Here is a 288,358-nt window from a genome sequence, read left to right as displayed (position 1 = left end):
TATTCCCATCCATCTCACTAAAGCCAGAATTTAATTCCATGAATTTTCATGGGCTTTTCTTGGCATAGGAGGACACCTGTGCCCAGCATCACATGCTGAGATTCAAAAGTGTTGCAAAGATTTTAAACAGCCACTCTTGCAATAGTATTTTGACAGTTTTGCCTGGATGTGTGAGATGCTACTTGAGTCTCACAGGTGTTATAGGTGAGGCATTATAAGATGCTGAACTCTACAGTTAAATCACAGACCATGAGTTTTGCCTGTGGATTTGGAAGATGAAAACTGAAACAAACGAGGTAGAATAGCAACCTATTTATGAATGTAGTGCTAGCAAGTGTGACACAATCCAGCAATCTGAACTGCGAGGTGGGGAACGGCTTTTACTGTTTTTTATTTCCTAGTATCTCAGGTTTCCAGGAAACCAAGGTGGATAACATCACAACTTTGGGACGACCTTTCTTGCTCAAGGCAGCAGTGATGTAGTGTTTCATCTTGAGAAGACAACTCTGAAAGACTGGGACACTGAGGTCCTGCCTGACTCATATGGCTATTTAGATTTCCATCAGAGGGTTTTTGTAGAATTTCATCTTTGAACTTGAGGCCTTTGTCCACTACTGAACAGACTTGCTGCCTCCCCTCCAAAAAGAAGCAATAGTGTAATGGTGCTACTGTGGGTGAGGGGATGCTGCTTGGGGCAGTGGAATAACCCCCTGGTTGTCACAGAATCATTCTCCAGAAACAGTGACTTTAGGCTGTGGTCTTTCCCAGAATTTCTTCCTTAGCCCAGGACTACTGCAGCAACCCTGGTGCTTTTCGACCGACCTTAAACCAAAACGAAAATGCATCTGTGTACCCTTAACGGCTCCTAATTTTTTCCCCTTGGTCAGATGCATGTGTGATGTAAACTGAACTACTTTCAGTTTTAAGTTGTGCTAAATTGGTAAAGAAGCAAACACTCAGTGGAGTCAAGATGCAAACCAGCTTGGTGGGAGGAATTTCAAGGAATCACAGCCAAATACTGCAAGTTTTTTTTCTCTCTTGTTCTGGAAGGGATATGAGCAGCAGTACAGTATCTGTCCCAAAAGGTCAACATCCACCCTGAATGGGTGTTCACAGAAATAAAAGCCTGTGGGCCCTGTGCTACATACATTCGATGTCTATGGCAATTACAATTTCATTGGATCGACTTGCTTTTTCACGAGGCCCCCAGGCCCTGCTGGCTCCCCAGGGTGCTCAGCACCCTCCCAGGCCCAGCGCCCTGGCCGGGGGCAGCTGACACGACAGGGCCATGTCCCAGGGCCAGCCCAGCGCCCAGCACCGCCGCATCCGGGCCCACAGCCGGTATCGCACACATTCGTGGCGGCCCGCGGAGCGAGCCCTGCCGCTGTTAAATTTGTAGCCAATTAGCAGTGTTGCACAATTCCAGCAGAGTAACGCCAGTCTCTATAGACTCGGTATAGAGAGAGAAATTAGTTTAGACAAATACCCCTTAATCCCTTGTTCTTGGCCGGTCTGGAGCGCCTACTGCTAAGTGCTAATAGCATTGGGAAATCCCGGCTCCCGGTGTCAAGGGCTTAGAAGAATCAGTCTATTAAAGGGAGACGTTTGTTTTGCGTTGGCTTTGATCAGCGGCTCCCAGGTGAAATCTCCTCAAATAACCCAGCCGCGCGGCCTCCCGCTCGGGGGGACGGGGCTCCGCGGCAGCGGGCGGAGGGGCCGCCTTCCCCGGGCGTCGCCCCGCGGGAGCCGCCGCCTGCCTGGGGCGGGCCCCACGCGAGCCCGCGGCGGCCGCGGGCAGGAGCCGGGAGCCGGGAGCGGGGCCGGGCGGGCCGCGCTGCGCGGAACCGCTGCGGTGCCAGCCGAGGCGGCGGCGGGGATGGCGGCGGTTGGGCGATCTCGCGCTGCCCCCCGGCGGCCGTTAACGGCCGTGCTGCCGCCCGGGGCTGGCTCCCGCCCGGCGGGCTGCCCCCCCGCTCCGCCCCCGCTCCCCGGCGATTTGGCGAGGGCAGGGCTGGGTCCCCCGGCCCGCGGGCGCCCGGAGCGGTCCCGCCGCCGTCCCCGGGCCCCTGTGGCGGCGACCCCGGGTCGGGTCGGCCTTCGGGCGGGGGGGCCGGTGCCTCGGTGGGCGGCCAGGAGCCCGCCCGGCCTGGCCGTGGCCTGCGGCGCTGGGAGCCGGCTGTGCCCCTCCGGGGGCCGTGGCTCAAGGAAGGGCCGGGGAGGCTCAACCCACCCGCCGGGGCGGCGAGCGGGGCAAGCCGCAGGGCCAGCGGCCTTGGCTTTCCAGCACCAGCCACTGGTACCCATTGGAGCATTAAAATCTCCCAGTTTGAGTGCAGACGCATCGGTGTTCCAAAAAAGCTGGAGTGAGATTGCTCCATTAGCGTTGCTGGGCCCTGTCCTCGTGTCAGGTAGCTGGAGACTTTCCATGGCATTAAAGGATAATATCTTGCACCTGGGGCTGCCATGAGGAGCAAGAGTGTATTTTTAAGCTTCAGCCTCCACATGTATCCTAGATGCAATTTGCCAAATGATACTGATGTATAAATAAGCTAACCACATAATAAAAGATGAAAATTGTATGGGAAGCTTCCCAGATACAATTATTAGGCCCTTGTAATATTACAACATTACTTTGGTGCTCCAGAACCTTCTGGGACTGAGGGGAAATCGCATTGAGACCTGCAAAGTAACTTTGGAATCAACCAGTATTTTCAGATCACAGAGTGGCATGCAGGGGAATAAAATAATGTCTTGCTCCTAAATACTAATTATTTGCATGCACTGGGTCTTGGTCCATAATTGGAATGTGAGCAATGTGTACATATAAAATGTAGCAATTTCTGTACTTATGTAAGTAGCTGTTATCTAAAAATTACATAGTTACTACTGTGTTAACTTTATGACTGCTTCCTGGCATTGCCTGGGCGCACAGTACCTGCAGAAGGCACCTGCTGGGTTTCTGAATGCATCAGGTACATCCTAGCATTTCCGTGACTCTGGAGGAATGTTAATAGCATGACAGTAGCACAGCAGGCTTTGCGGAAGAGCGGTGGGGAGGGAGGATGAGCAATGACAGTTACATTAGGGCCACTTTGCAAGTGTCTGAAATAATTTTACAGATGAAATACCCATATATTAAGAAGGATGTGAAGACGGAATGGGTGAAAGTTGGTTTTCTAAATGGCCAGCTTGCACGTACCCAATTACTTTTCACCTGTAAAAAGCAAAAGTGGTTTCAAGTTCCTGCTTACCTCTGAGTCTTTTTTTCAGGGAGACTGTTGGACCTGTTTGATGGCCTTCTAACCCACAGACCGGTTATTTGGGTACACTCTTGCTCTGGTCACCTTGTCTGTCCCCCTTGGTGTTTATCCTTGGGGTTAGCATCCATTCTGCTGTGATGGCAACTACATTGTCAGGAGTTAATAAGCATGAGCTGCCTCAGCTCTTTCTGCAGCACAGCCAAGTAGGCTTTCCTGCGTGACAGGGCCTCAGCTCAGCTTGGAGGCACGATTACTCTGCAAGAAGTGAGCCCAGCTTATGGAGCAGAGCAGGCATCCTCTCTGCTGAACGCTCCCACATGGCAAGGGTGGGTGTGCTTTCTCTTACAGAAAGTGGCAGGGGTCAGTTGTCAGTTTGGGGTACTGCAGGGACTAGACCATGAGTCATGTATAGTTCTCTAATGAATCAACGCCCTTGAGTGGAAGAATATTTAATGGGAAATTCCCCAGCTGCAAGGTGCTTAACACCTTGGTGATGGGGAATGTGGGGGCTACTGGAGGCTTCTCAGCTGTGGCAAAGATACTCAATGGCTAAGGTTAAGGCATAATGAAATTCACATTGGAAATAAGTTGTGGATTTTTAACATTTAATTAACTATTCAAGCAGATTGCCAGGAGGTGTAGCAGATTTTTTTCCCCATTGCTTTTAAGTTTTTAAATGAAGACTGGATGTCTTTGTAGAAGATATACTCTAATCCAAATGTAAATTGTTGGGATCAATGCAAGAATTACTGGATGAACTTCTCTGGCCCTTGCTATGCTGCATGTCAGACTAGATGATGCTAACAATCACTTCTGGCCATAAAAATGTATAAGCAGTAGAAAATTACAAGTTTGAGAAGAATGAAATTATATGAAATTAACTCCATAACAGAAATATTTTTGCCACATAAACTCATCTTTAACTTCTGTTGCATTATTTCACATTCTCAGTGAAAGCAACAAGATTTATAGTTATATTTTCACATTAAAAACAACAGCTGAGAAACCTAAGGTAAAATTAATGTAGGTGAAAAGTGAGGAAACTGACTCCCAATAAAAGGTCTCTCTGCCCCTCTTAGTTTGCTACTCAGTTTTTCTGCGGAGGAACAAATTCCTGCAGCCATTGCTTGTACTTGACTCTCTTGATTTTCAGAAATTCATCCATTTCAGACATGACAGGTTTGAATAGGTAATTGCCTGTGCCTTTCTTGATAGGTGGATGATATTTGTATCTCACCCTCTCAGACAACTGTATTGCAGAGCTCAAAGCAGGCTTTCAACCTCTCTGTGTTGGCTCAACAGTCCTGGGAACAAACCCCTGTATTCAAGGGAAACCCAGTAAGGTCCTGTGACCTTGCATTTATTTGTCATGTCCAAAAATCTCTGGAAGTGAATGGGAGATTCAGGCTAGGGTGAATACAATTCCTGTGTGACTACCCAAACTGCTAACTCCATTTATCATAAGTCCACTGAAGCAACGTGTGTAACATGGAAGTCAGTAAAAACAGAATTAATATAATGAAACACCTTTTTGCTTACTGGTTTTTTTCTGAGAGTTGTCAAAGAAAGGAATGGAAAGGAAAGCTGATTTCACAGCAGCTGGGAAAGCCCATTTTTTTTAAATAAAAAGAGGGTGCCAAGGCTCCATATCACTAATCTTTTTCTTGCCCTCTCTCAAACAGTTCCTGAGGATGGACTTGATTTGCCTGGAGCTGAATCATGTCTTGTGGTTTTACTTTATTTTGAAAGGTGGAACTTTTTGAGCTGATTCTGTTTTGGATAAGGTGAAGGCAATATATTCTGGTTTTGCCACATTTCTTCCCATTGAGATTTTCAAGACTTGCTTCCCTAGTCTCACAGAGACCTGGCCCAAGACAGGTTCCTCTCTGAGATGTTCTCAGTGAGAAACTGTCTGGGCTGCTCACGTACTCCTTAACCAGGAAAACAAAGGCCTATTTTCCAAAACTCTTCCACAGTAGGAGAGACATGAAGAGGACAAGATACTTCTTGGATGTGATTCATCTGGGCCATTTCCAGCTGCTACATTAGGATGAGGTAAATTGTAACTTAGAGAAATTTCTCTACAAGGGACTATAGAATACTAGCTCAGCTATAAATGTCTGCATTGTATTTACCTGGTGTTGGCCATTGAACATTAAGTGGGAATAAATGTGAAATAGTAGAGGAGGAGAGAACAAGAGGTAATACTTTCCAAAAATCCTTAACAAGGAAAAGACCGATGCTTACAAAGTGAAAGTGATGTGGGAAATCATAAAAAAAGGAAAATAGGAGAGGGGAGTAAGAAAGAATGTACAGAGGGCAAAAAAGGAAGGATTTAGCTCTTTCCCTTTGCTGGGGCCAGGATGGAGAAAACAAAGGTGGCTATGTGTTTTCTTGTAACTGCAGTGGTTGAAGTCTGGCCAAAAGAGGAAGGGGACCGCTTGTTTCCAGCAGAATATAACCCAGTGGTAGGGCCTGAAAAACTGGTGAATGTTGAAGTCTTCTTAAGACATCATTTTTGCTCAGCTGAGTATCTTCTTTGGTATTGTCCAAGCATACTCTAACGTAACAGGCACTTACATCATAGCACCCAGCACGTTATGTATTCCTCTTCACTTTGCCCTGCATTTCTCGGGGGAACAGCCTATATCTCTGTACAGCCAGGGGGAGAGTATGAGAAGAGATGGCTACTTTGGACACTTGCGTTCCAACATAGTAAAATATCAGCAGGAAAACTCCTCTCTCCCCCTCCCCCTGATTCAGCCTGAAGCTGCAGCCTTGGCTAGCTATACACAGCATCCCCAGGCTCAGGGTCAGAGTGGGTACATCTGCTCTAGTGATTTTGGGGTAGTACCAAAAGCATTCCTGAAACTGGAGCTTGATTATGCTGTTAAATTTAGAAAGTAGTCCCTGGCCCAGTTTTGACCTGGGATGACTAACATTCTCTCAAACGATTTTTAGACACTTTCCTTGCTTTCAGTCCAAGTGCCCTTTAACCATCAATCAGCTGAGAATATTTTTTTCTCCCAGTTTTTCTGAGATCCGCATATCTAGGCTGTGTCTAGTGTTTCCTTGCAGGTTGCTGTAACAACTATGCTTTCTTTTCTGTTTCATAGACTTTCAAATGTCCCTAGAATCAGAACAAATTCCTCAGCCTTGGAAGCACCCCTTTGTTTGGACTGTTGCACATATTGTCAGTGCATGGCTATTGATTCAACATCTCAGGGGACAAAAGGACTATCCTGGGTTCTTACACTTGCCTTTAAATGAAAGTTGTCAATTAGGCTCTTCAGTTTCAAAGAAGTTTAAGCTGACCAAACAATCTGGCACCTATTCACTCACACAAAGGGGAAGAAATCAGAAGAAGTAAATATTGCATTTTAAATCTCCTTGTCTATGAAATCCAAACAGCTGCTGGTTGTCTCTACATCTCAGATGCAGTCTAAACTCTTAATTCCAGAAGCTAAAGTGTGTATTCATGCCACCATTGTCTCAGCTGCAGTTGAACACTGCAATGACTTTTAATCTGCTTTCTTTCTTCTGTCTCTTGTTCCTTGACCCTGGACCTGTCAAAATCGCTTACTTTATCTACTGCTTTGATTGTATTGTTCAGCTTTTTGATTTTCTCCTCTAATTCCTCTTATTTTATTTATTTCCTATAATTCCTTCCCTCACATCTTCAGCCAAATGGACATCTTTGTCTTCTTCTTTTATCATAACCTCTTAAACTTCTTATTACTCTGTTGGATCCTGTTCCAGGGTCATGGGTGACCACAGGAGGATTCTGACTGTATTTAGCTGGGAACTGGAGTTAGTCCTCTACCTGCCTGCGTCACATTTCCTAAAAGTCCACCTTTGTGGCTTCTTCTACATTTGCACCAGCACATGAATACCATTTCTATCCAGGGCAAGAGTGCATTGGAGCTCCCTAGGTTTTATAGACCTGATTCAAATCTCCAGAGCCTGTCTGTGATACAAGGGGAAAACTAGGTACACACCAGAAGCATTGCTGAAAACTGCCAGACTAACTGGAAAACCAGCCAGGGCCAAGGTGGTCGAGAAAGTAGCCTGGCTTTAGATCCTATGTTTTCTGGTGGTCAAACCTGGAACTGTGTCATAGAATCATAGAATCATTTAGGTTGGAAAAAACCTTTCAGATCATCAAGTCCAACTGTAAACCGAACACTGCCAAGTCCCACTAAACCATGTCCCTAAGTGCCACATCTGTATGTCTTTTAAATACCTCCAGGTATGGTGACTCAAAATACAGGCAATTTCTCATGAAGGTTCATAGGGAGCTCCTCTAAGATTGTGAAAGACCATTTTTGAAGTCTGCGTCCTGCCTGATTTCTGTCTGAGACTTCAACATACACCTCCTACAGCTCAGGAAATGTCCTAATGCCCAAGTTATATATCTTTTTTTGGTGCATGGCACTATGTGTATCCCACTGAAGACCTAACACAGCAGTACTATCTAATTAAACTGTACGGAGGGACACACAAGCCTAGGCAAGCTCTGGCTCTGAAGCAGAGAAACTCATATAACAGACCAGCAATTTTTTAGAAAAACAATATTTGGCGTGAAAATACCCTGGTTTGTTAACACATTTTCCTGGAAAATTAGGACCTAGCTTAGTGTGGTTAGTGGTTCAGACATGGGTGATCTGCACTGGGGGAGTACCTAATACATTCCTTTGTGTACCTCTGAATGTCCTAGCCACCTGTCTTTCTCTGCAAGTTTTCTTGAATTCTTCCTTATATTCTTCTTTGGCCTACAAAATAGTAGCCAATCCTGTGAGGGAGGTGTACCGTTCACATTTTTTTCTTTTTTGAAAAAAAAAAAATCCAATGTGACAATGAGGTAGATTAACAACTTTCCTCTTTGGTGTGGAATACGGTGCATGTTTTTATCCAACCCTATTTGATGGCTGTTCCAATAATCTGTCTTGTGCAGATTTTCTTGTAAAAGTATGTCACTACATGAGTTCACATTCCAGTTCTTTAAATAGTATGACGACACTCCCTAGTCTGTTATGAAATCCATGAACTTCTCAGTCACATTTCCTATTACCCAGGTAGCAAAGATGCAAGGTTCTAATCTACAGCATTCCTGAGTCCTACTGCAACAATTTCTGAAAGGGCTTTTGCATCTGTGTGTGCTCCTAGGAGGAGCAGCTGAGCTGGTGTGGCCCTCACTGGAGGCTCCACTTTGCCCCAGCAACCTGTCACAAACTAGAGGCAGCCCTAAATGCCTCAGGGGGAAGGTACAAGGGAACCTGTGTCAGGCATGTCTAAATTAATCTGCTCCTGAAGAAAGATTGTCCCCATTCAATATTTAAAAAAAAATAAATATTTTTTTTGAAACCTCAAAGCAGGAAGGTAGGTAGGGTTTTTTTTCTGAAACCGCTGCCTTTAAAATGTTTTTGAGCATTTTTAAATTCAAAGAGGTGCCTAACCCTCTGCTGAGTCCTGCTGGATTCACTATGTCATGTGGCTGGGCTTTTCACATGTTAATTGTGTGGAAGTGTGTCTCCTTTTTAATCTTCCATGCTTAGATTTTGTGAAATGTCTCTTTGTTCTTGCATTATGATAAAAGGGTGGTGGTAAAAGAACATCATCTATCTTTTCTAATCTGCTCCTTATTTCCTCTACTTTTGATAACTTCTTCTTTTATTCATCTAATCTCTTCAGTAAACAGTCCAATTCTGTTCCATTTTGTTTCATTTCTCAGGTTTTCCATGTCCCTAATTATTCTCATCACCCATCTCTGAACTCTTTTTCTATCTGCTATATCCTTTTTTGATGTTTTAGGTGCAAATTGTTGCAGGTGCAATTTAGATCACTTAGATGTCCAAGTCCCTGACTTATGGATGCAATCAGGGACTCAGACATCTAAGTAACTAGATTGCAGCCACAAATAATGACGTTGCAAAATGTGCCTGCAAGTTTTGTGCCCATGAGAAATGGTTAAAGCTAGACTAAAGATCAGAGCCTTAATCACAAGCAAAATATCCCCACCACTCTTTAAAATTAGAGAAGAGGACCCCCTCCATTGGAACAAGGTACTATCACAGAAAAAAAATATCTTTTTAAACTCTTTCTATATAGAGCTATATCGTAAGTGTAATAATGAATAGAATAATCAGCCAGGAAGACATGGAACAGCACCATAATGTCTGAGCACCTTACTGGAAGAGAAGAGCACGGTGTGTACTGAGCTTCCATGATAAAAATGAGACTTGGAATGGTTTCCTTTGTGGTACTGAAATATTTCTTCCACTTCCTTTACAGAAAGAAGGTCTAAGAGACTTTGCCATGTTCATGATCCAACATTCTAGAAAATTCAGTCCAACATTATTGAAAAATATTTTAAAAAAGATTTTATCATTCCTTGTCATTATGAATTAGATGTCTTTCTAGGATGAGGATTCAGCAGACTGCAAAGTTGTGGTCATGTTTGATGATGCTGGTGGAAAAGTTGCACTGAGAACTGATTTTTATTGAAAAAAGCAAAAATATTTGAACTAGGACTTTATTTCCTAGATTGTCTGTATTGATTGAAGTTTTCATTGTCAGTTGAGAACATGTAGCTCCTGTTTCAAATGTATGAAGAGTAGTTTTCATGCTTTTCTGCTATTTCTTCTGAAAAGAAAAGAAATATTTTTTTCTTTGAAAAAAAAAGACTTACAATATTCAAAATTAATGAAATATCCAATATTGGAAAAGTTTCTGTTCCATTCCTTCTCATTAAACTTTCTTAATACAACTACAATGAAAAAGAAAACAATAGATAATAAATAGCAATATATAAATACTTAAAGAAGGAACTGGGTATGTTCTAGAACTAGACATAGTGGTAGGCTTCAATTTTAACATGTAACCACCCATGAATTTCAAAATATTCGGGACCTGTAATGCTACTCTCTCCTATGGGCTGTAAGCAGTGGAAGAGGAAAGGAAAGCTGGCAGGATGAATGTGTAATAGTGTCTGGGCAATTTCCTCCTGCCCTCCCAAATTCTGTTTTAATTTCTGCTGCATTTCAGCCCTGTGTCTGCTTCAGTCCAAACTTGTCTGCCTCCTTTGCTCTTCTAGTCAGCATTCCTAACTGATAGTTTTTGGTCATCTTAAGAAGCTGAGATTGGTTAGATATTGTTGCCAAACCTTAGTATGGACAACACAATAATAAGTCAATTTCCAGTAAATAATAAACTTCAGATCTCACTAGGCCTGCATACAGTACAAGACATTTCTTTCCATAAGGGAGATTATATCCTCAAGAGTATTTCTCACTTAACTAAATGCCATGTTATTTACTAATGGGTCCACATTTCAGATAACCTTGAATAATTATTTATCTACAACTATGTGCTTCTTGTTATTCACATAAGAGGACTTATGCACAGAGGAATCACTTAACTTTAATTAGATGGGCCATGTTAAGTCCCTGAAAAGAAGCTTTCTATCTAGAATTGCTTAAATATTTAATCAGCTCCCAATCAGAAATCCTGTTTGGATAGGCATCCATGATTCTATCTTCTCCTCACTGAAGACAATGAAAAAAACCCAAGTAATTTTAAAGGAAGCAAGAAAAAACTCAGTGCAAAAGCGTCATGTTTATTAAATTAAAGCAAACAAGCTCACAGAAAGGAAGAAAAACTGCACAGGCATTTTTCAGTGCACTTTCAGAAAATAGTATCTCCCTGGAATTAAGCTAAGTTGATTAGTTAAGCTAACTGGTATGACTTAGAACGTGGGCAGGAGGAGAAGAACCTGAGCAGCAGAAGCTGATGCAACGGCTTCCAAGACATGCAGCTGGTGCTTGTTCTTGCTTGATCCAGCATTTCTCTGTACTTAGAGCTCTGGTGGTTTAAGCTACACTGCATGACTGTCTAGTAGTGGGGCAATGAATATAAAGACACTTCTTTTTCATGGGTGGAGCAGAGCAGGGGAGAAACATCGTTATTGTCACAAGACCAGGACCCAACAACTTGGAAGCAGCAAGCATTAGCCTTAGCAATCGTCTCTAAGTTGAAATGTGTGCAGCTTGTGTGAGTGCTTCTCTTCTGCTCTGCTCCGGGTCAAATACATCTAGTTGTGGTTCCCCTGTGGCTTCAGGTGCCCTGGTTGATACTGCACAGGACCGCAGACTGCAGAAACCTCTTACAGCCCATGCTGGTCTCAACTGTCATCTGGGAGGGAGCCCTTCCTCTCACTTTGTTGCTGAGTTGCTTGGTTGCCTGTGTCTTACTGGGGACATGATGTCTGCTACATGTGCCGCAACATACCGTGAATAACTTTCCACAGCTAAGAGGGTCTGCTACTGTAAATGCTCTTCTGCCTGTGCAGGCTTCCTGTGTCTTCACCTCTTTCTTGCTTTATTACTATGGCCCTGAGGAGTCCAAACTGTGGTTCAAGATCACAATTGCAGTGCACAAAGATGTCTTTTGTAGCTTACAACCAAAGCAGCAGGCAAGAGTTGCATGAAATTTTGGTCCTGGTGGCTTTTGTAGACATTGAAAGGCCTGCTGTCAGTGCATTCAAGAGAGATACTTTCACAGGAAGGCTGCACCACTTCTGGGACTGTGGTGTTGGAAGCATTATGGATTGTTGATGGACAGCTAGAAACTTAGTCCTTGCAAGCACTGATTGCTAACTGGTGTCCATGTCATCCCTCCACTGCTACGCTACTCTTCTCCATCCAAGCGTATCCCTCATTGCTGTAGATGGCATATGTCTCCAAGCATGCATCACGCCAACTGTTACGAGCTGCCATTTCTCCTCTGCCCGCAATAAATTGTTTAAATCCCATTAACATTAAGAGGCTGTAGCTATGGTTCTGGTTTGCTTGGAGAGGCCTTAGGAGTTCAGGAGCTGAGGACATGGGTGATGTGCTGCTAGCCAAGAGGTTTTTGACTTCCAGCAGAAGGAAGTCACCTTCAGTGTCAGCTGCCCAATACTGCAGTGCTCTAATACAATTGGTTCCTTGATTTTCATGGAGATCAACCACGGAAACCCCTCTCTTGCAAAAATTTAGTTTGTGCTTATGGCAGCACACAGGTCAGCCTCATTTGGCATCTCATGCCTGACCCCGTCTTCTTTCTGTTCAGGTTTTAATTTATGTGTCCTTTGTCCTTCATGCAAATAGGTCTACCCTCCTATCAACTGCCCCTTCAAATAATTAAGCCTGTAGTGACAGCGTGGAGGTTTCCTTCTATGTCTGTCCTGTTATGTGAACTTTCAGGCCATTTAAAATATCTCTCTCAGGTTTTGCCTCCAGGCTGCAGACCAGCCTGCCTGTGTTGCACACGTTTTGTCCTTAGTTCCCTCATAGGCTGTCACAACCTGGAAGGAGTCATGTAGGACAACCTCCCTCCCCTTGGGACCAATGGCCAAGTTTGTGATACCATTGGACTGAATTAAGGTGAAACCACGCAAACCAACCAGGTTTATGATTTATTAATACAAGGCACATGGATAGATACGACAGCTCAATGGCAATTATTTTAAGTGGATAAGCAAGTCCTGTGCCACAGGTTTTTACTTATATCTGGTCAGTATTCAGTAAAAAGAAAGAGGAGAGACAGAGAGAGGGAGAGAGAGAAAGGGAGGTAGAAAAGAGAGAACACCACCCATGGATCGAGCGGTGTCCTGCTGGCCCTCTTTACCCTGGGTGTCGTGGTGGTGGTGGTCCCACCCAAGCATTCATCGATTCAGGTTTATGCTCTCGAGAGAATGTCCCATTTACATACAAAGTGAGGGTGGGTGCCATCTGTGGCTGTGCGAGCTCATCGTGTGAGCTGTGGTCGCAGGGGTCCTCACCGGTGGTGGTGAGGGGTTTTAGGCAACCCCTGCTGGGCACATGAGCAGTTGCCTTATGTTATCGCAGAAGTTTCTTCCAGGAAGCGCCAGCTAGATCTCGTCCTCGTGAGACCTAAAGCCATTCCATCCTCTACCATCCTGTGGTTACCAAGCTAGGAAAACTGCGGCTCACTGTGCAGCAGCAGCAGCAGCTCATTTCAGTTCCTCTCCAACCTGAGCAGAACAGCTTTGCACCAGTTCTGCACTAAGCTATGTTTAAGGCAATAATCAGTATCAGTTCCTTACACAGGCCTTATCAGATCTATCTCAGCGGTTGCAGTCCAGTTTGTTTGGATATCTTCTCATCTCTGTTGTTAAGACCAGCATCCAGAAGTCACCTGCTCTGTCTCAGAAAACTTGCAGTTGTTCTAGTTTATGCCCCCTCTCATTTGCTGTAGTAAAAATGCAGTAGTAAATACTGAAGTAAGAATATCTTGTTAATGCATATATCCTGCTGAGCTAGATCAAGATCTCCATTTGTAAAGAGACATATAACTTCTACAAACTCAGCCAGGTAATGTGGTTTCCTTGCTTGTTACATCTAGTTGTCATTTTGATCAAGACTGACCATGGCAACTTTTAAGGGTCCAGCACATTTTTTCTGTATTGATTCAGGGGAATCACTATGCCACTTTTCTTTACTTCAGTATTCCTTGTAATTACTTCGAGACATCATGTGAAGAATGTGTGCTAACCCTTTCTTGTTGTTAAGTTGTCATTTGGAGAAGTTTGGAAAAAGTTGTTAGATTATTGATGTAATGGTCATTGGATGATCTAATAGCAATTCTGATTGACAGCCCTTTAAAGCAGATGTAACTTTTGGCTTAGCTGTGGCTAAGCTTGGCTTAGCTTTAAGAACACTCTTCCTAAGTTTAGAATGCTTTTACATGGCATTTCCTAAACCTAATCAAAGGGATGTTTTATAACACTTTTAATATTACTAATGTATGGCAGTGAAACATCTGCAATACATTTCAGTGTCAACTGATAGATATTGGTGATTGTTCTGATGAATAATCAATCATCACCTGAATTTTCTGTGAAACTTAAAAAAATAACAAACCACACAATACATCTGAAAATTTGAGACGTGACTCTATATATTCTCTTTTGTTTTAATTGATCCTCATGACATTAATTTGCACATCCCTGTTTGCTACAGTACTGTTAGTGTGCTGAAGGTGATGAGATGGGTCAGATTTCTCCATTGCTATATTTGTCCCATGTCTGGAAGAAAGCAGATGTCACCCTCATCTTCAAGAAGAGAAGGGAGGAAGATCTGAGGAACTACAGACTGGTCAGCCTCACCTTGGTCGCTGGCTAAGCCATGGAGCAAGTAATACTGGAAGCCATTTTGAAATAGATAAGGGATGAGAAAGTGACTGGAAGTAGTTAGCATGGATTTAGGAAAAGGAAGTCATGCTTGAATGACCTGGTAGCCTTCTGTGATGACATGACTGCGAGAAGAGCAGTAGGGGATGATGCTTGTCTTGAGTTTAGCAAGGCTTTCAACAGTGTGTCCCACAACAAAGACAAATTGGTGAAGTACAGACTAGATTAAGGGACAGTGCGATAGACTTACTCTCCTTACTCTCCTTCCTGATTCCTACTCATGCAGAGACAGCTAGTGTCTTTAAGCTGTGGCCTCGGTTGGGTGGAGAGGTCATGAGATGCCTGGCAGTCTGTGAGTTGAATGGCCCTGGAAGAGTGTCCACAGGGCTAGAAGCTCCCTCAGATGACACTGAGGGCAGTGGTAAGCCAAGGATACCCAGATAAGGAGCTTGTGTTGTTGGGTATTTTGGAGGCACAATGCTTCTTAGATGTCCTTAATTCAGGACACCCATTTGTCCAGAGTCCCATGTATCCTCTATGATCACGTCTGTTTTCACAGTACTTTCAAATAAAGTCATGCGTGATAGATACTTGAACATAGATTTCTGTCATTTGTGTGCTATTGGCAAGCATTGAGGATTAAACAGCAGAAAAAATAATCTCAGTTGTTTTCTTCTATTGTTATCTAAGTTCAAAACCTGGACCAGAAAATTTTGCTGTTTAACATCACAAATGCAGTTTTCTTTTTCACTACAAGTTATTGTAATACCACTTTTAAGACACAGCCAATAGACTAAGCCAAGAAAAACATGATGTGAGATTTGGCTTCTTGTTCTTTAGAGACACCCTATTCCTTCATTCCAGCTCTCTGTGACCTAGCACATGCTTTTCTACATACAGAGCCTGGAAACAGAAGTCTAGAATAGGTCAGAATAATTTTGTCCTAGAAATGTGCATTTGTGCCTTTGACCATAAAACAGGTAAGAATGGAAATCTTCATTGTAGGCTTCTAAAATTCATTGAGGTAATTTCTCTCCTACCTCATTTTTCCTTTAATGGCTATTCTGCTCTGAGAAAGAAACCTCTTTCTATACTTATTATTCTTCCAAATGGCTTGAAAAACCTGACTGTACCTTTCATTGCATTTCAAACATAATATTTGCAACAAGCTTCTGAAAAATAGGTGAGATTACGATGGACATGTGGCTAAGGTGTGGGCAGAGCTATGGGGAAAGCAGAATTAGAATTATTTCTCCAATAGACAGCTGCAGTTTCACATACAACCACTTATTGTAACAAATCTCAAAATAATTTAATTATGTTAATTATTTTTATGACTCAGCTCTACCATTTGCTTGATTTTTTAAATACAATTTCATTATGTTCCCTATCCAAAAAATTTCTGATAAGTTGTTTGGATTTTTTTTTGTTTGGTTTTGTTTTGGTTTTTGGTTTGCATATTACAGAGCCAAGATGCCTAACAGCTTGAGGCCTTTACAAGGCATAGGACCTCTTGAGTCTTCGCTTCTTCATTTCCTCTCTTTGGAGTGGGAACATATTTGTTCTTAGTCTCCCTCTTTTTTCTCCCTTTTCTCCCTGCTGTTTAACATTTGAAAGCTTTTCAAAGTCTGCTTTTCTTCTCACAGCTCACACCGCTCACCTTGCCCTGCTTACCACTACATGGTGTCAATTGCTAACCTGGCACCTCAACAAGCTGTTTTGGTTCTTGCCCACTCTTTTGCTGTGCAGGGACAATGTCACATACAAAGCTTTACTACTTCTTGCTCTGCATAGATTTCATGGCCATTCAGACAGCAACGAAAACTTCATAAAAATCTGTTGGGTCATGAAGACTTCATAACCATGCATTGCTGCTCCCAGAAGTAATGATATTTGTCAAACATTTTTAAAAACCCCATGAGCTAAATTCTACCTTTTTTTTAAGCTTCAAAGGTAACTTGAACTTTTATAAATCACCCTTCCTCAGAAAGCTGGAAGCAATGCTTTCAACATTTATGTCATTTCAGTCTGTCTTGTATTCAATAAGTTTTCTAATGAAAAATTTGGAGGGCTTTTCAGAGAGTCCTTAACAGCAGAAGGCTGCAGTTTACAGTAATACCAGGAAACCTAGGACCTGGATTTTCGTGAGTTCCAGTGTGAGCACAGAGAGACTGCTGTGATTGCTACCCTTTTTTTTATGAGTTCTGGCTAAGCTTTGAGAACCTGGTCCTCTCCAGTCAAGATGTGAACCTCTGCGCTTGATTCCTCTTCCCTCAGGTGCCAATTTGCTTTAGACTCCCTGTGTATCCAGTGACAACAGGGAGGCAACATGAAGGGCGGCTAACCCCACTACCCTCTAAAGCACCCTTTTAGTACCTTCTTTTCTGCATTGATATTATGGAGACAATAGTGTCCATGTGCCTAATCTGGACAGCTTGGTAATGTGGGATGAATATTTGACCTCCAAAATAATTTGGTATTTTTGTGCCTGGCTGTGTAAGGAAGAAAGCAATGAGAAGGTTACCTCAGTCTGGTCCTTTACTCAGCCCAAGGGGGTTGTCTGAATGCTCCTGTAACCATTCCAGCCCTCTGGATCTGACTCCCTTGTGCTTAGAGCTCCTTCATCATGTGGCTTGCTGCTGCACTTGAGTCTGGCTGTAATTTTACCAAAGGGCAGATTGCTAGGATTCTTGCTTCATCCTCTCTTCCTGCTGCTGGCAGGTCTCTTCTGCAGTGGTTTGGTTTTCTCAGTTTTAGGAGGCTCCAGGCTGGCTAAAAGGCAGGTGCTGCAATCCTCTCCCTCCTGTAGGGACCAGCTTCAATAATAACCCTGGTCTGACTGAGCCTGTTTGGGCTTTTTGGTGGAGAAACATTTAAACAGTGGATCCTGTGATCAGGTTTAGGCATGAAGGAGGCCCTGATGTGGTTAAAGCTGTTGTAGGTGTGCAGTTTCTTCTTTTGTTGCTATGAAAAAGCAAGCCAATGATGGCATACATGCGCTTTGAGGTGTGGGCACTGGCAGAGTACAATTTCACATTAGACCAAGCACCAACATTGACATTCAGCCTTAGCTACATGTCAGTCCTATTTTGGCTCTAGTCCTCTAGCTTTTTACTGCATCAGGCCCTTATTAAAGAATACCTTTTTTTTTCAAAAATACCAATTAAGTTTGGGTTTGGTTTTTTTTTTTTTTGTGTGTGTGTGTGTGTGTGTTGTAAAAGGTAGGGTTTATAGTTTTTCCTGCAAGTCATGCGGAGGTCTTGGCATTTTAAGCACCACAAGGTTGAATTAGTACTACAAAGGAAGGGTTTGTGTCTGATTTACTCATGATGAACTCATTTCTGCTGCACAGAACCTATTTTGCCTGAAACGTTTTTGTTTAAATAGAGTAATATTTTAATCTTGTGCTTTGGGTCCTTTTAAAGCTGATTCTGTTTTGTGCTCCTATTATCCCAATAATAGTTCAATTAGGAGTGGTTAAAAATCAAGATATTTATTTTAATTGCATGCTTATCTTTTGAGGGTATATTGCAGTAAATAAGGAACATTTGAACAAAAAACCCCTAACATTGCAACATGTCTTGTCACATTATACTTACCCTACACCTGATTTCAAATGTAAATTGCACAGCATTTAGCTCTAATGAAAATACTCTAGTGAAGGAAATTGTTAAGATTTTCTGGTGCTCCCCTAGGGGTAATATTAAAACCTCCATTACTAACATCTCACTCTGAGAAGACAAAATGTGCACTGAGAATACAAAAGCTCTGTTGGCATCTAAATGTGTGCCAATTAATTCGCAGTTACAGACCTGCAGATCTGTATGGAGATGTAAAAATAGGACCTGGGAAAGCTATTTAGATCCCTATATAACAGGGCTCCTTGACCCTGGATTTCTAGTGTTAGTTTAATCATGGCATTCTGCTTTCTATTTATTTATATAGTTGCCTCAATGAACAAATTAATAATTATACAGCACATTGACAAACATGCCGAGTAATATTTGCCAGATTTTAAATTAATTTAATTCAAGGGCCACTTCATTTACAGGATTCATAGGCACATCAAGGAGTAGCTTTTGCTTCATTGCTATTCAGATTACACCAAGATTTTTCATCATTTTTCTCTTTCCTTTTTATCTCTCTTTCCTCTCTTCACTGAGGAAGACAATTTAACTTGCTTTTCCAAATAGGTAGTTACTTTCAGACAGGTGGAAGACAGGTAAATGATAGACAAACAAAAATGTAGATAAATGCATGGGTGACATACATTTAGAGAGATAATAATTTTTATTATGAAAAAAGGAAAACAATTAGGTAGCGCTAACACTTCATCTTTATTTTCCCATTACTTCCAATTTTCAATCTATCTCCTTTTGTTTTTCACCTACAATTTCCTTTGAAAATTATTTTAATTGTAAGTCTGTCTTGTGATTCTGTGGAGGAGTGTTTCCATGTTGAGCATCAACTCAGTCACACAGAAGTGCCATGCTTTATATTGTTTGTCAACAAAAACTTGATATTAGGACCAGCAACTGACTTGAAATGAAGTATTTAAATTGAAGAATGTATGTCCTATGACAGGCAAGTCGAACTCTTTTTAATGAAGGCTGTGCCCTTCGAGCAGGGGGAAGGAGATAATAATCTTTAAAAACGCGCCCCCTGCCCCTTTCTCCAACATTGCCAAGTAAAAGGAAGTTCACAGAACAGTACTGCTTTTATTTACTAGTCTTTCTGTTTCCCATTTCATGATGTTTTTGGAAGAAACAGGACAAATTGGTATGTGAAAAAGATCTTTTTTCTTAAGAGGTGGCAGATTGCTATATTGGCCAATACGTAGCAGGGTCCTTTGCTGGAATATAGACAATCTGAAAGATATGTAATAATTTCTCCACATTATTTAGAAGTACTGCAATGTTGGGGAGATCAATACCCTCTCATTACACTTTTTCTGCCTCACATGATCTATGTTTCCATCTATTTCATTACAGCAACACCCTGCCCTGAGATGCTGGCACTTATAGAGGCATGTCCAGTGGTAAAACGAGACCCTTGAAAGCCCCTTTCATTCCCTTTCTGATATCACCTAATTTGTACCTGAAAAATCCCTTCCTTGGAAAGGAGATTGCCAGTCCCAGGAGCCACTCCATTTCAGCCAGCAGAGCAGCATGGCAGAGCCTGAGCTACCATGTCCTCTCGCTGTATCCCTCTCTCCCTCTGCTCCCTGTGGCAGCAGCGCTTCCTCAGCACGGCACCTAGGCTGGATACCCAGATCTTCCTTTCTGGGCTGAGCACCCAATTCACCTGGATCAGTTGCAATGTGAATATGAAATAGTCATGTGGATCCACAGATGCTCAGCAGTTTGTTAAACAGAAATAACCTGATCAGCTGTGTTTGCTCTCCTACCCTTTGCTAGCTAAATCTATCCATAGACATAGCAGAGCTTTTAGGGGCCGGATCCTCAAAGGCATGAAGTCCAGCTGGCAATGGGAGCTGGGTCCTAAAAGCTTTGGAGGAGGGATGCTGTGTAATTACACCTAACTTCAAAGATATAGCTAGATAGTGAAACTGAGGGCTGTGAATAGGGCTCATCTCAACCAGCTTCCAGGGGGAGACTCAAACACAGGCATGTGGGTGTCTGAGTGAAGTGCCTTGGCTTCTGCAATGGCTACTGGAGCTCTAGGACCTAATTTGGTTGCCTAAACATATGCCTTGAGAACTCTTCCAGGCTCTCGAGGTTGTTGAAGACCTCTGCATGAGTCTGACACATATGACAGAGGCCCTAGAGAGACATATTTCCTTCAGCAGCTGGAAGCCAAGCACCATATGATAAGGTTACCCCTATTACGTGCTTTGGATGAACTGCATCTAAGCTCCACTGACTAGATGTGCCATGGAGTATTCTGGGAGCTCAGACACCTCACCCACCTATAGAGTCCTACATGTTGGTGCCTAAAATGGGGTGTCCTAGCTGGTGGTGAAGCCCCCCCTAAATATCTACTGGCAGGTAGCAGTAGCAAGATGAAACTTAACTAGGGACACTAACAATGAGAAGACAAAATATAAAGGAAGACAAAATGAATTGGCTTTTTCCCCTCCCGGCTCCACTGAAGGCTAAATTTGGCAATGAAAATTCTTTAGGTGATACATGGATCTGTCTGGAGAAGAGCAGTGTCTCAGGGACCATTTCAGGAGAGATTAGAGGGACTGGGATTGAATTGTATAACAACATTTGAACCAAATGCTTATTTCTAATTTGTGTGAGGCCACTTAAAAGGTGGAATAACAGCAGCTGGCAATATGCAAGATAGGTATTATGGAGATAAAAGAAGACTGTGAAGAAAATTGAGAAACAATTTTTATACTTTTAACATATATTGCATTTAGGGAACTTGTGAGTTATCAATGAATTCTAAGGTTCTCCTCAGAAACAAATAGGAAATAGCTGTGCTTTGTGTAAGGCATTAGCAGTCTCTTACGTCTGAACAACTTTTCATAGGTAAAATTGCTTTAGCTGGCAAGATTATCACTGTTCACTGCTGTATTCAGCATGCTGCTGAATGTGATAATGAGTGATGTCTTTTTTCCATCACTTCAATACAGGTATGCAATTTATTCTGCCAGTAAACACTATTATAATGTAAAATTTATAATACAATATCTTTCAATGCCAGTCAGAGTGATGGTTTGAAGGAACTCGAACGTGTCTGTTATGTATCAGAGCAAACAAACCCTACATTAACAACAAAGTTGCTTACTTGGCAAAATGATGCAGCTGCCTTGCTTTGCTTCCCGGTATGCATATATTAACAGCAATGCTGTTTACTCTATTGTCATGGTCCCGAATTCCCTCAGTCTTTCTACACAATTCTCACAGTGTTATAAGTACCAAAGGAAATGGGTGTTGAAATGTCACATATCAGGCAGTTGGAGCATTAGGTTTACTTTATAACATCCCCACAGCACAAAGCCAAGGTCAGCACAGCTAATGATCCTCCATGTTGCTAGCCAGGTAAACTCTTACATTATTCCTGCACATTTAAGTTGACAATACAAATAAATACTTTCTTCTGTGTGTATGTGTGGGGGTAATGTTCTTTTTTTCAAGAGCTTTTAGATGATTCCAAATAATTTCTAATAATGTAAAAGCCTTTTAAAACACAGGCTCTTCTTCCAATAATTGACAGGCAAGACAATACCAGAGGGGGAGGCGAGGTGGAGAGGGGCGGAGGTGTAGATTGCTCTATATAAAAGCTGCTAAATTATATTGTCAAAATTATAGCAACATTTTTTTTTCCTCAAAAGCCTTGAAAGATCACACTCCTCCGGTCCCAGACTCCTGGCTTTTGTTTGTTTTGTGCAACCAACCTTAAACTTCATGTCATGATATCTTTTATAATTGGTGGCACTTGTTGAATAAAAAATCAGCCTAGGACCAGGACCCTAAACATATGACAGAAAATATTGTCTCAATTTTTACACAGAACTACAAGCATAAAAAAATTTGACTGCAGCTGGTCGTACCTGTGATATGTAGACTGGATGTGTGCTTTTGTCTTGTTTACTTCCCATCCTTTGCCAGATTTTCTGGTGAAAAGTACCATGTCTAAAATTGCACTGTAGGCTGATGTGATGAGATACTTTTGACAGTGGAGAAGCCACTGACCATGGGCTCTTCATTTGGGAATGGTGTCCATTGAGACAAACATTCAGTAACTTGTTAAATATGTTGTAAAACTGCTCAGGATTGATCTGATTACTTTCTTACCTCTATGAAGGAGCTGCTTACAAAGCAGAAGTCTCAATGACTCTACATTTCAATTCAGATATCTTGATTATTGGGTTCTCATATGTCTTCCAGGCTAGAAAATTTCCCAAGAAACTCACTCTTCCTTCCTTCCTTCCTTCCTTCCTTCCTTCCTTCCTTCCTTCCTTCCTTCCTTCCTTCCTTCCTTCCTTCCTTCCTTTCTTTCCTCTGTTAAGATTTAATGACCTGATGTCTTGTTAGATAGTTTTGTCTTGGAGAACAGAAAATCTGTGTCAAGGGTCCATTTGGGAGCAAAATTGTACCACCTCACAGGCGTTAATTGTTGGAGTAAACCTGTGAAAAGAATGATGTGGTAATTGTACCTCTGGCCATTTCACAGTGAAATAATTTGCCCTAGAAGTAAGAAGCTGGAAAAATTGTTTAATTTGTTGCTTGAAACATTTTAATTTGTTTCTTTTTTCCAGGATATTTATTCTCTACAGCATGCCAAGCTGCAATTCATTTCTTGCTGTAGTCATCATGTCCCATAAAGCCTATATAGCTCAAGCATTTCAGAATTGAAGATGTATTTTGAACATGACATGAAATATAACCAGAGTTTCTGCTTGCTGTCCCACATGCTGCATCTTTTATTATCATTCTCTCTTCATAAAAGGTCTGTTAGACAATAAAGCTTCTACAAAATCTGTCTGTCTTCCCAGCCATCCACATCGCAAACACAGAGCAAAGCTCAGTAGCATGTGTCCACTTTTCAGCTTTCGTTCATACAGAGTGTCTTATTAAAGTGGGAGAACAAGCAACCCTTCAAAAAAGGGTTGAGAAAACACGAAAATCCCTTCCACGAACAAGAGGGAGAGAGTGAGATGCTGTTCTGGCTTTTGGTGTTCAACTCTACAACAGGCATTGCATCCTGTAGTGCTTTATGGCATCTGTCTGCTGGAAAGGTGGATTAAAAAGGAAGGGTAAATGCATGCTGTTGCCATCTGATAACATTTCAATAAAACAAGATTTTTATTGTTTTAAAGAAACCTTTCTAAGAGTAAACTGTGTGCTTCTAAAAAACATACTACACATGATCTGCATGAATTTGAAGTCTTGGTGTTGTTGACAGGTAGATGAACGGACTGCAGTCACTCCTAGCTTCAAGACAAGGAAGGATTTGGCTGGAAATGTGCTGAAGAAAGGGACCATTTGGCACTCTTTGGAGCAATAAGAACACCTCTCCCTACTAGCTGTGTTTGGGCTAAGCGAGCTAAATGCTAGAACGCAGTCCAACAAGTGTGTTCAGGGAGGTGGCAGGTACAGGTTGTATTCCTACCATGCTGGTCACACTCTTGGTCTGACTCCAGGTTCTGTGATAGGGTTTGGCTTGGTTCTGCCAGGTTTGGGATCTTGGCTGAATCATGCCTCCTTGTTATGCCTCAGCTTCTCCATTGGTGAACTAGAGATGATGATGGTGAATATACAATTTGTAAAGTACTCTGAGATCTTTAGAAGTAAGATCTGATTTCCTTTTGTCCTTCTAAAACAAGCACAGAAATTGTATTACAAATTAAAAAAGGAGATTCATTTGAGAAGTGAAAGCAGAGACTCCATTTTCCTACTAGTCAAAACCAGAAACCAGCCTCTGCTCTTTATCCTTTCTCTAGGTTTTATTACCAACTAGGGACAATGAAAAAACTTCACGTTAGTCCAGTGGGATTTACGTCAGCATCCAAGTCAGCTGACCACCATGTTAGTGAAGTTCTGCCATTGACAGAGAAAAGGTCAGAGTACGTGGTGGCGGTGCTGGTAACAACCACCTGAAGTGTTAACATGCTATGGCCCCCTCTGATTGCAGCGGCTGTTCTTACTCTTTCTGCACCCAGCCTGTTCCTGAAGTGCCCTCCAGCCTTCACCAGTAACCAGATCCGTGCTGGAGAGTCAGATGCACTGATGTAACAGAACAGTACTGTTAATTATATCACTTAAGAATATTTGAATTATCATAATTTATCTCCTTTCTTATTTTTCTGAGCTGAATTTTACATGTATGACATTTTGCATAAGAAAGGTTTTTATCATTTCATGAGAACTAAGGGAAAAAGAACAATTAGAATTGCTGGGAGATTTTGCAGGAAAATAATATTTCATGAATACTGAGACACAACGAGTGGTCTCTAGGGTGAAAAGCCATCTGGGAAAGATTAATGCCCTTCCACAAAATTACAGTTAGGAGAAAGTAACATCCCAAAACCTAGGAGTGAGTTAGCTTGGGAACATAAATTAGAGAATGTATTTCTCCTTGCCCCAATACACCTGTGTGCATGCACACACACATGCACACACTCATGCACACACCTTTTCTGGGACTACAAAGAATGCTTTTTATCCACAGTTTTTAAGCATTGTGTCTTAGGTTGCTTCCACACTGACCCACACTTGTAAAAGCATGCTCTGTGCACAGAGATGCGGTGTATAGTCCCTTATCCCATCCTTTTGGTCAAAGCTGTGGATGCTTTTCAAGCTTCCTTTAATATTAACCCTAATTACCTAAAGGTAACTTTCAGCAATGATCCCAGTCTAATGGTCATGTGCTAATTTTTGACTGGTCTGCTCCTGTCAAATCCAGCAGTGTTTTAAGGGCAGGCAATAAGCTGCATTTCATCTTTGCCATCTACCTGTACCATCTACCTGCTCTGTTTTATGCCCCTGATGGCAGGTGGCATGGTGAAAATGAATGAGATTTAAGTATGTGTATTGTTTTTGTATATATTTAAATGTACACAGTGTTTCAAAGCTAAATGGTGCCATTAACAGGTGAAACCAGTGCCTGGCATGTAACTGAGAAACCAGTCTTGAAGGGTATTGTATTTCTGGCCAATTTTGAGAGTTCCTTTTTCAGGTGTGGCAGAGCTGCTGTTGATGTGCCTGACACATTGGATGCAGATGTGATTTGTTTTCCTCTTAGTCTTGCCCCTAACCTGGTTCTGCCTGGAGGTTGTTACCAGTGTAAACTAGAGCAACTTCCCTGCTCCCACCCCTCCCCAGGTTTCTCCATCTCATGCTCCCTGTAAGCCAAAGCAGTCCTTAGTTGCCACTTTGAAACAGAATTAAAATCACATTGATTAAAATCCATTGATCCTGGACTGATCCAGGAATCAGACAAGGAACTTTTAATCCTGTTTCTGTCTACTCAAGTGCCAAGGTAACAAAACATGGTATTTCTAAAATACTGAAAAAAATATGTTCATATATCTCAAGAACCACTGCATTATCTGTAAAAAAGTTTGCCATCAGTCTGTGAACAATGGTAACTTCCAATCTATCAAGCAGTTCATCCCTCCCAACAAAGTCGTGAATATGTGCAAATAAGGGATTATGATCAAGAAAACATTTATTTTGTAATGACAGTGCTTCTAACACGATGCTATAATCGTATGTGCAGGGTTACCAAATAATTTGCCTTTGCAGTAACTCTGATGACAGTAAGTACCAAAAGAGTAATAATAATTTGTGTCTGCTGTGCATTGTAAACAGTTGTCGAACAGATAACCTGTCTACATGTTCAGAACCAGCATCTTCTGCTGTTCAACTCTATGGACAACAGGGTTTTATATCACCGAGGCACTTGCATTAGAATATAGGTTCAGGTTGTGCATGGAGGTCCTCTAGTACTGCTAGAAAGGCAGTAACTGCTCTCTGAATAGCACTTACACTGTATTAGCTACTAGAGGCAACTGGCTTCCTTTTTCTTTTGCAAGAACATAACTTTCCAGTGCCATAAACCCTGTTCCTGATTTGTACATTGCTGCTTCATTCCATTTTTTTGTTTTCAATGTATTTCTTAAAATAAACCAACAGTAAGTTATTTTTTGTCACTGGAGATGGAGAAATGTGAGTTAACTGTCACCGATTAGTTTTGAAGTAAGTAAGGTCTTCAATCAGAAATAATAAAGTGAGTCAAACTGAATGCCACATTAAATCACTTGAAAGCTTTCAAAACAATTAACCATCAGGGGCAGCTGCTTCTTTAGTAAGAGTCACACACTGGTCAAGATGAGGATGTCTACATTTCTCTTCTTTAGATTAGGCATTTACAAATAAGATAAATCCAAAGAAATAATACATGCTGGAATAACATTATAAACACCTTGAGGATCCACTGTAAGGAGTCACTGTTGCCCAATAAAAGTCTTTTGTTACAACTGTATTTATGCCATTTACCAGGTAGAGGGTAAACAAAGGATTCCAGTAGTTAATAACTCCTCTTGCCCTGGGTTATGCCCCCTTCACCTGTTGCCTGGCTGGCAGATCGTTTGATCTTTTGGCAAGACCTGGAGCACAAGGTTGGCTTGGTGCAATGAAGCTTGTAAGTAGACACAGTTTTCTGGAGCCAAATGTCTTTCCAACAGTATCAGTGAAGCATCACATGTAAAAGCCTTGGAAAGCTTGAGTGGAGCAACCATATTTGCCGATCCCTCTATCAGCTGCATTGACAGTGGAGAGAATTCAGACTTGCATTAGAGGTTCAGCTCTTCGGTTCTCGTGAACCAGGGGGAAAGATTTGCTGTGCATTAGCACTGGTGATAACTGACAGGATGAAGTGTGCCTTGAGAAAGCATACCTGGTGGTTCAGGGGGTGAGAGGCATGCAGCCCAGCTCCCAGAAAGGCCAGTTCACTTCCTTATCTGGTATATGTATGTCACATACCTAGATGTGGATTTTGTATTTCATATAGAGGACAATAGGCTTTTCCCACCTGTATTTGGCTTTCACTGTTGATGTGATGGTCTTTTTGTGTGCAGGGGGCTGACACCCAGTCACTCAAGGCTGCACTCCTTGTGTCTGTGAAATGCCTACCAAAGTCTTCATTTGGCCAAGACATTTGGCCATTTCACAAGACACACAAGGCATATTTTCAGTTGAACTGGAAGCAGGAGGGCCTTCAGGAGTGGCTAAGAGATGGAAGATGTGCATACATCCCTCCCTGCTCCCGTGCTTTCTCCACACAGTGGGTTGGCTTGGGACCGCCTGGAACCTTGGCACCAGCAGAACCTTGTGGCAGTCCTCTGACATGGCAGCTGCCCTGGAACTGCTCCCACCTCAACATTTAGCCCTTCTAACCTGTATCTGCAAATCCAGTGTGGTTCAGTTATCCTTCTTGTTATCACCGAGTCACAGTAGGCTGATAACCATACCACTGCAGTCAACAGAACACACGGACACGGAAGCTGCATCTTGATTACTTTAAGCATTTTCAAAAATTTCAGAAGTAAATGCCTTTAATTCACTTAGATACTTTTAAAACATTACCCTGTGTAACTAACTTGTGGGTGGGTTGCTGTGGTTTGTTTAATTTATTGAGTAATTTTTACTTTGCAGTTTTCAGCCAGCTCTGTGGCTGGTAAAATGAGATTTAATGTATACATTAACTGCTGGATGATAACAATATTCATTAAGGGTCAGATTCTTTGGCGATGTTTCATACCATATAGGATCTCCACTCTGTGAGCCACCAAATTCCCTATGTTTAGCTGTGCATTGGAGTCTCATGCAGTCTAGTGGCATCTAGTCTGGGGCCCATGAACTTTCCTAGAATTCACTTGTGTGTGTGAAACCTGGCTGTGTTTGCTGGGTATGTCCTAACTACATTTTAAAATAAGGGATGGCCTCTTCCACCTCCTGATAGTACAGGGTAAGAGAAATTGCACAGTATATAAGCCTTGGGGACCATTTCCAGCACAACTTTCTGACATAGCCAGTATTTTACATTTTGGGGGCGCAGAACTGCCAAATGTTGAACATTATGAATCAAATTTTCACCTCTCATTGAAAAAAAGTAATCAGAAGGGGAATATGTTAATCTTCCCCCTTTTTTTCTGTGATGCAGTTTTAGAGTTTTATTAATTTAATGTAAGAATTACTTAAAAATATTATCCTTAATAGTCATTAATTTCTGAGTTCCTTTTAAAAAACATTTCAAAAGCTTTTCTTTGTTTTAAGTAAAGATTTAGTTTTCTGTATGACAGTATTATAAAGGATTTTGTTTTTACAGATTAATTATTTGTTTTTTTGAGTAATTTTTATGATAGTTTCATCTCAGATGATCAACATTATAATTATCACCTAAAGTTTAGCCTTAGCGATGGTACTATATAGAACATTACATTCTGAATGCTCACTGTAAGTTATAACTATTTTGACAGCTGTGCTGCTTAGCATTATCTAAGGAAAGCAAATGTATAGGGTATTCAAGTGTGTTGATGTTTTCCAGCACAGTCACTGAGAAACTAACCTTTTTCTCAAGCATGAACTGAACTGGCTTGATGTGTATTCTATACTGTGTCCCTTTGCTCAGCTATGTAGCACATAGGTAAAGGTACCATCTAAAGGCGTACTTCCTACTGCGCTCAGGTGCTGTGACAATTCAGGATTCACTTTGTGTTATGGCAGTGAAGCCTCTGTAGCACCTATGACTTCTGAAGACAGCAAATGAAAGGAAATAACACTTTTCATGAGTCATACAATGAGCATGTTATTGTGCTAGCTGAGACCAAGCTGACGATGCTTCTGAATACAGTGGAGTTGTGCCTTCCCGGTTTAAAAAAATAAAATCCCCTCAGATGTGTGTAGTATAAACATTGGGAGATTTCTGACTCTCTAGGTGAAGCTGCTGATATATAAAAGCCAGTAATTTTATTAAATGTGTTGTCATCTTTGACAGTCGCCTCATAAATACCAGCTGATCAAATCTAGTCCAGTTTATCGGCTAGGAATTGTTTTGCCTCCAAAGAAATTTACAGGACTGAAGTCAATACTCTGAGAGGTTGCTCTGCCCAGTTTGCTCCTTTGAGGTTGCTCAGGTGGCTGAGAGAAAAAGTATGTGTCTTCTAGGACTGGCAGGGAGCTGGGAGCTGAGAAAGTCTTCCTCTTCCAAGTGTGCCTCTCAAGAAGCGAACCGTAATCTTTGCTTTAGGAAGCAATAAGTATGTGCTGCCAAGTTTGTTTTAGTGGCACACAGCTATTTTTAAAAGTTGCTTCTTGATGGGACCCTTGGAGGCTTTTAAACAGACTCATATTTAGCTACCACAGCATCTCTCCATCGCTGGAGGCTCATCTTTGACTGTCTGGTTTTGGGGGATGAAAAGTGCTTTCGGTTCCTTATTTCATTGCTAAAATCAGGGGAATTGGTAGAACGCTATAAAATTGGAAATTTGGACTTCATCTTCTGTCTACAAAGAAGGAGTTTTCTGTTTTCTTTCACTGGGGAAGGCAATGTTTGCAGCTGACTAGTGGAAAAGGCCAGTTTTACTCAAAAATGTTGTGAGGCACTAATGTATGGAGTGACCAGTTTACAGAACAGGATGAAGGATGGAAAACATGACAATTGGGCCAACAAAAATTGTTTCAAGTGCCCCATGTGCCCTAAAGTGTTCTGCATAAGCTTAAAGATGGGAGGGAAGAAAGAGGGTTTCTGCTTCCTTAACTGCATTGTAAATGCAGCCAGGAGAGTGATTTATGGACTTAGGGCTTAAGCTCTGTAACACCTAATGCCAAATGTTGAAGCCCCCCATGTTTCACACATTCATACTGCTTTGTACATGCTTCATACAAGTGTTCATACATGAAGGACAGGGGATAACAACACTTGATAAACTTTAGGGACCTGTAGTATTAAAACCTCAATTTTCCTTGTTTTCAAAACAGTTGATCCCGCAATATGCATCCATTCTGTTCAATGGAAATATTTGATTTTCAGATATTGAATCATCTTTTATGCTATTCTAGAGTCTTTCCACTCTAGAAAATACAGTGTATTTGCCTCTGCATCACTAAAGTTGGCGAAATACATACCTGGATTAGTGAGCTCTGAGCCTGATTTTCTGCCCCTTTATACTGCTTTTCATGCCTTTTGCCTCTACTGACTTCAGTAGTGCACAGATTCAGAGGCTTAACTTAAATGGACAAATTCTACTTTAGAACATGTTTGTGTTTTGATAAAGGCCTTGGTATTACTTTGGATGAAGATGAAGTGTCACTGAGAACAAGACATGGTTTAGGAAGCTGTAGCTCTGACAGAAAAGTGTGAAGAAAACAGTCATAACTACATAGGTTTTTTTGCTGTTGGTATCAAATCAGTGCTGCTTGGTTTGTTGTGCCACTGCTTATCTCTAGATGCAGACCTGAGGTGAGATGAACCAGGAGGGCCCTGAGCACCCTCGCTGGGGTTGACAGTTGTCTGAAGAAATGTTTATTGGAAACAAATGAATGCATTAACTTGCTAATGGCCTTAACTTGCTTTTTATAAAACATGGCTTGGCCAATGCATAATTGTAACCTGAGAAATCTGTTTGCTCAAGTCTTAAAGGAAGTCGTTATCTTTAATTTGTTACTTTTAGTGTAGTAACGGCAACAAAACATTGTTTAAATGAAGTACTTAAATGATGCAAAAATTGAATTAATTTCTTACAGCCGTGCCTGTCTGTGTAATGGGGACCTCCAGAATGAATGGGCTTCTGTTTCTTGCTGCAAGCTGTTGCTATCATGTAGAGGAGCTATTGCTCTATCAGAAATCATGCCTAAGCCTATTATTCCAAGGAGGCAATTTTGTTATAAAGAAGTGATTTGTTATTTTAAAACCTTGGCAACTAAACACATAAAAAAGGGTTCATTTGGAGACATGGCAATAATTCTGGGTAGGAAGCTATGATGCTAGTTTACTTCATTTTTTTTTTTTTTAGAGAAGGGGACAGAATTTGGCATGAGCAACAAATCTATATAAAGTCATTTGTCAAGCTCAGCTGGCATCAGTGTGATGTCCTTGAAAGTAGATTGCTTCACCTCTTACATACTATGATATGGAGGAAAGGCTGCTGTTTTAAATCTAAAAGACTGAGAAACACAATGTACAAATAGTTGGCACTAGCTTTTAGTGAAAATCCAGGAATGTGCTGAGACAGGAATAGAGCACGTACAAATTATTTTGACTTTGTCACACACAGGTAGGTTTTCCTGTATTGACTGTGCTACAAGATTTTACTGCTTTTTCATCATCTTATTGAAAATCTTGGACACTGTAAGGTTCATGGTCAATAGATGGCAGCAAGTCATTTAGCCTAACTATTACCTCTTTTGGGCAATCCTCTGTACACAATGCTCCCCTTCCCCTTGTAAGAAAATACCTCCTCTTTTGCAATTTTGAAGGCTGCAATGAGCTGTATAAACTAATGACAATTATTCATGTGTTTTGTCAAATGTATATGTTGCAGATATCTAGTGTATCTGTTTTCAAAAAAATAACATTATAGTTTAACCTCCGCATTTCTTCAACCCAACAGATATAAACCCCTCTCATTGGGATCCAGAGTGATAGGAATTAGTGATTTCCCAAGGAAATGCTTTATCAAGGCACAGTGGAGGAGCCAGTGCTATAGAGGGGCTCCTTCTATAGCATGCACAGTTTCCCTTACAATGACCTTACATGTCTTCATGACAGTGAGTGAAACTGGCAGGAAGAGAAAGTTCGTAACACGAATTTACTGAATGAAGAGAAGAGCAATAGTTCTGACAATAACAGTACTCACAGAAATATTCCTTCCAGGAACTGCAGTAAGAGCTCATTATGTATTACCCAACTGACTGCACTTCCCAAAAGGAGTTTTCATCTAGCAGTTCGGTGTAGGAGCTTCAACACGCTGCCTTTCTGCAGCCTTAGTCCTGCCTCTGACACTAATCTCTTGTGCAGCCTTGGAAATGGATGAGAAGATCTCTTGATGAAATCTGTAGGAATCTATAAAGCAAACCAGTACATGACCACTACCCAGTCTTCTCTGTAATCTTTACTTCTTGCTGATATTCCACTATGACTGTCTTAGAGCAAAAAATTCCTGTGAAGGAAGAGGAGAGAAAGGCATATTAGGTTTGGTATTAATCTCTTGCAAAGCTAATTGTGATTACTGTGGTAAATAACTATTTCCTTAGTGATATGGCAACACCAAGCAGCTTGGGAATCATTCCCAAACCTTGAAATATGCTAGGACTACGTCTTTGCTGAGTGATTAGTGTTGTTCTGCTTTGAGTTGATACATTGATAATTATGCTGGCAGTACTGACACCTTTGAATGTTATAGAAAGTTAAGATTCATTTGAGAAAGGATAGATAATACCACATTCTAAAATGAAGGCTATGATGATAAAACTTTGAGTTTCGCAGCATATTTAGTACAAGTGCATTTATTTAAACAAAGTCTGAGAAGTATGTTTTACACCATTTTATTATATGTATGTATCTTTCTTTACAGCTGTTTTAGAGATTCAATGCTTTATAGATTTATAAAGCCAAGTGATATAAAGAGCATTTGAAAACAGAATCAATTTTTTCATACCTAGAGTAGCAGCACTTACTCTGAAGATCTCAAGGCATATCTTCAAATAATAATTAACATAGGACCCTTGTGAGGAGAACAATTATTAATACACTCATATTATTGGTGTGTAAACTCGCCACAGAACATGTCTGTAACACTACTGGAAATACAATAATAACTAATGCTTGACCAGCTTGGTAAACTTATGTGGTGAAATGTCTGGTGGATATTGTCTACCTTGATTTCAGTAAGGCTTTCAGCACTGTCGCCCATAAGATCCTCATAGACAAACGGATGAAGTATAGGCTGGAGGAGCAGACAGTGAGGTGGATTATAAACTGGCTGAATGGGTGGGCCCAAAGGGTGATGATCAGTGGCATGAAGTTGGAGGCCAGTAACCAGCGGTGTACCCCAGGGGTTGATACTGGGTCCAGTCCTGTTAAGCATTTTTGTTAATGATCTGGATGATGGGGCAAAGTGTGCCCTCAGCAAGTTTGAAGATGACACAAAACCTGGGGAGGTGGGGAGTGGCTGATAGGTGCTGCCATCCAGATGTACCTTGTCAAGCTGGAGAACCTCATGAAGTTCAACAAAGAGAAGTGGAAAGCCCTGCACCTGGGGAAGAACAACCCCAGGCACCAGTATGTGCTGGGGCTGCTCATCTGGAAATCAACTTGGCAGAGAAAAAACTGGGGGGGTCTTGGTGCACACCAAGCTGAACATCAGCCACCAATGTGCCCTTGCTGCAAGGAAGGTGAATGGTACCTTTGGCTGTGTTAGGTAGAGGACTGCCAGCAAGTCAAGGGAGGTGATCCTTCCCCTCCACTCAGCACTGGTGAGACCATGCCTGAAGTACTGTGTCCAGTTTTGGGGTCCCTAGTACAAGAGAGACATGGACACACTGGAGGGAGTCTAATGAAGTGCCATGAAGATGATTAAGGAACTGAACTATCTCTCCTATAAGGAAAGGTTGGAAGAGCTGGGACTGTTCAGCCTGGAGAATGGAAGTCTTGGAGGGGAATCTCATCAATGTCTATAAATACCTGAAGGGAGGGTGCAAAGAGGACAGAGCCAGGCTCTTTTCAGTGGTGCCCAGTAACAAGACCAGAAGCAATGGACACAAACTGAAACTCAGAAGCCTCTATCTGAATATCAGTAAACACTTTTTACTCTGAGGGAGACCAAGCACTGACACAGGTTGCCCAGGGAGCTTGTGGAATCTCCCTCCTTGGAGATACTTAAACGCTGTCTGGACATGGTCCTAGAAAAGTGGCTCTAGGTGGACCTGCTTGAGCAGGGGTTTGAACCAGATGACCTCCAGAGGTCTTCCCCAACCTCAACCACACTGTGATTCTGTGATTCTAACTAGGATTACTTATTCAGTCTTCCAGTTTCTTACATCATATACTCTTTAAGATCCATATGAACCTAGATATTTTCTGTGTTGTGTTTTCATGTTTCTTACTCTATTAGTGTTCTGTAATCACCTATATTATTTGGATTAAGATATTTTTTTTTCTTTCAATGTTATACTGTTCCTTCTTTGCACTTCCTGCTTCTGTATTGTTTTTCCTCCTCTCCCTTCCCCTTCTATTTTGGTGGATCCATTTTACCTACCTTGATATTTTCAGGCTGTTGAAGGTACCCACCCTGCCTTCCTTTTTCATTCCTCTCCTGTATATAAGTCCAATCTCACATCTACCATCACAACTGTGTTCTTTGTTTTCTTTTTTCAACAGCAGAGATTGTATCTCCAGCCTGTCCCTCTCTCTGATCCACGCCACTTTCTCTATCCCTGCTATTAAGTCTCTTCGACGTTTTTCCTAAACTTTTCCTCACCTCTCCTCCTGCCCCTTACATGTAAGGGTGGAGTATCTTCTTCTAAATGAAATCAAGCTTTGTCAATAAACAAGATTTCAGAATAAATAATTAAAAAAATAAATAAAAGCATATATTCCCACGATAGCATAGGCTACCTACCTACCTGTAGGAAAGGTTGTCATATTATAATACTGAAGAATAAAGCTCCTTTCTGGCAGTGTCAGCATGTCTGGTAGCTTCAGTCTCTCTCTCATACTGACAGCTTCATCCCTTTTTTTGTGCTACGGAGTGCCTCTGGCTTCTGCTGTCAGCCTGGGAGGAGGAGGAGGGCTTAACACTACCTTGTGGTTTAACTGCATCAGACAACTAAGCACCACACGGCTGCTTGCTCATCCCACCCCAAGCAGGATGGGGGGGAAGAGTATTGGAAGGGTAAAAGTGAGAAAACTTGTGGATTGAGGTAAGAACAGTTTAGTAATTGAAATAAAAAAAAAAAGTAATGAAAAGGAAAATAACAAATAAAAGAGAGAGAAATAAAACCCAAGAAAGACAAGTGATGCAAATGAAAAATAGTTGCTCACTGCTAACAGACTGATGCATAGCCAGCCCCGGAGCAGCAGCCCCTGGCCAACTTTCCCCCTCATTTATATGCTGAGCATGCCATCATACGGTGTGGAATATCCCTTTGGCCAGTTGGGGTCTGCTGTCCCAGCTGTGCCCCCTCCCAACTCCTTGTGCACCCCCAGCCCGCTCGCTGGTGGGGTGGGGTGAGAGGCAGAAAAGCTCTTGGCGCTGTGCAAGCCCTGCTCAGCAGGAACTGAAACAGCCCTGTGTCTTCAACACTGTTTTCAGCACAAATCCACAACATAGCCCCATACCAGCTATGAAGAAAATTAACTCTGTCCCAGCCAAAACGAGCACACATGAGCAGTATGGCTTAACATGAGCAGTATGACTTTGCCATCTGAAGTTTAAATGCTCCCTTCACTCGTCCTATAGGACATCATCTTTATTGTGACTGCTGACATGGCACTGTGGGGATTTATGTGTTTTATCACGTTTGTTATTCGGAGTCCTTTCCCATCTACAGGTTACTTTTTCTTATTTGCCTGTTCTGAAGACACATTGCTAAAGTCTCAGAGGCGGGTGTAAAGCGAGGCCTTCTCTGCCTCCATACATGATAGTTTTAAGAGATTTCCTTTGGGGTATTCTGCCCTGCATGGGTTTGGGCTTTTTTAAATTCTTCTCTCTCTTACTCTCCCACCCCCATCCTTCTGATTCTTCCTTCTCCTCCCTAGCAGCACTGCCCCAGCCTGGCTGTTTTCCCCTCGGTGGTACACTCAGCTACTCCTTACTCAAGTCCTCTCCCTCAGCCTTTCCGTTCGCTTGGTGCTCCTGAATCTCCAGCTGCCTTTTCCTACCATCCCCCCAGATTCTGGGGATCCTCTCTCTAACCATCACTTTCTTGCTTTTCAGTCTTGCCAATTAGACTGACCCTTGGCATTCTCAAGGTATTTTGGGTACCATTGTCAAAGTCTTTTGATCTGCTCTTTGTCCTTTCCTCCAGTGACCGGTTACTGATTACTTAGCTGCTACACCATCACCTCTCCTTAGAAGTTTTGCTACTCTCTTTCCAGAGAAAGCTACTTTACCAATTTCTGCCCCTAGCCTCACAATTCTCTTCTGATAATGATGAAACTGTTTGTGTGTGACTGTTACAATGATTTCTAGAGCAGTGGTCTTGTAGTTGACTCAGTATTTCTTGCTTGCTTTACATATTTTTTTCATGCGTGTTTAGTGCAGAACCTAAGGGCCTGAGTCCTTATCTTGGTCTAGATCTGCTTGGGTAGATCTCCAGGCTGCTACTACAGTAGAAACATTAGATTAATTTATCTTTTTATTAGCATTTAGGGAGCATGTACATTTGGGAGCAGCCTCAAATAATTGGCAACTCAAACAGGAAACCTGGAAAGGCAGTTAGGGAAGGAGGGTGGTCCATAATACTGCTTCATGGGGAACCTTCCTTTTGACTCTGATAGTCCTGACTTTTTCAGATACTGAGTAAATGCTTAACCAAGCACCAGCTCTGTGAAAAGTTACAGGCATGAAGCACATGCAGCAGCTTATAGTGTACACAGGTAAGGATGCCCTTGAATTTTGGTAAGGTTGGAGCCCAATTTAAGTGTAATCTTACTGACCACTGGATGTCACTGCGACACTGCAGGAATGAAAATTAAGGAAAGGATTTTCAAAAGCATCCAAAGGATTTAAGAACATGAGTCCTTATGATCATCATTTCAACTTAAAAGCCATCCTGTTATGACTTTTGTGAATTTCCCTGAAATGAGTTGGGAGCCTCCATCCAACTGGTGTACAGTGAGCTTTAATTTTCAGATTTAGGCACTCTAGTCCATCAGAAAAGTGTATCAAGTAGTGTTGTACTGAGAAGTCTCTCAGAAAGCGGGTTCCCCAAAGGGTTTGTGGTTGCAGTGTTTTCTGTCATTGCTACAGTGAAGATTTTAATGATAAATTAAACTAAGTTATATTGTTCAAATAAAAAAAATACGGGACTGAAGGAGATTTCAAGAGCTCAGTTAATCTACCTCACCTTAGAGCTGGAATCAGGTAATGTCAGTGCTAATTTAATTTGCTCTTAACAGCTGCATCGATTTCATAAACTCATTCAGAAAATAAACCCAAATTTTAAATTGTAACTTTCAGATAATGATTTCCAAAATCTTGCTATTGTTCTCTTTTGCAGAGATGCAAAGAAAGCAAATTAAGAGTTGTAAGGACATGTAATAACACATAAAATAGCTGATGAAGGCATACAATGACAGTATTATGTGTTAATAAAAAAGAAGTGAATTCTACTAAGTAAGGAAAAGAGCAATCTGGGACACTGGACTACTTAGCCAATACCAGAAAATGGAAAACTAACAAGTGAAGACACATACATTCAGAAGATCAGTTGAATTCAAGAGGATTCTTTCACCTTTAGGTTATTGAAAGTAAACTTCACTCAGAGAGTTGTGAAAAAGGCTGCTGGTAATAACAGAGCGCTTGTAGTGGCAAGACCTATAGGACTTAAATTATGGGTGAATCATAAATATGAAAATCAAGTTTGCTTTTTAGTTACAATTGTGGTGCAGCTGGGCATCAGTGCTGTGCTTGCATGCACACCTTATATTAAGTACACTTAATTCATTAATTCCTTTCACAGTCGAGGAACATCCCAGCATAGTCTCTGCATAGATGAGATATGGATTGGCTTGAGGCAGTGGGCCATCTTGAAACCAGAAAGCCTTCGTAACTGACTATTTGGCTGTTAGGTGAGCCTGACCAGGTAAGAAATTTAGACAGTCCTTGAAATTCCCTGAGGCAGCCCCTCTGTGTGTAGTCCAACCTTTATGCTTAAGTGTGTTGATTAGCATCTTGTGTGGAGTGCCCCGAAGATTCATCTGGGTAGTTCTCACTACAGAAGTGATCAAATCCTACATAGACAAGAGATTTGTAAGTAGTCAATGGAAATGGTTTCTGAAAAAATGGTCACGTAGGACAGTATTTGTACATAGTTAAAATACCTAATAGATGGTCTATGTGTAGTTAGGATACATTAGCAGCAATAAAGTGCTTTGGGGGAGTCTCTTCTGATCCAGCTGAAGAGGCTGCAGCAGGGACCTTTGCAGAGGAGGCTTCTGTCACTGCCCACCATGGCTGAGCGTCCTGTCTGGGAGATTTCATTCCCAATGCAAGCATTACTCTAGCCAAGGTACCAGTACATGATTATTTAAAAAAAAAAAATTTACCAATCACTCTGTCCTTGGAGGTCGGTGCAACATTATATACAATTCATGCAAAATACCAGCCTATCGAATTGCAGTGATTTTGCTGTGAAAATTAGTTTAAAAAAAAAGGCCTGAAATTTTAGGGGCAAATTATGCCAGTTTCAGTAATTTTCCTAACATACTTTTGAAGTTTGCAATGGCTAAGCCACCCCTTCTCCCCCTAAAATTGGAAGTTAATATCTTTTCAATGAAGCTGGGTTTTACCTACATCAAGCTGACTAATGTGTATTTTGTTTCTCCCTTGCTTCTTCTATGGCAATATAGGTACCAGAAGTCACTTTCTAACCTTAGAAACCATGACAGCTTTTCAAAGCTAAATAATGACTTTCATAGTCTCACTTCATTATTTCTTATTCCCCCTCAGAGATCTGTGAATACTGCCTTGCCTTAATTATTACATGGTCTTTGAGTTTCTGAAGTTCCTCTGTAACTTCTCAGAAAAAATAGAGGAAGTTATGCAAGTATAAATTGATGTACCTCCACCTGATGTTCTGGACTGTGGTTAGTATGTTGCTGTGTGTTTTAAAATGCTTTACGAATTGCAGCCACAACAGGAGTCTCCAAGAATAGCTAGTCTAAAGGATCTTTTCTTGACATGACGCCCATTAACAGAATTTCACAGATGGTCAAGCCTGAGTTTTATTTATTGCTCAAGTTAAGCCAGAGCTTTGTTCATAATTAATGGTATGGTAGTAAACATTTTTCTCAGCTCAGAAGTTGAATAAACATGACCCCCTGGAAGGGAAGCCAAAACTGTGAGATGATGAATATTTATTGACAAATTACTAAACATAAATTCAATACTAAATAGGTAAATTGTTGAATGTCAGCTAGACCCTTGTAAGTTGCATGTCACAAACAGTCTGAGCTGGAAAGTAGGGCTTGGGTTAAAGTTAGGGTTCAGTGAAAGAGAGATCCTAGAGGTGTGGTTGGGGTGGGGTTGAAAATGGGCATCCGAAGGAAAGTTAGGGAAGCCAAGAGTCTTGTGCTCAGAGGACGTTTGTGCTGTGGGTCAGAGGTGGGGTCTTAGTCTAATGCTGAGCCAGAAAGTAGGATTTGGTTTTGGGTTTGGGTTAGAGATGAGTGAGTAGGAGTGTTGCTCAAAACGGTAGAAAACAAAATCTTTCATGTGAATGAAGGAGATTAATGGAAGATCCAGAAGTCTCAGGATATTTTATTCAAATGGAGGGATGTGCAACTGTTGAACAAGATACCAACAGAGATATTGGAGAAACTGTTTTAGAAAAGGTTCTATTACATGCCAGTGCTGTTAAAATATATAACCAAATCATACTGTGGCTTGGTTTTTTTATACTGTGAAAATGGTATGGGACCAGCCCCATGAAAATAATGAGGATGCTTATTATGGTGAGTTTTCCTGGAGAAAAGTAGAAATAAATACACTCTCTTTTATGAGACAAAAATCCTAAGTGGAAGTAGCAAATCTGCTACAGGGATTACTTTTCCATCAGATGTATTTGGCTTAGAAATCCACCTTCTCTGATAATTGTTCTAACTTTCTATATTCTGATCAGCTTTTAAGGGGCTTCCAGTTCAACAAAAAACACTTAGAAAGTTTTGTTTCTCCAGATATGGAATGTGTATTCAAACCACTCTCTTGCCAAGAAAGGTAATTTTCAGTGACAAACCAAAGTGTCAAAATCTTGTGACCAATAAATACTAAGAAGAAGAAGAAATAAAAACTTCCTGTGATGTTAATTCCTGTAGTTTGCTCATTTATGAAGTAATATGCACAAATAAATACCCATTTAAGAGAATTAGGAAACCTTGCAGAATCCAGCTTATTCTAGTTAGGCTTCTCCTAAACAGCCAGAAATGTAAATACTGCTACTTACTCTGAACCCAGGATGAAACTTACTGACAGGAGCCCGTGTGAAGCTAGTGTCTTAGGGACTCCCAAGAACTATCAGTAAAAATAAACAGCATCTTAATTCCAGGGCCTGCATCTGGTGACTTTATGCAGGTTCCTTGACAGCAGAGTTCTGGCACTAACATCAATACATAGTGGGAATTATTTTTTAAAATTCATTAAAAGGGTTGTTCTAGACAAATTTTAATTAACCCTCCTTAAAGAATCACATGAAAACCATCATTTAAGTCTGTGACTACTCACAGCACATCTTCACCCAAAGGGAAAGCCAACTAACGTGCCCTTGTTTGCCTGAAGGTGAAATTTAAGAAAAAAATTTCCAAGTAACAGCAGTTGAAAGTAGCTAAATTATGCCGCACCTGAAAGGTCCTGTTTCACAGGCAGTTTTTTTTCAGATTGAATGCTATATACTTACAGAAAGATGCAAAAGAAGAAAGGCTGGGTGGGAAGGAGTGAGAGGATTTTAGAAAACATACTCAGAATCATTACCCCAGCACAGGGTTCCCTTCCTTTGTGGAGAAGAAAAAACATAAATATCCCTGAAGAGACTGCCCCCTAAATCAGCACCTGAAAATTTGCAAGCTGACACTTCTCAGCCTCTAAAAACCACTGGAGGCAGTTGCAATTATCGCCCGAACAAGCATTATGGTTCTCAGCTATCCCAATAAGCCAGGCTGTGAAAAGGAGCAACAGCATTCCCCAGAAGCCTTAGAAGATTTATAGCCACACAGTCAAATAGCAGCATTTTCTTTGCATGGTTGGTAAGTGCAGCATATAACCAACTTTTCCACGTGTAAGGGCTTTTCTTCAGCTTTTTCACTTTTCCCAGTCTTGGCTTCTGCCAACACAGAGTAGTAGCTCTCATACGTTTTGATGGCATATATATTGTCAGCTCTCATACATACTGATAATGGCAGCTTAGTTTAAGAGTCCTTGGAGAGGTATGGAGGCAATGAGTCCTTGGACCCTCCTTGAGACTGTACTCCAGCATTAAGTTAGAACAGGAGCTGTTTCATTACACTGTGCACTACAGGGACATAGGTACCTGTTTTCCTGTGTAAGGAATGAGTGAATGAACTAATTAATCATTAATTTCATGCCTCTGAAGTGTGAAGTTGTCTGACACTCACAAAGCCAAGGAGTTGACATTATTCTCCTTTACACCTTGTTTAACCTAATGAAACAGCAATGCTTTTTTTCTTTTAATATAGAAGAGAGCTTGGAATGGGCCTTAGTACCTTTCAAATCACCTTAAAGGGAAAGTGACTTTCCTTTAAAATTTAACTGGAAGACATTATAGAGAAACAAGGAAGCTCATGGGTTCCACTTCAGATCCTGAGGCATGTTGATCCCCAAAACTGCCATCACAATGTGATTTAAGCGCTTATTTCCTTAACAAGTACAGTGTCCATTCTGCCAGCCAAAGGAAATACGACTTTTGGCTGCTACAACCAAGTTACAGCCAACCTTCTTCTTTTGGACTATACAAGAGTAGTGATTGATGACTCACAATGATATTATGACTTAAGTTACATAAATTTGTAGTTGGCCTTAACCAAGAATTTCTGTTAGTATTTTTGGGTTTTGCTTATGTTTGATGATTTCTGAGGTCCTACCCAGCATGCAGGGTTTGATTCTGCTGCTGGTGGCAATTATAGCTTGCAAAAGCAGGTGAGGTACATGGATATGCAAGGCTTGTGATGACATACCATATGGGCAGCAGCAGAGGTTTTGGCCAGTATGTGCTTATCTCACCTGACTGTGGATTCCTCTCTGCTGGTCTGGTCTCTCAAGATGTGCTGACCTGAGTGCATTTTAGCCAGGAAAAATTAATAATCCAAGTGCAGCCCAGAAGAACAGGGGCCATCCTAGGTTTAGGTGATGTTTAGCTAGATCAAATCTTTCAAAAGCAAACAAAAAGAAAATCTTGTCTCAGGTTTTCTGACTGCTTCTATGGAAGGCAGTTGGTGACAGCATACTTTAGATCACACGTGAGTTACCCCTTGGTGACCCTGCTCTCTGGCTGGTGTGTAGTACTTTGTCCCTTGCCTGTTTCCAGCATCCCTCCTGAAGATGGGAAGGGTGTGCAAGAAAGGGGTACGGGGTGCAAGGGCTTGCCTGGTGCTCTGGGCACACTCCAGTTTGATTGCAGTCTGCAGGATTTGGGGGCATTTAGGCAGGCTTCATGCCTTTTGTTCTCGGTGTCCAGGATGAAAGTTGGACTTCATACCCCCAGCTTCTTAGGTTTGTATCTTCTCTTTGAGCGTGCATTTGTTTGTTTATTTGTTTATTCCCTAAGAAAATCTGCTTGTTTTTTCTATATTTATGCTTCCTGGCAGGTGCTTAAGAGACTGGCTGAGTAAATTACAACACTTAACTGAGCTTTTTGCTGACTGCCCCAATCCTCAGCACATGCAAGGTCACATTTTCTGCAGAGGAAACCCACCTAGTAAGGTGCTAATTTACTTCAAGGAAAAAGATTACTGATCACAGTAGATTCCTAGAGCAAGTGAATGTGTAATTCAGAATGAATAATTTATTAAAAGTATTTAACCTTATTATCTGCTCACAGTAAGTCCAAAAGTAGTTCAGAATGTTCTTATGTTTGTTTTTAAATGTTTCTGCTATCTCTTTCTCATAGATTTATTTTCTGACTTGCTTACTGAGCTATAAATTGGCCAGATGACTCCAGGAGTAGACAGGTGTGCAAACTCTTCCTTTGCATATGTAGACTGAAAACAAGATTTATAAAGGTTTTTGGTACATTTAATTTTGGATATTTTTTTTTAAAAAATGCTTAGCATCAGCCCATGAAAATTTAATGGAAAGCAAGCAGAAAATGAATCCTTTAAAACCATCCACAGATAATAAATCGAGCATTTGTGTTATGTTTTCTGGCCAAGATTTCTGAACAATTGTATTTTGTGTGTGGGTATTTTTTTTTAATTAGACATCTAAAAATTGGCGTAGGTATATCCAATGGAAACCGTCAAGCTTTCTGATTTGTAAAAATCATGACATTTATTTAAATGCATAGATTTGGACATATCAGCCTAGAGGCAGATTTCTGTTTCCAAATCAATGTGAAAATATTGCTTAACCAACCCTCAAAATGATCATGCTAGGTAAGATGGTTCCGTGCTACAATTTTCCTTTGGCATCAGCTAGACCTACAATATCTGGTTGGACTGCATGAGAACTTCTTCTGTGGTCTCTTCACTGAAGATAAATTGTATTTTTAAATAGAAGGAGCACAACACTGTGATTGGTGGTAAGGCAAGTTCTTGGGGAAGAGAGAGGAAGCGCCCATGAGGTGCTGAAAAATAAAGACAATTTTTCTCAGTTTTTATGTATCCTTCTTGTAGCTGGAAGATTTGGTGCCCATTAAAGTATGGAAGAAAATTAGTATTATTTTGCTTTGCTACCTTCTTCTTTCTGTTAGATCTTCCCTGTGATATCATTTTTCTTGCACACTCGCTCCCAAGTATTCCTCTTTCCCACTTGGCTCTGACATCCTTCTTCTCTCTAAGTGCATGAGCGTCATCCCTCCATTTCCTAAGGAAGCAGCAAGTCTTCAGCAGTTATGTCCATTTTTCAGCACTACAGTCTGCTCATTGAATCCACCCCTATTCAGACCACTCAGGCTCCTTTTAGCTCAAGTCAGCTCAAACACTTGCTACTCAGAAGCATCCTTGCCCTGCAGCCCCCAGGTGAGACTGTTTTTGCCCCACCATGTGGAAGTCCCCCTTCACCATTTCCATTTGTTTTCATATTCTGCATGTGCACAGCACACATAAGCACAGAACCACCCCACTCCCCCAACCTCACCTTGCCACCATAGTTTCTAGCTTTAAAGCTTGTGAAAACAATCATAACCTATTCCCTGTTACCCATTTGCACCAGGTTCAGGAAACCATGAACCTTTCCCATCAGCTAAAATGGAGTAACTTGAGCAAAAATAGAATTGGCAGGCAGCAATCTTAAACATGTATTAATATCACTTGTCTTTTGCTGAAAGCCCTAGGAAATCAGGAGCAGAGATAATGTGGAGTGTGTAAAACATGAGATAGCAGAATCTGAAATATCCTAGCAGATGCCAAGCACTCTCCTCTGTGGTTGCCCCATTTTATTGACAGCCTTTCTGCTGCCAGGACTGTGGAGAGACAGGGGCTGAAGACACTGTGCCAGTATCACCATAACGTACCTTGTGGGGGTAATCCAGCCAAGACTCGCATTCCTGGTACAATGCCTCATTCCTTTGCCACCTGTAGTCTACTAAATTGTTACAAGGCAGGATTCCCTATCACCATGTCTGTGGTCGGGGCCTTTGGGTCCATAGAGAGGATGAAATTCAAGTACCATGTGGTGTAAACTGCATCCTGCTGTACTTCAGCCATGGCATGTAAAAAATGGACTCAGTTGGAAAGTTTCAAAAGAAATTCCCCTCTTAATTTTCCATGCGACCTTCCAGGGGAAGAGTTTCTGTTCTCTAATGTTGACTTTTCCTCTTTGAATACATAGCAGCTGGGGCAGAAAGCTGGATGTGAATGTGTCAGCACTTACTCGATGGGACCTTTGTCCCTCACTTGCCCTGCCTGGGTACAGGCTGGAAGAAGCTGAGGTGCCAGCCTGAGTTCCTGTGGAAACCAAGACAGGGAGCAGGCATTAGCTGTCGGCCCTGTCCTAGCAGAGAGCCCGCTGAGCCTGTCCTGTATCCCGCCGGAGCCTGAAACAGCAGGAGAGATTTGCTGGGTGCTGCGCGCTGAGTGGAGCCAAGTCGCTTTGAGATCCTCCAGTCTGTGCTTTCCACCATCATTTTTGGGGTGTTATTTAGTTTAGTTTCTTTATTATGAATATGAGGTTCAAGTATTAATATTTCTTGTGGTATGACACGTTCATAGGAAAACGAGAAAAACAGCTGGCTTGGGTGGGGTGGATCAAATATTCGGTGATGATAATGTGGTGTTTGAACATCTTATTTAAAGAAAGACTAATGAAATGTGTGTGAGAGTGTGTGTATGTGTGAGAAAGAGATGAAACATAGCACAGTTTAAATGCTGTCAGATGTTTTACAGCTAGGATACCATTTTTTCTTCTACAAAGGCTCATAAAATACAAGTGCCATTTAGGCGTAGGATTTACAGTTACTTTAGCATATGCCCTGAAAAAAATGTGTATCTACAGGGGATAGTAGTTCATGGAGAAAACAAGTTGGTGCTGAGAAGTTCAATTACTCTCCTGAAATATCAATAATGTAGCTGGAAGAAAGAAAAAACAACAGGCCACTTCCTATATTGGATGTATTCTCAAAACGTCTATAAAGGCTTGCTGCCAGCAGCAAGAAAGTAATAACTATAAATGTTGCTCAGTGGGAAGACTTAGTGATAGAGCCCCTCTGTTTGAAATTTTACCGAAGCCCTGTCAACACAGTGCTAACTTTCGTGTTTCTGCATTTTTATCTTTATTATTATTTCTATTATTCTTGGCAGGTGCATGTGTCGGTAGGTGAACTCAGGGTCTCCCTCCTGGCAAGGCTCTCTGTCTTTTCAAGTCACTCAACATAAACCTGCAGTTTCTTGGCCCTGAGCTCTGCTGAAATGAATTTTAAATATACCGTTCTTGATGGTCCCTGTAGTACTTTCTAAGGTCCTGTTGGATCTTCTTAAAGAAAGCTTAAGCATCAGAGTGAGCAATGTAATTGTATTCCTTAAATAATTAGCAAACTGTTTCTGCAATTTCTTTTAATTGGCAGTTAGGGTTGAATTCTTTAGTAATAGTAATAATAATAAAAACCCACGTTCTAGGCTGCTTCAGTCAAAGTGTTATGTACTTTTTCTTCCTGAGGTACTGGCACCTGTGCCTGGTCTCAGCAGAACAAGATCTTGTGCACGTGAAGAAAACAGAGAATATTGTGTGATTGCACTATTGCATGCAGCAGGTGACAGAACGTCTCCATTGCGTGTGACAACCTTTCATGTGAAGAGCTCCTGAGGAATCTTCTAGGCTTGCCTTTGAGGAAGAAAGGTTGCTGACCTGAGGCACTGAAACAAATAGGCTGAAAACAGACTGAGGTGAATGAATTGATTTTTTTCTTTTCCCAGGAGCTTGAAATGAACAATAGAGTCTTTTCCTCCCCTCCTATTTCTTCATAGTTTTTTGAATAACAATTCTCAGCTGAAGGTTTTAAAAATGTTTTTACAGTTATTTTACGTATTTCAAAATAACATTTATTAGCCTAATACCTCTAATTATGCGTGATGGGTGAGTCACATGTAGAGTGTGCTCCCACATTTTCTTCAGCTGAATTCATATACATACTTACCTAATTTGGCAGCAGTGCCATGGCTAGGTGTTAAATGAAATTAATCCTGCTAAGATTAACTCTTGGAAACAGACCTGCAGCACAACAAGGACTTTAAGATTTTGGTCCTTCTAGGTTTTCCCTATTTTTCCATTGTAGGCATCATTACTTTAAACAACTCAAGCTCAGAAGACAAACATGCGTGTGGAGATGGATTGGTGTGAATGCAGTCAGGCTTTTGGTTCAGTCAGTGAAATTTATAGCTGCTAATGGAAAAATTTATACAACAGGACAGGTCAGTTACTTTGGGGGTGAGCACAAGACAGCAAGGAGAGAAGGAAGTTCTTCAGAGTGGGCTTATGTTAACATTTAATTTTGGATCAGCAGAGCATTTCTGAAGCAAATCTCCCAAATTTCTGCCTTGCTGTGCTGTGGTTTGCCCCTGGGAGCAGTTCCAGGACATGAATTCCTGGTTTCCACTGGCATAGGGATAGTCTCTGCCTGCTTAGGGATGCTTAGTCCAAACGACTATGCTGACATTTGCCCAGACAAACCCTCCTATAAACATGTAGTGTTTATACCAGGTCCCCAGTACCACCAGCTTGCTCCTCAGATCTCTGTGGCACACTGCAAGCTGAAGCAGACAGAGCTTCAGTGCTGTTCAGCTGGTATGACCCTTCATTTGGGTGATGGAGGACCATGACAAATGTGCCGCAGAACTTGCTCTAATGTGTAATTACAGTCAATACATTACATGATACCTGTTACTACAGTGTATGGTTGTTGTGAAACATTTACAACATGGAGATACTTATTGCCCAGAGACTGGCTCTTTGTGTTGTGTCTCTGTGTGATGGTGGCTACACTAGTACACCCAAAGAACTCCCTGAGGGAAAACGTAATGGAAAAAATAATCTTATTTTTAATTTGGTAAGTCATGTGTGGAAATCTGTTATTTCAAAGGTAGGTTTAGCTCCTGTGGCAGTTTTGTCTTCTGCACTCATGAGCCTCCCACCAAACCTCAGCTGTTTCCATAGCACAAGACTGTTTGGCTGGCCAGAAATGAAGGGAAGGGCTCTGATGAATGATATCCTGCTGACTACACCGATTTGTCACAAATGGGTGATTTAGATCAATTGAAAAGAGCCACTGTCAAAGGTATTAGCAAAAGTGGTTTTAATATGATGTTGTAAAAATGCGACCTAACACAGTACAATGGCAAGGTTACTGTACGGCACAATAATTTAAACAATGTTCCAAAACTACCAAGACGCAAATCAAAATTACCAAGACAAAGCCACAGTTACCAAGCCACAAATCAAAGTTACCATACTACAAGGTTACACATGATATTGGCCACCTACCAAAGATCTGCCGTTGGTAAAAGGTGTCTGCCTCTGGGAGCAACCCCGAGAGGTGTCCCAGCTCCAGGGGAGATCACTGCCATGCAGCCAGGTTGCTTAGCCAGGAGAGCTCAAAGACGGCTCAAAGATGGAATATAGAGGTTGGCTTGTAGTCAAGTTACATATGATGGCAAAGGTATGCATAATACTCCTTGTACCCACAACTTTCTTTGTTCCTTGATAAACGAGTCTTGGAAAAGCCACCCTGCTATTCATGTGTCAATCGCATGATCTCAGTGTTCAAGCTCATGTGCATCAGCGCTCACTGTGTGCCTGCTCCTTTGTGGGTTTTCAGAGAACAGACTGAAACTAAGGGGGTTCTTGAGCCATTTATGGCTTTGGACTTTACCTCCTTTGAAGCCTGTACCAAACTAGCAGTAGTTTGGTTAAGGGGTCGCATGCATCCATCACACAGTGTCCTCTGGATCACGGCCCCTGTGCTGGATCAAGGGCAGCTGAGGCTGGAATGACACTGGAGCCCTGCAGTTCAGTCTTCTGCACCTTGGGTATGGGCTCCCTGCTCCCTGGCTGGCTGAAATGAGTGGCGTGTTTTCTGGCTCAAGGCAAGTTGTGGCTTCTTTGGCTGTATTTTTTTATTATGAAGTCTTACTGTGTTCATGTGTGATAATAAAGACATGTACACATGTAAGACCCTCTTTGACTGTATTGCAGTACGAACTGGAAAAAGATTTATTAAAGTCTTAATCATTGCATGACAGAAAGGTAACAACTATGGTTTCCAGCAATATCTGATATGTTATCTTTGGAAACTAAGGAAATTTATGGAGTTCTTTATATTTTCTGTAAATAGAAGCATATATATTCAGTAATCAGTAACCTTTTTGTTTTTTTTTTTTAATATCTGGGGCTACCTGGTTTCCTTATTAGGCATTTGAAACATCTTACCTTGTGTGCTCACTAAAAAGTGTAAGCAGTCAGACTGGGCAAAGACAAACTTCAAAATCAGAAAATGCATTTGAGGCATACATGTATGAAAGACAAAGCTTAACATTACACTTTGGGCAATGGGCTGGTTAGGTTATACAGAGGGCTACTTTAAGCAGTCACGCAGGTGACCAGCTGAAATAATTTTCCTTATACATGTTATGCTTTCATTAAAAGGTCAAATAAAATTGTGCTGGAAACCTAGTGGGTGCTTTAAATGGCTAGTTACTCAAAATGGGCTTTTGGGGGTGGCACTAAAGAGAGTCCCAAGTGCAGTTTTTATTTTGTCCTGTATTAATTTTTAAGGTAAAAAAATAACCCAAACCCAAATGCTGTTTTCTTAATGATGCTATCACACTGAGCTCTTCCTGTTGTCTGCACTTTCAAGAAGACGGACACACCTCCTCATAAAAATACAGAAATGTGAGGTTGTGTCCTGATGCGTGATGCCTTGCTATTGCTAACAATCCCACCACACAACGGCTTTCAGAAATGGTTCAAGCCCTTTTTTACGAAAAAAGTAAAGTTGTCTGCTATTATCTATCCTACTGGAGGGCTTTGCTTACTGCTTTGATGCTGTTAAACTTTCCTGGGTATTGATTTGTGTCAATACAAGATACTGTATTTATTAATTAATAAATTGATTCCTGATTAATTTTATAATCACTTATTAATCACTGTGAATGCTGTCCTAGAGGCTGCATTTCCTTGGAATATATGCCCATGAGGTATTTGAAAAGAGAAATATTCTCACTCAGCCTTCAATTTGCCTGGCTAAACAAGACAGGTTCTTGTAGTTCCTTAGTCTAGTAAGCTTCTTTCCTCACATAAGATTAACAGCTTCTCCACACCTACTACAGTTTAGCTTTCTCACCTGCCAGTGTCTGGAGATGGATGGATTATGTTAGATGAGCTATTCTCTGTGCCCTGTACAATGTTGTTAGTGTCTGGAGAATTCATTAATAAAAATACATCATTGAAATGCATTTGCCTTTCTCCTGAAAGACAAAGTGTTTTAGTAGCTTGCAGGCATTTGGTCAGGAGATTAGCAAACTTGGTTTCTTCTTTTCAGAAATTTCGAATTAATGAGAACTGACTGAAACTCTTGGAGGATATTGCAAGCTGTTATTACATTAATTCGTGAGACAAACTAAAATATGCTGGATATGAAATCTCCGGAATGTTTTTTTGTCACTTGGGTTTTCAGCCTTTTCTGGTGGGTGGCACAAAAAGCACAAAAATACAGGTGAGTTTTCACTCCAGCATATCCCATAGGATTTCTAGTTAGTAACTGTTGTTGTTAGTTAAAAGTAATAAAAGAGACTCCTGAGAGTAAGGAACAGCATCTCTCAAACAGAGTGAGACTCATTCTGACTTCTAGGTGCTCAGCATCTTTATGAGGTATTTGGTATCACACATTGTGAATGTTTAATTCTTCAATATTGCTATATATTCCACAGTGTCTACAGGTACAGGTTTGAGGGGGTCAGACTATGAGCTTCCCATCCTGAGAGCACTATGGCTGAGGCCAGACGTGCTGGGCATTGTGTGGGAGCTGCAGACCGCACCTAGTGTGTACCCACTGAGTGACTGTGTTGTATGTGCTGTGACTACACATTGCAGCAGGTTCAGGCAGGACTGTGTATGTATGTGTGGTATTTAGCTCTTCCAGTGACACTGAAATTACCTTTATTATATTCAGTTCCAAGTTCACAACTGGGCTCAAAAAAAGGAAAAGATCTGATATAAGTGCTGCAGCTAAGATATTGCCCTGGAGAACATCTGACCGTAACGTTTTGTGGGAGGGTATCTGGGGTGTTATATGAAATTTTATAATGGACATACAGATGCTCCATCCACTATGAAACATCCATGTGGTTGCTGTGCCACCGAGAACTTGAAAGGAGCAACTTAGATTTGGTTCACAGAAGCACAGGCAAAACCAACCTTGCTGTGACAGACGAATGGATTTTGTGGAGCAAAATCATTAAGGATTTGAAGACACTTTATAGGGTTAGGAACATCAGTGGGTATTTCAGCTCAGTGATAAGAGGTTGGAAATGTCGTGACAGCTTCCAGGGTGTCTGGAGGAATCAGATGGGTCTGAGATGGCTGTAGGTGCGAGAAGTCCCTGTGCTACCCCACACTCTTGCCAGCTCATGGACTCTATGGACTCTGACCTCCCCTTTGAAGCAAGAATTATATGGATGCAGGAGAAATAAAAGCAGAAGTCAGATGTTTGGGCCATATCCAATGTGACGTCCAATAATCTGCTTGGGTTATTGAAAACCTACTTTTTCTATGGTTAGAAAGGACCTTGGATGATAAAGGCACAAATATATGACAGAGTCAGAGGAGGAAGAATCATAGATTAGTTTGGGTTGGAAGGCACCTTAAAGATCACCTAGTTCCAACCCCCTTGGCATGGGCAGGGACACCTTCCGCTAGACCAGGCTGCTCAAAGCCCCATCCAGCCTGGCCCAGAACACTTCCAGGGATGGGGTGTAGAGAAATGAAGCTGGGTTAATGAACAATATACAGCTGTGGGCTGCCTTCAGGGGCGGTGAGTTGGCTGATGTGGATAAGGTGCAGCTGTGGCTGGTTCCTGCTAAGCTCTAAGGGGTATGAAAAAGGAGCAGCCAATGAAGAGAAATTGGAAGAAGCAGAGGGAGGAGAGAGAGTGCCCTGGATGTAAGAAAGACAAGGACAAGGACGCAGCAGAGGCAAGAAGCAGGGTGGACTGGCCTGAAGAGTATGAAGAAACAGCATGAACAGTAGATGAGCTGTTGAAACTTTGTGGGGGATTGGTGGCTGTGCCAGGGCAAGGCATGTTAACTATTTATTGAAGTTAAGCTGGTATGTGATGGTAAAAGCCTTGTTGCAGCCAGCTAGTTTTGAGAGTGCCGTGACAATGGGGCATCCACAACTTCTTTGGGCAGTCAGTGTGTCACCACCCTCACAGTAAATAATTTCTTTCTAATATCTAATCTAAATCTACCCTCTTTCAGTTTAGAAGCCATTACCCCTTGTCCTGTCACTACATGCCCTTGTAAAAAGTCCCTCTCCAGCTTTCTTGTAGGCCCCTTTAAGGAACTGGAAGGCTGCTAGAAGGTGTCCTCAGAGACTTTTCTTCAGTCTGAACAGCCTCAACTCTCTCAGTCGGTCTTCACAGGAGAGGTGCTCCAGCTCTCTGATCATCTATCTTCATAGCCCTCCTCTGGGCTCAATCCAACAGATCCATGTCCTTCTTGTGTTGGGGGACCTTGTTTGTCCATGCAGGCCTCCTGGTGTTTTTGACTGATTTCCTCCTTGTTGGGAAGCATCATTCCTTAACTTGGAGGAGGTGATCCTTGAATATTAATCAGCTTTCCTAGGCCCCTCTTCCCTCCAGGGCTTTATCTCATGGCACTCTACCAAGCAGATCCCTGAAGAGGCCAAAGTCTGCTCTCCTGAAGTCCAGGGTAGTGATCTTGCTGTATGTCCTCCTCACTGCCCCAGGGGTCTTGAACTCCACAATTTCATGGTCACTGCAGCCAAGGCTGCCCTTGAGCTTCACATTCCCCACAGTTCCTCCTTGTTTGTGAGAACAAGGTCCAGCATAGCATCTCTTTTTGTTGGCTCCTCTATCAATTGGAGAAGGAAGTTATGATCAATGCATTCCAGGAACCTTCTGCATGGCCTATTCCCTGCTGTGTTGTCCCTCCAACACATACTGGAATGGTTGAATTTCTCCCTAAGGACCAGGGCTTGTGAATGTGAGGCTGCTCCTATCTGTCTATAGAGGGCCTCATCTACTCAGTCTTCCTGGTCAGGTGGCCTGTAGTAGACCCCTACTATAATGTCACCTGTCCCTACCCTCCCTTTAATCCTGATCCATAAGCTTTTGGTCAGCTTCTCATCCATCCACAGATGGAACTCCATGCACTCCAGCTGGTCATTGACATAGAGCAGGGGTCCTCAAACTACGGCCCACGGGCTGGATCCAGCCCCCCAGGGTCCTCAATCCGGCCCCCTGTATTTACAGACCCCCCCCACCGGGGGTTGGGGGGGAAACCAAGCAGCCGCAGATGACGGCCTGCCACTGCATCCGCGCGCCGGCCCCCTGGTTAAAAAGTTTGAGGACCCCTGACATAAAGGGTGGCACCCTCTCCTTGTCTCCCCTGCCTGTCCTTCCTAAAAGGCCTGTATCCTTCCATTCCAACACTCCAGTCACAAAGGCCATACCAACATGCCTCCATGGTGCCAATAAAATTATAGCCCTGCAGGCATGCACGCGTCTCTAACTCCTCTTATTTATTGCCTGTGCTATGTGCATTTGCATAGAGGCATTTAAGTTGGGCCCTGATGAAGCTGACTTACTGGCTGCAGTGCCTGGAATTCTTTGCTGCTCTGCAGGTGCTCTCCTGCGGACTTGCAATCCCTCTGCAGGCTCTGGTCATCTCTTGCTGGCACTGGCATCAAACTGGTAAGAGTTTGATGGAGATGTCCATCAGGGATGGACTGAGGTTCCCCTCCTGTGGCAACTATAGCAGAAGTGAGAACGAAGCACAGAAAGAAGAGTTACTGGTTAGAAGAAGGTCTAGTAACAAATTCTGCAGTATAGCATTTTCCCAACTGACCAAAGTCAGCACTTCTCTGGGAGATGGTTGTTCCATCAGAAAGAAATTGTCATTTAATCTGAGCAGCTTCTAGTAGAAGCCTGTTGAGTTTTGGCAACTGGTGCCTGGAAATGGCTGAGTCCCTGGGCCCCTGGTGCTTAGTGCCCTAGTGGGAGCAAAGAGCTGGGAACTCTTACATGCCCTGGAGCTTCTCTGATCTTCACCAAGGAGGCTTCTGGGAGCCTGAAGATGCATCACATCTGAGAGGCTGGTTTCAGTTGTGCGTGTAAGTCCCCTATGAGCTGATTCACCTCTGAAGTGGTTTGGCTCCAGAGCCCAGGTGCGTGGGGCTTTGTCATGGTTTAACCCTGACTGGTGACTAGGACCCAGGCAGCCGCTCGCCCACTCCCCCTGCATCAGGATGGCGGATTGAATCGAAAGAGTAAAACTGAGAAAACTCATGGGCTGAAATAAAAGCAGTTTACTAGGTAAAGAAAAAGCCACACATGCAAACAAAGCAAAGCAAGGAATTCATTCACCACTTCCCATGGGCAGGCAGGTGTTCAGCCATCCCCAGGGCAGCCGGGCTCCATCACACGTAATGGTTACTTGGGAAGACAAATGCCATAATGCCAGATGTCCCCCCTCTTCCTTTTTCTTCCTCCAGCTTCCATACTCAGCATGACATCCCATGGTATGGAATGTCCCTTTGGCTAGTTTGGGTCACCTGTCCTGGCTGTGTCCGCTCCAATGTCCTGTGCCCCTCCCACCCTCCTGCTGCCAGGGCCTGAGAAACTGAAAAGTCCTTCACTCAGTATAAACATCACCCAGCAGCAGCCAAACCATCATGTTATCCACATTGGTCTCACACCAAACCCAAAGCACAGCACTGCACCAGCTGCTAAGAAGAAAATTAACTGTATCCCAGCTGACACCAGGAGAGGCTTGCAGGCTCCAGGGAACTCACCATCAGAGTACAGTAGCGTGTGGCACAGGCAGCGGCTGCATTTCACATTGTGTAAGGCCACAAGGCTGACTGATACAGACACTGTATTTGATTTGGGGTACTGCTGAATTCCTGGAATTTGGAAGGAAACAAAAGAAGAAAACAATGAAGAGGAAAAAAAATGGTGAAGAAGTAGCCATTAAAAGCTCCTGGAAATACAGAGGAGAAGATTTAAAAGTGGAGAAGATTCAACGACTGGTCTTTTCTGTGTCTAAGTCTTAACACAAGCCAAATAGTCAGGAGGTGGTTTTATTTCTGGCTGTCACTGATTTTGAAGCACAGGACATTCCATACTGTCGAGCTAACTGATGAAGAAGAATTATTCATTTGCATTTTGGAAATGTGAAGAATCATTTACTTCACATGAAAACATAAATACAGAACAATGAGAATGGGGAAAAAAGGTAGAAATGGAGACTTCAAATCTGCAACCTCAGATTAGTCACAACCATGCAGTTCTTGGAGGCTGGAGCACTGATAAGAGATCAGAATCTGGGAGCTGAGCCAAATCCCCAAGGAAAGACCATGGTGAGACTCGGAGTTTAATCTTGAAAAGCAATGAGATTTTTCCAGCAGAGCAAGCTCCATCACCTGCAGGAGTTTTGCAAGCTGTGCTCTGATGATGGCCAGGTTGGTGCAGCATTCACAAGGCAGCTCTAAGCCCCACCAGAAGCAGAGGGTAGGTGCAGTACAAAGTTGGTGTCAATCAGAAGCAGCAGTGGCATCCCATCACTGCAGGGCATTGTTGCTCCAGCAAGAGGCGTTATTATGGGGACCTCCCTGCTCTCTGCAGGATGGTGCAATGGCTGGCATCCACTCACTCATGTCTGTTCCCTGGGGCTTGGGTGCATTTGCTGGTCAGGAGAAAATTTGACTGCAGGGAGTTCTAGTGGTGATGTGGTTTTACTTGCTTCTCTGTTTCCCTGACTGTGTCCAAATCTCTCCTTACTCCCAGCCCCACTCTTACTCTTGGCCCTAATTCCATAGTGAAAGACTGAGTTTTCCCTGGGTGTTGTTTTGATTCATCTGCCCCATGGTACTCAGCACTGGACAGTTCAAATTCTTTCATGCATTTTTCCTCTGGTGGGGGCAGATTGCCCAGGGGGTGGTGGTGGGTAACTGTTGGGGCCTGTGGGTGGTGTGGGGGACTGTGCTGGTGGTGGGGAGCCACAGCTGCTGGGTGCAGTAAAGGGGGTGTCTATTCTGCCTATGGGCTTTTGGCAGCAGCTCCTTTCCCCCAGCTGGCTGGGGCTCAGCTTCCTCTGCTTTTCTCTCCCCAGGGGAATCCCTGCCCCAGGAGACAGTGGAGGGTGAGGGGTGTGAGCCCTACTCCCTTCCAGAGGGCTGCATGCAGCCAGGAGAGGCTAAGAAGCTGGCAGGAAAGACCAGAGAAAGGAGGCAGCCAGGGCTGATTGAGCAGGCAGTCCTGTCCCACAGCACTGGTGCTTTAGTTTAGAGCTGCCTTTCCACAGGAAAAAGCCCCAAAGCAGAAAACCATGCTCCCGAGCTAAATCTCTCCCAGAGAGCCCAGAGGCAGTTGCCTGAGAGTTCAGGGAATGCAAGACTGCAGAAGGATGAGCAGAGCTAGCTGGGATTTTTTTCCCTATTTTCATTTCATTCGGGTCCTCAGATGACACGTCCTTGTGCAGTCTCAGAGTGCAGAGCGTTCACACGAGCAGAGCTGCGTGCCGTATACCTCAGGTTGGGTGGTTGTATTAGTGCTGCTTTGATGACTACGCTTCACAGAGTCGTAAGGGAAACAAAGGTGAAGTTGCTTTAGGCTGTTCTTTGCCCATCTCAACTTTGGATTCTGACTTTGTGCCACTGGGTTACTTTTAGTCCCACTGCAGCAGGAGAGATGTGCGGAGATAAAAGTCTTCAGGATGGTGCAGAGAAGAGAAGGGGTGTCACTTGGTGGTTTGTGAAATCTAACCAAGCAAAGCAGGTCACATAACTACGCAGTACCCTTAGGGAACAAGGTGCATTTTTTCCCTTGCTGTTCAGTAAGTGACCCAGTTTGTAGTAGTTTTAAATGTCGTATTGCAACTTTTTTTTTTACAGAAGCAGATGGGAGGGATCAGCAACTTGGTTACAATAGTGCATAAAAAATGGCAGTATAACTCAAAGAGAGACTGACATTTGTTTGCTTTTTAAATAGAGGAAAGGGTGAATTCTCCCGTTGTTTGCTTGTCACACTCAGTAACTGCTACTCCTGAGGATCAGAAGGAAACCATGACACTGGAGCTTTTTCCTGTTCTTTGTGAACACTAGCCACTTTGAGCTCTTTCATGCATGTTTTTGTAGGTGTAAGTTGTCTATTAAACTAGCCTAGAAGTATACTAAAATAAAATTAGTAACTATCCTGCAGACAGAACAATAAGGTATAGCACAACCTGCTTGTTAGGTATTATATTTGTGATAGGTTTGGAAGCCAGATCAGGGAGCTCACGGCTTCCCAGTCAGCATCTTAAGTTTAGGGTATCTCATTAAAAATCATATCCTTCATGGGTTCTGTAAAGCCTGCATTATCCGTGGATCTTTTTCCCAAAGCTTCTGCATTGAAACCTTCCATAAGTCCTTTATGGCTTACAGTATCTGTTTTGGAGTGTTATGCTGGCCGAGAGCACTGGCTCCGTAGCAACCTGCATGTATGAGTCAGAACAAGGCCAATGGGAAATACATTTTAGGGCAGAATTGTCTGAAATAGACCACAGGTGAGCTGTCATCAGGTGTTAGTGTACTTGAGGAAATGTGGGGTTCTGAACAGTGAGGAGAGGCTTATCTGGACTTCATAGGTAGGCTGTGACAAACATGACCAGTCCTCCCCAAGGCAAGAGTTGAAGATTTCTGGGTAATCCACTCCACACCATGTTCTCAAAAATGTGGGTGAAACTGGCAGTGTAATGTGAAGAAATCACCTCCAAAATGACGGGGGACTGAAATATTGTCTCATTAGTGTGCAGCTGAGATGAAATCCAAAACGGGAAAAAGTTTGCAAAAATGCATGCAAGAGGAAAGAAACAGAAAGATACAAATACAGGAAAGTGAGCAGTAGTCCATCCTTAGAGGTCTTCGCCTACATGAATCAGGGTGCCTGAGCCCTTTTGCTGGGTGAGGCACACTGTGTTATGGGTACTGCCATAACTAGTCTCAAGGGAGAACAAAAAAACTGGAGTAGGTCTTCAGGTGCATGACAGAAATTAAAATGTTTGCATTTATTAACAGATTGCTTAAAATCGCTGTTAATTTAATAACAGTGCTATGTGTGTTTCATTAGCAGCAAGCCACTGGTAAGTAATGGCTCTCAGTTACTATACAGGAGTAACACCTAACGTCCTTCTACTGAAACAGTTCACTGGTAAAATTGCCTAAGTACAGATTGAACTGGACCCTCTCCCTCCTTCCCCTTCAGCCAGTTTTCTCCAGAGACTTATTTCATTCTTCCCCACAGACTTGCAGAAGAAGGTTTCTGGTGCATGGAACAATCCCTATGCTGAGCCAGCACAGGGTAACGCCTTCAGTTCTAGTTAAATTAGTTCAAGATGGATCTAGTCCCAAAAATCTTCATCCCTGGATAAATCCCCCTACCCACTCCCAGAGTTTCTTTCTTCTCAGCAGCACATTTTTCCTTCCCTCTGTGACAAGCAAAGCATTAAATATAAAACTTTGCTATGATGTCTATTTTTAAAGTAAGTGGAATGACACTGGAGGGAATAAAAAGCAAAACTGAACAGCATTTCTTGTTGTCTTTTGATTAAGCTCCCCTGGCTGTGAATAAACAAATGTCATCAGCATCAGCTTCCCTTTATGTGTGCATGAGAGGCAGCAGTTTTGTTTGCAAGTGCTGGCTGCAGCTCTGTTTGAGCCTCTCCTGCTGGGCAGCCCCGGGCTGGACACCCTGCCCTGGCTGCCTACCCTGTGCTCCCCACAGCCCCTGAGCTGGTACCACCTGCTCTCACTTGGTCGTTGCCGGCATGCCCCTGGGTGCAGCACTGGCTGGTGCGGCTGCCATCGGAGCTGTGACTGCAGGAAGGGCCACCCCAGCTTGGCAGCACCAAGCGCATGGTCCCTCAGTCCCTCCGTATGTGACGCGGTTCCCCGCCATGTGCTGGGAGCTGAAGCATGCCTTTTCCCAGACCACGTGCATTGTGAGCAGCTGGCTTGTTCACAGCTTGGTCCCCTTTGGTGACCCATGACAGGTGAAGCAAGCAGCCACCATTTCTCTCAGCTGTTTCTCCATGCAGCCACCCTTTACAGATAACACAAGAGACCCCAGCTCTGTGCCAAACTGAGAAACACCTGTAGACTTCTTCAGGCACAGGCTTTCCAGGGAGGGACTGCATCTCTCCTTGATGCTCTTACATAGCTTCCCTTCCTTCTGCAGCGCTGGTGGTGTGCACGTTTGCACCTTGTGGCTTCTCCCACGCTCCCTCGGAGCCAGGGGAGGCTGTGGTGAAAGCAGGAGCTGGCAGCTGCTGGTGCTACATCCTCCACCCTCTCTCATCCCTTTCCTTACTCTTGTTTCCTTTCTGCCAGGGAACACTAAAGTACGGTTGGTTCATCTTTGGTATCTCGATACCTGTTCTCAGCCTGTTCTTTCTGTTAGACATCTGCCCCAGAAAGTCTTATCCCTTTTATAACTTCCCTTGCTTTTATCAGTCCCCCGGAGGACTGCACTCGTCTAGCAGGTGGCTAGATGATGGGTGTTAATAGGAATAGGAGTAACAGGGACAGATGAACAGCTAATGGGAACAGAAGAAATGAGTCTCCATCGCCTTTTATTTTCAGCTCACTGTCAATGCTCAGTGTTTGGCCACTAAGTAGAGGTAAAATAAACAGGAGACTAACCAACCACCTTACAGTCAAAAAAAGTTCTGTAGCTTGATAGTAAATACACGTAGGGAGCCAATCAGAATTAACAAACTGTTAACATATTGGTTCCCCAAACTGTTGTTGGCTTGACTGACATTTGTATGGGTTAAAGGAGGTGCAATGTTGGTGAAAGGAGGTGCAATAAATGGAAACAAGCCATCAGGAGAAGGTACATTGACAGGATGTAAACATTACTTGTAAGTCTGTTTCTGAAAATGGAACAGCAATTTTCCTTTTTAAAGTTTTTCTACTCGGTGACAGATAAAGGTAGTCCATATGTATATGTTAAAATCAAGACCAAAACTTCTTGGTTTTCCAAGTCTGCTGGTAACTGTGTGGGTAGCAACAACATAGGAGATGTGAATAATTGATTTTACTGTATGTCCCCCAGAGTCAGTAATTTCCTTCAGCCAGCAGGTGAATGTGTACTTGCTACTTCAAACTGGGTCCAGCTCAGAGTGTGTGACAGTGATATCTGTGAGGGCTCGTACTGCACTGAGTCTTTTAATTACAAACATTCATATGAGGCATTTATCTTGCAAGGCTCATCTGAATCCTGCGTGCCTGTGCAGATTCAGCTTTATTCCTACAGTGGAATTTTCCTTTCATTCTGCTTTCACAAAAAGCTTGTGTAAATCGCTGCATCTCCAGATGGCACAGGCTGTGCAGCTACCGGTTACTACACATCACATATTACAATTATGCATACCCAGTTCAGTACAAAGCTCCCTTTGTTCCAGAGGTGACAAACCAGAGACCTGGTACCTGTGACTATTGGGATCTGGAAGATCCTGGAGTGCCAGAACTGCTAAATAGCTGGCTGAAGAGTAGACTGCTGCTTGCTATTCAGATACCAGACCTTTCAGCTACAGAACACATAGTGAAGGACATTGTGTCATTCTGAAGGCTGGGAGAAAAAGCAAGAAAACCCCACACTACCCCCTGTCTCTGCATGTTCCCTCAAGTCTTTGTAACAATTGATAATTGGTTGAATGCTCAATTTAAACAGAAAGTGCCGTGTTTACATAATTCCTTTTTTTTGGTAAGAAACCATTTTTAATTTGCAGATGTGTTAGCAGTGCTGGTGCATCAGATGCTTCATGTGGGAAAACATTTAAGCATGTGTTTCAAGCAAGGACTATTTCCTCTTGAAATGAATTTTTCTTCTCTTCTCTGCCATGCTAGTAGGTCTAGTGTTAGGCTGATGTAATCAGAGTCTTGCACCACTAGTGGGATGGGGAGAATTTCAGATGGTATTCTTTAGCCTGTGAATTTATGGCAGGGTCACTGATTTGAGGCAAGAAGTTTCTGGCAACTAAATAACATCTGGGTGAAAATGTTTATCCTGTGACTCAGGTAAGTACCTCTACAGAGGGATTTATCTCCAGGTAGAGAAACTGTTGTAGCCAGTGGCTGAGTGGTGGCTTGGGTTTGGGCAGAGGGAGCCAGATGGCGCTGGGCGAAAGCAGGGAGTGTGGAGTTGATGGTGTGGAGCAGGCAGGGGAAATGCTGGGGAAGAGGGTTGTTTTGCAGCCTTATTTATTGAGAAGGTGACTGAAGCCTCAGGGATAGGGTGCCACTGGAGCAATAAAGGACAAAATCCTCTCTGTTGTATAGTAACTTGGCTAGCAGGGCAGTCACTCAGCCAGCGACCTTGCCAGGCAGTCACCTAGCCAAGTTCAGTGTCTTCTCTGCTTACAGGGGTTTGAAACCCTATCTTCAGTCTTACACCAGAAGTGTCAATCATTAAGTGGCTGAAAAAATAGGAGGTGTAGATCTAAATCCTCTTGCTCAGAGGAGGAATTGAACTATTGCCTGTTGACTCTGTGCTTTCCCGTAAGTAATGCTCTGGGGACCTCAATCAAGCATTGAATCGGTAGTGGAAAAGGGATTACAATCTCTGCTTTCTCCCCATTACCTCTGGCCCACATAGGGTGTACTCCAAGTTGTATGCTGTGATTATGGTTGTGTAGGTCTCCTCTGCTCCCAGTACTACAGCCCCTTTTGTCCAGAAGTGTATTTATCACTGGTAAACACTGTGCTTTGTAGAAAGCCTCATCAGATGTGATGTGAAATTAGTTTAACTGCAAGTGAAGAATTTCGCTGGTTAATTCCATCTTCTTCTGATTTGCCATGTCCTTTGATCTTCTGGATCGCTGATCAGAGTGTCATGTCCCTTTCGTTCTTTGGCTAAATCCATCTTGCCCATAGATCTGACAAAACATTTAATTCCCAGATGCATTCCTGATTAGAGCTGGCCAGGAATTTCCTGACAAAGCATGTCTTTGTTGAAAAATGCCAATTTGTAACATCCAAACGCTTTACAGATGCGTTTCTTCTTTGATGCATTTTCAATGAATTACAGGAAGGTTTCTGCTTTTGGGGTTTGCTCCAGATTGAATCGCAGTGAGTTTGAAAGTCCAGCAAAGCCTGCCTTGAGAAAGGGGCTCAGGGGGATGCTATACTCCTTATTCTGTGGAAGTGGCCTCCCTGGCTGGCTCAGATAATGTGACAACAGTCTGTTGAGTCCTGTGGAGCCAGAACTCACTGGGGTGATATCCAGCTTTTAAGTTTCAGATCAGAATGTTTCAGAGTTCTGAATATGCTGACATTTTTTCCAGAATTTGAAAATTTCACATTCAAATTGAGTCTAATGCCTTGGTGGGAGGCAGAAGAACACCTACATACAGACCAGGGGTATCCCTGAGAGCTTTCCCCGGTTCTGCAAAATCTGGAAATGCAGCTTTTAAAAACTGAATTCCCCAGGCTGAAGAGGGGAATAAATCAGGGTCTATTTTTGCTACTGAAACCAAGAAAATAACACAATGTTTTCAGGTACAAAGCCTTAGGAACTGAAAGCCTTTGTTTAAAAGTCAAGCAAAATATAGGAAGCTTATTTAGGTGGTGGTGATGCACAGCACGAGCGGTGGCCTTTGGTTCTGCTCAGGAGGGTCTGAAAAGGACAGCAGGTTCAGTCCCGACATCCATTAAATCTTTAACCTTTCCTGCTATTCTTAACTGAAGCTGGTGGAAGAAGAAGTGGGAATATTTTAATAGATTTGAAATGCTCTTTTCATGAATTATTTTTCTCTGAGTGGATGAAATGCAGCACCGTATGGACACATTATGTTCTCATGGTCTGCCTCATTTAAATAAACATTCATACCAAGCACGGTCACAAATCTTTAAATGGCTTCTTTATTATTTTTCTCTTGCTATTGTGCCTCTGCAGGGTCTACATAGAAGAAAATCAGTAGATCAGCAGAATGCTGCTGCTGTTGTGGAGCCTTTGTGCAGATCTGTATGGCAGTATAAATATGAACAATATTTCGCTGAATCCCATCCCTCATTATTTTGGGGCTATTTCCTCAGCAGGCTCTCACACAATGCTAAGGACAAGTTTGGTTCACAACTACTTGAATGAAGCAGAGAATAAAAGCATATATGCCTCTTTGTAGAAAGAAAACCCACCTAGGCCCAAATAGAAGGAAATCACCACAAATACACCTTGTATCTGCTTGTCTAAACAGACCTATTAATTTCTGTACGATATGCTTTCCAGTCCTCAGGTTGACTCTCAGCCCATTTTTTTTTGAAATCAGCCCATCACAATAAGCACACTGGGGAGAGATTTTGTTGACTCATTTCTTTAAAGCTGTCTTATAAATATGCAGTAAGTATATTTGTGAGAATTCAGAGCTCTACTTAAAAGCTCAGTCAGTTTTCACCTGTATCTCCACCTAATGCCTGATAGAATCACAGAAGGACACTAAAAAATATCCCATAATCCTATTACATTGGAAAAGTCAATTATTTGAATCCTTCTATGGAAGGGACCTGCCACTTGGAGGAACAGCAGAGGAGCTGTGGCTGCCCGGCATCCCCTAACCATGGAGGAGGTATCCCAAGTATGAGGGCAATTTCAGAGCCCATAGGCTTAACAGATCAAAGGAGGATATTTTCTCGGTGGAAGGATTGCAAGGAAGACCTAGGCCCAGTTAAAAGGATACTGCAGAGGTTCAAGGAACTGATCCTGGAACTGCAGGCGACTGACTTCAAACTGGCAGCCTCTTTCCTTAATGCTCCTTATAGTTTAGCATTCTGCAGGAAATCTACACACCGGTGATTTAGAGCCCTGAGCGGGGCAGGCAAGCTACAATAATGGGATCATATCTCTGTCATGTCTGGGACTCCAAATGGTATTTTTCATTTTAATCTTGAAAATGCTGCCCCTGAATAGAGTAACTTAATCGCAGCCTGCAAAGAGATTGATTTTTAATTTTTTTTTCCTAAATTGTCTGTTAGGAAATGCTTGCAAATAATATTACAACTTCTTCAATGGCAAAAGTTTTTCTTCTTGGTTTTGCAAAAAAATAGTTAATCTATAAAAATAAGAACAAAAAAAAGTAAGATTTTCTTATTAACTTTGCTTTTTTTTTTTTTTTTTTTATTCCAGAAGCAATGAACACTGCTGTTCACTGGGAAAAAAAAATGATAATGCAGTACCTTTCCACAGGTGTAGTGTGACAATTCTGGGCATGTAGAAGGTCAGAATGCTTTTCTTGTATCTCATTTTGGTTATTCAGTTTGAGTATTAACTAGAAACACTGTCCCTAGTTGCACCATCCCTATTTTGTATATATAATTTTCTGCTCCCTGCACTTTGCCCGTTAAGTGCTTGCCATTTTTCATGTTGTAAGGATTATGAAATCAGGATTGTTAATGCATTTATTTTCAGAAAATACTGCCTCTTTGTTGTTGCTTGCATGGCAGGCAAAATAATTGCTACCATACAATTAAGCGTACTCTTAGACAAGAAGTTTCAAATAAAAAATCCAAGAAAAACCATACACACACATGCATGCATGCCCCTCACAGATATCTTAGGTGTTATACATTACAGTTGAGTGTATTATATATGACAGTGACTCACAGACATGGTCTCCATTGTTGTAACTATTGTCTATAGTTAGTAAACACATTTCCCATACTTTTACAAATGATACTCAATTAATATCTCTATCTAAGCAGTAGGATTTCTCTTGACACTCAGAGGAGCAGGCTGAGCACCATGAGTAGAGAAACAGGCAGTAAACATCAGGGCTTCCCCCTGCAAAGCCACCCCAGGAGCCAGAGACCCATTCATAGAATGGTGGTAGGGTAGGGCTGGGTTCAGCCACCTTCACCCCTTGATTTTGGAGATTCTTCACAAACTTGAACTGAGAGACCCATGCTCTTGCCAGCGCCCAGGCAAAGGCCACATGGGCACAATGCTATGGCTGAATTTATGCGTCTTGTGTGAGCGCATTGCCTGTGTTACTGCTGTTGCTTGTTCCTCATTCACTGGTGGCTCAGGTCCAGCCAGCTCAGGAGGGGGGCTTGGGGAGCTAAATTTTTCCTCACCAGCCTTTATAAAGGTGCTGCAAGCTGCCAGTCCTCTGGAGGAATGGGGAATAGTAGAATGCAGTATAAAATGTAGAAAATATGATATATACACAGAGGCAGGGGGTGCACTGTTCCTTTAGGCAAGCTCACAAAGTAGCATGAAGATGCCATTTTGGGGCTTTTTTTTGTCTTTGCATGCTGAGCAGAGCTCTTGAAAGCAGGGTATATTTCAAATGTAGTTAATTAAAGACTGCTTTGTTTGTAATTCCATGTGGGATTGTCCATGATTACAAGTGGTTTGAAGAAAAACAATATACAGCATATTTTCCTTTGGTGCTGTTACTGGTTTGAATGTTATGTACTACTGTGGTATCCAGTTACCAGAGAAAGGAGGAAGCCATGTGAATGTTGCTAGAGCTATTGGAAAATTAACCTCTTCCTGTTGAAATGTCACAATGAAAGCAAATTGCCAGGACAGAAACTTGCCAGCAATAAAAAACTGAAAAATGATAACATTTTGGATTTCTGTAGCATCACTGTCAAGAAAAGCCTTCAAGCCAGGAAACTAAAAAAATGCAACACTCTCCCATCCCTCTGATTTCTGGCAGACCACCAAAACCTCTTTCTTTTTTGTTTAGAGAACAGTTTTTCAGTCCTAATGTATTTCAAATTTAAAATGAAAGTAGTTGGTTTTTGGGTATTTTGTTTGTTTGGTTGTTTTTTTTTTTTTCTTTCCCCCCCCCCCCCAAACAGGTCTGCTTTGTCAAAAAGCTATTTTCTGCGGAACACCACTTCAGCTGAACAGTTTCAACAAGCTCTTGTTGCTTCTGAACTCAGGCTTCCTGTGTAGTAACACATTGTGCTGTTGGCACACTCCTCTAACTAACAGCCTATAGCATATTTACTGTCATCTGTTCCTGTTCCCTTTGCTAAGACATGGGCATCATGCCTTATACCTCTGTATCCTTAGATCATTGATATTTTTGTTTTTAAAAACAAAATCCCACTTGCAACGTAAACATTCCTTAACAAAATTTCACTTTTTTCTAAAGTCTACCCTGGGTTTAGTGTAATAATGCAATAAAAGCAGTGTGGGTATTTCTGAGCTGGTTGGCATCTGTTGTAAGGTGGTGAGCATTTTCATTTTCACTGAAGGTCCCAGAATGAGGGTACCAAATACTTGGCTTCTTGGGCCCATGCTACATATAACTGTGATTATTTGTTTGCATAGTCCTGCTTAAAAATAAATAAATAATCATTATTACTTTTCAATGTAGAAACACAGATACAAAAGTGCAAGCCACATTTGCTAGCACAGAGAAGCCAGAGTAGAATTTGTCCGGTTTTCTGTTGGGAAAGGTCAGCAGGAAAATACTACTCCTAAAGAAGCAGGTATGGCTGGGGTAATTATTTATTATAGGGCTGTTTCAGAATTACTCTGTCTTCCCTCTTTTTTGGGGGAGGGGGGGTTGGTAACATTTGTACTCCCCTGGCCCTCGGACCCTGTTTGAAGACAAATCTAAAAGAATAGACCTAAGGGTCACAAGGCATGGAATTCATCTAATCAAATACAGCCGTTTACACTACACATACATGGTGTTTACCCATCACCTTCAGCTCTCTTTGCAGGCAAAAATGAAAAGTACTTCTGTGGTGTGAGTCTAGCAGCTATTCCATGTGGTCAGAGGAGTTTTGTACTGGAAGGACTGCAGAGAAAGGGCGAGTCAGATGGACATCTGTGCTGCAGCTATCATCTCAAGATCCATGAGATGCATCCCAGCTGGAGGATCTTTGCCTGAACCTTGCTCAGAAGATAAGAAAGCTGCTTACTTTGTGCAAGAGTTGCATATGCATCTCTCCTTGCCAGTCGTCTGGGACTATCTCCTGGATAATCCAAGGTAGTGATAAAAGTGTGATAGCTGAGAACACTTAAAATTTATTTCTGGCACAACATTCAGGTTTTAAGCTCATAAGTTCTGGAACCCTGCTTATAAGAGTTCTGCAACCTTACTTTCAGTGAAGAGTTTACCACAGTAATAGTTAAGTTGATCAATGGCAGGGGAGACTCAATATTATTATTGGTGTTCTGATTGGCAGCCATAAAGCAACTATCAGGTTGCAGGACATAATTTTAGCAAAAGAAAATCCTTGTCCCAAAAAGCTTACAATAACAGCTCAACCTGGATCATGTTCCTGGGACTTTCCTTGGTTGTTTGTGCCATATATAAAAAGGAAGTTAAAACTGGGCCAAATGAATTTGTATTGTAACTGCAGCAATGCTATTTCAGTCTGGGTTTCATAGTCATGTCTTCACTGAAATTCTGAGTGGCATCAGTGTTACATCTGAGATGGCTTAGTGCAAAAATGTTTGCCAGGGGTCATTTATCCTCAATGTCCCTGTTAAGGTCTAGAAGACTGCTCTGTCCAGGTGAGGTACAAGATTTGATTAGAAACAATTGATTTAATGTTCTGCAGATGCTAAGGACAAAGCAGGAATAATTCTCATACTCTTACACCTTTCTTCTGGGGCCTTCTAATCTCTTGCTACTGTGTCTTGGAATGTGGTCCTCTAATATCTCATCTTGCAGGCTGTGATTTGAAAATTTATGTTGAAGCTCTTAACACTCACTGGGAAATATCCAGCTCAAACCACAGTGCCGAGTTTGTCTGCTTCTCCTGGCCTGGCTGTCTGCTTACGTACTTGGACAACTCTCTTCAAAATGTTCAACAACGCAGTTTTTCCCAACAAGGTTACTATAGTTAGTTCTGCTTTTCCTATTTAAGTGTGGGAATGAACGCAATTGCTAAGACTAGAAGGCACCACCTTGGATGCTCAGCACGCCCCTTGTTTCAATATGTAATATAGAAAACCATTACATCTCATTTTGAAGACAAACTGTTCTGATGGTTAATTACTTCTCGGTGACAGCATGTCAGATCTTACTTCAAAGTGGAATTTGTCTGACTTTGCCTCTAGTCAACAATTCCTTTATTGGCAAGACAAAGAGTTGCCCTCTACCAGGTCTGTTCTTTGTTTGCCTCTTCAGGTCAACCTCCTCTCTGTTTTGTCTTTCCTAAGTTATGTTTTGAGCCCATGAAGCTCATAACACAAACTTTGCTCTCTAGCCTTTGGTTCTTTATCTGGTCTTCCTGTGAATATGCTTCACATCACTGTGAACAACTGAAGCAGGCCTGATATTCCCAATGGCCAGCCCCCATTGCAGCAACATCCTTCTCTGCTCTTTTATATTCCTCCTTTTTTGATGTCCAGGGCTGAAGCAACCCTTCATGCTGCTCAGTATGACAACTCCCACGTATCATTCCTGGATTCTGTATTCCTATCCAGTAGGTGAGATCTGCATCCCATGGTTTGTCATGTTTCAAGGTGTTTTTTTCAATGCATTGGAGCCACTTTGCCATGCAACTGAAATCCTTCTGTAAGGGCAATTATCTACCTCATTATTTGCTATGCCAATAATCTCTGCAATCTGCAGACTTTGTTGACAACGATTGTAAATCTTGGTGTGGATCTATATTTAAAACTTCACCTTAGAAGACTGAATAGAGATCACAATTAATGTATGATATATGGGCTCACTAATGGCATCTTTTTAAAGACAGCCATAAAACTTTAAAAAGCCCTTGTAGGTCTTTAAAAAATGATGGCAAAAGTATAAATGGCAAATAATTTTCTTTTTATTTGTATCAATACACTTTTGGAATAATCTGTTATATTAAGTAGTTATGACTGGAATCAAATTTTTACAATTTATTGAGCCAAGAGCAAAGTTATCCATAACAAAGTATGGTCTCTAAGGAATTGCATGGATAGTCACAAGGGACTGGTAACGAAATGTTGAAACAGGAAAATTTCAGAATAAGAAACAGTTCTTCATGTCTAACTTTCCAAAAAGCTTTCTCTTCAGTTATGTTTTTCTGTTACAGGTTTCTTCGCTTAGTTTTCAGTTATTCTTCTGTGCTAGCCTCTGCTATTAGCAGATAAGTTATTTCTCTTTGTTCCTCATCACATTAGTGGTCACAGGCATGTCAGAACGTGATTCAGCATTTCTTGGAATAAAGTAGAGTGGAAAGTGTGATCAGAAAAGATTTGACAGTTCAGTCTAGTCTAACACCATGCAAGACAGCAACTTTCTGAATGACTTAATGAAAACCAAAATAAAGATAAATTCTGGGAGACTATGAGGACCTTTAAATTATAAGTCATTAAAAATGGCACACTCAAAGGCACTGTAATATTGAGTTGGGGCTCAACATTTCAGGCTGCTTCTGAGAAAATTTCTAAAGCCTAAAGCTAATTGGACTGTTTCTTAAGTTTGTAGGTTGTTTTTTTTTTTTTTTTTTTTTTTCTTATTTATGGAGATCTTGTACTGTGTTGACATCACAGACATTGCAAATTGTGTTCTTTAGACTCAGGAGGTATAACTGGCTACATGTAAAGATGAAACAAGTTGGGGACTAAGGAAAAAGTTAAAGTTACAAAGAAAAGTATATTCACATAGGAAAAATTATGTCCTTTTAGGTCAGAAAGAAGCCTAAGCTCTGATAGCTGGGCAGTGGTATGTCTTATCTGCTGCTCTCAACCTGGTATTTACTGTGCAGTGATGAAGCCGCATCCTCATCAGAACAGATGAACTGGGAATTTCCACGACAGGGAGTAGATGTTTCCTTGGCTATACTGTGAAGCAGCTTCTAGGGGTAGCCATGCTCAGGACTGAAAAAAACACCATAAGGTTTTGATCCAGCACAGGGGAGACCTTGGCTTGCACACTTGTCTTGCATAGAGAGCTGCCTTTGCTCTTGAATACTTGTGTCCAGACTTTGACATTTCCCCAGGGAGAAAGCTAACATGTTTCTGAATGGTTTTCTGTAGGATAGGGAATATCCAAGCATAATCTGCAGATTTTTGGTCCAAAGATTTTAAATTCAGTTGTGCCCCTTCAGATCACAATATTCATTATGAACTGGCAACATGTGTGGTAATACTGTGACTCTAGAGTCAGAATTTTTAAATTGAATTAAAATATTTGTTGGAAACTATCAGTTTTGTTGGAATAGGTACTATGTATTATCAAGGCATACTTTGCTTTCATTTTATATGTTTGCAGTCTGGAAGTATAAACAGTAAGCTGAAGTATGCTGATAATTACTTCCATTATTTCCTATACACTTTTTTTAGCACTCCATCGGGAAAAAGCTGAGTTTTCCCACTTTTCTGTCCAAAAACTTTTCAAAGTCAGAATTTTCAAGGTGCCAAATGTGTGTATTTTTAATTTGAATTTCAATATAGAAAAACTGTAAAATATGCTTTTCCCCAAAAGAAAGAGGGAAGAGCAAGAGACTTTAACACCTTAAAGTCATGCTGATGGTCCCAATGATCTCTGCCCAGCTGCTGAGTTTTAGTACAAACTGGAAGCTCACAGCAGTCTTTCTGGCTCATATCATCAATTGTAGGTTCATAGGTTTTTAACACTAAAAACTTTAGCACTTCACCAGGAGAAACAAGAAAAAATTTTTTTCAGCTGGGGGGGCAAGCTGTCTCAGTATTGGAAGCCATGAAAGTGAAGAATCACAATTCTGTTACCAGGATGTTGCTAATGATTCAGATATTCCTTGGTTACCACTGAGCAAGATAATTTCTTCCAAAGAACTGTACAGATTCAGAATGATCAGATCTTGTGACCTTCATTAACAGAGGGAATTTTGCCCTTAAATTAATGTGAATGATGGACCTTGTTGAATAGCTTCAACTTGGAGATGCTGATTTCTGCCAAGCATTCAATGCCATGAAGGAAAGCAGCACAGAAGGTGTCTATTACTTCTGCCTTTCCTTGAGTAGTCATATTTGTGATCTGATTGTATAGAGTGGAGTTGCTACTAACAAGTGAAGTTTAGTAGCGTCCGTGTTCTCTAAAATGATTTTATCTTTTTTGTAGTGTGTTTTACATTTTGCAGGCTTAGATCTGGTTGAAAACCATGTGTCTCTAGTCTGAAGCATCCCAGGGTGTGGAATTTGTCTGTCTGGCTTTACCTCACCTTGTAACATTGAGTTCGTCATCTGAGTTTTCCCTTAATAACCTTTGATTGCCATTTGTGAGAAATGCACACTTTTATGCCTTAGTTTTAAAAGCTAACCTAAAAGAGATCAAACAAACTCATCCTTCCGAGAAGAAGGATATTCCCATTGCAATTCCAGAGATAGCCATATTTGTATATGAAAATACCCAGGATCTAAGAAAATATCTCAAAAGGACAAAAAAAATATTAAATCACTTGGCATGAAATGATACGATGAAGAAAGATCTCAGAAACTCAGAAAGCCTTTTTTTTTTTTTTTTTTTTTTTTTTTTTTTGGTAAACATATGGCTGTGATTCAAAGCTCTGTTGGCTGACTCCTGGCTTATTGCTTCTGGAGTATAATGGTGCACTGCAAATGAATTTGTCACCTGAACAGAAACCAGTGATCTAGTGATCTTTTTTATCCTGCAAACAAGTGGACTGCTTCCTAAACATCACTGTATGAGAAAGGGATGAAGTGTTTGAGCAACCAGCTGTAAGAGTCACTGTCTCTTGTCTCTTGTCAGTTTTCCACTCGTTGCTGAATGACTGAGTGCACCCAGTCTCAGAGTTGAAACTTTCCTTTGCTAAATTCAGGCTACTGATAAGCAACTTTGAAGTACATTAGGAAATGGAGATCCTTAATGTTCACACCCAACCAAGAGAAAGGAGAAGCTGCTGGATGTAAGGGTATGAGCTTGTGCTTGTGCCTAAGGATGAGTGATGAGTCAGATTCTGTACTACTGCAGTGCTATAAGAACTGCTGCTGAATGCCAAGTCTTGCCAACTGTGAAATTGCTATTTCTACTTGATAATGTTTTGTTTTAAAGCAGGATTTAGAGAAAAAGCAATAACTGAACTTTTAAAACAAATCAGACTGCTTGTCAGAACTTTTTCCTTTGGTCTTTGGCCAACAGTCACATTTTGGAAAGCTTCAGACTTGATATCATCTCAATTATCATGCAATTTTATTCCACACACACGCCCCCCCCCCCCCCCCCCCCCCCAATAATTTGGTTGAATTGATTGAATTTTAAAGGAATGCAGTCACTATAATTTTGCCAAATTGGGGTATACTCCTCTAAGAACATGCTTGCAGTCTTCTATGTGGTAAAAAGTAACTCTTGTTTCCAACACACTTTTAAAAGGGAATTTAAAAGGGAATTTAGGGTTTGATTACAGAATTGGACTAGCAGACTTGGACACTGAATTTTTCCATTTTTGTAATACCTTGGTAAAGGAAGGAAAATTTTTCTACCTTAACACTGCCTGCATACTGCCTGTAGGATAGTTGAGGCATCATCTGGATTTCACTGTCTCTTTGCTGAAAGTACAAAAGAGGTATTGGCTGTCATGGAAATTTTATTTCTGTCAGTTAGACCTAAGGTCCTGATGGAGCAAGGTACTTAGACCTGGGTAGTATGCAATTTCTAAGCAGTATCACTGAGTTTAACAAGCCTTCTCAAATGCAGAAGTACTTTGGTTGAGGTGGAGTGTAAGGACATTGATTAACCTTTGTAGTATTCTGTGCAGATAGCTTTCTGATATATGTGTTTGTCCAGTGGTTTTTGAAGGTCATCAATACAGTAAGAAACTGGAGGTTTAAGAATCTTCTTCCTATTTTTAATTGACAGAATCAGTCAATTTTTCTGCTATTCTTTTCCAGATGGAATAATGATGCTAACTCCACCTGTAGATTTTAAAATAGACAATCAGGGTGTACATCTAAGGTAAAGTGAAACCAAATTTTGAAGAATCATTTAGTCAATATTTTCTTAATAACCAGCAGGCTATGATGCATGGTTATTAAACTCCAAACCAAATAAATAATATTGGTAGGAATAATTTGTCCTGTACTTATGATAAATGATTACATTAATGCTGATGTTTAAATGTCTATGTTTTCACCATGTTTACTTTGTACAGGCTTACTCAGTGATTCAGAAATGCTGAGCTATCTGTGGATTAGTTAGGCATTAGATCGGCCTCAGGAAGAGTTTAATCATTCCTCCTGACACCTCTCCCACCTCTCTTTCTGCCACGAAATGCTTTTATTCAGATGGTCATCTTGTCCTTGAGTAAGCTGATGTAATGTAGTTTGACGTCTGTTGTCAAGAAATCAAACAGCCCAGCTCTAACCAATAGATAACAATGAGGTAACGATGGCCAAAAAGCCAAGCCAAATCTGACTGACGGGTGAGTTACTTGAAAATTATGAAGTGACAACTTAATGAGGCTTTTGGAAGCCCAGCAAGTCTTAGAGAGAATGGACATGGGTGATGGATTTCTGAAATAAATTTTATCTTAAATGTTATTCTTATTCTCATGCTGGAGCAAAAACGGATCATGCAGCTCCTTGGCTGATAGGTCTGGAAGGAGATATGAGCAGGAAAGTTCTTCAGAAATTATTTTCCTGCAGGGCTATGGTCTCAGCTGCAACCCTTAGACCAGAGGGTGCCGGTGTCCAGAGCGTCAAGAGGGGCGGTGAGGAGGGCGGCGGCTTCAGCACCACGGCCAGCGCCCCGAGGGGGAGGGCAGCGCTCAGCACCACGGCCAGCGCCCCGAGCGGGAGGGCAGCGCTCAGCACCACGGCCGGGCGGGCGGTCCCACAGCGCTGCGCAGGGCGCGGCCGGCAGGACGCGGCGTGACTTGACGTCACAGGGCACGACATGACGACAACTATTTATCGTTTGTCCGCCGAAAAGATGACTGCTCAGACCGGTGAACTGCTAGTGCTGACTTGACTGTAAGGAAGAGTCTTTTTGTGGCTGGGATGAGCCTTGGAGAAAGCACAGAATGGGCAGAGCATGCTGGACAGTAGGCACTACCTGATGGAGCCTGTGCTGTGGGAAAGAGATAGGCCTGGGACATGGCCAGACTGGAGGAGATGGAGCTGAAAGGGGTCCAGCCTGGGTGGAGCAGCAGCAAGGCTTGGGGTACCTATCCTCAGAACCAGGAATGAAACCAGTACTACCTGATAAAGGATCTTCTTCAGCCCTCTCTGGTGCAGATCCCACTCCATGAGGATAATTCACAGTAGAAGTACCCTACTGTGTAAATTACCAGAGATCTGTGCAGTGCAGCTAATAGCTTTGACCCTGCTAATAATCACTTGATGGCTGCCTGCGGATTTCTGCAGAGAGGGGTTTGCATTCAATTTTTTTTTTCAAGTATGGGAAATCACACACATAGACTCTGTGGAAAGAACAGTAACTTAGCAAAAATTAATAGTGAGCAGTTACCATAGGCCACAATAAGTCTTATTTCACAAGTTTAATTTCTTCTGCTGTTCCTGCACATTATCTTTCCTCAGAATCTCTGCTCATAGAATATATAGCATGGAGCTGTCCTGGCCATGAGTCAGGTATATTAAGAAAGTGGTTGTAGGACCTGTCAAAGTCAAAAAAGGTATAGTAATTGAGGCAAGGAACTGCAAGAAGGCATGGAGCACTCTGACCATGAAACTGGTGATGTGCTGTCATGGAGAGCTGTGTTTTCAGTATCTGCCAAAGAGTTCCTCTACAGTAATGGAAAAATTGTTTAAACCAGTATTTTCACGTTTGGCTACTACTTGGACATTCTGCATTTTCTCATCCCACATTTGAAGTGATTATGATTCCTGATTTCCAGAGATTTTGGCAGAAGAAGTACCACCTGAGCTCACTGTAACATATCCATAAAACGAGGATTCTAGGAATGTGTCAGGTGCCACATAACTGTAGGGACTATGAAAAATCCGTTCCTGTGAGACTCAAATAGACTTCCAGTTTTCAACTTCCAATTTCCATTTTAAAACTCTCTGTGCTTAAATCTGTACCATTCCTATATAGCAACATGAAGTGTTGGGAAATATACATTTCTTCATATTTGCAAAGTTCTTATACTCAGCAGAAGAGCATACAATATACAATATACATTCATAGACATTACAGGTGTTGATCCTCATTGCAAGCTTAAGTGCTGTGGAATGTAGAGGCAAGAATGAAAACTCAGGCTAGAATAACTAAGGAAGCCGATAATGGCATAAATGGCATTTCACCTTTTGGCCACCTGTGGCAATACAGCCAGAACAAGCAGTGGCTGAAAGTCATTACCATTTGACAGCTGCTTCATGAGCTTTGTAAAATGACTGTGTAATTGTTCTCAGCTTTCTTTCTTGTGGACAGGTGTCCATACCATGATTAGTACTAATTGGTAATACTGTTGGCAGTCACAGAAGGAAAACTAATGAAAGAATGAGTGTGGAGGGGGAATGGTTTTCTTAGGCCCCAAAGTGATACGCCTGTCTATGTGCCTGCATGTTCTGGGAACAGAATGTCAGCTCTGTGCCCCTCCAAACATATTGTTTACAAGAAGTCAATCTCTTTTTAAAGAGAGAGGAACATCGTTTAGCTTAAAATGGAATTAAGGCTGACAATGGAAAAAAGACCTGGTTTAAGAAATTTTAAACTTGTGCCTTGATCAATGTTTGTTTGATTTAAGCCTGATTAGAAAGAAAATTTTGAGTTCAGAAAGGCGGCAAATGTGGAGAAAGAGCTTTAAAAATACAGTGTCACAAGGAGAATTGAGGGGTCCCTTTTCATGAAAGAGTAACATCTAGTTAGGGTATCATCTAGTCTGTCCTTATGACATGATCAAGTGTGTGCTTGTCTCACAACAGAAATACTTCTGTCCACTGTCTGGATGTGACTTTATATCTATTTATCTGTTGGAATTATATAGAACTGTTGGTAGTTATAAGACCAGAGTTTGCTTTATGCCTGCCAGGTGAACATTCAGATACTATAACATGATTGGGAAAGACTATGTAGCAGATGCAATAAATTCTCTACTCATTTGAATCAGCAGATCTCTGATTCTATCACTATGTGACATAATATTTGAATTTTGGTGAATGTAGACGATGTGTGTATGGTATCAGATGGAAAAGGGCCATGGTGCCCAGTGCACAATAACCTATTCAAGAAGTTACATCACTCTGAACAAAAATCCGGATACTTATGTAATGTTCTATCCCAGTCATTATTCCTTGCTCAGACACCTTAAAATTCTTACCTGTTCTCTGAAGTTTGAATTGCTAAGTCAAGATTGCTTCCATACTTACCAGTTCTGCAAACCTACAAGCAATCACCTTTGCCAGAAATGCTTATACTGTGGCCTTTTCCTGATATAGAGGAAGATAGGTGGAAATTGATAGCTGTTAGGTATGGAGCCAAACATATCATAAGCTTGTCCAGGTTTGTACATGATTCTGCAGTACAAATAGGGGAAAAAAAAAGCCTACTAGTGATCAGGCAGAGGCACCTGGCACTGAGGGAGGGTACGGTAATGTATTACTGTAATACAGTAAGTTCTTAGCCTTCAGAGCAGGCCAAAGAGAAGCATGTGTCTTAGAAGGACATGGGAAAAGCAAAAAGCAAAAAGATGAGGATTGAGTGTAAGGAAAAAGAGAAGATTATTCATAGGAAGTGAAGGTGGGTGGCTGAAGGAGAACTGAGTAGGTGTGGGAGAGTATGGTACTGTTATGCTACCATGTAGGAAAAAGAGAGGGGACATGCATTGATTCTTGTATATCATTGTGTCCCTCTCAATGAATTATCAGCATGGAGCCAACTGCATCTTGTATAATGGATGTACTTTCTGTAGGATCAATACAGACTCATCACACAGCTGGCAGTATTGAACATCTTTTCTGTCTCAGGCTACTGCATTTATTCTCTCTTGTTGCTTATCCCACCTCATGTGTTCTGATGACATGGCATTAATAGGTTTTGTTGGGTAATGTTAAAACAAGCTCGTCTCCACACACCAGTAGGAGTCCAGAAGAACAATTGCAGTGGGGAACCTGAATAATACCCTTCTCTAACCCCTGCTTGGGCTCTCATGGGATGGCTACCAGCCCCAAGGTCTGAGGGTGACACCCATTGCAGTGAATCAGTGGGAAGGGTCTCTGGAGTACCTTTTGGACATCAGGACTAACCTATAGTCATAAGAAACTTATGGGAAGCCAGGAAGAGTATTTTGGGACTGCACAAGATTTTAATGGGATATTCTGGGGATGGATCCAGGTGTTTTGGTGAGGAAACAAAATTGGGAAAATGGAGGGGTAAGGAACTGTTCCCATGTAAAAAAGTTGCCGGTCAGCATGCTGTCAGGCCATTCCTGGGTCACGATCAGGGCATTCTGTCCTGTCTTTTCAGCAAACTCCATTTCAAACTAGTTTCCTGCATGAGGGACTCTTTATTCTGCATGCGTGTATGTGTGTAGGTCTGCTCCAGCAACTAGAGTAGGACCACAGGCCATAAGGTGCCAGCACATGGGACATATTTGAGTGCACCTGTCAGTGTGTGATCACCAGTGAATATCAAACCAGTCTAACTGGTGAGATGGATAAGTGGTCTGGGGCACAGGTATTGAAGCAGCCGGAAGTCTAGGCCAGATACTAGAGAGAACAGAGGGGCTGGGAGTTGACTACTGGAGGGACCAGAGGCTCCAAGACAAATACTGGGGACACCATGCTGTCTGAGCATGACCTGAGAGAGCTGTTTAGGGGTGTGTGTGGCCAGCTGCTGTCGGGCTGGTGCTGTGGCTGCATATGAATATTTGTATGTGCTTGTTTGTGAATTGAGGGGTCTGTACCAGCAGCCAGAGTGGGGTTTGCATACCACATGTTGGCATCTGGAGGGACCTGTTATCCAACATCCAGGTACTAAATAGACTGAGTGTGTAAGACCAGGTATTGGAGAGATCTATATTGTATACATATGGATATATTACCCATTAACGGGCCTTCATCCTGATCAGCCAGAGAAGACAATGATGCTGTTTGAGTCTGCATGAGTTCTGAGTATTCATGTCCATATTGTTCCATTTAGCTTGCTGGGTACATACATATATATGTGCTGTATACATGTATGTGTGCATGTACCTACTGGGAATACATGGTTGTGCTACTGGCTGGCTGGATCTGGGGTCATGGAACTGCAGCAGCCTTGACCCATATTAGAGGGCCATGAGTTCATCAGGCCTTAATAGGTTTTATCGAAGTAATTCTTAGTATATATAATCATCATGAATGTAGAAAGAATCCTGACAAAATCTATATTTGAGTATTCCCAAACTTTGGGAGACTTTGGATATTTTGCCAAACACGATCTTGTCTCTTGAGAATGAGGAAAATAACCTGTGAGAGGTAAAGGTCCTAAAACAAAGGAAAGAAGGAGAAATAGGAGACATTATATTTAGGCTGGTCTTCCCTGTGGTACATCTGTTCTTATTTTGTAGAGAAATCGAGTCTTTTTATATCTCTATTTCTCTTTAATAGGTAAAACCACAGAAAAGAGAAATGTAAGTGATGTACTGAGGTTGGCTTTTCTGGAGAATGATTCCCTTACTTCCCTTGCTAAAGTGCCTATAGGTACTACTCTGTTAGGATAATTGTGGCATTTTATCATGTTGGCAGATCCTTTGTAATAATTTTTGTTCCCATTAAGCAATAATAGATGCAAGGAAACCTTGGCTCAGGCCACCTGTTGTCAGCTTCACAGCTGCTGTGGAATTGGAATGGCAGCAGTAGCTGTCACTCCAGACAGGATGTCACCTAAGTGAGAGCTGGCATTTTAAGGGCTGCTGCCTGCTTGTAAAAGCCTGGGCCAGTCTGACAGACCTGGCTCTTAGAGAAGTGCCTCATCCTCCTAGTACAGCTCTCCTTTTGCCTGTTGCGGTTACAGGCAGCAGGTGATTTATAGGACTGTGAGAACACAAGACCCAGAGACATAGGATTGTGGATCTCCAGTTCTATTTCTGTGATAAAAAGTGACGGGTTAGGGTGAATGCTTTTCAAACCTAAGAAAGTTACCTTCTTCTTTTATTTATAGTAATTTATAATGCCAGATATATTAAAGTATTTTAAGATCAATGACAATATACCCATTAATGAATATATTTACCTGATGACTATGGTAGTAACAATATTTTCAGAAAAAGGAAGAAATCTTCAAGTAAACCTGCACTCTGTGGTGTTCATATGTTGTCGCCACTGCTGGTTTTTTGCATGTTGTTTTCTGTCCCAGAGGCGTAAAACTTTGAATTGGATCACTGCAGGGTCACACTCCTCATGTCATTTATAAATGTATGCTGTGAATGAGATTATGTTTTAGTAACAGCATGGACTGGTTAAAATGTCATGAATTAATTTCACATGAAACACTGGAGAAGCTTTGAACCTGAAGGCAAATCAGTAACGAAAAGGAAATAAAACTCCTCCCAAATGCTACTTATCTTCATACTCAAAACTGTATTACTATAATTATAAAGTGATGATAATTGTTTTTTTGATAGAAAATTGTATCAAACATTCTGTGCTGCTAAAGTACAATCCTTCTGGTAGCTGTCCTCACATGATATGACTGGAAGCCAAGATCTACATTCCTGCAGGGGGCTCAGCTGTATGAATGTCTCTTAATCTAACATACGGTTTTTGTCTTAGAAGGTTATGGCTTCTGATAAGACAGAACTCCTGTGACAGAATTTAAAGGACAAAACTGAACATCTGTGAATATAGGAGGAGAAATAATAATATTGAAAAGGATTTCTTAAAAACAACAATGAAGGTAGCCAGTGGAAAGTCATGCTAAAGTTGAGGAAGAACTGTACACAGCTCCCCCTCCCCACCCTGCCCACCCTTAGGCTGGTACTCTATGCACTGGAAGTTGCCCAGATGCCCTCAGCTCTGACAGTGTTTGACTTACACTGCTCTGTATCGAGCATTGTTGGTATGGCACAGGGGAAATAAATACACTTTAAGGTTACACACATTTTAAATTTCACAGTTTCAGCCATCTATGTTTAAACTCTGTTCAGCTTGATGCATTGATTCCCAGAAGCTTTTTCTTTTGAATAATTCAAGTCAGCTGTCAGTAGGTATACAATTTAGAAAATTGCCTTTTTACTTTTAAAAATCCTGGAGCATGTGGCAGCAACCACTGCAGCTCAATTTCAAGAATTATGTACGAGAACTCAACTTGTACCAAGTTGTATTTATGTGAACGGACTCTACGAGTTTAGTCTTCTCCCACCAGTTTTGTACACAGACTCCAATATCACACTGGAGAACAGTTTCATGTTGTGTTATTGAACAGAGTTGAAGCTTTTCACTATATCGTGATATCTGAATGTCAACGATGCATTTCTTTAAAGCTGCGAGTGTTGCCAGTCTAATTTCATGTTATCACAAGACACTAGAGCCACTTGAATTCAGTCATGGAGTGAAAGAGTAAGAACCTCACTAAAAGAGGGAGAGAATGAAAAGCTTCCTTGGGAAACTAAGGCATCCTAGATTTCACCCAGGTGAAAAATGAAGTTTAGACATTGACATTAAAAGCATATAGCCAAAATATAAGGTATTATATACAAGCTAACCTGTATAAACTAAAACATATGGCTCACAGGCACATGACAAGATTATTCTGAAGCCCTAGTGCATATAAAATTAGTTAATATAAAGTAAGCCTAATGAACTCAAGGCATTCAGCACACTAAGTTAACTCCTGAACAACACTATGAACCTTATGGTCTTGCTACTGAGAAGACATGGTGGTACATTAGTTTTCCTTATATTATGACAGTGCTGCTCAGGAATCAAATTGCTGTGGGGCTCAGCACTCTGCAAGGATGTGATACAGAGACCTGCAGAGCCATTATTATTATAACTGCATGGAATCATGTGCATTGGTACAAATTTAGGCTAAGATTTTGCCACATGTGAGATGGATCTGTATCGTGGGGTTTACTTGAGAATAAACAAGATCAGAATTTCTACCCCACTCGGTTTTCTGACACACTCACTCACTTGCTTCTCCTCCTACTATGTTCACCTGTCAGGGGGGTTGCTGCTGGTTCAGGAAGGCTGGGCAAAAAGTCATGTTGATTTGTGCTGGGATGCTGCTCACAGTTACTGGTCTCAGTTGTTTCTGCCAAAGGTCCCTGGTCATCTCCAGCATTCAATTCCCTGCAGCTCTCTGATCTCCAGGATCACTCCACAAGTCTTTTCTTCACTCAGGATCTTATTCATCTTCTTTCTAGACCTCCTTCTCTCTAAAACCATATTTTCTTTTCATTAACGCTGCTTTTTTGGCACCTCTTTTTTCCTGGAAAGCCAACCCCCTGTATTTCCCCAGTCTAAAGTCTACGTGCAGAAGCACAGTGTGTGATGATCCTTTTAGCTGGTGGATCTGCTACATGTTCTTTTTACTAATGGGAGGATTTAGGACATGCCACTTCTTTTTAGTTGAAATGTTATCAAGGTTTATGATCAGCCTCTCCTGGTTGCAGCAAGCACTTAGCAGGCTTCTGCTGGACAATTCAGTTCAATTTCAGACATTTATCTCCTCCTGTAACACATACACCCAATGTGCTTTCTGTTAGCGTTCACAAGTTAAGCTAATCCCTTGCCTGTGACTTTTTTGCATTTCTGTAATAGAATTAAAGATTCTTCAGTCCTTGCCAAGGCCAACAAATGATCTTGAATTTTTTAATCAAAAGCACGTTTGGGATGTGAAATCAGAGGAAAAGGCATGGAAGTGTTAATAGCTCTCGCCACCCACTGCCAATGACTCAATGTTTACTTTCATATTACTTAAGATTTTTTTCCTTTTATGGTTTTAAAAGATTTTTAATATTTGAAGACTACCTCTAGAAAGTGCATCAGGATGAGAAGAGCTGTTGAAAGAAGGCTCATAAAGAAAAGGCATTGCTGTGGAATGACTATAATCTCCCTCTAGACCTGACATTTGAGCACACTAAGTGAACTCATGACCTAAAGATTAGGACTGCTCTAGTGTCCACTGGCTTTCACATGAATGATTTCCACTGGCAGCTGGAAAGAACTGGAGTTAGGATCTTGATGATTTCATTCTTCCATAGTAATAATACATATTTTAAAGCTTGAGTAATTAAAGTGTGACCCCATTCTGTTTGGTCCTGTCAAAACATAGTTCCTTTTATTTCTCCTGGTGGCTGTTATTAAAGTGCATTTATTATGGCTGTGGTTAATTAATTAAGAAAACAATCAAAACAGCAACAAAAATAGTTCTGCTACTTTGCTGGGTGCTCAGTGTTTCATAGCACTGTGCACCCTCAGTTTTCTTTTCCCTGGCATCAGTGGGATCCAGGGGTGCCCAGACCACTTTTAAGGTTAAGGGCTTACAATAAGCCTGCAGGAGGTCCTGCAGCTGGCAGAGGAGCCTGGTTTCTCAGGGTGGTTACTATCCTAGAGTATGCTTCTCAAAACCTATGACAGAGGCCTTTTCTTTAAAAGTGTCAACTTAAAGGGATGTAGCAACCACCCCAGGTGACCAAGCTAGCTGGTGCAGCAGTTTGAATCCTTGCTGAAGATAAAGGGGTTCACCTAGACAAACTGCATGATGACAGGAGCAAGAATTTATGCCTAAGCCCATTGCCCCTGTGCAACTTCAGTATCTGTTACAGAAGGGCCCATGTTCTTTGCTTCTGAATCTGTTTTTGTCCGCTAGCAGCTGGACACATTGCCAGGGGTTTCTGGTATCTCTCACACTTTGGAGTTAACCCTGTGATGGGATAGTGGACCTAGTGCAGTCCCTTGATGTAGGGATACTAGCTATCTCTGTGACTAATTTCACATAATTACCTGCCCAAACTCCATAATACCCTACAACGATATTACTGCCAATTAATTAACTGCCAAGTAGCCAGTTTTGCCAATATACATTTCATGGAGAGTTTAATTTTATTGTTCTGAAAATTGTGTAATAGGCTTAATTTTCTGGCTAAATAGTTCAAGAAAATGTAGTGCTTGATTTTAGAATGAAGCATTCTGGTAATGCTCTGTTATGTGACACAGTTGACTACGATACTGGTTTGCAAGAAACAAAAACCATTCTTTCATGAAGACACAGTGGTTTGAGCCACTGTCTGTTGCAGATATTCAAATAAATAATTAAGTCCTTTCCTATTCTGGGCTAAAGTAACAGTTGTACAAACTTGAAGGTAACATGTTCAAAAAGAGACAATGAAAAGTTACCCACCTGTTTAGAAACAGGCTTCTAAGTATGTAGTAGTCAAATTGACAAATGCTGTATTATTACCTAGTTCAGCTACTAGATGGGAACTACAAAATAGGGCACTTGACCCTTATCTTCCCTGTGGCTCCAGACTGGTAGGTGTTATTTGAACATATGACCAGGCTTTTCAGAAAACTCAATGGAAGGACACAGGATGGTGGTGCCATTTCTTTCCCTTGAAGTTAGATGCTATGGAGGTGAAGAGCAAGAGAGGAGCAGAATACATGATACAGTGTTTTATTATATTTTTAAAGGTCAGTAAAAGGATTTCCATGCCTGCCATAAATACTTAGTGAGTATAATATATTTAATCTCCATATACATTTATATAAAAATACAAATACAAATTCATTTGTATCTGGGCTGTATTTTTTTCCTTTGGAAATGCATGATTTTTTGTATTTTAAAATTTGTGGATTAATATGTCTATAATCATTACAGATATGATTAACAGTAATTCCTCTCTTCCATTACACACTGAAAGCAGTAGAAAACAATGCATTTAGCAAGACATCGTTTCTCTCCTCTGTGATCCACCACCTGAAGGAAGAAACCAAGGAGACGTGGGGTGTGACAGCTCCACCAGTGTCAATAGTCTGTTTATTTTCATCTTTATCTGAATCTAGACAAATATCTTGGCTTGCTAGACTTTTCAAATATGGGGAGAGGAAGAATAGGATGTGTAAGGGGTAGATGAGTGTGGTGGTGTCAGTTTTGGAAGGCTGGCCTGAATTTTGCTCCCTCAGTCATATGTCTCTTCTTATACTTGTCAGCAAAAGACTTCTGTGCTCGTGACTTTTATACCCTTCCAGGGTCAGTTCTTATATGATCCTTAAGTTGTTTTCTACTTTTCTGGTCAAGTGTCCAGAATTACTCCAGCAACTGGATGATGGCTGAGTCTTTGTGTGAGGTAATAACATTTGAAAAGAAAAAATGCAACATTTACTTGACTTTCTATTAACAGATTTTCTGCTGTGTACGAGTCTCAATGAGATAGAGGTTATAATTATGGACGAGGTGGGAAAGTTAATGCTAAAGCTGTAGGTGGTTTTGGTTTTATTTTTCTTTTTTACCCTGCTAATTTTGCTAATTCTCTGCTCTTTGAACCGTGAGAATTACCTTAATTTTTTTTCCTGAGTACTAAATTTTTATTCCCCTCACCTCCTTCTACCCCAGTACTGTTTTTCTATCTCCACTTCTGTTTCCTCCCACTCTGTTCCTGCTTCTCTGTCCCTCATTGATCCCCTCTAATTTCCTTCACAAACATTTTCTTTTTTTGTTTCTCCCATTTATCTCTTCATGCTTTTATCCATGCCATGTCTTAAGCTTCTCTCACCCTTAATATGGTTACCTGGCTACAGTACAACCTCACCTGGATGTGCACTCTTCCTGCAAAGCAACTATGTAGCCATTGATTAAGAAATAATGAATACACAACAATTAGTAGTCTACAAAAAGCTTTGAAACTATTTTTTTTTGCCCCTGGTTATGGGCTGAGGTGTTGATTTGAGCCAAAATGTATTTTATTTAACTCTAAAATTATTGTCTTACCCAATCAGTCATTTTACTCCAGTTTGGAACAACTGTCTCTGGGCTAGGAGTGGGACTATGTTTTGTATGGTCCTGTGCAGGGAGGTAAATGATAGCAAACACTTTTGGGCTTCTCTAGCTCAAATCCATTACTGTGCAGTGTACAGAAAGAAGGTGACATCTACTAAATCATGATTAAGACCAAACAAGTCCCTCAGAATGTTTTCTAATCAATAAGGCTTTCTTAAAAAATGGCTAAATCAGGGAGCATTAAGCTTCACAGCCCTTTCGTACAGGGCTCGTACCAGGCAGACCTGATAAAAAGGCTTGAGTAAGGTGTAGCTTTGATATTGCAGTATGCCATATTAAGTAGCTTTTAGAGCTTCTTTTACTGCTTCCTTAACTTGTGAGACTATTTACAGAGCAGAGTCTTTATTAGAAGTAGGTCTCCAGGTTTCTCTGCTTTTATCTTGCCACCTACAGTATTCAATGAAGTCTAACTCGGGAAGAAATTGTTTTTGGCTTTATTCTCCAGGTGATCCAATCCTAACAATGAGTCCATGATGATCAATTTGATTTATGTTTTGTCATGAACTGTTACCTATTTGACTTGTCTGTGTAATATGTAGCCTTACTCAAAAGAGCTGTTGGGTATGTTTTCAATTGCTTTGTGTGAGTCATTGTTCTAGAGGGAGCTTTTATTATAGATTGAATACCTGGAATGACAAAATTACATGTATAAGAACAGATACATGCTCTAATAGAGTTATACCTGTTTTCTATGTGTGCATATATTCACACACAAATACACATTTGCATAATATATGCATACAGAGTCACAGGGGCTTGGAGATAGAAGGATGAGAAGGAAATGTGATTCTGCCAAGAGGAAGCACATTATCTTTGGCCAAGATTATTATTCATTATTTATTTCTCTTGCTGCATATGACATGCAGCCTAACTTTCTTGCATAGTCAGTTAGGCTGCTTGCCTTTTCCAATGCTAAGCCAGCAACTTTATAAGCAACATGATGTGAGAGAGAAGGAGGAAAGGCTGATTCTGGATATGCTGAAAAGTTAAAAAAAGCCCACCTGAAATGAGAAGCTGTATACCTACCACTAGAGGAGACTATCTTTAACCTCCTGCAAGTACACGAACTACTTAAGCAGGAAATAAACCAACTACAACGTCATGGTATGTGGGGAACATTTTATAAACAGGTGAGGCTGAACCACATACTTAACCAGATCAGACTGGAAAGCTGGAGCCATAGAAATTAGAAGTAAGGGTGGGGTTTGTTTGTTTGTCTGTTTGTTTTTGGCAGCTGCTCTATGTTGCTGGGGCAGGCAGGACAAGTTGCTTAAGCATAAGGCCTGGGTACATCTCACCCCACCTCGCTGTCTGCAGCGTGGATGGACATATTTGAGTCAGTCACACTGAGCTCCACCTACATATTGAAGGCATTTTTGGAGTCCATTTTTGCTTATTTGGGGTCTCTGCTTTAAGACAATTGGTGCTTTGTGCCCCCTCCTCTCCACGCCCTGCAGTGAGCACCTTGCTCCTGTGGACATCTCCAGCACATACTGAAGAGGTCTGCATTGGATCAAATGACTCTTAGCTAAGCTTTGGGAGTTGGTTGTGCTTCCTTTTGCCCTCAGTAAGCATGAGGTCAGCTATACTGCCTGCAGTCTTGGTGAAAGATTTGAATTAGTGTAATTTACCTTGCATTTGCAGTAGGCTACACCTGCACGCATGGCTGGTTACTACTGTTCCACTGAGGCAAGCTGTTATGTGTCTCCCCAGTACCGATGCAGTTACCCTGACAGGAAAAGTCCTTCCATTTATCTTTTTCTGCTATGTGAGTCAATATCAGCTAGAATGGCAAAGTGGTTTAGCTTTGTTGCTGGTATAAGCTAAGTCTATGCTAGGAGTTGCTCCTGTAGTCATGCTTGTGTGCAGGCTCTGTCACGGGGCCCACGGAGGCATCACAACAGGGATCTGCTGGGGTGACCCCCAGGGGAGTAAAGTAACATCAGGCATCTGATGGGTGAGGGATGAGGGGAAGGTTTCATCAGAAAGTGAATGAAAATACACATTGCAAACTTACTCCCCAGAGTTAACTCCACAGGAAACATAATGTTGGATGTCTAAAGCTCAACCCTGGCAACTACGTCCACCTGGCAGCCAGTGTAACTGATAAACACACTCAAGTACACTAAATTTTCATTTTTTGATTTAAAACATAAAGTGCAATAAAGAAATAAAATCCTTTACAAGTTGGTTTCTGATTGCTGTGTTTTGCTATACTGAGCTCTCTGCAAAAACCTTTGGTTTCATTTTCAGGTTCATTTTTTTTCCCCATAATTTGCTTGGGAAACTGTAACGTCAAAACTGAACAAGGACAAACTTCATTTTAAAAAGCAAGATGTCTTTCACATCTACTGTCAGTAGCAATAGCCAGCTTTTGATGTGTGGTTCTGATAGTGAACCAAAAGAGGAAGTCTGGCAGTGGTGCCCTGTTTGGGAATTTTGGAAGGAGGTTTTGGAGATTATTTTGGGGTTTCTGAACTATTTGAATTATCTGCTGGCAGCCACAGGCGAGTGGCATTTTACAGTATGTTAAAATCAAGCTTTGGTATCTGAAAATAGCTCCTTTGGTATGAAGCTTGTCTTCCTTGATTCTCACATAAGCTGCATATTTATCATAGCTGAGTGATAAATGGTGAGATTCTGGTGTTTTATATGCAGTGAAATGACAAGGTCAGTTTTAATTAAGCTGAGATCAAGCCCAGTCTGTGTTGTACACTTCTGATTAGGTTACTTCAAATTAACATAAGTTTTTGGAGACTTCACTGAAGTCAGTGGTGTTAAACACCAGCTGTGCTGGCAGATAAGCGTGGGATATAAGAAGGAGATAGAATTCACATTGAAATTAGCACTTGGCACAATATAATTCTCTGATTGCAAACTATGCGAAGTTGCCTGCGCTAATTGGTTGATTTTATTTGAAGCAGATGTTGTTAGCTTTCCCACTAATGATCTGGAGAGAAATTTTTTTGGAAAGACATGCCATGTTAGGTTCTCTGCAGTATAATAAGCTAATTACAACTTTAAGTACTTGCAGTAATTAGCGCAATGTGTATAAAGTGGTCCTGATCTTTTCACCCTGCTGCATTATTGTTAAGGCATCTTAAAAAACAAAAAAAGAGAGATAGCTGGATCTAGTTTCCCTAGCCAAGCTTCTTGTTTTCCCAGGATCTTATATTGAGGAGATAATGAACTAGACTTTTATCCTTATTTTTAAGCACACCAAAAAGGTTTAAACCTTTTTCCTTCTGTTTTTCTCAAACTCCCTTCTCTGAATTGAATCTGTTTAGTCCTATCTTTGTCCATTGAGGTAAAGTCTTCCAGCATCTTAAAAATCCCATTAGTAAACAATTCTGTACAACAATACAGTATTTGTTCTGTATTAATTCATTTGATCACTTGCCAACATAACACCAAGATCCAAGGCATATCTGACTTATAGAAAGAAAACAAACAAACCCACCCTGAAAGTTTCCTTCTTTCTAGAGCAATTGTGCTCCTTGTGGCTTGTACTGATGGTAATTAAAAACTGCTGCCAGTTTGCAAAGTAGGCACAGGAAGAGTCATCAAGTGATCTTGCCTGTAGAAACAAGGAAAATCAGAATGAGTTATATGAAAATGGTGAGACAGAAATTATCCTCAAAATACCCCTTGAAACTTGCTATCACTGCTGCAGATGGTGGGTACACCACAGAAATGGCCGTTCTGAGAAAACAAATACTTCAGTTTACCTGGTGGTCTCCTGGCACGCTTTGGTGAAACTTGCTCTTCAGAAACCTTCAGCTGGTATTTACATCAAAGATGCTTTCACTTTGTGGAAGTCACTAGAAGCCAGACACAACCATTTGCACAGGTATGATCACATTTCCCAGTTCCCTTACTTTGTCGGCTGGGAAATGACGTGATGAACTCTCACGGACAAGTTATGCCATTTCAGGAAGGCTGCTGGGACCCCAGCCGCTCATGTGACACACATAGGCTGGTTACCAGATGCTGGTGCCGTATGGCACCTCCTTGCTGCTACCTGAGAGAAGGGTCAAGGGACTGTCCCTCTGAGTTTGTGATCTGGGAAACTGATTTATTGCCTGGAACTGCAAAGGCAGATATTTCCAGACAGCAGGTGCCTTGGACAGGCATTTTGGGGTGGACCGTGGACTGAAACCTGCTCACATTCAGCCAGGTCGAGCCGTGCTGCTTGCAGCCAGTGGGCTGTCTGTCCCCAGCACATGGAGGGTGGCACAACGAGAAAGAGGGTGACAAAGTCTTGTGGGCTGGCAGAATCAAGTGCAGGGGCATCCACAATGCTTGTGGAGGTAGAGCGGGAGGGTGCCAGTGAAGACCCTGAGCAGCCAGCAGTTTGACTGGACTCCTGCTGTCAGAAAAGATCCTCTCTGACAAAGTACTTCAGGCCCACATGTTTCTTCCTTAGGTCCTTTTAACCGCAAATCATATCTGTGAGCTGCGTTTCCCCTTGATGCATATCAGATAACAGGATAATTTCAAGCCCATCATGTTTTCTCTTTTTTTTCTTTTCCTTTTCCATACTGGTTTTCAAAATAACTGTCTTTTGCATGTTAGGGCATGGGTTGACTGTCCTTGTGTACCTCTCTGTAAAGTGCATGTAAGGAAGATGTTAAAAAATAAATCTTGGATTTAGCATGGTATGCTTCACAGAGATATTTTCCTGGGTTAGCAAAATGGACACAAGATTTAAATTATTTATTTACCTTCATCAAATATTCTCTTTTTAAATAAGCTAGAAAATCTGCATCTCGAGGATGTGTGTAGGCAAAGGAAATATTTATCATCATGACAATGGTAAGCTTTAAGCAAAACTCTTGAGTTAGTACTAAGTTGTTGCTCAAAATAAACCACAATTTGATTTTTGTAACTCCTTAAAACCAAATTAATTACTTTTATTGCCTTGGGCAAAATCTTCTAGTCGCGGGTTTAAGCTACAGCAAATATGCTACTTCCTTTCAGTCTGAAGAATTAGTAAGTAAAGATTCTTTGTTATTTTAATCTCATGATTCAATCTCCTGCTGCATTAATTTGGTGATTTGACTAATTGGTGGTTTAACCTATTATTAATGTTCCTCCATTAATTTCCTGATGCAATTTTAATGACATCTTGATGTCACTATTGAATTCAAGTCTGTTTAGTTCTAAAAAAAAAAGAGAGCAGTAGTTTTATGTGGTTATCTGTTTGCTGAATTTTAATGTCTTTATTCATTCTAATAAAACTCATGGAAATATAGAGAGACGTACCTTTTTAAGATAGCAGACTGGGCTTTAATTCTGAACCAATGAACTGATTTATCCCAGAATTTTTGTGGTTTTTACTAAAATAAACAGAGTCCACTACATAGTTCTTAGCCCATTACTCTATCTGGAGGTCCTAACACAAAGACTACATGCACTGCATGCAAAGGCCTCCATGTGAAAAAGCAGCTTCTGGGTCAGGAAATGGTGACCATGAATATTCCCTCGGGACTATGAGAAAGTAATGAAGCAGAAACTGAGTTCTTGGCTTTGCTACAGCTCATCCTAAGACTCCACAGAAGACTCGTTATTTCCTCGTGCCTCACTCTTGTTGTAGCAAGCACACAAAATGTAGTAATCTAAGTAAAATGGGATCTCACTTCATTCCTTTCACCTTTTACATGTTTAATTCTGTTTGTGATGTAAATGTGTCAGAGCAGAGATCATTTTTCACCTACATTTCTGATCTCTACAGTGCTGGCTGGGATCTTGAGGAGCCTTGTGGTATAAATCAGTAACAACAACTCTGTAAATGAAAAGAGGTAATACCAGATATGGTGGAATCAGAGTAAGTCCTAAGTTGGAAAACCAAGAAAGAGTGACCCTACTGCTCTTGGAGCCTTGCAAAGGCCCTACTGAGTCACGCCTGCATCACAGAGGAGTGCAAGATGTGTTAAAAGAAATTGTAAGAAATGCCATGATGCAGTCAGTCATCTCATTTTCTAATTTACTTAGCAATGTAGTGCAGCTTGCAAGGGGACGAGCTGTGCAGCTTGTCCAGCGGCAGATGCAGTGACAATGTGCGTTTGGTCACACAGCAGACATGCGAAGCATCCCCGCATTCCAGTCCCTCCTTGGCTAAAGAGACACTAAGGTCAAGGCACTGTTACCTAGCAACTAATGAGAGCTGATTAATCCATTTGTGGGCGTCACATGCTGCAGTGATGTATGTGAGCTTGTGCCTGCTTCTACTATTTGTGTAGTGGCAGGAAAAGCAAGTAACAATTACTGGTGAACGACATCAGTAATGCTGACAACAGCATCGTTAGATGTATAAATAATCACAGCCAACAGTGACTTCCCATTTTCAATGCTAGCATCAGATTTTGAATTTCTAAACTGCACTATTTCTTTGAATGCTTTGGTATAGATGGGCTTTAAATGGGAAGGGAATGATCCTGGCAGATACAGGGTAATTCGTTTTTTTCAGAAAAGTGAGCTTTTTGCTTTCTAGTGGTTTCCCTGCATAAACAAAGCTTCCCCAAGCCTTCAGTGTACGTACCGCAAGTGCCTGATCAAACTAAAAGAAAGTGAAACTTTTCTGAACTCAATTATTTTGAGTTTTAGGGGCCTCTGAAGAGTTAAATAGAAAAGAGAGTATTTTATAATGCATCTGCTTGCTGTCTGCAGCACATGCTCCAGAAGGGCAGTACCTCACCCTGTCAATGTCTAATGAACTGTACAGTTCCATATGATTTATCATTGCTGGTGTTCCACCAGGAATGATCAATAATATATTCTATATAATTTCTTTTTACTTCCAAATGCACCCACCAGGGTAGAGGAACTTTTATCAAATTGTTGGAAAAAAGTAGAAACCTTTTCCATATTTTAACAGAGAAGACCTTAGCAGACTTGATTTGTGCTTTAAAGGCTTAAAGTCAAAAGCAAAACCACCTTTCACATACAGTTTGTTTATTTTTAAATAGAAGATCTCATGAAAAAAATTAAGAATTTATATGTGGGAAAGAGACTTCAGAGAGAATAGTGTTAGAGGAGATAAAACTTTAAGGAATCTATATTTTATAATTCAATTTAGACAATAAAGCCAGAAAAGCAAACTCCCTGAGGCTCCGAAAAAAGTAACAAGCAGCGAAGTTTGGCCGAGACCCAGCTGCAGTACAATGTTGCCCTGTTTCTCCTGCCCTTCATCTTTCCACTCCCTCAAATGCCCTGCATGAGACCTTCTGTTTTCAGGCGTTAATTTTACATTTTTTTTCCCCAGCTCAGGAGGATAATGGAATGCAAAATTGTCTCCCCTGAAACAACCAAGTTGTTTTGGGGGCAGAAGTGAAGGGAGAAGGCCAATTCTCTTGCTGAAAACCAGACCAATCTCAGCTATAACACATTTTTTGCCTCTCTCTTGTCATGATCACTTACCCTTCTCCACCCTGTTTATTCCAACCACTGAGAAAATTGTGCTGGAGAATTTTTCTTCTGATTAGTGATTGGGCACAAAGGGAAATTTGGACCATCTTCCTCGCTCATTCCTTTTCCTTTGTACTAGGCTTTTAGAAGCACTTACGCTTTCTCACCTGACTTGTCTGAGAAGGCTCTTTCTTGTGTGCTGCATTAACGCTCCCCAAATAACATGGAGCTGGAAATGTGAGCTATGTTTTGCTTTTCTAAATCTCTGAGATCGCTGTGGGAAATGGCTGATGCTGGCTGAGGAACTTCCGACAGTGCCTGCTGCACAGACCTTGCAAAGGGGCAAGGTGCTTCTGTCAGCACAAAGCCAGCACACAGGAGTCCGAGTGTGGGGGCATACTAGGCTGGCTTCTTCAAGTGTATTTAAACCCTGGTTGACCTCTGGGGCTTAGGAGAGGCAGCTGGACAGTCAAGAGTAGGAGGATATACAGGAGGTTTTAAAAGCAAGCCAAGATGCCTTTCACATGTCATTTAAACCCCCTAGCTTCTTCACAGAGGCAAATGGCAGAACACGTCCACCTCCCCATGGCTGTCTAGTCCTCCTCACAACACGCAGAGCAAATGTGGCAGAAACGCCTTTATAGCATTTACAAAAAGGAAGAAGCACACCCCCTGTAGCATGCACTGAATTTAATGTTGGGGGGTTTGTTTTTTTTTTTTTTTCCAGGGAGTAGAAAAGAAGGGCAAAGAAGCTGCTGTTTTGATCCTGATGATTTATATATGGGGCAATTTACTTGAGAGGCAGTTGTGTATATGCTGTTCAGCACATTTTACTCTCTCATCTATCCCAGCAGGAAAATGTTGCAGTAGGCACATAAAAAAGAGGTGCTTGAATACCCAGTTCTTAGAGAAATCATGCTGGGGGCAGTGGGGGGAAGACAAAAGGGAGAGATATGGTGAGCCTGGATCACACTCTGCAATTAGATTTTTTTTCCTCCACAGGGGATTTTTCTCTCCTTGCCTTGCTCTTTTTTTTTTTTTTTTTTTTTTTTTTCAGTCCAGCCCTCCCTCTCTCCCCATGGCCCCCAGAGTTTATCATCTCACCCAGCTTGCCCATTCCCCCACAGGAGCTGATGCTGGTCTCCAGCTTCGGAAATGGGAGGGAGTGAAGTGGTTCCGTGCTGCCAGCAGCCAGAGGCTGTTTGTGAAGACTTTGACTTCTAACACGTTAACTAAGTTCTGTGACCACTTCAATTTGTTTAAAGGTAACTTAAACACACCTACAAGGGTAAATTAAAGGAATATATGTTAAGAATGTGACCTTCCTGTGCTCATGGGAATTGCAAGGCAGCACATGGAGATCAGTGGGCAGTGCCTGGCCCTTGGTGTTTCCCATCTGGGAAGACGTGAAGGGGGCAGGGCTGGGGAGGAGGCAGATGGAGGGAGGAGGAGGGTGGGGAAGGATGTTCAGTTAACACAGGGTATACATTTCTGTTAAAGGCAAAGCTAGAACTCCAGATTTTCATCCTAATTTAAGCTGATGGCAAATACTGAAGTGTCAGCACCTCAGTCTCCGAGTTCTTGAAAAACCACAAAAGCCTTTGGAGCTCTTAGTAACAGACTGTTAATTTAAACAAAATGTCTCCTTAGGCCTTAGCTAGCCAGTACAAGTGACTGAACTTTCTAGAACATCTTTTCAGGACATACATCAATGTCATAGGTGGCATGAGGAGGTTTAAGATAGTGGAGAAAGATAGCAGCACCTCAGTTGTCCAATGTATGGGATTTGCACCGAGAGTAGGGAAGGATTTCTTTTGAAACTCTGCGCCTACACAAGCGTTCATGGTCTGGATCTTGGTCTGCGCCTGCCTGGGGCACGTCTTTTCTGGCTGAGGCTGCTTGGTGCTCCAGTCACACACCTAACAGTCTTCTAAGTGTGCTTTAGCTACTTCTCCCTTTGCTGTCAGTATCCACTAAGGATAATGCTTAGAACAGCTTACATGGGCATGGAGGAGGCCCATTTTCTACACAGCACTTAGTAGTGTATGAGTGAAATCTACTTTACCCTTCAAATGGTTTGGAGTTGGTCTTTAGCCTTACATTGCTGCAAGCATTTGTTGGTCTTGTATGGGCTGACTGGACCTCAGATGCACCTTCTTGGGGCGGGGAGAAGAATTTAGACTTAATTGGTGGGTGACTGCTATTCCCAGTTAGACGCCTCCTTAAAACTTGGAGTCACTATGATGCCTCTGGATCACTTCGCTTTGCCAGTGGTCACATCCCTGTCCTGAAATGATATATTTTTTGTTAAAATGCCCAGTAGATAGATGAGGAGGTTCTTTTAGTAAAGTCCTTTCACGTAAGTATGGTTAAGCACTGGAAGAACCTCTTCTTGGTTATTTTAAACAGTGGTTACTTCTTACAAACCCACAAACAGTAAGAGCTTTAACCATTGGGTTTCCCTTGCTTTCCCTTTGTGTGGCCTTATGAACCTGTCTGTAGTTATGAATGTCCAAACTTCTTCAATGGGAAGACTGAGAGTCTTCTTTCCTCTCCCCAAGTCCCCTGTAGGTTAAGATGAAGATGCTTTTGGTATACACTCAGGCAGGGCCATTTCAACAGGTATCCTCAGGAATTATTTTCATTGTGCAGTTACAAGTGGCACACTAGTAAAGGAAGGACTTACTTCTTCCCTGGGGAATAAGAAATACCCTAACTTAACAGGTAAGACAACTCTTCACTGCAGACTGGAAGGGAATCACCAAAGTCTGTTTCACCATGGTGCAACCAGAGGTTGAATTGTGTGTTTCCAGTGCATTGCTCCTTGGTACACCAACAGAAACTTACTGTGAAGGTGGTGAGCCTGCAGGAGACATCGACTTCTCAGGAGTCATCTCAGGCCACCGCAGTACATGTCTCCAGCTCCCCTCTAACACTCCCACATGCCAGCTACCTACCAAAACTCTGTGGGGGCTAACACAGTGGCTGTTTTGTGTGGGACGATCCCACTCACCGTGTGACAGGTGTGGTCTCTCTGTTGTGTTATTCTGGCATCTGCTCTGAAGGGGAGGGAAAACACCTCTTTTTGCTTCATGTTTGTGCTGTACAGCTTGCTCTGTAGCTGGGTCTGTAAAACAGAAATAACAGCTTTGCTCTACTGACAGGGCAGCTGATAGGTTTTAACCATGCTCTGTTTTTATTGAATGCCACTCACTGATTTGAATTCATCTAATTTTGACTTCCATCTCAACTCTATAATCTGTTTCTCTTTGTGCAATATTGATTTTGTAGAAAAGAGAGCCAAAATCTATTAAAACCAAACAATTTTTGACACTTTTGGCTTTCGGCTGTGGTACCAGTTAATCACATGTTCATAAATATGCTAACATACGGGTCAGAAAGATGACATTAAAATTTAATGCACTTGGGGAAAATAAATTAAAAAGGTCTGGTGGAGAGGTTTTGCCATAGTTCTCTTCCCACAGTCTGTCAGAGGATGCATAAACCTGTGACCTCTTTTGTACACAATTACAATGTATCTCCTCTATCTAAAGTCGGATAATTACAAGGTTACATACTCCCTTGGCAGGCTGAAGAAAAGGTTACTCTCATTTTCTTCTAAAGGCTTTAGAGTAATGCTGTGTGTTGGAAAGGTGCACAGTCATTTAATCCAGTGTGAATGGAGAGGAGGGATGGTGTCTCTTGCTGTTGCTGCGTAGTTACTAATGAAATGACAACCCTGAATTTGTGTTTTACTTAGCACTATCATTCTCCTTAGGCACACAGTGTGTGTGTGAGCGAGTGCGTGTGTCCCTGGGCTGTGATGTGGTGGCGGTGGTGTATGTGTGCGGGGCATATGGGTGGCTGATGGTGTGGCCATTGGGTTTCCACTGTCAGCTATGTGAAATGGTGAAATGGAGCCGGTCAGGACAAATCAATGTGCTTCACACATTGTGCCTCCACTAACTCACCATTCCTTCGTACTTTAAGACTTGCCTGCTCTCCCAATTAAGCAGTATCCAGTATGCAGGTCTGTCCGCAGGGATTAGCTGAAGCCAGTGCTCAGTGATTCCTACCAACATCTCCTTGGTGGACCCAGCAGTTTCTTCAGGATTCAAGCTATAAGATTTTTAATGAACTGTCTAAGACTGGTTGGGAAGGTAATCTTCTGAATGGGAAACAGTATAGTGCAGTCAAACTGCAGAAATGGCAGAAAAATGAGTCAAATCCACCCCTGAGTAGTCAGATGGATTGAGCCCAGGAATTTCTTCTGAGCTGTAGCTGAGAAGCGTGTCTAGTCCCTTTGCCTTCAGCATTAAAGCTGAAACCAGATGATGACTATGTAAGTCATAACTTACCCAACACAGCCTTAGTCACTTCAAAAGCAGTCGGTCAGGCTAAGAGGGTGGCAGGCTCAAGCTGTGTCTGGTGCTTTGCTCCAGACCTGACCCTGAAAAAAATGATAATGTAAAACCTGAGGAGTGAGATGGCTATCTTGCTCTTTGAGAAAGAATCTCTTGCAGAATGGCCACCAGGCTGCAGACACCCATGTGCTATTGAATAGGTGGCAATAACACAGGCAAAGCGACGATGAACTTTTGGACAGGAAAAGAATAGGAAGTGATGGATGTAGCAGCAACTACAGATGGGCAAATGTGTTCACGTGTTTAAAACTGCAGATTGCAGAAAAAGAAAAACTAATGTCTAAAGGCGTTTAAATTCATCAGTTCACCCACACCCAGTTTAATTTATCCCTCTGTTACAGCAATGCCAGCTAAAAGATATGACGGATTCCTCATTACAATGCTTGATGCTCCAAATTGTTGCTCCCATGGAGACAGTGACTTTCTGTCCCAAGCAAAAGGCAAAATCCTCTTTCTTGCCCCTGCACCAATGCCGGCAAGTTCACTGAAGTAATGTAGTGAAAGATGAGAAATACCTGGTCCAAAGTCAGCAGCTATTACAGCCTACTCATGGCAGATTAGAATATCATGGACCACCTGTGACAGCCCTGTGAGTGCTCTGTTTGCTTCCAGGCCGCACTGACTGCCCTTTACTCTGAGCCTGTGACAAAACTACCAGTTTGTAGGGCTGAGCATGCCAAGCAGCTTTCTATGCTGTGATTCTAGGATCTTGAAATATGGTGTAACACTTAATGCAATCAACAAGGTTAATAATTAAGAATGTATCCGAGGAATACCTGGAAAGCATTCAAAAAATAATAAGAAAATAAATAATAATAAAAAAGAAATTAAAATATTCTTTCCCTGGAGATTTTCTTGGTATTTTCCATTCGCGACCCATCACCTGTCCCGCTGTCATCGAGGTACTGGTGCCCTGCAGTAAGGGGGATGCCCACTGGGTGTCATGATTGCTCCACAAAAGTGCAAACACAGTGTAATTTATCAACAGTCAAAATGTTATTCCTGAGAGGAAGCAATTTTAGGACATATGTTTTGAGTAGTTATTCTCTCTCTCTGTTTCAGCCTCTCATCTATACACATGCATAAATCCTCAGGTTTTTTGAACTGTGCAGTCAGTAAGCCACAGCTAAAACACTGTGTCTGTTGGGTTATACGTGAATTGTGTGAAAACAAAACAATGACTTAAAGTTGTTCAAATAAATTACATAGTAGAAGACTCTTGACACTGATTTTAGAAAAAGTCACCCACATAGCTTTGAAAATCAGGGTCCTATTGCCATGATTAATGAGAGAGAGGGAGAGTCTGTAATTGCAATCAAATAGATTCAATCACTTAATTCAGTGATTAATGAGATCAACAAATTGTATGTGGGTCATCTGAGCTTTAGATTCATGCCCTGCCTGTAAGGTCTTTACAGATAGAAAGTAAATAAGAAATGAACCAAAGAAAAAAACCCACCAACTTTCCCCTGCCAAAAACTTTTTTCCAACCATCTGAATTCATAGTGCATGGAAAATATAACTGCAAATGCCTACATTCTGCAAATGTCAGTAGTAGATAGCTCTTATTTTAATTTACTATTTAAATGTATTAAACATAAAAGGAATCTAGTTAAATGTCATAATCATAATGACAATTCAAATTAAATTAGCTAGAATAGTCAATTAGATTCAGAGGCCAAGCAGGAAGTAAAATGAGTCATTGGGAAAGGAGGATCCCCCAGACACCACGCAGCATGGATTACAGTCTTAAATGTCATGTGGAAATGAATACAGTGCTAATGTTCTCGTATTTAAGCGTAGGTTATTTACTCAGTCTCCAGAAGGCAAGTTTTTATTTTTTTCTTGAAGGGCTAGACAAACCTATGGACTTGGTAAACACAAAAATTGTGCCACAGTACTGGGCTGCCTGAATTGTAAGCGCACAAAGACTGTTCAGCTGCACAAAGATTAATTCATAGAAATGAAGCTGACACTTATGCAGAAATGATAAATGTTTTCAGTCATAGAATCATAGAATAAATTAGGTTAGAAAACACCTCTTAGACCATCGACTCCAACCATAAACCTAACACTGCCAAGTCCACGACTAAACCATGTCCTTAAGTGCCACATCTACATGTCTTTCAAATACCTCCAGGGATGGGAACTCAACCGCTTCCCTGGGCAGCCCATTCCAATGCTTGCCAACCAATTCAGTGAACAATTTTTTCCTAATATCCAATCTGAACCTTCACTGGTGCAGCTTGAGGCTCTTTCTTCTTGTCCTATCTAGGAGAAGAGACCAACACCCACCTGCCTACAGGCTCCTTTCAGGTAGTTGTAGACAGCAGTAAGGTCTCCCCTCAGCCTCCTTTTCTCCAGGCTAAACAGCCCCAGTTCCCTCAGCCACCTCTCATAAGCCTTGCTCTCTATACCCTTGACCAGCTTCATTGCCCTTCCCTGGACACGCTGCAGCACTTCAGTGTCTTTCTTGTAGTGAGGGGCCCAAAACTGAACACAACATTCAAGGTGCAATGTTATCAGTGCCAAGTACAGGGGGGCGATCACTTCTCTAGCCCTGCTGGCCACACTGTTCCTGATACAGTCCTATTTTCAGTATCAAAATAGCTGGTATTCAGGTGTGACCAGAAGGGAGAAAGGAGGTGGAGAAGAAATGCATTTATGAACAGGTGTTGTGGCTTAAACCCAGGTGGCAACCAAGTACCACACAGCTGCCCCGTCACTCCCCACACCCCCAGATGGACAGGGAGGAGAATCAGGAAAAAGGCAAAACTCAAAGGTTTAGATAAGAACAATGTAATAAAATAAAATAGGAGAAAACACCCCACCAAAGCAATAATGATGATGATGATGATGATGATGATGATGATGATGATGATGATGATGATGATGATGATGATGATGACAATGAAAAGGAGGGATAAGGGGAGAGGAATAAAATCCAAAAGGAAGAAAAAAAAACCCATCCAAGTGATGCACAATACAGTTACTCACCACCTGCTGACTGATGCCCAGCCAGTCCCTGAGCAGTGACTGGCAGGCCCTGGCCAATTCCCCCTGGTTTATATACCCAGCATGACATCCCATGGTATGGAATACCTCTTTGGCTAGTTCAGGTCAGTCATCCTGGCTGTGTCCCTTCCCAATTTCCCATGCCTCTCAAGCCCTCTCGCTGGCAGGTCCCTAGAAACTGAAAAGTCCTTCACTCAGTATAAACATCACCCAGCAACAACCAAAACCATCAGTGTGCTGTCAGCATTGGTCTCACACCAAATCCAAAGCACAGCACTGCACCAGCTGCTAAGAAGAAAAACTTGATGCCAGCTGAAACCAGGACAACAGGATAGATAAATTGTTGTCATATAATGAAGAGACAGTATTAGTCCTTTTCCTCTCTGCCTCTGGCTTTACTTTCCTGAAATATTGATGAAGGCAGTTCCATGACACTCCTTTATATGTACATTGGCCATTCCTACCAACACTGCTGTCTCCAGTAACAGGACTTACAGACCTCAGCAACAGATATTTTCCTTATCGGTACATCTCATACAATGTTATGTCTTGTAATTTTTATGGACCATCTGGGTACTTATTCTTTGGCCAAGATCTTTCTCAAGAGCATCTTTCCAGTTTACATCCTGGAAGTTTACAGTTGTCATATTTATTCAGCAAAGAACAACCTCAGATTATGATTATGTCGTTGTAAGTCTTTTCTGTCATTCAGTCACTAATATTTTGCAACTATCTGTGGTAGAAGGAGGTCAGAGTAAAGATACAAGATTAAATCATAGCTTGCAGATAACTTCAGAACTACTTCAAGGGTGACAGGATACAATTTAAGCATTTTGTAAGTTAAAACTAGAAAAGGCCTTAGAGTTTCTAAAATATACAGCATACAAATGTTATTGCTATCTTCTTCCTCTCTCACATTAACGTGCAATTCATAAGAGGACGTCTCTTATCTTTGTCTCTTTTTTTCTTCAGTCTCAACATGAAAGATTTTGAAGGACGAAATGAGAATAGCAAGTTTACCAAGTAAAAGTGACTCTTGATTACTTAAATTTTTGGTGGATGATTTATCTTTTACAACACAGCTCCTGAGGGCACTAAAAACACGAGCAATGGCTTTGCAGTCTAATGTTTTAACTATTTTGCCCTTGCTTTGAACATAGCAGAGTAGTTTTTTTGTCATGGGAAGCAGAAAGGAGCTCATCTGGGGTGGCCCAGGCATCAAGTGAAGACCTGTTGTCCTTCAAGATACAGCCGATGGCCTCTAGTGTCTGTGCCTCCCAAGGGCTCTGAGCCTCTCCTGGGTCTGCCTCATTCCTTTTGGGATGGTGCAGTGGGGAAAGCTGTGGGCAAACAGTGGTTTTGCGCTATGCCGTAATGAAGTTTTGTGCTTGTTTTCATTCTCTGCTTCCTATTCTTAACTGTCTTTTTGCCTTTCTGACTACTAAACACTGAGCTGACATTTCAGGAAATTATCCGGAGTTATTCTGAGACCTCTTTCATGAATTGTTAATGCAGAGCCCATCATTGCATATGTATAGTTAGGATTGTTATTTTGCCATGTGCATTACTTTGCATTTATTGACATTGAATCTCTTCTGCCATTTATTACCCCGTCACTCAGTATCATGAGTGCTTTCTGCAAGCCTTTGAGGTCAGTTTTAGGTTTGATTTTCCTGAACACTTTTCTACCAGCTGAAGATTTGCCACCTCACTGAAAGAGATTAATTACATTAGAGTAACAAACAGACTTCTACAGTTCATTTATGAATAAATGGTGAACAGAGCTGGCTCTAGCCCTGAAACTTACTCCCAGTGGGATAACCTCCCTCCACTGTAAAAACTGATCAGCCATAATTTTTGACTGCTCAGCTTTTAAACTAAGAGTTATTAATTAGTGAGCTCCCTCTCACTTCTTCCATGACAGCTGAATATCTTGAAGAGCTTTTAGTGCCCAAACTTCTCAAAAGCTTTTGGGAAATTCATGTACACGATATAACCATGTTATTCCTCTCCACATTTCCACTGTTCTCTTAACAGAGCATCAATAGCCTTTTGAAGCAGCTCTTTCCCTTAACAAGCCATGTTGGATCTTAATTTTCTCTGATAGATCTATGCGTTACTTGTTACAAAACTACCATTATTCAGTTCACTATGTCATCCAGGTTTACTGCACGCTTGCTGTCACCATCATTGTAGTTTGCAGAAATCGTGGTCCTATTCTCTGCCTTTTATTTCTCCTCTACAGACTGCCATCTAAACCATGGATTGAAAACTACTAAACTCCATAACTTAGCAGTTTTGTGCTTCTGCTCCTCCACCCTGGGTGAAGACTATCTGATCCTCTCTGTTTCTTAAGATTCTTACAATTCTTCCTGTATGTTTATGACACTCTGGGTTGGGATTGTTCCCTGAACCCATTCCCATGAGTTCCCCTTGCCCTGCCCCGAGTTAAATTTCCTTGGGGTATACATTGGATATTCCCACCCTTCCTCATTACCCACTAAGTGCACCCAGGTTCTTGAATGAAGACAACCCCTTTTCCCAAGGGATAAGCAACCCACATTACCTTTCTCAATCTTTTCCCCATGTGTACTACGGTGACCTTATCTCCTCCCACAGTATGTAGGGCTTTGTTTGGGCAGGACCAGGATGGTTAGCAGATCCTCTGTTGTTAAACAACCAAGTGGCTTCTGCTAAATTCACATCCCAGTGCTTTCATTGCCTGGTGCCTAATACTCCTAGCATAATCTTTAACAGCCCATTAAATCATTCAGTATTTCTGGAGGCTTGTGGGTGATAGGGAATGTGATACACCAAGTCAGTGCTGTGTTTCTCAGCCCAGGAGTCTATGAGATTATTTTGGAAATGAGTCCTGATGTTTGACTCAATTTTTTCTGAGATACCGTGTTGCCACAGAACCTGCTTTTGAGGGTTCAAGATGGTGTATGGGCATGCTTTGTAGGTAATGTTTCCAGCCAGCCAGTAGTTGTGTCCACCACGGTGAGCACATAGCACTTACCTTGGTGGGTTTGTGGCAGTGATACCGTGTAATTAGTTTGCCATGCCTTGACAAACTGAAAACCCAGCCACAACCCTCTGTTCCTGGGACACTTTACTGATATGGCTCACTTGATTATGGCATGTATTTTACATTCATAGGTGACCTGTGTGATGGCATCAAAAGTCAGGTCACACCTCAGTCATGAACTGATCTCTGTGTTGCTTCTCTCCCTAGATTTCCCAATGTGTCATGGACCCACTGAGCTAGGAACAGCTCACTCGTATGTTCCCAGCACAGGTCCACTGGAGCCACTTCAATTCTGGCAGCCTGGTCTACCTGTTCATTGTTTTGATGCTCTTCTTGGGCTTGAAAGCACCCATATGATGTGTCTTCACATCTGTGGTGGGTTGACCCTGGCCGGACACCAGGTGCCCACAAAACCACTCTATCACTCCCCTCCTCAGCTGGACAGGGGAGAGAAAGTATAATGACAGGCTTGTGGGTAAGCACAGGGAGAGATCAATCACCAATTACTGTTATAGGCAAAACAGACTTGACTTGGGGAAAATTAATTTAATTCATTAAAAATAATACCAGAGTAGGATAATGAGAGATAAAACCTAAATCTTAAAACACCTTCTTCCCACCCCTCCTTTGTTTCCAGGCTTAACGCTACTCCTGATTTCTCTACCTGCTCCCCTACACAGGCACAGGGGGACAGGGAATGGGGTGTTGCGGTCAGTTCATCACAGATTGTCTCTGTTGCTCCTTCCTCCTCAGTGGGAGGGCTCCCCACACTCTTCCCATGCTCCAGTGTGGGGTCCCTCCCACAGGCTGCAGTTCTTCAAAAATCCAGCATTTGTCCCTTCCACGGTGTGCAGTCCTTGAGGAATAGATGGCTCCAGCTTGGGTCCCCTGTGGGATCACAAGTCCTGCCAGCAAACACCTTTCAGTGTGGGCTCCTTTCTCCACAGATCCACACCTCCAGTGCAGGCTTCCCATGGGATCACAGGCTCCTTCAGGTATCCACCCACTCCGGAGGGAGGACCAAGGGCTGCTGGTAGATATCTGCCCTACTGTGGACCTCCATGGGCTGCAGGGCGATAGCCTGCCTCACCATGATCTTCACTATGGGCTGCAGGGGAATGTCTGCTCTGGTGTCTGGAGCACCTTCTGAAGCTTCTCAGAGCTTCTCACAGTAGCCATCCCTGCAGCCCCCCCACTACCAAACCCTTGCCATGCAAACTCAATACAACAGCAGTTTTCTAACCAGCCACCAGCCCAGATGGGTTTACCTCTGTACTGCCAGTTGGTCAGTTTCCATTGCCAGCCCCACAGGGTGTTTGCCCATGGGGTCAGCACAGGGAGAGTACTGGCCATTTTTCTCTAAGCCCAGCTGGATGGCTTTCAGTTCTGCAAACTGACTTGACTAACCTCCTTTGACAGCTTTGATGAGCCATCATGTGGGACTCCACACAGCAGATTTCCACTTCCAATGGTTTCCTATAACATGACAGGATCTATTGGTATACAGAGCACAGTGCCTTTCACCTTCAGACAACCCATTATACGGTGGTTCCTCTTTGGCATGAATCACCTTCATCAGCAGGTGCTCCAAAATCTCTGCCTTCTGTCCAGTCCATGATGTCTTCCAGGATTCCTGGGTGATTAGGATTCCCCATTTGAGCCCCTTATGTGATCAATACTACCCACCTATTCCACACAGCATCAGTCACATGATGTATAAAGAGAACTCCTCCTATGAACAACCAGTGCAGCACAGCAGTCAGGATGCTAAGGTCTGTGCTTCAACAACTTCTGAAGCAGCTTGAACCCCCTCTTATGCTGCTAGCACCACTTTTTTTTTTTTTTCATTCAGGGTGTAGTGAGCCTCAGATCCTGAATACCTCTGGCTTCCAAGCCCTAGAGGTTGTCTTTGTGTTTCTCATGGTGTTTTTTGTCAGAGGCTCCAGGTGAGACCATGTTCCATGGCTGTACTGTAGAGCGCTTGACTCAAAGCTGGTCCAGGCCCAAGAGCTGCTGCATGAACTGTCTCCTGTTTGATGAGTTCAAAGGCTTAATGCTGCTCAAAATAATTCTTTGGGGTTGCTTGACAGAGAGGGCTCACAACTGACTGTAACCCAGAAGATGCATTCTCCAGAAACCTACAATGCCTAGAGAAGGTTATATGTCTTTGAAGTAAACTGGTGGGTACATAGATCGTATCTTATTGTTCACATCCCTAGGGATGTGGTGATGTCCACCTTGCCATTTTATTTCCAACAGCCAGATCTTTTGTGCAGGTCTTTTGATCTTGCTTTATTTGTGGCAAAACTAGCTTTCAGAAAGATTCGGATTATTCATTTTCTCAAAAGCTTCTTCTACTGTGTGGCCCCACACAGGGATGCCATTGATGTGTTATGGATGTTCAGTGGCATCACCCTGTTCCAGTACTCTTTGTATCAGTCCATGACAAAAGGTAGGGCTGTGCTTTCCCCCCTGGGGCTGTTGGTTCCAGGCATGTTGGACACTCCCCATATGAGCAAACTGTGGCCTGCACTCTGCTGCCAAAGGGATTAAGAAAAACACATTGGAAATGTCAGTTGTGGCATACCACTTAGCTGCCTCTGACTCCAGTTTGTACTGGAGTTGTAGCATGTCCATTACATCACTCTACCGCCCATACCCATATGGCATTAAGGTGCCCTGTCACCGGTGCCCACTGGTGCCTGGTACTGTGTGGATCCTGACACCCTGGATCCCTGGGAAAAAGGGTCAAAAGAGAGATGTCCTTCAGGAGTGGGATGCAAATCTGTGCCTCCTGGGGAGACTCCACCTCGCTGCAATGCCTTGAGCTGTGCCTGTGGAGCACATCACCACATGGGCTGCTGTGAACCCCATCACAGCCAGACCCAGTACAGTGCCTAAAGGAAAGGTTGAGAAGAGACACTACAGTGAAGAGGATCTGTTCTGATGCATTTCCAAAGCTGGTGGGTAAAGATGTTTTCCTGTGTGGTTCCAGGTGAGAAAAGGCTCCCAATATGAACAGTAATGGGAATGGAACAAAGGAACTGAATTGTACCTTTTTATGCATGTCTTTCTTATGCAGAAATTGGAGGTTTTGATAGATAGGGAAGTTGCTGAGAAAAGGAAGCACTTGTGCCATCAATACAAAGCCCAAGGAGCTCTGTATTCTCAGTAGCAAATCCTTGAATGTTAATTACAGTTCATTAGGCAAATCAGAATTCAGCAGCCAGGAAACATGTCAGGGATACAGTGTGTGGCTGTAGCTGTGTGTTTTAGATAACTATACCAAGATCTACAGAGTGCCTACAAAGAGAGTACAGAGGTAAAGATGCTTGTGGAAATATGACTTTAACGGCTCTGTCTTGTCTGAAAGAGAGGAGATGTCCGGCATTCTGCCATATATGAAGTGTTAGTACCTAGAAAATAATAGCTGACAGTTCTCCTCTATCAGAGGGTTATTTATATACATATTTGTATTATATATACACATATATATATATGTTGTTAAAGAGTTGGAGCATTTTGTCTTTTATCAGAGACAATCACTCGAAAGAGAATATATTTGTCCAGGCTGTGAGATCTTGCTGCTACCTGGAATCAGCAGGCAGTCTTTTCAGTTTTCTTTTTTCCCCCGCTTTGTAACTACAAAAGCACTTTATTTCTTTCACCCACCAAAATGGCTCCTGGCTGCTTTCTACACAAAAGGCTGGTTATTACACGCTGAAGAATAGCTTTGGCTTTGCAAATAGAAAATTCAGTAATACTTAGCATAAACCCACTGATCTGGATCTCCTGAAGTGATTTAAGGTTATGTCCAGTGAAGGAAAGGAAGACAAGGTGGGCAAGTAGATTTACTTTTTAAACCTTACGCTTCAACCAGTCCAACTTTTGAAGAGATTTGCTATTTATAGAATTATCAGAGAGGAGGGGAGGAAAGGGAGAAAATACATCAAAATTATACATTAAAAGCAGGTCCAGGTGCAGTCCCAAATTCCTTCACCAAAATGAAAGATTAATTTATTTCAAGCTAAGCGCTCATATTAATGCAGTTCAGCTGTTGGCCCAGTAGATCACAGGTTTCTTGTGCCAGCACGTGAGCATCTGAGACATTTAATGATTAACTGATATCAGGAGAGATGGGTGACAAATAGGTAGTGTCAGAACAGCATGAACAGGAATGGCAGTACAGAAGAGCGTTGCTCAGCTGTATGGCCAAGTGGTGTTGGAGGCTTTGCCTTTTGAACTAAACAGAAGGCATGGGCTCAGCTCCTGGCAGGCAGTCATGCTCACCAGTACACGGCTGACACACTCTCTGACTCTGCTTCAGCATCTGGATTTTCCTTCCCTTGCATGCACTTTATTGGGAAACAAAATACCTGTCTTGGGGCTGAAAACTCTGGAGAGGCAGTGTGCCCCAGATATTTGAAAAGTCTGGGCACTGCACTGTCAAGCCGAACAATGCATTTTATAAAGCAGGACCCTGGTATATCTTCCACCCACCAAAACGTATTGTCCTGGCAAATGAGTCTACAGAACTGCTAGTGTACCTCTGTAATACTGGGAAGGAAAACACAGAGAGATGCAGATACAGACATTTCATCCAAAACAAATGGGCTGAAGAACAAAATTGCTCATCAGAGTAATCAACTTTAAAGAGTCTTTCTTTTCTAGACCTCAATCCTTGTTCACTTATTGCACTTAGGTAATTTTAAAAACATCAGTGTAACTATTCTATGCCTGCTTTTATTAATTTTCTTTAAGTACAGTAAAATAACATTTTGTTGCTTGCACAATTCCCTGAACAATTGCATTTTTTTTGTCACACTTCCTTGGCAAGTATAACTGCCTGAGCAGTGATTGTTGGGTAAATTAGTATCATTCACAAGCTCATTTTGCACTTTGAAGTGTCAAATATTTTTTGACTAAGAAAACTTCTTCCCTGTTGTTGTTGTTGGATGTGGGAGGAAGGGAGAAGATAAGTAAATTTTTGTAATAAAAGAGTTAGACACACTTTTGAATGTCAGTTTTATATATGTTGATAAAACCTGCAGTCACAAATCTGCTTCTGACTGTGATTTCACTAGTGTGCCATAACTTCCCACACTGTCTAATGAACAAGCACAAAGGGAATAATAGGCCTATTGATTTAAATCTTATTTAACAAAACAAAAAATATTGGTGATAGTGGCAATTCCAGGGTGAACGCTAGCATGAAAAGAAACTGTAGGCAGGAAGCAGGATGGGGTTCTCAAACATCTGTGTTGCACAATGCCAGGGATTTAATTTAGGGGTGTCTCAGTTTAAACTGTGGGTTAGGCTGTCTCTAGGGGTCTGATTGCCTTGCTGTCGAGGTCGTGGGGTCTGCAGGAGAAGGCGGCAGCTCTCCTGCTGCCTGCCTGAGATTTCTTACTGCAAACCAGGGGATGGTTGATAAGGTGGGCTTGATTTGCCCTGGGGTGTCCCACATTGCTTCATGGCCACAACACAGCTTGCCCTGGCTGTGAGCACACCCTGGCAGGTGCTTTGGGGTCCTGCACTTTGGATGTGGCCTGAAGGGATCAGGTTCAGAAGCTTAAATTACCTCAATAGCTTATGGAAGGAGGGAGCCTAAACCTCTGAGAATTTAATTGTCAAACACAGATTAAATATTTGCATTAGATGACCATTTCCACAGCAGTATAATGGATCTGTCTCCTCCAAATCCCACTTTTGGGCAACTTTGGTTTGAAATGTTAGTGTCTGATATAGTGGCATTCTGCTTGGTGTCACACAGAGACATAAAACTCAGCTTCCAGAGAACAAGATCCAAAATACTAGCCTGGCACATTTCCAACTGTTAAAACACCCTATGTGAGCTTATAGACATGGGGAAAGCAGGCATATGAGTGTAGACTCATGATTGTGGAAGATCATATTTATTATGTGACTGGCGCCTTTCCTGACATAGGTTAAATATTCATTTTTAATGCCAACTAACACAGATAAAAAACATGCAATAGAAGAGATTCTGATTAACAAATGCTTGTGGGTTAGAATGCTTCAGCTGCATTTCCTTCTGCGGAGTGAAGGGTAACTGGTGTGATGGAGAAAGGCAGGAAGGGGTACTTATTAATGATTACTAAGGGCAGAATTTTAGATCTTACAACTGACATGGGCTCCTGAAACCTGCTGATTAAACCATCTGAAGATCTGATCAAAGGCATTTAATGTGGAGATTGCTGAGCAAGACGCAGATAATTAGATGAAGGCTACTAACGATTTACTTCTGCAAAGCATAACTTAGCACCGCTGTCTAAAAAGTGACACTGCCTGCAAATCCTGTGGTTCATGTTCCTTGATGTAACAGCCTAACGATTAAATACCAAGCACAGATCAGGCCAGGAACAAACCTTGTGTTCTACTTCACAGTAAATATAGACTGATCTGGAGAATGGTAAGGGTGCAGTTTAAGAAGGGGTGGATGTTCTTTCCAAGGGGCCCGGTGCTCTTCACTGGCTGAAGAGGTGTCTCAGTTTGCAGGGCTAGAGCTGAGTGAGACAGCTCCTGCAGCTAACACAGCATCTACCTGGGACTGAATACGCACAAATGGCTGTGGCTGCAGTCTGTCACTGTTTCCTTTGGCTGCTGCCTTCACATCAAACTCCTGGGCTTGCTTTTCCTTTTGTTTTGTACTACCATGCCCTCCCGAGTGTCAGAGCTGGACCCCCTTTCCCAGATGCCCCAGTCCTCTGGAGAGGGCTGGTTACCTCTGCAGCCTGCAGACCTCTCCCCTGAGGCAGAGAGCAGCTCTTCCTCCACCAGTGTCCCTTGAGGCTGGGTTTGCAGGTTAGTTTTGCTTCCCACAGGGGTGGGAGGTCAACCTGTCTGCTTGCTTCCCAAGCAAGTACTCTGTCAACTGGGTTACGAGGCAGAAGCGGGCTCTGCTTTTTTGATAGAGGCTTAGAAGGGGTTTGAGGACGTTTTCCAGGTGAGCTGCTGCCCCAGCTGAAATCTGGTAGGCTGTCACTTTTGCTCATGTGCAGACCTGAGCTACGCTGAGATGATCATATCTGTCAAGGCGTACATGACAGTTGGCATACCTACTGGCAGAAATCATGTACCGGGGGAATTTTATGGGTAGGAATGCAAGCATCTGGAGGGATTTAAATAAAAGCTAATTTAGATAGAAGCTAGCCTGACTTTTTGACTTACATATCATGTAAATCTAACCCCTGTAGACCTACTGGTTTAAACATTATTTGAACATTCACAAAAAGTTCTCTTAATCATTTATTGATTCTTTCTTAACCATTTATAAATGGAATCCTAATATGAAGCGTGATTAAGCTTTGTCCATTTTGCTTTAAAAAACAGCTCCACGTAAGAAATTCCCATAAATTATCCAAAGCAGCCGCAGTCCTCAGACTTAATTACAGCATTCATTACACACTTAAACTATCATTCAAGCTCCCTGGTTTTAGTAAAACTCAAGATTTTTTTTTAGAAATTTTAACATGTTCCTCAGGGAAGCTTCTGTAGAGAGGCAGCAGGCTCTGAAATCAGCTACGGCTGTTGCTGAGCATTAAAAAACAACTAACCAAGCCCTCCCTCCCCAGTTCATGCCTTGCTCATCGACTGCCCTTGCCCTGGCGTACCGAAGTGCTTTCTCTGAGATGCCACCTCATAGATGCCATTGCACTTCTCCAAGTTCTGAAGCCAGCTCTTTGGCCAGTGTCAAACAGATGGACACTTCCTTTGCTGGGATCCAGAACTGGGTGATCCTTTGTCTGTCAGCTCCGGGAGGTTGAAGCTGGCATCATGCCCCATGGATCAGACCCTGGTACTGATCCTTTAGACTCTTGAAGGTGAGAAAGGAGGGAGGAGCATGAGTGCACCACCAAAAAACTCAGCTCACCGGGGTTGGTGGATGCATTTTTAAGGTAGCTATGGTCCTTCTGTCTGCCACACACCCTGTCACCTGCATCTGGCCTCTGATCTGAGATCTGAAATGTTAGGAATTGACATTATGGCTTTGTCTAACTGCCTGGGTGCAACAAGCACTTTCAAATTTTTGCAGTCTTCCTGGTTACATGCTGGGGATGGACCCAGGTGCTCAACACCTCCATCACACCTCATTTTACTAGGAAGCAAACCTGGGTAAGGACGGAGCTTGGAGCAACAGGGCCACTGGGCTAAGGCGGAGGATCCTGGGGAGGGCAGCAATTCCACAGCACTGTTATAGCTATGTGCTTCTATATGACTGTACAGCTACAGGATAAGTAGATATCTACAGTAGGTAGCTACAGGATAGGTAGGCTTAAATGTTCAAAGAAACAAAATCACTTTTGGTGATTTTTGGGCTAAGATGGAAGCAAGATGACAGACAGGTCAAAATGGATAGAAAATAAATGAAAGAAATCCAAGCTGGATTTGTCAGAAACTAAAAATTAGAAGGGAGGGAAAAAGAAAAAAAAATAAAATAAGAAGCTAGCAAGCCAGAAATGGAGTAGAACATAACTCCCAGAGATCAGAAAGCTGGAAGGAATTTAGTGTTTCAGAAACAGGACAGGGATAGTGGAAGACCTGCTGAAGGCACCAAGATATCAGAGGGATCAAATAATTCCTGTTTTGGAGGGTTCCTAGTAGTTTCTGGTGGATTAATAATTGGACCTGGCTAGTTCTAAATCAGTATGTCTTGCTCTCAAATTTTGTTACTGACATTTATCTTCCATTCTGAAATGGAACAAACATCCCAGATTTTAAGTTTCTGTAGAACACTACAGTCTTCAGCATTTGTTTCCTCTTGATTGATATGCTTCAGGTGAATGCTTACTTTATTAATTTTTACAGCGCCACAGGGTTTAATAAAACATTCTACAATGCTACAAATGAAATGAAAAAATCAATTTAAAAACAAAATTTACAATGTTTACTGTAAAAATGGTCTATTTTCCCTATCCAAACAAATGCTCACAGAAATTACCATGTTTCTTGAAAATATATAGTTTCCACTTAACAGCAGTGGAAATTTGCTGCATCAGGAGCTCACCAGTTTTGTTATTGATTTAATCAAGAAAAGAACACAGAAGGGAAACCCAGCAACTGATTTACTACTGCTTTTTACTATTGTGAATTCATCTGCATTTATGGAGAGAAAGTGTACAATACACATACATACATAAAACCAGGGATGTACAATTCAGAATGCAGTTTACATCCAAGCAGTACAGGTGTAAATAGCTACATAAAGAGCAAGGCAATAAGGAAACAGGTACAATATTTGTGTTATCCATGAAAATGCAGAATTCGTATAATTTGGGTTTAATTGTCCATGCACTATATCCGGTATTCATCTGTTTTGAGAGTTCACCTGCTTTCACCTTAATTGCTAAAGAGACATTATGTCTCAGCAAGGATAAACACCATTTTCTTTGCATGTTGTTAATAAGAAATAAAGTGGGAAAAAAAAAAAGCAAAAAAAAGGCTGTTCCCCTTGGGAATAAAACCCCTCAGCAGTTGTAAACCTCTCTGTGGTTGGGGATGGTGATATGTCAAAAGGGTAGAGATTTTCGTCTAACATCAAAGAATGAGCAAGCTCTGCATTTGAATGCTTAAGCATTTGAGCAAATAGATCACACACGGTTGTCTGGATAAAAACAAAAGAAGTAATTAATTGTAAATTACATGGTGATAGCAATTCCTGTTGAGAACTCAGCTGAATTTTCTCATGTTTAGTAGCTCTCCATCCCACAGTGCCCTCTTCTGAGATATAAGAAAGTCTGAAAATGATGGGAAGAGATGCAAGCTCTCAAAGCCTTTCTAGTCCAGCACTTCTCAGCCCCTAGCCTGTACTGGTGCATGGGGGGGTTGTTCCTCCCTACTTGCAGGACCTCAAACTTGCCTTTGTTGAACTTCATCGGGTTTCTCTCTGCTCAACTGTTGTGGTTTAACCCTGGCCAGCAACCAAGCATCACACAGCCACTTGTTCACTTCCCCTCACCCAGATGGATGGGGAGCAGAATCAGAAAGGAACGTAAAATTTGAAAGTTGAGATAAGAACAATTCAATAGGTAAAGCAAAAGCCACGCACGCAACCAAACCAAAACAAGGAATTCACTCACCACTTCCCATGGGCAGGCAGGTGTTCAGCCTTCCCTGGGAAAGCCGGGCTCCATCACACGTAATGGTTACTTGGGAAGACAAATGCCATAATGCCAGATGTCCTTCTTCTTCCTCCATTTTATATACTCAGCATGACATCATATGATATGGAATACCTCTTTGGTATTTGGGTCACCTGTCCTGGCTGTGTCCCCCCCCAGTTTCTGCGCCCCTCCAGCCCTCTCACTGGCAGGGCCCAAGGAACTGAAAAGTCCTTGATTTAGTGTAAACATCACTCAGCATGACATCATATGATATGGAATACCTCTTTGGTATTTGGGTCACCTGTCCTGGCTGTGTCCCCCCCCAGTTTCTGTGCCCCTCCAGCCCTCTCACTGGCAGGGCCCAAGGAACTGAAAAGTCCTTGATTTAGTGTAAACATCACCCAGCAACAACTAAAAACATCAGTGCGGTTATCAACACTGTTCTCCCATCAGAGCCAAAACACAGCACTGCACCAGCTACTAAGAAGAAAATCAACTCTCTCCCAGCTGAAACCATAACACCAACTCTCCAGCCTGTCCAGGTCTCATTGAATGGCAGCGCAGCCTCATCATGTATCAGCCCTGCCTCCAAGTGTGGTGTCATCAGCAAACCTACTGAAGGTTCACTCAGTCCCTTCATCCAGGACATTGATGAATAAGTTGAACAGGACTGGACCCAGTACTGACCCCTGGGGAACATGGCTAGTTACAGGCCTCCAGCTAGAATGTGCTGCTGATCACAGCCCTCTGAGTTCTGCCATTCAGCCGGTTTCCAACCCACCTCACTGTCCCCTCATCTAACCCACACTCCCTGAGTTCACCTATGAATATGTTATGGGAGACAGTGCTGAAAGCCTTGCTGAGGTCGGGGTAGACAACCTCCACTGCTCTCCCCTCGTCTACCAAGCCAGTCATTCCATCATAGAAGGCTATCAGGTTGGTCAGGCATGATTTTCCCTTGGTGAATCCATGTTGACTCCTCCTGATAACCTTCTCTGTCTCCACATGCTTAGAGACGACCTCCAGGATGAGCTGTTCCATTACCTTTGCAGGGATGGAGGTGAGGCTGGATGGTCTGTAGTTTCCTGCATCCACCTTCTTGCTCTTTTTGAAGACCGGAGCAATAAGGACTTTTTTCCAGTCCTCCGGAAGCTTTTCTGTTCACATCACCTTTCAAAGATGATGGAGAGTGGCTTAGCAATAACATCTGCTGGCTCCCTCAGCACTCAGGGGTGCATCCCATCAGGGCCCATGGATTTGTGGGTGTCAGTTTTGCCTAAATGATCTCTAACCCAAGAACCTCCTCATGCAAGGAAAATTTTCCTTTCTTGCCTCCAGAGTCTGGGATTCCTGAGGGCTGGTCTTAGCAGTAAAGACAGAAGCAAAGAAGGCATTCGATCACTGTGCCTTCTCTGTGTCCCTCATCATCACAATACCCACCTCATCCAGCAGCGGGCTCACATTTTCCCTAGTCTTCTTTTTGCTACCGATGTACTTGCAGAAGCCCTTCTTGTTGTCCTTGACATCCCTTGCCAGATCTAATTCCAAATGTACCTTAGCCTTCCTCGCCACACCCCTGCATACTCTATCAACATTCCTATATGTCTCCCAAGTGGCTTGTCCCTTTTCCCACATTTTGTAAACGTCCTTCTTTTGTTTTGCCAGAAGCTCCTTTCTCATCCATGCAGGTCTCCTGCCCCTTTTGTTTGGTTTCCTACTCATGGGGCTGCACGGTTCTTGAGCTTGGAGGAAGTGATGCCTGAATGTTTACTAGCTCCCTTGGGTCCCACTACTTTCGAGAGCTGTAACCTCCAGGATTCCTCCAAGTAGGTCCTTGAAGAGGCCAAAGTTAGGTCTCCTGAAGTCCAGGGTTGCAATCCTACTTACTGCCCTGCTTTGTCCACACAGCATCCTCAACTCCACCATTTCATGGCCACTGCAGTCAAGGCTGCCCCCAGCCTTCACGTTCCCAGCCAGTCCTTCTTTGTTAGTACAAGGTCCAGCAGCACACCTCACTTTGCTGGCCTCTCCACCACCTGTGTCAAAAAGTTGTCATCAATGTTCTGCAGGAACCTCCTGGACTGTGTGTGCCTGGCTGTGTTGTCTGTCCAGCAGATATCGGGGTGGTTGAAGTGCCCCATGAGAACCAGGGCCTGTGTCTGTAGAAGGCCTCATTGACTTCCTGTGCCTGCTCAGGTGGCCTGCGGTAAACACCTACAACAGTTTCACCCATGCTGGCCTGCCTTTTAATCATTACCCATAAGCTCTTGACTCATTCTGCACCCACCCCTAGGCAGACCTAGTACATTCCAGCTTCTCTCTCACATAAAGAGCAGCTCCAGCATCTCTCCTTGTTGACCTGTCTTTCCTAAAATGTACATAGCCATCCAGGACACCATTCCAGACATGTAAGCCCCATGATATCTCTGTAATTACAATGAGATCATGTCCCTGCCACCGCATACAGATCTCTCATTCTTCCTCTTTACTCCCCATGCTGCATGCATTGAGGGGTGCAAAAGGATCCACCATAGTCATACACACCCTTGAGATGGTTGGACCTTCTGGCTCTCACCTTGGGAGGCAGCTAAGGAACATTTGTTGCTGCTCTGGTTGGCCTGGTTTGTTGCCCAGATGGATGTGATGGTGCGAGCATTGCCTCTTTGGACCCTTCCCCCTGAGTCCTTCAGTTTAAAGCCTGCCTTACCAAGCTGGCTCAGCCTGCTGCCAAAGATTCCCTTGCCTCTTCTAGATAGGTGGAACCTATCCCTCCCTAACAGGCTGTAGTCATCAAAGAATGTCGTGTTGTCATAAAAGCCAAAACTCTCATGATGGCACCAGCTACTAAGCCAGAAGATGACGTGCATTATACTATTGCTGTCTGTACTCTTTCCTCTAACTGGTAAAATGGAAGAAAAGATAACTTGGACACCAATATTTTTCACTTGCACCCCCAGGACTTTATAGTCATCCTTGAATCTGCCTAGGTTCTAGCTTGCAGTGTCATTTGTACACACATGAAGGAGTAGCAGCGATAGCAGTCTGTGCTCTTGACAGGTTGTGGCACGCTCTCAGCAACATCTCAGCCCTTAGCTTGCAGAAGGCAGCATATCTCATGTGAGTCCATCAGGCTGGCAGATGGCAGATGGTTCTCCAAGCCATTGGCTGTGTTAATCAGTGTAAGGTGGGTGGCATTAAGGGCTCCCTGTGCAGTGGGGCAGCAGCTGCTGGCTGGCATGAGAAATGGAGGAAGGGTCAACTGAGTATTCAGTGGACAGCACAGTAAGTCTTGCAGATCTGCAAAAAGGGCAGTTTAAGTAGTTACAGACTTTTAGATGCACATATTGGGGTGTCTTCTGAATTTGGACGTTAAATAGGAGGTGCTTATGATGCCTCACAGTTTGAGATGTGAACATTAGATGACTAAAGTCACCTTGAATTTACAGATGTTTTTACATTTAGTGTTCTGTTCAGAAAGCTGTATTTCAAGTTCCAAGGTTTTTCACAGCATTTATCTTTAAATATAAATAAATTTCTTTTCTAGTAAAAGCAGTACACAAGCATCCCACAGCTAGTCAAATGTATCTTCATCCTACAGAAGTCAAAGGGATGCTGTCCACTGACACTGATGATCTCTCTTGTTAGTCATTAGTCATTATTTGCTAAACAGTAATTTCCATGTCCTTGTTCTATTAATGCTGCTGTTAAGTTGGTAAAAGAGTTAGTTTAGCCTTTAGTTTAACAGTATTTCTTGTTGTTTTCCCACATCTCATGAATATATTCCAGCTAGTTTACAAATTTACACAAATTCTATTGTTTAAAGAGAAAAAAAATGTCAAAATAGTTTCAAATATCTTCCATTATGTTCTTTGTTACTCTGCTGTGTTTCTGTCTCTATCTATATTTTATTATTAAGAAGGTCTGCTTTTACTGTTATGATGTGAAGTCTGTCAAAACAATGCATTAAATAATTCTGAATCATTATTATCCAATACTACATCTGTTACTTGCTTTCTTTTTCTTTTCTTTCTTTTTTTTTTTTTCCCCACTTCCTTTAGATGGTCCAGGATTGAAACTTGTTATTTGCTGAATTTTATACAACTGTGGCTGAAATATTCTTTTGTCCTCCTACTCAGAAGCCTTGAAACTACTGTGTTCATCACTCAAAGACCTCAAAGGGTGTTGCCAGTGACCCTTCCAAGGGTCTGAATGGCACGGGAATGATCCTTACGCTGATCTGGTTCTTTCAGTCAGTAGTGAGAAGATGGTCTGCAGCAGCACTCAGGAGGTATGGACATCAAGGTGGAGAAGGACAAGAATTATGGAATTATTTTAGAAAGCATGCTATCCAAGGCCTCAGTACTCCATGGCCTGCACAAAAATTCTTTTTTTTTTTTTTTTTTTTTGAGGTAAATAATATCAGATGGCCTGCAGTCATTGTCCTACTGGAAAAAAAATATTAAGGCTGCTTTAAGCCTGAGAATAGTTTAACACTTGCTCTGCAGGCTGTGGGATTTCTCTATGAGAGATCTACCAATCAGGCACCAAGGAATAGAAAGCACAGGCAAAACTTACAGGGCTTCCTAGTTCTTGAAGCCACTTCCAAGAAATTGTAGACTCATGATCAAGTATCTAATCAAGTAATGTCTGTTCAACACACAACAGGCCACAAAACTTTCTCTCAGATTCTTTACAAGCTTATAACTTGGACTAAAATACAAAGAAACCTACAACTAAGTTGTGTTTCAGGAAAAGGTCAAGGAAAATGTCCCAGGTTCTTGCAATGACAGGCACTACCTTGATGAAATATTAGATCACCTTGGCAAGTGGAGTTTCCCCTTGCAGATCAGGGCAAAAATCTTCTTCCAGCACTCTCATCATCCCAGGGGAATAATTCTCCATCTCTGACTCAAATAGATGTGGACACATGGACAGGGCCCACAAATCCAAGACATCAGTGCCACCAGACTCAATGATATCAAGACATGAACACACCAGTACGCTCACAGCCTCATGTTGGGAATAATGGCTGACCTTTTGTGCTTCAGAACGATGGAAACTACTTCCCTCCCAAAGGATGGCTACACATCATTCACTGGAGAAACTATGTTGGCTGTGTCTACTCCTCCTTGAGACTATCTTCTCGTTTGTCTAAGTGAAGTTTTTTGGGGGGGGAAGGTTTTGACCTCTTTCTGGCTTCTATAGGTGGTCACTTGCTTTGCCTTTAACAGCTTGTGTGTGCCACATAGCACTGAATATAGGATCAAGCTCTAGAAAACATCAAAAGCAAATGTAGACAGTGTTAGAACTGGATATTCTTTAATCCACTGGCATCTGTCTTTACTTTGTTAGCCTGTTCTCCTGGGCAACCCCAGAAGTGGAGTAATTCCTTCATGAGATGTCAGTCTAGAGACAGGCTGAGCTTACTCAGCCATGTGAAATGCCAGTACTCTGGCAGTTGCTTGTAAATGTTGGTGGTCACTGTATAGGTGTGTAAACATGTATGCTATATGTGTGATTTTATACATTTCAGATTCTATTCTTAAAATGTTCTCCTCAGTGTCATTTATAAATGGTTTTACAACCATGGTCCCATCATTCCACAATATGATGGAGCAGCAGAGACTTTACAGTAGATTTGCAACTGAATCCAACTAACATTCTTGTTGAACCTCATCAGAGGGCCCAGGGCCCAGTAATAGGAGAGGGTCTGCATAAATTGTGTTGTATTGTGATTGAGAGACAAAAAAATGCTTCCTAAAGCTCTGACAGCAGTAAAGCTCATCAACTTTTCTGCAGTGATTTTTGTGCAGATATCTGGTATTTCTCATCCATTCCTCAGTGGACAGGCAGACACTTCTCTTTGGATGTCTTGAGAAAAACTGTAGATTCACAAACTCAAAAATTGCTCTCTCTTGTTCTGAAAGTTTCCTGGATGTTTCTGGTAATGCAGCTATGCTGGCTTTGAAGTGCCCAGTTATGGACTACAAGGTCCCTCCTCAGTCAGGTATGGCTAGACAGTCCTTTGGTAAAGTTACTTATAACTGTGACTACTACAGACAATAAGGGTTTGCCCACTTTTTGTATAACATCTGGTAAGAGCTGTCTTGGGAGCTTGCTAGTGTCTCAGCACATATTTCAGGGAGATGCCGTAGCCAGTGAGCTCCTCACTACCTTGCAAAGAACATTCTTTATACCTTCTGCTACCATTGTGATGCTGTGTGCTTAAAGGAGTGACCATCATGGGACCTGAAGAAGAATACAGCTTGTGTTTAATTTGGGGTTAGGACACTTGACTGGGTGGAAGGAAAGTCTCTGGTTCTGGTGTCTCCTAGAGCTCCTAGACCTCCTTCAGTCACTTAAAAACCCAAACTGATGCTGCTCTACTATGAAATTCTTGCACATTTCAGGGAATGGGTTCTGTATTCCCTTCTGCCCATCACAGGTGGGAGTCAAACTTCATTTGATCTGTTCACTTTCTGACCCATAGCTCTTGCCTTCCTGGGTCCAGCTGTCCTAGAGGTTGGATGTAGAGGATTAATTTGGATGCCTTTCTAAGAGGACAGATATATCATCAAACCCTCGCAACCTGAGGAAAGGCCTAAGAAACAGGTAGCACTCCTCTTGTCCGAGTTGTGCAAAGGTGTGTTGAGTGGATGTGGCATAGCCATCTACCTCTGTCCTGCAGCACTGCTCCACAGGTTGCCTCTCCTTGGAGGAGGGCTGAATTCCAAGCAGGTATCCAGTACTTATCACTGGTTCCCTGTGCTGGAGGAGTGGGGCAGACATCTCACACTGACGTCTGACAGACTTGCCTCTGGAGGTCTTAACTGGAATTTACTCCACGGAATAAGAAAATTAGATGATTATTTCAGGAATGCTGAATTATTTTCTTCTCTCTTTTTTCTCTCAGACTAGTTGGCTACATTTTGTTGCATTTGTGGCCAAAATGAAGTGAGGTGGACAGGAGCCAACATAGCACCGCTTGCAGTGCTGTAGTTGAAACCACAGAGAAGAAACTTCTGTGTCATGTTCTTCTGAAACAACATCACTGGTTGTGCTGGTTTTTGCTGAGATAGAGTTAATTTTCTCCATAGTAGCTAGTATGGGGCTATGTTTAGGAAGATGAAGCAGTACAATGAGGGTGTTTGTTCATAAAGGAGAAGGATATATTGCAAAAATATTTGGCATTTCTGTTGCCAACCTGATTTGCATTTGCAGATTGCACCAGATCTTCAGACCTTTAGGTGTGCATTGGTCCCACAAAGCTATTTATTTTCTAAAGAGCCATGTAGTTTTATGTGTTTCCACTAATGTTGCTGTAGAGCTATCTTTTCATATTGGTAACTTCCATGCGTAGGCAGAGGAATTGGACCTGACTTCACAGAAAATTGTGTTCTGAAATGCAGAGGTCAGGAAAAGAACCTATTGTGAAACTCAAGCCTGTTAATATTCTTCGGCATAATTAATGAAGACTGAAGAGAGGGATTTTCAAAAAGCAACTGTAATGTTATGAATAATTATGTCTTTGAACTTAAGGGAGGCTGGAAATTCACTGTTAAGCTGCCTGAGATGCTTCTTAGTGGTCACTACTGCACAGCTGTAGAAATTGGGCTGGTATGCACACAAGGAATGGGAATTTCATTCTGATTCCTGAAGGTACCATGGAATTAATTCTTTTGGACAGTCCTTACACCTGGAAATTCTTGTTCAAAGGTAATTTTCTTTTGACTTCTGATTTCCTGATCTGTTCATAAAACAGAATTGCGCAGAAGCTTTAGAAGTTAAGTTTGCAAAATACTAACCTATAAAGCAACCTTGAAAGTCCTGCAGTTATTTAAACATATGCATCCTCTTGCTATAATAGAAGCTGCTGGCTTTCATGTTTGATAAATGCTATGTTTTTAGAGTGCATGGCCTTACACATGTAAAAATTACCATTGGCTTTATGACATTTCTTGAGAAATCATAGTAATGTTCATCTCTCTCTTCCTATCAGCTGAAAATTTATGCCAAGTTAATGATAAATTTACTGTTGATGGATCTCTGTAGAATGAGAATGTCATGCCCAGATTCCTTAAATGGAAAGTTCTATGTGAACCCCAGTCAGGTGGAAGTGGGAAATATGCAGAATACAGAGAAAACCAAGAGAGGGGTTCTAATTTGCTCAACAGGCAAGTATCTTGGCTGTTACAAATAACATTTTCTGGATAGAGTTTATACCACCCCAGGAACAACTGAGATTTTTCTGCAAATTGGAAGAGCTATAGGAAAAGTATGAAGAAGGCCCTATAGGTATTTTAGGCCAAAAGGCTGTTATAGACCCCTCTGAATTAGGCATGCTGTGCATATGATTGTGGAAGCCACAGCCCAGTGATGCACTTGGTCCCTTCCCTCTCTCTGTTCCTGTCAAGTGATTTGATGAAATGTCAATTTTGGAATTGTTTTCTGTGGATACTCTGAGATTTCACATGATAATATAATCATATATTAAAGACAAGCAAATCATGGCTAAGCATCTTCACATGAGATTGACACCCGCCCTCCACATCCTTTGATATGTCAGTATTGGATTTGTATGCAAGAGAAAAACACTGGCCTGTGCCAGAGTAAAACTAGCATACTGGAATAAAACTGGCCAGCCTCTTTAGAAACCAGGCAGGTATACACATTTTCAAATCCCTTTTCTTAGGAGACTTGGTTGCCTTAATATGCACAACTGGCCTTTCAGCTGTGCAAAATGATGTGTTGTTGGACAGCTGCTATTCTTGCCCTTTCCCACAGCCTGTGTCACAGGCAAAGCCACATCCCTTTTCAGCAGCCATGTCTGTGGTAGCTGCACTGGCAGCTGTGTGCCAGAAAGCAGATCTTGACCTTTCTGTTTGCTAAAACAGAATTGTGCTTACTTCAAGTTTCTGGCAATAAGCATTAGCCCAGTAAGAGCAGAATGGACCTGAAGACTGTTGTATTTTAGAAGGAAAGTAAAATGTAATGACTTCATTTAAAAGCAAGTACATGTGCACACATATGTGGGCACATCTCTCTCTCCACGTAAGGGCAGACTTTCCTGCTGTGCAGTAATGTCAGAAAATATGAGGGCACAGTATACTGAAGTTGTATACATTTTAGGCATTGCATCTTAGAATGAGAATTGTGCACCATATGTATAAGAGAAATACTGCTCTGACTTTGCTGTTGCTCTGAGATAACTGCTAGTAAATGCTGGTGACCTTTCAGAGAACAGACAACCTTTTGTAACTAAAGGGAGGATGAAAAATAAGTCTGTAATATATTGGCCACATTGCTAAGGCAGAATACTGGCCTAGAATGAAATGAAGATATATCCCAAAGGGCGGAGGTACAGATTTCTTTTTGCCCCCACCTTTTAAAAATTTGTTTTATTTCCAAGTATTATGCAGAGCTTAGCTGGGGCTGTAACCTGAAATAGCTAAGAACAAATCTCCCCCTGTGAAGAAATAATTTTTCTTTGCTGGAGCGGGTGTATTGAGAACCCTGTCAGATGCTCATACATCAGGAACTGTGAGGGGACTTAGAAAAAGTGTTTCCAAGACTGCAAGGAGACAGTTAAAGAGAACGAGCTTTGTACAGGTGTCTCAGAGGGAACATAATGAAGAAAAGGGAAGGAGAAATGCACTTTTTCCAAAATCTACAAGTCATTGGCATCAGTTTTTCTGGGCTCAGTGCATGATGATACATTTGCTTCTATCTCACATGTTTAAAGAGAACTTACTAACAGGCTTCATGCATGTGAGTTGGCAAGACACATACGGGAATACTGCAGGAGACCTAGGGCATTCCCTGCTTGTGTACTACAGGGAGCTTTTGTCCTGTGCTGGATATATGGAAGAAGGACTCCTAGATAGAGGAAAAGGGATTAACAGCTGCGTGAGTGATGACAGTGGTATTTCAGAGGACAGCAGTAAAAAAAAAAAAAAAAAAAAAAGAAAAAAACTGGAGAGGGATTCATGTGAGTTTTCTGGCTTTAGTGAAATTATCTCATATGCAGGAATGGTTTTATTCCCTGGACATGCCCTTTTTCTGTATGATGTCTTTTATAATGAAAGTGGATTTTCTTAGGCAAAATTTGTTTTAGAATTTGAAAGAAAAAAAATGGTTCTAGCTGGGAAAGATAGTGAAAACCAGCAAGCCATTGTGATGATTGTGGCATGTGGGATGAGACATTGAATCTCCACCTTGAGGTAAATGCCATGGAAGCATTTTTTTTTTGGCTAGCTCAAAAGCACTGCAGCCTCTGTACTGACCAAGAAAGGAATGTGATGTTTGTGACACTCCCTGCAGGGAGCAACAGAAATGGCTGAAGATTCCCCTAGGACTTTCTAATATTATACACAGTATGCTGGGAAGAACAGCTTTTCCAGAGACATTGTCTTTTACATGGGTACATGACTAGTTCCTTCCTTAGGGCTTGAGACAAAGTCACAACTGAGTCCTGATGTATTAGAAAACTGGGAGGGAGCAAATGGAAAAAGCAGGAGGTGGAGCTTTTACCTGACATGTAGGGAAACCTCTCTCTTGCACAGACTGGTAGCCTTTCTAACTACCCCCGTGTTATTGAAGCTTGAAGCTGCCTCCAAGGACATGGAATGCTTGCCCAGGCTATACAGTTGATGTGACCATCAGATGTGTTGCATGATTGATGACTGTTCAAGGTCTTTTTGTAAATTGGCCTTGTATCCTGTATGGTAGAAGGAGTAAGTTTGACAGTTACTGTGATTTTTTAAACAGCATTCCTTGTCAGCAGTCAGACCTCTGCAGATTGCTTTCTGATCCTACTGAGCAGCATGTCAAATATATTGTTATTTTATGAGCATCTTTCCACCCTCCCAATTCCAAAAGTTTCTGGGGAATGTGAGGCTCATGAGCAGAGTGCTAATATAGCCCATAAATCGTGTTGATGGCAGTACAGTGCCTAAGAATGCCTGGGGGAGAAGGTTTTACAGCCCTTACCAAAATCCTTTGCTCTACATCAGGCATGATACCTGCCATAATGACCATAGCTTGATTCCAAGCTGCAATTTATTGTTAGCTGCCATTGACTTTTATTTAATTTGTAACAGGGCTTAGAGGATAACAGTTAGGAGGGCAGCATGAATCTCAGTAGGCCAACACTCACCAACTTCTTCGGACAAGCCCCTGCAACTTAGGTGTGCTGGTCACAATCTGCCCTGAGTACTGGTTTTATCCTTCTGTAAGTTTTTCCTACTATCTGAACCAAAACTACCCAAGATGAAAGGGCTGAGCACACTAGTACTCTATGCCAAAACAACTCTATTCCCGGCTATGAGAAACAGTCCAAAATCTTCTGAATGTTGAGTAAGAGCATGATGGAAACAACACTCTAGGCATGCCTTGTTCTCTATTAAGCATGATACCCCAGCAAACCTCAGAGAATGAGCTTGAGGGGCTGTTGAACAGACCTGGTCTATCTGTCCTAATGTAATAAATGCAACAAATATATGTGCTTAAGCTTTCTTCATCTGCCTAGGGAGAGTTAAGGACCTTGGAATGAGATCCAAAAGAGGCAACATGCATAACCATCGTTATGTTTGATGAGTACAATGGATAAATCCTGCAGAAGGGGCCATAACCTGGAGCTATCCCACAGCTGGGTGTATAGCGTCAAGCTCACTTTGACTCTTCATTCAATCTTTTCCCTAGCATTTTCTTCCAGTGGGAAGACAAGAAAAAAAAAAATGGGACACAAATGGTCCTTGCTCTGAAGACAAAAGAAACATTGCTGCACTTCACAGTTTATGTGTAATATCTTGAGAATAAGATAGGAATAACAGTAACTTCCTTAGCTCACACAGATAGGATAAAAGATCCTGAGATGATTGCAGACTAAAATAATGGGAATCTTGGAAAAAAAAACCCCTTAGGTAGAGATGCTAGTGTTCATCACACTGGGGGCCCAGTGTACTGGGTACTGTGTAAAACTAAAGGAAATGACACTTTGTCCCCCATGTCCCCAGTTACTTTTCTCCTCTAGTAGCTGTTAAGTGCAAGCCCACTAGCCTGTTTGCATACTCTGTGATTGGTATCAATGTTTGTATTAGTATTCAAAAAACAACAAAGGGTGTGTTAAAAATAGCAGAGATGACAGAAAGAGGGCAATTACTTGGTTGTGTGAATAGGAAAGATAATATTAAGTTACTGTGTAATTAAGGTTAGACCAAGGTGAAATAAAGATAGCAAACAAGGGAAGTAAGGAAAGGTTACTCATTCTGGACCCAAACCTATCCCAACTGAATTTAATGACAGGTTTACGCTGACCTCTGTGAAAGTGAGTAGGAGTGGACTTGAGGTTAATTTAGAGACATATTCATAAAACAATTTAGTGAAACTTGATAATGTATACTAGAAAAATTAACCATAGCCAAATAAATAAATGGTAACTTATTGAACTGAGCTTGTCCTGGAAATGTTTTGTTAGGGGATGTTCTTTCACATCACACCGTGTGCTTATTATAAGAGGTGAAATGCATGGTTTTGTTCCACATTAGATTATTTATGGGCTTTCTTCAAGGCAAATAATTTTCAAAAGGCTTGAACCTGGATGTGTTCTGCCACTGGTCAATCTCAGGCTGCAGGGTTGCTTACCAGCAGGATATCAGTGCTGTTTTCATGCTTGACTGGAAAACATTTGTGGCTTAAATCCCATCTTGTTTGCGGCTATCAGAAAATGCTGCATTCTTTTATTGAACAGGCATGGAAATTATTGATTTCTCCTCTGTGCTCACACTAACATTTGTTGCGGGGTTGTTGGGACTGCCTGAAATGGTTCAAGATAATCGCTTGTGAGACAGAGAAAGAAACTAATTGAATCTTCAGAGAGGAAAAGGACTTAAATGATGAAAGATGGTGGCAAATTAGTTAGCTAACAAATAGGTGCCTTGGAAATTGAAGTACAAATTAGGTTATCTAATTTTTCACCTCAAACCTAAGCAGTTCCATTAATATGATTTCCATCTTGTGATAGTATTTTGTGGCTCATCAGGAGCTTGCTGAGACATATTAACGACAGCTAGAAACAATGGTAATACAAAGCTTCTGTTTCAAGGTAAGGTGATGAGAATTTTCCTAAGAAAAGGACTTAAAAAATGATGATTACATTACATTCATACTACCAATGAACATAGCACTGTACGTGTTCAGTTGAATAGAGTATATGATAATAATTTAAGCAAACAAGTCTGATCCCTTTACCTTCATGCATGTTGTCAACATTGCCACACAGGGCTGCACTGAGAAACAGGGCCAGTTACAGTGCACATTGGCCATGCATCAGGTAGGCTGCTTCTGGGACAGGAACCAGTGCTTTTGTCTCTAGACTGGTGTGCCCTGCCACACACATTATGTTGTAGTACCAATATGACTTTTTCACTGTATTCTCCTCCCTGGACACTGAGCATCGCTCCTGAGCTCTTACAGTTATTTTACTATGGTTAGGAACTGCAGATGGGAAGTCAGTGGGAGCAGGAGAAGAAAGAACACCTAGCTGCTGCTCAGAAGCCTTTACCAGCATCTTTTGGAAGGTATCGGATCAGATTTTCCAGATTTCCCAGCAATCCTCTTTGTGCCCCCTATCAATGCATAAGATCACTCACTTGGATCATGTTGCAATCACCAATGCTTTGATTTTCTTATACATACATTCGCTTCACTATGTTTCAACTTTAATTCTGCAGTGAGAAAAATGCATATCACTCACAGCTGTCTGCAAGTTATCTCATTCCACCTGCCTGCACACTGATATTTGGCAATCTCATTTTACAATGTATGTTTTTTCCCCCCCTTCTTTAAAGCATGATTTTAAATCTAGCAGTAACTGAGAGAGCTGTTGTGAAATTATGGGAGACAGTTATTTCCGTCCATTCCCAGAACACCTTGCTACAACTCATTTCGTGGTTAGCACAACGTGTATAGTGGCAGGGACAGATGAACAAATGAATATGGTTCTAATTTAAAAACAACAGTTTTTCAGCAAGAGCTATACAGAGTGCATGTCTGACAAAGGAGGAGGGAAATAGTATTTTTTCTTTTAAAGGGTGATGTCACCCTCCAAATTATTTTGACATGTTTTTTGATCTGATCTCCCTTCTCCTCCCTGTTTTTTCTCTGACCAAGGAAGTTGTCCAGCCTCACGGATATCAGTCCTTGGATCTGTGGCAAACTAGTGTCACACATGTGCATTCTTTTGGTTGTTTACAGTATGTTCATGTCTCCATCAATACCTTCTCAAAAGTTGTGTGGGCATCGGCCCATAGTGGGGAGAAGGCTCTGGATGCCATTTCACATCTTTGACAAGCTTGGGCTGCTCTGGGGGTTCCGAAGCGTCTTAAGACAGAAAATGGATCAGCATATTCATCTGCATGCATGGCCAAGTTCCTTGCCTCTTGGGGGGTGGAACATGTTACTGGCATTCCACATTCCCCAACTGGCCAAACTATTGTGGAACGTGTTCATCATACTTTAAAGCTACTTCTTGAAAAAACAAAAAGGGGGAATGGGTTCTGAGACTCTGCATGCTGGTCTATGGAAAGCTGTGTATACATTGAATTGTTTGACTGTGCCAGCTAGGAAAGAGTGTCTTGTGATTATCTCACATTTCTTGTCTTTGCAGGAAGGAGATCCTCCCATCCGAGCAAAAGTCTTAATGTGAGACCTACAAACGGGAAAATGGACAGGCCTGTGGGATTTAATTACCTGGGGACGAGGGTATGCTTGTGTCTCCACAGATGCAGGGCTTCCTGCTAGGTGTGTTAAGCCTGTTTTAGATCCTAGAATTGACAAGAGGACATCAGATACCGGCTGTTCCACAGAACCCTTGAGAGGGGAGTCAGAACATCTGGGTGACCCTGATGCAGAGCCTGAATCAGACGTAGCTTTGTGCCTTCTTAACTCAACCTGAACAGTCTTTCCACATATCCTGCCAAGGGCCCTACAATAGATGATAGACACAGCCTTTTTGGTTAAAAACAACAAGGGGGAATTGTAGAGGAATGAAGGCAGTGGTTGATTAACATTGATAATATGCAGCTGTGGCCTTGCCACAGAGGCAGTGGGTTGATTGACATGGATGATGTGCAGCTGTAGCTCATTCCAGCTAAGCGGTTAAATAGCACTAAGGAGTTAATGGAAAGGGGGTGGTGTGGTCTGATCTCTGGAGGAAGGTGAAACAGCATGGACAGTAGAATCTGATGGATGGTGAAGCTTTGTTGCCGCCTACTAATTTGTTTGTACAGCAGTGGTCTAGCAGCAGTATCAGTTGCTGTTTTACAGTATCAGGCATGGCAGTGTTCAGCCAGGGCAACTGATGGCATGGCTGAGCCTGTTTGTGGCCCTTTGAGGTGGACTGCTGTATTTCGTACCAAATGAAGCAGGTTGTAGGGCTTCCATTGTAGATACAGTTAAGTGCAGCAAACAGATCCAAGTCTGGTCTAGTTGTGACCACTTTTTGCAAATACCAGAGAAGAAATGTATGCTTGTTTCCTTCCAATAGTTGACGGCTTGTCAGATTGCATTTTGAGGCTCAGAAACAGCAGACCAGTTTAAGAGCCTAAGGACAAATAGTTCGGCTCTTACTTTGACCTTCCTACCAACCCACCAGTGCTAGCTATGCTGCCACTCATTTGGGCTGTACCTTGCAGAGGCTCATCAGGGGAGCTGCAAAAGAAGTCTGACTCTTTAGCAATGATGTTCCCTCAAGCTGTGGAAATAGAGCTTTCGCCCTTGTGACTAATTCTATAAGGGGCTATGTATCCTCCATTAAGGTGACAAACAATGTATGGTCGCAGATCCAGTTTAGTGGCCTCTATAATATGCACCTGCACAGTAAAATTGCCCTAGTATATCACTGAAATAATGATTTTTCCTGACCTATTGTACATTACTAATGAAATAAGCTCGCTCTTCCTTCATTAGTAACTTAATACGTTTTCTGCTTCATGTCCTTATTTAACATCATCAAAGAATAATTCTTTTGTTCCTACATCAGAAACATAGATGTTTTACTTCTACTATATTGCTAACACAATAGTTCTCACTTCAATAAGCCATATTACTACATTAATAGGTTTAAATGAAGACTGAATCTCCACAATATCATCTTGGAATGGGACAGGGGTTCCTTTAGAGACATTAAGGACAGTGCCCCTTCTGCCCTTACACATTGATAGATGCAGTAGTCTGCAAGCGCTGTGCAAGAAATCGAGATTTAGGGTGTAAAATGTGATCATGAAAGAAGGATTCATGAAATATAGAAGTCAGAGACTTTACAAATCTTAAGAGATGAATTCTAGCAGAGCAGTAGGTAGCATATCTGTCAAAGCCAACTGTTTCCTTGGCATTCTGTTTCAAGGGAAAATTAAAACCCATGATTATCTGCATTCAATCTATACCCTAAGAATGATGATAAGATTAATGATCAAAGCTGTGTTTCTGTCTCAAGGGTACCCCTGCTGTTATGTGCCTACTTCCTACTTAGGAACCCTGGTGATCGATGTAGCTGTCTGATACAATTTCCTATTGCTTGAAATATGGTTTCCTGGCTGGTTCACGCATGTGATGCCTCACTTGCCGAGTCCTGTGTGATGTAGGCATCTGTTTCTTACTCGTTTAAGAAACCTGCAGGAATAATTTAATCCATATTAATGGTATCAGCTTATGGTCCCAAAGTGAACACTGAAGCTATAATTCAGTTTCAGGGCTCTGCTGCTCTTCATAAGACATGTGTTAAAAAAAGTGTATTTTGGATTAAGAAATTTGAAGTGCTGAAGCTGCTAAATGGCAGAACCAAGCCTCATCCCTTGTATAGCATTAATCCAAGGCTGGTTTAAAACTTAGTCAATCAGTAGGAGAATAGAGAAACAATAGATGATAAATTCGTATACACGAGTGCTCTCAGAAATGCAAGTTTTTTTAGAAAAATTGGTATATGTGAATGAATAGAAATTGCTTGTTCAAAGACTAAGTGTGCTTGAAGGGTTGTGTGAGTTAAAGCAGGCAGAAAGAAGATCGTGATCGGAGGAGGATCTTGGAATCGAGGCAGAGACTGGAGCTGAATAGATGAATCAACTGGGACAGGGTCGGGTGGTGGATTTGTAGAACTGACATGACCAAAGGAAACTTCTAAAACATTGACTAATGATTTGATAAGTGTATATAAGCTGTTCTGCATCCCTTTGTTCTCTGCCACTCACTGAGGTGGTGGCCCAACTCTGAGTTGTGATTAAAGCATGCCTAGTGGTACCCATGTCTGTATGAATTTCTCCTTTAACAATGAGAATGAAGAAGGTTCTTTCAATTGAACTTTCAATTAAATGACTATCTTTCTCATTCAAACACCATGTAATTGCTCTCTACTATACTTTATGAAATGTTCCTTGGTTTTAGTGCGGTTAAAAGCTTTGCCTTTCTTAGCGGTCATTGTTCATTCATTTATTTTGGTTCATTTCTCTTTCTTCATTATTGGTGCTGATTAAAAGGGCTTGCTTAGGAAAAGGAAGGTGCTATTGCCCTTTTTGCCTGTGGTGTGAATTAGTCCTGTCTTCCCATGTATGGGTCTCTATTTTTTTTTTCCTTGGTGGGAGGTTCTTTTGCCGTTCTCTTTCATTTGGCAGAAATGTGTATTTAGAGTCACTCCTACGCAAGTAATTCTTTAGCCAAGGCCAGAGGCTCAAAAGGATTGGGAAGGGCACTGCTCACTTAATAGACCAAGTATCTGACATCCACTCAGTATCTCCACACCTTTGCATCTCATTGTCTGAGTCCCACAGGCCTGGGCCACCTGTGTCTGCATGCTCAGCGTACAAACCCCTCTTTGGGGGCACAATGTGGTGGTAAGGTATGGGTTACTTGTAATTCGGAACCATGTTAGCTCCAGGCGTGCATCGGGTGGGGAGCTGGCTCTGGTTTGTAACTGCACTCAGCTCCTCATGGAGAACAAGCAGCAGTCAATACTGATGTAAAGTGATCATAGCAAAAATGGTGATTAGGGAATACAGCACAAGGTTTCTTCTTCATCGTTATGGTAACTTTCTTTTTTTTCCCTGTGGCTAAAGAAAAGCGATAATGTTGCTTGGTTTTTTTTTTTTATTTTATTTTACAGACCACCCTTAAAATAATAAAACCCCACACATTTGATTTAGGACCTTCTCTCTCATTAAGTCTATAGGATATAGCATCAGGACACTCCGAGATACTTAGGCTTTGAACTCCTGTGATTTGAAAGGCAGTTAAGCTACTTTAAAGCAGATTTTAAGAAGGCATTTAGATGCCTAAATATACAGATCTTTTTCTGTTGCCTTTTGCAACAAGCACTGTGAAAAAGTCTTCTGCAGGATATGATTCTCCTTGATATATGCATCTGAAAGTTTTCTTTTAAAAATCTGCTTTGAAGCCCTTTTGAAAATATCACCCCAAGAGAGTACCAATTGGCTGTAGCTGGAGACTTTTAAATACAATATGGGCTTTAGGGTCCTTCTGTGAAGGTGCTGAGTTCGGCTGTTGTCACAGATGTATCAGTGAACTGATTTAGTCTGTGTTTCTGTCTTCCTAACGTGTGTGTGCTGATGGGGAGGGAACTGGATAACTGGTAAAACACAGTGAAAGTGCATTTGTTCATACATGCGAATGATTATTCATAGAATATTTTTGCTTCGTTGGCCAGCTCTGTCAAGTATCCACCCACCTACAATAAGCAGACAGAAATGTCACAAAAGTAAGGGCTCAAATACTTAACACACTGAAGGTTCAATTCAGATCTTTAATAACATTGCCTTCAAAGTCAGCCAGCAAGAACATCAGATGGCTGGATGTGATGCCAGTGTGGAACACAAGAAAGAAGAAAACCCAACATAATGTGTATGAAAACCATAAGAAATGCAAAAAAGAAAATGTAATACATAGCACATCTATGATTTAAAAAGTGATTATCATTGGTTTTGTGCTGTTTCCATAGGATATCTGAAGGCATGTGCATTTGGGTAGATATAGCATTTGTATCAGTAAAAGTCTTCCCTTTAGGACAAGCTCAGACCTTACATTTTCAGGAATTCAATGGCAATTTTCCTGCTACTTCTTTTTGGAAAACCTTCACCTTGTCTTCTACTTCAAGATCATCTTGCTGCTATGCCTTGTAACTATCAATCTTCATTTACTTTGCTGTACAGAAAAATTAACCTTCCAGGAGGGCACTTTTTTTAAAGTGCAAGATAATTTCTTAGTACCATTGACACTTGTTGAACTGTCACTGGTTATATTGGGTGAGAATTGCTGGTAATGCCTGTACTTCATCTTCATATCAATGGGAGCCTGATGATCGATTTATTTTCTTGTCAAATACATTCTTTAATGGGATGCCTTTTTTGTGGTTGACTGTTCTGATAAAATTAACTTAATTAACTATCAAGATCTGACAGAACACATTCAGGCAGTGTCACTCATTTCAAAAGAATAATAATTTCAATCAAAGACAAGTTGCCAAGCATTCTAATGAGGTATCTCAACATTAGCAGGATTTCATACTAATGATCAAAATGAAAGATTTCAGGGTTTCTAACAAATTACGATTATAAACCAGATATTGCATTAATACCAGGCTACACTGTCACTGTTTATTCACCAAGCCATCAGTGATTAAAACAAATTCTTGTGAGCTCCTGCATGCATAAGTTGGTTGGGAAAAGAGGGAAACAAATTATCCTCTGCTCAGTTTGTCATTCAGGAGCTTGTACCACTCAGCCACTGCAGGGAGGCAGGCGATACCTTCCTAGCACATCTCATACTTTGTGGGGTGCAGGTTCCCTATGAACAAATAAGCAGTGGTGTGTGCAGCATACTAGAGTTCACATTGCTGTATTGTGCTATCGCTCCGTATTATTATAGTGGGAGGCTGAATATCAGCAAGATCTATTACAATACTGGAAGATTAAAGTACTTCTTGACTTTCCACAAGATTTTAAATTCAGGATAAAGGAGGGGGAGGCATGGTGTGTGAGAGAAACACAGAAAGAAAGGGAGAGGATTATGCTTCAGCAGCCTTCGTGATAAAATAGTAGTAATTAGTTTCAGTAAAATCTCATAATAGTTTTTTTGCACTTCACAGGAAACCAAGTGGCAGACAGATAAAACAAATTACTTTACTCAGGGCAATTAGCAAGCTATTACAGGGTTCTGCCTATGTTTCCACATGACTGCAAAGTTCATGCCCTGTTTTTCCAAGAACTTTATGTTCCTGAAAATGTCATCCATTTTAAAGCTATCATTGTGTGTACATAGAGCCACTACATCTCAGAGCACAGCCCGTGCTGTAGCGGATGGCCTGAGAGATAATGAGTTCTGTGACCACGTTGAGGGAAGGGGGAGTTTGTAACACTTGCTGATTACTTGTCTGAAATAAACCTCCATTGTTACTACTGTGTGCATGACTCTCTGACACGTAGTACAGGAGAAATATTTGGGGTTTGTTGTCCTGCATTCTTATACTGCGCTAGCAGGTGTAAGTGAAAATGCATACTGCAGATTTAAATGTTCCAACTTTCATGGCTGATTCCTGATAGTGACCCCATTAGAAAAGAAGAATGATTTCTTGGCAAAAGAGTAAAAAGATGTCCAACTAATCAGAAACTGAGATGGAAAATCAGTTTTCATATTTTTTTGTTTTGATTGAAAACACTTTTCAAGTTTGTGTCTCAAGAAGGTATCTGTCTTGATAAATTAAAGATTGGTTTCATGTAAAAGTAATTCAGATATTAAACAAAACAAGAAAAAATAGATGAACATGTATGATACAGAAAAAATTACAAGTTTGAAATAACTATATTGAAAAATGTCCCTTAATGCATGGTTTACAGCTAAGTTTTAATGAAAATTATGCAAAATATGAAGAACATCACATTTACTAATGGGAAGTTTAATTTACTTTTTTGAAGAGAAATCCTTTTTTATTGCATTGAGACCAAGGGAATTCTACTGGTATAAAATGTAGGAACAGCATAGGAGTTAGTAGTATGTTTTCTGGCAAGACTTTGTACAAGAGCACCAGCTCTCCTGATGTACACTGCCTGGCCATGATTTCAGTGAAGAATAAGAATTTCACACCAATTCCTGCAAGTTCCTGAACTTCATTTCCAAACTATAGACCACTAAGTATTAATGAAAATTAATTATTATTGTTAATATAATTATTAATAATAGTTGTAGGATTCAACATGTATTTTTATTGAAAAATGATGGTTAAAATCAAAGCTTATTCTTGGTTATATTTTTTAGGCGGTTTCAGCCTCCTCCCATCTCTCACTTCTGGACCTTCAAACCAGCTCTGTAATTTTGGGTTTGGCCAGCCAGCTGTTTTAGACCAGAAATTATAGCTTGTGCAGCTGGGGTGAAACCTAGTACTGGCATCCCAAAGAAGAAAATTCACTGATAAGAACTTGCATCTTTTCATAACTAATTTTATTGATATGATTACTTCTAGGTTGTACCAAAACTGAATTGTGCATGTTCATTCCGACCCTGAACAATGAGACCCTGTACAACCATTTGTTTATTCCCTCTGCCAGCCAGAGTGCAGGAGACTTACTGGTCTCTTAAGGCAGAAAGCCCAATAATTGCATCATTGAATATTCAAATTCATTAGCAGCAGTCAGAAGAAGAATTTAAATGGTTTAGTCACTAACCATCACTATCTCTTTCCATCACTCACCTTATCTTCCCACCAGTGATTAATGGTGGTGAGAAAAGAAAATAATATGATGGAGATGTCTTGAAACATGGTAAGGCGTTGGAGGCTAACGGCAGGTTTTGTGAGCTTGACCAGTCAGTAACAACACTCAGTCTGCTTGGATGGGGGAAACCTGTGGCTTGGCCTGGGGTGGCAGATGATGATTCTAGTGAACAGACTTCAAGAAGAAATAGATTTTCTTTGGAAATTTTGTCGGAATACCTTGGAAATCTCTATAGTAGAAAAACCAATTTAGTTATTAGAAGTCCAGTTTTGCTGTTACCCCCTTGGTAAGTCATTGATCCAAGAAAAGAAAATATGTTTAAAGGAAATGTGGGTGCTATTATTATTACTATAATTTTTTAATGTTGTCTTTCAATGAAGCAGAATTTATTATGTATTTTATGGGGAGATGTTATTACAGTAATGTCAGGACTTAATTGTGCATTTATTAAAAGAAGGAGGTAGTGCTAATGTAGGCTACCATGTTAACACTTATGTTTCTCACAGAGTTGCTATTAGTTGCCAGAATTACCATGGAACTATATTATTTCACAGCAATTATTGCATGGTTAGTCTTGTGTCACTATTATGTCAAACTAACAGTACTGTTTTATCTGCTCTGCTATAGACAAAGCCTGAATTCATCTGCAGTCCTTGAGAGTGTTATGATGGGTCTAACGAAACTCTGAGGCTCCTTAGTTGTCTTTATCCATGGCAAAGTAATTCTGTCTCAAAACAGCAGGATTTGTGCTTTAAGTCCTGGTGCTACAGGTTGGAGGAATTCATAAGGGAAACAGCAGCAGAATACCCTGTGCTGAAACCTGGGCCTCTGGGACTGGAAGCATCTATTTCCTAGTTTTTTTTCAGAAATAAAACACTTTCTCCTTTACTTCAAGTTTTCTATTAAAAATTATTTATTGAAAATTATTTATTAAAGATATTCATTTTACAAAAACTTATTAAAAACCACCTAAAGAAACAAGGTTCTTTACAATCTATGCACATTAAAATTATGCTTTAGGTTTGTATGTGAGAGTTGCTGGAATAGGTATGTTAGGCTTGCAGCCTTTCCTTACCTTTTTCTTACAAGGTCAGGAAATCCTGCATGGTCACAGTGGGTAGTTCCCTCAAAACATCTGTGTTTCCTTCCTCAGGACCGTGCCAGGTGGTGGGGACCTGAAGGCACCACTCGCCAACACACACCTCCAGCCTGTGTCTGAGCATCAAGTTACGATCCTCATTAGCAACAGTTCTATATGCATGTAAAGGGCTGCAATAAGGGCTTTAAGATGTTTCTAAATGCCTTTTAAGGAAGGGGAAAAAAAAAGGGAAAGAAAACAGCTCATTACAGTTTACATGATTATTGTCCCACATGGCAATCAAAAATGGATCCTATTCTTATCACATATCACAGCTTTTGTAATTGGAAGGGTGTACCTAGAGAGAACTCCTGAACAGTCCAGCTGATTGACAAAGTTGTTAGCAGAAATAAGACATGTGAATAGAAATGATTTATCTTTGATGCAGGAAAGCACTTGGATTTTAATTGCATAACATGGCTAAAAATCCTTTGGGCTGAAATGTACTCAAATGACAAGGGAGACCTGATAGATGCTTGAGAGGTCAGGATGTTCTGACCAGAATAGTTTTGCTGAGGTATTTGTAAAGTCACTGTGATCCAAATGATATTTTTAATGTGGAAATAAAGTGGATGTAAATTGAGGCAAAGCAAACTGTTCAAAGCAAAATGTAGCATTGAGACTACATGTTTTATGGGACAGCTGATCACACAGAGTTTCACATGGACATGTGAATTTGTTGGTATGAATGATAAAGGAGCTTGTTTGAAAAATGATTCATTAGATTTTTCTCTGCGATGACACCTTTACTGCCTACTGATCAATTTGCTCTGCCAGATGGAAGATGGAAATACAAATGTGCTGACACATTATAAGTTTATGTTTGTTTAAAATGCAGTAACGAAGAATGTTAGTTTTGCCTTTTTATTCCTGCCCAAGTATGCATGTAATTTGCTGCATTAATTTTGATATAAATGTTTGTATATGCGTCTGGTTAAAGTAGCAAGTGTCCCTTTAGTTCTGCAAGTTTCTGGCCCACCTGGTGGTCAACGCTGCTATCATCACATATATGTCTTTCTGTTCCTGAACAGAAGTTAAAGCAAGGCTATCTAAAAACTTCTTCAATAGAAAAAAATGAGTTTTTGACAGAAAAAAGAACAAGTATTGCTTGAGAATAGTAATAGAGACTTACACATTGAACAGACCTCGCATGTGCAACAGGAAGCTCCCACAAACAACTTCTCAACATCTAAGCCCCTGAGTCTCCATTCCAAATCGAGAAGACCTTCCGTTAGTAACAGTACTGCTTAGTCCCCATGGCCCATTTACCTTTTAAAGTTCAACTCTAAAAATATGACTCTGCAGAAGTAGTTTCATGAGGATTTTGTGGTAATTTTCAGCAATGAGAAACCTCATGTGCTCAATTCCTAAATAAGACTATGGTTTTTTTTCTATTGTCAGCCAGCCTTACATGCATAGCTGGAGAAGATGAGAGTCAAGATGCATCCTTTCATATTGTTTACTAAAAATAACACATTTATCTTGCCCCTAGCAATTCTGTTTGTGGTCTGCAAAGATGGATTAAAAATCGTACCCCTCCCCTGTAACATAATGGACTCCGCAGTGCTAACAAGAAGTAGTAAAGGTAATAAAAATATATTTCAGCCTGTAAAGCAAATGGATACTACTACTGAATATACACTAGGAGCAGATGGCAATAACAAGATGTATAGTTTGCACTTTCCAAGCAAAAAAACCAAATTTCTTTTTAGTCCTGATTTCCCCACTGTATCCAAACAGCATTGAGTCACATAAAGGTGGCTGTGACTTCCCCATGGAGGCTCAAGCTGACGGTGCTGGAACATTTTCCATTAAACTGCTCTTTTTTAATGAAAAAAAAATAAAATGAAAGGATGCACATCATGAAAAGCATCTGCATAGCTCAGAAATTTGTTATTGTTTAAAAAAAAAAAGAAAAATGTCCCAAAGCTAGAATATTTTAGATGAAAAGATGAAGTATTTCTCTAGCGTGCACTGCCTTGGGATGTTGTGGGATTTAATTTTGTTTCACTGTGTACCTACCTTTCCCCATGCATTTACACTCCTGGTTAAACTACTTCTTCCCTGCAGACCAGGAGCTCTCTTGGGAGACATTGTGCATCATTGAAGAGCCAGGCTGGCTGGAAACCCAGGCATATAGGGGAGGAAGGAAACTGGAGAAGTTAGAATCAAAGTTGCAGTGAGGCATTGCAGCTGCATTTTCAAACTATATTATTTCAGCTTTGATCACATTTTTTTATAGGATGGATAGGCTACACACACAGTCTTAGTGTTGTGAGGCAAGAAAGACTATAGACAGATGATAATGAAAAAGCACATCCTCAAATTTTTTCGAGGGTGAGAAGGACAGGAAAAGAAAGTAACTTTTAATGAGCTCTAGCTAAGACAGAAGATGCATCCTTTGGAGAGTTAAGACCATTACCCCTTTTCTATCCTGATGCTCTCCTGACTTGCCTGTCCTTGCATCCCTGGCATTCCTCCTTCACCCTGTTATTCTGAGGAACAGCATGAATATGTAACCATGAGGATCTGGGCTGAGGCAGGAGAGATTAATTTCTTCTCCTGCCTCTTGATACTTCTACCAGTTGACTGAAATTGTTCACATTTTGGGAACTTGTGTTTCTTTAGTCCTAGGTTCCCAGACAGCAGTGACAGACTTCTCCCTCACAATATTGCATCCAAGGTGTTGAGAAGAAGCAGGACAGTTACATATAAAAGAAAGTTTCAAACTTTTAAATTGATTTTGCCTGGTTGTAAAAGAATACTTATTGTTTGTACCTGTTAAATCTTTTTAATTATTAAGTAGTCCTGAGGGCATCTAGAAATTAAAGGATAATTGGAGGAAATAATAACATCATGAGGAAATTGGGGATAGAGAGTGTTAAACTATCCTTCAAAGTGTCAGTAATTAAAAATAATTAAGGTTCAGGACTAGCATTGGGAGAATGTAGAAGAAGGGTGATGCTATAGGGAGATAATGTGAGGGGTTATTTGAACTTGTTTCTTTCTCACTGGCCATTTAACTGTTACTAGAGAAACTTTGAAAAGGTTTTCATGAGTTGTTTTGCTTTTGAATGAGTAAGTTTGGTTTGGGAGTTGTTTTTTTTTAAATAAAAAAAAATTACTCTGTAAAAGGTAGGAATCTTTTAATTCTAAAGAAGGAGAAAGGAATACCTTATATAACTTTCTAATGCTTTTCAAACACTGAAGACTACTTCCCCGCATGTTTGCATTGTATGAAAGGAACGATAGGTAGTTCTGATCAGTAGCATCTGATTTTACAAATACCCACGCTTACTTGCCTTTTAGGAGCAAATATTCTCTGTATTATATGGTCAGTTTAGCAGGCACTTAGGAAAACAGGACTTCTGATGTTTTCCTCCAATAACATGTTTATAGAGAAACTTTCAACCTTTTCATGAGGCCAGAGAGTATCTTAGTTAAGTGTGCAAGCAGGATTTTATCATTTTGTTCAAGGAGACATGAGTCTTGCATGGTAAATTAACTCTACATGTCCTTTCAGCAAAAACTAATTCCGCATTATTTCATCCTCTGACAAGTCATATTTATGAAGAACTTAATATCCACTTATTCTTCTGCTCCCTGTGATGCCCTATGAATAAGCATATGACAAGAAATGCGTTAAAAACATACTATTTGTGTACAAACCCAAAATTACACTTGAAAATGAATTTTTTAAAAGAACAATGTGGCTTTTTTAAACCTATGACTTTTATTCTCTTTTTGGTGACAAGTTACACCATTTGTGCTTTATAGCTAGACACACAAAGGAATTTATTCCTGGAAGCTCAGCTGCCTTTTTAATTGTCTGTACCCAGAACTCAGAGCATCAAAGATGCTTCAATGCTGCCACAGCCTGAAAGCACCTACTTTTCTTACGTTTATGTTTTCTTGCTCCCAGTTGTGCTCATGTGCTCCTTTCAGCAGCTTTCTTTTTCTCTTGTGGAAGACAGAATAGGCATTATTCCACCCATCTTGCTTGTTGGCTCATTGTGTTTGCAGCACATGCCTCATCAGTTATCCATGAAATATGTGGAAGGCACAACTATTTTCCATTCTGGTCCCTGCTCCATCCTTTCTCAAGGCATCATGTGATAGCCAAGATCAGGGAGCAGCCGCAGAGGGCATGGATGGTTTCCCCTCTCTAGTGTGCTTACCTTGCCCATCTCAGGCACTGATTCTGCAGCAGCCTGATGGCTGTTCCTGGTGGTGGGGTGGTAGATCAGCCCACCTTGTTGAAGCTGTTCCCTTTTTTGTATAGTATAGTCCCTCAGCCAGGCCTTGGGTATGAAAAAGAGCATGACTACCCAGCACTATCATAGGAATTGGGATGGATACTTACCTGCTCCGTAGAAAAATACAGAATGATTTCTGGTGTTAGAAGGATGTGTGAGGATCTCCTTCCTCCTCAGCAAGAGCCAGGATGGCAGGACTAGAGGGCCACTTGGCCTCTTTCTCTGGAGGAATCAATATTTAATTACCATAAAAAGTGGAAGGGTTTTTGCAGAAAGGAATAAGAATTCTCCTTCTGGAAATCCTCTAAAGTAATGGTGAGTAGGGTATTTCCTGGCACCTGGTGTTTAAATCTGCTCAGCTGGAGATCCGAGGTGGATCCAGGTCTCCAATGCAGTAGGGTAACCAGTGTCAGCTATGGGATTGGAGGGTCCAGTAATTTTCCCTCTGACAGGTCTTGCTGTTTAGGAGGACCCTCCCCCCTCTGGGGACCATCTGTAGGCACCTGGGTGTTATTTCTCATGTCACATAAGTTCTTCCAGGATCCACAGTCACCATGGCTGAAACTGTGACATGGGAAGGAGAGAGGGAAGAACTGACTGGGCCAGAAAGAAAGGGAACAAGCTGGGCTGTGTCCTGCTGATTCTTGCTTGGGGTAGCACTTGGTGTTACAACACATACTGTAACCACTGTAAATATGCAAGCAGATCCTAGCCAAGATTTGCTAGCCTGGTGGCCTGAGTCCAGGTGAGGGCCCGGCTGCTGAGCTGAGGAGCCTTGCTCCGGCTTATGATTCTCCTTCCAGTGGGAAGGAATAAACAGCTTCCCCAGAGACAGGTCCTGAGCATTTCCAGGCTCTCTGCTATGAAACTACAAACCAAGCCCTGGGCAGGCATGAAGTGCCCTAACTGCCCACGCTGTGTGTCACCGAGACCCCAGGCTGGAGCAGCTAGCTGGACTCCCTGCGCAGGGAGGCTTCCCTCTGTGCTGCAGCCTGAGGGACCGACCTAGTGCTAATTACCTGGAGGTACTGAGGGCAGGGAAGGGTTCCGGTAGTGCTGGCGCTGGCCCCGAAATATGGAGCCAGGAAGCATTAGACCCCTTACTCTGAGGCAATTGAACCAGATTTGTCTTAGGCTTAGCAATATTTGCTTTAGACCCAGAATGCTTGAAATTTGAAATACTTCGATATCAACAGAAGTGATATTGTTTGACAAAACATTTGTGGAAAAAACAATTGAGGCTGGCTCTCTTCATACTTCTAGAGAAAGCACTAACTGTCACAGATAATGTAATAGGCAGAGAATTCACTGCACATTACTCCAGTATGTTGCATAATAAACAAAAGAAATAGGTGCCCTAGTGGAAGGTTAATCTCTTTCATAGGTTTCTTCTACTTGGTTTCTTATGGCTCTTACGATCACAGGCAAAAAAATCAGCTTTGATTGTAAAATATATCCCAAATCTATTTTTTGTGTTTATTTGTAGTTAGTGGAGCATTTTTTCACGGGAACTAAAAGGCATTTGATAAGTTTAGGATAAATTAAATCCATATAAATGTGCATGCACATACATGTATGCAGAGCTGGAAGCTAATGTGGGTCTGAGTGAGGAAGAATCAAAGAAATACAATGTCAGAGAATCTCTGGCAGCGTAAATGGTCTGTGGCATCTAGCTTACTGCAAGGAAGAACAAAAATCAGATTGCTTCTGTGAGCAGACAAAATACATAACTCTCTCATTTTCTCTCTCTAAAAAAGTGTTTTAAATATCTTTATCTAAATCTACAGCATTATCACTCAAAATGTAGCAAATAAGCAGAAGACATATAAGAAGGCTACAATACAGGTATGGGTTTACATCTTTGTGGGCTCACTATGACCCTTTGGAGAGGGCCTAGCTCACCTGTTACACATCTGTGCTTTAGAGATAAGATCTATTTCCCCAAACCTTCAGACCACTGCAACTCTAGTTATTAATAACTATTGTTGAGAATAAATATGTATTTTTTTCCTAGAACAAAGGCAAAATTTTTTACTATTAATTAAATATTATAACTAGGTTTTGGTTTACTTTTTCATGGTCTCCTTTTGCCAGTGTGTGGGCCTTGAATAACTTCACCCACTTTTCAGCTTTTTGAAAAACTGATTTTAAAAAAGGCACATACAATTACTTAGAATATGTGCATGTGGAAATAGTCCTTGATAACTAAAGCAACATAATTTTAATATGCATTTATATGCTGTACATTGGTAAGCCTAAAAGAGAATATGCTGCAAGATCTCCGTAGAAGGAGAAAAAATTTTAAAATTAAATTGATGTTCATCCTTCAGTACTAATCATGCATTCATCTTGAAACCACACAGTCACAATCATGAAGTTCTGTATTATACGTGAATACACTAAGTAACCATCAAAGATCATAATTTTTAATGTTCTCCCTCTGCATCGTGTTCCGTTCTGAGGTGTTTTTTTAGGTTAAAGCATCACATATTCAAACAAATGATCTAAATAACAACCAGGCAAGCAGCAGGGGGATCCAGCCTCCCCAGCGCAGCCCATTCCTCTGCAGCAGGACACCCATCCCTGTCCCCCTGGGGACCAGGGCAGCAGCAGGTGGGGTGTGGGGGGTCCCTGGTGGTCTCCAGAGGGCAATGCTGTCCACCAAAGACAGGTGCTTCAGCTTCAGGTGGACTGGATCCCTGCCCAACATTTTAAGAAAAGTTCCATGATTACTTACATTAAGTAATTAAATATTTACCATTGAGGCAGAATTTGGAATATGAAAATGGAAAACTCTGTACGTAACTGATAGTCTGACTGTAAATTATTATTCTAGGTAGCACATGACTATTGTAAAATTACAGTATCTATTTATGTAGGAAACAAGAAATGCATTTATTATTAATGTGGTTCCAGGATCCCGTTTCCATGATGAATTATAAGTATGAGTTATAAAACTGTTTACCATTCTTAGCTCTGTCAATTTGCATGCATATAGCCTAAATATATTGTAGATTAATTAATTCTTAAATATATGTACATAAGATGTTTTGTACTTTTTGTTTTATTTTCTTCATATTCGGTGTCTGCTGTTACCCTGCTCTGTAAACATTCCACGTACTTAGAGATGGAGGCTGGAAGAAGACAGAAGTCCCATGCAGGGTTATTACACGACCAGGGATTTTTAAATGATGAAAACATGTTTTTATTACAAGATATGGCATGCTTTTAGTTCCGAGGACATGGCTTCCTATAGCAACAAGCATATAATAGAACTTTTTTTTTTTTGATGCATGGACTTAATTTACATAGTAATGAGAACTATGGTCTGGGCCACTCTTTTGTCCTGTGCAAATTTAGTCTTTCTGAAGCGGTTTCCCAAGTTGCTCCTACAAATGTGTGTGCAGGTGCAGCTGCACTCAGCCCGGCCCCTCAGAGGTATGGTCCCATGGACTCCAGATTTATTGGATGTGTTTCAGAGGGAACAAGGGCACAGATGCCTTTGACAATATCTGCCTCAGGTACTAGAGGTGAAAAAAAGTGAGGTTCAAGTTGTGGAGGCTCTTGTGTAAGTGTCCTGTCTCACAGTGCTGCTTTTACTTAAAAAGTTTGTTAAAGACTGTGGAATATGCACTATACAGGGTACTACACTGTCATCTACCTATTTCCCTACCTACACATGAGCAAACTGACTTTACATTCATTTTTATTTTAGTCCTTGTCCTGTTTCATGTGAAAGCTGGGTTACAAATGCCCTCCCTACCCCTAGCCCCAAGCCTGACGCAGCACGGGCAATCGAAGCAGCACAGGGAGGTTCTGGTGAAAACCAGCTGTTTGCCTGGAAAAGTGAAAGTTAACAGTCTCGTGAGAGATGCTGAACAGGGCTGAAGAAAGTCTGCCTGCAGTCTTGTCCGTTAGAACAGAGGGAATAAATCGTGTTCTCAAAGATCAAACAAGCAGACCCTTCCCTGCCTCCCTTTGATGTAGCACCAAGTAGGAAAAAGAAATCCCGCTGAAATTACCTGGGTTTTTTTCTACGAATGGAAAATAATCGGGGTCTTTGGTTTTGTGCACGGGGGCCAGCGAGCAGAGGGGCTGGCGAGCAAGGGGACAGGGGGCTGGCGAGCAGCAGGGCAGGGGGGCCGGCGAGCAGTGGGGCTGGTGAATAGCGGGGCTGGTGAATAGCGGGGCTGGCGAGCAAGGGTGCTGGTGGGCAAGGGGACAGGAGGGCTGGCGAGCTGGCGAGCAGGGGGCAGGGGGGCTGGTGAGCAATGGTCTGGCGAGCAGGCGGCGAGGAGGGCTGGTGAGCAGGGGGGCAGGGGGGCTGGCGAGCAGGGGGCTGGCGAGCAGGGCCCGGTGGCCGCCCGCAGCCACGCGCCGTTCCCGCCGGCGCCGCCGGGTGTCAGCAGCGCCGCTCCGGACCGAGCCCCGGCGGCTGCGGGCGGGCTGGGCGGCCGCCTCGCTCCCAAAGCCGGGGCGGGGGTGGGGAGGGAAGAAAAAAGGATTACTGCCTTCCCAGCAGCTTCTGTCCCCCGGAGTCACAGAGGCGTTGCGTAGGTAGAAAGATAAATATTTGTGTTTTGTGGGTCGGCTGTACCTGTGGTGGATAAAGGGCTCAATAAATCCTCTTGTCTGCCCAATAAAGAAAACAGTGTTTCATGCTCGTCTGACATCGCAAATATTTGCCAGGTCCATCTGGAGGTCAGCGCTGTGCCGTTGTGCCCTTCAGCCTCTCGTTTTCCGCTAGGATTGAACTAGTGCCTTTGCTCTGTCTTCCCCGCGCTGATTTTCCGTTGTGCATATGATGAATACCGGCGGCTGGAAACCTGCTGCTCATTCATCTGAACAGCTTCCCTGTCTCCTATATCACACCATTAATGTGCTATGGGGTTAATAAATACAAACAGAAAAGAAGGAGGCAATGTGTTTAACCAAACAGTGTTATCTTGGAAAGGCTGGGATGAATGCATCTTCTTGCAGGACACAGATAGGGGCAAAATATTAAGCTGTTTTCTCTGCACGTTAGATTATGCCGACATGCATTTTGTAAATATAGGTCACCCACTCTTATTTGGTATTTACTTGGAAATGTGATGAATCTCTTTACATATGAGGTAGTGATCTAAGTTCAGAAGACACTTTGAGACTAAAGGGCACTAAGTCTGTAGTAAATGATATTTCTTATTCCGGGAATTGTTTATTCTGAGTAGCAGGAATACTTCTGAATTATTACGCTGACATGATGCTCTGTGTCATCTGGTCCTTTTTCTGTCACCCCCCCTCTTTAACCTTGTTGAGTTGTCCAACAATGATATGTCTTTACCAGAAATAAGAAATGTAAAACTGTATTTCATATATATATATATATGCCTATATTCCATAGGGATCCTCTGTAGCTATTGTCATCTGTAGAGCAATAATGTATTACCTAAGAAAAGGATCTTTTTGCCCCTTTTTGACTCATTGCTGCTTCTTTTTCTACTACAGGAAGCAGTAAATAGAAGCAATGGATTTGCTTTCTAGTGCAGGCATCCCTCTCTAAACCAGTCATTCAGGTGACTCATGACTTCAGGTACCTCTGTACCTCTAAACATTTTTACAAGGTCATCTAGATTTCTTCTATTTCTGAGTTTAAAAAAGAAAGAAAGAAATGGGGGGAAAAAAAGAGAGATCTCCATGCCACATATTAATTAAAACTTTCAAATGGAATTTTTTAAATCTCATTTTCACTTCTCTGTATGAGCTTCCCATTGTTACCAGCTTCCCCAACAGGTCTCATTACCCTGGAGGTTTCTTAAAGCTCCAGCCAGAGAATTAGTTTGATTTTGTGAGAAGCCTAGCTTTTACCAAAACAAAATCAACAGCAATAGTAACAGTAAATTTAAAAGAAAAGTTATTTTGTGGTCTCTGTGACTGAGCACAAAACCTCAGACACTAAATGAACAAGTAGAATGTAAGAGGGAAGAGAACTGTAAAAATCTTTCTATTGCTTTTCCACCTGCATGATTATAAGCAAAAAGAATATTTTATCTATTTTTCATCTTGACATGTGCTTTTTTAATGTTCCAGATCACCAAAATTACATCCTGACTTCCTTGCAAGTTTATCTAATTGTCACTTCTAAAAGCTGAGGGTGGATTTTAAAGGCAACACACAGCTTCAGCCAGCTGAGAAAAAGAGAGGGGTGATGGATCCTGGATCCAGTGCTGTGTGGAGGTATCTCAGGGATATCTTAACACTGGGAAAGAGGAATAAAAGGCAAAAAACCAAAAAAGTTTTGAAACTGAGCTGTGACTCTCAACAGTACATCTGGATGATGCTTCAAGTGCATCTTGATTTACTTTCTTGGGGAAGGTGTTTATAAATCTAAATGCACACGTTGGTTCTACATGCTAGTCACACAACTTAATAGATATCAAAATCAATGGGTATTGGAACAGGTAGCTTGTAAAAACTTGGCATAAACTTGATGACTCGAGTGGTTTTAAAATGGGATAAATTAATTAACCCTTCAGAAGAATTAAGTTCAGCTCCTTATTTCTTAAGCATCTGCTCAGATAACAGTAAGGAAGGCCAAAAAGTTCCTGAACACCCAGATTCCCATAGCTTTATTTTGAAAAAAAATATTTTGTGATTCCCAATATCTGATACTCCGTGTATTATGGAGCTCTGAGATCTAGTATGTACAGTGCAACTGTGGCGAATCAGTTACCTAATAGGTGCTGTGTCTTCTGGCCTCTACATGGAGGTGTAGGTATGGCACTGACAGTCACCTCATTAACTTTGCTACATTTTGGCATCGGTTCAAAGCACAGTAAGATCTAAGACCTTTTAAAACCTAAGCAAATCAGAGTGGCAGCAGAACAGTGACTAAACGCTTAGCAGGCGCTTCAGTATGTGTGACCTGCTTTAGAGCAGCTGCAGTGCCTGCTGAATTCAGTATGACTAATCTTAAGAAGTTAGGCTGCAAAATCATAGGAAAAAGTAAAAACCCATTTTTCTAGGCTTCCAAGAAATAGTTGAAGTCTAACAAATGCCTTGCAGATTTCACTCAGGGGTTGGAAGATTTGGATACAAAACACCGAGGTGATGCCCCTCACTGTGGCACAGCCATCCTTGTTAGCTATATATCACTGCCTTGAACTGATATTTCCCTAAAGTAGATTGGGTTCTTTTCTTTCCTGTTTTTTTTTCCTTTGTGACTTTAATCTGTTTTAGTTTGTTGAGACAATATATTTGTGCATTGTTGATTGGTTTGGTTGTTGTTTTTTTTGGGTTTTTTTTTTAGTTCTCCATAGTTTGGTTACGGTTTTCTTCATGATTTCCCCATTGACATACAGTCTTCCTTTCTGACTCTTCCTTCTCGTATTGATTTCCCCCACACCGAGAGCCGTATTTGTAGCATTTACCCTTTTCCACAGATGAGAGATACTGGAGCATGCTTCCTTAAAGCCACTGGCCTGAATTACTGGGAAAGTACATTTAACGTTGCTTACCCAGGACTAGTTAAGCGATCTGCTTACGTGCCTGCTTTTGGCCACTGCATTTCATTGATCAGAAATGTGGTTCTCTAGAATGCAAATGTAGACCTACTTCTCTCGTTCCTTTTCTCTGTAAATATAGCACTTGAAGCCAGAATATGATGAGTTTTTAATGGCATAGGTTGTTGTCGTCGTCATTGTTTAGATAACTAATGCCACACTGGGATGAAAGAAAGGGCCCAGCGTTTGGTTGCTTTCATGCTGGTTTTTTTTTTCTTTTTTTTTTTTTTCAATTGACAAACACAGTAAAATATTTTGCATTCACAACATGAGAAAAAGCAAATAATAAATACAATCATTGCAAATGATTAATTCTCTTCACTGAGAGTTAACAATGACTTCTCCACAGGACAAGAGCTAGAGAAAAACACTTTATAACAGATGCAAGTATGCATTGAGTGCATGGGGGGAATAAAAGCACCTAGGATGTTGTATGGCATCAAGATTCGGAGCTCCTTAAGCCAGAGCTGCCAAAAGTACAGCACTTGGACTGAGCGCTCTTCAAAGAAACACAATTGCTGTCAGCATCAGCATTTTCCACTGCCAAAAGGTTGAAGGTTCACAACAAAACTTAAGAAAAAAGGGTCATTTTCCTCCCAGATGCTTGAGGCTGTCACACTGCTCAGCTACGACATGCCTATCGAGACAAGAAGAGCTACAGAAGTTCTGCACAGCGGAGTAGTGACAAACAGTGCCTGACAGTATCATTACAAACGGCACTGTGCAGGACTTCCAGAAAGCCACTGGGTTTAAAATGCTGCTGAATATTACCATGACCCCTGCAAAACAGGCCTGAAGTTTACAGTTCATCAAGGATGGCATTTTAGGAACAATGAGCTCTTTCAGCCTGGAAGTAATTACTAGAGATGCAATAGCCATGAATATCATTCTACTGTTTCATGCCCCAGTGAACAGTTTAAACGGTTGCATACCCACAGGAGTGTGTAACACTCCCTTTCTGTCCCAAATCCTCTCTATAATTTCTCTTCCCCTTCTCCCATCTCCCCAACCTGACATAGACACTATTGCTACTGGAGTAAAACACTACCCTGTAGCGTTTACTTGAGCTGGAGAGGCAAGAGATATGACACTTTAAAAAAGTGCCCTGAAAGGGTGGCAAATTGCAACTCTACATGTGATCTCCTCTTAGGACCATCAGAGGTTTCAGGGACTATGGAGTTTCCAAAGAGTTGTTTAAGTTTGTATTTTTAGATACATTGCAAAAGAATAACCTTTATGATATTTTTCACAGCCCCCTTACACTGCCCTGTGAACAGTGGGAGTACAGGGGAGTAGTCTTACACCAGCATGAGCCATTACCTCCCAAAATCTTTACAGGACTCAGCTTTATCATCCATGAAATCCATGAAGCCCCAAGGAAAGTGTGTGTCCACAGAGAATTTCAGTCGATCTAAAAGCTATCAACTTTACTCATCCTCTTGGATTTACACAGAGACAGGAATAAAGAATGGCTCAAATAAGGAGGACTGCAAAATAGTCATAGTTTTTAGACTGAATTATCCCTAAAATGACTATATATTTAAATGTGAGCAATCATACTGCAGCCACACACATTAGATGTTTATTGTCTGGTGCTGACCTTGTATTCACACCATTTTTCTTCTTCTGTTTTCCTTTGTAGGTTATTTGATGATGTTATTTTCAGTTCACTTCATATGGCTCTTTTTCGCTGTTCACAAATTGCCAGAGTCTAATGGGACAATTCTTCAGCAATTACACCGAAATGAGCACAACTATGCCCTGGTTATGTTTCATATTTCAATGCATGGGAGCACTGCATGCCATCTTTTCCCTTGAATTTTCAATATATTAAACCTTAATAAAGATATTATTCAATGTTAGGTGAGACTACTGACACCAATGAATTCCTTTTTAATTTTTCAGTGTATAGTCCAGATGTGGCATCAGTGCATCATCCAGTCAGGCCAGATGAAATCTGAATCACAGAGGGGGTAGGATGCTGATAACCAGTCTGCTGAAGCCATTCATCATGTTTTCTAATTTTGTGACAGTCTAGTGACAGAGCTTTCAAGTAGGAGCCAGAACCTGTGACTTGCACTCCTTGCTTAGTGCCCTGAACGCAGTGAATGCAGGTCCTTCTGGTGTCTTTCTGCAGCTACAGTTTACAGTGCACAGCACCCATCACTGTTTGTCAGAGGTGACAGAAGTAATTTTTGCAGCTGTATTTCATTTAAAAATCTGATACTTTTTTTATTCCTGCACATAAAGAACAAAGCCTTCTGGGCTTACATGTTTTAGTTCTTGTAAGACCTCAGGCAAATTATCTGGCACTAGCAGCCAAGAACACAAAAAAAGTGGTTTTTGTAGGTATGTAAGAGAACTGAAGGTGCAGTCATTCCTTTAAACATGGGAGGGGGCTGGGCATCCAACTTTCCTTTATAGTTTAGTAATCTTCCACAAAACATACATTTTTGACTCAGAAAAACTGTCTCACTATATAGCCTATGGAAAGAACTACCTAAATAAAGCAGTATCTTTTATTAAGAGACAAAATCCTGAAAATGTCAGTCACATTGAGAGCTGTTCTGATTTCTTTTTCTTAAAATATTTCGTTCCATTCCTTGTCTTCAGTGATTTAGTATCACAAAGCTGGGAGTGGAGGTGGGGATCAAACAGGCAGAGGAGATAACTGAGTAAGAATGAATCATTTCTGAATCTCCCTCAGTGTTGTGTAAAATCCATTGATTTATACTGCCAGCTGCCTGAGATGAGAATGGAATCCCCCCTTGTACAATCTCTCTTGTAAGATATTGAATAAACTGTTTGGAGGCATCTATAAATAAAGATGTAATCACCTAGTGTAACCGCAGTTGCCTGACCTGAGTATTCATGGGCAGTTATTTACATGGGTATCCCCAGCTAACTTACTGGGAATTCTGAGTGAGGAGTTATCTGCTCATGGAGACAAAGCATCTGGGCTACCAGAGCTAATGTTTGCTCTCATCTCCTGGTTTCACCATTCTTGCAGTTGGATCCGTTGAGGAATACTTATGCCTTTGACTTATTTGAATATGCATAGGTACTGTTATCACATGCAAAGGTCAAAATGCATGAGGCTCCCCACAGTAAATGCAGGCTCCTAAATTCATTAGGTATTTATTCTGCAGAATTTATTTAGTCTTTAGGCTAAATTATCTAAAATTTCTTTCAGACTGCGTAATAGTACTTTAATATCTTAGTCACTGAAATGATTTAAAAAATACTGTTATTTCTTCCCATTTTTTTCTTTTCCATACTTCCATTGATTTTTTTTTCCTTTTTTTTTTTTCCCAAATATCCATCATTAAGCATGTTTTATGAGCTATTTTGGACATTTCTGTGTCATCCTGAAGCGTCCAGAAAGTTGTGTAGATACCATACATTTAGGTGTTTAAATATCAAATAACAAACTTAAGAGGAAGCAGAGAGAGGTCCTGACCTTTTGACACTTGGGCATCTGAACTGTTCTTTTCAAAAACTCTTGGGTTGACAAGTCATTAGAAAGCTTTTATATTTAAAGCTTTTAAGTTTAGCATTTAAATGCTAAGCTTTAATTTTTTCAATCTGTCATTTATTATGGCATAGTACTTAATTATATGGAACAGTGCATATGAATATATATTTGTCATAAGACGAGGGGCCTTGCAGTTGGACTACTTGGATAGGGCACTAGATGTATATCAAGAGACTTGGGTTTTGTGTGTCTCTTTGTGACTCAGCCCTTCAGGTTTTGAGGACACTGGCATGGGACATGGGTGAAATTCATAGAATCATAAAAGAAGGTGGGTTGGAAAAGACATTTAATGGTCATCTAGTGTAACCCGCCTGCATTAAGCAGGGACATCTTCAGGCTGCTCGAAGTCTCAGCCAACCTGAACTTTGATGTTTCCTGATATGGGGCATCTACCACACCCCTGGGCAACCTGTTCCAGTGGTTCACCACTCTGTAAAGAATGTCTTCCTTCTATCTAGTCTGAAACTATAATCTTTTAGTTTAAAATTCATGCCTTTCTCTTGAGGCTGGATGAGACTTCTGGATTGTAAATTCCTAGCTAGGTAGACTCTCAATTATCATGAAAGGTAGCAAATGCAATGAGGCACCCAACTCAGAAAGGCCATTAAATTTAGTATAAATGTGGGAAAACAGCACAGCACTAAAATACTCCTATAAAATGAGAGATACCACTGTAAATGCAAATAATTCCTTAAGGTTTCCCCCTCCCTGATTTTTTGCACTAGTTTTTTATTTCCAGTTAATCAGGCTTGCTGTTTGTCCTGGTTTTGGCTGGGATATAGTTAAATTTCTTCTTGGTGGCTAGTGCAGTGCTGTGTTTTGGATTTGGTGCAGGAACAGTGTGGTTGAGGACTTTTTGTTTTCTCAGGCCTTGCTGGTGTGAGGGCTGGAGGGGCACAGGAAATTGGGAGGGAACAGCCAGGCCAGCTGAGCTGAACTAGCCAAAGGGACATTCCTTACCACAGGGTGTCATGCTCGGTGTGTAAACTGGGTGGGGTTGGCCAGGGCTGCCAACCATTTTTTGGGGACTGGCTGGGCATCGGTCAGTGTGTGGTGAGCAGTTTTATTGTGTGTCACTAGTTTTCTTTTCTCCCTTCCCTTTGGATTTCATTCCTCTCCCCTTCTCCCTCAGTCTCATTGTAACTGTTATTGTTATTATGATTATTATTTTATCTCAATTGTTAAACTGTTCTTATCTCAATCCTTGAGTTTTGCATTCCTTTCTGATTCTCCTCCCCACACCCCTGGGTGAAGGGGGAGTGAGCAAGCAGCTGCATGTCAATCATCAGCTGGGGTTAAACCACAACTCTGATAAAAAAATTTGGATTAAAATATGGAAGATATCCATGTTCTTCAGTGAGCTGTAAATGCTTCTTCCTGTCATTAACCACAGCTGATCTGCTACAGCCAGTTCTTCAATGCTTTTGCACTGCCACTGATTAATATTAACTTCACATCAACTACTCATGCAACAGTAAGGTCTTCTTGTTAGAAGAATATCTCTGCTAAATAACAGTTCTGCAGGTTACTGTTTTTTTTCAAAGAAATAAACTAAGCTATGGGTTTGATTTATTTTTGCAGGGCAAACTTTAAACCTGAATATCTTCTGACCTGCTGAAGGAGAAAACCTCTTCATCTGGGACAGATTTGCACTGATTAGGATTGTCATGTTATTTTCAGTTCAAGTTTGACCGGGTAGGAGTTACATAAAAACCAGGGAGAATCTCAGATGTGAATTCATACACTATTCCCTTGGATGCAGCTGTTTAAAAACCCCCATGGATACTGTTAGCCTTGCTTCTAGCACAGTCGTCACATTGCCATTCTCTATGTGTGCTCAGTGAGAGTGAGTCAAGCCACATAATAGCTGTAAAGAAGCCTGAGATGTAAAAAGGTCCCTGGGTTATTTCATGCTATGAAGTATTCAGTTTTTGAATCAGATTTGTCAGTACCAGTGGTACAGATGATCAGCATATGCATCGGCATCACTGCAGAGCCATATTTCCTTTAGATCACAGTACTTTTTGGAGAGATCCATCCCTGATGGATACACTGAGCAGGGTCAAACCCTTCTCTCTTGAGATGGCGGTGTTGTGGTTTAAGCCTGGCCAGCCACTAACACAGCCCACACAGCGGCTTGCTCACTCCCACTGTGGTGGGATGGGGGAGAGAATCAGAAGGGTAAAAGTGAGAAAACTTGTGGGTTGAGATAAAGGCAGTTTAGTAAGTAAAGCAAAAGCTGCACACGCAAGCAAAGGAAAACAAGGAATTCATTCACAACTTCCTATCTGCAGGCAGGTGTACATCCATCTCCAGGAAAGCCGGGCTCCATCATGGATAATGGTTACTTGGGAAAACAAACACTATCACTTCCAGTATCCCCCACTTCCTTTCCCCCCAGCTTTATAAGCTGAGCATAATGGCATATAGTATGGAATATCCTCCTGGTCAGCTAGGGCCAGCCATCCCAGCTGTGCCCCCCCCCGCCTCCGGCTCCAGCCTACTTGCTGGTGGAGCACTGTGAGAAGCAACAGACTTTGAGGTAGAATTGGTGTTTGCTTCCAGAAAGACCTGGCTTGTAAGATTTTCACTATAGGTCACAGAAGAAAGGGAAAACGGTTTAAAAATTTTAGGCAAAAAGAGGGTCTGTATGTTTTTGATTATGACAGATTCAGTTCTTAGTCAGTATACTGTTTGATTATACTACATAAACATTATATGAGGTATTAAATTGAGATATTATAAAGGTGAAGTGACTCAGAAGCAAGCCAAGTGTTTCCAAATTTAAAGTTAGAAGGTTCAGCATTCAAAGAAAAGCTTGCCACCCTCCCTCCTCCCCCTCCCAAAAGTGTTAGCTTTCATAAAGCAAAAATTATGGATGGTATAATGCAATGCCTTAGCAATTCATTTGGGACATCTGGACAGTAATGCAATACCGATTAAACTAAAAGTCTCTTTCCACTGCTGCAGTCTCCTCATATATTTCACCTATCAACATCTTTCTTCAGTCTAAGGCCTGCATCTTTTTTTTTGGTGTGAATGGTGCAGAGTTCAAGATTAGTAACTTTTTTTGTGGTGAGCCCCAGTTAGAGGTTATTTCAGCTTCCATTTGCTCTGCCATATATCAAGAGTAAATCAATGTCTGTTAACAGGACCGATCACACTGGATTCAAACTGGTGAAGCATGAAGAGAGTCAGGCTCTGTATGTCCTATTTCTGGTGTGCATTCACCTTGCCATTTCTAGACCCTGCATCACTCGGATTTGACAATATCTCAAGCTTGTGAACATGATGGTCCACTTTAGTGGCATTTAGAATTGTCTATACTAGATTAGAAAAAGAAAGGTGCTCGGTGGTTTCTGGGCTTTTTTTCCCCCCCCTCTTTGTTTCTGTTTTGTTATTGAGTACTTTCACAAATCCAGTTCTCTTGAAAGTAAGGGAATTAGACTGTCAGCTAGTCTTTGCTTTAATGGGTTGAGTTAGTGCCTTGTATCTGTAGCTTTTCTCTTTAGGAAATTAATCTTTCTGAAATGCTCTGTGATTTTTGTGGGAGCAGTTTACAGCAGAAGCAGCTGGACATGGAGAACTGTTTGGCATAGCAGTTTGCAGAAAAAGATGCCCTGCCTTGATAAAGAAGGTGTAGTAAGAGTGAAGTATTTGCTCCAGGATGAATGCCCTCAAGTGCTGTCCCAGCAGTTTCAGCTAAGCTCTGAAGCAGTGATCTTGACATAAGGCACTCGTAAGCATTGGACGGTTTTGAAAACATGACTCTAGGGTGCCTGCTTTTGCCATTGTCCATCATTAAAAGGTCAATGAGGGGGGAAAAGCAAGTAAACATTTTGCAGAACAAAAAAATCATGAAGTCTGGCCTCACAAGGATGTCAGTGTGTCTTCCACATGACAGATATTAAATGCAGTAAGGACTGCAAAGGATTAGCTACCAAATGCATGTAAAAGAGCTTCATGTACATATTCTGTACTGATAGAAAGGGCAAGCACATGCAATGAGGAGATGCTGAAGCAGCTGAAGTTATGAACCCCCTGTGACTTGAAACTAAGTTTAATTAGCTAAACTTCTAAAATCTGGCTTAACCCAAGCTTTTAGACACATAATTGAGTATGTGAGGATTTTTCCCTTTTTGAAAAGAGATTGGCAAATCCCTTCTGTTCAGTGGAAAGGTTCACTGGTGTTAATATCCCTATGTTTTCCACTTAAATTGAGAATTCAGGACTGTAGTGGATTCACATGCTGGATCCTGTCAAACACTTCATTCTCTGTCATTCACAGAAGACTTCAGAGCCATGCCATCTATTCATAATACCATTTTTTTTCTTTTGCTTTCTGAGTGTGTTAGAGAAAGTTACTAAGGTGTCCAATTTCTCATGTGTCTTAACCTACAGATGCAACACCTTCAGTAACAATTGCGACAGGGCAAGGACAAAGAGGTGGAGGGAATTTCTTTGTTCCAGTGCTGAAGAAAGAATGTTAACAGTTTTCAGTAAAATTAATAAAGAATGTAATGGAGCTGTGAAATTAGTTATTCAAAACAGTCAGAAAATCCATGTGTTAAGATTGCCTGTGGACTTTTTAAATATGGAAATAGCTGATATATAAATGCATTTTCGCTTGTTCTGCCAGCCGCTTTTTGGCAGCTCTTTTATGAACTCTGTGGTACCAACACTGATGATGACAGACGGCAAGAATTATTTCTGCACGTTGTTCTAATAGAAGGGTTTTTTGGATAACACTAGCCATAACACATGGACAAGCCATTCATACAAACTTTGTTACTTTCTAAGGGTTATGCCATCATCAAAATGAGGGACATTCAACATTCCCAACACCTGAGTGACCCAGCGGCAACGGAAAAAAGGTATTTCAGTGGCATGGCATGCTATGTCTGCCCATGAAAACTGCAGCTCCTTTCAAGGTTGTTTTTCAAGTGGCACTATTGCACGCTGTGTTGCTATGAACTGTCAATCTAACTGAAACACCTTGGCTAGCAGACTTCCTGTTATCTTAGAAAAGCAAAATCCTTCAAACCTATTTGTAACATAATAACTTCAGTGCCATTTCAGAAACAGCAGTGACATTTCCCTCTACCCAATGGCAGGATGCTCAGGCAGAGCAGGAGATAGTCACAGCCAGTGGCCCTGTCTACTCTGAGTGATTTCAAGACTGCTTGCACCTTCTGATGGGGAAGTCTGTGCGGATTGCTTCCACTCTCTTTTGCTGTTGATTTTACTGGTGCAGCCTGTCAGCTGAAATACATGCACACAAAATATGTCTTGAGTTTTTGATGACGTACATGTTGCAAAAGTAATCCCAAAGTTTCTTTTTTTGTTTGTTTTGTTTTTAGCTGATGAACAAGCACGCATGGTTAAATCTCTTGTTTTCAGTGTGCATCACTCTTCTTTTGTGTTCTACTCCCAACATATTTTTCTTACAGCTTCAAGGAGCTGAGAAGAAGAGAAGATGTAGAGTGGCACGGGTCATGCTTATTCCCTGATGCACTGCTACCTAGTTTGTTTTTAACAATAAATGTCAGATATCTGTCCTAAGAAAACTGTGGAAAATTAGTTTTCCATTTCAATAGGGGAAATACTTTGCATCTTCTAGGAGTGCAGTTCTTCAGGTTTTCAAACGTGAAAAGCTTGACCTTTAATAATGGCATATTTTATTTAAGATTCTTAAATTAAATAAATTATTTAAATTTATATAAAATTAAATAAGTTTATATAAATTTATTAATTAAGATTCACTATTTAAGTGAATCCCCCAGCTTGCTTTGTGCTCATTCTAGTAATAGTGCACTCAGGATTGAGATATCCTGTGTTAGATGAACATGGCAAACTCACTTGAGCAGAATTATTGTAAAGCAAATATCACTAAGGACCATTGGCTATGGAAAAGTGCTTATGGTAAGCACTTAGTAGCAGCTCAGCTTGTTTTCCCTTTTACTCTTTCATGCTTTCATCTGAATTCTTTCCACTGAACTCTCTGGCTGAAACTGAAACACTTGTATGGCACAGACAATCCCACTTAAATTATGCCTTGTAACTATCTCTCTCAGCCTAGTCTATCTCCAATATGCCCTAAAATGGCTCCCAGGAGTTTCAAAAGTTAGTATGATTGAATATCGCTACATCTGTGTTGCCCTTTAAGGAAAGCAATGTAAAGGAGATGTTAACAATGTTCCTTCTTAGGTATTCCCCATAAACACTCCAATAATGTTTTCTCCATGCTAAAACCTGTAAAATTATTTGTCCTTATTGAATAACTGAGCTCACATGAGAATTAAATTATACAGATTGTCTGCTTAAACTTCTTATCATCCCCGAGTCTTGTCTTTGTACTTAGTTATCTCAAAATTTGCTCAGTAGCTAATTCCTGCATGGAATTTAGTCTTTTTGTTAGTGTCAGCTTTGTCTTTGTGGAACTGCTAGTCCAATGTGTGTAAGAGGGAGCAAGTAAACCAGCTGTTGCTTGAGCGTCTTTCTTTGCTCTTCATAGACAGCCTATTTTCCATTTAAATTTCAAGTTCTTCACTGAGATGAAAGGTAATTGTGGACCATATGTATTTGTTCATTAATACATGGTGTAGTAGTATTAATTGTGGAAAAAAGAATAAACAGTGTTACAACTGTGATTTTGACCAATGAGCTGAAAATCCTTTTTCCTATATGGTCTTCATAACCTTGTAGTGGAAATCATTTCTCTGTCTTTTGAAACTGGGATAGTAAAGAGATGGTTTGATGAGTGCCAAAAGAGTGAATATCAGTGTGTATAAGAACTGTAGGCTCTGAAACTAAAAATGGCTGCTAATACTGAGGTTTCTGTACCTGTGTTAAGCCAATTGAGGGATGAAAGTCTGAAAGTAAAGGGGGAGTGAGAAACACAAACTGAAACAAAACATCTGACTTTCAGAAGTGCAGAGTCACTGGTGATGGTAGCAGTTCCTAAAAAATAAAAAGCCTTTCTGAAAAAATCAATTTGCTTATTTAGGAAAATAAATGTGCACTTAGGAGCTGAAGCTTAAGCACCTATTTTTGAAAAGCCTGTACCATGTTCCAAGCAGCTCTGAGCAACTGTGGCCTTCAATATGCAGTTAGAAGCATGGACAGTTTCTCTTTGCTACATACAGAAGTTCAGTTGTAGTAATGCTCTGACATTTCCTTCTGTGATGTTTCCTTAAGCAACTCATAATTCACAAGCACTGAGTCTCAATAGCACAAGTTAGACATATATTCTTGTGGATAATGCTAACTCAAATATTCTTGGGGCTTAGAGGGAAAAAGTAATGGGTATATGATGCAGGTTTCAAAACCTGGAGAATTTGTCTCTCAGTGTTGCTCAGAGTTACCTTGTATTTTTGAAAGGCAGTGGTACCTGACTTGAGCTGAACACCCAGGTTTGCTAGAAAGCATAACGGCAGCATCTCACTCCAAATGACTGCAGAGATTTAAAAGTGCTGGTATGCTGCATGTCTTACATGGTTTCACTTCAAGTCCTGAATATTTCTTAAGCTGGAAAAGAGGTGGAAAATATTTTTTGGTGGGTCACATCTCTTTTACTATATTGTCTCTGGATTTTTCTCCCATTATTGGCAATAGCTAAGAGCTCAGGGTCCTCATTGAACAAGCAGACTAAAATGTCTTTTGATTCTATTTTAGTATTTACCACAAAGGGAATTTCAGCACCTTAGCTTTTTAAATACACCAAAATCTGATGTATGCTACTGATTCATGTAGGAAGAGCTCCAAGTAAATATGAAAATACGACATGGATAGAATCAGAATACTGTTAGTGTCTTGGAAATCATTCACAAAACTCTTTCATGTTACCTTTGGAACTATTCAGAGGTATTCTGTCAGTGTGCAAATTGGCTTAATGAACCTGGGGATCACTGACACACCTCTATCAGGTATTAACATACTTCACTGGAGACAACTGATGATAAAAGAACTAATGGCTCTGCTGAAATCTGTAGATTTTGTTCCAATAATCATTCTAAAGGGTTCCATAAGAAGGAAGTCATGCTTTTAAAAAACATGAATAAAAAAAAAGAATGGAAACTAGTTTTCAGCAGCTTATGGAGATTAATGTTGGAATGTGATCCTTAATTCTTGCTTAATATTAAACCAGTGATACGATAAGGAGCACGAACAGTCTATGTATTTTCCTAGCAATAACTCAAGCATTTAATTTTTATAAGGACACCAATAGTAACTAATACACTTGCAGAATGGTAAAAAAATAAAATAAAATCACCATCATCTTCTTTAAAAGCAAATCTGTTTATCTGTAGTTTCTCCCCTCAGAAAATATGGCTGGAGTTTCCTCACTTTATGCTAAAACTCAGGCGTAGTCTGAGTGTTTTGGTCTGCCTAAAGAACTTGTTAATGAGAACTGAATCCTGCCACCTGTTTTACTGAAGAACCATATGGGTCCTTAACACCTTTCTGCAGGATAAGGATGGATGGTCTACGTGAAACCTCCATGTCACTGTAGTGGGAGAGGCTGTGAGCAGACTTTCCCCCAGTGTTTGGAAAGAGGAAGGCTGCAATGAAGTATTTTCCCCCTTTTTTGAGCAATCAGTCCTCACATCCCCTCACACTATCATTTCAAAGGCCTGACATGAATGAGGGTAGGCTTTTCAGTTCCCTCAAAACAGGTGAAGAAAGCCCTGGAGGCTGGGGTACAGTCTGCAACAGTCTGTGAATGAAACTATGTAAAAAGCTTAAAAGTTACCAAGCCACAGTGAATGATGTTGTTTTTCAATTTAATAGGTGTGGTTTACTTACATTAACAGTTTTGGTAAATGTTCCAAACCACTAATTTGTGCTTCCTTCATAACACTCCTAGCCAAGTCACCTTGTCCTGCAGAACAGCTGCTGAGATCAGTAGGCGCCATGCACAATCCTGTAGCAGAAAATCAGCCTGGATAGGCTTGTGGGATATTGCTCTGTTTTGCAAAGTGACACCTGTATCCTTCTGACACCTTCCCTTCTGTAATAGAACTCTTATACTCTTACTTTTCCCGACAGTAAGCTTTGGGACTTAGGCGGATTGAACTGACAGAGAGGTTTATTCAGAAAGCTCAGTATGAGATTCAGTTCTCAAAATAATGATTTGATTTCACTGAGGGGCATGGCAGATCTTTTAAAATGTGTGTTCAGGCCCACAGGCAGCAATAGGTCAAAGTACACTCAGGGCAGTTTCTAAATAACCCCTCCATGGTCTAGATGAAGCCATTATGTTATGAATTGGAGGTACTATTACGATCTCTTGTCTTACGATAAGGAGCCCTCAGGCCTGCTCCCTAGTGACAAAATTAACTTCAGAGAAACTTGAGAATCCTGAAAAAACATCAGAATAAAAGATGAGCATTGTACTTTCACTAAACTTTTCTTCCCCTGCAGCGTGGAGGGCATCTTATGAAAAGAATGTCTCTGTATGTGAGATTTCTTTTGTTCCCCTAAGCTCTCACAGCCTGCGTTTTAAAATACAGCTTTTACTTTAGGCCAAAGGAGAAGCATTTGTTTTATTAAAGAAGATGAGTAAAGATTGTTGCTAGCAGTACAGATTTGTGCCACATCTCAGCAATGCAACATCTGGGTTAAGTGTAATAGTTAATCTGCTACCTGTATTAGTGGAGCTGCCTTCTGTAGTGAAATGCTTGAGCATTTGCTTTAAATCTCAGAAATCCCAGGGTAGTTTGAGCAGCAACATCTTCCATAATTAATCGCATGTGTAATGCAGTCCGTTTGGGAGGTCTGTGATTACTTGCCTGTATATTACCTGAAGACATTACAATATCAATAGCACTACTAATTTTAATTAAAACTTTGAAATGTCTGCTGGTTGAAAAATTCGTTATTATCACTTGCTTTCGTTGTTTTGTAATCTTCTGCACTCTCTTTTCATTACTGATTATCAAGACTGTGCAAAAGTACGATACTTCAAAGCACATACCTCCTCTATAAGGGCAACATTCTTCAGAGTTATCTTTTAATTTTTTGTTAAAAGAAAAATAATCTCCTCTTCCTCAGAGTACTGAAAGTCTCTGTAATACACAGAATGTCCTCAGTCCTACAGTGCAACTAAGCTCCAAAATGCTGCCTGAAACTGAAGACTCATGCAGTGATTTTCGTGTTTATCTTTTATGTCTAGATTTTTTCATGCAGATCCACCTGAGAGAGATGCAACCGAAATGCTTATATATCCGAAAAAGACTCAGTTTGTGTCACAGTTGGCAGCTGTAGTCCAAGAAAGATATGGGAGTGTCAGAGCAAGGGAATTACACCTTAGGAAACACTGTATGTGTGGGCTTCAACGTGTACTGCTTTTAGGAATCCTATCATAAGGCAACATAGCCAAATATCTATATTGTTGACACTGTTGATCAAAAGTAGAGCAACAGAAAATTACTTGATCAGGGATTTCTCAAATCATGGTATTCCTTTGCAAAAAGATAAGGAGGAAATACATTCAGCATGCACCATGTGCACATAAGAATCCATCACCCAACTCTGTTTCTTCTAATGAACAACAACAAAAAAATGATCTCCAATTTTGTGGATAAAAGGGTTGAAAATATTTTAGCAGACATCACATTGCTCCACCAGTTAAGTCATTGTAATTGGCTTAACTCTATTTTTTTTTTCAAGAAGCAAGGTGATTTACCTCAGCTGCCATGACAGAATAATTGGTAACTCAATTTCATATAGTTTTCCTTTAAAATGTTCTAATCTAGCATGACATAAACAACAAACTCTCAGTCTGTCATTGAGAATCTACAAAAATGGATTTTTGTAATTTGAAATTCCAAATTCCAAGTCTCAAAGTATTTTTGACCTCAACCCAGTACTTCCGCATCATTTTTTTTCTATCAATGGGCCAAAGTCTAATTTTCCAAAAAGTCTCTAACCTCTTCCCTTGGATTTCTTTTTGCCTCAAAAAAATCCTTCCCTCAAGCTGCATCTATTGGAATAGACAAAGGAGTTTCAGTGAGTTCTGTCCAAGCATTATTTTAGGAAACTAACCACTCATTCAGTTAGAGTAATGAAAATTTTTAAAAGAAGCTTACAGCCTATGACGAGCCAGACTATAGCACTCCACCAGCATTATATAACAGATCCTAGCATCTAGAAAGCCACATGAAAACAAAACTTCAGCATTAATGGAGCAAGAAAAAGGTTGTGAATAACTGCTGGCAATAAATTGTAGGTCCTTTGAAAGGAAGAATGACCTCAAGAATAGAAATAAAATGTCACAGATCACAGAAGGTAAGAATCAGTTTGCCAGCACTGCAGAAAATTCTGATGCAGCTGATATTTTTATATACTGTGTAAAAATAACTACCACCATTTCTTAGTCTCATCAATAATTTTATTGCTTTAATTGTAATCAGCTTGATAGTAGTTATTTTCCTAGTGATCTATGCATCAAAATATTAGGAAGATAATTTTGCAGACTATTAAGAAAGATAATTTAAAAAGAGTTGTCCACTGTAATAGCTAAGATATATAATACTCAGCAACTATCGGGCCTTAAGATATGATCTGCAATCATTTGCAGCACATCATGCTGCTCCAGGACTTCTCTAAATGGAGGAATTTCCCTTATACCTAGTGTGGATGTGTTCAGCCTGGTGATATCCCCAGTTCATTGCCCACATTTGTGGGCAATTTGGGATGGGCTGTAAGCTATATGGACTATTTCAGAAAGCTAGGAATTTTTCTGACTTGCCCCAGTGCTCAGAGAGAGATTTCCTGATGAAAGTAGGAGCTCGCTGAAAGTCCAGATTGGTTGGGGCACTGGTGCCCCTCAGGCAGGCAGCGCATGCTTGTGGCAGGTCCCTGCTTGAAATGGGGACAAAAGCAGGGCTGCAAGCCTGAAGACAATGCTGTGTAAGAATACATCCCAGCTAGATTTAAAATTGTCTAATGTCAACACGTTCACTGCAACACTGACTGGTTACCTATGTATTTCTGAGTACAGCTCAGAAATGCTGTCATAACATATTGATAGTTTTAATTTTCAGCTAATGTATCCTGATTTGTGTCATTGCCAACTAGATGGAAGGATCAACTATTCTCGAATATCTCTTAGGGAAATATATCTTTCAAATTACCAAGTGATTTCCATTTTGTTAAGCTAAAGAGATGATTTCCAGGTTGTGTGATTTAGGCGCTTAAACAGAGGCACCATTTTAGATGCTCTGATATATCTTGTCTGGCCTCCAGCTGCTTATTTAGAAAAGCATCAGTCTCCTGTATGTACTGGTTCATACCTGCCATCTCCTCCCAGGTGTCTAGCTAGTAACTTCTTTTGTTTATAACAGGTGTAACTGTACAGCTGGAATACTCCTCTCCATCCCCTCCAGGACAGTCAGGCCTCTTCCAGAGTGAGCAAGTCAAAGTATTTGCAATAATTTCTCAGTTTTGAACATCAGTTGAGGACTGAGAGGAATTATAATTTATATAACAATGATGGTTACTGAAAGTGGAAGAAGCCTGTTAAAAGGAGATTAAAAGCTACAGGCAGAAGGATAAAATACTTGCAGTTGGCATGGTGACTGCTAAAAGACAGTCAGAAATACCAACTATATTCTGTCTATCAAAAAGTCTTTGAAAAGGCCAAACAAAAGCAAACACAGCTGAACAGCAGAGTAGTAGTGGCTAGAAAAAAGAATAAATTGGGCCAAATTAAAAGTAAAAATGGAGTAAGGAAGAAGATTTTGAATAGGCTGACAAGAGTAAAACAAACAATTATTTTTTTCCTCTTCAAATTGATCAAAATGAAGAAGCTTACTAGAGAACTTGTAGGACAGAAAAATTTTTAGCATGTCAAGGGAATGCTCAGAGGCAGTCAGTCTATTGCAGAGAAGCCAAATGAGTTATTTGCCTTGATGTTTTCTTGAAGAGGATGTGGGGAAGTATTTACAAAGAAAGAGGATGAGGAACTGTGGCATTTGAAGATACAGACCCCAAACAAGATCCTTTATTGCATTAGGTGGCAGTAATATATAAATGCTCATCCACCCAAGTTCTACCCTGGAACATGCCTACCTGCAGCAAAGCACCTTTGCAACCAGTTCACACTCCACCGAGCTGTTTACTCCCTCCATGCTCACCTGAGGAGGTCTCCTTCCCAGATCAGGATTTAAGCTGTGGGAGGCTTTGGGCAGCCCCTCATTGCAGACAGGTGGGCACAGAATTGGTTTGCAGGTGAGCTCAGAGAGCCAGATTTAGTGCTAGTTGCCTCCTCACTACATTTTAAGGCATAGTCACCCTGCAACCTGGCACCCAGGCAATGAACAAAGCCTTTTCTCAGAAAAGGTCCTTACAAGGAACCATCTCAAGATGAAGCGTCAACTTAAATTTCTCAAATGGAAAAGGTTTTAGACAAATAGGTAAAATTGATAGTAACAAATAAAATAAATATATTCTTTCAAGCATTTGAAAATTAAAGTGAAATTGTGAATCAATTATAACAGTAGACAATGGTAGTGTAGTTGCCTAAATAATTTCCAACATTAGGGGACTTATAAGGTGGCAGGTGACAAAGGAGATGTAAAGAACTACAGACTAGACTTTGATTTTCCTACTAACTATATAAAACCAGACTTAGGTAAATAGAATTCAAGAATGCAGTCTTTCTTGTATAGATACAAGAATATGACACATAGCAAAGGATTAGCAGGGCTTTCGTATAGGGAAGTCATGCCTCACAAATAACCTAGAGTTCTTTGAAGGAGTCAGTGATATATGAATATAATTACCAAGTTGGTCTACTTGGATTTCCAAACAGCTTTTGACCTGATCCCTCATCAAAAAGGTTTAAGAAACTAAGCTGTCTTGAGATAAAAGATAAATTCCTCTTGTGGCTTAATAAAAGCAAATATGATAGGAAATGCAAAGATGGGAAAATGTGATTATGTGAAAGGAAACAAAAGATACAGATAAGGAGAGACATTACAATGGATGCTGCTGTTCAGGAAGTTTAGTTATTCAATATATTCATAAATGACAGAAAAGAAAGTAGATGCAGGGTGACAAAATTTGCTGCTGCTGAGATATTATTCAAGGTATTCAATTCTGACTACAAAGAGTTACAGGAGGATTTCATGATACTGAATGACTGGACAGTAAAATGGCAGATGAAATTCAAGGTCAATATATGCAAAAAGATGCACATGGAGAAACACATCCTTAATTGTACATACAGAATGATGGGTCCTAAATTAGCTATTGTCTCTCAGGAGAGAGATCTTGAAATTATTGTAGCTAGTGCTATTCAAACATCAGTTAAATGCTCGACAGTGGTCAGAGGAGCAAGAAGTATGAAAAGAAAAGTTAGAAAATAAAATGAGAACAAAATCTATCATTATGCCGCTTTATAAGAGTGTGGTGTACTACATCCTGAAGAGTGTGTATAGTTCTTGTTCATGTTTCTTGAAAAAAGAGAAAAAAATGGTCAAGGGAATTTAGTCACAGAGGTAGAATGGCTTCTTTCCCAGAAAAACAGGTTGTAAAAGAGATGACTCAGGATAATATAAGACAGAGATCTGTACATATATATATAAATATAAAATAATAAATGTCATGGAGAATATGTATGGAGAAAGTCTATTCCTTTGTCTTCACAGTGCATTACATAAAGGGCATGAAGTAAAAATAGCAGCTAAAGACAGAAAATAAAGAAAACAAAGGAAGTTTTTACATTACATGTAATTAAATTTCAGCAGTCCTTACAGGGGAAGTTGTGATCAGATGTAGAGCTGTGTTCAAAACCTGCTGAGTGTGAGCTACTAAACACCATGATGCAGCTCATGTATTCCATCAACTGCACATTGTTGGGTGAGACAGAGGCAGAGATACCACACAGTTCTTGCCTGGCCTTTTAATATTTCCTTAACCATCTGCCGGTTGTAGCTGTCCTTGAGGGGATATTGAGAAAGGTGTACCTTCCTTACCTGCTATAGCGATGTTTTATTCCCTAACTCTTTATCTTCTGATGATACCAAGAAAATCCCTTCTTACTAGGCACTATTCATGCAAAGAGTGAGTGCCTCTCCTTGCCGTGAAGTGCTTACTTGAAGACCTTGTTAAAACAAAGGTTTACTGTTTTACAGCTAAGGAAGTTTGCCTCAGCAAGATTATATACCTTGTCCAAGGTCACACAGAGAGCCTGTTGCAATGTGTGATTGGTAAGATCACCATTGCACTCCAAATGTAGTTAGGAAATATGTCACAGATTTTAGTCACGAATGTTTTTAATTATCTGGGTCTTGCTTGGGTTGCTTGGGTTCATTATTCTAAGTCATTTAGGGCCATGGTCTTATTAATTATAGAGCAACTTTCTGCATCCAGTGATTTAATTATTGACTATTACCTCATTAAAGACAACAAACCTGATCAAAATAAAGGTTTATTTAATACATATAATTGAATCCTTAAGCTTTAAATCAAATAAAACATTGATTATTAATTAAGTGAAATGGAAAGCACTGTCAACAGAGGAAAAAGTGGAGAGGTATGATCTAAGGCTTTTTGTAGGCTGTCTGAAGGTGGGGATATTGGAAAACTCAGTTCACCAGTGGGGACAGAGTCCTGACACTGTTGGGGCAGGCACATGTAAGTGTCCAAAATAGACGTGACAGGCATGGCAACTCTTTCCAGGTTCTGCTCTGCACAATCTAGTCCCAAACTGAAAAGCAGGATTAGCTATTTCCCAAGCGTTTCATCTATATAATGTGTTTGATGGCATTTCAACTCTTAGAGAAAGTATTTAATGAATATTAGTTTTAAAAATCATTCAGTAGCCAGGTTGTGCTATTAAAAATGTTTCCTCATTCTCTTTTATATTCTTTTTTTTGTTTGTTTGTTGTTTTTAGTTTTTTCCTACCCAAGTTAGCATAGCATAGTTGGGATCCTATAGTATCCCAGAGTTTCCTAAAGAAACGAAGAAATTGAATTTTCACCTTTACTTTTGTTTCCTACAGTTCCTAATTTTTTTTCTGGGATGGTGTTATATTCTTGAAATTTCCTGAAGATATTTCATTTAATAGGGACGACATAATTTTTTTGTCTTCCTTTTTCTCCTTTCTAGCCCATTTCCTTGAATATGCCATTTTCAAAACCAGTCTAACTTAAAATATTTTTCCATCCTTTATTGCCTTTTTCCTTTTTCTGTAGCACACCCACAGTGAGGTTCTTTCTCATCTCAGCTGTCTCCTGTCATTTTTACCTTTGTCCTGGTGTTATGGGAGCAGAGTGTTCAGGCCTTCCATGCTGCCCGTGTCTTTTTTCTCTCCTCTCATCTTTATTGCCTTTGAGCAATGCAGGAGCCACTGCACAGTACCTTTAGTCCATGAACCTCAGAGACCCAAAACAGGTCAGGAGAACTTGACTGAAGGGAGCAGACAGCAATGTATACTACTTTGTTAGATATTCAATGTCTATGATATGACTGCACATACAGTTCCAGTGCAAGTAACGTTGCAGATCAAGAGTGTGTTGAAAAACTTCTGAGGCAAGTACTGAAGTCAAATGGTTCCCTTCCACAACAAATTACAAGGGAAGAGCTGCACAGTAAACATAATTATAGTCATTTCAATTCCAAATCATATTTTCCATCCTTTCGTTACTGAAATATCTCTTAAAATCTAATCCACTGTCAGCATAAAAAATACAGAATATATGTTATGAGAATGCCTGCTCCTATCTCAAACCTCATGTCTTGTATGTATTAGGATAGAAAAGCAAAGGTAATAGTAGCATGCATGAAAGATTTTTTCATTCAGTTGTAGTGGATTTGTGTGGCAAGGTTTGGGTAGCAGGGGGGCTACAGGGGTAGCTTCTTTGAGAGGCTGCTAGAAGCTTCCCCTGTGTCTGATGGAACAAATGCCAAACACTCCAAGACAGACCTACTGCTGGCCAAGGCAGAGACAATTAGTGAGGGTGGTAGACCTCTGTGATAACAATTTTAAGAAGAGGAAAAACATCTTTGCAACACAAAAAGTGCTGTGGAAGTGAGAATATGCAAAAGCAACAGCTCTACAGGCATCCAGGTCAGTGCAGAAGCAGGGGCAGGAGGTGCTCCAGGTGCCAGAGCAGAGATTCCCCTGCAGCCCGTGGTAAAGACCATGGTGAGGCAGGTGTGCCCCTACAGCCCATGGAGGTCCATGGTGGAGCAGATATCCACCTGCAGCTCGTGGAGGACCTCATGCTGGAGCAGGTGGGTGCCCAAAGTAGGCTGTGACATGTGGGAAGTCGATGGTGAAACAGGTTTGCTGCCAGAACTTGTGGGTCTGCGAAGAGAGGAGCCCAGGCTGGAGCAGGTTTACTGGCAGGACTTAGGACCCCACAGGGGACCCACACTGGAGCAGCCTATTCCTCAAGGACTGCACCTCATGGAAGGGACCCACACTGGAGCAGTTCATGAAGAACTGCAGCCTGTGGGAAGAACTCATGTTGGAGAAGTTCATGGGTGAGTGTCTCCCGTGGGAGGGACACTATGCTGCAGCAGGGGAGGAGTGTGAACAGGAAGGGATGGCAGAACCGATGTGTGATGGACTGATCATAACCCCCATTCCCTGCCCCCCTGTGCTGCTATTGTAGGAGGAAGTAGAGAAATTGGGAATTAAGTTAAGCCTAGAAAAAAGGGAGAGGTGTGGGGAAGGTGTTTTTAAATTTTGGTTTTTAATTCTTATTATCCTACTCTGATTTGAATGTTAGTAAATTAAACTAATTTCCCTAAGTTGAGTCTGTTTTGCCCGTGATGGTAATTGCTGTGTGATCTCCCTGTCCTTATCTCAACTTACAAGCCTTTTGTCATATTTTCTCTTCCCTATCTGGTTGAGGAGGGGAATGATAGAATGGATTTGGTGGATGCCTGGTCTTCAGTGAGGATCAAACCATCACAGCAGTCAACAGACCTGCATGATGCTGCGCACAGGGTACAGTAAATTAAGCAGGTAAAGGAAGACCTACACAACCTTTAAAAAGTGAAGGACTACTGAAATTTGATATTAAATCATACTAACTCCTAGAAACTTTTTGAGACTTAGGAAATCTCAGTTTGTACCACTGTTAGAAAAGGCTGTGAGACTTCTTTATAAAGCCATTTTATTGTAGCAGATTGACACTCCAAACTCTCTTCTGTCTGGGTATAAATCCCTAACCAAATCTTCCAAAGTATTTATCATTTCAAGAAAGAAAACCATAACGCTGCATGCAAACAGAGCTTTTGAGAAGGGTAAAAAGAGATGGTGATTTTATTAGACACAGTAGTGCTCGTGTTGTCTTTGATCCATTTTCAACAGAAGACTCATCTGCTACTCTAATGGAAGGAAGCAGAATAATAAAGTAAATTTAATAGCTACAAGCTTGAAAGGAAAAAAGATTCAGGATGTTTTGTCTGAGTGCAATTGCTTCTGATTGCTTTTCTGACTTAAGCTGGTCAGTTCGTTGATGCTACTGTTTACAAAACTCTTTCAGATATTGTTATTGCACCCATCTTGCAGATCAGAAAAAACTAAGAAGAAGAATGAGGAAAGTGAATTAATCCCTACATTATAAATTTATATTTAATTATATATATATATATAACATCAATTTTTTTTAAAAATCCCTAAATATTCAGTGAAATATAATTCAGTTCAGAATTGAATTCTGGCAGAGCTGGAAATAGAAGCTACAACTTCTGACTCTTGGCTAAGTGCCTGTATTTATCATGCTTACGGTGCGAAAAGGGCTTTTCCTGTGCTACCAGTACTTGATCACCATGCATGCTTTTTTCTTAAAGTGAACACTTGAGGTTCTTTACCTTTCCATACCCCCTTGGTAAGAATATGGAGGTGTGCACGAGGGTTTAATGTCTAGAAAGCTCTTTGAGGGTGTAATGCTATAATGTTTCCTTTGAAGCTACCCAGATGCAGGATCATTGTGACCTCACTGAGGGAAAACTTCATGACTGTGATGTGTATACACCAGGTTCGGATCTCAGGAGGTGACTCTTCCTTTGCCTGTGACTCATATTGTAAGAGGTCACACTGTGAGGGATGCCTTTGTTGCGCTGACTAACCCTCATAAAGAATGGACTCAAGCCCTGGTCCTGGTTCAGGATTCAACAGAAATGCCAAGCTCATCTATTCCTGTGTTCAGAAAAGCGCTACCACATTTTGAATCAGCTACGAGTTAAGGATGAGTTTTGATTTGTAACTATGATGTGTAACAGCCATCAAGTTGAAAAGTCAGCAAGCAGCTACTAATATGATTGTACAGATGTAAAATAGTAGTTGGAGGGTGGCATTTTACCCACCCATGACTGGTTATGGAAAACTGAGAGAAGCGTGTATTAGAAAGCTCTAAGATATATAAGAGAGCAGCCAAAGACTGGATCAAAAATAATCACAAAAGAGCTAGAATACTGGTTGTAATCCAAACCAATCCAAACCAATCCAATCCAATTCAGTCAGTGGACAATAAGTGGTTGTGACAATTTCCAAGCTTCAGAGGTGACTGGTGCTCTCCAAAACAGTTGCCTTGCATCCTTTGTCATTCCCACATTTATTTTTTTTTAATGTCACTTTTGAGCTTTGCCTTGCCTCCTGCAGACCTCTCCTGGCTCACAGTTTCTTGAGGACTCTGCCACGATTTGAAGTTGCTCTGCCCGTAGCCTACCAGCACACTCAGAGGGTTTCGCTGAGCACCAAGGACAACCTCCTTGCTCAGGCTTAGTTGACAAGGTGGCAGGTTTGAGGGAGGTAAGGCAAAGAAAGCTTTGGGAACTCTTCTATAATGAATCCCAGATCTGTTTCTTAGACTGATGCCTGCAGACTGCCCAGGGAGTTAGTTTTCACAGCCCTAAGCACTTCTACTGAAGTTTTAGGTGATCAGACTTTTGTCTTTTAATAAAATGAAATTGCAGAAAGAAGCTAGAGGTTCTCTTCAGTGCAAGTCAATCAAACTGTAAATAGGGACATTCTGCTTTTCACCAACCCCAATTCAGCAAAACAACTCTTTGCATGTTTAAGAATGTACTGAAGGGCACAACTGCACAGAAAAGGCGAAGTACTCTGATTCTGTAGTCTTACTCAGTCAGTGTAGCTAAATAGTGGTTCTGGCTTATCATGCTGAATGGCCATGATGGGTGAAATGCTGCTCTGCTTCCAGGTAATGAGAGCTTTTCCATTGCCTTTGGTGCAGTCATGATTTATTTTAAGCACTAACTTTAAGCACATAAACCTCATTTCACTTGGAATCATTGTTAATAATAATTAAACCGATGCGAAATCAACATTTCATACAGGAGTTCTGAACTACCTAAACTTGAAATATGCATCTAAATGAAATATTTTTATTTCTTTGATTACATTAATATAATGTTATCTCATTAATTATGTTATAAAACTGCTAGGATTTTAATAGCAGTTATTTTTAATATACATACATATAAACATGATATCATTTCCCTGGCATAAATCACATTTTTGCATGCAGTTTGTTCCATTCTTGTCTCTTTAGATTCTTAAAATTTTTATGTGATTGTTTCTCAAGTTTAAAGAGGCCAGCTAATGTACCGACACAATGAACCAAATCAGAAATAAATTAACCCCTCTACTGCTTGTTCTTCTTAACACTTCCTGCTATATTGTGTTGGCAGCGTGAAACTTGTCACTGTAAGAAAATACAAGCAGCTATTCATAAAAAGGAGACATCCTCCTTACCTTTGTGCAACTTTGTGCAGACACAATTGACACACAGTATAGAACTGAGCTTTCTGGTCTGCAGAGGGGTGAGTGAAATGATAAACCTTTGAAGGCCTCTGCAGAAAGGCAACCGAGGTACAAAGAATATGCATATTGTTTCCTTAGTTAATTTTGAATGTCTTGTGGTAAATTATTTTCTTTTTATGAATACTAGAGATGTTGTAGTGATAGTACTGCTGGACCCGTGTTTCACTGAAACCATCTAGGCACAGTTATTGGTCATTTAATCAGAAAAGAAATGAAAGGACAATGGCGAACTTTCCAGAAAAATACAACTACCTCCCAAAGTGAAAAAATAAGTCTGTGAAAAGACAAAATCTAAACATTTTCTGATACTGTCTTGTTGTGTCATGTCAAGTAAAACAATTACCAGTTTTTAGTGGTTGGTGACAATGAAGGCAAGGTAAGCATATCATCCTTAACATTAGTCCCTATGGGTGAGACCTGGATTTACAAATGTTCATGTCTTTTCTTCAGATTGCTCCAAAAAGTTAAAATTATTAAACATTCCTGAAAATCACATTCACTACCCCTTATTTAATTCCAGTAGATAAACTTTTAAATTGTTTGTTGTGAAAAAAATAACATTTGAGTTGAAAATATTAGTGAATCGATCTTTATTTCTGTGATTATAAGTTATATATTTACAAGCATTCACAAAGTAACTTTCATGCTGTAAGTTGTTTGCAGACTTTCCATTGATTCTGAATCTGATTGTGCTGGCTTTGCTCATTGGTGTATAAAGAAAAATAACAGGTGATGACACAACTCCCCTATCCCCAAAGCACACACAAACATCCTGTCTTCATATATATGTCAACATCATGTTTTACATGTTCTGAGCCCTCTATATAAATTAGGCCAAAAATACCAAGGGATAAATAATATGTATACACAAGGCTGAACTAAGAATAAATCATGTGAAAGGCTGCCAAAACTGATCTGACGATATTCAATCCACGGTAACCCTCTGCAATGCAACAGGGCTGCAGTTTCTTTTATTGCATTCTTGGGCCTTTTGTGGATATTCTACCATGTCACTGAAGTGCCTGTTTGGAAAACTGTATATAGACTATCTGTATGTCCTTGTTTCAGCTGGGATAGAGTTAGTTTTGTTAGTAGCTAGTACAGTGCTGTGTATTTGCTCTGATGTGAGAACAGTGTTGACAGCACGCTGGTGGTTTTGGTTGTTGCTGGGTGGTGTTTACACTGAGTTTCAGTTTCTTGGGCCCTGCCAGGGAGAAGGCTGGAAGGGCATGGAAGTTAGGAGAGGACACAGCCAGGAGAGGTGACCTGAACTAGTCAAAGGGCCATTCCATACCATATGATGACATCATGCTAAATATAGAAATTGGGGGAAGAAGGAAGGTGGGGACATCCGACATTATGATATTTGTCTTCCCAAGTAACCGCTATGTGTGCTGGAGCCCAGCTGTCCTGGGGATGGCTGAACACCTGCCTGCTGATGGGAAGCAGTGAATGAATTCCCTGTTTTGCTTTGCTTGCGTGCGCAGCTTTTGCTTTACCTGCTAAATTGTTGTTATCTCAACCCTTGAGTTTTACATTCCTTTCCGATTGTCCTCCCCATCCCTCTGGGTGAGGGGGAGTGAGCGAGTGGCTGGGTGGTGCTGGGTTGCTGACCGGGGTTAAACCACAACAATATACTAAACACAAAACAAGACAATCCCAACCTACTAAATTTTATGAACTGAAATACAGAAGAGCAGTCCTGAGGAACAGCTGAGAAACATACCAAACTTTGCTCAAGGCCAGATGGAAAACCAGCAAAGGTAATGATGAAAAGAAAAGCAGAATTTAGAAAACATGATGTTCGCTTGCTTGTATATCTCAGGCTGTGGAAAAATAATTCAAATGTATGCCTAACCTGTTGAGTGGGAAACAGAAAATTTGACTAAAGCTTCATTGGAACTTCATTCTCCGAGCCAGCCATCTGAAAGAGAGAGTAGACCTAAGTCTGGATGTTGACACCAGTGTCAGTGCTCAGAAGCATATGGCAGTTCAGACAGAACAATCTTGTAGGAAATCCTGAAGTGCACTTCTGATCAGGAGGTTCAGTGCCTGCTGGAAAGCTGCACTCACTCAAAAAATAGTGCAGACATGTAGAAACTTTCAGACAAGGCAGTGTTTATCAGAACCTGCTGGTCACAGTGGATGCCAAAACTTGGTGCTGCCAGTGGGGCTTCCAAGTGGTTTTTATGTGTCAACCTTTTAGATGTTTTTAAATGTTGGTTTAATTTTATTTTTGCATTTGCTAAACCAAAAATTCTGCTGTTAAGGCTCAAAAGAAATATCGATTGAGAACAATAAGCTAATTTTCAAAAAAGAGTTTGAAAGCTAAACAAATGCATTAATTGAGCTGGACTGTTTTTACCCCCTGATTTTTTGGTTCTCATGTTATTATTCTTCAACAAAATTGGAGCAGCAATATTTTTTATAGCTGCATGACTTTGGCATTATTTTTTGGCTGGACAGGAAACTCCCAGAAAACATGGCAGATAAGGCATTTCACCTGTACTTTTTTGTGGCCTGTGGAGGAAACTGTTGGAGGTGCCATGGGCACCGGCCTGCTGCCAGGTGCTGGGGAGGGGCAGTGCCTCTTGGACACGTACCCCTCAGCCCTCCTTTTTCTGAAATGGCAGTCAGGGCACTTCATCTTTTGGTCCTTCTTCTGGTGGAGGAATTGCTGATGCCCTTCTTTCTGGATCTCCTTTTTTTGGTCTCACCTGCAGCAGCAGGGCTGGCTGAGGGGCTGCAGGGCACCTGGGTGGGAGGAGGCCGTGAGCCAGTTCCAGCTAGCTCCGAGACCCATGGGGGTGGCTGGCACCAGCCAAAGAGCACACAGGGCTGAGCAGAGGTGGCTGGGGGCGAGTGGCAGCCATGGGGGGAGGAGAATTGGGGCAGATGGGTGGAGGGATGGTGCTGGGAGGAGGCACACAGCTGGAAGGAGAAGTGTCCTCTGAGGGACCCATGCCCAGTCACCCTGAGGGACTGGAGCTGCGGGCCACCCACATAGAGACAGGGACACTGGGGGACCCATGCTGGAGCAGAAGAACAGTGAGAAGCCAGGACAGAGGAGGAGAGAGAGGAAGGAGGAGCAGCAGGAAAGAGCTGCACAGGGACAGCACTGTCCTGGGTTGCCCACTGCCCACCCAAAGGCAGCAGGGGGCCAGCATGGTGTGCTGTGGGAGCAAGGGAAAGCAAGAGGAGAGGGACTGGGCCAAAACTGAATGCGGGGAAGGGGGATCAGAGGTGTTTCCCTCAGTGTTTTTTTGTTTGTTTTCCTGTTTTTCTTAACATTTGAATCGGTAATTAAAAGTTCATGTCAATTGGCAATAAGTTACATTAAGTGCAATTCCCCAAGCTGGAACTGCTTTGCCCATGTCAGGTCCTTATCCTGAAACATTTGTTTCTGATGGTGTTTCTAGGAGGAGTTTCAGTGATGAAGGAAGCAGGGTTAGAAATGATGATGAAACGATGGAGCCTTCTCAGATGACGATCTCACTGACCTCAGGATGTGGATGTCTGTGTTCCTCCTCCTCCCTGCTTTCCCCTGCCCTTTTTCCTCCATATTGCCCATTCTCTTTCCCACCCTGTTAGGGAAGATGACACCCCCCCATAAGAAAGCTGCTTTAGTGACAGGGCACTGAGCAGATCTGCAACAAGAGAAAACTTCTTCAGAAATGACACGGTGGAAATTCTGAAGGTGTTGGAGGAGCATCTCCTTGAAATGTTTACAGTACATGGGGTAACCTTGGAGGATGGCTGCATGCTGCCAGTGTTGTATACAGAGTTGTACATCTTTTTTTAAATTACATTATTAAAATGACTATAAAATAATCAACTATAATGCCTTGTCCTTTTCTGCACTGAGTACACTTGACAGGGGGAAAAAAGGATGTGCTTATTATCTGTCTGATGAATAAATGCAAAAATAAATCCTTATTATGAAGCTTTCTTATATAGGTCTGTTTCAGATATTAAACCATTATATCTTGCCCCTAAACGATTCCCCAATGCAATCAGAAATTTTCACAAGGTGGCATTTCATACTAGACATTGGAATTTATATAAAGTAAGGCATACAGTGTTCAACATAACATCAGTAAAAGCCTTTGATTTATATCTCCTAGAACTAGGTCACATAAAGCATTCATTTTAGGATAAGGATACATATGTGCCTGCTTATACTGACATCTTTGGCTCTGAATGAGACTATATAGCTGTGTTAAAGAGATATTTGTCAAGCAAAATAATGGCATATTGTTTTTCTCTGAGTTAAAGGTGATAATTACTCATGGTTTACGTAAAGCCATCAGTAATACACAGCTTCTCTGATATTGTTATCCACCGTGTAGACCCCCTGTAATTTTACCCCCAATGCCTGTTACTATCTTGGTGGTGGTTGATAACCCTGAGAAAAACAGAGTTATGGCGGGAAATTGCCTCCTGTGTCACAGAGTCTGGAACGCTGCTACTGCAGATAGCCACACTATGTAACATCTTTTTTTCCATCTTATCATTACCTATGTTAAAACTCTCTAGCTTTGCTGTAACGCATTATTCTTCAAGAAAATATTCTGCATTCTCAATTTTCTGAAGAATAGAGCCTTCTTCTCTTTGTGGAACTGTTGGATAAATGTTAATGCTTAATTTATACTCATTAATTCATGCACCTACAGAGACCTTTAAATTAAAGAGCTCCACTTCTTCTTGTAGTTTATCACAAATCATGTGGTACCTACAAAGCACAAACCAAATCTACTCCCAAACTTTATAAACTTGCCTAAACCCACATTTTTCTATTCACATCTAATAAAATAGATTTTTGATTGCCACAAATAACTTCGCATCCTTTACATTAGTCCTTTGTAGCTTGTGTTCATCTTCTTTGAACACTGATGTTCAAAGCATTGCAAATGAAGCCAAGGCAGTGCCTTGCACAGAGCCCTAATGTTTCTGTTACTGAAATATTTCACTTGAACCTCATCAGAGGATCACATTTGCCTTTTTACATGCCTGTATTACAGAAGTAGTTGTTTTATGGCTGATTAAATCAGCAAATGCAAATGTTAGTAAAATAGAAACATTGAAGAAGCAATCAATTTTTAAACAGCTAGATTTAATAAGGAGTTAATTTGATGGTTCTGATATTTTTTCTTTTTGGTGCTAAGTACAGATGGTGCTAGATGCGGGCAATGCTTGGTAGCAAAGCTTGCACTGATTATAACTAACTGACAGATCTCTGCGGGGAAGTCCAAAATCTGGAACTTTGCCCTTTGGACTGACTGAATTTTGCCTTGCTGTAAGGCACAGAGAAAATGATCATCGTAGGCAGAGAAGGTATGAGAGAGGCAATTCGTGGTTTTATGTATACTACATGCTCAAGAAAAGACAGTTTCTCTGAGAAATGCACACTCAACCACTTTCCTTAATTGACCCTTCACACTTGAAATAATTTATTTCCAGTTTATTACTAGTTGTGTTTTGGCTTCCACTCTTGCACTGAAGGGTGGAGCTAGGTCTGTTCCTGAAGGCTGTTAGCTTTTGCTGAATCAGCTGCTTTTGAACTCTGCACATGGGAATGTGGCAATGAGATACAGTAGGTATGAGCAGATTGTGCAGTGAGACAGGACTCCCTTTACAATGGGACTTCACTAAATAAATTAGAGGGAATGCTGTTAAAACTGTGGCTTGTGACCTATTTTTCTCTTGCATTTCACCAAGCAAGATAGTCTAGGTGTCTTCTTCAAGCTTGAGTGAGCCCCTACCTTCTCCTAGTTGAACTCTGAAAGTAAGGAAACATCCCAGTGAATAATGTCAGGACCCAAGCTTAACTAGACATGTGAACGATAAACTTTTTTCTAGCAGGATTGATTTTAAAGCTCTATTGGGCTGAAAGTTTATTCACACTGGAACAGGGAAGTCCAAGTAACTTCATTTTATCCCAGAGAAGGCTGCTGTATCTTACAGGCAGTGGTCTCACAGGGATAGGTTTGGGGTCTGCCTTGGCTCAGGTAAGAAATAGAAAACTTTTTTTGTTGTTATTGCTCTTTTTGCATTTTCTTTATGTCTTAATTGCCCCTTCTGTCAGAAATAAGATATACAAGCTGACAACAGAAAATTTGAGGCACCTTTTCCAAAGTCTAGAAAGATTAGGCATAGTTTGATTTGAATTCAAAATTATGACTGAGAAAACAGTGCTGTCCTGCACTGCAATCTCAGTCAGTCAGTCCAGTGATAGCATCACAAATTTGCTTTCATGTATTTTCTGGGTTGCAATATAAGACTTAAGCTCTTGAGGCCCATTAGAAGGATGCTTGTTATTAAGCCCACTAATATAATACATCCTTTTTAAAGTCCTTAAGTTTGGAGCTTTTTCTGCACTTTGTTAAAACATCAACCAGGTAATTAATCCAAATGGAACTATGCCAATGATCATTTTTGTATCTCTTCCTGTGATGCCCACACTTTTGCCTTCACTGCTTGCAATGATGATGTTTCTTTCTTCCTTCCCTTTGAAAAAGCAATTCCTTTGCCAGAGAATTTGCTGCTCAGCTGTGGGCAAATGAAAAACTGAAGTGGCCCTCTGAATATATTTAAAAGTTGCACATGAAAAAAACCAAACCACTTTTGAAAGACTTTTGATATCAAGAAAGTATGAATCACAAGTTTTTGAGAGGTGGTATAGGTCAGAGCAATTATAGATGAAATCCAAAGTATTGTAGAGGGTTTCCGAAAGACATCAAGAGTTGTAACAAGTAAATAATCTTCTACCTATTCCTTTCCTGTCACATTGATTGTGCTCCCTGAATCACATGCCCAACACTATATATCCTCACATTGTTGTCTTCTTCAGTGGAATTTCAAAGCTTATATTTCTCTCTCCGCCCAGGGCCCATCCTCTCTCCTCTGCGATTTTTACTGTAATTGTTATGGTGTCAGCTGTGCTGATCACTTCAGAGGGCTGAGGTCTTGAAAGTGTCAGTATACACATTCAATATTTATATAGCTTTTTAGCTGGTAATTGGCTTTTCTCCATTCTCTTGCTGTGTCAGGCTAAAAATTAAAAGGATATTATTGCAACAGCCTTGACTTTCCTCTTGTGTTGAGATTTTTCAAATGGCAGAGGGAGTTACCTTTTAAAATATAGCCTGGATGAGAAATGAAATCCAGATGTGGGTCACTTGAATTATTTAACCTGACACTTAACAAATAAAGCAGCTTAAGTTCTCCATGGAAGCAGTTTAGTTAAGAAGGAGGATGCAGATCAGACCAGTTGCATATTTTAAGTCTGACTGCACCAGCACATGAACCCTGCCACACTATCACGTCAACTTTTGATAGTCATTAAAGGCAGTTGATATATTTTCTTTCAGGTCTGGTCATTTAGAAGGTATGTAAAAGATTTCTTTCTCCCTGCTAGCCCACATTGTGCAGCCTTGTTTTTTGAAAATCCAATCTGTCTGTGTCAGAAGCCCAGCAGTAAGTCTGCTGCTCTGTATGAGGGAAATTGTTTTCTACTAACTGATGACCTCAGCATAGCAGTTTCTTTTCCAGCACATCAAAGCTCACAGTCAGACTTGCTGCAGCAAGTGCTCTTTTGAGTGGCTTTATGACATATAAAGACCCTCTTTGGCATTCATACTGTGCTTCTCTATTGTTTACAAGCTAGCAGTGAATTATTTATGGAAGTTGCTGGAGATATGACTCTCTTTTTGCCCAAAAGCTGTATTTTATCTTGTGGTGAGATTTTATGTGAAAGCTATTTTGGGGGTTTATGTCCTTTCCACATTTATTTGACAGGTTTTGTGGTACCAATCCCTTGTTTCCATTTTTATTACCATTAAAATCTGTCCCTGAAAATTATTATTAAATACAGCATGGCTTTTACTCAGCTGATGATATTTTTATTTACATTTTGTATTTGAGAGATTTCAGATAAGATTGTACTGAACAAACTAACATGAATATTCTTAGCAAAGGAGCAGCCATTTTGTTTCTTCAAATAGTTCTTAAGATCATTGATTCGTATATGCAAAATACATAACTTAGATCAGGGTCCAACTATGCTTCACTCTATGAATATTCATAAGTTATGACATCAGTCAATAGCATCAGCACATCATATCATCAGCACATCAGCATTGGCACAAAGCCAGACTTAGTGGTGACCAATATTAAAACTTACTGATTGTTTGCTCTCTTTTATAGATATTGAAGCACCAAAGGCAGGCATTGTTGTAACAGTTTGACATAACTGGTCTTAGAAACAACATATAATTTCAGCTTTGTAGGAGTGAACTGCAATTTGGTATTTTCTTTTTCCAAGTTAACAAGAGGAGGGCAACTGCAGCCATTGCCACATTACTATTAAGAAGTTATTTGGACTTCTTTCCATAAATGCCAGACTCAGAGTCAGTTCAGTTCAGAGAATGGAATGATTCCAGACAATGGTAGTTAAAACTGTCTGAGAAGGACCTTTCTTCCCCAGGTTCTTTGCCTTAATGCATTTATTCTTCAGATGACAGTACTGCCTAAATGTTGTAATTAGGTAGTCTGCTAAAAGCAGAGTTAGGAACTACTCCACCTCTGAAGTTGGCATTCAGACATGTATGTATCATTTCACATCAGCTGAAAATGGAAATTTTGATCCTGTGTCTAAGTCTTTGAATTCAGGATCTGGAATGCCTATGTATGTGCATTTAGAGACTGAAAGTCTAAGAAAGTAGATACCCTCTGGATTTGTTGCAATTTTCAGTGGCTCTGCTGCTATTACTTTGCATGGGTCTTAAATTTTTTTCACAGAGAAGTGACTGTGCATGGAAATGTATGTCTCTTAGACTAAAAGTTAAGGTACTTTGGAAAATGGCAATATCAGACTAATGGCATGTCCTGGTTTCAGCTAGCAGGGAGTTAATTTCCTTCGTAGCAGCTGGTGCAGAGCTGTGCTTTGGATTTGGTGTGAGACCAATGCTGACAGCACACTGATGGGTTTGGTTGTTGCTGGGTGATGTTTATACTGAGTGAAGGACTTTTCAGTTTCTTGGGCCCTGCCAGCGGGAGGGCTGGAGGGGCACGGGAAATTGGGAGGGGACACAGCCAGGACAGCTGACCTGAACCAGCCAAAGGGATATTCCATACCATGGGATGTCATGCTGGGTATATAAACTGGGGGAAGAAGAAGGAAGGAGGGGGGACACATCCAGCATTATGGTGTTTGTCTTCCCAAGTAACTGTTACGTGTGATGGAGCCCGGCTTTCCTGGGGATGGCTGAACACCTGCCCGCCCATGGGAAGTGGTGAATTAATTACTTGCTTTGCTTTGCAGGTGTGCGCAGCTTTTGCTTTACTTATTAAATTGTTCTTATCTCAACCCTTGAGTTTTACATTCCTTTCCAATTGTTCTCCATCCTTCTGGATGAGGAGGAGTGAGCAGCAGCTGCTTGGTACTTAGCTATCTGCTGGGGTTAAACCATGACAAGGCATCTCTGTGATTGTTTTTGCAACATGGAACTTCATGGTTGATTTGGTAGTAGTGTAACTTACACATCAAATGCTGCATTCATTTCACCTAGCTTCACGTGCCTATGGTTTAGATGTGTAGAACTGAGATAGTCATCTTGAATCCCTTTCTGGTGAAAAGTAGGAATAACGATATTGAAATTAATATGACTCCAGGATATCTGCTGTTCTGAGCAAATTTGGATCTTTCATAGTGAAAAAGTGGCATGACCACATGATTTCTGTTCATGGCTCATTGGATCAAACTTATTTAAGGTTGGTATGCTTTTTCAGCTTACAGATGTAAAGCTTCTTGCGGGAGGTGTTTTGAATATATAACATGGGATTTGCAGAAGTGGGTAGGACTGTTAAAAATCTGTTTCATTTTATTATCAGATGGCTGGAATAGCACTGAATGCTTTAGGAAGTACTAATTTTAGAGCCAGCTGTTGCTCTTGGGGGCTAAGTGTTTATGTTGGCTGCTTCTTGTTTCTCTTCTTTGAGGAAATATGTGATCTTCATGGCTGCCAAATTTTAATCTTGAAGGGCTCAGCTGAGCTGCCTAAACATCAACATTGTTTCGTTTGAGACGCTGCAAAGCATCACTGACATCTGAATGGAGCTGACATATATTAGACAAGAAAGAAGGGAGATAGATATACTCCTGGTGTAGCATCTAAAGGCCATCCAGGATACCCTATAACAAACATCTCAAATGGCATTATCAGTCTATGCTTAGGATGTGAATCATGCCCTAATTACTTTCTGTGGTTTCCTTCAACTGTCCAGGTCTGGTACTGGGGCAAAATTCATTGGAATCAGCCTGTCCATTCTTGCTGTAACAGTCTTAGTGGAGACAGGACACTTTCCATTCCTTGTCACAACAGTTGCAATTTCCTGTTTGACTTACTGATGTTTTGTCTTGTATTTACATGTAGCTTTAAAGATCTCTATATGCAGAGACATGATTTTATAGATAGACTGTTGGCATAGGTCTTGGCAACAAGACAGATATTCCCATGCCAGAACAAGCTGAACTGTACAGGACTACGAGTGCAAGTGGAGACCTCCCTCCGGCTTGTTTATTTCTCTTCTAATCCCACAGCATGGCAAACAGAACTTGGTCTTAATCTCAGTAGCTGGGCCATGGCATTTCATAAAGACCTAGTACTTATTTGACTGACATTTTTAAATTTGCTTCTAAATCAAGTTCTCCCCACTCAGTCAACCACCCACAGAATGACATTTCAGAAATAAAAGCATAGCATCTCTGCAGATCTGTCCCTTGTTACTGAAGCATCTCTCTGTCTCCAAGATAATTATAGCCTTACCTGTGAGCTATGGTCCTGTATGTCAAGTAGGACCTTGTCTCAAAATCTGAAAGACTTCGGAACCTGCAAAAAGCAGATAAAATTCAGTCAGTGACTTCAAGACCTATTCTCTGCCTGAGTTAGTAGTCAATGTAGAGACACGATGGAGCTAAAACCAGTGAGGAACAGGGCTTTCTGGCCCTCAAGGGAAGCTTTCGTACTTGCTTATACTAAACTTCTGCATATGGATCTTCCACCAAATTCGGCTGGAGCTGAGTGTGGGAGGCAGGTATTTAACAGGAATCGATCCAGTCAAATATTGCAACCAAAACTCAAAAATGACCAACTCGTAAAAAACCTCAAAGTGAAGAGAAAAATGCTATGTAACTAATTGTTTCAAAGGAATTCAGAATACCTGGGAAAGCTATTTTTTCATTCCGTAATGGGCCAGATTGTTCTTTAATTTCAGCCAGTTTTTGTCCTATCACTACTACTACTACTACTATTACTTGTTTAACTAAGTAGATTTTGAGTACCTATAATTTTTGCTTCTTAAACACAGAAAGGCACAGTCTTGCAGTCTATTGTCTTAGAAAATCCCCTTAATAACTAGCAGTAAAAAATAACCCCGTGTCTTTCATTGGAAAGCTGATGTTTTTGTTCAAACAACTACATTGCTTTCCTCTTCCAGACTTCCACTGAAAAGCGGTGATGGTTTATGCTTTGTTCTCTAAATTCAGCAGACAAGCTTCTCACATCTGGTCAATTACCTGTGTCTTACTTGCCCTTTCTGTCTAATCCCTCTCTTATATACAAGTCCTTTATGATGTGACAGTTGAACACTAAAAACAATGTGAGGTTAGATCAGAGGCAAGTTGAAAGTAACCCCTGTCTGAATGACAGATTCCTGTGTTGTACTTATATTTTTCTTCTCTAGCACAAATGCTCATGAAACTAGTATTTCATATATGACTTTAGAGAAATCTAAGTTGGAACAAATTTTTTTAGACCTTTTCAGAATTAAAAACATTGACAAAAAGAGTTCTGCATAAAAAATCTGTTTATCAGCAATGCTTGTTTAAAGGTATAAAATCCTAAATGATTCCTATTAGAAATGACTGAACAAATCCTGGATTTGATGCTTGGGTTGTAGAGTACAAATAAAGCACCTTAAATGCTTCATGCTGCGTTGTGCTGCGTTGCTGATGGATGACACCTTCATGTTCTGTTTATGAGTGACTTCAGTGCTATAATTTTGGGATATTTTAACATGTAATTTAATCCCATCTGGAGTCAAGAAGTTAATATCTTTTTTTGCTATTATACCTTTCTTTTCTCTTATACCTCAGCCTTTCAAACTTGTATTAAAAGTAACATAGACTGTATTCTAACATTTTAATTATGACCAATATATGCTTGGACTGGGCATAACAGAAGAAGTGACCCAGAAAAGGTGTCCATGGAGTAAATATTTCCCACTCACTATCAGTTCTTCTGGGGGCTGTGGGATAGTCTAAGCCAGAGACCTTTTGCCCTTGCACTGGTTAGAAGGGAATCTTTTTAGACGTATGCTACATGTTTATATGTATTTAAATTGACACTCAGGAGCTATGCTTCTGTGCCTAGCTCACAGAGCTCCAGAGATTTGTCTTATTTTTCACTTCACTATTTAGTTAATCATAACTGGTTTAAAAGGTTTTCCCAAAGTGTGGTCAAGGATGACTAGTGGACTGCAAAGCTGCGGAAATTGTTTCCTGGGGTTATTAAGCTGTGTTTTCAAAAACAGTTGGACTTGATGATCTTAAAGTCATCTTTTCCAATCTAAATGATCCTATGATTCTATGATTTAGAATTTGAAGCATAAAGGGTGTGTGACTGTCTACAAAAAATTAAGAGAGCAAACCTCATTCCCAGTTTGGAGAATGATGCATTCAGTCACTAGTGCAGACAGTGTGAATGAAGGCTACAGGTACTGATTCCCAGTCCCAACTAATTTTCATCTGGACATTTCAGTTTGCTTGGCTTAATCCTTGTCCTTTCAAAAGCAGCAGTTTTTCGGGCATACTGCAATACTCAAGACTAATCTAGCATAGCATTAACTGAAAATGATAAAAATGTGTTTTAATGTTTTTTCCAACATATATATAAATCCTATGATAAATGAAGAAGGGGATATTTTTATCTCTGTTTTCAGAGCTCTCAGAAAACACAGGAGATCCATACGTTCACTCCACAGCCCCCAGCCCACTGCCATTTCCATGCCCATAACAAGATATTTATTCATTGCAAATTAAAGCATTACCATATTTCTGCATTCTATTCCTCTGTAATAGCAGAAGCAGTAATCTAAACAGTCTGCTAGGTTCCAATGGCATATTCACTAGGACTGAATTACAAGTTCAGAACATCCTGAAAGTAAGGACTGCTTAGTACGTTCGTACAGCTGTTAGTTTGCTGCTGGCACAAAACAGGAAAGGAATGACTGCAAAACCAACTGCTATGGTTGTATGCATACCAGCTCTTTTGGTAGCCATACCTTGCTTTCCTCCTCCAAATGGTATTCCTCTGATAGGATTTGCCTGACAAAGTGAGAAAGTAAGTTGTTATTTGTAAATAAGTGTAGGAGAAGGAAGGGGGTTCAAAAGTGTTGTGTGAAATATGCTCTGGAACTAACATAAGTCAGAGAATAAAATCCACTTGCTGCAATGTAATTTCTGTTTTAAAACAGTAAAAAAGCACAGAAGTTCACATCACACCATATGGTGTTGAGTTAAATCTGATTCGTAGTTTTGAGTCAAGAACATATGCACCCAATGAAGTGGCAGTTGTTATAGAAAATATGACTGTTTTGTTAGTAAATAACATTAGAAAGCTACAAACAGCCTCTTAAGTGATTTTTCTTTCCAGTAGATTAGTATGCAGAACAACCATTACTGTGAAGGAGCTTTTAAGGCCAAGCAGCTCCTAATCATTTTAGAGGCTAAAGAAGCTAGCTAGGTGTACATGAAAGTCTGCACAAACCTGCTTGTCTGAGAAGAGGAAATCACATAAATACTTTTGTTATATTGCAAGTGGCATTATAATGTTTCAATTCCACCTTTTTGAATGAGGAGTGCTCAGGCTGTCAAGCAGAGAGGAGCAAGAGGAACAGCCCCTTTTTTTGCCAGATGCATTTTTTCATTTGATCCTCTATATTATGTGTGTAAATCCTGCTAAGTGTAAGCTAAGTCAGGCTGGACAGCTGTTTGCATTCACCTATTCCACTGGGGCAAAACTGCAGTTTTTTCAACACAGTGCTCTGAAGCTGGTGGAGAGATGCTGGTGCTCCATACTGGGTGCTGGTGGAGAAGTGTGCTCCAGCCTCCTGGCAAACTGGCGACACTGTAGACTGTCAATACTATGTGACAGCTCTATGGAGGGGTGAGGGTAAGACATAGAAAGAGATTTCAGAGGATATAGGAAGGACTTAGAGAAGTCTCTGTCGCTGCCTTAGCACACTGGCTTTTACTGTGACTAGTCCCATTATGAGTTTGGGAGCAGTAAGAGAATATTTTGGGTGCTTACCATACCTCAGGTGAGGAACTGGCCACACTCAAATACTTAGACATCATTGACTTCAGTGCTAGTGCTGTCTACAACAGCAACTGCAGTTTCTGAAGAGTAGCATATCTATATGCTGTTAGGGATGTGATAAAAGCTCAGAGAGACAGTGAAGGGGGAGACCCCAAATAATAGCCTTCCCAGCTACTGCCAGGCAAGCATCAGCCCATCTAAGGCCCATCTGCACAAGCCCAGAGGAATACAGGGGCACAATGGCAGGTGAATCCTAACCGAGGACTCCTGAGGAACCATCACCCTGTCTGGGTCTCTCCCAGGGCTGCCCCAGAAGATCCTCAGATCCAGTGTCCAGGTGTGAAACCCATCACTGTGAAATATCGGAAGCAGCTCTCTGGATCACTTTTTGGATGAAGAGGGCTGCTGCGTAGTGGTGGGACACATTATGGGATGCAAGGGAAAGGCAGTTTGGCATCTCACAGGACTTGGGGAAGGAACCAAAGGTGGGAAAAGGGAAACGTTCATGTGAGTTGGAGAGGAACAGGAGTGGGAAAATAGAGTAAGCAGGTCAAAAGGGCTGGTTGTGTGTAAATAGTGGACGGGTGAGTGTACATGTCTGGCCATGCCCTGTGCCTGATCTGCATGGTCTGTCCTGTCTTATTAAATTAATTTGTATCTCTTTCTTGAGCCAGTGACTCTTTATTCTGAGTGTACATGTGTGCATGGAGGTGTGAGTGCAGCAAGCGGAGTCAGACTGTGGGTTGGAGTGCCTGTATGTCTGTGGTACCAGTGACTGCAGCAAGTGTGGGTGTGTGATCACTGGTGAAGACCAAGCTGGTGAGCAGGTGGAGTGGCCTAGGTCTAAGGGGGTGAGTGGATGTCTAAGGGCCAGCTCTGAGTGCCTGTGTAGCTCTAAAGCTTGGGCTTAGAGCACAGGGGGCTCTCTGTGTGTGTGTGCGTGTGCGCGCATGGTGGCTGAGGCCTCGAAGTTTCTTATGTGCAAGTGCCAGTAACTGGGGAAGCTGCGATCAAGGGGCAGCTGCTTGGCAGACTGTCTAAGACCAGCTGCAGGAGGGATCCACACTGTGCACATACATATAAACATATATATATATAATCTCACTAGTGGGCTTCTATCCTGCTTAGCCAAAGAGGGGAGCAGGATGAGGCCTTTGCTGCTCTCTATATCCATACAAATGCTCTGAGTGTGTCTGTGATCTGTGTGGCTGGCCGTGTACATATATGTATATATGCAAATATGCATATATTTGTGTATGTATACACATATGTGGTGTATGTGTGTGCTCTGTGCACGCCCCTGCTCGGAGTACATCTTCAGCCTCACTACCAATTGGACCATGGGACTGGAGTGGCAGCAGCCTCACCTCTGTCAAGGTGCTTGATCCAACATGGTATATTTTCCTCTAACGTATTCATTATGTACTATGTTTATTCAACCTTATATTCTTTCCTCACTGACTATTCATGCTAAAAGCCCAGTGCCAAGAACAGCTTTCAGGTGCGGCAAATGTCTGATGACTGCACATTCTGGTCGTGCTAGACCTGCATTTCAGGAACATATATCCCTTTCTGAACCCATGCCATTAGAAACACCTATTTAAAGCCCATCCTTCTGTGTGCTGAAGGGATCTGCTGGAGTACATGGATGCTGGGACAGACCCATGTGGGTACCAAGAAGATTAAACTTCTTATCTCAGAAGCTGCTAACCAGGAACAGAGAGCATGGAAATAGGCTTGTGACAACCATGAGTTTCCACAACTTGTGCTTAGCTCTCCATGGGGTGGAATGACTGCCTTTTCTCAATTAATGCTGACTGCAGAAAGATTGAACATATGACAGTTGCCTTGATAAGTATCTTGATCATAGTGCTTAGTTCTTCTTTGGTGGTCTTCACAACCAATGGAATATGACTCCTATCTTCAAGACTGACAAATCTTGGAATGCTCAAACTAATTGGTAATCTTGACGTCTAAAATCTTTGGAAAAGTGTTTACATGGCGTAACGTTATATTTTTAATTACAAAATTCTTTAACACCTCTAGGACACACTATAAGTGCTACTTTGATCTCTGCTGAAGGCAGTTGCTTTATTGCTGCCTTTTCTGACCTTTCTTTCTCTCATTTTTGCAGTCCTTGCCCAGGTCTTTGGTTTTATAATTCCTCTCCTGTGCTGTAGTATGACTATGTTTGAATCTACAAGATGATGTTTGGTAAATGGCTGATCTTTAACTGGAGTGTTCTAGTCAGCATTTTAGCTCTTATATGAATAAAGCATGGATTTGCCTTCAAGGTTCTGTGAAATTTAAAAAAACCCATACATTTGGCTTCTTTCATGTTTGCCCAAAAGAGGGCAGCCTATACCTGACTTTCTTCAAATTCTATTTGCCTTTTTTTTTCTTACATACAACATTAATTGTACAAAAGATGGTGCCACCTTTTATTGTCAGTTCAAAATACACGGATCTCCTTTGTTCATCTCTAATGACAATCATTCACAAAGAAGAGAAAAATAAAACTGTTCACTGCAATTCAGTAAATAATGAAGCACATGTCCTTTTCAATTTTTCCCCACATGTAAAAGGCAGGACTAGATTCATGGTTTGACCTATAGCATTAACCTGAGAACAGTTTCTCTGGGAAAGTAGCATTTGGCCTTTCCTGTGGTAGAAGGATAAAATCATCCAGTTTTATGCTTTTGGCACTATATTTGGCTTCTCTTTCTTGATCTTAATGCTCCTTGGGACAAATGTATCCTAGAATCATAGAATACCAGGTTAGAAGGGACCTCAAGGATCATCTGGACCAATCTTTCCTGACAAAAGCAAGGTCTAGACAAGATGGCCCAGCAACCTGTCCAGCTGGATCTTAAAAGTGCCCAATGGTGGGGGATCCGTAATTTCCCTGGGGAGCTTATTCCAATGGGTGATTGTTCTTATAGTGAAATTTTTTTCTTTTGTGCCCAATAGCAATATCCCTAGGAGTAACTTGTATCCATTACCCCTTGTCTTTTCCATGTGACTTCTCATAAAAAGGGAGTCTCCATCTTCTTCGTAGTTACCCTTTAAATACTCGAACATGGTGATGAAATCTCGCCTAAGCCTTCTTTTCTCAAGGCTGAACAAACCCAGTTCTCTCAGCCTTTCTTCACATAGCAGGCTTCCCAGTCCTTTGATCATCTTTGTGGCCCTTCTTTGGATGCCTTCCAGCCTGTCCACATCTTTTTTGCATAGCAGGAACTAAAGCTGGACACAGTATTCCAGGTGTGGCCTGACAAGCACTGAGTAAAGTGGGATTATGACTTCCTTATCTCTGCTGGTGATGCCCTTTTTGATGCAGTGCAGCATCCTGTTGGCTTCCTTTGCTGCAGCAGCGCACTGTTGATTCATATTGAGCTTGTTGTCCACCAGGACCCCCAGGTCCTTTTCCACAGAGCTGCTCCCCAGTTGGGTAGATCCCAGCCTGCGCTGCACTGCTGCACTCTTGGATTATATTTTCCCACGTGAGACCTTGCACTCGTTCATGTTGAACTTCATGAGGTTCTTGTTAGCCCACTTTTCCAGCCTATCCAGGTGTTCCTGTAGGGTGACTCTCCTTTCTGAAGTCTCCACATTCCCACTCAGTTTACTATCATCAGCAAACTTCATCAGGGTAGAGTTGCTCCCATCATCCAGATCACTTAGGAAGATATTTAACAACGCTGTGCCCAGTATTGATCCCTGGGAGACCCCACTTGTGACAGGTTGCCAGTTGGAAAAGGAACTATTTACCTCCACCCTCTGGGTATGGCCTGTCAGTCAGCTCCTCATCCACTGCACAGACCACTTGTCTAGACCATAATGCAGCAGTTTCTCTAGGAGGAGGCTATAGGAAACTGTATCAAAAACTGTACCAATCTCAGATCTCCTTGTTTTACCTTTTCCGACTTCTCCCACTCTGCAGATCTCATGACTCACAGCAGGCCACAGACTGCTGCTCCTTTCAAATATTATCTATTTCTTCACAATTTTCTCAAGTGGAATTAGAAATTACTATCCCACCAGTAAGTTTCTGAACCTCTGGGGATTTATGACCAGAAAGTTTTTATGAAATAACAGAGGTAAAAAATTACAGACTTGACAGCTAAAAGGCAGTGCTTAGGGATGGAAAAGTGAATGGATAGAGGGATCAGTTTCAGGGAGCACTGAAAGGCCAGAAGAGAAATGAGACCATCATTACTCAGTAACAGAAATCAATCAGTTACCTCTGCCTACTAGCCTGGGCCTGAGCTGTAAGTGTGTACCTCTGCAATCACCCATGACACCAGCACGAGCCTAAAATTAATCTAACTCTCTTATTGTCTGCCTCTTGACAGCCCAGCTAATAGAAATGCTGGGCATGGGAATTTGGGTGGTACTTGTGAATCTGTGTCCCTGTATGATTTAAGGATGATTTAAAAAAAAAAATATGTGAGCTAAATACTATGGTAAATTTTACCTTATCTTATGACAGATGCAAATTAATCACTGCAAATATAATACTTTACTCCCTTCTGTGATTATACTGGGGGTTAAATTCTGTCATAGTTTGGACTCGTCTGTACTACATAGATTAGGGAAAAAATAATTCAGTAATTATAGAGCCCATATGGGAGGTAAGAATCTCAATTTTCTTTTTCTTCAGAACATGAATTAAATTAGAATATTAAAGCAGGATCTATCAAAAGGAGGTGTTACTGCACTTAGGAACCTATGAGTTCTTGCTATCTAGCACTGCAGAAGTGACTCAGCTATGTGAATCAAGACATAGCTACTTAATTATTTCTTAGGATTTCTGTCTTTCATTTTCTTTCATCAGAGAAAAAACAGAATACCTATGGTTTAATTTGCACCTCTGAGTCAAGAACTGTCCATTGGTTTGGTTTCGTTTCAGAAAATTAACCTCGTAAAATATTCAGATTTTGTATTCAGTTGTTTTTTTCCCTGATGATCCTTCATTGCATTTTTTGTTAAGGTTTTACCTATATCTATGCCTAAACGTATAGTTATATCATCTGTATCTATAACTATATCTAATCATCTATACACATTGCATCATCTGTGTCTATATCATTATATATATATATCTCCATAGCCATATATTTTATCTTTGATTCAGTTTGAGTACTTGCAGATCTAACTCTTAGAAACTCATCCAAAGGAAAACAAAGACAACAGATATTTTTGTGTAAAAAAAAAGGGAAAGTTCTTAGCACTTACTATTTAAAAAAAGTTAGACCAAAATTTTAATTCCATGTATTTCATCTGTGAACTTTGCTTCTTTTGGGCACCAATTCTATCTTATTAGCTACTTTTGCTCAATTCTTAGGGTCATTTCTTCCCACCTCTACATCTATTTGAGCCTACTCGATTTCCAATTCATTCTATGTATTTTAAGTCATCTCTGGACAGGTCTTTGCCTGTTTTTCCATTTGACAGTCTGAGAGTCAAATCTCCCCTATGACAAGTACAGGTGAAGCAAACCCGCTTATTGAAAGGTGAGTTTGTGTCTTCATGAAAAAACTTTTGTCTTCAGAAATGGTATTTGTCACACATTTGTATATACAGGTATATATACTTTTTAGTAAGTATTCAAGAGCTGCAAAAAAGATTTTCAGAACTGCAGACTTATATCCCTGGCTGCTCAGCTCCCTTTAAAACTTGACTCCAGATACTCCAGTTGAAGCGTCTTGACATAGGTCTCAATTGAAGCACTTGAGGCTTCACAACCTCTTCAGAGAGCTTAGCCTGTGTGTGTGCCAAGAGTATGTTAGTTCCTCAGCCCAATGTGATTTCAGCTAAATGGGATAATATGCATATTCATCACACAGCATTACCACTCACCATATGTGCAGAGAGTCTGCCTTTCTCTTTGGTCACAGGCTTCTCCAGATTCCCTAACAGGGTGTCAACACTGTGAAGAGATTTCATTTTTAAATCTAAACTTTCTATCCCAAACATATATGTTATCATTTGACTGAATAGTCCTGGAACAAAGTACCTTATATTAAGAAAATTTTAGAAAACAACTGAATGGAGGAAATTTCTGTGCATATACATAGGCATATATATATATGCCTATGTATACACATACACACACTCTTTTATATGTATGTATATATATACACACACAAATACATGTATTATATGTATACACAAATACCTCTCGCTAAAAAGAGAAAGAATTCCAGCAACTGTGCAAGTTTGTTAGTGGATTATTTTTTTTTTCCCCAGTAAAGACGTTTTCTGTGAGGAGTAAAGGCTGATAAGATAAGAAAGTAAATGTTTAAAATGGAAGACAACACACACACAAAATCCACTTAATTGTCTATCTGATGCAGCACAGGACTTTGAAATTCTTTGTAACGAACAAAGCCTGTATGAATCATGCAGAAAACGAGTCAGTGATCAAACAAGGTTGTTTTCTCCATTTAAAAAGTTTTGAGAAAGGGTGAATTTGTTACCTTCAAACTTAGAATACTTAAAACTTGAATGGCAACATTTTCTTAACATTATCAAGTGAGGATAAGAAAAGATATGTCAGTGAAAGTGACATCAACTCAAGTAAACACTGTCTGAAGTAAACATTTTACTTCTAAAAAGACACTGTTTCCTATCCATTTATAAATGTATGTATGGTCTTTCGTAGATGTAGGAAAAGAGACTGAATGAATCAGATAAATGAATCAACTGGAAGCAGCTGTGTGTGACATTCAAGAGGCCTGGAGTTACAGTACTTTAAAAAAATAGATCAATTCAAACCTGCTCTACAGGTTTTCAGAAGTTACAAAAGGGATTATATCAGGTTTTTTTGTGGTAAAGAATATTACACTCATTCACCTTGGAGAATGATGCAAACCTTAGGAACAAGGCCTCAATAGTGCACATTTTGCTTAAAATTAATCACATGCATAAATCGTTTTCTGAAATGGAACCCTGTAGGAAACTTAGCTAGAATTACTATCTGTTAGTAATATTAACCCTGTGGGATGTATTATTGGGAAAAGTGGTTTTAATAAATTATATATTTTTGTTCAGGGGACACTCACTGAAGATAATGGTTCTGAAGCTGGGTACTGAGCAAGTGAAAATCTTGGAAATTAGGATATGGTTAAAATAATGAAAAAAAATTTAAAGAACATTTGATCTATCTGTCTTTCTCTAGCTCTTAACATTGTTTGCAGTTTAATGCCATCTTACTACCACTGCCATTAGAAAAAGTTCCTGTACCGTAGGTATGCCATTGCATGCCATGTGCAAACAAAGTCTTCTCAGAAGTTTTCAGTTAAAATATAAAAACCAAAAATGGATGTGCCTCTGTTTTGTTGAAGCTAATTATATATTGTGACTTAATGTATAACAAGTAGTCAGGAATACTGTATATTACTTTCTCTATGGGTGATCAAAACATTATTTAGTGCTTCTATAATTATGATATATTAGGAAAATTCATATTCAGACTTGCAACACCCATCTGAATGATTAGACTAGTTTGAGTACACTGAGCTATAATAGAAATCATAAAAGAGAACAGTTTAAAAATGCTAGCAGACTTTTCATTGATAATATAGTCAATTAAGTTTGTTGTTAAAAAACCACAGATGTGAAGCATGTTAAAATGTAATTTGTAGTGACAGTACAATGCAATTGTTATATATTACATATTAGGGCATATTTTTGCTATTTACTTTTAAGATATTTATACACCTGAGCAACCACATCTAAAAGATCATAATAGAGGAAAAGTTGAAGGAGGACCCATAAAGCCAAACAGCAAGGAAAACAAGAGTTATGAGCACAATTTGTGGCAATTGTAGTAAGTGTATAAATGGACAAGGAACTGTTTAATGTTCTCACATATACATTTTCCACCATAGGAAGAAATCAAAATGCACTTACCCACAGGCTGCTGAACACTGCTGAGCTTTGACTAGTCTCCTGGAACATTAATCACTTGCAAACTCTCAATTGTTAATGTGAATAGAAATTAAATAAATGGCTTCTTTCTCAGAACTTGATTTCTTTCCTTTTCTCAGAAATTATTCTGCATACTGCAATTGTTTTTCTTATTCTTAAGAAACCTTCGCTCAACCTTAATGACACCTCCATCTCCAGTCCCTTCTCCAACTTGAGTCAAATGAATTAGAAATTACAAAAATATAACTGGATTATAAAGCTAACAAGCTAATAGAATACAAATACAAAGGAAAAATAACATGCCTTTACCCTCAAAAAGGGGAGAAATAGAGACTTCAGAAAGCCTATTAGGGACTAGACTGTGGTTATTGATTTTACATGGAAAGCAATCAAATTCAGCAGTAAAATCCCTTCAGAGATATTTCTGTTTGAAGAGCTGACAAGTGTAATTGTTGCAACACACTTTTCTTGTCTACTGTTGGCATGTAGCACGACATCAGCTGCTTAATTAACGAAGGATGGCTTGGAGCTAAGTCCAAGGAATTCGAAGACTTCAGCTTTGGTGTGAGTCACAAACTGCACACTTAGGTTCAGAGAAAAAGCACAAACAATAACATGACTACTTGCACACTTGCTGAAAGATTTCAGCCTGCTAGATTGGAAGTTACATGTTTAAAACACACAGAAGTTCCTAGAGAAATCTGGCTTGTCTACAAGCACAGAAAGCTTCTATTCTTGAAAACTGTGTGGTTGGCAATCATGGATCACCAATGCACACTAAGAAATGCCCATGACAGGGGCAAAGCATACCCAACATGTGGGTATCTTTTGCAGCTGAAGCTCAGCAGGTGGAAATAGTAGACATACCTGCCTTCTGAACAAGTGAACTGGTATACAGTGTGGCCAAAATACATGCAAATACTCCAAAGATCCAGCTAAAGAGCATGAGGACTAAAAGTCACCTCTACATCTAGCAGCTGGAAACGGGCTTTCTTTGCATAAGCTGAAAATAAGAGAAGAAAAAAATTAAATGAGGCTGCCTATTGACTCGGGGAGAAAGGGTACCCAGTCTGGTCCCACAGAACAGGTCGTCCCTGTGTGTTTCCCACAGCTAGTGGGAAAATGAAAATCCTCATTCTGCTCGCTTTTTGATGAAAGTGAGAATTGCCTTGCTTACCTCTGGCCAGGACTTAGCTCCCCAGTAATGGCACATCTTCAGCAGACATATTAGGAGTGTTACCTCTCCTCCTACTTCTGTAGCTGAGGAAGACTAAAACCCATGAGCCTTCCCACATAAGTATCCTAATCACTAAATGGTGAAATAAACGCAGGCAAGATACTGCTGTCTCTGTTGCCTTTTTTTTTTTTTTTAAAAAAGGACCCATTCCTGTTCCACCAGGTGTCTTTTCTTAAAGGATGATGAAGCAGTTGGACCTCCAGAGGCTGAGGCAGGTGCCCACTGTTGTCTGTTGGTTCCTCTCCTAGATATCAGAGAGGAACAGCTGCCTGGGGAATTGCTTGGTGGACTTGGTTCTAGATCACTTTCAGAGGTGTTTGTCTCCATGACTGACCTTATAGGAAATGCAGGTGTTCCCTTTAGGGGGCAAGGTGTCTGAAACGTTTGAGGCTACAGACTTCAGCCATGTTCACTTGTCTGATGTCTGCTGTACCACAGTATGTTGAAGGGAGAATGGAGATATTGACTGACAATTTTAGACATTTAACTTACATGCCTAGTTTGGTAAAGTGGAGCTCAAAGTAGCCAGTGAGGTAAGACGGAGTTTTCCTGAGGGTGATGTAGAACACTTAAGTAGGACTCCTGCTCTGAATTGCCCTGTTTCTCTACTTACTATTACTAAGCTTTGGTTAGTAGCTGCAAATGTCTTAAAGTTTGCTGTTTGGATACTAGTTTTTGTAGCCTGTCACTTTCTTACAATAATGTATGCAGCCCTAAATATTCAAGGGGACACTAGACATTACATACGTAATTTAAGTCCAAACACTTCCTGCTAGTCCTACTTTTTAATGATGCCAGTTAGTTATCTAATTGCTGCCCTTTGGTATAGCCATGTACCAATTTTTTTATTGTATAAAATACTGAAATAAAAAAAAATCTGTCTTGTAATATCAGTACACAGATCTGATAAATAGTAGGAGGAAATAAAGTATTGTTTCTGGAGCACAGCAATTCTTAAAAGCTATTCTGGGCTAGCTGACTACCAATTGCTTGCTGACTTCAGAAGTACCACAACAAACTCATGTGCCCTGTCAGTGAAGCTTCCTTCTCTTAAAAAATATCCTCTTGTTATTGCTTTGGCATTTACAGTGAATCAGAACCACACTGATCTGCTCATGAGTTGCAACTGTTTACTCATTGGTTCGTTACAACTCATTTTGGAGATGCAACTTCATCATTCTTGGAGACAAATGGGACTTGTTTGGATTGATCCAAATGGTAGTAAAAAGCAAGCCAGGAAAATAAGATTTCTTTTGTTTTATTGAAGAAGTGTAATGTATCCTTACCAATAATAAAAACTTAATGCAAAGCAATTAGCAGAAGAATTAATTTTCAATAAAGGCAGTAACATTCTATTAAGTCATACATGATAGCTCAACAGAGCTGTGTTTTCTATTCAGTATTAAACTCCATGAACAAGAAATTACAGAATTTCTGTCAGGCATAGTATTTATTCACCATGAACATGCAACAGTGGCTGGTAGTATCTTTTCTATAACAGGACTAAAATTAAACTCAAGGCTTTCTGGAGGTACAAATACCAGAACCCTATCAGCCATGAAGAAGTCTGTTGGGTCTTAACTCTGATGGTGATTAACATCCTGTGAAGGAAGATAGTCATACTTTATTTCGAGATTTCATTTGTAAGTGCTGTACAAATGAATAATAAATGGACCTTTCAATTAGCAGTTTATCAGTTGCTAGTGCCTCTGGGTCAACAGACTGTCTATGATCATCATCTACTGATGTGCAGTCACTATCCACAAAATATTATATTCCTGTCTGAAATAAGGGAATAATACCTCTTAATTACATCTTGGCCATTGAGAATATGTCCAATACAATAGCATTAGGGGTAGTGAGATACCTCTTGCTGCATGATGCTCTCCTTCAGCAAAATGCCTTTGCCAAAGCTGGCAGGACTGTTTCCCTAAATCTCCTGTTACAGGCATCCCCAATGCAGAGTGGGATATAATAATATTAATGTGCATATATATATATATATATATATATATAATCCCTTCTTATTTCAAACAATTCATATTCTTGAAGATGACTGGGTCAAAATTAAGGGATCAAACATGAATATCTGATCTAAAGGGCTTATGTGTGTAATTATGAAATTCACTGTCTTAGGAACCAAAAACCACCCCCAAACTTCTATTTGCTTTATCATTCCTATTAGCAATAAAGATTGAGAGGGGTACTGGGATAATAAATGTCTCTAATTTGACTCACCCACTACCAAGAGCATTGTTAATTTAGTTACAGGAATGAGATGGAAAATTAATGAGTGTTGTTGATTCCACAGTTTGAGTAGTGCAAGTTTGGAGGGGAGATTTTACTTATAGACAGCTGATGTCATCTAGGCTGCATTAAGAGGATTTAAAGATATAGAACTTTACAGCAACACTTTCTTAGAATAATTGAACATACATTAATGACTTACAAAATAAAATAAGAATTGAGAGGATGGTGTGTACTAGGAGCAACAGGGAAAAAGACAGAGGCTTGTCCTGTGAAGGCTTTATCCCTGAAGGGATAAAATTAAAAATAACCAACTATCCTTCCGTGTTTCCAGAATAGTTTAAATCTGTGGAGCAGAACCATTTAGTGTTTCTTTGATATCAGGTATCTTTATTTTCTCAGAAATTCTGAGCATAGTCCTATCCTGCTTTCAAAATTTTAATTCCTCTCCTGTTTGGGAATTATTTCAAATGTTATTTGGACTTACTAATTCTACCTTTAGCATCTTGGAGAGAGAAAGAAGAATGGTAAATGTTAGCTTTCATGAAAAACAACAGTTATTTATTGTGTGTTACCTTATGGAGATAGGTTAGGGAAATAGGCACTGGTTGGAAAGGGGAGAGCTGGGGAAGAAGTGCCCGAGCTGGCAGAGGAGCAGTGGCACTGCCGGCAGGGCAGGAGCATATCACTGAGCTGTGTGAGGTTTTGGCTATTGCCAAAGGGATGCTAGGGATGAAGATGTTCTCTAGAACTGGGATGAGGAGGAAACTGTAATGTTAACGGGGTTAACCTGTCACAGTCAGTTTGCCCTGCTGTTCAGCCAGGGGGAGCCAATGACCAACATATGGGTGACAGTGTAGCTGCAAAGAACAAATTTTCTGTGCCTTTTAATGTGGTATAGCAGGTATCCATTCTTGGTATCTGAAGAAGTGTTAATTACTACGCTATGTCTTCACTCATAGCCCAGGCTCTGGAAGAAAGAGGAAGGGGCTCCTGGCTGTGCTGTGAAAAGGAGGCAAGAGAATCTGGTAGGAGCTTGGCAAGTGCCAAAAAGCACTGGGGGATCTTGGCTGCCCTAAAAACGATTTTGCTTTCCACCAGTGGAAGGTGTTTCTACCACTTGGCTCTTCTACTAGTTAGAAAAACAGGAGCCAGAATTCCCAGGACAACCAGATATGTTTTGGGATATAGTCGCTTTCTTAGGTCTTCTTGGATATATTGCCTCTTTTTAAAATATGTTGGTGGGCGAGGGAATGTCTTCCATATCTAATGGAGTGCAACAGTCAGTAAATAAAAGTCCAAATTAAATGAGGATCTATGTCAGGAAAGGTGAAGTGAGAGCTTCTCTAATTGTAAAACTATTTCATTTTGCTTTGCTAATTATTAAAGTATGAGCTTCATGTAATTATACATGACTGGAAACAGCTCCAGCTAACATTTGCTACATTTGCCCAATTACATTTTACTGCATTGTGTTTGAATACAGCTAGTTATGCTCATTAATAAAACTGTAGGTGACAATAAACATGCAGGGCTTCTGAAGGAATGTTCACATTTGTTTTTTCTCCTTAGCCCAATTTGTTTATTCTTTAGGTAGTGAGTTGCCTCCATGCTCACTCACTGTCCGTGAGGCCCCTGGAGAGTGCAGCCACCCTGTGCAGCATGGTGATGTGTCTGCAGCACCTGTGTGCAAAAGGCAGTCTTCAGTGGAAGGACTGTGTACAGCCCAGTCCTGTACAAGGCTTGCATCTCTTGTACACACAGCCCTTCCGCACATTATCCACTGGCAAGACCTTGCTCTCAGACAACTTTTCCAGAGCTTGGAACAGAAAAGAAAAGAGGACAAAGCCTTTATGAAAAACAAAACAAAACAAAACAAACAAACCCCACAAGACCCCACAAAACAAAACAGTAAGCAGAGTCACCTGAGAAGATCTCAGCAGATTGAATGATTCCTAAATCTTCTTCTATCCTCCCTCTGCTCCTCCATCTCTTTTCCACTGACTTGAGAAGCCTGGAATAACTCCCTCCTGCCACTGAAACTTTGTCAAATTAATTTGACGGTAACCTTTTTTAACATTATCCTATTTTCTTCAGTATTTTTGCATCCTCCCGTGGGTCATTTATGTCTGTTTCTGGCATCTGTCCTAGTCCTCTTGGGTAAGCAGAGTATGATAGTTTTAATGTTGGGTTTTTTTTGCAATGTCTATCTTTCTGCCTCCTCTATCACTGAAGTTGTCCCACGGTCTCAAAAGTGGCAGTGCCTTCTTCACAAATCTTTTGGTAGGTATGAGCATGCACACCCCGCCATACACACAGAGATGTTAAAAAAAAGGAAAACTCTGTTACTCTTTTAACCTTGTTCATTTCTCCTCTGTTCAGTTATGAGCTCCTTTTTTCCCCATCTTGATATTTTAGTATTGTTCTTTTTGATATTTAGCAAAAAAGTTACTTTCTTCATTCCTCATCGTTGAGGCTGACTGCATAGCACACATGACCCTCAAAAATACAGTGTTAAATATTAAAGTGATTAAAAATATTGAACGGAGAGAAAACTCACATTGCGCATTGCTTTATCACTCAGATCAAAGACCCAGTGTGTGCCTGATAATCACTTCAACAGCTACAAACTCAGTGAAGGAAACTAATAGTTAGATTCTGATTATATGAATTCTTTGGCTGGATTATTTTTCTCATTTCCTACAGCATAAAATCTTCATATTAAGGACCAGTTTTCACAGGATTAAATTACCAGCATGTATTTACACAATGTGCCATGTATGACATACTTGAGAAAACTGTAACTATAGGACATTTTGTCTTGGAAAAGTAACTAGAGGTGGTTGAGTCAAGTTAATAAGATGTATAATAAAAGCAGTCTATTCCATATTATCTTGTCCTTTCAGCTAGGACCATGCCCACTGGCCCTGTACCTCTTGAAACGTAGCATTTAAGGTGGTGATTAGAGGCTAAGGCTGTCAGAGCCTGTAATCATGAGCCTTCAGTATTACAGCAAGGAGCTTAGAGCCAGAAAAGAGAATTTGTGAGGGAGAGAGTAAAAGGAGCCTCCAGCTGCTAGCGTCAACCAATAAACTGGTTTTAAACTGGGTATTCTAGAAATCGTTATGTTTTAGGCCCTGCCTCCTAAAAAGCTCATGCTCACTGCACCCTTTGTGCTGGAGAGGTAGGACAGAGTACATCAGTTGTGTTCAGCACTTCTAATAGCATGCCCCTTACCATCCACATGGGTAACATGTACTCTAAATCCAATTATCAGTGGGATGGTACATACAGGGATGCCTGTGCTGGCAAGAACTGAAGGAATTCAGGAATGACCAGGAGAGCTGGGAAGGTGCAGGAGTCACCCACCCCATGTGATAGAACATAAAACCAGCTCTGCTCCCAAACAGCTGTTGCTGTGTTCACAGGGACATGAGTCCAAGGAAGGAGCTCTGCTTCAAGCGCAATGCCATGCAAACAGTGTCGGTCCGCCTTTTGCCTTGACAGGCCAGTGCTGTGCTGTGCTGCCTGGTCCCTGACCTGCATTCCTGTGCTGGGCCCTGCTGTGAAATTCAGGCAGGCTGGAAGGAGACCAACTGGAGATGCAAAAGCGAGTATCTGATGAATGCTGTCAGTGCCAGAAAATCACTGGAATCAAGATAATTATCCCAGAAGACAATGGTGAGAGAGATAAAGCAAATAGCATAATCATGGGAGCAAAAGGATGTGTTTTGTTTTTAAGTAGCACTCTCCACCTCTGAGAGTGGTTTTAGTGGAAGCTGTAGTGTATAAGGGGAGCAATGGAATGTTGCTGGAAATCAGTAGTCTGAAAGATGCTTATACCTATTTCTCTAAGCTGAATTTTCAGCTGGAAAATTTCTTTTCAATTTATTTTTTAAACAAAAATAAATGCATTTCCCTCTAGCTATTAACTATATTTTAGTGACTCAGCTTTCACAAAGGTCAGATATTTACAATAAGTAATTTCAAACACACTCTAGGACACTAAAATCAGTTGTGTTCTCATAACTGACATGACAACAAGGAAGCATGGTTTAATTTCTAGTTATATTCCTGACCAATAAAACAACGAAATCAGTGTAAGTGGCTAAGAGTTAAAAAAAAAAGCCAACAAAAAACTGGTGACTGTCATTGAGCTCACATGTACAGAACTTCTCTGACACCATTAAAAGCAGATCCAGAATGTAAACTTAGTCCCATTGATTTAATGGTAAGTACTCTTGTCTGTGCTTGCAGAGTACTGAGTATATGTATAATTAAATACATACTACTATAAAAATTCATATCAGCATTTTTTTTATACTTGGTATTATTATTAAACTTATCTATATATGATAATATATACCTGAGGTGCTGAAGCATATCCAATGAAGGGCAATGAAAGCTGGTGAAGGGTCTAGAGAACAAGTCCTATGAGGACCAGCTGAGGGCACTGGGATTCCCTCTGGAATCTGGAGTCTGGAGAAAGGGAGGCTGAGGGGAGACCTTATCGCTCTCTATAGCCACCTCAAAGGAGGCTATAGTGACATGGGTGTCCATCTCTTTCCCCAAGTAAGAAATGGTACGACAAGAGGAAGTGGCCTCGGGTTGTGCCAGGGGAGGTTTAGACTGGATGTTACGAAAATTTTCTTTACTGAAAGGGGGATCAAGCACTCTAACAGGCTGCCCAGGGAAGTGGTTGAGTCCCCATCCCTAGAGGTATTTAAAAGACCTGTAGATGAGGCACTTTAGAAACATGGTTTAGTGGTGGACTTGGCAGTGTTATGTTTACAGTTGGACCTGATCACGTTGAAGATCATTCCAACCTAAATGAGTCTATGAATCTATGATTCTATAAATTGGGAAAAATACTTATTGAGGAAAAAAGGCTGCACTTGAAGTCTGAGTTATTTTTATGATATCTGAAGTTGCAAGAAAGACTTGCTCAGGATTGTCTTTTACCTGCTCATTTATGTGATGGCTGTGACAGTAAATGGAACAGGGGAGGACCAGGGTCTTCTAGCATGTCTGGGTAAGGCAATATTTTACTGGGCTTGTTTTGTGCTATGTATGGTTGACAAACTCCTGAGAATACTTGTGTAACATTTGATAGCAATACATCCAAAGCCTGAAAAATATCTTACATCAAAGAGAATCCTCCCAGAAATGTGTGTTTTTATCCAAAACTTAAGAACAACAGTACTCATTAGGTTTCTGTCCCAGGACAGAAAAAAGGGTCCAACCAAATTGCAGGCAACCCCAAGGACTGTATCTCCATGGCTTTCACCTGGAAGGCATGTGGAAGGAGTGGCAAACACAGAAAGAGCTGGGGAAGGGCTCCTGTTACTAAGCAGAAACCAGGACTGCATTTAGAAGTTGCTGCATTTGTTTGTTCCACTCGTTGCCAGATATTTTCACACTAGTTTTCCTAAAGAAACCTTCACTTTTGGGACCAGGGACCAGTTTCCCCAAATAAAACAGATGCTGAGAAACTTGTGGGCTACTGAGCTAAGTACAAAGTACTTTAAAAATGGACTGTGTTCTTACAGGACAAATTTTGAGCATGGTGGCTGGACAACTTGGGGAACATAATTCATGCTCATATGATGCAAATAAAAGTGAAGGAAAAAAGTTAGAATTCTGACTGTGCTGTCTCACACTGTTTTTTAGTTAAAATTTCCTTGAAATGAGAAAAAGGCACCTGAATTTGTTTGATCACCAGAGGAAGAACGCATTCCCTTTACTTTGGTTCTTGGAACACCCCGATTTGGACATAGCTGATTGTGGTGCTTAAGAGTATTTCACACATCCCAGCTGACTCATCCTTGGTTTGGTTTAAGCTGCTCAGCCTTTTCTGTTATTGTTTTCTACTTCCTTTTGAGCTAGCTCCTTCTTTAAACGTTCAAAGAACATGCTCCATTACACTTCATTACTGTGAACATCTTGCAGTCTCCTCTCAAAAGAAAGCAATGAAAATATTACCTTATGAGGCAAGAACAGGAAATAAAAGGCTATTAAAAAATAAAGGCAAGAGACAGGAAAATCCAACTCGGTAACATAAATACTGCATAAAATAACAAGATGACTGCAATGTCGTTTGAGATTGTGCTTTAGACAAATATAACTCATTTGCATTTTTAACCTCAAATGTATAATTTCTTAATCACAGTTTTTTATGTGATTACAGCTGCAAAAAACCCAGAGGCTCAGGTTTTTTTCTTTTGTTGTAGTATTGTTTTATTTTTATTTTTATTTTTATTTTTATTTCTTTACCTAACTACAGAGAGATTTGGAGGAAATTTTAAAGATAAGAATCTGTCTTCGGCTTTGATCACTAAAATTTTTATTTTGGTGCTCTTCAGGACTGTGTTTGATAAAATGCAAAGCTTTCTGCTGAAATGTATTTTCAGTAAGACTTTTTTGCTTGGAAGAAGTGAATCCTAAATTTTTAGTCAGCTTTATCAAGAGGAGAGAAGTTTATGATTTTTTTTTCATCAGGGGATTCTGTCTATGTAAATGTTATGCATTTTCATTTTCTCTGTATGTTGCTAACTTGTGCCTTCCATTACTAGTTTCTATGCATCACGTCCCTCCTGATAAAGTACAAGTTTGGTACCGATATGGTTTTGTCCCTGAGTTGAATGGTGAAGTCCTTCAGCAACTAAATAAGCTTTTAATTAGTTTCAGTGTGCAGAGTGTGCTGAGTGGAGGGCAGATAAATAAGTGGAGCACACCTGGTGTATGTATGATTGACTGCTAGCTAGAAACCGAGGGGCAGCACCTAAATTCTGCCCAGCTCCCAGAAACCAACCACCTCTGGACTGAAAAGACTGCATCTACAGCAGTATTTTAATTTGGATCTGGAGTATGCTTTTGAAACAAATCTGGTCAAGTCCATTTAGTGTGGTTTTGGTCACACATTTATGAGCAGGTTCAGAGAAATGGGTTCCTTTCAGATAAAACAGACCAGATAGTACAATACAGGATTGCACCTCACGTACTTCTGCTACTAACGCACATTCAGCCTGTGGGACTTGATTACAGCTAGTGTGATGCAGAAGTCCCCAAAAAAGTGTAGTGTGGATCTCGGGTCCTCAGCAATGTGTCTTCCACTCTGGTTGTTTCTCATATCTTAGTAATGCAGACACATTCAAAGTTGGAACTCAATTCATATTCAGCAACTTGGTGAACATCAAAAAGAGAGAAATCCTCAATGGTATATATACATAAAATCCTTTTCATGATGAAAGTAGACTTGTATTTTAAATCTGTAGTATGGCTAATGGGCATAATTTTACCATGGGAGTGGATCCACGTGGGTAAGAGGGAGTCAAAGGAGTTCTACCCGGAAGACTGGTGCCATAGAAACTGAGGAATATTGTCCTGAAAAAAAGATAATTTGAGTTCTTATTAGATTAATTTATAAGCTGTGATTGTGAAAGCTGTCCAGAGTTTGTACAAATTCAATGCATTGTAGAAGCGCAGCCTTGCCTTCCTGGGAAAATTTTATTCTATATGAATGCTTTGCAACTTTCTACAGGTGAATTTTCTAGCAGTAAGACCTCTACTATTACACTGGCAGAAACCTTGCTACCAAAGTTAATTAATTCTAGCTCCACAACTGATTCCATTTTTACATCTCATGTTTATGCTGAAATATGATTCAAGTTCCTGTTTAAACAAATCCTTTCAGTAGTTCTTCATCTTCAGAAATGGATTATTCTGACTGTAGGAGAACAGACATTGTGTTGACATACATTCCCAGGACAGTACTGGGATATTTGTACCCAGTGTAAAGTTTGGACAGCTTCCCATGGTTTAGCCATGAAAGTATCCAAGGTATTTTCTGCGCTATGTATGCTACAATCAAAGAAAGAAACCCCGCCAGTTGGGTTGCTTGTGGGTTAGACTGCAAAAAAAAAAGAAAGGAAGGTGTATTCTTAACATGTCAGCATAATTCAAGATGAGGAAAAGTACTGAAAACTACCACTAATAAACAGGAAGCATATGTTATGCCTAAAGCAAACACAGTTTTTCTGGATATAGATTTCATGAGTGTGTGCAAGGAGTCTCTGAGGTTTTTGCATAGTTTTTCATATGAGCTGAAGCAGCTAGGTAATAAAGACTTTGGCAATGCTGAGAAGAGGAAATGAGAAAAGATCCCATAATCTTAGAACTATCATTCTTAAAGTGTCTTAAAAGAGAAGAAATGGGAATTGGCTATAACTTGGTCTTGTGTGTTAGGATAGGTGCAATTGAAAGCAATATTATTAGCATACAAATTGATATTGTCCAAATGCACTCTTTTGGTTGGAGATAATGGCCAGGACTCCTTGCAAAAGAAAATCTTATGTCCTAGTGTAGCAGAGGAAGCAAATAAACAATGTATGCTATAAAAAACGAGCTGTTGCAGAAATGTGACTGGCAAAATGATAAATTTTTAAGTAAACTTTATGTTGATTTGGGAAACTTTGGAATACAATTGCTTTGTTCATCAGTCCTGTATTGTTTTCAGTTCAGGCACTGGTTTCTCTTACAGGGTTGTATTTTGACACAGTGTCAGAAAAGAGTATCAGAGACATGAATCATGATCTAAATGCTGTTATTAAGGATTGTTTTTTATTTTTAATGGCAAAACATTAAGATTTATATCTATGTTATAAGGAACACCTGCAGGTCCTCATTTCACTCATGCACAGCCAGAACAGCACCATATACTGTTAAAGGCATAACCTTAAGAAAACAAAGTCCTAATTCAGCAGTTAAGAGCTCTGAGTGTATCTTTGAAGCACTGAATTTATCTTCATAAACCAGTTGGGGGAGCCTCTGTGGGACTTTTCAAAGGTTTAAACATTGGGCATGAGTCTAAATATCTTGCTGAATGCAACCTAAATGAGTAGCTAGACAGTGCTTCTTGATCAAAGCCATTTTGGTGGGAGATAGATGTTTCCTCAGTTAAGCAAATTCTGCAGCATGGCACTGTGCCTCTGCAGGAAATTTGCAATATGACGGGAGTGCTGCTTCTGGGTGTTTATGATAAACAGTAATGTAAGCTCTATTAGGCATCCAGTTACAGGTAAAAACATAAACTGTGAGAGAAGATTACCTGGATAATTAAATTATTAAGTAAGCATTATGTAAGGCAGGAGGAGGGGGTTGTTATTAATGCTAATATTACATTTTGACTGCAGAAGGCAGGCAGGTGCCTTTATTCCCCTTCAGGAGACAATTATCTCTTGATAAATCAAATTCCCTTCAGTGGCCTTATTGCAATTTCAGAACAGGCGTATTATTAACAACAGTGTATAGTTTTATATTGGAAAAGGCAGAGTTCAGCAGGCTGAACAGAACCTGCAGCAGAGCTGCATAAATCCTGTGGATCAGTGTTACTACTTGGAGGATTAACTAGGACTCTCCTGTCATGTATTTGCCTCTGGAATGGGAATTTCTGAGGTTCACTTTCAGGGCATATTCTGGTGGGTAAATATTCCTGAAACTTTAGTTAAGACTAGGGAATTAGAATGGCTAGAAAGCTAACAACAGTCACCTTCTCCTCGTCCTCACCCACATGTAGTGGCTCACACAGGGCTCTGTTCAAATCAGTGATAAACCGGGCTCCTTAGGACAATCAGGACATGCATAAAACAAAGTTTGCAGCTGTGCAGGGTACAGATTTCAGGAGAAAGAGACTGCTCACAGCCTACATCTGGGGAGGCAGCAACAGGTTTTTCTAACTTGACAAGCATCATGCCATCAGACCCCTCCGCTCTTGTGGGGATGCCTGACATTGTCTTCCCTCCTTGTAGCTGGGGACGCTGGTGATTTGAGACCTACTGCAGGGGGAAGAGATGGAAGGTTTCTTGCAGGACAGAGGAGGGTTTAGGGAGAGGTCCCTGCTTCCTCCAGAGTTATTATGTAGCTCAACAGAGGCAGCACAGCTTCTATAGCACAGCCATTGCTTGCTCCCCACCCTGGCTTCAGGGACCTGAGCTGGGAAACCCCCTTTCTGTCTGTGCACCAGAGCTACCTGGTTATGTCAGGTAAAGATGCCAGCAGGTGCATCTCTCATTTCTGGGCAAAATTCAGTGTGTGATATATTGTGCTCTGTTGGATATATAATTCTGATACAAAAGGGACATGGTTGGTTTGATTGTGTTTGGGAAAAATATTTCTGGCTTCACTATTTCTCTCTTCTCACCAAACAGAGAAAACCAAACCCCAAGCCATTTTCATGATACAGGTTAATCTGTTCTTGTGTATTGGCAGGATGTATTTATGCAGTGATATGGACTACTATCTTCCATGCTTAATGAGTATGGGTATGCAGCTTTGCACATATGCAGAATGTTACAAAATGAATGTGAAAAAAAAGTGTTACTATTTTAGTTTTAATTTATATTCAAAGACAAGAGGTATGGTTTCTCTGCAATAGTTACATTTCAGCTGTTTGAAGCCAGCTGAGAGCCAGCTGTGTGCCCACAACCTCTGAAGGGTATGATTATTTAATGATAAAACTCATTTTCCGCAGTGGCTGCTGATTACTATTGCAAAAATTATTTTAACATAAACTGAAGTGGTGAATTTTTGAGCTGAGAGAAGGCAGGGTAGGCTACTTAGAATATTGAGCAGCCTTTTCAGCAGAACTGTGGTAAGTCCTATAAAATAACTGCCTTCAAATTCTTGGCTGAAGTCTAGAGTCCAGTTTATCTTATTGTGGTAAATTGTCCACCCAGCTGAAAAAACCCACTCTTCTACCATGCCATTAACATCCTAACCTTTAGTTGCACGTTCCTTAAAGACAATGGTCATTCCAGGTCAAATGGGCTTTAAAAGCACTGTACTTGACATCCTCTCAGGTCAGGACTCTGCATTGGGGAAGAGTTTCTCTTCACTCACAAGGTGAGTCAGACACAGTCCTTGAACCATAGAATCATTCAGGTTGGAAAAGACCTTTATGATCATGAAGTCCAACTACACATGAACATGAAGGGTGAGTCATGTGGTGGGCTCTGAAAAGGATCTTTGGAAATGGAATGAAAGTTTGAGGCAGAGGGAAAAAACATTATAGTGATTCTTCTGAGATATAAACAAACATAGTGATTCTTATGAGATATAAACTATGTGCATATTAAGGAAAGCATTTCCATAAATCATTAACTTTATCCTTCTCCTTATGTTCTTTCCTAAATGGATGCTTTCCTGCAGTTGAAAGGCCTACCAAAGAACATCCTGTCTTAAAATTTGTAAAGACAAAGTGAGTGAGTGACATGTTTTCTTACTTGTCATCTGCCAAACCAGATGTTATACACTAAAAAGGAGGAAACATATATTTTCAATGTTGTGGGATAAATTGCATTTAAGGTAGACCCAAAAAGGATTTTTAAAAGGGAACTTCAGGCAAAATGGGAAAAATAAAAAAAACTTTCATTTTTAGTCACTTCTAAAACATGTAGATCTTGAGACACTATTTTTTTCATTTATTTTTCCATTATACGGGCATTAAAATTGAAAAGACATATTCTGGTTTAATACCATTTTTTGGTGTTCAAAGAAAATATTTTTTTGTCTTATTGGAGTAAAATGTTTTCTTTTGAAACATTTAAATTTTTGCATATTGAAAAATAGTTTAATTAATTTATACATCTCCAAAAGTTTAATATTTGAATAATATTATTAATAATTAGGGAAAAAAAAATACTCCTAATCTGTAGGTTCATTAGCAGAATCCACAGCAGGGCAGTGGTTTCAATTGATGAAGACAATATAAGCTTAGAGAACCACCACTAGTCATAACCATGGGTTTCCTCTGGAGGTTTTCAATCACTCTCAGTTTGGGAGACCTTGCTAGATAGCAGCTGATGGCAGCAGTGTAAATTTTTAAGGACAAAGTGGTATCAGCATTTGCTGTCTGACAGTTGACTGAAAACTGCAGAATTAAAATTTTTACATTTTTAGTTTTACTGCACAGAAAGAAGCAGCCCTCTAAAAATTGCAACCAAGGGATAGAGTACGGGGTATGAAGACTGTATCTGAGAGTTTTTATTACCCTCAGTTATTCTGTAAATGATTCCTCTTGCTCGCACACACACGCGCGAGCGCACACACACACACACACACACTTTTTATCCCAATTTAAAACATAATTGCAGCCTTTGACAGATTGCCATTGATTTTTTTTTTTATAGAATGAATTAAAATATTTAAAGTAGGAAAGGCAGAAAGGAACATTATGTCCCATTAAACTAATCAAATGTACTAAAACTAACCCCTCCACCCCAAAACCACCCCCTGCTGCCATCCACTGCATCAAGATGGGTTATGAATGAGCAAATCCACTTGGCACTTTACAAAATGAGGTTGTGATAAGTGCATGAAAAAATAAAATCAAAGCCCTTTATAGCTGGCAGGATCCTGGCTTTGTAGCAATGAGTTTAAATCAGGGCAGCAAGATCAGAAAAGTGCTTCCAAATCCTTACAAGAGCAAATTATAGTTTTCTGTTTCCTGACTGCCTTTTGTAACTGTTGTGCAAGTTTGTTAAAAATACTTCACCATTTTCCACAGGATGGTTTAGAGGCCAATAGTATGAGCTGACTGAAAGAGGAGATGGATCGTTTGACAGAAGGGGAGCTGTAAGGGAACCTGTAGAAGATGATGCAGCCACCGTACATTACTTCAGAGGCAGGAAATCTCTCTGTGACTGACAGTCAAAATCTGTGGCAGCTGACCTGTTGCTCAATTGTAGTCCTCTGTCATTTGTGGAGAAGCCAGCAGAAGAACACAAAATGAAGTAACGTCCGTCTCTTTTTCAGGGCACCCACACATAAGACCTCTGTAAGACTTGCTTCCCCCCACCCCTTTTCTTATGAGTTTACGTCTGCACTTACATGTAACTCAGACAGCAGGCTGCTGGCAAGGTCCTTACTACTGAGAAAGATCCAGGGAGTGGGAATATAACTTACCGTCATCAGGAAGGCCATTTTTATGTACTGTAACAATTTAATTACTGTGACAGTTAGTAGACGTGATAGAGCTCTTTACTGGTGGTAACTCTGTGTAAATGAGGAGTAGCACTTTTTTCTTCATAAATCAACATTGCAATATTTCTCTTCAGTTAGGGATGAATGAAATTGAGCAACCTCAAGCTCTCCATGTGCTCATTTTTTGGGGAGGTGAGCTCCAATCCAGGTCTGAGCTCTGTCTTTGTCTAATGGACATAATAAAATAATTTTAAATGAATGAATAATTGATTTGTTTTTTGGATTAGTTGGAAAAGATTTCCCTACACACATCTAGGTATGCCTCACATTTATATTGTTCACATTATGCACTACTCTATAATGTTTAATCAGACAGACAATGGGGCATCTTGCTTGTTAATACATTTTTTAGACAGTGGCTTCCTGCAGTAATTTCTCTCCTGAGCTCTATTGCTTAATGCTTCAAACACTTCTCAGGTTTCTGAAAGACCCCCCAAGAAATCTCTTTCCTTTTGCTCTCCACCACACACCAATGCAGAGACAAATTTACCACACTGATCTTTGCATCATACAGTGTATTGCTTAAGTCAGTGGTTTCTTATGGTCTCATGTGTCCTGTAGTCAGTCCTCTGTACTCAGTATAATACTCTGTTAACTCTCAAACTATTGGAAAATGCACTTCAGATGTGATGACTAATTTTGCATAAAGAAAAGATGTGATCTAATGTAACAACATGAAAGGATCTTGTGAAGAATAATTTGATGTCTGCATACATTGAAGCGTTAAGAAAAACGTACTTCGGTTATTTAATGTGCATACAAATTTTCAAGACTGGCTTCTAAAAATATGACTACTCAACATGTTATATCCTCTCAACTTGTAGTCTGAATAATTCAGGTACAATTCCATTTCAGGTAGCAATAAAAGAAAGACAAACATTTAACAGAGGTAAAAGAAACAGAGAAAACACTGTCCTTATACAGTTTTGACCACGTCAAGAAGAGAAGAGCTAGCCTACTTCTACTATAATAAATTTTAAACTTGTATTTAGAATATTCCAAGACAATTTTAGTTATAGTAAAGACACTAACAGTCTGAGAAAATGACATCTTTTCTGCCACTGCTTGTCATCTAAGATGATGAGATTGAGGTTCCGTTGCCTTAACACAGACACTTATTGCTAGTTTAGATCTTCAAGGGTTGTTCCTCCTTGCCTACTGGAAGGATACAGGTTCCCCCTGGGTCCTGGGTTACACCTGCCAACACCCAGAGATGTCTCAGATGCCTGGAGGCATCTAGAATGGCATTAGGTTTGTGTACTGAGCTAACCGAAAACTATTTTAGATGCTTTTAAAATTCTAATTTGAAATTACTTTTATGCATATACAAAACTATTGATTTTTCCTGAATGGTTCCATATGGGTGTTCAGTTTATTGCTTCATATCTGGAAACTGTTACTTGTGCCTTGTAACTGATCTCTTAAGTCATATTATTTTTTTCCCTGCTTAATAACTTAAGATTAAACATTATTAAATTCACTGTAAACCAGAAGTGACATGCAATTATGGGGTGTGTTGGTTATGGCAAGAATTATCCAGCCAGGACTCAAAAACTGCACAAAGTGTTGTTGGTTTGTTATATGTATAAGTTTGTCAGCTTTGTAAATGATTCTGTTGATTAGTTCCTAATGACTTAACTTGCAAATATATGATTTCAAAAGAGCATAGAAAATAAATATGAATTAGACTGATATTCAGGTTCCACTTTGTTGACTGTTTGGGAAACATGACAACACAGCACAAATCATACAAATACCCAGCACCATGATGACTGCAAAATTCATAACCAATATAAAATTAAAAGTTGGCACTTGACAACACTTTTAGATAGCTTAAGCTAAATACTGCCTTTTTGAAAGTTTTTGCATTAATGAAATTAGAGTGGCTCATCTTTATGGGAAATGAACTTGCCAAGAATTGTGAACACAGTAAAATAAAAATTCTCTTTTGAGAACATTGTGCTCAGACAGTATGGAGATGGGCAACAGCATAAAATCTTAAGACAAATTTGAACAAATGTTCAAATATTCCCCCAGCACACATTTACAGTATTTGCAGCTAGTCAGCCATTCCCTACCAAATGCTGTGCTTTGGAAACCAAGCAACAAAAACTATGGTAGAAAGCCTAATTAATCATACATGAATCTCATATTAGAGGATTTTTATTAGCCTTCTAAGACCACAGTAACAGCTCCACCCTATGTACACAATAAGAATATGAAATGTCTACTGATCTGTTGTAACTGATAGCACTGTTTTATATTGTAGGAAGGACACAGTTTGACCTTCTCAGAGGCCATTTACAGATGCAGTGACCAAAACTGTAAGCCCCTGAAGGGCTGTAAATTTGGTAGAAAAGACCATTTTCATTTTATTTCTTGTAAACTGTACACTATGTGCATGCAGAATATTTTATTAAAAATCTAAAGAAAAAAATAGTTATTGGGACAAGGGACAAGGGAGTAATTCTGATATTTCCATTTAATGTTCTTGGGTGGTAGTTTGCTGGGCTATTGCATGCAGATTGAGCTGCACAGAAACATAGCCTTGGTACTTACTGTATTAGTAATATCTGAATTATGGAATGATTCATTTTTTTGAATGATTATAAATGCACATGTCTAGACCCACATAGCTTTTGTGTCCTTGAAAAGCTGGGGTGTATGAATATCTGAAGTATATGAACATTTGAAATCTTTATTAAAGTAGTTAGGTGATGAGAGGAGAGCAAAACAGACATGCAGATCATCTCTCAAACTGTGAGAGGAATTTTTATGACAATGAACAGGCTGCAGATGGAAGTCAGCTTGGAATCTCTGCTCTTTTGAAAAGGTTTCAGCTGAATCAAGAAATAACTCAATTCAGGCATATTTAGTGAGTAAATGTTACACTACCTGAACCAGAATATTTTAATGTTGGTCCATATTTTAATTTTTAGGAAGGAACTGTTTGCAGTGTGTTAGGTGGTGCTGTGTCCTTTCCAAGGCACATTTACTCCTATTTCTTCTCTTTTGGGAATAAGAACAAGACTTTAGCAATTAGGCTTGAGGAATGAGTCTACAAAGGATGAAGATTAGAAGATGAGTTGGGAAAATGTGAGCAAGAAAGGTGGTTGGGGAGCAAGCTCCGCATTTTAGCTGCTCTTTGCTTGCTTACTTCTCTTGATTTGTTCTATACCTGCTTAAACATTTTTGATTTTTGTTTTTCCAAACTTAATTTGAGAAGGAAAGTCTATAGCACAGTGTCAATGGGAGGGTATTTCTGGGAAGGGTAAGTTAATTTACATGGAAAAATGCTTCCTCTCATAATGCAAATCAGAGAGAATGCATCAGAAAAAAATTTGCTCCTTTTACATACTAATTATAAATGAGCTTTAGTGGAAAATTTATATGCTCATTTGAAAATGATCCCTGTTTTTTGCCTTGGAGTGCTGAATGGTAATTAGAATAAAAGGTGCTCCTGCAGTGGGGCCAAATGCGCTACCAAGGCTGTACTGCACAAGCCCCATGGTTTCCATAGTGTGCAACCCTTCAGCATCAACTCATATTTTCCAATTAGAAGTGACTAATGTTCCTCTGTGTGTGGCAAAAATATAATCAGTCATTTATCCCTGCTGGAAGCACATGAACAGAAGCCACCACTAAAGCTATAATTTTTTTTAAACATTGTAGGTCTTTGCTTTGACTGAATATATATCATGCTATTTTTTTTACTCAAAAAAGAAGTAATCATGAACTTTTTAGGATGACTACAGTATATCATAAAGGTTTAGCCTATGCAAAACTGTTGGTTGCTGAGTAACAAAGGAGAGATATGAGGAAATTACCAAAAAAAAAATGGTCACTTAACTATACATCATGCTTATCATGCACAACTTGCAGCATATGAAAAAGTTAAACCAGAGGCTGGACCAGAGCTGCACTGGTTCCAGGACTAGGTGAGTGAGTCCCAGGTAAGGACTGTCACAAAGTATCTGAGCCAAATATCTGAGTATGGGAGGAGTATTAACTCTCTCAAAGGACATTATCTGAGCTTCTGGAAGCAGAACAAATACCTTTATGGCATTTTACATACTGTAAGATTTTTAAAACAATAGAGTTGTACATAAATGACCCCTGACTTCTGTCTTTCCTTCCCTGGATTATTATGATGATGATCCCTAGGTGGTCTTTTGTTCCTAGTCCCACGATGGAAACGGCAATGTGTGACAGACTAGGTGGGAAAGAGTCATCCCTCTGGAAGGTACAGTGTTATAAAATCATAATTATAAAAACCATTCTTGACCATCAGGTCTTAATCATTAAATAACTAACTGGGTCACTTTAATAAAATGCTTTTTAGGAGGCTCAATAGGTCATGGAAAGTAAATGCAAGCACAGAAGGAAGAAAACAGATAGAGGACTTCCTCCAGGTTACACAGGAATTAGAGCTGGAGACCTTCTTAGAAATGACAGACTCATAACCATTAAACATATGGAATAACTATTACATAATATGTCTGCACTATGTACTGCTTTGCCACAAATGTTGTTCCTCACGGAAGGTGTTGCGTATTGTTTATTATCTCATGTAATGGAAAGCGTCAGAGAGGTTTGTTAAGCTACTTTTTCCAGGATATTAAACCTAGTTTTCCCCCTGTTGCAGTCTATTGGATTTCTTTTATAAATTCCTGAGGATGTTTGCTTTCCCTCCCCATGATTTGCTCTTACTACAGAATGCTAGTACTTAGCCTCCTAGATCTCTTCCTTAGTGTATCACCACAAAATTCTACATAGAATCTAAGGGAGAGCAGCCCAGCTTCAGATATGTGGTATAGGGGTTGTGCACTTTCCCTTGCCTGCCACTTTGAAAGTTCCTGAGCACTCTGCTGTGCCTCTGTTTCCTCATCCATAATATACAGATAAAAATAATGGTCTTTGGCTTTATTTTTTAAACCAAAAGACTCCAATATGTACTGGGGAAGAGGGGTGTGTGTACGTGCGCGCGCGCTTGTGGGTGTGGGTGTGTGCGCGCGTGTGCTAGAAGTTCATTACTACATCTACCACATGCATGATGTGGTCCTTGGTACCACCCCATCCCCCAAATATTCCATGATTAGATCTTATCTGTGACGTCCTGTCTCACCTCTTTTTGATTCCTGCATTCGTCTAACCCATCATCTATGCCCCTTATGCACTAAGCTGCTGCACTTGTCCCATGATGAATCAATATTACCCTGAAAACACGCTTAGCTGCATCAAAATACTTGCTTCTTTGCTTGTAGTGTTTGCAGTATTTCTTGGATTAGAATCCTCAGCAGAGCTAATTAATGCAGCTTGTAGTAATATATATAAGTGATCAGAAAAATGTTACGTAAAGGCTTAATGCTATGCACTACAATGGGATGACTCAAAGGTCATGAAGTTAAACACACACAGGATGTTGGCATGACTGAGGCCATTGGGTTATACTAACACGTATTCATCCAGGAGGCAGCAAAACTCTCTTGAGCTGGATACTGTGTTGCCCCTGGATTTTTTTTTTTTTTTTTTTCTGTTTAAGTGGTGGTTCTTGACCTGCTCAACAGTAAAGGCTGAAGCCTCAGGAGCTAAGAGGTTCCTTCTTGCCTTACTTTCACATGAAGAATAGTGTTTGTAAATGTGACAAGATTAGTAACGCAGGTGTTAGTATTGGTAATAAAAGAGAAGAGCTAAGGAATAACTAGAGTGAAGGAAAGAACTAGCAGATGGTAGTAAGAGAGGATCTGTAACAGAGTGGCTAAGATAAGATGTGACTAAGCAATATGTATTTTCTAGCTTGGGTGATGTTTAAATGTCTCTGTGTCAACAGTTCAGTCAATTGCCCTAGATGAGGGAGCAGACTGTGGTGTCAGTGGAAGTCTGCTGCTGCATGCACTTGTCCAGGACAGGTTATTGTCTACTGACAGCTTCTTTCACTTGTGGTATATAAATGAACCCTCAATGGTCTAATGTCTGGAAATCCAGTTTAAAATTAATATTTCATCTCAAAACCTAAACCAGATGGTACTTGGCCAGTACTGCTGTTTGGAACATTTCAGTGTGTAAGTAGCTGGCCAGTTTCTTTTGTTGAGTGTCCTCTTCTGATTCAGTAAGCTATAACCCTCCTTTTAATGTTTGGACAAATCATTCACTGAAGTCATGACAGGAGGCTGTGCTTAAATGGCAGTTCTACACAGCTCCAAGAATCCCTAAAATACCTGGCTGAAGCTACAGTCTGATACACACCAGAAGCTGTGGGAAACAAAAATGTATTTCCTAGTTTCAGTGACACGAACTAAATCAGTGCTCTGAAGCCAAACACCTTTGCTGGATATAGTCTGATACCTGCTGATGCCAGTAATTGCAGTTACTCTGCTAAAATAAGCAAAAATGATCATTGTCACTGACAATCTGCTCTGACATAGCAGCTCTTGCAAACAAAGGGCTTGATACCATGGTAGCATGAGCTAATGTCACAAGATGATATGCACAATTTCTCTGGAGGCTTGGAGCAGGTATCAGACACCTGGCATGTCTTCCCTGTGCAACATCTGAAGGAAACTATTCCCTTGTTTTCCTTCAGTAGTTGGAGTGCTTCTTTATGGGTTTCGGTCATATTCTGTATTTGGCTGTATGGCAGTTTGGATACCAGTGTTTTGCTCTAAACTGCAGTTCTTTGCCAGACCTTTCACTTTAATTGTACACCATTTGTTTTAGTACAGAAAAACAGAAGGTTGAGCTGTTTTGAGCTGGCAATGTTGATAAAACACTGCAAAAGTGTTTTACCTTGTTAAAAAGATCTTCAGAGACATGCTATTTTTATATTCAGTTTAACAGTTCAGGCTGTGGATGGTATGTGCACTTAAAAATAAGTATCTTCGGAATACCATGGAAACTGATGAGATTTTTGGAGACAATGAGAGTGTTCTAGCTCTGTAATAATTTCAGTTTGCTCAGGGAACAAAGGCTAATAAAGGTAATACTTCTATTTATCCAGCAGTGTGTCTCCTACAGCAGCATGCCAGGAAGAAAAGAGAAGCCCACGCACAGTGCACCAGATGTGCACAACTATGCATATAGAGCTGTGAACAGATCTTTAAGATAGGCTGCAGCACTGTATTTTTCTTCATCTCTTACAATGTGCTTGAGAAGAGTGCCTTCAAGACACCATGCACAATGGAACTGGAAGAGGGATGAATATATCTGTTATCCTCAGCCTGATACACCTGTGAGGCTCTGTTCACCCTCCTTGAGCACCTCATCTGTCCCCACGCTTAATGCTGGTGACAATGCTGCTGCCTCATTTTCAGGGCACTCTACTGGCTGCTTCTTCCTGAGGACATCCCGTTCTCACGCTGTTCATAGGATTTCTAAATAATCTGATTTACTACTACACAGCTGTTTAATAGAAAATAATCTACTGTTAAAGAATTCCTAAAGAAAAAGCAAGGTAACGATGTTTGTGTGGGGAGGGAGAAAAGCCTTTATAAACAAACACTGCCAGTACAAAGGTTCACTTGCCATTGAGGTACCACAGCTGTATCACAGCTGGCAGGAGCTGCCACAATGTTCTGTTGACAAGACCAGAATAAATACTTTTTGCCTCATCCTCTGATTTGTTTCTTACCAGCATGATTGGAATTTTTTTTTTAATCCCAGAGATTATAGGCTGTCTAGACTTTTGTGTCAGCATTTTTTGTAAAACAGAGTGCAAAGTGGGGAATTTAATCTGGAAGAAAGTTTTTAAAGATTGACAGAAACCAAGTAGAAATTAGCACTATTTTAAACTGTCTTGGCCTTTTACTGTTCAAGATAGGAATGCTGCTTTGTGTTGGTGTGATTTAAAAGAGTAAAGAAGAGGTTTTTTACATGATTTTTTTTAATGTTTAATATGGAATTATAGTAGAAGTTAATATAGAAATAACTACTCTAAAATACGTACTTTTATTCATTATCTCTTTTTCCTCCTTGATGTTACAATCTATAAATGTATAAAGCAGTCAGGATGAATACTACTTACTGCACACTTTCGCATATGGAAATCCATACAGTTCAAGGTCTACAATGAGCAGCTGGAACCTGGCAAAAGTAGCTCTCCAGTGTAAAAGTATGTGTGCTTACCTGCCCGCATAACTTATATAAACCTTCATGCTGAATCTTACATTTCCATAGTGACGTTTTTCAATGTGATAATGTGTCTTGGTTTCAGCTGGGAGAGAGTTAGTTTTCTTCTTGGTAGCTAGTACAGTGCTGTGTTTTGGCTCTGATGTGAGAACAATGTTGATAAAGCGCTGTTGTTTTTGGTTGTTGCTGGGTGATATTTATACTGAGTCAAGGACTTTTCATATTCTCAGGCCCTGCCAGCGGACAGGAGAGGACACAGCCAGGACAGGTGACCCAAACTATGGTCATACCATGGGGTGTCACACTGAGTATATAAACTGGGGGAAGAAGAAGGAAGGTGGGGACATTTGGCATTATGGTGTTTGTCTTCCCAAGTTACCATTACTGGGCATGATGGAGCCTGGATTTCCTGGGAATGGCTAAACAGCTGCCTGCCGATGGGAAGTAGTGAATAAATGCCTTGTTTTGTTTTGCTTGCATGTGTGGCTTTTGCTGTACCTATTAAACTGTCTTTATTTCAACCCACAAGTTTTCTTACTTTCACTGTTTCAGTCCTCTCCTCCATCCTGGTGCAGGGGCAGTGGTTGTGTGGGGCTTAGTCATCAACTGGGGTTAAACCATGACACAATGAAACAAAAGATGAAATGCTTGAGAAAAAGTTGCTCTTGCTGACAAAAAGAAAATAAGAGGTTCATACATTACAATGGTCAATAAAAAGGCTTAGGTCTCCAAGTTAAGCACTACAGTTGAATAAAATTCAGAAAATTTACCCATCAGTGTTAATTCTGGGTATTTACAAATATATTGGTGACGTTTTTAATACCACTGTGAAATGTTACTGCTTTGTGTAGAAAGAAGCAACTATTTAGGGCCCTGTCTCTGTTCACTCTCTCTGCCTTGTTTGTGGTTCAGGAAATGAGGAACTGACCTGTGCTGCATCTGCAGCCCACGTTGTTTCTTCATGTAGTCCATATCCAGCCACAATTTTTCTGCAGTTTTATTGGATAAGGCTCAATTATACATTAATTTTGACAGATGCGCCTGAAAAATCTGTCCAAATATCAGCAGTAAAAAGACTCCTCATCCATGGTATAGCTAGTCATTAGTCACTGTTTTTGTTGTCTCAGGGCTTGCTACACACAGTAGCTGCATACACAATCCTAGGCATTGAATAAACAAGTGCTTCAGTATAAAATCCATGCTTAAACCAGTGTAACTATTAATCAGCTTGAGTAGTCTTACCCAGAGTGAGGCCTGGTAGTTAAGTTATAGTGTTGCTTATGGGTCAAAACACATCAAAGTAATCACACAACAAAGTGGCCTCAGCCTTCAAAAGTGCTTATATATATCTGGTTAAGATAATTTACAGCAGAATATTATCTTCCCTCTTCAGGAAAAAATTTGTGCATGGGGCTGGAGGCAGGTTTGGGAGCAGGGGCTGTACAAGTACATGCTTAGACTAGCTGGCCTGAGTGCTTTTATACCACTTCTTGTTTGTCCCTGGTAAAAGTCTGCACCTTTTGGATAACAGCTTTATCTCTGTGTCTGGGCAGAGAGGTGGATATGCTCTGCGTGGTGGCTTCCTTGTAATCTTCTGCTTGTACTGTTGTGTAACCACATTATGCCATGCTGACATCAAACACTTTTGATGGAATGCAATTTGAAAAGATGGTAGACATAATTCTGGACATAAAAATAAGATTTTTATGCATAGAATGCATAGGAAATGCATAAAAATGCATTTCTATCACTAACAGTGTCTGAGAATATGGTTTAGGAAATTCCTGTGTGACAGCCACAGAAAAAGTGTGTTTGCAGTGAATTTTGTATTAATTTTCATAGGAAACATGATGAGATGGAAATGGAAAGCTGCATTTGCCATCCAGCTTCCAGAGGCACTGCATTTTGTTGCCCTTCAGGAAATGTGTGGGAAGGAGGCTTTTCAAGGAGCTTAGAGCATAGTGCTTGGCACTCATATGTAATGGCAAAGTGGTTAAAGGCACACAAGCATTTAATGGGGTGATTGTTTCAACCAGCTCTGCTTCTGTATTTGAAGAATTCAGTGCCATGAGGTACATCCTAGCTGCCTCAGGCTCAGTGTGCTTTTTTCCTGGTCGTCTATGCTAGGAAGCTTAAACTAGCAGAGTGGTAATGCTTTGCCCTCCTGAGCTCCTTAAGGTTTCATGGTTGTAGAGGCAAAGTGACTTACAGGTCTCCTACAGCCTTTAAGCATTTTTATGCATATAATATCTGAAGTGCTGAAGTGCTAAACTGGCTGAGCTCTAAGCCAGTTTACCTCTACAAGCATGATAGTTCGAGCAGTTGAACACAGTCAGAGGTTCCCGTTGAGGACAAAGTGCCTGCAAAGTGCAAAGCTTTTGTGGCTGGCAGATTTTCATGCTTTGGTTTAGCTTTTGCTGGCCATATCCTGTAGCCTGACCTAACTGCAAGGACACTGTGGCTTCACCAGCAGAGACAAAAATCTGCTGTTTGAAGACTACTGTACTATTAATTTGTTTTAAAGCTCACCTCTGTAGATATCTGATGTTTACATATGAATGTGCATATCTAAATAGCTTTCCTTTGTGAGTCAGGGGTCAGGGCTAAAACCCTCACAATTTCCTTATGAAAGGTATGGTAATGTTGAACTTGGGACTTGAAAAAGATGTTTTTTAAATAGCTGGAGCTATGGAATAAATTCTTCCTATCAGTCACCTCAATATTTATTCCCTCAGGAATTCACTTATGGCAGCTTGGTAGCCAGCAGTGCAGAAGAAGGAAGATGGGTTTTCTGACTAGCAGAATGAATATTGAGCCAGAGATCCATCCAAAAGCTGATATTATTTCTAGACTTGCCACCATCAACTTCATGATCAACAAGAATAAATGTTGTGCAGGTGAAGTCCAGCCAACAACTCTTTCTTTCCATGTGTGTGGAGGAGAGAAGCCAGGTCAATCTTTGTGATGGCACTAGCAATGCAGCATGAAGAGAAACCCAGGTGAGGGTTTTTTTTTTCCTTTTTGTTGGTTTTTTTTTTGTTTGTTTGTTTTATTTGTTTTTTAGTTAGGTAATGAGCAGAACAGATTCTCAGTGCACACAGGGTGAAGATCTGTTAACGTTCTTCTGTTAGGTTTGTTAGGTACTATTAGATACTGTTAGGTTTGTGCAGGTACTTTTCTAACAATGGTTATACAATTGCTCAAATTTCTCCATACGAAAAGCCATCAAGAGATCCAGGAAGAACTAATAAAACAGGAAAAATGATAAATATTTTTTCCAAGGAAGCAGTGGTATGTCAGGAGCTGCCTCTTAAGGTGTTTGCTGAATTATGAAAAAGATGAAGCTTGTACAACTTTCAGACATAAAATGGTGCATTATATGGTTGACTTCATTTTTTGCCCTTATTCTCTCAATTTCCATATTCGGAATTACATATGATTTAATTGTGAGGTCTGAGATATATACTATGAAATCCCCTTTAGCCTCACAGATGTATGATTTTGGATGTCTGGAATACTAAGAGAGAAGATGGTTGTTGATCCTTTGTATTATTCTTCTTTCCCATCAGTGGTTGCATTTGCGTAACATTGGTGTGTCACCTAAAATTTGGGTATCTCAGTGGGATTGGACTACTTATCTGCTAGCCCTGCAGCAATCTAAGGGAGTGATAGAGTGGGAGATCATGGCTCCTGTGCATTTCAATGTAGAGGTTTATATGCACTGTTCCTCCTTCCAAAACCTGCAGGCAATAGACTCATTGAACTTGGAACTCATCCATCTTGTGATGTTAGCGAGCGCTTTGCCCTCTGTGGTAGATTGTTGGGGGTGTGGTGATTTTTGCTTCTCTGCAGAACCTACTCCTGCTGTGTAGTTAGGTGAAGTCACAGTTTCACAGGCAGCACCGAACAGATGCTTCTTTACAGGCTTTGTTTATCTACTAAGCAGTATTACCATGAGACATGTCCCCTGACCTCTTGACCCCTACCTCTGAGGAAAAGCTTCGCCATATTTGTGTTGAACATCTTGTTCATTTGTTCAGCAAAGAATCACCCCTTTACCTCAAGTGATCAACCTTGCAGAAAGAGATTACGTCAGGGGAGAAACAATACGCACAGCAGCAATGTTATAGTCAAGTTATTCGTTTGGCATGTGGAAAAGGGTGCAAATGTGGCCAGCTTCCACTGATGTTTTGAATTATTAGAGAAAGATTTCCACTTAAGAGAAGAATTATTGCTAATAGTGTTTCTGAAATGATGATCTACTCATGTTTAGTTATAACATATACCAGGGACAGTTACTTCCCTATCTCCTGAAAAAAGCAAAAAAGGATGGTGCCAGAGTGCAACCAATGAATCATAAAGTAGGCATAATTGTTTTGCATGGAATAGTTCAACTTGTCTATGCAATATGAATATATTGGGATTTCATAGAACTTCAGAATCCAGGTCTAGTTCTGTGTTTTGCAATAGTTGGCTAATATTTCTAAAAAACTAACCCCAGAGACTACCTCCACTGCACTTCAGGGATTTAATATGTAAATAGGAATTCTGCACTTCTAAAAGCGTCATGTTTCAACATTTCCATTCTCTGTTGAAGTATTCACCTCCTTAAGGCAGGTAAATTTTAAAGGACAAGCAGAAGGTCTGAGATAGTGTTACTGAGTTCTATTTCCAGGTTTGTCACTACCTGATTTTGAGGTCTTATGCAAGTCATACTATGGTCCACATCGTTTGTCTTCCAGCACCTTGGTCACAGGGTTTTAGACAAATGGTAGTTAGTATTCATAGCAATGCTTTTGCACCACCTTATCTTAAACACAGGTGCTATTCTCAGCTTGTCAAAATACCAGTAAAAAGAATGAAACAGAATGAAGGAAAGAGTAACCAAGTTTAACTTCTAGAGTCAGCCTAAGATGTAACTGGCATTTTCTGAGGAAAATGGCACAAAGTAAGCAAATGACCTTCCAATTAAGAAATACACTTGCTGTCTTTATTGTGCTAATTTGTTTCCATCTAATACTGAAAGAAGACATATCTGTGTCATGAGTTTCTGGTTAATAAATGAAGAATCCCTGTCAATTTATTAGCAAAATAACATTTACTGTTGGAAAAAAGGAGAGCCAAATGCCAGCACCTCAGAAAACACAATTCATGAGAACTGTAACTCTGAAAGTCTCTATTTTTACTGTATGATTGTTTTGCCCCTGCTAAATTTTATGAAATTCTTACATTTCTAACATAAAAGTTACTGAAGATGATGTCTTATTTATTTTAATTGCTAGTTAGTTAGGTGAAATGTTCAAGCTTATAGTATTTGATTTCTGTCAAAGATGGACAGTTCTCAAATGTCAAGGAAAATAACATCTGAGCCGGTAGTTTGCACTCATTACTCCTGAGTGTGACTGAAAAATAAAGCAGAAACTTTAAACATTTAAGAGTTTTACACTATATTCTGTGTCACAACATATTTTAAGCTATAAATAAATATTAGATCAATTTGTTCTTTACATTGAAATGTGATATTCTTTAATAGAAAATTGTAAATAAACCCACAGGGAGGGTTGTAACTCCTAAGTGTATGGCCAAAGGAAAATCAAATCAAGAGATCTTTTAACAAAGAACAGGATACATTTCTTCTAATTAAAACATCAGCTACCAATTTGGCAGGGATGTAAACTTCACTTCAAAAAGAAATATCTGTAAAAAGCTTTTGTCCTTAAGAAGATATTTTTTATAACATGAATGACTTTTGAATGAAGTATACCAAAGAGAATAGTGTGGATTTGATGCTTATGACATCAGACCTTTAAACTTACTCATAATGTCTTGGTAATAGCAATATGAAAACAAATTAATTACAAAAAGTTGATTCTTCAGTTTCTAATCTTGACATTCTTCAAATGTTAATGAGAACACTGATGAATTGAAGGTGATTTTAAAAGAGAAAGGATACCTCCTTTTAAAGGTAGTTGACTCCGGTGCCCTCTCAGACCTTGGTGCTTCTCTCTCAGTCCCACGGGTGCATTGGCTCCTTATGCCCACGTCCAGCCAGCAGCAAGGCTGAACACGTTCCCAGCACACACACAGACACACGGAGACACACACAGAGGATCTCACAGACCAGCAGAGAGAGCACAGTGCCTTTATCATCTCCCAGACCTGCATGGACACAGCCAACATGGCTGGCCACGTACTCTTCCTCCCATCCATCTGACTGTGATTAAAGCTTGCTAGTGGTATGTACACACAGGCTCCAGTCTGTTTGATAACCCTGCCCAGGTCTCAGGCCTCTCATCTTGTCACCAGCTCAGACCTTAGGTCTTTATAAGGGTTGGTCTCCTCCTGCTGTGTCTAGTCCAACCTGAAATTTTGCTAACGAACATGCACACAAATGCAGACACCCAGACAACAGAGGGCAAAAATCACACAGAAAATATGAAAAGGATTTAGTAGCAAGATAGGACAGATGGCAGTGAGAAGGTGCAGGGCTTTGACAGACAAGAGTACTGGTCAGCATCTAGCTTACATATGACTAGCCATGTTTGCTCTCCCTTCAGTTCATCCTCCCACACTTGTTCTTCCCTGAAATACCTTGATCCCTCTGTTTTTCTGCCTTTGCCCCTTCCTGAAAACATCCCGTAATAAGTTTCACAGATTTCCATGTGTTAAACAACTCAAGTAATTCTACACAGTCCCAAGTCCCCCACGAGTTTGCTTTCACAGTAATCTTGCTTTCCCCTTACTTATCAGCTACAAATTTGTGCTGAATATCCTCACATCTGCCCTTGGTGATGCTTCCCAGTGCCATCAGCTGGTGACTTGAGAGGTGCCATCCTTGAGACTGCTTCTGCTGTCCACTGACCTTGCAGTTTGCATGTCTGTGTGTTTAATTTTCCCATTTCACTCTTTGCCTCTTATATTGAACAGCTGTTCACCAGATAGACATCTTCACAAATCAGGTAGCCTTGTATTCCACATCTCCTTGCACACAAATGCCAACAGAGCTTCAAAATGAAGCAAGCGTCTGACCTCTGTTATTTATATAACATGACAGAAAGAAACAGGACTTCAGCATCATTAATGAGATGGAGTTTCCAAAACTGCTGCCAGAGTAATCTTCCACCCTACCCCTTAATGCATTTAATGAGATACTGAAATTCGGCTCTAATCCAAGCAACTAACAACTCATCCTCTTCTATGCCAAACTGTTTTGACAGTGATTTCCTAGAAAAGAGACAAAATCTAACCTTCACCAGTGGAAAGAAATCTAACATTAATAAAAATTTGTTAGCATCTCTATGACAGTTTCAGGACTGCTCTTTAGAAGATTTACCTTTAAACGAGGTGTAAAACTGTCTTCATTTAGAAAAAACTTGGTTGTGATTATTTCTACTTGCCAGATGGGATTCACTGATATCTCTCGTCCTTGTACAGAAGATGTTAGTAATATATGATGGAGTGGAACAGGGCTTGATGATGTCTTGATGGGATGAAGTTAATTTCTTTTCATAGTTTATTTAAACTCCAGTCTGAAACATGGTAAGCCAGCCTCAGAAACATGTTAGAAAATCTCTGCAGAAAAGCATAAGGAAGAATATACAGATAAAATGATACGGGTTTTTTTCCCCTTCCAGTAAAATATTCATAATCAAGAACAGTTGTTGCTTAACATGTTCTTAATTATAACATTTCCCAAGGTCTTCCACATTGCCAAAATGGCACTGAAAGAGTTAAGGTTTGTTTCTCAACAAATTAAAAATCCCAACCCTTTTACTTACTAGGAAGATAAAACTTTATTATCAAGGTATTTTCCAGACAATCCATCCTCATTTAGAGAGGATAAAAAGTATTATAACCTTAAAATTAATTTAAATAATAAAAAAAGCAGCTGAGGTTTAAATGAAATTGCTTCTAGGAAAGACAACAATGAGGTATTGTATTTTATCAAGTGCAGAAACCACTTGCATATTCTAATTTCCAGATACACATCAAGGACTGATGTGCAAGGCAGAAATAAAAATGAATTGGAGCGAGATAAATGTTGGATAAACAAAATTAATGTGGACTTTGGGTCAGAGAGGTTGAAATAAAAGCTAGACAGGTTACATACACCTGGAGGTAGCAGTTAATGCAGAGAGTCCATCAAAATACACAGTCTGAGTTAAGATTATCTGAAGACAGACTATATGTAGCTGCTACAAAACATCATTTTGCTGTGAACAATGGCATTAAGAAAACACAGTTCCTGTGGATGTATGTCCTTTACATGCTGTCATCCCCTTGTCCCTGCTTCCCTTCCCTTGAATGGGAATGCCTCTGCTTTCTTGCAATTCACCCAGGTCCCCTGCTGTGTCCCTTACCTCCTCTGCAGCCTCCCCTGATCTCTAGTCACCAGTGGAGCAAGGCCCACAGGATGTGTGTGCTTCCAGGTTGCTGAGCTGCCACCAGGACAAAGAAAATAGATAATTATTGAATTTCAGTGGCAAAATTTATGTTAGATAAAGCAATAATTTGTGCTACTCTCCTCTATTCAACTGTCTAGGCTCATGACAATATTTCCTTTGAGACTGTACTCTGGCAGATTTGTTGAAACTGTCTAACAACTTCAGCAGCTATGGGGAAGGATACTGAAAGGCTTAGAGAGAAAAGGGCAGGCAGATGATATTTTCACTTCCTTGAGAAGCTGAGCTAAAAACATAAAACTTTTTTTTTTTAAAAAATTTGATATTCAGCATATGATTGACTGATATTTTTATATCTTGAGGGTGGCAATATTGCAAAGCTTTGAGTGTTCAGGAAACGTAGCCAGAAATAGGTTTTTCCTTTTCCCATCTGTGCCAGTAGAAAGGAAGGTTTAGTGTGTGGGTCCCCAGCTAGGCAGGCAAAAACCTGCATGCCAGTATAAAGTCCGCTAGAGCACGCAAATCATAGCTGCAATACAGTACACAGCACCTGCACTGCACCAGACAGTTTGGCTGAGGATACTGGAGAGAGGAGAGAGGCAGAGGAGGAAGCATTTATGCAGAGCAAAGTACAGATTAGAATAATACATGGTAACACTGTCAGCTTACTAAATAATTTTCTAATAAAAACACAAAGTGCAGTACAGCAGCTTTGGCATGGTCACAATCTCCCTCATGCCTTTCTCCCCCCATTTTCCTATTATTTTCAGTTCCATAAAAACTCCAACAGTTGCCAAGGGTAATTTGGCTCCAAACCACCACACCCTTTGCTAGATTCCTGCCAGGTTGTTGCTGTCTGAAGGAGGAATGCTACAAAGACTGAGAGGGCACCTAAACTTGTGTGGTACTTCATGTAATCTTATTTATTCTCAGAGTGGTGTACTAAGCCTTAATGGATTTTCCAGTCTCTCCCGACAGACTAGAGCATATAGTGTTCATTGCTCATTCATCCAGTGAGCTCTCCCATCCTGGAGAGAAAGCATAATGGCCTTGAACAAAAGGATAAAAAATTGTTGGATGCCAGTTAGCAATTTCTGTAGCAGAATTACATTTACCACAGGATGGAGTAGTTTCTGACGTTAAGAGTAGGGAGGTTAGTGAAAACATGGGTGTGTGTATGAGTGCTGACAGTTCCCATTCATTCTGCTTCAGTATACAGTGTTTGGCTTCCCAGGTATGAATATCAGACTTCTGTGAACATAAATGCTGGCACTGTTCTTTTTGGAATTGTGTATGAAGTTTGAAGGCCTTGGTAGTTTCATCCATTGTACCAAATTGTGCCCTTTTATCTGCAGTTATGAAATACTGAGACACCCTTGCTGCACTTGAGCTGCAAGCAAGGTTCAGGCTCACAACTCTGATTCAACGCAAGCTGTTGTACACTTGCAGGGGCAGCATTCGGAATGTTGTGCAGTCCAACTTTTGAAGGCTGATCATGTCTACTGTGCATTTGAACAGTACAGAGGCTGGAACTAAACCCCCTTACGTCTTGATTTACACTGAACTTTCTCAGCGTTTGCTAGCATCTCACCTTTGCTTAATGCACACTCCATGGCCATAGATGTGAGTGATTTAGGAGATGGTCCTTTGTCCTTTCACTCAGCAACCCACAGTTCCTATTTACAGCACTTAAGCTATTTAGACACTAGTTGGCTGTTTTATACTATACCTTTCCAAAACAGATATATAGATGGCACTTTCCTTTTGACATTGACTAGCAAGGAAGACTGCCAGAGACTAGAAACATAACTTAAAAGTCTTGAAGAGGCCATACTTGCTTGCAAAAATGAAAATAACAAGACGTCTCACAAGACTAGTTGAATTTTTTTTCCCAGGCCTTAAATCCAGTGCATTTCATTTGATGTGCAGATATTTCCAGCCCATTTTAGCAGATGTTCTCCCCCTGATGCTCTGTTTCTCTCTGGTAACTGAGATTTCAACATCTCAATTCTCCTATTATATTAGGAGAGATGTTGAGTTCTTTGTTGTAGTTTTCTGCACTGTTTTCCCATACAAGCTTCCCTCCCATCCTAAAAGAAGAAATGAACACCCCAGTCCACTTCGTTCATTTTTGGCTGTATAAAAATAAAAATATTTAAATGAAGAAGGAAGGGTTTAACAAATAAAACTTTTTTTGCAAAGCATTGAATAATTGAAATACCATTGAAAAACACACCTCACAGGAGTCACTCCACTAGATATATCTTCACGCTGCTTATATGCTAATTTGTGACTCCTAAATCCTTTGAACTTTCATTTCTGGCCATCCAATGTGTGATTAGACTTTTGTCTACTGTAGGTATCTGTATATAGCTCTATACATGTTACATACATTTTCCATGTTTATATGGAATTTAAGTGTAAAGGCACTCTGGACAAATTTTCTTCTGCTGCAGAAATTGCCTGTGGGAGTCTTACAGTTCTGAATATCTCTTGTTCAAGGACATCCAGACTATCATCCAGGATGCGGAAACCCATTGACTAAGTGACCTGATAAATATAGCCCTGATTTATAGGTTTTCGGATTCTGCTTTAAGCCACGTGACATCTCAGATAGCATCTTGAAGGTAGACTAAGAGTGATTTAGTTGCAAACGTCTTATAAAGAAAACACAACATTGTTTTACCTCAGTTCCTGTATCCTAGTTATTTCTAAGCTTTTCTCTACTCTTCTCAAGTAAATGTTGAACCAAAGTTTAAATTCTGATAAAATTATACCTTGTATAGTGGATTTTTAGTTAAAGAATACAGGAAAAATTATGATTAAAATATTTTTTAGCAAGGCTTAAGCATGCATAATACTCTATGACTACTGCATTTATGTAATTCATTGGTGCATGCCACTTTGAAAAAAAAAGTCGTAAACTGAAAACCAACTTTGAACAAGATAGAAAAGATGCTAGAAAAGACCTGAAAATTTAGTCCTAAATTTTAAAACTGAAGTGAAGACTCCTCAAAAGTTTGAAATATGAAACAAAAATTATCTTGTCATCTGCTTGACAGGGCTGTGCAGGGGAGTGAGAGTGTTTATGGCAGTCTTGTTTTGCAGTAGGTGATATGGCAGAACAGTGGAAAAGGGATGTCTATTGAGCCCAGACAGACTGTCATTCACATATTGTATTGCAGTGCTGTGTTAAAGATGCTGAAGCTGGCTCTGAGAAACTGGTAGGTGCACTCAGCACAGTGCAGACATGCTGGCTTGGATCCTATCGTCCACATGACCAGATCAATGCAGCTTTCCACCTTCCTGAGAAGCAGAGGTTTTACCTCACCACAGTGACATCTATACAGCTTCTGGTTTGAGAGCAAATGTGGGTATATCTGTGCATTGTGGCAAAGACTGTGGAAAACCTGTGTTTTTCCAGGACAGGCTTCCGGTCGACTTGTTTGCCTGGGAATCTGGCTCTCAGATTCCTCATATTTCATCACAGAAGACAACATATTGTGAGTCACAAGGCTGGGAGGATGGTGAGACCACTCAACAGGAGCTTAGATTGGGGCATTTTGGCAGTCTGGAGTAAAGCTTTGGCTTTAAAACCAGGTTGAGGTTGGGATGGGGTAGAGCATTCTCAGGTGCAGAAATATTTTCCTGGGAGGGAAACCTGTGATATAGCTAATACATAAAATACAGATATTGCAGCAGGAATGTGTCTCTGTATCAAAGTGTGACATTGCACAAACCAAGCCCACTGTGAAACAATGCTACAACAGCTTCTTCTATCCTCACCACGGGAAGTTCATGTTGCAGAGAGAAAGCAGCCTAAGGTTTCTAGTTCCTAACTAGGTTCACACAAAGGACAGGGGGAGTGTCCTGCAGGGATAGATGAAAATTTGCTTGCTCTGCTAGAAGGCTAGCAGAGAGTACTTAATCCAGGTGAAGCTGGAGACTGCATTGCGAAACTGAGGAGAAATAACTGTTGAGTGAATTTCTGCTTCCATAAAAAAAGTTCCAGAGTCTTGCTGGACTTTGGTCTTACTACCAATTTTATATGAATGGTACTCATACCTGTAGGATGGACAAGAGGATAAACTTGTAAGAAAGAAAAAAACCAATAATATGAAATCAGAAACTATCATAGTAGTTTTTTCTTCAGTGAGAATATTTCTCTGTTAAGAACTGAAAGTTCAGACTATGGACAGTAGTATAAGATAAAAATGATTGTGGATTATCATCTCAACTTTACATTGAGATGTCTTTTGGCTTTAGTTAAAAAGAAAGGCACAAGTTTCCTGCTTCTTTCAAAATCCAGAGATCTTCCAATTACAATTATCTCTCAGTCTGTGGTTCAAATGTGCCTCTGAGTGCAATTATGAAACCATAAATAGTCTCTGAACAAAACTGTTCAAAGAAATGTTGGCATCAACAAAAAATGAACTGAAAAAATTCTTAACAAAATCTCTCTTGATCCACTCCTCATGATACTTTCACATTAAATGAATAGTTCCTTGCATTTTGCCTTTTTAGGTGGTAGAAAATTCTGTTGTTTTTTTTTAAGTGGGGGAAAAAAATATGCCTACCTCAGAAATAATTGTGCTGTATGAACAGTGAACATCATTTTGGAGTAGGTTTTGTTGTGTCTTCTATTAATGCAAGTATATGTACTTGACTCAAATGTGAATTACCTTGTCGTTCTTCAGTACTTTTTAAAGAACTCATTCAGATTCATTTATTTATAGTTATTGTGTACCACCTTAACAGCACAGAATTTTAAGCTGGGTGTAAAAACATCATTTTGACAGCTTATTCAGACTTTTGAATCTTCTCTGACTAATCTGTGGGCATACAGCACGTAAGGAGTCTAACCAATCAAATGCATACATGTGGTGCAGATGACCTGCAAGTGCAGGAAAGACCACTTATTGGACTAGAGAACATTTGCACAGTGAATGCATGAAAGATGATAAATGACAGATTAATTGGATTTACTGCATGTATTTTGCATAGATGTTAGTTGTGTATGTATTAAATGCCCTGAACTCAGAACAAGTCAGGTTTACTTTGTCCATTGAGATGAACTGTGCAAATTCCAGCTGTAATTTATAGTTTATAGTTTGGGTGCTGCTGTAGAAATAGGATTCCTCCATTCAGTTTCTGTGTGTATTTTGGTATCTATTTATTGCAGCTGTCTAATGGAAAGCAAACCTCTGTGTTTTGCAATCACATTAACATGCGTTAAGGGAAGAACATCTTTGTGATTGGCTCTTTTTAATGATGTGTCTTGTTAAAAAGAATGAGGATGCTTACCTAATTCCCATCTTAAATTTGATTTAAAATCTGTATACAAGGTATAAGATATTAGATGACATTTTATTTTTTTTTATTGGTATTTCTAGCAAAGTCCATTTAGACTATTCTAGATGTAGATGTTGTAGACATCTTATATATACTTGCTGCACCAGTCTCCTCTTACAGATCTGTGGAGAAAAATTCTAAATAGGTCAGATGACTTATGCCTGCCAGTACCTATTTTGCTACGCTAACTATAAAGAGAGCTCTGCTTTGTGATAAGCTCAGATATACAGGTATTCTTTGAAGATATTCCAAGTATGGTAAGATGACACTTGCCAATTCGGTCCATGACCAGTGCAAAACCAAGTGTTGCTTGTTTTGTGCAGAAGAATCTATTTATCTGATCACCTTTGTTTAGATATCAGAATTGCCTTACAATGCAGTAAACTAAATGGAATGTTTCAGATACTGTGTGTTTCAAATAATAATTTCACAGTTCTGCTCTCAAAGGCTGAAAGTGGAGGAGGTTCACTGTCTTTCTCAAGTGTCTCATATATACATTCTTTTAAAGATCTTGACAAGCAGGAGTCTAGGCTTTGTTCTTGCAGCATCTTCTGTATTAGGAGAGGGATTCACATCCCTTGCAATGGGGCTCTGTGTGTAAAAGGTAGCTTAAAGACACAACTTGCATTTACAACAGAAATGTTTCTGTCATTATCAATTATTATAGCCAGAGTCTGGGATTTCTGAAGTAACAGTCCAGACCTCCTTTCTTTCCTCAACATAAAAAACCCGTCTAATTTCTAAGTTTAGAAAATCTTAAGCTGGAAAATATAACCAGCTATGAGAAATCAGTTTTGGAATCAGGAAAGCCTAGTAGAAATTAAAGAGGCTTGTTGTGGTTTAACCCTGGCTGGCAACCCAGCACCATGTAGCCGCTTGCTCACTCCCCCTGACCCAGAGGCATGGGGAGGAGAATCGGAAAGGAATGTAAAACCTGAGGGCTGAGATAAGAACAATTTAATAATTTAAACAGAATAAAAGAGAAGGAATAATAACAATAATAACAACAATAATAATAACAACAACCACAGCAGCAGTTATAAGGGAAAGGTGGGAAAAAGGATAAAATCCAAAGGAAAAGGGAGAAAGGAAAACGAGTGATGCACAGTGCAACTGCTCACCACCTGCTGACCGATGCCCAGCCAGTCCCCAAGCAATGAACCTCAAGCCCCAGCTACTCCCCCAGGTTTATATACCCAGCATGATGCCCCATGGTATGGAATACCTCTTTGGCTAATTTGGGTCACCTGTCCTGGCTGTGTCCCCTCCCAATTTCCTGTGCCCCTCCAACCCTCCCGCTGGCAGGGCCTGAGAAACCGAAAAGTCCTTGACACAGTATAAACATCACCCAACAACACCAAAACCATCAGTACCCTATCAATGTTGTTCTCACATCAGAGCCCAAACACAGCACTGTACTAGCTACTAAGAAGAAAGTTAACTCCATCCCAGCAGAAACCAGGACAAGGCTTTATAAAAAAGGTAAAGACGTAGAAGCAAAGGCTTGTTGAAATAATTTAAGATTCAAAGGGACGAAGTACTTTTGAAATCTGATATCAGTTTTCTTAATGGACTTCTGTTTTTTCCCTTCACATATTTTAATGATACCCACCCCACCCACAACCCCCCAAATATGGAGCATTTATGTTAGTGGAGAAGTGTTACATTCTCTGAGTAGTAATTGTAGTTTGCCATTTATTTGCCAATAAGAGCTTATCTTTCTGTTCCACTCTAGGGAGTATCTGAGGACACCAGCTGGCTGAATATTATTCTCCCTCCTTTATCTTTATTTATAGACAACTAAAAGAAGCCTATAGGAAGAACCAATGGTCTCTTTTAACCTTAAAACCTGCCTCTTGGGATAGCATGACTCTTCTGTTTTAAAACCCATGCTTTCTGCTTTGAAATCTTCATGACTTTAGCATAATTCCCTTGACACCAGTACGCTTCCCAAATACTTCAGTGTCCAGATCAAACAGCAGGCATTTCCTTTCACCCCAAATTCTCCATGCTCTTTTGCTTATAAGCTGAAAATCCAATAGCATTATTTCACTTTTCATTTTGGTGAAGGGCTTCCATTTCACAAAGACAATAAACCATTGTGCTAGTAGTTTGAACAGTCATTTATCATCCCTGGAGCAATTATGCTGAGAAAGAGTTGACAGAATGGACCACTTTCTGCTAATAGTGCCAACACTCTGCTTTAAAGCAGACACGATCCACAACCAAGCCCAGCTAATGGGTATGTGTCAAAAATGATGCTTCTGAAACAAAATCTCAGGTACTTAAGCTATTCCTATTTCCTCCCCCAGATATCTGCTTAAGGTGATGAATGAGAAACTGCCATCCTTCTATATAATTATTGTCTGAAACAATATTTGCTGATCGCTGACTATCCTTAATATTGATTACCTGGAAAGGTCATAATGATACCTTGGTATTTTATTAGCTTTATAAATAGAAATGGCAAAGGCAAAACATGAAAGGTAGCAGTAAGGAGATTCAATAGAATTAAAAGGGTGAAAATGGGAAAGGCAGTGGAGATATCTTAGGAAGAAATAGCTGCGCAGTGTAACGAGAAAAATTTCTAGGTTATGTATGGTGTATATACATAATTAAAAGAAGTCTTATAAGAAAGACAAGAGAAATCAAAACATGTCACCATGAATAATCAAGAAAAGGGCAAATTTTAGATTTAGAAAGTAAGCATCTTAGTGGCATGCATAAGAAAGAGGCAAAGTGCATCAATTGGTGCATGCAGCAAAACCATGCAGAATTTTTGAGCTACATGGAGTGACACAGCTATTAAAATTAAAAGGAAAATTTCAGTCAACAGTAGCACTTCACATCCAACAGTAGCACTTTACACCCAGCAGTCAAAGTCTGAGGCAATAATACTTTTGAAATAGCTTGTCATAAACTGCCCCAGTAGATCATTCTGGTTCATATTTGTTCTGTTATGATTTATATAATTTTTCAATTTTCTCATATGCTTTCTAGAGAGCATCACATTTAATCTCTAAAGAGAAAAGGGTACTGCTAGATTTTCTGCTGATTGGTGTTGCCTAAGTGCTGAAGACTTCATGGTCAGATACAGAGACATAGGAAACAAGTGATGTGCAATACAGTTGCTCACCACCGGCTGACTGATGCCCAGCCAGTCCCTGAGCAATGATCAGCAGGCCCTGGACACTAATCCCCCACCCCCCACCCAGTTTATATACTCAGTATGACATCCTATGGTATGGAATGTCCCTTTGGCTAGTTGGGGTCAGCTGTCCTGGCTGTGTCCCCTCCCAATTTCCCGTGCCCCTCCAGCCCTCCTGCTGGCAGGGCCTGAGAAACTGAAAAGTCCTTCACTCAGTATAAACGTCACCAAGCAACAACCAAACCCATCAGTGTGCTGTCGGCATTGGTCTCACACCAAATCCCAAACACACCACTGCACCAGCTACTAAGAAGAAAATTTACTCTTTTTCCAGCCAAATCCAGGACACACCCCCAAAACCAAACTCCCTCCCCAACCCTGCCATAAGATTCCTCTCTTTAAACTCTATTAAAAAAAATAATTAATGTTTTCCTTGAAAGAAACAACATTTGGATTATGTTGTTCATTTCAGTTTCTACTGAAAAAATTTCAGCTTACTTAATTTTGGCCTTTTTGTGGAGAACCTGGCGTTCACACCATTCTTAGATACCAGGATGCAAACGAGTGTAAGAAAGCTGGAAAACAAGGTAAATCTTCAGCAGTGAGGTGAAGGAAGGAGACTAAGGTTATGGCAAGATGTTTTTTCTGCCCTGTAACAGGACATTTTTTCAGTTTCTCATTCCAAAGCCCTGCAGTTTTTGTTCTTAGATCGTTTAATGATTTGAGGCTCTCAGATGGCGCGATCATCCAGGAATGCCATCTTACATTTGCATCAGGGTAGGTACTTATTAACGGTCCTCTCAAAAAATTGTTTTACCATTGCAATTATCTAAGTCTGCTTATCAGATCAGAGTATAGCCATCTGCTCTACACTGGGCTAACCTTGAAACCCAAGAAGATGTAGAAATCATAGATCAAAATAATCATAGCTGCTTATTTCCTTAATCATATTAGATATAAAATATTATCTCAGTTCTTTCCCAGATGAATGAGCTTCATATTATTTTCTGGAAAAAATTCAAGATGTTCATTTCAGCCTGTGGAAAGATGTATTAGTGTTAAATACCTAAAAGACTGTCACCGATAAAATTACAATATAATGGAAATAACGTTCCCAATTTCAGCACCAGGTGGTTGCTACAGATTTTTATAATTGTAAAGCCCTTGACTGTGCTTGATTCAACCATTATATAAACATTTGACAGAACTAGGGATTTATTGAAGGGCATAATGAAAGGTTTAACTTGTGTTTTAGAGGTACTTACTTAAATGAGTATTTATGCTCAGGGATATTTGGCTTTATATACATTTTTGGTGTAAATGACCTGTTCATATGCACTGTGATACTCGTGCATGAACATCAATAAAATGTACACTTGAAAAAGGAAACAGCAAGTAAACTGAAGAATCCTGAGGCAGTGTATTTTCCCAAGTAAATTACATAAATTAAAAAATAAATCCTTAGGCACCAACAGTTTCAAATTACTATAATGAATTATAAACAGTGGGTAATATATGGCTGGACAGTAAATAATGAAAAATGTCAGAGAAAAAGAGTTTACATTTGGATATTTAAATTCCATGGAGACAAAGAAAGGACTTCCTACTAAGAAACTTGAACCCAAATTGCAAAAAGTTCAGTGTATGAAGTGCTTTAAGATGAGCTCTTCATCATCTGTTTGATATTGATCCCTGTTCCTCTTTAGGCACTCCCGTTTTGTTGGACCAAATAAGACCTTTTATATAAAGGCAAATCTAGAAACAAAGAGGCATCACGATATGTTATCTGGGTAGAGAAAATAAGGCTCCTTTCTCTCAAATATTGGTTCTTTACACTGATGACTTCCCAAGGGTGAATCCTGACCAAAATAAGAAAGAGACACAAAATTCCTAAAATCAGAAGCCATTTTTTCAATCCTATTCAGCTGCTGAATGACTTTTGTTCCTGCTTTTCCCCCACTACTATGTCTACGTTTTTTAACATAATTGTCTTTAAAAAGATTGCGCCTTTTTTGGATTCTGCATCTTGCTGCAAAGAACATGTTACAGCTGGCAGATTCAGACAGCAATGCACCTCAAATTTTGACAACACTTTCTTGTTCAAAACATGGCTTGGCAGGTGTATTAGGTATTAAGGCCAAAATCACCACTGTAGGAGCAAAATGTCTCCATCTTCAAGGATAACTACTAGTCACAGCCTGTGAAGGAACAGATGGGGTCTATTTGGTATAAACTGACCTAAATGATTCTATGATTCTTTGATAGCTCAATATTAGTTCAGACAGATTTCTTAACCTGATGAGAGGCCAAGATAAAGATGAAAATGTTCAGGTACTGTAATTTGTTGAACAAGAATGAACCTAAATTCACACTGCCGTGGGACTTATAGTATTAACTGTGCACAACTCTACTTTTGGACAATAAGCAAATACTGTTCCATTTGGCAAATAGTAAGGTTTGTGACTTTTGAAGCCAGACAGACATGGCTTGTGCAAACGAAGCAATTGAATATAGAAGGCAAGAAATGTTTAAGATCCATTCAAGGATTTAGCTACTCAAAGACATTGCACAATTATTCAGAAGTGTGTTTTTCCAGGTAGGTACTCTCCTACCTAAATGTTCATTGAGAACAGTTACATACCCTCTGTTTTGCAAGCAAGTCAGTTTAGTTTATTCTCCTTTCATGTGATAAAGACTGGCATGGTCAGGGGAACAGAGTGCCTTTCTCCATACAGAATCACACAGACTCACAGAATGGTTGGTTTGGAAGGGAACTCTGGAGATCATTTTGTCCACCTTCCTGCTAAAGGAAGTTCACTTAGAACGAGTTGCACAGGTTCACATACAGGTGGGTTTTCAATATCTCCGGAGAAGGAGAATCCACAGCTCCTCTAGGCAGCCTGTTCCAGTGTTCCATCACCCTCAAAGTAAAGAATTTCTTGCTCATATTCAGATGGAACTGCCTGTGTTGCAGTTCGTGCCAGTTGCCCCTTGTCCTGTTCCTGGGCACTATGAAAAGAGCCTGGCCCCATCCTCTTGACCCACCCTTAAGATATTTGTATGCGTTGATAAAATGCCTTCTCATGTAGCCTTCTCTTCTCCAGGCTAAACAGGCCCAGCTGTCTCAGCCTTTCCTTGTAAGGGAGATGCTCCAGTCCCCTCATCATCTTTGTAGCCCTCTGCTGGACCCTCTCCAGTAGTTCCCAGTCTCTTTTGAACTGGGGCACCCAGAACTGGACACAGCACTCCAGATGTGGCCTCACCAGGGCAGAGCAGAGGGGGAGAATAACCTCCCTTGACCTGCTGGCCATGCTCCATCTAATACACCCCAGAATCCCATTGGCCTTCTTGGCCACCAGGGCACACTGCTGGCTCATGCGCAACTTGCTGTCCCCCAGAACTTCCACTTCCTTCTCCACAGGGCTGCCTTCCAACAGGTCAACCCTCAGCCTGTACTGGTGCATGGGGTTATTTCTCCCCATGTGCAGGACCTCACACTTGCCTTTGCTGAACTTCATCAGATTCCTCTCTGCCCAACTCTCCAGCCTGTCCAGGTCTCACTGAACGGCAGCACAGCCTTCGGGTGTATCAGCCCTGCCTCCAAATTTTTTATCATCAGCAAACTTGCTGAGGGTACACTCAGTCCCTTCATCCATGTCATCCAGATCTTTGATGAATAAGCTGAATAAGTCTGGGTGCAGTACGGACCCCTGGGGAGCACCACCAGCTACAGGCCTCCAGCTGGACTATGCATCGCTGATCACAGCCCTCTGAGCTCTGCCATTCAGCCGGTTTCCAACCCACCTCACTGTCCCCTCATCTAACCCACACTCCCTGAGTTCACCTATGAATATGTTATGGGAGACATTGTTGAAAGTCTTGTTGACGTCAAGGCAGACAACATCCACTGCTCTCCTGTCGTCTACCCAGACAGTCATTCCATGATAGAAGGCTATCAGGTTGGTCAGGCATGATTTTCCCTTGGTGAATGCATGTTGACTCCTCCTGATAACCTTCTCTGTCTCCACATGCTTAGAGATGACCTCCAGGATGAGCTGTTCCATTACCTTTGCAGGGATGGAGGTGAGGCTGGATGGTCTGTAGTTTCCTGCATCCACCTTCTTGCTCTTTTTGAAGACTGGAGCAATAAGGACTTTTTTCCAGTCCTCCGGAAGCTTTTCTGTTCACATCACCTTTCAAAGATGATGGAGAGTGGCTTAGCAATAACATCTGCTGGCTCCCTCAGCACTCAGGGGTGCATCCCATCAGGGCCCATGGATTTGTGGGTGTCAGTTTTGCCTAAATGATCTCTAACCCAAGAACCTCCTCATGCAAGGAAAATTTTCCTTTCTTGCCTCCAGAGTCTGGGATTCCTGAGGGCTGGTCTTAGCAGTAAAGACAGAAGCAAAGAAGGCATTCGATCACTGTGCCTTCTCTGTGTCCCTCATCATCACAATACCCACCTCATCCAGCAGCGGGCTCACATTTTCCCTAGTCTTCTTTTTGCTACCGATGTACTTGCAGAAGCCCTTCTTGTTGTCCTTGACATCCCTTGCCAGATCTAATTCCAAATGTACCTTAGCCTTCCTCGCCACACCCCTGCATACTCTATCAACATTCCTATATGTCTCCCAAGTGGCTTGTCCCTTTTCCCACATTTTGTAAACGTCCTTCTTTTGTTTTGCCAGAAGCTCCTTTCTCATCCATGCAGGTCTCCTGCCCCTTTTGTTTGGTTTCCTACTCATGGGGCTGCACGGTTCTTGAGCTTGGAGGAAGTGATGCCTGAATGTTTACTAGCTCCCTTGGGTCCCTCTACCTTCGAGAGCTGTAACCTCTAGTATTCCTCCAAGTAGGTCCTTGAAGAGGCCAAAGTTAGGTCTCCTGAAGTCCAGGGTTGCAATCCTACTTACTGCCCTGCTTTGTCCACACAGCATCCTCAACTCCACCATTTCATGGCCACTGCAGTCAAGGCTGCCCCCAGCCTTCACATTGCCAGCCAGTCCTTCTTTGTTAGTACAAGGTCCAGCAGCACACCTCACTTTGCTGGCCTCTCCACCACCTGTGTCAAAAAGTTGTCATCAGTTCTGAGTTTTCTGCTTATAGAGGATATTATTTTTATTATTCCTTAAGTTGAATTTCAGCCTACTTCTATTGTTCCAGATCATCCAAATTTAATGTCAACCCACATCTCATCATAAAATGCCATTATTTTCTTCTGCAAAGGCATAATCTCTTAACTTTTTGTTCACCTCCAACTTTCTTAGCACACTCTTAGTTTGTTCTGCTGTGATATCTAACAAAACTAAGAGTAATTTTAAGGGCAGAAGCTTTAGGATTGAACCAACACCAGTAGTTTGCTTTCAGCATAACCATTATTGCCTTCTCATCAGGGAATTTTATATACTTGTTGTTAATCCTGTATTTGTCTCCATCTTCTGCAGCTGAAGTATTTCCTGTATGTCCCCATGTCACATGCACAGATAAAGGAGATCTGCATTTTCCTGCTCTAGAAATAATCAGTCGTCTTACCAGAGGAGTTGTCAGGTTAGTCTGGCAAAACCTGTATTTGAAGTCCTGACACCCTGAATTTTATCACTTTTATGATTTAACTCCATGTCTTTAATTTTTCCTCATATTATTTGTCACCTCCTGCTTCTCTAGTTTGCACCAAGTCTCTTACTTTTGTACTTTACAAAGCTGAGTTTGTTCATTTTCTTTATCTCTTTCTCACACCTTTTTTTTTTCTGTACCTATTTCTGAAGTGATAAGGTGATGGCAAGAGATTAAATCTGGCTTTGAACTTTTCACAATAGGCTGTAAAAGTGACTGTAATCACAGTCTAAGTAGGGAAAGGAAAAGGGGAGCTCTGCAAGCATGACAGTATCAGCTGAAGCAGAGGTTCATATCCCATTATTCAGTGATGAACTGCAAATGTCATACTCTGTACTCACTGCCTGTTCTTGCTGGGTATGCCCATATTTATTCAGGTGTCTGATACGGAGCTGGAAGTTCTGATCTACTGCCTCTGGCAAGCTACATGCCCTGCAAGCCTTGCTGAGAGGTGGAGAGGGGTTCTCAGGGCCTGATGGAGATCTGAGACCTATGTGTAGCTTTTTGTGCAGACAGTTACACTGTCTGTGAGATGTGGGCTCCTGGGCCTTATAGAGAACATGGGATTTAGATTCTCCTGGTAATGCAACTTTGAAAAGTTTAGGATTGAAAGATCTCCAATGGGCATATCCAGTTGAGTCACTGTAGGAATATATATTGTTCGTTGCTTTTGGTTTTTACCCAAAGGTCCCTTTGAAGTCTGTAGGAGTTTTCCCCTTCATACTGCAATGGAAGGGGAATGTGAGCTGGACATGCTATGAGACCTGAGGCAAGATTTGAGCCCTTGGGCACCTCTGTCATGGAATCAGGCTTGCCAGGCACCTGGGTAGATCAAGGGCTGCCATATGAAACAGTGTTGGCTTCTGTGCATGATGGGCTATTTCATTCTTGCCTTTGCACTTCTTAACAGCTATTAGGAGAAAAAAAGCTAACTACAAAATGCCATATGATCCAAATCTACTCTCTGGAATGTAAATTTACTCATATCAGTGCAGCTGCTCTTAATCTGCACCCATGTGAAAGAGAACTGCATCAGCCCTGAAAATCATTTAGCACAGACTATGTTGATAGGCTCCCTGCTGTCTCACTGGGATAGAACAGTGCTTTTTAACTTCCATTGCAGATAACTACATCCTAGACATGAAGTCCAAATAATTTCCACGAAGAGAATTTCAACTAAGAAACACAGGAATCCAATCCATGCAGCAAAATCCAGACCAAACCAAGGTTTTCAGTTAAAAATTAAATGAGACCGTAAAACTACCAAGTAACGCTTCTTCTTGCTGAATAAAAAGGAGAACAAAAGAAGCTCCAATAAGATTTTTAGCCAGCATTATTCTTAGTAGAAAACCTAACCTGCTTCAAACAGGATCAAGAACCATAAAAAAGTATTTGTCTTTTAAAGCTGGATATTAAATGCAGGCATAGGCATCTGTAAACAAGACATACTGAGGGACCTGACTGAAGTCTTCAATATTTCTGTCTTGTAATTTATTCACGTCCTAAATCCTTGACATTGCTAGGAATCATAAACTTAACTGTTTTTAGTGCCTTCATCAAGCAGTGGTAGTGAGACAGCTAATGGGAAAAAAGGTAGTTTCCAGGAAATGAAAGTGCCTGGAGTGGCTGGATAATCCCTGTTGATTTTTCAGACCAAATACTGCCTACAATTGATCCACTGTATCAAGAGGTACAAAAAAGAAACAATATGAAAGGAGAGATGAAATGAGGGTACTTTACAATGTTATGTTAACACACTCTTTATATTACAAAGAAAATGGCCATTTATTTATTTCCCTTTTAGTGGTCTTATTATGTTGTTTTATGCTTGGCAAAAGAAAGATATACTGTTGCTTGCTCTGAGGAAAATATGATATTCTTGGTTCATTAGAAAACACCTGTACGGATGTTAACCAAACATGGACAGTAATGAAGAATGATGAGGTGGGTAACTAAGCATTCTCAGTTGGCAAAACACTAGCTTCTATCAAGCAAACCAAGTAAAGACTAAGTAGGAAAGTCAAAAAGGAGCTATGGTGGATTTTTACACAACATGGAAAGCCTGCTATGGCATTGCTAGCATAAAGTATATTTTTCTGACATTCCAAATCAGACATAACTATAAAGTTAACATGAATTTTCAGTTAAGCTTGAAGAACTTTTTTGAAGAACACATATATACACACACACAATATGAAGCTCCTTAGATGTAATTTAACCGGTCATATGCATAAATATGTGAACTGGTCATATGCATATATAAATTGTTTCAGTTATACAAAGGCATTAAAAAATCGAGGTCATTCTTTTCTATATCTCTTTTAGGGCAAGAACATGGCACATTAAATTGCACATTAACTTGTGCCTGGCACATCAACATACTTTTTTTTTTTTGGGCTGGCCACAGTTATATGTAGACCTCCGTGCTGAGTGTACTAGTTGCTTCTATATGCCTGTATTAGTCTGTGTTATGTATGCTGAATTGAATCTGCTGTAATGATCCTCAGCTACTTTGCTCAGTCTTTACTTCTTCACATCAGCTTGCCTTGAGTAATCTAAGCCATTTTATGCCTGCTGTGGGTTTTCCCACTCTTTTAAAATAGTAGGACATTAGTGGTACAAAATAAGTGAAACTTAGCATTAGAATTAGTTTATATTTATGCACTTTGATACAGGTGATCTTCAAATTAAGGGATCTTGTGATTTGGGAAAAATACTTTCTTCTACATGTAGGCATCTCAAGGCTGAGTCTGAGATTTTGGTGAATGTAATTAAGTATTTCAAAAGGGACAGGAATAACAGTGGAAATAAATGGGATTTGTTACTACAAGTGTAGAAGCAGCAGCATATACAAGAAGGAATATATTATAGGCACGTGGTCTGAACAGTATTAGAGTCTGATAACATGTTATAAAACAAAGCTTTATTGAGGCAGTAGGAAAGATGAGCAATGACATGCCGATAGAGCATTTCACCCAATCCCTGATAGTAAACACAGGATCATAAGTAATGCCATGGCTCTGGTGGACTGCCAGGGACATTTGGTGTCTAGGTCATCTGGCCACAACAGCCAATCGTGCAAATGCTTTTTGAATGCAGGTAAGAGTTGTGCCACCCCTTGGCTCCAAGAATGGTAGTGTGATTTGAGAGAATCCCATGTTACGTGAATAATGTGCCTTATAATAACATGCCTCACATCTTGACTACACTGCCGATGTTGGTCAGGGGGCAGGGTGCTAGCAGCCTGTCTATGCTGCCAATACTGGTCAAAGGTGGGGTGTCAGGAGGGGTGTCAAGGCATGATGTTAATGAGTCCCAGAGAAAGCTAATTTAAAAACAACAGCTGCAGAAAGCTACTTATCATTCAAGAAAACTTCATCAACTGGGTCCTTCAGATGTTCAAGCATTAGATGCACATGGGGTCTAATCTTAACGGGCATTTTCTAGACAGTTCCCTTCCTGTTGCTCAGCTATGTCTCAGCAACACTCCCTATACTTGTCTGATCTTCCCTTTTGGTTTATTTTTAGCCACTTGGATATTTCCCTTAGCCTACTTTGAGTTTTTCTGCTTGGCACTATTTTTGTTTCTCAGAACTCAGCAAGCATTTCTGAAAACCCTGTCCTTTTGGCTTTTCAGTCACTTTAGTGCTGCAGGCTACAATCTGTCCAGGACAATTCTGGATGTCCATTGCACCTCCCCTCCATCGTTATCGTAAATGCTCTCTGCAACAACCTGTACACCTTTAACACTGACCTGCTATTTATTTCCCACAGAAAAAATATCTGCCCATTTTTCTGAGAGTTTGTACTTCAGTTATTTGGTTCCATATTTCCAGCTCAGTAACCCTTCCTTGGTAAAATATGGACCTTTTCATGGCTGATGAATTTAGTGATATAGAGAGGAAAACAAATGAAGGAGCTGAAAAGGATTTGTGACTCAACATAATCTTTGATAATTCCCAGTGGAAAACCCATATTTCCATTTGGTTTCTGCAAATTAAAGGTACCTAGGAGAACTGTCTGAGGTGGCAGCTATTTACAATTACATGAGAAAAACTGTGTAATAACTTTCTTGGAACATAGAGTCACAGAGCTGAGTGGCCAAATGCTTTTGAAAATATCACCAGATCCCTAACTTAAATACTTTTTGAAATAACATTAAATATATATACACATCTACATTGTTTCTGAAGATGGGAATTAAATTATGTAGGCATTGTAATACTGAGTTGGATATTACCTAAATATGCAAAATATATTTTAAATTCTGGGTCTTAAATCTCTATTTCAATGGTCTTTTGCCAGTACAGTTATCTGGGGATTTCTGGGGAATTGTATCTGCTTTGTCTCTCTTGTATGTTATCTTGTAGGTTTATTTGGCTTGGAAGCTGCCCCTTGTTCAATGTTTGGACATCATCAGGCTGACTTGCCTTTTGGCTTTACTGGAGAACAAAGAATATGACACCAGACCCCAACTGTTGAAACTTTCAGCTCTTGAAAGGAAATTTTTATTAGACATCCTGCTGTGAAGATGAGAAACGGGTGAAATTTCTGGAGATGGAAATGTAAAAGAGGAAGAAAAATAATTTAATTAATGCAAAATGATTAATAGAGAAAGATGCTATTCCTCCTCAGTCCTAAAAACTCAAAACTAAACTCATTTCCCCAAATGCCAAACTAAATAAATTCTATTCTTCTATATAGGACAATCTAAATTTTGTTTTTTTCTTTTTCTTCTGAGAAAAGAGTGAGAAGTACTTAGTTGGGGTTAAAGGTTTTCTGTTCTGTCTTGGATGCTGCCTTTGAAAATCTATTTGAAGCAGAGGGCACAGGCAGCAATTCCAGAAGCCAACACAAAGCAGAAGTCTATTAGCACTGGAGGTCACTGCTTTGTTGTTGTTGCTGCTGTTGTTTTCACATTACTTTATGGAGATTCAAAGCACCAAAGCCCCACAGAAAGATACTTGTACCATGTTAGACATATTAGCTGATATTTTTATCAGGTAGAATCATCTTTATTGTCTTGAATTACAAAATGGTAGTAAGTATAACAATGTGCCCCTGCTTTTAACATTTTTTTACTTTTGCACCCTTACCATTTCACTGATCTAATTGAATTGTAATCCTAAAAACATCTATCAATGCTAGAGAAATGCTGACATTTAGAGTAACTACATTAAGAACATGTAAAGTTCTTAGACAGGTGTGTGTATTTCCATTCACTCTAGTTGATTCCTTGACAATGTTTATATGCTTAACGGCATGGCTCTGTTGCAACTTGTATTACAATAAAATAAGATTTGGGGGAAAAAAATGGAGAAATGACTGAGTTTGTCTGCTCAGAATCATCAGGCCTTCTGGGACAATAGAGCTGCATTGTCTAGGCCAGAAATTTGAGCTTTGCAAGCCACAGATGCTCTAAGAGACATCTGCCCTTAGATCCCTTGAAGGAAGAGAGGGTGTCAGGCAGTTGTGTAGGTACTGACTGAATTCTGCAGGCTGCAAAATGTTCATTTCACCTTTTTGCTCTGCCTACTGGCTTTCCTCAGTGGAGCTCCTTCTTCCATTACAGATCTAGCAGGAAATTCACAAGTCTTGGAAATTAATAGTTTCTGTCTTTATCCCCCCTGTCTTTGTCCTCTTCGTCTCTCCCTTCCCTTTCTGTCTCCCGCCACATGCATGTTCTCTAAAATATCGTTACTATGAAATACAATGATAATATTTAGCTCTGGTCAGGTACAGTCAATGGCTGTAACTGCTGATTCCTAGAGCAAAAGATATAGGAAAGCAGTCTCTGGGTTTGTGTTTTTAAATTGTTCCTCTGGAGAAAAGGTTATGAAATTCTTGTAGAGTGGATTTTATTTTTCTGTCAGTCATGTTTACTATTCTGACTAATCTGTGCTCAGAGACAAAACCACTGGGTCAACCCGATGTTATTTGTGAAGATCTATGTGTAAATAAATTTCAAATACACATGTAGGGTATAATGTCATAGGTGTATTGGGTGCCCCAAAATGAAAATAAAATATGCTACCAAAACTTTAAAAAGGAATGGTAGATTTAGAGAAAAGGAAATGTGGACTTAGGCAAGAGAGAGTCTTACGAAAAAAGGAATTATGAAGCAGTTTCTTTTTATAAAGGGCCCAACTCTGAAAGGATGGAATGGTAGATGAGGCCTTCAAAGGGATGTTGACAAGCTGGAGAAATGGGAAAACAGAAGCCTCATGAAGTTCAACAAAGGGAAATGCCGAATTCTTCCCCTGGGAAGGAATAACTCCAGGCACCAGAACAGCTTAGGGGCTGTTAAGCTGGAAAATAGCTTTGAAGTAAAAGGCTTGGAGGTGCTGGTGGATACCAAGTTGAACATGAGACAGCAAGGTGCCCTTGCAACAAAGGCAGCCAATAACACCTTAAGTGCATTCGGCAGGGAGTTGCCAGCAGGCTGAAGGAGGTACACATTCCTCCCTACTCACTCCTGGTGAGACACACCTAGAGTGCTCTACTTGGAACGAGATATTGATTCCTTGGTCCAAACTTCCCTACCATGCATATACTTAAAGCTGTTGAAAAAATCAGTCATTGGATAAGCCATTTGTGTGCCCGTTCAAATTTTTGATTAGATTTGATGCCCTCTGAGACCTGTTTAATTTCTTCCAAAAAAAACCAGCTTTACATGCACCAGACTGTTCTGTCAACCAAATTACTGCTCAGTAAATAACTGACAACTCAAGGAGATCCTTCACCATGGCATTACTGCTCAGGACCAACACAGTGACATATAGGCACAGCCTCTCAGTCTCGAAAGGGAGCAGGAGAGAAAGTGTCATGAAAGCAATGCACTTACCTTCCATGAGGAGAAGAGAAAGGTTGATTTCTAATCCCATTTTGACCCTGGGGTATAAGTAACTTGAGCAAGGACATGGGACTGTAGTAGGAATTAGTCTTTCCCTGATAGTCTAGTGGACTTATGCAGGAGCTATGTTGCTTCCTTTCCTCTTTGCAATTGATGTGATAAAAAAAGTATCATCCAGCTACTCAGGACACAGCAGTGACACAGCACTAAACTGACTGTTGGTAATGAGTCCCTGCAGACACAGTGCCCTAAGCAGTCCTGAGTATCACTGCCACCCTCCAGCTGTGAATTCTTACTTTTTCCTGAGGAAGAATGAAAGCATTGCAAAGATCTCAAAGGCATTAGAAGCTGCTCTGTCCCTATAGCTCAATCATCACATAATTTCTATTTAGGCACCCATTGCAATGGAAGTTTCAAGATATATTAAAGAACATCCATCTGAAAATCAAGGAAATGTTTGGTCCAACTGCTATAGCAATCAAATGAAGATTGTCCGACCATAGCTGAAATACATACTTGCACTGTGATAGTAACATTAAGATTGTGATTCCAATTCCAAGTATGATCCAGGATCAGTCTAGTAAGTAGAATCTTCATGTTCCCTACACTGTTTTGTGAATTTTACCACATACATAAGAACTCAAAAACGTTAACTAAATTTTCACTAATTTTCTTGTTCCTTAAAATTTAATTTCTCTCCTTTTCTGTATGTTTGCAATAACAATGGCAAAAAAGATACATCCCAACAGTCTGTGATATCTCCTGGAAGTCTTAATTCTTCATGCTGACATCATCACTGTATACTTGTTATAATCTATAATATTTATGCTGCTACTATTGAAGCCAGATTTATAATACTGAAAGGTTTATACTATGGCTACGCTATTATAGTGATATAGATGCCAATATACACTAGCAACATAAGATATGCACCATTTACAACTGTATGCCACTTAAGTAATACTTTCAATAATAGAAAAAAAAAATTGCCAAAACAAAATTTGCTTTATGACAGAACGCATGGTCTCTGGTTTTAATAGTGCAGTTTTTAGCTCTGTACAGTATGTATGTAATCTTCTTAGCTGTACAAATTCTCCTCCTTATTAGCACAATATGTAGTTCTGGAACATCTCTCTCTGCATATTTTGCCCCTTGCTGAACAATCAGTAGGTGTCTCCTAATTTAAGAAGGTTCTCTTGATTTGCTATTTAAAAAGAAAGCTTCCTTCTCTAGGAAGAATAAATTTTTAACCCCAAATTTTCCCATTCTGGTTTCACAGTAAGCATGCCATCAACCACTTCTTTGTGCCTTGTGCATTACACATTACCATTCACACTTATCTTGCCTATAAAGGTGTAACTCATATGGCCTCTGAACATCTCTCTGATCTGGCTATATTCCTATGCATATTTGAGATGTATTTGAAAACGTGGTTACAGGCTTGGTTAAAATCAAAAGGAAGAGGAATGGACCACTGACCAGCATTTGCTGTGAAGCTTGAGGAGGTCTGCTTTTTCCTTAAGCTGTTTGACTGGTTCTGCTCCAGATAGAGAACATTTTCATAGAATCAGAGGAGCAAGAACACTTCAATAATCATTACTGGTAAGAAACAGTCATTTATCCATACAGGGCAAGGCCTTGCAGCACCATTTGCTCAATTATGTATCTATAAGGAAAACTGGGGGATAGACAGACATGCTAACATTTTTGTCTAGGCTTTAAACCTCCAAAAAGTGTTAAACTTATTCTTGCTAACAGATGTGCTAATGATGTCTTGCCTTTGCTAATAGTAGGTGTGCTTTTCTGGAACTGGTTTAGGCTCTTTTCTCTCGAATTTTCCCTGCCAAAAATCTTCCTCAAGCTTGTCCCATGTGAGCCCAGGCACCAGTTTGAAATGATGCATCACAAGAAAATGATGCGTCACAAGAAAAGAACAAGAAGCATGTGGTGGGTTGACCCTGACTGGATGCCAGGTGCCTACCAAAGCTACTCTATCACTCCCTTCCTCAAATGGACAAGGGAGATAAAATATGATGAAAGACTCGTGGGTCAAGATAAAGACAGGGAGATCACTCACTAATTACTCTCACAGGCAGAACAGACTCGACTTGGGGAAATTAGTTTAATTTATTATCAATCAAATCAGAGTGGGATAATGAGAAATAAAACCAAATATTAAAAACACCTTCTGCCCACCCATCCCTTCTCCCTGGGTTTAACTTAATTCCTGATTTCTTTACTTCCTCCTCCTGAGCAGCACAAGGGATGAGGAAATAGTGGTTGCAGTCAGTTAATCCAATGCTTCTGTTGCTCCTTCCTATTAAGGGAGAGGACTCCTCATTTTCTTCTCCTGCTTCAGCATGGGGTCCCTCCCACAGGAGACAGTCCTGCACTTCTCCAACATGATTCCTTCCCCTGGGTGGCAGTTCTTCACGAACTGCTCCAGTGTGGGTCCCTTCCATAGGATGCAGTCCCTGAGGTACAGACTGCTCCAGCGTGGGTCCCCTGTGGGGTTGCAGGCCCTGCCAGTAAACCTGCTCCAGCCTGGGTTCCTCTCTCCATGGGGTCACAGGTCCTGCCAGGAGCCTGCTCCAACGTGGGCTTTCCATAAGGTCACAGCTTCCTTTGGATGCACCTACTTGCTCTGATGTGAGGTCCTCCATGGGCTGCATGTGGATATCTGCTCCACCATGGACCTCCATGGGCTGAGGGGGACAGCCTGCCTCACCATGGTCTTCACCATGAGCTGCAGGAGAATCTCTGCTCTGGTGCCTGGAGCACCTCCCGCCCCTCCTTCACTGACCTGGGTGTCTGCAGGGTTGTTGCTCTCACATATTCTCACTCTTCTGTTCTGACTGCAACTGTACAGCAACTTTTCCTCCTTCATAACTGTTTTATCAGACAGGTGCTACCACCATTGCTGATGGGCTCAGCCTTGACCAGCAGTAGGTTTGTCTTGGAGCCAGCTGGCATTGGCCATATTGGACACAGGGAAGCTTCTGCATCTTCTCACAGAAGCCACTCCTGTAGCCCATGCACTATCAAAATCTTGCCACACCAACCCAATACAAAGGTCCCTTCCAACCTAAACAATTCTATGATTCTATGGTACAAAGCAACAGACACAGACACAGCTTGCAGCATTAGAAATTCTGACTATATAGCAGGACAAAAAGCCTCCCTCATCCACTGGTAGAGTGGTCAAGCATGGGAAGTGCCCAGAGAGATTGTGGGATCTCCATCTTTGGAGTTATTGAAAACTTGACTGGATGCTGCCTGAACAACCTGCTCTGAGTTGGCCTTCTTGTGAGCAGGGGATTAGACCAGATGACCTTCAAAGGTCCTTTCCTGCCAAAATTATTCTATAGTTCTAAATCTCAGTGGGAGCTGACTAGGAACTAAGGCTTTGCCTTTGTACTCCCATACTTTCTTTCTTCCCTCTTCTCCTTTTTCCTGAAGTATTTATGTCTTCCCTTATCGCAGTATATTCAGAATATATATTCAGGGAGTCAGTCTGTCACATACCATTAAGAGAGATACAATCATGTTATTTATTATTAAGGGCAATATACATCTTCCTTCAAACACGTGATGATGCTCTTCAGGTGGTTTCAAAGCCAGGTAACCACTTTTAGGCTTGAATAATAATTAAGCAGTAAACAATTGATAGTGTCACTGATGAATGTGGAATTCAGATATTACTTCAACATTGCTTCAGAATTCATTTTGTTGGGGATCAATTGCATACCATTTCACAGATATTTTTGGGCTCATTCCAAGTCAGCTAAGGGCTGTATTGCCAGAGCAATGTGATGCTGATTCATGACTGAAATATTCTCCCTTTCATATTATGAAAGAGTCAGTGGGTAAGGAGCAGGAAAAGAAAAAAACCAAAAAAACAAAGACAAATTCCATTCTTGTTGGAGGAAACTAGGTCTGGTGGTAGACATCAGGAGCAAGTTAAGCTCTCCTTCCCAGCCCTGTAGAGCCAACTCTCACCCCTCTCAGACCTCAAGGTTTCTCCTGTCCCAGCCCCATGGATGCAGTGGCTTCCTGTGCCTGAGTCCAGCCAGCACTGAGGCTGAGCCAACTCTCACCCCTCTCAGACCTCAAGGTTTCTCCTGTCCCAGCCCCATGGATGCAGTGGCTTCCTGTGCCTGAGTCCAGCCAGCACTGAGGCTGAGCATGTATTCCTTTGTGTATATATATCTATATATCTATATATATACACACACACATGTCTGCATATGTACCGCCTCCCCGCCCCCCCCCCCCCCCCCCCCCCGCCCCCATACACATGCACATACATCAACCTGACACTCTTGATTTTCAGCTACTCCCATATTCATGGGTCTCTCAAATATCAGAATGGGTTTTAAGTCTATCTAATATCCCTGCCTGGATCCCAGACCTCTCAGTTGCTGGCTCTGACCTTGTGTCTTTCAAAGTGCTGATGTCCTCCTACTATGCTGCTAGTTCATCTTCAGGTTTGGTAGTTGGTCCCCCCATCTCATGGTTTCCACCAGTAGCTATCCTTGGACATTCAGGCTTTCCTGGTCCTAGATCTGTTGCCCTACTCTTTGGAGAGGCTGACTTAAAGTTTGGTGGGAGATCACACATTTAGGCTTAGAATAGGGTGTGAACTCCCACAGAAGATAGTTACAAATGAGATTTAATATAGGATGGATTGCAGTAATCAGGAGCAGGGCTTGGTGTGACAAGCATACTAACTAACCACCTACTTAAATGTTACCAGACCCATTTGTGTCTCTCTTCTTCTTCTATTTTCCCACATATGTTCCTCCCCAGTTCTTCTCTTTTCTTTCCTTGCCTTTGTCCCTTCCTGTAAACATCCCAAAAGAAGCTTTATACAATTCCAGAAGCCTTTCTGCCACATCCCAAAAGTCTCTTTCACCCCTTTACCACATATCAGGTTCTATGACCTGTTAAGCAATAATCCCCCACAGTTTACATGGTTTGCACAATGGACGATGCTTGAGTGTCCTTTGACTGTCTTAGCAATTCATGTTTTCAGCTTGGGTGCTTCCACCCATTGTTGCTCTAATCATCATGGGTCTTTGCTTTAATTTGAAAAAGCTTTATTCATATAACCTAAGGGGGTGGGAGAGGTTACCTTGATTTTTGAATGATTATATATCTATATATCTATATATCTATATAAAATTATCGTTCTGATTGTAAACAAGTGATCTACCTTCTATGTGCTTAAAGGTTTACACTCTCTCTGTCCCAGTGAACATACAAAAGTGCACTCTGTTTTGTAGTAGTTAATAAAGTTTCTTCAGCAGAAGATAGAAAATGGATCTTCCAGCAGTCTGAAAATAGTAGCCTAAGTCCCTAAGAACTGTGGGGTTTCATCCATTCAACTTTTGTGGATCCCTTTTTAAAAGCCTAAGTCTCTTCCTTATGTGAGGAATCTATATATCTCAAACTGTGATCTTACACTAGGGACAAGAGACTTGACACTGAGCTGTTTTGTGGAGCTACATCAGTGATTTTCAAGCCTTGGTCTGCAGGTTATTTCTATGGATCGGGGAAAAAACAAGTAAGAAATGTCTGCCTCTTGCTTTTATGGTTTAATTCATTACCTCATTGAATGCATCTTCAATGGAAAAATTTTACTTGTTTGCCAATGTAGCCCCAAGTCTTTCCTGTATTCCTCAGCTATTCAGAGGTAAGAAATGTGCACATTTGAGAAAAACCTGGAAGATCTGCATACCAAAAATATTCCCTCTGCAGGTGAAGAAATCCACTGTCTAGATTGATGTTAGCAAGTTCATTGGACCTATAACACAAATGACAGCCTCAATTTTGGGGAAAATACATATTATTCTGGAAATGAATGTGGTAGACAATTCTCAAATATTCCAAGGGTAAAAGATGAAGTTTTAGTTTCAGAAAGAAAACAAACAGAATTATGATGAGAGTTTGAGAAATTCCGAGAAGCATCAAGATGATTAACAATTGCCAAGACTAACAGTTATGAAAAGGAGAACCAATACAAATGTAAACTTCATAAGCCTCTAGCCCAAAGATCTTTTTCCACAAAGCAGTGGATGCCTGGCAATGAATTATGTTAACAAATACCTGAAAAAGGCAGTGAAATACATGCAGGTAGAAATAAACTATCACGGACATTGAATAGACCTTTTTAAAATGTTGCAGGATCAACCAACCACTTGCATTTAATTTCAATCTTTACACAATGAGGCAGGTTAAATAGTGTTAGCATCACTTACCAAATAAGATTAAGACAGGCAAATCCTTTGGTAACCATTTGAACAGGTCAAATATGAATGAAATCTTCCCAGAAGCCTCAGCAGACTCAAACTGAAAAGAATCTTTGTGCATTTATTTAATAAAAAGTATCATCATATTTTCTCAGCTGTTGAACCTGACCCCTGTTTGCTCACTAAACATTATACAGAACTTTTATAAGTTGCCTGTTAAGACTTTTGCAATGATCCATAAGATCCATTAGTCTCCCCACAGAGAGAACCAGTAGAAAGTGATACAATTTCAGCCTTTAAGCCGGCATGAAATACAATTATCTAGCAACAGAGGAACACTTTGTGACACCAACATTTCTATACTATTTTTCACTGGCTTTGGGGGATATTATGCTGTTCCTTCACTATATTAAAATTCAACTTTAAAAAATTACTAGTATTCAAGGATATTTGAGGGAGGGAGCAGAAGGGAGAAACAAGTATGTAAAAATGTAACAAAACAAGAAACCCTAGGAGAGCAGATATGTGAAAGGATGGTGTGACTGGTCACTGTCAGACACAAGTTACTTGGTTTATAGGTCTAACTGGGCCCAGTACAGCTGTCCTTATGTTCCCATAGAAACACAGCAGGTCACAGAACAGTAGCTATAATAACATCAAATGTTTATCCCCACAAGCGAAAGACATCCACAACTGCAAGACTCATTGGCTCTGTCCATAGTTCCTGTTGTGGCTGTTTGTAAAGACACCCTCCAGACCAAGCTCAGCTACCATGCATGCTCTGTTATGGCTGTGGGCAAGTATGCAGGCGGATGTGCAACGCAGGGAGCTTGTTCCTGCAATTGCCTGGTAGGTTAGCAAGCTGCCAGGGACAGGTCCACCAGGCTGTCCACCAGCTACCCCAGGCACTGAAGCCCTTGTGTGGATAGAGGCAGAGGGGAGGTGGAGTGAGTAGTGCTGCTGGTCACTCCTGGGACTGCCTTTGTTAGGGAGGAAAGATAAAGGCTCACAATTATGGCAGCTAGATGATTGTAATAAGTCTCCTGCAGAGCTTGGATGGAGTTCAGGCTACACATAGTATACAAATAGAAATGTACATGGCTCACCCAGCAATAATCTTTTGCCTTGGCACTTCTACAAACCCAGAAACTTTCCTAATAGTGTTTGGAAAAAAAGGTGAGGTTTTAATTTGGCTTTCTCACTCTGGATCTCTGCCCCAAAATACTGCTGTCCTACAACAGACTATTTCCTCAGTGGGGAAGCCAACATGCATGGCTCCCACCAGCCCTCATCCAACATGCAGAGTAGTCCTCCTCTTTCTCCTGTGTTCCAGCAGTGTGGGAGGCAGAGGGCACTGTCCTTCAGTTGGCTCACACCACAGCTGTAGTTCAAATGCCTGGTCACTAAGCTGGTCTTTAAACAACTGTGGCAGGGAGATACTTGTCTTACTTACTGCCAGCTCACATTAGGATTCACTGCTGGTGCCCAAGAGAAGAGGATTGCCTGCAGCAGCATCTCTGGCACCTTTATAGCAGTACTTACATTCTTAAAAGCTAAAAATAATAATAATAATAAAATAATTTTAAAAAAGGCTCACAAATAAACGTTACAGCCAGTAAGTTCTTACAGCTTTTATTAGCAAACTCTTGTGCATCTGAGATCTCTGGCAGAGGCACTAAAATCACACATGGGGTAAAGTTGAGAAATGAAAAAAAAACCCAACAATTTAATCCGTGGTGGCATATGTTGACTGCTTAACCAGGTTCTTAGACCAGTTGGTCCAAGCAGGAAGATAACCTGGGTTAAGGTGCTATTATATACTTTCTTCTTCTTCTACGAGGAGTCTTTCCAGAAGGCTTGTAGGACTTACTGAAGGTTTTGATCTGCTTTCACATACCTTGTAAGCATGAATATGATCATTTATCTCAGAGTACTCCTCCCTTTACTTGCATTTGTATTTACATTGTTTCCACATTAGACCTTGTAAATATCTTAAAATATTTGGTGTCAACACAGTCTGGCTTCACTAATGTTTCATAATAACATGGAATATTAAAATATCATGCTTGCCTCACATAGCCATGTACTAATTGCACATATCAATGCAGTACAAATTATCATCCTGTTAGCAAAACCATTTGCTGCCTTGTATGTCTACAGTCCTACAGTAACTTCTGTCATGCAGATACCTGAATGAGTAGTATTTCTTTTGCACTGAACTTTTTATTGGTTACCAAACTTTAACATAAGCGTGACCAGGAAAATAATGTAACATGCAAGACAGCTGCTCTAGCACATCCCCAATTACAGGTGCTCCTTCCTTGTAAGACTGTGACGAGCCTGCCCACTGACCTTGTTCAGAACTCAACTCACTGTTTTCTTTCCCCAGGACTTTTCCTGAGTTATAGCCAGTGCTTCTCGCAAAGGTAGTAGGGCTGGAGATGCGCCACCTCTCATTTTCATTTTAAATAGCTAAGTGAGTGCAGCACTGACCACGCTATGGTGGGTAAATTTACCTGGCTGCCACATGCCCACCAATGCTCTCCCATTCCTTTCTGCAGCAGGACAGGGGGACAAAATAAGATGAAAAAGCTTATGGAGAGATTGTTTACTGATTACTGTCATGGGCAAAACAGATTTGAAATGGGGAAAATTAGTTTAATTTATCGCCAATTAAAGATAGAGTTGGATGGTGAAGAGCAAAGAAAAAATTAAACCATCTTTCCTCCACCAGTCCCATTCTTCCCAGGCCGAACTTCACTCCTTCGTTCCTGACTCTACCTTCCCCCCTCATTAACAACTCAGGTGGGATGGGGAATGGGGTCTGCTGTCAATCCATAACATTTTGTCTTGATTGTTCTTTCCTCCTCACTCTTTTCCCCTGCTCCAGTATGAGGTCCCTCCCATGGATACAGTCCTTCATGAAGCGCTCCAATGTGGGTCCTTCCCACAGGCTGCAGTTCTTGAATAATTGCTCCATCATGGGTTCTTTCCATGGGGTACAGTCCTTCAGACAGCAATGGATTGCTCCAGTGTGGATCTCCCATGGGTCACAGGTCCTGCCAGAAAACCTACTCCTGTGAGGATTCCTTTCCACCGGCCACAATTCTTGCCAGGGACCTTCTCTGGTGTGGGCTCTCCACAGGCTGCAGCTTCCTGCAGGATACATCCACCTGCTGCAGCATGGGGTCCTCCAGGGGCTACACTGTGGATATCTGCTCCACTGTGGGCCTCCATGGGCAGCAGGGGAATCCCTGTTCTGGTGCCTGGAGCACGTTCTCCCCCTCTTTCTTTACTGACTGACTTTGGTGTCTGCACAGTTGTTTCTCTCACATTGTTTACTCCTCTCATAGCTGCTATGCAGTAGTTTTTACCCTTTCTTTAATATGCTGTCACAGGGACACCACCAACATTGTTGGTAGGTTCAGTTGTGTCTTGTGATGGTTCCAGTAGAGCTGGCTGGAACTGTGTTCAGCAAAAGGTAATCCCTGGTTTCTTCTCACAAAGACAACCCCTGTAGCCCCCTGCTGCCAAAATCTTGCCAGGTAATCCCAATACACCTCTGGCCTGAACTTTTGGGAATGACAAGGTGAGCTGGTCATGGGCCATGACAGCAAGCAGAAACAGGATCGCCAGGAATGTCAGTTTATATCAACATCAAACCTAGTCCAGAGATGAACAGGACCTTTGAAACACCGGTGAATAAGCATCCTAACTGGTTGCCACACTGTAAGTTTTGCTGGGCTGTTACTTGGCAGCATCAGCTCTGGAGAGACACATTGGTGTCTCTTGGGAAGCCAAGTGGGCCGATCCCTGCTATATGAAACAGCCACTACTATGTCTCTGGAAGCTCTCAGGTTCTCATCTGTACCCATAACACTGATACTGAGAAAGCTGAGTGGGAGAGAGTGCAGACTGAACAAGACTCATATGGTTAATGACCAGATGACCAGGTCTGGTGATGTTTTTTCACTAACCTGGACCCTCTGTTTACCCAGGCAGTGGTGGAGTTTGGACTTGTCCACCTCCTTCTCCAGCCCCAGTCCTTCCACCTTCATTAAAAGCTTAGGCTGGTTCTTACTCATATTTTCTGTTTTCTCTTTTTTTCCAATGGAGCAATTAAAATATGTATACGTCTAGTGTCTCCTTTTTGTCAAAGTTCTTCCATGGATCTCTTTCTCCTTGTATTAACAGACCTCTTGTTGGCCTGGAGTGCTGCAAGGCTCTGCTGGCACCTTCTGCTCTACAGCCCAGATACTCCTTTTTGCCTCCTCTGTCTCCTTCCTCCCCACTCCTGCTACTAACCCCTGCTCTTCGTCTTTCAGCCACCGGCAAGATTGTGCAGTTTAGCTGTAAAGTCTAAAGTCCATTCTTTGCACAGTATATCCAAGGCACTCCTCAACTGATGCACACACTAGTAGGCTCTGCTGTAGTTGCTGTGACTTTAGGGGCACAGATGTATCTGTTGGTGAGCTGTGAGCTCTGGCATGTGCTGAAGGAGTCATGTGGCTGGGAGAGGTCAGTACTGGTGAGCCAAGCAATTTGTGCGATGTAGTTTGAAATAACCCAGCCTCAAGTTTCCCTAGGCTCCTCCCATGGAAAGACACAGACTGCATCAGAGCATGATTCGGAGCAACTTCATCTTCTGAAAGTTCCTGGCAATTACGCGTCCTTTTCTACTGGCAGTATATATCGCTAACATCAGCCCCTTTCTAACTTAACCATTGTTTTAATAGAGAGTGGGAAGGTGGGAGTCAGGTGAGAATCCAGCGGAGCTGGAGAGCATAGTAAGTGTGAGAAGAGTTGCAGATAACATACCCATGTTATTATGGAGGTATGCATTTGATGCAGCAAGTCACTAATAACACAAAGCAATAAAAGCAAAAAAATCTTGTAGATAGATTATAGCATTTTTTTTTCCTCACGTCTTTTTAAGCTGCTCATTTCCTGATCAGCAGAAAAGTATAGCATGGAAAAAGCTGCAGCAAAGCAAAATAACCTTTTGTTAGCTGGCTTGCATTTTTACCTTAAGCTTTCTATATATTCTTTTAGTGTCACTGAGCAATGGCTGCTGAACTGCCGGGGAAAGTATTTATTGCTGTCCTGTATATGTCACTGTCCTGCTGCCAGTGGTATGTATACTCATCAGTCAAACAGAACTACCCACCATGTTTGATTTACTGTCACTGAATCAAATCTCTTTGTGGGTTTCTATAACATAAAACATTTTGCTAGAGATTAATTCCCTGATTTGCATGTTGCTCTTGGGAGCTATATCATTATTTTCCTTGATGGATTCATTCTGAAGTCAAGAAAGATGCAACTTGATTTTTACTCTGTATTCAAGGTGGGGGCTTGCTCTTTGGTATCTGACCTTTGTATTAACTCTTCCCCTTGTCAGTCTCAGAGACATTACTCATATTTGTGTCTGCTAGTGGGTGATTAAGTGATTTCAAATCAGTCAGGACAGTATGAATAGATTCTCAGAACACCTGGTGAATGTACCAGCAAATACCATGTTTCTGATCTTGGCATTGCTGCCTTTTCTCAAGCTTGCTGCCATGAACCTGCTAGAAAATAAAAATTTTGTTTGTTCGCTGACATCTGTTTCAATTTATACTCCAGGATGAGTATCCATTTGGATAAATGCCTACAAAATTTGTTACTTGTAAGGAAGGTTATGTATGGTAGAAAGGTTGTTAACTTAGAGTAATGTTGGTTAGATCATATGAAATTCAAAATATTTTGGACTGAGTTAACTGGAATTTTCCAGACATAAGGGAAATACTTATTTTTTTAAAAAGGTTTATAATCTAATCCTCTTTTAATACTCATAACCTATTGCTATCAGGGGTGGTTGCCAAAGCAATGATTCATAACTTCTCAATTCACACAGGTAAACACTGGATAAATTTGATTTGCTAAAACCAACATTCTTGTTTGATCTATCAAAACCATTTAACTGTGTTTCTTTCATTATAAATGTTACAAGGGCTGCTGATTTTCCTCAGGCTCACAACATCATGAACCTGTTATTCTTCACTGGTATCAGTTTTATCACAGACAGGAATGGATTAAAAGTTGAATTATAGCAATACTGGACTGGTCAAGGGAAACCTTGGTTTCAATGAGAATGAGATAATACAGTCATGAAGTGGGTCTCAGTGTCTGATTAATCTGATCAGTATGTTATTTGCTTTCAGTGTCTTCTCATGCTTTTCATGCTATGAGAATTTACCCCAACAAAATCAGAATAAAATGAAGTCACTGGAGTCTCCATTCAGTCCCACACATAAGGTTCCCAGAGGGGTCTAGCCTGGCTTCTAACTAGTGGTCCAGAAGGCAAAGATTTTTTGTTAAGTCTTGTTTCATATCTGTTAGTCTCATGCAGATGTATCAGATATGTCAGGACACCTGAAATGGCTCTAGGAGCATGTGTTTGGGCAGCTAAGCCCCTGAATTAAATCCCTGGCCTACACAGGACATGGAATCTGGAGAACTATGCAGTTAACAGCTATGCCTAGTAAGCTGGAAAGCTTTTCCAAGTCCTTTGTCTGTGCTGAGCAAGGATTTAGTTGCCCACATTTGAGTAACTGGTGACATTAAGGGTACTGAAGACATCCTTATGAGACTGGCACATATGACACATGGTTTGCTGGAGACACCTGCTTTTCTGGTGGGAGGGCTGGGGAGGCAGGGTGGCTCAGTGGCCCCAGGTGCTTCTGCACAGGCAATTGATTCCAGTCCTAGATCTCTGCTGGCCATTAAAGCAGCTAACAGTGCACAAGTATGCATCTAGATTTAGACACCTAAACTATATGTGCCTGGTTTGTAGCTGAATCCAGGCATTACCAAGAAAAGCTAAATGTTGGTCTTAGGGATTTCTGAGTATCTATGCCTAGAAACGAAGGATATTTTTGGAAGAGACAGCTTCCTAGATCACTTTTGAGATAACACTGTGTGCTGGTGTCTGTTGCCAATAATGCTGAAATATTATGTCATGTGAGAAAAAGGAATTTCTATCACAAAGTTAAAGATTAGAGTCATTCTTTAGTAGAAAGAGCTGGACCCCAAGCCTAAATCTTTTGGCTTTTTTCATATAGCAGTGCCTTTTTCAAGAATAGTGAAATGAGTTCAGTATCCACAAGTGCCCTGCATGTTTTAGTAGTTTTCTCTTAATTAATATGGCACAGCTAGGTTATGTGTTGGCTGGTAGACAGATGTTGCCACTGAAAAATAGATATTGGACAGTCTAATTAATGAAGGCAGAGTTTCTTTAGTGATACAAATTTTACCTCATTTGCTCTGAGTTCAAAGTAGGCGAACAACTTAGGGTTTTTGTAGTGAAAGCTCTTACTGGACCATGTTTACTGATGTGTTTTGAACACAAAATTGTTAATCAATTTCATGTTTTCATCAGCAAAGTTAATTAAACACTTTGTGATATTAAATGCAAGCTTGTAGCCCCTCTTTAGGAAGAGGCATGCTTGGAGTATATCTCCAGCTGAGAGTTTAACTCAAATTCTATTGAGTTAACATGCTTAAATCAATTTATCTGAAAAAAACACCCTAAACCACAAGAATTTTAGATTGCATTTCAGATGTGGACATGGCATCAAGTCATTATCTTTTTTCCACAGTTATACCTCAGGGTATTTTTTTCAGATTTGTGTTGGAAGATGCTTTTGGTATTCTTTGACCAATGCACAAAGATCCCTACAACTTTCCTCGTCCCTCCTGCTGTCCTAATTCATTTTCTTTGAAGATTACAGCTAACATGCTTCCCTTTTAAGACTGTCTGCTGTTGAAATTAGCTAAGATGTTTACTGAGGCAAATTCAGAAGCTGGTAGGAATAGCTACAATCTGTAATAGTTTAAAACAAGATTCAAATGTAGTACTATAAATGTCAGATTTTCAGAGGCAATACACTATATTGGCACGTATGGAGAAGAGTTAGCAAGAATTAATCTAATACTGTGGAAAGATCTGAAAAATTAACACATGAATGTATCACTAAAATAATCTAAAGTTTTCAGAGAAAGAACTAATTAAAATAGTAATAATTACATATAAAAATACTATTTGTCTAATGCAGATGCTATCTTTCTACAGAAACTGTGTGTTTGATGCTGTCCATTTTTTTGGACAAAACCCCCAAATTTTTGCCAGGGCTTTTGATGCAGCTTTGCGACAGAATGTGCTTTTCAATGCAGTGTGCCACCCTAGCCTGAGAGGATTTTGTCTTTCACGACAGAATAGTGCATGGAATCCTTTTTGAAAATCCCTCTCACATAACTGAAATGCAGCGTAAATCAACCTTGTGTGAGCTTATGCTGCTGAGATAATCACATGCCTGAGATGGGTTGGGATGTGTTAAACAGTTTTATGATAGAAGAAAAACTGCTGATGAAATACAATTAACTTTGTAAAGTATAAAGGAAAACAAGAGCAATGGACTTCAAGAACGTACTCTGGGAAAACGTTACTAGGCTATATAAAACACAGGACACAAGACAAAATTCTCCACATGGGTGAGAGCCAAACTTAGTGAATCTAGCTAATCAGAAGGATGATATTTAAGGAGAGATGTAGATGGATGAAACACAGTTGGAAGGTACCCCATTTGCTTGATGTCTCTGGGCATACAGAAATTAAATGGTTTAAAACTCCTCAGAGAACAATAGAGGCAGGTATAAGGAAGAATAAAGCAAGAAAGAAGAAATAATTTATTCTTCCTGTTCCCAATGGAGAGCAGGCAAGAAAGCTGTCAATGTTCCCTGAAGGAGAGAAAGAAAATGTGAGAGAATGAACCCAGCTTCAGGGACAAGGAGAATGAAACTGACTGAATTTTGATGTTAATGGCACAATACTGTTCTGACTGTCCCTGAACCAATATTTCCTTCATTAAATTCTCTGTAAAGGAGAAACCGCTGGGTGAATACTTGCCCCTGTGGAAACCAATGAGAATTTTGTCAGTGACTTAAACAGGACGGGCTTTCCATCAAGCACAGGCACATTCTTGTATTCTTCCCTGCCATGCTGTATAGCTCTGCTTGTTACACACAATGCATCTCAAACTTTATGGAGCACTCTAAATACTAAATAGTACTAATATTTGGCCAAATTTTTAAATCTTCATACTACTCTGTGACTACCTGATGCTGTTATGGTGAAAGAAGTCAGGACATTATCACTGGAGTGGAGAGAAGCCCTGGGGTTACTGCAGTCACTGACCAAACATTTCCCCACACCACCAGGTGAAAAAAGCTTACCCAAAACACAACAGAACTGCTAGCAATCAGGTTTTAGGTTCTCACAGTGCTGTGCAAAAAGAGTCCATGTTGTGCGGGAATGAGGGCAGGAGGGACACTGCCCAACTGGAGTTTACTGGCCTATCATTACTTAGATTAAATTCCATCCCATCCCATCCCACCCCCCCACCCCCCACCCCCACCCCCCACAATATGGAAGGGCACAATTCAAAACCAAGTGAGTGTAGCTCTCCCGTAACTACATTGTTTTGAGCATCAAATGGCTGTGGGACATTCGGAACAATTCACTATTAGGCAGAATGGTACTGGAAAAAGGCAGTAAACCTTGAGCCCTTCCTACCTACAAGATAGGTCAAGGCTGTTAGCAAGGCCAATGGCTAGAGAAGTTTCAGAATTTCCTTTTCAGAGAAGGTGTCATGATCATGACTGTGATCAGAGAACCTGCTCCCCCAACACCTTTTTAAGCAGAGTAGGTAAATCAACATCTCAGGCTAGTGATGTCTGTAGCTCCAGCTTCTTCCAAGAACAAATAGATCTGAGTATAGATTTTAGTTAAAGAGGAACAATCAGCAAATAGGAAAAACAACCAAAGTGTGTACAGAGATGCCACTATCCAGACCTAAGAAATGTGAATCCATAGGAATCTAGGAGAAGCTTTACTATCTGTGTTGAGTTCTTGTTGGGGGAAAATCTGTTTTTCTTTTAAACTTTACTTAGAAAAGGTTGTGTGTTACTGCTGTGTATCGGGTTTATGTGGCAAGTTTTTGGTAGTGGGGGGGGGGGCTATGGGGTGGGGCTTCTGTGAGAAGATGCCAGAAGCTTCCCAAATGTTGGATGGAGCCAATTCCAGCTGACCCCAAGACAGATCCACCACTGGTCAGAGCTGAGCCCATCAGTGACGGTGACAGTGGTAGCACCTCTGAGATAACATATTTAAGAAGGGGTAAAAAATGCTGTGCAACAGCAGCCAGGAGAGACGAGTGTGAATATGTGAGACCAACAACTCTGCAGACACCAAAGTCAGTGAGAAGGAGGGGCAGGAGGTGCTGCAGGCGCCAGAGCAGAGATTCCCCTGCAGCCAGTGGTGAAGACCATTGTGAGGCAGGCTGTCCCCCTGCAGCCCATGGAGGCCCCATGTTGGGGTAGTTATTCACCCTGCAGTCCATGAAGGACCCCGCATGGGAGAAGGTGAATGTGCCTTGAAGCAAGCTGTGACCCTGTGGAGAACCTGCTGTGGAGGAGGCTCGTGGCAGGAGCTGTGGCCTTGGGGAGAGAAGTGCACACGCTGGAGTAGTTTTGCTGGCAGGACACGTGGCCCCGTGCAGGAATCGTGCTGAAATAGTTTATTCCTGAAGGACAGTGCCCCATGGAAAGATCCATGCTGAAGCAATCTGTGCGGAGCTGCAGCCCATGGGAAGGACACACATTGGAGAAGTTCAAGAAGGACTGTCTCATGTGGGTGGGACCCCACGCTGGAGTAGGGGGAAAGCATGAAGAAGAAGGACTGGTGGACGCAGAGTGTTATAAAGTGACCAAACCTCCCATTCCCCATGCCTTTGCACTACTCAGGAGGAGGAGGTAGAGAAGCCAGAAGTGAAGCTGAGCCTGGGAAGGAGGGAGGGGTGACAGGAAGATGGTTTTAGGTTCATTCTTAGTTCTCATTATACTGCTCTGATTTGCTCAACAAAAAATTAAAATAATTTCCCCATGTTGAGTTTGTTTTGCTGGTGATGGTAATTGCTAACTGACCTCCCTGTCCTTGTCTCAGCCCACAAGCTTTTTGTTCTATTTTCTTCCCTCATCCTGTTGATGAGAGGGAGCGATGGAGAGGGAGAGTGGCTTGGTTGGCACCTGGCAGCCAGTCAAGGTCAACCCACCACATACCTGTATATCAACATTTTAAAAGCAATTTCCGAGTCTTGCACCATTTTTTATCTTGGTTACTAAAGAAAGAGAAAGGACCTCGTGACAATCACTTCACAGCCTATTACCTGCATGTAGCTCTGCAGAAGGAATTCCTAAAGCCTCTATATGGTTTACAGTAAAGGAAAGTCTTTCTTCATATCTCTATAGGAACCTGAAGTAACCAATTCAGTGATGACTTCTGCTGGGAATATACTGCAGAAAATGGCCTATGAAAAGTATTTCTAGAAGTGTGAATTGTTGTGTAGTAGTCAAAGAACATTTCTAGAAGTGTGAATTGTTGCGTAGTACTGACAAAGTAGGAGATGACTGTATCTCAAAATGTGGCATAGGCCTTATCAACCCTACGGTATGTTGTATGGTGGCATTCAATGAAACTCTTCATAAAAAGTCCCTGGATTCACCCTTCCAGATCCTGCATATTGACATCTGTTGTTCTTGCCATAATGACAGTAGTTTCTTTGTCTTAGACTCATTGTCACTACCTTATGGTGCTTCATATTTTCATCTCAGTTTAAGTCATCAAGCTGTCTGTCTATACAATGAGAGCAGATAGATATATGCCGTAGGGATCTGAACTCCTTCAAAATGACAGTGTGTCTATAATCTCCCATTATAGCCCCAGATGTCAGCAACAAATATAGCATCAAGATATTCCGGAGAAGAAAAAGGAACTTGCAAGTGTTTCCTTTTTATAGAAGTCTCACAAAAGCATGTCTGTGCAAGCCAAGCAACAGATGCTTTGTTGGCAGGCTGCCATGTTGACGAACTGTCATTGAGTCTTGGTAGAAGACTTTCCTCTGTGGCATGCATTGTCTTGTGCATCTGTGCTTGCTCATAGGCCCAGTATGGATTGTCACATAAATTATTATGTGTCATACAGAAAGAACTTGGAGGAAGACAAATCTTACAGCAATGTGAATCTTCTGCATGTAGAATTTCAAAACTTTTACAAGGTCATACATGGAAGCAAGTGTTTCCAAAGTAGTCCTTAATACTGCTGACTAACCAGTCTCAGGAAAAGTTTATTAATATGCATTTAATGAAGTTTTTCAGGCCTTGAAAAATATAGGTATACCCTTAGCTGTTTCACTGCATCAAATTATAACAAAAACCTCAGTTTAAGGTAATGATTTGTGAATGAATATATTTGGAATTTCTTTGTCCAAAGGGTCCCAGATTTGCTCTGAAATGTGGATGTTGTCGTTTATTGTGACAAATCAGTATTCAAAACAAATTCCATATTCATGTATATTTTTGAAGAGCCCAAACATCAAACTCATGTCCTGGTGTACTGGTGTCATTTGGAGAAAGTCAGATCATACCACTTTTTAATAAGAATAGCAATAGAGAAATTTGCAGTTTATGTATGTCTTTCTCTTAAGAAACTGTTCTCTGGGCCATACCTTCAAATGGCAACTCTTTCTGGCTCCTAGGATCAAGAGACATCTGCCAAGGGAAGAAACTGAACTGCTCTTCAGAGTTGTTAGGATCTATGCTACAGTATATGGCCCAGAGCTTTTCACTACCTGTCAGGTATGCTACTAGTCTGGAGTGGTCAACACCTGGACTGAATGCATAACAGGTAAACCTGGGCCAGTCATTGTATGGATAGAATTCATTCTGCCCTAATGTAACCACCTACAACCTGTGTAGAAGACTACACTGCACATGCCTAGTGGTAGATGAGACAATCCCATCACCTATGTATGATTTTACTCTTGATTAGTGATTTCACTTTGGGAGTACAATGGTAGGACAACAGTAGCCTGAAATATGCAGAAAACCTTATAAAGGTTGAGCAATTGTAACTACTCTTTCTCAGAAGCTATTTTTAAGAAATTGTTTCAAAAACTGTATCAATATTTTTATGTGAACTCAAATGATGTTTATATATTTGCAAAATAATAAAAATATGTATGGCAGTACCTGGAAAAATATTTTAAACCAAAAAGCTCATTTAATTGTAAATGAGGATTATATGACTTCACAATAATGAACACAGTTCTATATATTAAACATATGTCTGTGTTTATGTATGTTTTCATAGATATATGTATATGCATATGCATAATTCTGTGAGAGATGTGAAGGTGAAAAATTAATTTTGCATTAGAATAGTATTATTTAAGCTTTTAGCTAAAATTCAAAACCAAACTATGCTACTATTGAGATTGAAAATTGGGATGATCTTTTTATTTATTTATTTATTTGAACTTCACCTAATGCACATCTTGTTTCAGAGTTTTTTAAGAGATTAAAACTATGTGAAAAGATCTGGAAGCCTGGTGGCTGGCTTCTAGGATCTTCAAAGGATCCTGCAAGCCTGAATATCTAATTCCCATCAGAGCAGATATAATTTGGGAATTTATCTCTCTCTGTTTTCTTTGAATATTCCAGACACTTTGCTTCCTAACCCCTCACTGTTTCACATCCCCCAGGATCCACACTCGTAAGGGCTCAGGAGAGAGCTGCGGTCCTAGAGACTGAAGCTTATTTTTTAAATAAATGTTGACCAAATAAATTTTGATAAATAGATGGTACAAATGAAGTCCAAACTAAACCCATTTTTTCCCCCCTCGCAAATCTATAGGGTCTTTAAAGCATTGGTATTGTTATGCAAAAAACTTTATGCAAGATATAGCAAAGGACCTTGAAAGGATGAATAGAAAGATTCCTGCATGTTGTGTGTCTTTTTTACAGTGTTCAAACTTTTTCCTGGAAACGGTATCACATCTATAATACTTCAAAGAAATGCTGGAGTGAAGCCTATGGAGTTTCCTCCCTCTGAAGTCTTTGAAGGACTGAGAAGTTTTTCAAAAGTAAGAAATCTGACATTGTAAAAATAGATATTAGGGGCCAGATTCTGATCTTGGTTTTATTAGTGTTTATAGGTGGGTATTTATTCACACAGGCAATAGACCACCTTTATAGTTACTCCACTGTAATTAAGATCAGATTGTATGTAAACTGACTTTCAAGCAGGTTATGAACAACTTAAATGCAAATTTATAAAACTATCCAGTTTTTCTCTACTGAGACATGCTCTCCTTCCTGAGAGACAAAAGCAGATCTCATAGCTGGGGTAAAATTTTAGGATGACAATGTCAATGCACACCAAATGATCAGGGTTATTGGTACCTTAAAGCTCTGTAATGCATGCTGTTTATTGTAAGCTAATTAAACTGAATGAAAAAAATTAATACATTTGAAAATATAAATTTGTTTGTTAATGTTAATTTCTTTCCTGAAACTGGATGTTGCTTAGTGATTCAAGCCTGTAAATCTGTTGGACTAACATGGAATTGTCAAAATATTTAGTGTAAATGTAAACATGTTTGTATAACAGATACCAAGCAATATCATAGGGTGGTTGGCATGTAGTGATAGGACAAGGGGTAATGGCTTTAAACTGAAAGAGGGTAGGTTTAGATTAGATATAAGGAAGAGATTCTTTGCTGTGAGGGTGGTGAGGCACTGGAACAGGTTGCCCAGAGAAGTTGTGGGCACTTCACCCCTGGAAGTGTTCAAGGGCAGGTTGGATGAGGCTTTGAGAAACCTGGTCTAGTGGAAGGTGTCCCTGCCCGTGGAAGGAGGGGTGGGACTAGATGATCTTTAAGGTCCTTTCCAACCCAAAACATTTGATGATTCTATTTCTTTTAGCTTTGGCTAATCAATTTCATAAGAGACTGATGGCTTGCCTTGTGCTCTAGGGATGGTTTGTCAAATGAGTTCTGAAATAAAAGATCACAGGTGGGAATACGGAGTTGCCAAAGGGTTTGATCAGGTTAGAATAAAAGGAGAAGGAAGGGGAATACATTAGGGTCTATACTTGGCTACCTAATTTAGGAGCCTTGAATCATGGTCACTGGAGAGAAAAAGGGGGTCTGTGGGGTGGCTCAGGACTCCTGTGTGGCAGTAGCATGGTCTTACCTATATCTCTGACACACTCTCTGGAGAGGTCTGTTTCTCTCCATAGGTATAGCTTTGGAGAATAGAGGCTACTGACTGAGAAACCTATGACTTATTGTTTATTTAGACTTTCCAAAAAATCCTACTAATTTCCACTTTATACCTGTAGGGCTGAAGCTGAAAATTTATTTATTTTGGTGCTTTTGTCACAAACTAGCAACCTAAACTCAAATGAATTTGAGACAGAGAATGATTTTGACTTCAAAACCCAAATTGATTTACTTCTTGTGAAATCAAAAGCCAGCTCATTCATTTGTTCCTGGTTGTCCATTCCTTAAGAGGAGGTAAAGTGAGTGACTGGCTGGTGAGTGCTTAGTTGCTGGCTGGGATCAAGCCACAACACTGGTCTAAACTGGACTGAAGCAGCAGAGGTAAAGATTGGTGTGAAGCTCTCTTATTCATGTGTGCCATAAAATAGAAACTTTGGAATGGAAATTGCTATCTGCATTCTATCTACCTCACTTAATGAAAAAATTTTGAATGTTATATCACTGAGTGTCTTGATTCTGGCTCTGCAGCTACGTCACCCCTGAATTCCCCTGTGATCAGCAGATTCAGAGAAATGAGTATTATGAAGAACTTGGAAGACAGCTATAAATCCTTATGGATGGATGTCACATATCACACTTATTATTATAGTTATGACATTGATTATACAATTTTATGAGAAAATATTGACAGGAATGAACAGTGTACTTGTGTGTGAGCATGTGATTCAGTTTCATGTTCTACCATTTGGTGGCTTTTCAAATATGTCACTGGAAGGTGCTTTTCAGGAAAGTTCCCAGCTTGGAACCTCTCAAAATCTGCTGATTCAAGGTGGTACAGAAGTCTTTGGAACAGATAAATAAGCTCTGAACTCTCTACTTTGAGGAAAAGATACTGGGATCCATGCTGTTACTTTGTACCAGGAGTTAGTGCCTGGAGCAGCAACTCAAGCTTTTGAACAGATAATTTCAACTTATATAATATCCTAGAGATCTGCCTGCAGCTGCAAAAAGATATTTTTCCCTGTGTAAAAATATTGTGGCTGTAAATGTCTTCAAGAGTATGGTTTATTTGCAGGCAAAACACATACTGAGGGATTGATAGCACAAGCCATCTACTCAGAGTGCTTGCATTCACCTGCCATTCCTTTATTGCTGACATAATAGAAGATAGTAACTGAGTTCAGTGCAATTTGGAGAGAGGCGAACTGGCAGAAAGGCGTCTTGCTTCATGGAGCCCAGGGTACTATGCATTTCAACTAAATGCTTTACATGTCATAGCAAAGCAGATGACAAACAGGTCTGGTTCACCTTCAATTATTTCTCATATATTTGTTGCAATACCTTTGCCCATCAGTAGAAATAATTTAAGATTATTTATAATCCCATAGGCATTAGTCTGTTTTTTTCTGATTAGATCAAATACCAAAGCAAAGCAAGCTGTGTCTGCCATAATGAGAAACCAGTGATGGATTCCAGCATTTTTCCATGCAGTCCTAAATGTACAAAAGGTCCTGCTCCTGTGAACAAAGTAGAAAGCAAATATCAGGCAGCAATATCTTTTCTCAGTGAAATTCCAGGCAGTGTGCAAGCCAGCAATTCCAATTTATTTTTTGCAGGGAGCATACCCCACTCCCTGGACAACACTGCCGACTTATCTGTATGTCCTTGCTGTGCTTTCTGTGCATGCTGTGGCGAGTAAGCAGAGCTTAGTAACTTGTTTTTTATCCATCTCCCAATACAGCTTTTCTGCCCGCCACATTCAAGACTGTAGGCCCATTTTACATGTGCCAGAATTTCTGGGTGATGTTTTCCATTATTCAGTCTTTCTGTTCCAAGGAGGTACTGCATGGTTTCTCACAATTCTGAATGTAAAGCAACTGTTAGATCTGCCATCATCAGTAGGGTTCTGCATAAACAGTCCACATCACAACAGCTACAGGAGGGTAAGAAGAAAGGAAAAAGTTGGACTAGATTCAGATAACTGTCCAAACAATATCATGTTAGGTCGTATAGTCATTTAAGAAGAGCAGTTATCCGGACTATTTGCCCTTGTAAATACTCTGTATTAGTCAGCAGATGGCATTCATTGTACATTAACTATTCCACCAATATTACCACAAGTACTTTAGAACACAAAGCATATGGTTTCCTCAAAGAGACATGTTATTTCCTCATTTGCAGTTCGGTGTTAATTGTGAACTATTTAGTGATAAACAAAGAAGGTAATTTTTCATCCCCATTTACTTTGAGTAACAGATTTAATAGAGTCTACCATTGTGCAAAATGTAAATAAGACCCATGCTGGCAAAAGGGTTTTCAGGGTATACAAGATAATAGAAGGTCACACATTGGCTTTTGGCAGGAAAATAGACAACACTGCTGAAACATTTTGGATAAGGCTAATTGAGAGGTTCTAGCAAAGTGCCAAAAGGGGAAAATCTCTCTTTTCTCCCCTAATCATGAGTTCAGAAAGCTAAAAGCTCACTTAAAATGGCTTTGAAATATATTTTTGCATTTTCATTGTCAATGCAGCACCAAACTGGAATGGTGATGGTATACCCTAACCTCATAAAAGTGCTGATGATCTGCACAGACTGCCCTTTCAATATCTCTGGGGAGGAGCCTGGCCTTTCCACACAACCCTGATGCACACACTGTTCTCTGGCATGCCTTGCACCTATACTCATAGCCATCTGTCTAGATGGCATAGTGCCTGCTCATAAGGTGTCATAACGGTTTCAATAGGGCCTAAGTGCCAATTCAAGATTGTTTTGTAGCTAGAGTAGAGAATGTGAGAAGTGTCATTTTCCTTTACAAGGGGAATATCTTAGTGGAAAATAAAGACAAAAAAAAGGCTGTGTGCTTCAGTCCTTGTGATCACAGGTACTAGTATTATTTGGAGACGTGAAAGGTGACATTTGCACCACAGGAAATTTGCAAAAGGCTCACCTATTTTCAGAGATTTAATTAATGAATTTATGATACTATGTAGTTTCATTTTTCAAAGGTGTCTGTGACTACAACAATAATTTAGCAGGTGATAATTTAATATAATAATACAAACCATTAAGCACACACACATGTGTGTTTATATATTTATATACACACTTGATTTATTTCCCTTTTCCTAACCCCTGCTATTTCATTATGCAAATTCTAGTTTTAAATAGTCATAAGCAACTTGAGCTTGTTCATGTTGCAGTCTGCAGACTGCACAGATTTCAACCCATTCACCAAATTCTGCACTCATGGAAATGGTTAAACTTGAACAAGCATTACTAGGAATGTATTCATTTAAAGTAAGAGAATATGTATTCCAACAGCTTTCCCTCATCTTCATTTTTCTTCTTCTAATTGCTGTTTGTGAGCTTCCTTAGACAGAATTATAACTGCATCTGCTTAACAGAGGATAAACTCAGCTACTTTTTCATTTAACAGATCCCACATGGAAGACTTAAGTACAATAGGATTTAGCTATCACATGCCATAATCCACTATTAGGCAGCTCAGTGTAACAATGAGGAGACTAACACTGTCTTAAACAGTAGTACACTATTCAACATGCCAGTAACCTGTATCCACAGAGATGTCATTACGACGTCTAGATGCCAAATACCCTGGGTTCTGGCATGATGCTCTTAGTATGCATGGGAGCCAGTTGGCTGTGTATTTGGGAGTCAAGCTTGACAAGTTTGGATGGTACACAGGTGGATACTTTACTTTCATAACATATTTTTCTCAGTGAAAAAAGACCACAGTATTACATAGGAGAGCTCCTTCCTGCCCACCTTTCTCCACCCTGGTAACAGAGGGAAGACCAGGCTGGATGGGGCTTTGAGCAACCTGGTCTAGTGGAAGGTGTCCCTGTCCATAGTAGTGGGGTTGGAAATAGGTGATCTTCAAGGTCCATTCCAACCCAAACCATTCTGATTTTATGATCCTATGATTCTATGTTTCTATGAAACAGTGAAACAGGTGAAGGAGCTCATGTGAGCATAGAGGAACACACATGAAGATTGATATATCAATGATTTTCTCACAGAGAAAACTTTTTCTCTGATGGGAAAAAATGTCACTAATCACTGGCTTTTTTTTTTTTTTTTTTTTTTTTTCCCCCAGGAAGTGGCAGTTTTTTAAGAGATAGCTTAGTCAATAGCTATATGCTTGTTCTGTATTTCCAAATGATTTTGCTAATGTCCATAATAAGTTTTTAATTTGTAATCACAGAAAATGTTTCCTACATTGAGGGGAACACAAATTTCAACAGATGCACATCTAAAAGGGGCCTTCTTAACCTGTAGGAGGGATCCTCAGAGCTTTTAGTGTGACCCATGCTATTTTTCTGAACTGAAATGGGAAAACTTTTATTTGTGTATATGTGATATCCAGGATATATGTACCCCATGGTACAGAGATATCCACAGCTTCTCTCCAGGTGAGGAGATACAGCATATTTCAGTTCACTGACTCAAATGTATTTGAGACCTGTCCAGTGAGCCATGAAAACTCAGTCAGTGTGATCACCGGTTGTTGATGTTCCCCATCATAAACAGTAATTACAGTGATGGTTACTGTGACCAGCCAGAAAATGCCATCCAAGTTAGAGGAAGCATGTCCTCCAGAGGCAATGCCACTGTGGATTTATGCAAGACTCCTTGTTCTAGCCTGAGCCTAAAGATCCAGGCTAGTCCTTTCTTTATCATCAATTTACATTTGAAATTATTATCTCTGTAAGTCAATTCCTCCCACACAGGGCATAAGGTGAGATGTGTCTCTATGGTCTGTAATCACTGGGGATAGGAAATGGAACAAATAAAGCCAGAAACATCAATGCCTGTCAATTGAGAGAGGGGGAATTTTTGCCTCCCAAATCAGTTTTAGGCTCTGCAGGTTCCAAGAACATAACTTATGACAGAAAAAGGAAAGGGCCATCTGGTCAGATGTGTCAGAGTGTTTGTTCTGGTCAGATGTGTCAGAGTGTTCTGTTCTGAATCCTGGGTCTTAGTTTAGTCTCCGAATTCCTTATTTCCCTTTCTTTCCACAGCTACCATTTGATATTTATCACAGACTGTACAACCATTTGCTCTCATCACTTTCCTGTGTGATTTTGAAACTGCATGTGCAACTTCAGTGCCACATTCTCCTCTGCTGTGTTCCAGCTGTGTTTTGCTTTTTGTTCCTATGTTTAGTTAGTATTCTGCAAAGCTTTCAGCATGTTACTGGTGCAAACTACCTTAATGCACATTATTACTCAGTCTGTCCTAAGCTTTTGCAAGCTTCTGCGACACAATGTTTCAACCTGATCTATTTTCTGTAGCTATAACTCAAAGGCCTTTGTTGGAGCAGCACATTTTATTTGGTTATATTCTTTTTACTCCAGCTGCCTGCTATTATATTACAGAGATCAGTACTGTGACCTATATTCAGAAAGACTGCTGTTGAAATGAACGATGGATATCTCAATATTACTAGACAACGATGTGTTTACAGCTAGATGGTCTCCACACCACTCACATTCCTCTCATTAATTTGACACAAAATCCACAAAATCCAGAAGCTCCAGATACAAGCTTGGCTCTGGCACTGTGATAGGAATGTCTGAACTTCTGAATTTCTGAATTTCTGAAGCAGTGAGATTCCAGGAAGACATCTTTGAAAGCAATCAGACTGCAAACAGCTGAATGTTATGGGAATCTTCCCATTAATATTAATTCAAAATAAGGTGATGGATGGTTCACATCTTTTGAAATTAATGTTTCCAGCATGGGATTCAGGTGTCTTGCATGACAAATCTCACAGGGCTGAATTTCTGAGGTGAGGGCCTGCCTGTGGTAATGCTTTATTTGCTTCTACCCCTCCTTAGCAGATTCTCGTCTTAAAGGGTTACATAAGGATCGGACTTTGGTGGAGGAGTCAAGTAGCAGGAGTGGCCAATCATTCTGGTGATTGGGTTGGAAGAACAGCCACAGTTTGGAAAGCAGCCATAACTCAAGTTAGATGTGATTAACTTTTGAAATGCAGCAGGAAGAGTGACTATTTTCCTTACTTTTGCTGGTATCGAGCAAAAGACTTTGATGATGTGTGGACAAACACATTAGTCAAGAGACAGGTAAGGGGCAGAAGCTAGCTAGCATCAGCAACATTTCAAATTTATCTGAACTGAATTTTTAATGGCTAGCTTTCTTCTGTATCTTTATGTGTACTAAAGTTTTGGAGAACAAGGAATTCATTATAGGATGGATGAAACTCTGACCAGCTTGGTGGGTAAGATGTTATGGGGAAAGACAGAATACCAGGCTTCCTTTCTGCTCCGCCAGCAACTGAATGATTCAGGTATTCCCTTTCATCCTCTATGCCTCAATTTTCAATCTATGGAAAGAGAACGTGTGCCATCTTTTCTGTTGCTGCTGTCTTTGCCTTTTTTCTCCCTGATACATGACCACCCTAGGAGTAGCCTCCTGAGTGAAGGTACTGTTTAAGAGTTGTCCTACCTATAGGAAGACATCCACAGCATTTGTTAATAAAATCCTCAAACAAATTGCTCTGGTTTTAGACTGCTAGAACAGAGACTGAGAGCCATGTCACATGTGTTTAAGGTAATTAACTGACTTTGCAGTGTACAAAAAGTACTGTGGGTGGTAAGCCCAGATGAAGTTTACGCAGCAGGGGTGACCTGCCTGTTCCTTCAAGCTCTGGTGCTTGTTTCAATGGTTTGGAAGAGATTGTTCTGCATTCAAAGCATAATAAAGCTGGGAATCGTTCCCTTGAGTCATAGACATTCAGGACAGAAGACAAGAAAATAAATGTGATCTGATTTTATTTGGTTTATTTATCCAGTAATAGGCCTTTACACATGAAATTTCCTTTTGTAAAAGCAAAATAATACTGCAGAAATTATGGTTTCAAAAAGAGAACACAGGCAGTTTCACCACTTGTTGTGGAAATGAGGGTCTCTGCAGTCAACCCACTGAACATTTTCTGCAAGAAGTGGGCAGCAGCATCAACATTAGAATCAAATAAAATGATGTATTTCATAACAAAAAGAGTAAGTAAAGTGTAATTTGTTACTTAGAGACTTCTCCATATAGAGGGAGGTGAAGTTATTGCTTCAGTGAAAATTCACCATGACAATAATCCAATTACTGACGTCTGTGATCTGCTATAAAAGAAAAATACTCTTGATGGCAGCAGAATTCTAATCATAGGCATGTAACCCATGAGGCACTCCAGTTAAGTGTTTTGTACCACATCCCACATGTGGTAAGCTGAACAAGCTTCTGCAAGCTGTCTCAGCTGTGAGAGCTCTTGGACTTTTTATTTATTTATTAAAAATACTCACTGAGAACTAAAAAGTAATGGAGGTCGGTGAAGTCACATCAAATTCCTGTTACTTTGATGATGGTGAAGATGATGGATTTTAGTGAAACTGATTGTTTTTTTTTTTTGTTCTGTCACAGAACTATCTTGTATAATAATTTCTAAACAACCTCAATGAAATGAATTGAACGATTAATTATCAAATATTTATTTTTGCTTTAGTTTAGGTGGGCAAAGTAGATAGAAGAGTAAGCTTCATTTGAGTTCCCCTGCACATGAACATATCTTCCTTTTTTTCCTCCTTCCCCCTGTATATTTCTAGTTTTCTGCTGTGGAATCAAGAATTAATTCCATATGAAATTCATGTTAGTGATATCGAAGAGATTGTGTAAATACATAAAGTTAGATAAAGATTATGAAGGAGTCAGATCCAGTATGAAACCAAAATATAATGAACAATTTCAGAAATGTTTCTCAGAAAAAAATACCAGAAAGAATAAAAAATAAGTTACTGTATGTTGGTTCATTCTAAAGCCATCTCTGGGCAGAATAAAACTTTATTCAGACAGTAGGTGTTTCAAAGTAAACCTGAAAAGCCAAAAGTCAATGACAATTTAAAATGAAATTTTATCAGAAGCATTTAACTCACTCCTAGTTTTCAAACATCCTGGGGTTTCTGATTTATTACTCCTTGTAATACACAACTATGAGGGTAGAAAATGCTCTTACCTCTGCTCTACAAATAAGTAACTGAAACCAAGCACTTGGAAAGTCTTGGTTTTATCATCTGGTGTCAGAGAAAAATAATTAAAACTCAAGATGGTCTTGTAGAGAAGAAAAATCGATATATTTCAAATATTATTTTCATTAAACTGGAGAACACCTTGGAATAAATAACTGATAGGTAACTATAATCTGAAAAACTTAAATTGACTGGGTCTAGTCAAGGCTGGATGTACCAAACATATTCTACACTGTTCTTTTTGGAGGGGCACAAACATCCTAGAGCAATTGCCAGTCAAAATCTGTCTGTTTGAAGCAAAAGTATATGCATGGCCAGTGTACATAGGGAAGTGTCATTGATGGTTTTGGGAATGTACATGAAAAAAGAGCTAGCAGAAGGACTAGGGAACCTAGCAACGGAGTTCAAGAGCAGATAGTTGCTGCACAGGTGCCACCTTCACAGATAGACATTCACATTCATATGAATGTCATCTCCATTGATGGTTTCATGGTTTTTTGAATCTCCCTAGAAGCTATGAGCAAGACTTCTGGAGCTGTTCCATTTTAGAAGGGTTCAGGGCTAAAGTGTGCTATAGATATATTGTACAGTTAAAAGTCCCATGGCAACACTGTGCTTCTACCTTACCCTCAACTCTGGTAGCCAATACAAACAGTGACTGGGATGTCAAATGTGCTGTAGTCAACACACACTTGCTGTTTAGCAGCAAGATCCTACTGATGTGCCTTGGGTAGTGGACAGTTGTATGGTTTTTACTGAGGACTTCAGGTCAACATTTATTATTTTCTTCTTTTGTGCTACAGAAAACAATCCCCTCCCCCCCCTCCCCCACTTTAAAATAAAATAATTAAATGTATTGTAGTAAATTCCCTCAGGTCCAAAATACAAGCCTGTGATAGAAAATAAGCTTTCCTGAAAAATCAGAACACTGTAGGGATAAAGAAAACTATGTGTAGCTATAGTACGTGCTTATGTATGAGTTAGGAATTCACTAGCTGGGCTACTGACCATTGCAATCTGACATTTGGACTATGGACTGATGTGTTGTCTCAGGTCTAGGTCTTGTCCCTGACTCTGATACAGTCTGTGATGACTTCAGCTGAGCTCCTGAGTCAAAATGAATTGGGTTAGTTTAAACAGCTAGACCTTGCAAAACTTGCTTATTTAAAATAAAATACTTCGTGGAGAGCTAAAATATCATCTGGAGATTGCAGGGAAAGGAGCCTTGGATAGATCATGCTTCTACCTCTGCTGCAGCTGCCCCACATGTCATCATCTCTCCTCCCACTAACAGCACTAGAAATCCAGGATTTCCAAGATTCTGGTGCAGGCAATGGCCTATTGCAGTATGCCTGTTCCTTGCCACCATTCGTGTAATCATGTTGACAGACATGAGGGCAGCAATTATCTTTCTCAAAGGGGCAACAACATGTGTCTGGGCTGTGGTGGAGGACATGCTTCTTTCAGCCAGCATAACTGTTTACAGAACATATTTCTACACCCTTATACAACTATCCCTTCTTGAAGCAAAATTAGTTTGTATACAGTTTTCCCAGAAACATCGTGTCTGCTTTCCTGGGCAAACAGATTTTGTTTTCATTTCTGTCTCTTGGCCAATCTTATTTCAAATGGTGTTTTTTCCCCAAACTGACATATGCAGTTATTCAACTTCTCCACATAGTATGATTTCCTTTCATGCTGAAGCAGGATTAAAAATTGCTATCTAGATGGTCTTTTCTGTCCCATGCCTATGGGTGAACACTCATACCAGAGAAGCAACCTCTTACTGCTCTCACCTCACCCAGGGTTTTCCTTGGCTGAACTGTTGGTGTCATCAAAACATGCTGTACTCACATACTCTTTTTTTTCTTCTCATTATTTATCGATATCACATCTCATTTCCTGACTAAGAGTTTCTAAATTGTCACAGAATAGTAAAAGGCCTTAGTAATAAATTGTTCAAGGAGTCAGGCATTTTATTGTTGAAGTGTGTCTAGTCAACCAAATCCTCTGACTTCTATCTAGGTTTAGCTAAAGGATCAACAAATACCTCTTAAACACTCCTGCCTTTCATTTATCTCTTCTAGGTCAGCAGTCTTTACGGTGTCGTGTGTCCTCACAATTAATTTCATTCATTGCATTGCTGAAAGTTTAAGATGCCTAGAGGAGTGTCACCGCGTGAGTGTAATTGGTGCCCTTGTGAGTGCTGGTTGTTAATCTATTGGAAGAGGGTCAGGAGAGGCTATGGCTCTGTGTGTCTCTACCCTGGCTGAGCTGGTGCCAAACTTTGGGGGAGACTGTCCTGGTTTCAGCTAGGATAGAGTTAATTTTCTTTTTAGTAGCTGGTGCTTTGGCTCTGATGTGAGAGCAATGTTGATAATGTGCTGTTGGTTTTGGTTGTTGCTGGGTGATGTTTATACTGAGTCAAGGACTTTTTAGTTCCTTGGGCCCTGCCAGCAGGAGTGGCACGGGAAACTGGGAGGGGACACAGCCAGGACAGGTGACCCGAACTAGCTAAAGAGGTATTCCATACTGTGGGACATCATACTGAGCATATAAGCTGGAGGAGGAAGAAGGAAGGTGGGGACATCTGGCATTATGGCATTTGTGTTCCCAAGTAACTGTTACATGTGATGGAGCCCGGCTGTCCTGGGGATGGCTGAACACCTGCCTGCCCATGGGAAGTGGTGAGTGAATTCCTTGTTTTGCTGTGGTTGCATGTGTGGCTTTTGCTTTACCTACTAAATTGTTTTCATCTCACAAGTTTTACATTCTTTTCCGATTCTCCTTCCCACCCCTCTGAATGTCGCATAACTCTGCTTTTTCAGTTAAAACACTACGACAGACTGACCTCTTATTGCAGTCCTGAAAACTGATGCATGAACTCCTCCGCTGGTCTTCTGCCCCATAGAGTGCAGCTTCCCACGTCTGGCTTTGAAGTTAGCCAGCATTGCTCTGCTCCAACTGCCCACAGCAGCGCTGTCCAAAGGCTGACATTTCTGCCTGTCATAAACGTATTTCTATCTCTCCCAAGTATGGCATGAGAAAGCTTTACCTTTTTTTCTTTCTTTAATCTCTACTTCAAATATTTATAAGAAATCTGAGTTTTCATCTTGTCTTCTCTTTGAACAGCTGACTGCTGGCTGTAGTGTTTCTTTCCTCTTCTGACACCCTAGTCCTTCTAACTCTTATTCCTAGCTACACAGTGTGTATTCTTCCCGAATATACTGTAGCTTCTCCTCATGTAAATCCCTCTCAGTAATGCATTCTTTCCAGGAGGCATGTGCTATTTTAAGAACTGTGCAGTGTCATCTTATAGATTCCTGTCATGCTTGCAACACAGCTTTACAGTTTTAACTTTCACTGGGAAAATACAATGTCTTCTTTGCAGATGGAGTGACAAGAGGTTGTAAAGGATGGGGCTACTACTGCCTCTGGATTTTATACAATGTGTGAAATATAGATGTCTGAGTGAGTCACCCCAGGGTCTCTTTATAGACAGTGGAAGAAATACACATTTAGAGGGCACAATTTACCTAGCCTGTGTTAGAACTTTATACTTAGGATGAAGAAAAAAATACCTTGTGAATCTTATTCCTATCCATTGATAGTGACTAGAACCTCAGGTGACTACCTCAGGTATAAGTATTGGAGGCTGTTTTCAAATATAATGCACTTTCACAGCAAGGGATCAGCCCAGCTGGTAGGGGTAACACCTGAAGAAGCAGGTATGGTAGACAATTTCCATGGAGACCTTGATACAAACACAGGAACCCTTCAGAGAGGTGAAAACTCTGAGGGGTATTGCCTGAAATTAATTACTTTGTAGCTTTGTAGTATTTTTTGAGTAGATTCTGTATAAAAAACTGTGTTTAAGAAATTCTTTGTGAACATTTGTTCTACCTGTTATGCGATTTCTAAGGGGTTAGAGTTAGAAACAAGATCAACAATGGTGGGAACCTGAATAATATGGAAATGGCTGGAAAGGTTTTATTAGACTTAGTCTTTGGAGACTAAAGCAGTTCATTGTGGAGTCCTTTAGCCCGCAGGGGAGACATCTGATTCTGAGTGAGCGGTTAGGTACACCACAACTGGTAACTATAAATATACTTTGCTCATAGTTAATCAGTTCAGAGAGAGGTGTGTGGTATAAAGGTTTGGTCCAATTAACACAGTCTCCTGACTTACTGTATAAAGGATTTAGCAAAGAGTGTGATTAAGCTCACAAATACATGCCACTTGAATGCTCTCTCTGCCTCACAAGAAAAAAGGCACAGGTGAACTTTGTTAATGGAGGAGGACAAATATTTTAAAACAAGATCTACCATGCCTGTTGAGGTGTGTACATGAGAAACAGCAGCATTAGAGTTAGTTGCTGTCATATCCAAATTATATTTTAAATTGCTCTGAGTACAGATGCATTCTTTGCAATACATTTTATATACTGAGGATAATGAGGCATGTCCATCACTTTCATCTAAAATACTACTAAATAATCATGTTAATAGTTCTGGAGTGATTTTTACTCTCTGCATCTAAGCATCCTTCAGTTATATATGGAAATCTAATATTGTGCAGAACCTGCCATGTTCCTATGTCATGTGAAAAATTTTTCTGAAAATCTGTCATTTCACAGGATACAGAGAACCACTTGCACTTTGAACCCATGACACCAAGGATGTTATATGTGTTTCTGCCTCAGAGGTATAGAATGCCACAGGAGTTTCATAGCTAATGCAGCATTTTTTTTCTCTTTCCAGACACTTTGTAGCAAAATAATGTTGATATTGTGGGAACAGTGCTGGGTGAGAGAACACGAAGTTGTAGATCTGTAAAGATTGGAGGTGTTTGGGGGCCTTTATGAAGTGGCTCTGTGGAACCTGTCTTTTGGAAGGAGAAAAAATGCATGATCCAAATTTGTAAGCAAGTCCCCATGGAGTGAACAGTATTATCCTAACCTTTACTGCAGAATCAGAACTGATAAGAGATTGACCCTGGGATTTCTGGGAAATGAATAAAGGATATTCGCTTTGGGGAAGTCAGTTTATGAGACTGATTGGTCCTGAAAGGTCAGCATAGCGCTGTCTAACCTTATTTCAAGTACACATTCACCCTAAAGTTCATGATGTGATTAAAAAAAAAAAAAAGATATTTTATCAGGTATGCTAATGATACAGCTGATGATGTACTTCTACACAAGAAAGTTTTTCATGTTCATCCTTAATTATGTCAATTAAAGCAGAAGTTCTTGGATCTTTTATTTCTGTTTGCAAAATTATTCAGTCTCTTTTCTCATTATTCTTATATCATTTGTTAGCAACAGGCTGGGGAGTAAATATTTAAATGATTTTTAGATACGCTTGAGAAATCTTTTCATTTTACATGCGAAAGGCCTTAAGTACAGAGTAATGAGGTTTTTCTGATGAGCTGAGATGCAATTCTGTTTTAAGGACAAATATAAATTTGCTCTCAAAACTATAGGTTCCTGTGACATGGCTGTAGAGATAGGTTTTATCATTGATCAGACACAAAGTGTACTTTGGTACCTAACAATTGTCCTGGTATTTCTTCAGGGAATCTATTTGCTAATGTAAATGGTCTCACAATGATAATTAATGCCTGGGAAATATGTCAGCAAAACTTAATTTGTTTACTCTGTGTAATTTATTTGTTAATGAACTGTGTATGAATGGAGTACAATCTCAGCATATATGTTTTCATTATTCAGATTTATTTGTTGAAGTGTGTTGATAGGGTTTCCTGCTTTTTTTGTGATCAACTTGTTATACAAATGTGTTACCATTTAAAAAATAAGTTGTTCTGCTTCATAATGAAAAGCACATTGTCTCACTGTTCCTTAAATTTTTGACCGCCATACTTAAGCTCAGGATCTTCATGGAGACTCTTGAGGAAAGAAACATGAAGTAATTCACAGAGTTAACGTGCGATTCATTTTTTAAATTTTATTATTATTGGCATGCCTATTTGCCAGAAAGTCCTTTTAAGAATTTCTACATGTCATTGCATAGTCATGGTGAGTTTGCTTAAAATTCTGTAAGCAATTTTATGAACAAATTTTGGCAGTGAACACTCCAAAAGCATTCATAAATAGCAAGAGAAGTAGGAATAGTTTGACAGTTTCAGTTGCATGCAGTTATATTCTAAGTGTCAAGTTGTTGAGGAAGAAGGAAGTGTAGATGTGCTACACTGGGAACGTTTCTCTGGGGTTTTATGACTATAAGAAGAGATCCAGAAAGTTATCTGTTAAAACAGAAAGTCAAAATCCTCATGGATTGATCAGCCCACTAGCTGTTTTATGAAAAATGACTCAACGTTCATCAACTTCTAGAAATTAGAACATGAAGCATATAGTTATCCTTTTAAAATAAGTAAGTACAAATAATTTGTGGTTCCAGTCTTGTTATCAAATCCCAAGGAATTAATTCTTGTTTCCCTCCATCAGGATGTAGCTATAAATAATGCAATCTTTCTTTTTCCATCATATGCAGTGTCAGAATATATTTTGTCTCATATCAGAATAATATGTATTTTTTATTGCAAATTGTAAAGAATAATATGTTGTCAGTGGAATGATAAAATAGATGATAGAACCATGAGTAATTTAGGTTGAGGGGGCAGCCTAGTCCAACTCCCCACCCAAAACAGGGCCTGAGTTTTGAGTATGTCCAAGGATGTAGTTTACATCACCTTTCTGGGTATCTGTTCCAGTGTTCTCCCACTCTTACTACGAAGACCTTTTTCTTTTCTCTCTTACTAAATTTCCACTTGTTGCAATTTGTGTCCATTGCCTCTTCTCCTTTTGCTGTGCACTTTCAAAGTGCCTAGCTTTATATTCTTTACACCCTTCCTTTAGTTTCTTACTCTTCTCTTTTCCAGACCAAACAAACACAGTTTTCTCACTTCTTGTGTGCCATGTAGTCCAAACCCCTGACCAGTGGACTGCTGCTGGACTCACTCCAGTATGCCCATGTCTCCCTTAGACTGGTGAGCCCAACACTAGACCTAGCATTCCAGATGTGTCTCACTAGGGTTGAGAAGAGGGGTATGCCACCCCCCCTCAACCCAGTAGGCTACAATTTTGACAGCCCAGGATATAGTTTGCTTTCTTTGCTACCAGGGCACACTGCTGATTCACATTCAGCTTGATATCCACTGGGACACCCAAGTCACCTGCAAATCTAATTTCCAGCCAGTCATCCACCTGTCCTTACCAATTCTTGGGTTGGCCCTCTGAGGTGCAGGACTTGGCATTTCCTGTGGTTGACCTTGATAATTTTCCTGTGACCATGTTTCTCCAAACTGCCAAGGTCCTTCAGCTGTTTGTCCTGCTGTTGGTTTAGTATCAGCCACACTCCCCCAGTTTGATATCAGCCATAAAATTTCTTGGGATTCATTGCATCTCATCATTCATGTCGTTAATAAAACCAAAAAACAGTGTTGGCCTCAGTATGAATTCCCCTTCTGAATATTACTGGAAATTGGCCACTGCTTGGCCATTCTACCCCTGATTACAGACTTTTCAACTTGGCAAGCTGGAAAATTTTCTATCCACACACTGTCCACCTATCAAAGCTGTATTTCACCGGTTTGGCAATAGGACTTTGTGGAATTCTGTACCGAAAGCATTGCTAAATTTAAGGTGAATGACCTCAGCAGTAGTCCTCTTGTTCGTTATTTGCAGAAAATAATGACATGATGCATAGCTGAAAAATCCATGCTGGCTGTTTTCAGCCACAGCCTTACCTGTACCTTTTGTCATTTGGTTTCTGGTCCCATTGAACAGTGGCCCCACACCTTCTGTAGTCTTAATTCTGTTGGTGGTGTATGCATGAAGCCCCTGTTGTTACCCTTCACATCCCTTGCTAGTTTCAGCTCCAGCTGAGCTATGACTTTCCTAAATCCACCCCTGTAAGCTAGAGCAAACTCTCTGTATTCCCGCTAAGAATCCTGTCCTTGCTCCCTGCTCCTCAAGCCTTTTCTGCATTTGAGCTCAGTCATTTGTCCCTTGTTCACCCATGCTGGCCTTTGACCACTCTTCCTTAGTTTCTGCACATTATAATGGGTCATCCCTGCACTTTGAGGAAGTTGCCTTTGATCATCAGCTGTTCTGCACCACTTTGCCCTTCAGAGCTGCCTCCCATGGGATCCTCCTCACAGTCAATTACCTCAAGATAACGTCCTGAAGCCACGGTTGTGGTTCAATGATTGTCAGAGCTTTTTAACAGAATTTTAGTTCACTCTTACAGTGTGTTTATAGGGTTTGACCCAGCCCAGTTGTACTTGTCCTCACCCCAGTGGTCTGAGCCAGATGTATTATCATCCCATCTAACAGAAGATATAATGACCTTGAAACACTAAAATCTCTGACCTTGAAGATATTAAGGTACCTACATTTATTTAAATGAAAATTAGAATATTCCTGCACAGATAGCTGGATACAGCTTTAAAATGCTTTGCATTTAGACGGTGTATTATGCTAATGTATACTTGGCTCAAAGCTGAATGTCAGCAAAGCTGCATGTCCAGGAAAATGAACCAAATTCACAGATCTGAGAGTGAGCACACACCATTGTTATGCATGGGTAGGAAGGAATAAACCAACCCAGATGTAGTCTGGAGAAGTGGAAACAGGAAATACTGGCAAAATCTGTCTCCACTTACAGTTTGAAAGTGGCATCTACAAGATGAGTGATAGGAATACCTCAAACTACCTGTTAGGTTTTTTTGACTATACAAAGTCATTCCTGGTAGCTATCAATGGAAAGCTAAACAGTTTAATTTAGATCATTGGTATGTTTGAATGACTACACAACTTTAAAGATCTAAGATGAAAAAGGCTAACATGGATGTTGTTCCTCTTCCTAAATTCAGCTTTCCTAGGGCAGAAAGAAAAGCAGACTTATATATACTTTTTCTATTCTTTCTCCAAAACCACCGAGTGCTGCCAGACAAGAAGATTCAAGAAACCTTTGTGCCTTTGTTCTCTGGAAAGGCAGGTGGCTGCTTTACTTGTGTTGTGTTAATGAAGTGCATTGGTCTGCAAAGCCACAGAAAAGATTAAGCTAGAGGGTGAACAAAGTAGTAAAGAGCTACTTGGTTATGTGTTGCCAGCTAAAGGAACTCCAGCATTTCCAATTTGAATTCCAAATGGAAGCCGAGACAGATCTGTGAAGACAATGAGAAAAGACAGAGATCAAGTTTATGTTTAGTGTGATCAATATGATATTTGTGATGTCTTTACTGTTATGGATAGTTTAATTTGCATGGGTTGTGAGAAAAAAGCATGTTAGGTAAATGAACTGTCCTCAGTGAACAATCTTACCAAGTGAAGTTCTGACACACATATGACCAAGCACTGACCCATACTTCAGCTCATGCTCTTTTCCTTGATCTTTTGTAATCTGTCTGGGTAGGATATGAAACATTTTCATTAGCTAATCATAATTTTCATTATTACTTTTGTCAGGAGCTTTGAGCTATCACTAGGGAAATGTATTTACCTTTTGTTATCTTAGTCACACTAACTTTAAGATTCCCCTAGACCTTTGTTCTGTACACTTTTATGTATTCTTGATTGAGTGACATAACATATTACTTGCTTAGAATTAGAGTGTAAAATTTAAGACATCGAAATTCCTGCTGACTCCTTATTAAGAATGAGAAATCAGATTGTATGACCTTTTTGGGTCAGCTTTCAACATCTACTGAAAACTCAGCAGAGGTGCTAAATCTTTTATTATCTAATTTTATTATATATTGTTAATCTACCTTTCTTTCTGAATTGATGGCTTCACATGTGCCCTTCTGATCTATCCTGTTGAAAAAAGCACTTATGGTATACACGGTATCTCATTTTAATAGTATATCTGATATAACTTATATAGCTTTAGACTGATCTTTGTCTCCAATAAAAAAAGCTACTTCAGGAATATTTTTTACAATACTTTATTGATTCAGAAGAAGTCTGCAAGATTACATTGGATGATATAAGTTAACATTCTATAATGTAGTGTGAAGTACTTGTATATAAGAATCTTCTTACTCTATTAATAAGTGTCCTTAAAATCTATGTGTTTGACAAACAAGTCAGAAGGGTGCTCAGGAGGCTATTCATTTTTCCTAGGGAATTTCAAGGTCTTCTTTGGAACTGTTGAAAACAACTTTGGTGTCTAGAAGCTAAGCAAGATGTATATCAAGATAGTGGGGGAAGTTATTATTCTAACTCATACTTATAGTCTAGTATCAGTTAATTCTCAAACCATCAAATGATAATCACAGCAAGCACAACACAGCATTAAAATGAGGGCTGTTAGTTAGATAGGTGTGATTTTGTGCCTGATTTCATTTGTTTATATATTTTGCTAATGAATGGTAATTAATTTAGTCAGATGGGTAAATATATTGTTAAATTCTGCAATGAATTATATAGAAAGCACAGTAATGGATAACAAATCACACCTTGTCATTATGTTGACTTTGAAGAGTGAAAATAATTACCTCCACTGACATTATCATATGGTATACACACAGGTGTGTAGGAAATGGATTTTAAAAGTGCCTGAAAGCTCAGGTCATTAGTTTGTAATGAATACCATAAAATCTCACCTTTCCAACAGGAAAGCCTACTGTAGTCTCACAAAAGTTGAATACCCAAAAGGCCTAAATTTACGAAGTAAGCAAATACTTAAACAAAATAATTACTCTCTATTTCACCTCCATTATCATACATCTACTGCTTTGCCATCTTAATGGATGTGTCCTCACATCAGCAGTGTGCACAAAAGACATGGTTTTATCTCACAGCCAGCAGAGAAACCTCAGGCTCTGCAGCCCACAAAGGTCACAGCAGCATGACTCAGCCTCCGTGGCTGAAATGCCTCTGACAGCTGAGCGAGGCAGTTTTGTGCTAGCTCAGATGTCTCCTCGCTCTCATGCTTGCGACCTCTATGTCTGTAGCATGAAGGCGAGTAGCACACTTTGGAAGAGGTGAAGAACATAAAGGGGATGCACACTTTTGAAAGAGGAGGGAGTGCATATAAACATTGCAAGATGCACAAAAATGACTGCA

Source organism: Falco biarmicus, chromosome 2 (assembly GCF_023638135.1).
Source record: "Falco biarmicus isolate bFalBia1 chromosome 2, bFalBia1.pri, whole genome shotgun sequence".
In the NCBI taxonomy this organism is placed as follows: domain Eukaryota; kingdom Metazoa; phylum Chordata; class Aves; order Falconiformes; family Falconidae; genus Falco; species Falco biarmicus.
Note: the sequence above shows the minus strand (reverse complement) of the source record.